This window comes from Augochlora pura, chromosome 8, assembly GCF_028453695.1.
Source record: "Augochlora pura isolate Apur16 chromosome 8, APUR_v2.2.1, whole genome shotgun sequence".
Classification (NCBI taxonomy): Eukaryota; Metazoa; Arthropoda; class Insecta; order Hymenoptera; family Halictidae; genus Augochlora; species Augochlora pura.
Genome location: NC_135779.1, coordinates 8,206,206 through 8,442,479, shown reverse-complemented (window position 1 = coordinate 8,442,479; position 236,274 = coordinate 8,206,206). Strand labels below are relative to the sequence as shown.

The 236,274-nt window shown below is 39.4% G+C and overlaps 28 protein-coding genes across 54 annotated transcripts; 13 read left to right on the top strand and 15 right to left on the bottom strand.

Annotated features, from left to right (window-relative positions):
- Positions 1–10,583: 10,583 nt before the first annotated feature.
- On the bottom strand, positions 10,584–26,320 carry LOC144474554 (cytochrome b5 reductase 4). Of its 6 annotated transcripts, none has more exons than XM_078189507.1 (11): positions 26,079–26,320; positions 24,159–24,426; positions 17,060–17,230; positions 14,914–15,014; positions 13,792–13,954; positions 13,449–13,708; positions 13,138–13,360; positions 12,752–13,046; positions 12,540–12,626; positions 12,314–12,472; positions 10,584–12,227 (listed from the first exon to the last, which is right to left on the bottom strand). In XM_078189507.1, exons 2-11 carry the CDS (start codon positions 24,334–24,336, stop codon positions 12,173–12,175), a joined length of 1,692 nt encoding a protein of 563 aa, XP_078045633.1. In that variant the 5' UTR covers positions 24,337–24,426; positions 26,079–26,320; the 3' UTR covers positions 10,584–12,172. The 6 variants fall into 6 exon arrangements, with proteins under 6 accessions (XP_078045633.1, XP_078045632.1, XP_078045634.1 ...); XM_078189506.1 differs by having other exon boundaries at positions 13,449–13,711; positions 26,079–26,319; XM_078189508.1 differs by lacking the exon at positions 26,079–26,320 and adding an exon at positions 19,105–19,233 and having other exon boundaries at positions 13,449–13,711; positions 24,159–24,293.
- Positions 26,321–26,372: 52 nt separating this feature from the next.
- On the top strand, positions 26,373–33,142 carry LOC144474555 (fatty-acid amide hydrolase 2). Of its 8 annotated transcripts, none has more exons than XM_078189520.1 (7): positions 26,373–26,549; positions 30,003–30,200; positions 30,346–30,549; positions 30,619–31,146; positions 31,230–31,619; positions 32,119–32,301; positions 32,466–33,142. In XM_078189520.1, exons 2-7 carry the CDS (start codon positions 30,024–30,026, stop codon positions 32,562–32,564), a joined length of 1,581 nt encoding a protein of 526 aa, XP_078045646.1. In that variant the 5' UTR covers positions 26,373–26,549; positions 30,003–30,023; the 3' UTR covers positions 32,565–33,142. The 8 variants fall into 8 exon arrangements, with proteins under 8 accessions (XP_078045646.1, XP_078045638.1, XP_078045640.1 ...); XM_078189512.1 differs by having other exon boundaries at positions 26,374–26,549; positions 29,999–30,200; XM_078189514.1 differs by lacking the exon at positions 26,373–26,549 and adding an exon at positions 27,542–27,632 and having other exon boundaries at positions 29,999–30,200.
- A 567-nt stretch (positions 33,143–33,709) lies between these two features.
- LOC144474557 (clavesin-2) lies at positions 33,710–42,063 on the bottom strand. 3 transcript variants are annotated; one of them, XM_078189522.1, is made up of 7 exons: positions 41,835–42,063; positions 38,238–40,089; positions 36,650–36,843; positions 36,096–36,300; positions 35,897–36,020; positions 35,457–35,669; positions 33,710–34,919 (listed from the first exon to the last, which is right to left on the bottom strand). In XM_078189522.1, the coding sequence occupies exons 3-7, from the start codon at positions 36,807–36,809 to the stop codon at positions 34,212–34,214; spliced, it is 1,410 nt and encodes a 469-aa protein (XP_078045648.1). In that variant the 5' UTR covers positions 36,810–36,843; positions 38,238–40,089; positions 41,835–42,063; the 3' UTR covers positions 33,710–34,211. The 3 variants fall into 3 exon arrangements, with proteins under 3 accessions (XP_078045648.1, XP_078045649.1, XP_078045647.1); XM_078189523.1 differs by having other exon boundaries at positions 38,238–38,432; XM_078189521.1 differs by lacking the exon at positions 38,238–40,089.
- Positions 42,064–43,918: 1,855 nt separating this feature from the next.
- Positions 43,919–55,158, top strand: LOC144474492 (androgen-induced gene 1 protein). Of its 4 annotated transcripts, none has more exons than XM_078189343.1 (6): positions 43,919–44,099; positions 47,495–47,662; positions 53,282–53,419; positions 53,514–53,731; positions 53,804–53,955; positions 54,867–55,158. In XM_078189343.1, exons 2-6 carry the CDS (start codon positions 47,507–47,509, stop codon positions 54,905–54,907), a joined length of 705 nt encoding a protein of 234 aa, XP_078045469.1. In that variant the 5' UTR covers positions 43,919–44,099; positions 47,495–47,506; the 3' UTR covers positions 54,908–55,158. The 4 variants fall into 4 exon arrangements, with proteins under 4 accessions (XP_078045469.1, XP_078045467.1, XP_078045468.1 ...); XM_078189342.1 differs by lacking the exons at positions 43,919–44,099; positions 47,495–47,662 and adding exons at positions 50,391–50,578; positions 52,111–52,299; XM_078189341.1 differs by having other exon boundaries at positions 43,921–44,099; positions 53,804–55,158.
- Smo (smoothened, frizzled class receptor) lies at positions 54,200–60,603 on the bottom strand. The gene is made up of 8 exons (XM_078189336.1): positions 60,388–60,603; positions 59,859–60,176; positions 58,993–59,433; positions 58,753–58,925; positions 58,342–58,682; positions 57,969–58,170; positions 57,720–57,890; positions 54,200–57,651 (listed from the first exon to the last, which is right to left on the bottom strand). Exons 2-8 carry the CDS (start codon positions 60,174–60,176, stop codon positions 56,370–56,372), a joined length of 2,928 nt encoding a protein of 975 aa, XP_078045462.1. The 5' UTR covers positions 60,388–60,603; the 3' UTR covers positions 54,200–56,369.
- Positions 60,604–61,342: 739 nt separating this feature from the next.
- Positions 61,343–66,440, top strand: LOC144474490 (dyslexia-associated protein KIAA0319). Its single transcript, XM_078189338.1, has 15 exons — positions 61,343–61,818; positions 62,068–62,482; positions 62,560–62,732; positions 62,810–63,187; positions 63,256–63,481; positions 63,546–63,919; positions 63,991–64,102; positions 64,169–64,317; positions 64,393–64,583; positions 64,657–64,756; positions 64,829–65,149; positions 65,226–65,327; positions 65,401–65,586; positions 65,660–65,806; positions 65,880–66,440. Exons 2-14 carry the CDS (start codon positions 62,073–62,075, stop codon positions 65,803–65,805), a joined length of 2,868 nt encoding a protein of 955 aa, XP_078045464.1. The 5' UTR covers positions 61,343–61,818; positions 62,068–62,072; the 3' UTR covers position 65,806; positions 65,880–66,440.
- Positions 66,441–66,752: 312 nt separating this feature from the next.
- LOC144474491 (E3 ubiquitin-protein ligase TRIM45) lies at positions 66,753–68,685 on the top strand. Its single transcript, XM_078189339.1, has 6 exons — positions 66,753–66,801; positions 66,987–67,193; positions 67,494–67,756; positions 67,828–68,045; positions 68,134–68,334; positions 68,411–68,685. Exons 2-6 carry the CDS (start codon positions 67,009–67,011, stop codon positions 68,648–68,650), a joined length of 1,107 nt encoding a protein of 368 aa, XP_078045465.1. The 5' UTR covers positions 66,753–66,801; positions 66,987–67,008; the 3' UTR covers positions 68,651–68,685.
- Positions 68,686–68,814: 129 nt separating this feature from the next.
- On the bottom strand, positions 68,815–70,622 carry LOC144474469 (uncharacterized). The gene is made up of 5 exons (XM_078189312.1): positions 70,608–70,622; positions 70,428–70,489; positions 70,011–70,255; positions 69,809–69,937; positions 68,815–69,735 (listed from the first exon to the last, which is right to left on the bottom strand). Exons 1-5 carry the CDS (start codon positions 70,620–70,622, stop codon positions 69,605–69,607), a joined length of 582 nt encoding a protein of 193 aa, XP_078045438.1. The 3' UTR covers positions 68,815–69,604.
- Positions 70,623–70,831: 209 nt separating this feature from the next.
- On the bottom strand, positions 70,832–72,637 carry Pef (penta-EF-hand domain containing protein peflin). 2 transcript variants are annotated; one of them, XM_078189345.1, is made up of 5 exons: positions 72,511–72,637; positions 72,322–72,450; positions 71,951–72,125; positions 71,584–71,862; positions 70,832–71,484 (listed from the first exon to the last, which is right to left on the bottom strand). In XM_078189345.1, exons 2-5 carry the CDS (start codon positions 72,331–72,333, stop codon positions 71,393–71,395), a joined length of 558 nt encoding a protein of 185 aa, XP_078045471.1. In that variant the 5' UTR covers positions 72,334–72,450; positions 72,511–72,637; the 3' UTR covers positions 70,832–71,392. The 2 variants fall into 2 exon arrangements, with proteins under 2 accessions (XP_078045471.1, XP_078045470.1); XM_078189344.1 differs by having other exon boundaries at positions 71,332–71,484; positions 72,322–72,578.
- A 347-nt stretch (positions 72,638–72,984) lies between these two features.
- Positions 72,985–74,745, bottom strand: Tektin-c (Tektin C). Its single transcript, XM_078188862.1, has 6 exons — positions 74,605–74,745; positions 74,143–74,433; positions 73,800–74,072; positions 73,500–73,722; positions 73,206–73,424; positions 72,985–73,122 (listed from the first exon to the last, which is right to left on the bottom strand). Exons 1-6 carry the CDS (start codon positions 74,688–74,690, stop codon positions 72,985–72,987), a joined length of 1,230 nt encoding a protein of 409 aa, XP_078044988.1. The 5' UTR covers positions 74,691–74,745.
- A 621-nt stretch (positions 74,746–75,366) lies between these two features.
- Positions 75,367–119,939, bottom strand: Miga (mitoguardin). Of its 3 annotated transcripts, none has more exons than XM_078188489.1 (9): positions 119,740–119,939; positions 119,397–119,547; positions 119,062–119,205; positions 79,971–80,158; positions 78,816–78,953; positions 78,611–78,723; positions 78,356–78,524; positions 78,028–78,261; positions 75,367–77,605 (listed from the first exon to the last, which is right to left on the bottom strand). In XM_078188489.1, exons 1-9 carry the CDS (start codon positions 119,830–119,832, stop codon positions 77,288–77,290), a joined length of 1,548 nt encoding a protein of 515 aa, XP_078044615.1. In that variant the 5' UTR covers positions 119,833–119,939; the 3' UTR covers positions 75,367–77,287. The 3 variants fall into 3 exon arrangements, with proteins under 3 accessions (XP_078044615.1, XP_078044616.1, XP_078044617.1); XM_078188490.1 differs by having other exon boundaries at positions 78,816–78,950; XM_078188491.1 differs by having other exon boundaries at positions 77,465–77,605; positions 78,028–78,316; positions 78,389–78,524.
- On the top strand, positions 86,369–118,830 carry Uzip (beta-pore-forming protein unzipped). The gene is made up of 5 exons (XM_078188492.1): positions 86,369–86,706; positions 114,337–114,532; positions 115,169–115,545; positions 115,758–116,092; positions 116,168–118,830. Exons 2-5 carry the CDS (start codon positions 114,337–114,339, stop codon positions 116,661–116,663), a joined length of 1,404 nt encoding a protein of 467 aa, XP_078044618.1. The 5' UTR covers positions 86,369–86,706; the 3' UTR covers positions 116,664–118,830.
- A 687-nt stretch (positions 119,940–120,626) lies between the features above and the next one.
- Tsen2 (tRNA splicing endonuclease subunit 2) lies at positions 120,627–124,132 on the top strand. The gene is made up of 6 exons (XM_078188662.1): positions 120,627–121,165; positions 121,333–121,513; positions 121,586–122,480; positions 122,576–122,736; positions 122,810–122,980; positions 123,932–124,132. The coding sequence occupies exons 2-5, from the start codon at positions 121,346–121,348 to the stop codon at positions 122,972–122,974; spliced, it is 1,389 nt and encodes a 462-aa protein (XP_078044788.1). The 5' UTR covers positions 120,627–121,165; positions 121,333–121,345; the 3' UTR covers positions 122,975–122,980; positions 123,932–124,132.
- LOC144474114 (COX assembly mitochondrial protein homolog) lies at positions 123,109–124,052 on the bottom strand. The gene is made up of 3 exons (XM_078188664.1): positions 123,860–124,052; positions 123,477–123,581; positions 123,109–123,394 (listed from the first exon to the last, which is right to left on the bottom strand). Exons 1-3 carry the CDS (start codon positions 123,924–123,926, stop codon positions 123,186–123,188), a joined length of 381 nt encoding a protein of 126 aa, XP_078044790.1. The 5' UTR covers positions 123,927–124,052; the 3' UTR covers positions 123,109–123,185.
- Rpn11 (regulatory particle non-ATPase 11) lies at positions 123,993–125,783 on the top strand. The gene is made up of 6 exons (XM_078188663.1): positions 123,993–124,132; positions 124,319–124,430; positions 124,595–124,744; positions 124,835–125,098; positions 125,177–125,443; positions 125,521–125,783. The coding sequence occupies exons 2-6, from the start codon at positions 124,338–124,340 to the stop codon at positions 125,680–125,682; spliced, it is 936 nt and encodes a 311-aa protein (XP_078044789.1). The 5' UTR covers positions 123,993–124,132; positions 124,319–124,337; the 3' UTR covers positions 125,683–125,783.
- A 640-nt stretch (positions 125,784–126,423) lies between these two features.
- Positions 126,424–129,715, bottom strand: Nop60b (dyskerin pseudouridine synthase 1 Nop60B). The gene is made up of 8 exons (XM_078188661.1): positions 129,589–129,715; positions 129,139–129,257; positions 128,045–128,377; positions 127,562–127,972; positions 127,358–127,478; positions 126,933–127,246; positions 126,625–126,855; positions 126,424–126,563 (listed from the first exon to the last, which is right to left on the bottom strand). The coding sequence occupies exons 1-8, from the start codon at positions 129,599–129,601 to the stop codon at positions 126,480–126,482; spliced, it is 1,626 nt and encodes a 541-aa protein (XP_078044787.1). The 5' UTR covers positions 129,602–129,715; the 3' UTR covers positions 126,424–126,479.
- Positions 129,716–130,193: 478 nt separating this feature from the next.
- Cdc45 (cell division cycle protein 45) lies at positions 130,194–135,738 on the top strand. Its single transcript, XM_078189053.1, has 9 exons — positions 130,194–130,537; positions 130,845–130,997; positions 131,067–131,276; positions 131,351–131,515; positions 131,588–131,823; positions 134,121–134,457; positions 134,535–134,926; positions 135,000–135,076; positions 135,159–135,738. Exons 1-9 carry the CDS (start codon positions 130,487–130,489, stop codon positions 135,221–135,223), a joined length of 1,686 nt encoding a protein of 561 aa, XP_078045179.1. The 5' UTR covers positions 130,194–130,486; the 3' UTR covers positions 135,224–135,738.
- A 19-nt stretch (positions 135,739–135,757) lies between these two features.
- Positions 135,758–160,171, bottom strand: LOC144474325 (nucleoredoxin). Its single transcript, XM_078189054.1, has 7 exons — positions 159,548–160,171; positions 137,803–138,072; positions 137,621–137,721; positions 137,068–137,263; positions 136,792–136,882; positions 136,574–136,710; positions 135,758–136,495 (listed from the first exon to the last, which is right to left on the bottom strand). Exons 1-7 carry the CDS (start codon positions 160,058–160,060, stop codon positions 136,268–136,270), a joined length of 1,536 nt encoding a protein of 511 aa, XP_078045180.1. The 5' UTR covers positions 160,061–160,171; the 3' UTR covers positions 135,758–136,267.
- Positions 160,172–161,023: 852 nt separating this feature from the next.
- On the top strand, positions 161,024–162,017 carry LOC144474321 (mitochondrial import inner membrane translocase subunit Tim10B). 2 transcript variants are annotated; one of them, XM_078189051.1, is made up of 4 exons: positions 161,024–161,164; positions 161,278–161,373; positions 161,448–161,636; positions 161,706–162,017. In XM_078189051.1, exons 1-3 carry the CDS (start codon positions 161,141–161,143, stop codon positions 161,625–161,627), a joined length of 300 nt encoding a protein of 99 aa, XP_078045177.1. In that variant the 5' UTR covers positions 161,024–161,140; the 3' UTR covers positions 161,628–161,636; positions 161,706–162,017. The 2 variants fall into 2 exon arrangements, with proteins under 2 accessions (XP_078045177.1, XP_078045176.1); XM_078189050.1 differs by having other exon boundaries at positions 161,448–162,017.
- On the bottom strand, positions 161,965–166,087 carry Arfip (ADP ribosylation factor interacting protein arfaptin). Of its 2 annotated transcripts, none has more exons than XM_078189048.1 (6): positions 165,997–166,087; positions 165,254–165,442; positions 164,996–165,163; positions 164,600–164,921; positions 164,341–164,518; positions 161,965–164,267 (listed from the first exon to the last, which is right to left on the bottom strand). In XM_078189048.1, the coding sequence occupies exons 2-6, from the start codon at positions 165,423–165,425 to the stop codon at positions 164,115–164,117; spliced, it is 993 nt and encodes a 330-aa protein (XP_078045174.1). In that variant the 5' UTR covers positions 165,426–165,442; positions 165,997–166,087; the 3' UTR covers positions 161,965–164,114. The 2 variants fall into 2 exon arrangements, with proteins under 2 accessions (XP_078045174.1, XP_078045175.1); XM_078189049.1 differs by lacking the exon at positions 165,997–166,087 and adding an exon at positions 165,880–165,888.
- A 439-nt stretch (positions 166,088–166,526) lies between these two features.
- On the top strand, positions 166,527–170,060 carry Pix (ATP-binding cassette sub-family E member 1 pix). Its single transcript, XM_078189045.1, has 9 exons — positions 166,527–166,654; positions 167,155–167,388; positions 167,451–167,666; positions 167,770–167,977; positions 168,060–168,246; positions 168,318–168,724; positions 168,801–169,113; positions 169,192–169,426; positions 169,519–170,060. Exons 2-9 carry the CDS (start codon positions 167,176–167,178, stop codon positions 169,564–169,566), a joined length of 1,827 nt encoding a protein of 608 aa, XP_078045171.1. The 5' UTR covers positions 166,527–166,654; positions 167,155–167,175; the 3' UTR covers positions 169,567–170,060.
- A 1,052-nt stretch (positions 170,061–171,112) lies between these two features.
- On the top strand, positions 171,113–175,591 carry LOC144474315 (uncharacterized). Its single transcript, XM_078189043.1, has 11 exons — positions 171,113–171,258; positions 171,648–171,771; positions 171,921–172,023; positions 172,218–172,375; positions 172,820–173,078; positions 173,165–173,372; positions 173,477–173,658; positions 174,041–174,254; positions 174,376–174,579; positions 174,746–174,973; positions 175,222–175,591. Exons 1-11 carry the CDS (start codon positions 171,174–171,176, stop codon positions 175,404–175,406), a joined length of 1,950 nt encoding a protein of 649 aa, XP_078045169.1. The 5' UTR covers positions 171,113–171,173; the 3' UTR covers positions 175,407–175,591.
- A 659-nt stretch (positions 175,592–176,250) lies between these two features.
- Positions 176,251–181,251, top strand: LOC144473985 (uncharacterized). The gene is made up of 11 exons (XM_078188367.1): positions 176,251–176,427; positions 176,669–176,804; positions 176,948–177,050; positions 177,142–177,299; positions 177,600–177,873; positions 177,960–178,164; positions 178,663–178,847; positions 179,245–179,458; positions 179,606–179,809; positions 180,211–180,438; positions 180,863–181,251. Exons 1-11 carry the CDS (start codon positions 176,334–176,336, stop codon positions 181,039–181,041), a joined length of 1,980 nt encoding a protein of 659 aa, XP_078044493.1. The 5' UTR covers positions 176,251–176,333; the 3' UTR covers positions 181,042–181,251.
- A 194-nt stretch (positions 181,252–181,445) lies between these two features.
- On the bottom strand, positions 181,446–204,600 carry LOC144473990 (uncharacterized). Its single transcript, XM_078188377.1, has 10 exons — positions 204,522–204,600; positions 203,978–204,080; positions 203,069–203,162; positions 202,769–202,979; positions 200,795–200,961; positions 198,428–198,605; positions 182,986–183,372; positions 182,355–182,579; positions 181,893–182,111; positions 181,446–181,748 (listed from the first exon to the last, which is right to left on the bottom strand). The coding sequence occupies exons 1-10, from the start codon at positions 204,595–204,597 to the stop codon at positions 181,579–181,581; spliced, it is 1,830 nt and encodes a 609-aa protein (XP_078044503.1). The 5' UTR covers positions 204,598–204,600; the 3' UTR covers positions 181,446–181,578.
- On the bottom strand, positions 188,311–195,273 carry LOC144473989 (uncharacterized). Its single transcript, XM_078188376.1, has 2 exons — positions 194,890–195,273; positions 188,311–189,246 (listed from the first exon to the last, which is right to left on the bottom strand). The coding sequence occupies exons 1-2, from the start codon at positions 195,271–195,273 to the stop codon at positions 188,797–188,799; spliced, it is 834 nt and encodes a 277-aa protein (XP_078044502.1). The 3' UTR covers positions 188,311–188,796.
- Positions 204,601–204,623: 23 nt separating the features above from the next.
- On the bottom strand, positions 204,624–206,939 carry LOC144473988 (INO80 complex subunit B). 2 transcript variants are annotated; one of them, XM_078188374.1, is made up of 6 exons: positions 206,759–206,893; positions 206,316–206,481; positions 206,048–206,234; positions 205,746–205,979; positions 205,508–205,680; positions 204,624–205,441 (listed from the first exon to the last, which is right to left on the bottom strand). In XM_078188374.1, the coding sequence occupies exons 1-6, from the start codon at positions 206,802–206,804 to the stop codon at positions 205,303–205,305; spliced, it is 945 nt and encodes a 314-aa protein (XP_078044500.1). In that variant the 5' UTR covers positions 206,805–206,893; the 3' UTR covers positions 204,624–205,302. The 2 variants fall into 2 exon arrangements, with proteins under 2 accessions (XP_078044500.1, XP_078044501.1); XM_078188375.1 differs by having other exon boundaries at positions 204,625–205,441; positions 206,801–206,939.
- Positions 206,879–211,134, top strand: Rad17 (Rad17 checkpoint clamp loader component). Of its 2 annotated transcripts, none has more exons than XM_078188369.1 (10): positions 206,879–206,910; positions 208,010–208,113; positions 208,207–208,606; positions 208,681–208,837; positions 208,909–209,031; positions 209,106–209,284; positions 209,353–209,442; positions 209,515–209,705; positions 209,860–209,978; positions 210,135–211,134. In XM_078188369.1, the coding sequence occupies exons 2-10, from the start codon at positions 208,099–208,101 to the stop codon at positions 210,244–210,246; spliced, it is 1,386 nt and encodes a 461-aa protein (XP_078044495.1). In that variant the 5' UTR covers positions 206,879–206,910; positions 208,010–208,098; the 3' UTR covers positions 210,247–211,134. The 2 variants fall into 2 exon arrangements, with proteins under 2 accessions (XP_078044495.1, XP_078044494.1); XM_078188368.1 differs by lacking the exon at positions 206,879–206,910 and adding an exon at positions 206,989–207,092 and having other exon boundaries at positions 207,860–208,113.
- A 75-nt stretch (positions 211,135–211,209) lies between these two features.
- On the bottom strand, positions 211,210–230,187 carry Ip3k1 (inositol-trisphosphate 3-kinase-like protein). Of its 3 annotated transcripts, none has more exons than XM_078188373.1 (5): positions 229,440–230,187; positions 213,262–213,595; positions 212,187–212,395; positions 211,590–212,061; positions 211,210–211,419 (listed from the first exon to the last, which is right to left on the bottom strand). In XM_078188373.1, exons 1-5 carry the CDS (start codon positions 229,469–229,471, stop codon positions 211,210–211,212), a joined length of 1,257 nt encoding a protein of 418 aa, XP_078044499.1. In that variant the 5' UTR covers positions 229,472–230,187. The 3 variants fall into 3 exon arrangements, with proteins under 3 accessions (XP_078044499.1, XP_078044497.1, XP_078044498.1); XM_078188371.1 differs by having other exon boundaries at positions 213,262–213,579; XM_078188372.1 differs by having other exon boundaries at positions 213,295–213,579.
- Positions 230,188–236,274: the final 6,087 nt, after the last annotated feature.

Below are 236,274 nucleotides of genomic sequence, written 5' to 3'. Positions count from 1 at the left end.
GTTTCAAATACAAAGCCTCTGCTATCTTGTTATTTTTTTATTTCCGCCATGGGATCCGGTTGACCGAGTTCTCCTACCACGAATTACAAAACACCCTGTATATTTATTAAATCATATTCAAAATCTTCGCAACGAGCCTGACACGGCACAGCGGCAAAATCGAACAGGAAAAACCCGCGTTAATCTTGAAAGGATGTCCCCGCCTTCGGAAACGAGAAAGTATCGAAAGCCGATTGCATAACGCGCGTATTAAAGTTCTCCGGGAACTCGCAAAAGTTTCCGAACGGTTAAGATTTCCCATCGGGAATAGTTCAAAGAGGGATTTGCCCGTCGCCGTTTCCGATGTTCACATTTGTAGTCGGAACAGAATCGGATCTACCGGAGAACAAGCCGATACCCAGTTTCCGCGGAATCTGCCGTCGCGGATCTCGAGAAAATGCGCATCGAAGACGCATCTAACGAAAACATCGCTTTCTAAGAACCTCCGATCGACGAGTTAACCCTTTGCAATCGAGCGACGACTTCGAGGCGACGCTAAAAATTGCACTGTTTTCAACAGAATATTTACATTATTACATTTGTCTGTGCTCGATAAACTATCAAATAATAGATATGAATTCAAATAGAAACGATCGTATCAAATAAAAAAATACTGTAGATTGAAACAAATGTCTTTATTTCGGTATTAAAAAGTCTCGAGTGCAAAGGGTTAATACGTTTGATTGACGCGAGTTATCGCATCGAATTTTAACTACACGTCATCAACTATAGATCACTCTTTCGATTTGTATTTTCTATGGACAATTTTTCCTCCTACATTCTCTATGAAATTTGCATAAAATTCGCTAAATTCGCAGTTTAAATAACGAACACGTGTTATCGAATCGAACGTCTCTCATTTTTGTTTACTGCAATGCTAATGTAATGTCGAAGCATATACGACAAGTAGAAAACATTTAGATAGCGCAAGATTTAAAAGTCTTCAATTATCTCGAGCCGTATTACACCAGCTAATAAAACACACTATGTAATTTCATTATGTTTTACTTTTATATTATAATATAATTTTTGTTCTTTTATTTTTACATACTATTTAGAAAGTTACTCCGAACTACGTAAACTCCATGTAACTCAAAAGTACCTTACTAGCCCGTTAATAAATGATAATAATAAATATCCGGTCGATCGTCGCAGAATCAGTCGAATTCGAGACGAACTCGCCGCGACCGGAATATTTCCGGCGAGACGAAGCGCACTCGGTCGAAAGGTGAAGAACCGGAGCGCGCCGGTAGAGTTACGGGGAACGATCGCGCAGGTGAGCGTGTCCTTCGGTCGAGTCGGTGCAACATCGTGAACCGGCCTGGGGACCGCTCTTCGTTCGAGCACGAACACAGCACGCTTCCGCGCGCGCGGATGAAACGTACGAGGACGAATAAACGGCGGCGAACAAACCGAGTTAAAAGGGGCCAACCCGGATTCCGCTGGAAAGGGACCGCGATCCAATTACCTCGTTTCCGGCGTTTGCCCGCTCGCGGCAACGGTCAAAACTCGCTTCAGCTTTCGAGCAGCGAGAGTCGCCGGGGCCGTGGGGTCGTGGCCAGATTCAGCGCGGATACACCCCCTCGAATTATCTCGCGCGTTCTAATCCATCCGGCGCGACGTTTCGGCTATTGTTCCCACCGCCTACGGATAAATCAGTGGCTACGAGACACCGTGCAGGCGAGTCGCGATTTCAAAAATACAAGAGGACGCCGTCCTAACGTTAAAGAGAACTCGAGTTCGTTTGCTTTGAATTTATTGAAAGCGTTAGGTGGGGAAAGTTGTGTCGAAACAATATTTCGAGATTCGAACGTTTAACAACTGAAGGTGAAGTTGACAGAGACTTTTCTTGTCAGAAAAGAGAAAACACCGTGAAATTTCTTTAATGTTTATCTCGGAAATACAATTTTCAACGTCAAATTCTCTGGAACTGTGTGTCCGATTTATTTCGAATTTCATGGTGTCATTTTTCATAGAGTATTCTATCAATTCAAGCCGTAAATAATTTCAGTTCTGTTCTCAGAGATTTATTTTGTTTTCTATTTGTTTACTTTTTGTCTTATTTTGAATCCTTAGCTAATTGCCTTAGCTTTCACTATTTTGCTTTAGTGAAAGCAAAAAGATGTCCCGGTGATTCATAGCGGGTAAATAGGAACAATAGATTCTACCTAGCTGCATCGGAAGTTATTTATGACTAATGCAATCTAGACTTTTTGTATATGTCCATTTATTGTAAGCATTTGAAGTTGATTTTTCCGAATGAAAACTGCTATTTTTTGTTTAAACTAGGTTACTCCTTTTCTTTTTTAATTCTCCACGCAATGCGTTCGAAACGGTTGGCCCATTAAATATGAAATGCATAATATATAATTTTACTATAAAATCTGTGCATTTCATTCTTAACGAGTTAACAGATTATGGATCAGATACCTGGTCTTCAAACATTAAAATTATTATTCTGTTACTGCAACAAGGGGTTGTTTCGACGATCGATAAAGTTATTCTCAGACTGTAGATTTTTATACAAAATAAAAGATATCTGCATCGATTCCAAGATACAGGAACTATTATATTACAACAGGATAACAAGATACAGCACATTTTTTAATTCTTGTAATCTTCCTACTATTTGAAAATTCTTTTAATCTTCCTTACTATGTATTTGAAAATTCTTTTGATCATCCTACTATTTGAAAATTCTTTTAATCTTCTCATTATTTTAAAATTCTTTTAATCTTTCCATTATTTGAAAATTCTTTTAATCTTTTCATTATTTTTAAATTCTTTTAATCTTCTCATCATTTGAACATTATTTGAAAATTCTTTTAATCTTTTCATTATTTGAAAATTCTTTTAATCTTTTCATTATTTTAAAATTTTTTTAATCTTCTCATCATTTGAACATTCTTTTAATCTTTCCATTATTTGAAAATTCTTTTAATCTTTCCATTATTTTAGAATTCTTTTAATCTCCTTACTACCTCAAAATTCTTTTAATATACTATTTCAAAGTGCACCTACCCCATTTTTCCACAAAAGCGTAAAACTAACTTGTTATAAAAATCATCGATCTCGACATCTTGAAGAATGTCGCTATTCCGCAGAAATCTGAATGTTTATAATATCTTCATTAGAGAATCCTGACAGATATCTCGACATTTCCGAGACCTTGCACACCTCTGACATAAAATGAAGACAGACGGAGCCATCGGGCCAATGATATTCCCATAAATCGAAAGATCCCAATATCCTGCTAATGTTCGCGTCGCGAAACGCGCGTGCCTTTGAAGAAGAGCCTGGAAAGCATTGTTCCGTGAACGCGGCGCGTTCCCCGGCGTACAATACTCTGTGAAATAATTTTAACGGGCATCAAAAGAGTTCCCGGTTCGTTTCGCGGCGCGTTTCGAATTGGAACGCGAACGCCCCGCGATGGGATTAAAAGACCGCGATAACGGAAGTTCGATATCGCGATTGCGACCGGTTTTACACGATACGTACTCCAGAAATTCGTCGTCGAGCTTCTGGAACGGGCAACTTCGCCGGTAATCGGATCGTGCATGCGTCCCGTAACGTTTATTAAATATTGACCGGCGGAAACTTCGCGCAACTAGTAACGACGCGAAATGTTTCCAGCCGGAGAGGAAAAGGCTCGTGCCGCAACTGCGCGTCGTCTCGCGAACTTCGGCTGAATGTCCTACCGGTCGCTCAATAATAACCTTTTATGTGCCGCAGCCGCTTTAAAACTTCCACTTTCGTGCGACCGCTTCCACGGACCGGTTACGTTCAGATTTTTCAAATTGAAACGATCCTGGCAAGTGCATGCATATAAATAACGAACTTCCAACCAGCCTGTTCCGGCAACGAGCAAAACGAATTTCTTCGACGATCGACAATTCAAAGGTTGCTTTCGTCTGCTGAATTTCGCGGATGATCGACTGCGACTCTTCGAACGCGAAAGAAAAATTGCAAGACGAGGGAGCCAAGTACATTTTTACGTTGCAGTGTAATATTTTCAGAGCAGCTTTTGCGAGTTATTACGAAACACAGTGACCAATAAGAGGCGAGACCATGACTCGAAACGGCCGAGCCAATGAGTTGAAATGAGCTTCGCCCTCTCATTGGTCATTGTTTTTCCGTTAATAACTCGTAAACAAAGCCGCGGATTGCATTTTCGCTAAGGAGAAAGTTACGTCAAATTCTCATTTCCCGGAAGTGGCATAACTCCAGGACAGCCGTATATGCCCGAACGCGTGACATCCACGGAGAAACAATTTCTTCCATTCTCGTCGTCTAATATCCGCGATCCAGATTTCGATCGACGGGCCAAACTTTTCGGGGAATGTGTCTCGCGTAGTTTCGCTCGAGGTATTGTTCGAGGAAACTTGTATCGAAGAGCAGTAAGAAGATCGAGTATCAGCCTGTTCGACCGAGCACCTTATATTTCAAGAGGATATAGGAGCGCGTCAGAGTTATCGGCGAAGCATTCGGAAGTTAACAGGAAGCTGAAAAATATCGGTCGGTCGTCGAAGTTAACGGGAGAAGCTGAAAAATATCGGGAGTGATTCGAAGTTAATAGGAAGCTGCGAAAAACCGAGTGACCTTGCGACCGACCAGGGACCGCTTTCCGTGGCGCTCGTTAAATTTTTCATCGAGAGAATACGGTCTCCGTTCGTTAGGTTGATAAATCGGAACGAGGCCGCGTCGCCCGTGCTTCTTTTTTTCCCTCCCCCCCAAACAGACCGTTTTAAGACTTCTCGCGCCGCGCGGAAACGAAGCTCCGGCAGCGGTTCGAAGCGCTACGAAATTCCGGCGGCGCGTCGCGATGAAAACGCGGCGGGAAACGGAGCCGTGGAAAAAGTTGTCGCCGGAAATAATTGCGGATTCGCGAGTTCGAAGTCGGCTCCCTGTCCCATTGTTTCCCCCCCCCCCCCCCCTTTATTTAAACATTTCTTTTTTAGTTTTCATTTCTACCGTTCGCGGCCGTTCCTGGCCCCGTTTCGCTCGATAAACAGAGCCGTTCCCACCTCGACGCGGCCGGATAATCGTTGAAATGTCGATAAAAAGGAGGACGATATACGTATGAGAACTCGGTGACGCCGTCGTCGCGTCATTATTCGAGAAAATAAAAAACCGCGCGAACCGTGTCGAATTACCACGGAAAGCAAACTAAACGATCAGCGAGGGATCCTCGCCGCTAACTCGGCGATCAGACAAAAACAAGTCGACGCGTTCTTCCAATGAAATTTGCTTCAGAAAATATTTCACACAACAGTTATTATAATATTTTCACAACAGTTTTGTGAATTTTTCACAAAATTTGTTTCATATAAAAGCTTATTCTATAAATATTTAGCGTCAATTCTTTGAATAGAATTTAATGAGAAAAATATTTATAAATATAAATATATTTAGAAATAAAATTTAATTCAGAAAATATTTGAAATAAAATTTGATTGAAAACATATTTAGAATAAGATTTGATTCGAGTAGTATTACGAATAAATCGTTCGACTATAATTTTATGATTGAAATATTTCAAATAATATTTCGTTCGAATAGATTCGTCGAAATACTTTTTCAATTTTGTTCAAAGAGTATACTCGAATAAAATTTGTTTCGAAGAATTTATTGGAATAAAATTGTATTAGAAGAATGACCAACTCCCCTTCAGAGTGCATTCATAACGAATTCATGCGGCCAAGTAATTTATGCACGCGGTGAATTGAATTCTCGGTGTATGAACATTGCGTCACTCGAATGTTTAACATTAGAACTGTTCTACATTTAATATTTAGATTCAATCGCCATACGCACTGCTAATTAAGTATTCGGTGTTTACCGCAGGGCCGCGTGCAGGTATCGCGCAACTTCGCTATTTTGAAACGCGAGGTTCTTGTTATCGAACCGATATATCGATTCCAATATTCAGAAAATGTCTCAATCTAATTCTGTCACGGTTACCGCATAAATTAGATAGTAAAAAGCATATCGATTTTACGCATAATCTTTGTTCGATTGCATAGCAATTGCTGAAACGCTGAAACATTTTTGTTCGCGTTTATATTATACCTTAACAACTGCGATACATTCCTCGTCGGACGTACTCTTTATTATTTAGAATGGGTATAACGGCGCAAGAATGAACAATTACTTACAAGGCCGTGCATTTTATGCACTCAGCGTGAACTAACTGCAGTCGATAAAAAAATTACGACAATAAAAAGTTGAATACAGTTTAACCGTACAAGAATTTGGTTCGACTCCTGTAATCATTGTTAAAGCATTTATTATAACAGAGGACGTACGTAAGTTTACATATATCCAATCTTGCCACTGTTATAAAATAATAAAAATTGGTCACCTCTAAAGCTCAGTAATTCTAACGTTAAATAAAAATTGTAGAAATCAATTTAGACGAGGCAGAAGTTATTCCAATGCCTTTACAGTTATAAAATTCTTCGGATTATAAAGATTAGAATTTAATATATCATTTTCAGCTTACTAAAATACTTAAAGAAAAAAAGAAATTTCCTTTCGGCTCTTGTATATTGAAATCGATAAAGAAAGTTCTTTATTTTATATAAAGATCTACACTCTAATTATAACAGAAACATAATTTAATTATAACACAAAAGACTAAGTAAATTTTGTGTTGTCGATCTTGTAGAATAATTCCTTAGCCTCGCATGGTTTAATGTTATACATTATTAATGAAAACAAACAAACAGAATTTCGTATCTCCTCTTAAAATACTAATATTCCTACTTTACTAATTAGACACCTCCATGTTCTAGTATAAAAAATATGTCTCTTCACAAACGTCGAATATGGAGTAACAGTATTTTGAAATACGACCGTGTCATCGTTGCAAAAATAAAGCAAATACGCGTCGGGCAAATATTTGACACGCAGAATTATCCTCGCTAATCCGGAACACCTGATCGTGTTCGCCATCAACGAGACCCGCAAATACATCGACTGACATTCAGTTTTGCCCTATACAGTGCATAGCGGCGCGCACTACAGACAAAGCACGCGTGACCTTTGCAAAAGTTAGCGAAATCTTTTCGCCGATTTGTTTTTCGACCCCGAATCCTCGAAGACCGAGGCGAAGTAAATTGGTCCAAGAATTCTATTACATGGAGATGAATGCTACGTCGTTTAGGTTAATTACAGGTGTCGGGATACAGAGTCGTAAACCTAGCGTCGGTTTAGTAGCTATTTATCTGACGGAGCCTGAGTGATCCCGTTGTTAGAACTGTACATGGATTCGACAAATAGTAACCGATTTATAATATTGTTGTATTATGTTATATAACTAGCTATAACTATAGAACTATGTATAATTATATATAACATGTATAATTATATATAACATGTATTTATGTAAATACACATTGGCAGGAAAAAGACTTTACGATGTACCATAGTATAGTACATAAATGTCAAAAAAAAAAACAAAAGCAAAATACTTTCGACTTATATCTCTACTTTACATAATTTTATGATTCGTACATATGTATCTTTTTATTGCAAATTATACGACCAACTTCACTTTATAGGGATATACAGTCGTATACAAAACGTATGTAATTATAATTTGTTATCTTAATTTGTTAATGCATCCGAAGGACAGTCGAAGTACAAATGCGTATAATAACCATTGAAATGGAATACATCGATAAAAGTAACAATTTAAGTTGGATACTTAAAACTGCAAATAAGGACAATAAACCTGAAATTAGTATGATATTCGCAAAGCAAAAACTTCAGGAATAAAATGCAGCAACAACCGGAAAAGTAGTAGAAGAAATTTCGCGAGAACTAAGACGACCAACGAGAAACTGAATAAATGAAAAATCGTAAAGGTTACTGGAAGATGCAGTCAAACACGAACGACGAGTTTACTGGTCTTGCTCGGTTGAAAGGTTAAGAGGACAACGACTAATCAGCAAAAGTGTCCGATACAATTCGAAGAAACATCTCGGCCTTTGAATGCTACGGTAATAGTTCAAACAGCGCGACCTACATACTTGTCGTACCATTTAATACACTAAATATTCACTAACAAACGTTAGTATTAAAGAAATTCCATCGGAGAACCGACAAAGTTCATTCCCTGACCTTTCAAGGAATTCTATATGGGTCAGAAGCAACCCTGTTCCGCGTACCGGCCGTTGGTGGCCCGAGATAAACAACCAGTCAATGAGTCAATACCGGTATATCATATCTAACGCAATACGTGCGAGTGGTTGTGCGGCAACCTTGAACGTGTATCAACACGAACTAGTCTACAAGCCAGACAGATTTCCTAAATACGCAATACCGAAGGAAACTGTTAGGTATATAAAACGAAGACATGGAATTGTTTCGCGAAAATCAGCGAGATGAGTACCACTGTTCCGAGCAACGATGATTTAAGTCGCGTCCCGTTAATCACATATGTGCGTACTTACGTATTAGGAGAATGTCTATCGTGGGATGCGACTCGCCACTCCCGCCAGTCCCACGAGCAAAAACGAAAAAAAATCCACCGGCGGCATCCGCGTGACATAACCTAACGTCGCGGCCCGTTTACCATCGCACTCGTAACCCGAGATTTCGGCACGCGATTAAAGCGGCTGTGCGTCCAGCTGACTCGCATGTTGTTTCACGTGCGATCGCGTTTACGATTCTCGTAAACTGCAACGATTCGAATCCTACGAGACTGGCCGAAGTATACACGACTGGTACGCGTGGCGTGGTCATTGACGCATCAGGTGTCAGTCACCTCGGAAGGGTCTCACGTGTGCGCTTTATACGTCGATTCTCGGGATCGGGCTCTCGAGGCACGTGTCGTGCACGAGAGGAGTTTCACGGGACACGGAAGACTGTACCGCGTGGAGGATGCGCGGGTAACCGGTGAATAAATGCATGGTAAAAACTTACAGAGGTTTAGTTGGCGATGGACGCGCGCCGTTCCACCGAGATCCTCTCTTCGCTTGGCCTTCTCGAGCTCTCCACGGACCCGCTCTCGTCACTCCTCTTCACCTTTCACCGTGTCGCAACTTGTCGATGAATCGACCGAGCACCGCGTTCCGGGACAGCCACTTGTCACCAGTCCTGAACTAACCACCGAGAATCGCACCTGGTGCGAGGAGCAGACCACAGTGTTACGCGTTACCGGCACGAACACACTGGGAAACGCGCACGAACACGACTGCTCCTCACCGCACTACGGATCAGCTGCTACTATCACAGCGCTGCCGTACGCCGCGGCACGCGCTCGAACTAATGGGTGGGGGAAAGGCGGCAACTTGAATTATAAGCGTAACCTTTGGCGGTGGGGGCCAACTGTAGATTTCGAACCGCGAAAGTCGCGAGGGTTCTTACTTCGCTCGGGAGAAAATTGTCCTGCAATTGCACCGGAACTGCGAAACTTTTGTGACACTCAGTCGTAACGATACGCGTTACTATGAAGTACAATGTAGTACAACTGCATCAGGAGGTTTTAAAAAATATTGAAAATCTCGGTGCGGAACTAATTCGAGTTTAACCTAACGTTTTTTCATTTTGATTGCCTTTCGTTGTATTGACGTTTTTATGACATTCTCGGACGTTTTTTGAAGGAAATGCAGTTTAAGGCACGCGTGGCGACATCTGAGGAGATAGGTTCAAGCTATTCGCGGTTGCTCGTGGCGCTAATGTTCGAACGGTGGAAGTGACATAGAGTGTCTTGCGAAACTCTTATGATTATAAGTCAACAGACCTGAAGCCACTTCATATTAATATAAAAGAATTTGATTTTAAAAATTATACTCAGGCTCAATTTTGTGGCAAAATTTTTTATGAGATCTACTGATTTCAAGGTGTAGAATTAAGCTGTAACGAACGTGATCTATAATCTATTAATAACTTGTACATTGTATTTTTGAAGCCACGAATACTGTACAAGGAAAACCAAATTTCTACGTGCTGTCTTAAATAGTCTACTAGCTGAAATGTTCAACGTAACTTAAACTACGTTTATTTCTTATCGCAAATGTGTAGAATTTCGTGTGAGATGGAATATGAAATTTGAAACAAATCATCCGCCCTTGAAAACTTAAAAACGACGCTAATTGAACAGGTGGCGCCTCTTGTGGAGAAACAATAATGCACAATTCAGGGTCCTTATAGCGTCGATTGGTGCAATTGCAAAACGCTCAAACTATTAGCCATGTTACCAACAGTTGACTTTTATTAACAGTTTGAGCGTTTTGCCACTGTACGATTTGGCGCTGTACGGACCTCGAATTGAACTTCAGTTTTTTCTCCGCAAGAGGTTTCACTTGTCACAAACGGTATTATTTTTAAACTTCAATTTCATTTTTATTTTCGATATATACATTCTGTTATGCATCCAGAAGAATCCACTAACATTTCTATATCATCAGAATATTTAATTTTGAAATTGACAGATTTTATGTCCGTTTTCATATATGTATCCACTAAACTACAATTTTAAAGGTGCAATCAAATTTTGACTTCAAAAATGTGGAATGCATAAGTAAATGTAAAGCGTGGAGCCATCAAATATTCATTTATTTCTGATAACAACTATGTACACACATATACATACACATATACGCGTATTAACTCGTACGTAAATGCAGAAAGTGGTCCATACTCGAATAAGAATTCCAAAGAACCGTGTTTCACGAGAAGAAAGTAACTCTCTGTTCTGAATTACGACCGTCTTCAAACGAAAATGTCTAGAGTTGCCAAACTTTCCCTCGATCGAATGTACAAATTAATTTCCACGGGTAAAATTCCTTAGCGAGCTAAATCGTTTCTTTGTATCTACAAATTCGCATACGTAAGTCTTGCTCCGTATCGAAGAAACCGATAAAAATTCAGATGATCGATGCACAGGCTTCTATTTAGTGTTGTCTGGGAGCTTCTCCTATTAGGCCACACTGTTGTTCGCGTTTCTAATCGATTGACTCGATCTTCTACACATTCACTTTGGCACCAGAAATTTATTTTCATAATAGCGGGACATCCAAGATTCTACCTACAACTCTCGCGAAACAACATTCAACGTTTCTGTAAAACATGCTCAACCATTTCTCACTTTTGTACTCATAATTAATTAAAACAAAACACATCGACCCGAACATACACTTATGATCACAATATCGGTTTGTTAAGGTGTGAACGAAAAAAATTTGTCTTCGAAAAAGGATAGCACCAATATTTCAATTCGGCCTGCTTTTTTTCTCAAATATATACATTTTCTCGGATAAATCGCTAAAAATACAGCTCTCCACGAAGTGTATAGCGCGGATACGGTGTTAAAATTACAGTTCCCATAAAAAATAATTTGTCGTTACGAGCTGTATACCTCTGTAGAACCTATGACTTTCATCTAAAGACCCTTACTCCTATTCTTTCGTCGTGTTCGCTAGTTATGATACAAAGTATGATGCAGAAACTGCTCCTCGAACGTGATTGGTTGCTCAGGGTAGTCATGGGAAGAAATAAATAAGAATCATCGCCATTTACGTACACGCAAACTTTCATCAGTTGTATCTTTTACAGAAAAAATCTAATTCGTTTTCCATAGAACGGCTAACCAAATACTTTCGAGCAGCGGCTTGCATATATTGATGATGACTATTCATTGTGACAGTTATCGCATAGAAACGTGTACGGAGAAATTTGGTGCAGATGATGTAACTGAACAGTACGTAGGTTCAACAAATCTTTAAGTTCTTGGTTTTACGATTCAATCTGACAAACTGCAATTCGGATATGTTGCTAGAAGAACATTGAACAGGATCTGTATTTCTCTACGAATTCAGAATTGAGACAAAAGTAGAAATCTTAAAATCGTACTCGAGTTACACTTGAGACTTTGAAGAATATTTCTTTGTTTCTTTTATTTTTTTTTGGAAAAATAGTTAAAATAAAGTGACGATTTAGGTCTAGTCTGTTCGTTTTCGGCTGATTCACACCGATTACTGACACTGTGGGCGGAAATAGGAGTAAAAGTATCCAAAAAGGGTATCTCTCGCTCGAGAACCCGGAGGTACCATTGTTTCCTCGAATCAAAGCTCGACTATCAGAGTTTCTGTATCAAAAGGGGAGGATATACTTTCGCTGAAGACGGCTAGTCATCGAAATTATACGTTTGATAAGGTTTCCAGCCAAGGTTCTGTATGGATCTGAAGATAATCAAAGTATCCTTTATCACTAATACTGAAAGGAAAATAGATGTTGATTAACTAATTCAAAAGTCGAAATCACTTACTTGCTCGCTGCCTGAATGAATCCACGTGGACCACACGTGAAGATACACGCTTCAGGATTTTGTTGTCCAACCATCTGCTTCAGTAAGTCGTCTGACACAACGCCACGTGTGCCCGTCCAATTACTATCCGCTTGTGAAAGAATATGCGTCACTGTCAACCTGAAATTTATCCATGCCCATAAACAACGTTAAATAGAATTACTCTGGACGACTCCGATGTACCTACTTCGTATTCGTGCTAGCTTTTTCTAGCTGCTCCACATAGAACATGTTGTCCTCATCTTTGTTGAAGTTGAGGAGATTGATAGTTTTCCTGAAATAAATGAAAACTGCAATTACCAGACAATTCAGGACATTCAAACAAGGATTAATAAATGTATAAGTTACAAAGTGACACGGCCTATTTTAAGCAGGGACGTTTCAATAAATAATACTAACACAGTACGCCTAGCCAAAGCCCGCTGAATAATCCCAAGCATAGCGGTCAGTCCCGTGCCGCCAGCTAGCATGTGAATGACAGAATAACGATCAAACGATTCAACTACAAAGGCACCTAAAGCATTGCTTAGCACAAGGGTCTGACCGGCTTGTAGGCCGGTTATGGACGGACTCAGCGCGCCGTTCTCGTATTTCTTGATCATCAGACACACGCAGTCAGACTCGTAACTCGGCGCCATGTCGTCAGGGTGAAGGCACGGTGGGACGGGGGTGTACGATCGTGTTATTTCTACCCCTGCAGAAAAATAGTTAAGTTTAGTTGCAATAAAGATACTCGAATCGCTCTTTGAAGCTCTAATGAAGCGTGAGAAAGAAGAACAACTGACCCATCACGTTCATCCTGGCCTGTATGTGTTTTCCAATGGGCACTAGTTCCAACGAGTCCTTCGCTCGCAGGACTAACAAGTGGACTAACTTGGAAAGTGGTGTATTAGAGACTACTTCGTATTCTTTATACGTCCGGTTGCTAGTGATTCGCTCCCGCCATATTGTGTGACTACCCTGTGTCCTCCACAACTCCTTCCTCTTCTTCGTAAACGTGAAATCCACCTATGCAGACAATCATTCAATCGATTAAGCCATGTGAAGTCAAAGTAGAACATTTCTGTTAAAAAAAAAACTAACAATGGAGGCTAACCTCGGTGGTCTCGAAGTTCCTATTGCAAACCGGCGGCCATTCTACCGCGGCTGCAAGTTCTAACTCATGCGTAACCACGTCCTTCTCGAAGGACAGCTTGAAGACCAGCTTCGAGTCGCTTATTCTCCTCACTTGATAATAAACACTAGGATAATCCTTCACTGTCTGATAGAACAGTGTAATCGCATCCAAGGTCTGTCTCCAGTCCATTTTGGCGTTCGCAGGACTGTTTTCAGGGACTGTTTCTTGACTGTTACTACCTGCTGAAACACAATGAAGAATTGCCAATTACTCCCGACGTATCATGTTTGTTTACCCAGATGATCACTAGTGGATTACTCACTCGTACAACTTTTAATTAAGTCCAGGGCAGCAGTGGCGCAATCCGACGTTCCTGGGGATGTGTTTTCTGGAGATGACGATGATGGACCGCTAATGGATCCACGGCTCAATCTTCCAACCACGCATTTCTTAAGGATGCTCTGGTAGTTGACCCAAGCGTGAACCTGCAACGAACGATCTATGGGTACGTGAAAATAATCATCGATCTCCGGGGATAGATCGAGCTCTTTCAACCGAGGCAATCCAAGCGCAATGTTAAAAATTTTGAATCATATTAAATTGCACAGATCAACGTAGCGAAGACTAATAATTTATTATCGGCAGTTAAATACTGTTTTTTATCAATATAAAGCAATACACGTTAGTTAATTTTAGGGATCGGTAGGTTTAGTATTATTTAGATAAATACAATGTAATAAGTTCTTTTAAAATTGTTATTTAACACGTTGAGTGTCCTGACGGTTACATGTCTGTAATACTAATTTGTAACTAGGCTTCAAAATTTATTTTTATCGTAATGTATTGAACAAACTGTACGTTATCAACACATTTAGAACACTAAAGTAAATTTAACATTCTAGTTTCCAGTTTGTTTACACGACTTGTATATTGTTAGATTTTTTAGAGCTGATAATGAACAATTAACGTGTTAAAAAAGAATTATCGACTTTCTCTTACACGTACTTCAGTCATTGAAAAGTCTATTAAAAAACATCCGATAAGTAAAGTAATAAGGTGAAATAGGCAGCAATTAGCTACCATGATCTACGTTTAGAGAGACAAAATTTAACGTGAAAATATTTTTCAGCACAACTCTCTAGACCAACACAGGTGTCCCGCATCTACAATTTGTCATCAACAGTGGACCCTTTGAACTTATTAGCATGACAAAACTTTCTCAATTAAATTTCCGAGTTTCATCGACAGTGCGGCTTGCGCTTCCCTGTGCACGAACGTGACCAATTATGCTCCGAAATTAGACATAAACGGCGTTGGGAAACCGGCCTTCAGCGGCCAATCGAGTTCGACTCAATTATAATGATTCGGACAACAGCTTGGAGCGCCCCGCTCGAAAGAGCTCTTCCAATTGATCGAGTGCTGACCCCGAACCAGCCGGACTCACGTTTTCAAACAGTTTCGTCGCGTCTTTGCCCACGCCCATCATCAATTCTTGGATCCCTCCTGGATGGAAGTCCATGTAACGTGTCACGTTGAACACGACTCCTGTAATTCAAACATTCGTCAACAACCAGTCGCATAATACTGTTTTTTTGGAAATGTACAAAATTATGGGTACTCTCTTTTTATGCAGTGTTTTTCTTAAACAGTCGTTTGCACAGTTATTGCAGAAAGGAAATAGAAAACACGATCCCTTTTATATTCAGAAAAAAAAACGATTACTCAAAGACTGAGGTTTATTTTGGCCACTAATATTCGGTAGAATTCCTGATTCGTGTTTATTTTATTCTTTACCTCAATTATTATCGCTACTGTGATTACACTGCATCCGCTGTATTTACTCATAAACAAGATAAATCCATCAAACTTTTCAAACAATTGAACGATATCTGCAACATCAATCGCGCAATGCGGGATTCCTCGAATCGCAAACGAATAATAATACGGACATTGCCCGCTCGTTATCGAGCTCGGATTTTAAAACTCGCGATCGTTTCGCTACGTCTTTGTTATCGTTCCTAACGCGATCGAACGATGCTAATGAGCCGCGGGAAATGTTATCCTCGAGACGACGATCAGATACAGCGGGCCAAGTAATCGATAGCCGGTGCTCGAAGCGAAGCGTTTGAAAACCGAGCAAAACAAACGTGGCACTGCGGCCACGGGACGATTATAAAATCGAAGGCGAACGTTGGCGAATTTCATAATTGAAACTAGAATAGCCGGCCCACGCGAGCATGGAATAAATATTGAATTATACGATCCCGCATCAATTTTAATCAGACTAAAACCGAGCGGAACCACACGACCGTCCCTCGTCTCCGATGACCTGGATCCCGGTTTTCTTATGAAATACTTAGACACGCCACTATAACCGTAGACCGCGCGCTATCGATTACGTTAAAACGCTCGTAACTCGATCGGAGAGGAAGTTAATCGGACAGAAAAGAAGCTCGGTTCAATTAAGTACGAGTTAATCTCGCTCGAGAAGATCCTCTTATTTCGTTCGTCGTTTCTGCGCGCTGAGCCCACAGTTCTCTGCCATTTGCGAATGCTGCAGCACCGCTACGAAGGAGTCATTGAAAGTATCGCATTTCCGGGCGAACGAAACCGACCGAGTGCACTTCGTTTGCAGCCGCGCTGGCGATCAATGCTTACGTGCAAAAATTTTTCGAACCGAGATAAGCTTCGGACGTCACTGTCGAATTACAGAATTTTTAAACTGGTCGAACATGGACCACTAACTTATTTGAACAGGGATAACAATTATGCAAAATTTCATAAAAATATATATAATTTACTACATAAATTCAATAAATGAAGACTGCAAATTTTACGCATATAACGCATATAATTGTATAATTAGTTTATACAATTTCTGTGTTGCAAAAAAAAATTCCATTTGCTGCTTGGGTATGATTATCACTTCGTGACAAGTCTTTATCAGGAAAAAGTTTAGCCGACCTTGCATAGTAATAAATGCATAAAAGTTGCTGTTGCCATTCAGACATCGTTTAAAAAACACACAGTAAGACATTTTAAATTACAACAAATGACCGTAACCTGTTTCAGACATTCGTAAGATTCATGTACTATGCAAACGAGTCGTAATCGATTGACGTGTAATCGAACTGCAATTATTGAAGGATGTAAAAAGCCAAACTTCTTGCAATTATTGGCTGGGAATCGTGCAAAGCTGTAACTAGCGATATAGTTAATTGCTTCGAGCTAATAGCAACGTCAACCAATTAGTAATCGGGTTATTTAAATTTTTGCTTGCCAGCTCGGATAAAACATTATTGAAGAAACAGCCCAATCAATCAGCCAGTCTAATATCTCGAGAAAGATTCAAGAAATTTAGCTCAATTCTAAGAATATTATTGCAGTTCGAAAAGTGTTCGAATGCCAACGTCGCACGCTGTATAATCTTTTAGAGGCCAATTGGTTACAACGAATATACGTGACGTCGATGTGTCGGCTAAAAATTTCAAACGTACGAGAGTTCGAATACCGGGAATGTTACCGAGTATTGAGCAACGAGTTCCACAAAGTGTTAATTGTCCCAAGAGACTCTCCCGACCGATTCGTACCTCTAATTGCGATCCAAGCGTCATTCTGCTTGTTATGATTGGCCAGCTCGGACAGAGACACAACTCGTGCAACACCACCGACGCCAGTTAAATCGACGCCCGAGTTAGTCAATCGGATCCAGTCCATCAAACTATGGCCGGGCGCTAGGGCTGTCTTGTTGCGGGGGTTGCCTGCGAACAATATCGAAAAGAGAAGTATTCGACAACGTCCACTCTTCCGTATAAGCAGCCACGACACCAAGAAAATTCACTCTCAATCGTCTCAAGAAGTTTACTCTCTCGAAAAGCAGAGCCGATGCCTAATTCATTCTAGAACGTAAATTCTACGTTGACGATTCGTTTCTCACGATCACAGAGGAACCTCAATTATCCAAAAACAATAAAAAAAATAAAATTATCCAAAAAAAGAACTTGTTTCAACAAATTATCGCTGAAAGAATCGCTCTTAGACGCTTTACTCTACGTACATTACGGCGATTTTTTCATGGAAAATGATCGAGTGAATTTCTTTGTTCACACGAACATGTAATTAAAATCGCACCGATCTAAAACACTTTTACGGGTTTGGAAGGTGACAGTTCTTGTAATTGAGGTTCTACTGTACCCTTAACCCTCGTACATTCCTCGGATATAAATCTCACAAATATGCTCGAATAAAATCTCTTGAATTTTTGTTTTGCACTTTATCATTTTTTGGGGTAAAGGAAAGATCAATGTTTTATATTATTCATAAAGTTTCGTCCGAGTCAAAATATCAAATAAGTGTAAACAGATCGAATTTGCGACAGTCGGGACGAGATCAATGCATTCGCAGCGCATGATCTAGAAATAGTTGATCTTTCATCCGGGGCTCGTACGAGGATTAAATTAAACGGTTGCAGCTATTGATTACTATTGCGCATCGACAGTCGAAGGCCTGTAGTTCGATGATGCAGAACGTAAAAGAGTTTTACCAAAAAGAAACCCATGTGCTACGGATAAATTATATCGATTTCATTGCTGCCCCCCCCCCCCCCCCCCCCAGACGCAAACATGTTTTTACATATTAAGTGAGTTGCATAGGCAACCGATGCATAAATATAGAAACAATATTACGCAAATAGAATGATTATCGCCGTTTAACGAGACGCTTGTAAACATCGCATTACCCAAGGACCATGCACGTGGAACCGGACAAGAAAAAGAAAATCATCACGCTTGTCGGAGGACGTCTAAACAGTCAGATACGCACAAGCTTCCGGATTGTTCCGGAATAGCAAGCGGAAATTATGCGTTCAACGCCTTTTTGCACTAGAATCTTGCTTACAGAGAATTCTTTAACGTTTCTATAAATTATATCGGTAGACTGCAGATTTTACGCATTTATGGCAAACAATGATTAGATGTATACGCAAACCCATAGAGACTTCAGAAGAATTTAAGTCTATTATTACGTAATTGTATTATGTCATAAAATCCGCAGCCTAATTATCAGCAATGATACAAATACCTACTTCAACGCCGACGCTAAGATCAAAAAGTCAACTTGCTTCAAGATATTCGAAATCAAACTTGCGCAAATACACGGGTCATTTAATGCAAAATAATGCGCGCAACAAATACTTGATTATCGACTAGTAAAGAAGAAAATAAAAGTTCTTAATGTCTCCTTCACGCGAGACCTTGCCTCGAGAATACTTTCATGAATAGAATTACCACATGTGCGAGATGTTAAAGATCAACTAGACGTTAAACTGATTGTAGAAAAATAGATCTGCGCGTATTTTGCATTAGCCGACACGGATCTACAACATCGTCGGATCGAAGCGCCTCGCGAGACATCTCGTCGGCGAGGGAGGTCGATCGATGCTGGGAGGATCCATGGATCCACCGTGGCGCGAGAAACGGCTTAATTGAGAGATTCAGCGACCGCGTCGAGCGACGATTAGGCTCGCTGGTAACCGTACGCCCGTGGAAACGCGCGGCAAGCGTGCGATAAAAGTTATGCGAATGTACGCGGGAAACCCGGGGCAAAGCTACCAGGCAATTATCGTTTAATTACTGACCGTCCTGAATCTGCAAACCGAGACTCTGCGGGGACCCGTCGCCGTCCATGACGGATACCAAAGACGCGCCGCAGCATCGTGGCATTTTCTCATCGAAACGACCGAGGCTGCGCACTTTTAATCATCCTCCTGCGTGAACATTCCAAACGTCAGATGCTGCTGATGGACTGGCAAGTCGATCGGATCCTCGTGAAACAATCGCGAACGATCATCGACGCATTACGATCGGCGCGACCATTCGTGACCAGAATATTTTGTTCTTTTATTCCGCGACAGACTACGAACTTTCGTTTTCACGTTCGTTTATACCAATCTTATGCAAACGATACCGAAAGAAGGAAATTGCGTCTCCCTATTTTTGATATTATCAATGAAATTATATATCAGACTTAGACGACTAGGATGTAGAGTAATTTATAATTATAAACCTTAATGTTTGAGCATGAACTTTTACGATAAAATTTAGAACACGTGAATGCTTTAAAGAATGAATAATTGTAGCATCGCTTTCACAGAAAAATAAATCTTGTATTTCTTCTTTCTCTTTGAATTGCTTAATATTTGGGATATCGTTCAAGTACAGAATAAAAGGAAGTGTGATTTTATCGAATGCCTAATCAGCAGAAATTTTCAGAATGACTTCGTTAAATATGCTTTGGAATCGTCGAGGCATCTCGGTGACAAGAAAAATCCACGCGACGAGTCGGATCGTAATGCGTTAATGGAAACGGATAAAAAGTCGAATGCAATTTACATTCTATCGCGCGAAATTACGAACTGGGGCGTCCATTAAATCGGACGCGTTCGTAACCGGCAGTAATGGGATTATTAAGAACGACTGTTCCCTCCGTTTTCCAAGTGCCCTTCAGCGTTTCGGTTTTCATTATGCGAGGCTAGAAAAAGGAACGCCGGGCCGTGAAAGCGTTAAAGAAAAGCGAACTCGGAGAAGTCGTCCATGAACGAGGGTTAAATTACTGGGGAGCGAATCGTGTTACGGAAAATGTTACGAAGTTTCGTGGTTAACAGAGAACTGAATTTGCCGAGGATGATGAAAAACGACTCTCCGCCGCGGAGGGGTGGAACGCGGAAGGCTGCGGACATTGTCGAAGCGATTGCAATTCAAATTGGAGAGAAACATGATTACCTATGAAAAAGTACACGATCCGGCAACTTTTTAAATGAGCGATGGTAAAAAAATCGTGACAGCTCGCACCCTGCGGGAAAATCGTGTGAACGCTTTCTCCCATGTGACCGATCGGTGCGAGATTAAATGGAAAAGAAAGAAAAAACACTAACAGATAGTGCCGTGGAATTTTTGTGAACACAGTGCTTTGGCGAGTGCAAATAAAACGCACGACAAAAGCAAATATTGACGGAGGTTGCTGTGGGGAGCGCGCGCCCACGCAGAGCCGAGAGAAAATCGTGTTGACCGTTGCCCGTGGATTATTAAAATTCGTGCAGGGAAATGCGTTTACGCGCGACGAGACCGGAGGATAATTGAATACGGGTTTTGCTATGCATTATTAACCTGTTCATTAGCGATAGAGGCTGTTCTCGGCGGCGAGGACAATAAACAGTATCGCCGATTGGATCGATTCATAATTAAACGCAAATGTTGACAATGGATATATGGGTCTCTAGGAAAAACGGAACAGAACTACTGCGCCGAGATATCATTGAAAACTGGACGAAGAATCACCGAGTCAGCAAACTCTGTCATCGTAAACCTGAATGAAGTCTACGTGTGCTAATGAAATTCAAGATTCGAGGATAAAACGGCGGGAACGCGGACGTACCTGCAGGAAACTGTGGGAGCGAACCGTAAATGCGTCTATCAACCCCAAAGAGTGCCGAGATTGACACAGATTATTCACAGATCCCTCGAAAAACAGTCACGAAAATTCACAGAACTCTGACAGAAGTGGGAAAATAGGCTGCGATTGGGTCACCATCGAGAGTATTTTCAGGCGACGAGCCTGACGGATCCATCGTGACCGTTTTATGGTGTCCCGAGGCCAGTGGATGATCGGTTGAAGAACAGACTTCGAAGATTATTTCGCAAGACGAAACGTGATCGGCAGAGAAGCTCCAGGAGGAAACGTTGATCTCGCGCTGCTGGACTGGAAGGTACTGCACCGAAACACGCGGACCGATATAGCCCTCGGACAGGTAGATCAATATAGTAGCTACGGCTTGCCTAACACGCAGGATCTCGCCAGCGAGCGCGTGGCTCTCGAGAAAAATACTGGAAACGATGTTTTTCGGTGGCCATAAACACGCTGAAGGTCCTCGAAGCGAATCTACATGCTCTTATGAATTTAAGAGTACCGAGAAGAGTACAGAGAAATCTTTCGGAAACCGTAAAAAGCAGTCCGAAAAGCAAAAGCTTCATCAGACTCGAACGTTTTGCCTTTTGCAACTTTAATCGAGCGGAAATCTTTCCATTTTGATCAAGACAATTGATTAATATAGATCTAGCTTACTCTTTTTAGAAATGCAAACAGAAGAAACGTCTCGCAGATGCTAAACCTACCGACGTCCAAATGACTAACGTGTGCTGCTTTGTAAGAATAACAAAACCGAATTTATCTAAGACTTGCTGCGATTTTTCTTATAATTTAAGCTCGAATAGAAGGGATTTATTAAGAAAGAGTTTTTATAATTTTAAGAATTTGAAAATAGAAAGTATGACCCGGCTCGGTAGGTCTAGTCTTAAAAAACAGAATAACATTCATCACGAGTCAGATTCGTTAAAGTACAGCAAGGGATTAGCGCACACCGATTGGCGAAGACTGAACAAAAAATGTCAATTAAATTGCATCATCCATTTACCGTGTACAGAGCGTCGAGATGCGATTAATACCATACGTGTTATCTAAACAGGGCTCACCATCGTAACAGGCCAGAAGATGGATGATCTGGATTACTCGATTTGTAACCGAACCAATAACGCCGTTAAAGATCTCATTTTCTGTGCACGGAAATGATCACTTTGCGACCGATAACTGAGCAAGATTCGATTCCTCGGAAACTTTTGAAGAGACCGATCGTTCGATGATCCCTGAATACAGAATTGTTCAAAAAACGAGGCGATCCAGATTTTAACGATTGCGAGAGTTAGTTGCTACTTGAAACGGCAATGTTTACGCGACCCAATTAAGTTCCAGAATCTTCCAACGGTTCTCATCGATAGACGTCCGCCAATATTACATTATACCGACGTCCCCTCGCACGTTTTCCAATGCGGAGAATTAGGTTTGCCGTGGTCGCCAGAAATCTTGAGGCAACAAAACACACTGAAAGGCTCTCAGCAGCGCCGATGAGAGCAACGCGGCTGGAGTAGCTTTTGAGCAAACATCTGGGTCCCGCGAGAATGTTTATCGTTCGCGGTCCAGGAGATTCACGATGGCCAATTTATTTCTACGCGCGATGGCACTTCTGCGAAAAGCGCGATACCAGGGCGGCGGGTTCTCGATGGCCCGTCTATTTATAATTCCGAAGTACAGTAAATCTAACGGAATATTGATCACGCCGTGATACGGCTCTACGCGATTGTCTTCGGAGACACCTCCTTTCTGTTCTCTTCGCCACGTTCGACGCTGACGAGCTCGTCGCGCGGTCCATTCAGACGCGCTGTGTGTCAAGTGTTGGAAAAGAATAGGGTATGTGATGACATGAGCCGATGGATCATATTTGAATTTGCCAAGTGTGTACGCGACTGAAGGGCTGTTGGCACAGTTGGGTTTATCTCGTTACATCGCTGGTGTACGGGATCTCCTGGCGGACAAGGAAAGATAACGAGTTAAACAAAATAATGGGAACACGTCTCGAACGTTGCTGTAAAGTTTTTCAGGAAACTGTCTACTATTACTTTTAGAAAATCTCTTAAATTTCTCGTTGACTCGTATTTTGCTAGATCATTTACTTTTATCAAAAATTTTTTCAATGTACCAGGTGTTTTCCATGATTTTGTTCGTCCTGTTGCCAAAGGAAAGGAAAACAATTCTTTTTTCCGTAGGCGTGAGGTCGTCGCCTATAGAAACAATCTGTGTCCAATATTTTATGACCTAACGATTGCTCGTACCACGTTGACTGCCGCGTTAATCGAATTCCGATTATTCGTCTACCGTTTGCTACCTTATCACATGAACTGCTTTCGTCTTATCTAGTTGCGATTACTGAGTCCGTGATCAACGTGTCAAGCCTACAATATTGTGCGTTAGTATAACGTTCTTATAACATAGTTGCAAAGCTAGATCAAGCACCGATCCTCACTATCGGCTCAGGACAGGGGACAGAAATGGTGACACCGATCGGCCCTGCCATATCCTATCCTGACCCAATAATGCAAATCGGGAAGAGTTCCCGACTCTTAGTAGCAAAATAGTGGCTTCAATCCCGCGTTGCATTGTTCCCTTAGAACAGGGTCGAATAAGGCCAATTCTCACTATCGGGACAGGACAGGGGACAAAATGAACTCGCCGATCGGCCCTGCCCTGCCCTATCCTGACCCAATAATGCGAACCGGGCGTGACGATGATCAGTACCCATTCAGAGGTATGGTCCGAGGTGTCCATTGAATTTATGCATCACAAAAAGAGGTTCGTGGGTGAATCGTACCGACGCGTGAAGAGAAGGCGGTGATGAGAGACCTTTTGGTTAATTGAATAATGAGGATTTTGATGTTTGATGTGCCTTAGGGACATGGCCTGCGAATTGGAAGATACCTAGGCGAGCGTCTTCGGCGTTTCCTCGCATCATATTTCACATCCTTTCTCATTCCTGTCACAGCGATTGCTTTTTAATTAGCGGTTGCAAGTATAAATTAGTATTAAATACTGGTTAGTTAAACTCAGTGTTTCTCTCAGCTATGCAAAATTGATGTTGAAAACGGTGAACAGGCTCTTGCCACAGGATTCTTTGTTGACTTTTCGGGCTATGTCCTATTTTTAGTGAATAGTTGTAAACAGTATGCGAAAAGAAATACAATCGAGAATACATAAAAACAATTAAAAACTACATTCAACAACATGGAGGAGATTACATTGGCTCACCGGTAGCAGAACCGGATGATTGAGGTTGATTCGTGGACTTTTCCGATCCCTGAAGCTGCTTTACCCGGGTCATCCCGCTGCCCTTCGCGCCCGCCTTCTTCGTCTTTTCCTGTGTATCTTTGGCGTCGTCCTTCGATCCACCCTCCTCCGACCCGGCATTCTCCGAACCCTTCTTCATCTTGCCCAGTGACCTCGGTTCCAACGATTTCCAGTGGCAGCTAACGATTCAATCTCTCGGCATTCACTATACCATAGCGCCGGCTCGAATCTGAGGGTACAGCGGAAAAACTTTTGTACTCGTCTGCTCGCGTTTCTGAACCTTTGAACGGTCTGAATAGCTGGGTCAAGGTTTCAATTATTGAAGCCGCTTCCGGTAGGCTTGAAATGGCAGCTGTGCATGTATAAGTTTGCCGACTGAAAGATAGGAGTCGTCCATTGTATTTGGCGAAAGGTTTTCACACTGCATTCGAAAATAGAATTTCACCGTACAGCTTGTAACGTTGTATCCGTTTATTTGAATCGGAAGAAGTTTTCTATTTCTAGCAAAAGAATCTTTGACGGAATTATCGTTGCGGACATCTATGTTTTACGTGCAACAAATGTGCTCAGTTATACAATAATTATTACGACATGTAGGAAGTGAAACGCAAAAGATTACCGTAAATATTGACTTCGCTTTCACTCGAATTTTTTCGAGTGCTAAAGGCGATTTAAGAAACGTAGTAAACGACTGGATTGGTATTGGGTTATTTCTGATTCCAAATACCTTCGATTATCTTAATCGGTTTTACCTCGAGATTCACGACTAAAGAATTCATACATGTAAATATGGAACTGGTTCCATAAACCAGCACACTTTTGTATTATTCAATACGCTGACCAGACAACGGAATAATAAACATTGATGCGAGGTTATAAGTTCACCGCATAAGCAAAAATAAAAATACTCTGAAACTCGTAACAGTTGCGATGAAATAATTTTTAAAGCTGTTTAGCGAGAATAATTAGACAATCGAGTTAGGTGACACAATTAAAGCATTAAAAGAAAAATTGTACAAACTTAGATAATAGTCCATTAGATTAATGGGCCCTCTGAAAAAGTGACGTAACTTTAATCGAAATAACGTTACGTTTGAGGTTACGTTTGAAAATTGATAACACCATAAAATGACGTCAGAATTCTGAAATAACGATCAAAGAAACTGTCGTTAATATTAAATGAAGAAACAATGCAAAGACGTACCTTCCCTGCTTTTGATTTAAAGAATTAAAGCATACAAATTTTCCTCAAAGAATCTCCTGGGATGTCTACATGTACAAACGCGCGAAATTTAAATTTTATATTTGCTGGAATGAAGACGGGAGTTTCTTATTCAACGTCGTATGAAAGTTATCATTACATAAGATTTTTATCTTTTTATCTTCACGAACACCAACATATGACAAAGGTTTACAAAGGCATTCAAACTGTTTAGGAACGTACTCTAAAAGATTGATTGGAAAAATAAAGTGTTTATTTCCCATCTAGCGATACAAACAAATAAATAACGAAGCGAAGCGATAAGACGTTTTTACATTCTCTAAGGACAAGCTAATTGACGGTAACGCGAAAGCAATTACGTGACCCAATCCTATGTTAATGAGTTAACGAAAACAAGGCTAATAAATAGCGCAGCACGAATGGGAACACACAATGACATACAATTGGAACGCTTAGTTTGCGGTGACACTCAGGTATCGCTGCCTGTTCGACTGACTTCTATAAATAAATTTACAGGAAGTTTATATTAGCATTAATCGGTATCGATACACAAAATTCTCGCTAACAAGGAGGGCCGTGTCGAATCGATCGGGGTTACGCGGAGTTTAGCGCAGCGATGCACTGAAACGCAAAAAAGCCGCCACGGCGGCGAACCTAACCTCGAAATGGCGAACGACGACCCTGAGCCGCATTTCAAGTCGAAAAACACAGGAGCCAGTCTCTTTCAGCACTATATCGTTACGTCGTGAACTCGTCGCGTGAACCAGCCAATATTCAAATCACCAAGAATAATGAACGTTCTTTGTCGAGTGATAAGGAAGCAAGTGGTTCACAAAATGACATTCACCCTGTCGCACACGTACACAAACTCGCGCGCGCACCCGAGCACATTGACGCCATTACTCTCTTTGCCCCCCTCTCCGGCTGGAGATGATCAGGACGCCATCTGGGTTGCTTTCGAAAATCAGTCACTGGACGAACCTCAAGTTGACAACTTTCATTAGTTCCAGTGGAGAAGTCAATCTTTGTTTGTGTACGATTTTACTAAAATTTTCATTACGAAAATGTGTTGTTGAAGCTTTCTACCAGCGTTTATTGCTCCGGAAGATAAACGATCGTGTAAAAATCAGGTAAATAATAGTTCAATTGGATTTGTTTCGTGCCAGTGGTTTTCGTGTCGGCACAACCAACACCGTCGGAACACGATAACTCGAAAACCGGTTTAAGATAATGCTCTGTGTTGCGTTACGCTATTGTTAATAAATTGTAGACTACATAATAACGCGTCTCAGCAACAGTAATTGGAAATCAAAGATTCAAGGAACAGTTTCAAGAGTGATAACTTATTCTTTGTTAAAATTATATTATATTATTACAATCACTTATTATAACGGTTTTGAAAAATTATGTTTTAAAGAAGAAATACACGTGTCTTTTATTTGCAAGAATTCGAAAAGAGAAGTTTGTTCTCCAGAAATGAAACTATGATATTTTACACTTTCGCATCGCCCATATTTGCCTATGTACTGGAAAGATAAAACTGTCAGGCGTAATACCGAGTATCGTGCGAAGTTCACCATTGGAGTTGTCAATCGGGCGCGACAATTCAAACGACCGGCAGATATATGTATATATATATAATACATAAGGCTTAACAAACCTCGTAAATAGAACTGACAGTCGAGTGGTAACAATGACTTTAGTTCGATTGTCTCTCGACAATTTTCTGAACCACAAGTTCTTATCGCGTGAAACTGATTGAAAACTACCTTTTCTAGTCTGTTACTGAAAAACCCAACAATACTTAAATTCATTGATCATACGGTTTTTAATGTAAAATGTTACTTCACACCGAAATATTAAATATAACTTCAGGATACCATTTGCGGATGTCGTTTATGGATACCAGCAGTTGATAAACTGGAGTTTCCTTTTCTATTATTGGAATCACCCTATCTACGTTGTGGATACAGCGGAGAGTTAAATATTAAACGGCTAATTAATAAATAATATCAACATTATTGATAATAGATATTGAAACCAGTTGAATATCAAATTGCCGAATGTATTGTTCTTGTCGCTACCTGACCGCCATCTTACTGTCTATCCCCAATACATATCTTCCCGGCGCATAAAAGGTTGTAAGTTCCAAGCATAGGAGCAACTATAGCGATTGCGCGTATCCTGCACAGTGTATCAATGCCGGCAAAGGTGTAAGTAAATAGCAAAGTTTGCTAGTAGAGTAGTATCAGTCGACAAAATCACGTTGCCGGCGAACAGTTTCGGATCGGTCAGGTGACAGACGATACCGATTAAACCCGCCTGTGTCGATCTATCAAGTTTTTCCATCAAATTCTGCCGTAAGTAAGCGAACGTACCGAAAAGCACCGGACAGTCAAAGTCAATCAACATTCAACGTATATTACAACGCAGTACCGGTTCAATATTCCTCAGAGAGCGATTTAAAATTAACTAGCCACAGAAGATTCGTACAACGCTCTAGAGATATTTGCACTTCGATAAGCACGTCGTTTAAATGTATGTTCAAGGGATAAAGAGATTAAAATCACATGCGTTAGAATGGATAACACTGATGAATAATGCATTATTGAAAGTCATGATTTTGTGAAGAATCTTTCTAGGTATACAAGATGTACTTTGCACGCATGATTGAGCGATCGGTATCCAATATCGTGATCGCTAGATCAATCAATCGGTCGCGTTTGATAATTTATCTTTTTCGATTATCGACCAAGCCCATTTACCTTACTGCATTACTTTAGTTACTTTATGGCAAACTTCCTTCCGTCGGATGGAAAACGCCCAACGGCCCGACCAAGTGACACCATTTGCCTGAAATGCGCCGCGTATGACTTCCGGTCGAACGAACACTGTTAAACTTACATTATATCGCGGCGGTTCGTTTAAATTGTGAAAGCTGAAGAAAAAAACAGGTAAAATATGTGGTTTAATGGAGCCGCCCCGAAACCAGTTTTTCCTATTGGATACAAGATTCCAAAAAATTAAAAGCGGCCGTGACGTTGACGATTTATTTCAAACTTCATTAAAATCGAAGGACACTCCTTTTTCAGCTGCATATTTACCAAAACCGATGCGTCTTCTCTATGAAAACTTTGACTTTTTTTAGTTACATTTTATGCCAGGCACAAAACTTATGTTTTACATTGTCGTGAAGACCTTCACAGCAGTGTTCACTCAAAATGCACCGCAAATGACCTCCGGTGAAGCGATCCCAGTTAAACTCACGTGGTGCGTGCGTTTCAAATAGCCTTCATACGTGACTATTTCAATTACTTAATTATTTCTCCAGTAGCGTGGAATTTACGACGAAATTCGAGCGATAGCTTCGTAGCACGTGTGAATCGATAAATACCGGTGCGTGTTACCTCATAAAAACGCTGAACTCGATTCATTCGGGATTCAAGGTCAGGAATTAATCCGCCAGACAGAGCAATGTATGAGCTATAACCAGAGTGCGTTGTCAAAGAGGGTATAGGTGGTCTAGTCTAGACAACCGATAAATATTAGTCTAGTCTATCGCGATATTGTTTGTCGGCTGAATCCGGCAAATTCAGTTATTAGCAATTAGAATTCCTCGAGGTATGTATTCAATTGCGAGAATAAGTTTCATTAAATTACATGGCATGACGGGCTATGTGTCGATGTGATACGGTGACCTCTTTCAACGGCTATTAAACGACATAATGACGAAAATATTCGTATAAGCTGAGGGACAAACGTTTCCAGACCGTCGAACCTGGAAATAATTCTTTTTATTGTTAGTTTCTGTACGTATCCTTCGGCTGACGTCGTCCGAATTAAGTACACATTAGTTTATTATTAGATGTTACAAAAACAAATAACATTGCTGAAGAAGAAGATTAGGTGATTCATATTAGATGGAACACGTGCGTATGTACCTCTCTACTTTCGAATTGTGACTATTTCACTCTATTATTTGCACGGAATTAGCACAGTTGCTCTCGAAACAGTTATCTTTGAAGTTTTTTAAGCGAGTAAATGCGATATCACAGTCGTGTAAATGTGTTACACTATATTTTAATCCTCTCTGGAAAATAATTGTATGCGTTGCACGTCATCTAGACTCTAGACTATTAAAATGTTTTTCATAATTCAGAGAACAGAGATTATTACATCGGTCACTGCAATTACATTTTCTTAACAAAAAGTACTGTGTAGAACCCCACGTTTTATACATATCTGTCCCATGAATATTACAGTGTTTCGCATGCTCTTTGTGTATTAGTACCGGTTCAAAAGTGATCGTTAGAACAACGTAATTCTCAAAAATAAACGTTACCCGGCTTACGCAAGCAGACAAGAACGGAACGTTGAATACTTTGTTTTACTATCCTCCTGGCTCAACAATCTTTTTGTTCTTCGATGGTATAAATAATACATCATTAAATATAATAAACATTATATTTAATTATGGAATATTCATTGCAGTCGTATCTGTATTTCACCGATCTGCGATACCGGTAATTTAATCTCTCAGTAACTATCATTAATTATTGACTACTTGTTTGTATTTCAGATAGGTGTCCAGCAAAACTAAAAAGATGCAATTCAGGGGGCAAATATTGAGAGTGATCCACCGAGTACTTGAGTTTGTAGTCGGGCACATAATTAAATTTATTGCCATAATAAAAGGTCCTGCTGAATGTCAACCTCCTATAAAGGACATTATTTTGTTATATAGTGCAACAGACTTAGCACGTAACATTAGGAGTAAACTGGTGAGAAAGAATTTTCAAATATTTATGTGTTAATCAATAAAGAATAGTTTTGGTATAATAAATATTAAAACTATGTTGCTTTGTAATATCCTGTAGGTGAAATGATACACAGTAATTAATTACAAGTGCCATCTTGTCTTTATAGTTTACTTCAGAAAGTGTAGTACAATCATTTATAAAGAGAATAAAGGAAATTCAACCAGTGTTAAATTGTATAGTGGAGGATCGTTTTGAAGATGCTCTAGAAGATGCGCGAAAGTGTGACGAATTCTTAAGATCTAAAGATGCTTCGTCACTGGAAGCATTAGCTGAGGAGAAACCCTTTTTTGGAGTGCCTTTCACAACAAAGGTAAATTTGGCACAGCAAGCACTACCATTATGTCTACATGAATAAACACAATTTGAAAATTGTTTACAGGATTGTATAGGAATAGCGAAAATGAAGCAAACAGCTGGCCTGGTTGCTCGCAAAGATGTAGTTGCCGAACGTGATGCGGAAGTAGTAAGTTTAATGAGAGCCGCAGGAGCAATCCCCCTTGCGACAACAAATATTTCAGAGCTGGCAATGTGGTGGGAAAGTAGTAATTGTTTATATGGTACTACAAAAAATCCGTACAACACCAGGCACATTGTTGGAGGTTCATCAGGAGGCGAGGGCTGCATACAAGCGGCAGCTGGTTCCCCATTGGGAATCGGTTCGGATATCGGAGGTTCTATTCGCATGCCAAGTTTTTTTAATGGAATTTTCGGGCATAAGCCTTCAAAATGCATTGTTTCAAACGATGGTCAGTATCCAAGCACTCACAGCGAAGATCAAGCCCAATTGCTCGCCATTGGTCCTATGTGTAGGTACGCTCAAGATTTGAAGCCTACTTTAAAAATTCTTGCAAACAAGAATGCACACCTTTTACGTTTAGATGAAGATGTAGACCTTTCGAAAGTTAAGGTACGAATGCAAACGTAATAACATTTTATCAAAAGCAGTTGATAATTGTTCAGTGTACATTATGTATATATATTTCAATTTAGTTCTATTATATGGAAGATGATGGCGGTCAGTACTTGACGTCACCGGTGGACCCAGAGATAAAATCGGCCATGAGGGGCGTGATTCATTTCCTCAAGAAGACATATTCAGCAAAGCCCACCAAACTCAATATTAAGAAACTAAAGAAAAGCATTACTCTTTGGACAGCAAATATGACTTGCAAAGATGAGAAAAACTTCTTGTACGAACTATCCAATCGGGAAGGTCACATTGACATTTGGCAAGAGTTGTTAAAATGGTTGCGTTTCAAAAGCAATCATACGTTGATAGCACTTTTCACTGCCATGTTCGAAAGGTTCGCTGTGAAATATGGGAGCGCGAAACATACTCAACTGGTCCAAGAAAGTAAGGAACTCTATAAGGAAATTCAGGTACGGTATCACGTTTCATGTCGAAAAATTCTACAGTATATGTCTATGAATTCTTGCCTTTCTACATAGAATTTTGTAATACCACAAATTCATACGTGCTCATAATGCAATTAGGATTGGAATTGGCCCCTTTTCTTCGGCTTCCTTTACAAAATATCGCGCAAGATATCAAGAGTAATGATTCATTCTTACAATCGAATTACGGGTTATTATACCCTTTGTTAAAGGACGTGATTTCTTTCTCTGGTCTGACCGCTGCTAGTCTTCCATGGTATAATGTGTTCTCCTAGTTAGTAGCAGAGAGTTTTCCTCTTGCATGCAGAATGCGAGTCTTTTATCCGCTATAGCGTTTTTTATGAACCCGATGTAGCCGATACGAGAAAAGCAGTCATTCAACTTGTTAGGAAGCATGTTTACAGTTTCTTTACAAAACACTCATATTTTCTTCTTTTCTTGCCGCTGATTCTATCACCTGTTTAATTATCAAAATTTATTATAGGACATCTTAGGAGAGGACGGTATATTTTTATATCCAACGCATCCAACTGCTGCACCGATGCACCATGAACCGCTCATTAAGCCATTCAATTTTTCATACACTGCTATTTTTAATGTACTAGGCTTACCCGCCACAACTTGCCCGTTAGGATTAAATTCACAAAGGCTTCCTATTGGCATTCAGGTATGTACTGCCACATATTCAGTTAATGTGGTCTCATTTTACTTGCTTAACAATTCTTTTCACCTCATTCGAATCATTTTAGTTTTTTAAATAATATTTTAATTACACTAAATACAACATAAAAGTTTGCAGAATTTTTAATGCTATTCTTACATCTCCAATAGGTCATCGGTGGTTTGAATCAAGATCGTTTAACAATAGCAGTGGCAGAATTATTAGAGCGATATTACGGAGGATGGGTTACGCCAGAAATCCAAACTTGAACATTCAGTCTCCTAGACAATAATGCGAACGCGAAACCATAACTCAGTACTCACTATCTTTCGGTACAAGATATTTCTACTCTTGTAATTTCGTAACAGTACAGTACAAACTCCGGTATTGATAAAGTATATGTCTGCTTCTGAATGACTTTTGTGAAATATATTTATTACACAACGAGGGAGGCAGGTACGTTATAACTTTGGATATGAAAAGCAGTCATAGTTATTTCCATGTTAATATGAATGTTGAAATACCGTTTACAGTAACGTTTATAAATTGTATATTCGGTTTATTTACTAATAAAATTTACCATAAAAAAAATTTATTTTCACATACTGGCTTATTGTCGGTTCTATAATCGATTAACGTTGCATTTCGTCAAGCGCGGTATTATAATCAAACTGAATTGTACGTTTCGAAATTAGATTTCGAATAAAGAGAACGTACATAATTTTTGTAACTGCATATACATATTTATATTTATAAATTTATGTCGAATGATTTTTTTGTAATTAAAATTCAGTGTCCACAGGATATATGTATAATAACATTTGTACATAAGCAAAGTGTTCCATTACATTTGGCTACCGTTTTTATATACCTCATCATAGATCTCTACGTAGGATTTTTTATTTTCATACGATTTTAAACAGAAGGTGTGGAAAAGTAATAAATGGGAGTGTATGTATGTATGTATAAAAAAGGGGACAAGATGAGAAATAGAAAAAGTATTGTAAGATAATAGGATGTTTTCAACAATGAGAAGTATTAAAGATTCTATGTTTATAAAAGTTTAATTCTCGATGTAGATTTAGCTAATTCTACATATAATAGTGCGTGTCTTATACAAGTGCTCCGTATACCGAAGGTAAACCTTGTGTACCTACCCCGTGCAACACGGTAAAACGACGGAGAAATTTATTATCGTAACGCTGCTGCCCGATTCGACAAAAGGGCGTTTGGAAGGAGTACTGCTTTATACTAACATAAATGTAACGAAATATCTCGCTGCAATTAATAGTTTACATTTGTTATCAATATACATAACACTCTCTAAGTTCCTTGGAGTTTTCTTGATATTGTCATAAAACGAGAGACAATTCATAGAGATTCTTAATAAGTGGAATACATTTTCCTTTGAGGATACGTTTCCTATCGATCTTAAAAATATGTAATAAGAGATCCTTACTTTCATGATATAGTTGAGATGAATAAATAATTTAATACATATTTACAACACTAATATAAATTGTTTGTCGTGGAAACACGTTCTAAAATATGTAAGTAAAAATCTGTAAAAATGATATTCTTATTCACATTCATGCTTCCAATTTGTAAAAAATCTTTAATGATTAACTAATTTTAAAAACAATAAAATTGATGAAATTTATTACTTTACGTATTCTAATGTGTTGATACCAATAAGTAAATATTTTATACACGAGAGAAATATAAAAGCCTCATGAATACTTAAATTCGTTAAAAACAACGTTTACCATATCACAAGATACTTCTTAAAGTCCATAAAAAAAATTCTACAACTACATTATCTTGTTCGTTTCATCAAAAATCGAGCTAATATATCGTATAAAAGTTCTGCTTAAGTACTCAATGAATTCATTTTAGAAACTAATGCGTCCACGAGATTACGTTATGAGATTCGTTTCTTCAGAAGGTACCTCGCCCCTAGTATCAATAAGAGGATTTTCTGATCTATTGTCTAATGAATTTTCTTTACTGTCGTCGCTATCTATCCTATTCGAAGTCTCATAGTCATTAGAATTCGTCTCAGGTCGATAAGTTAGTAAATTATCCTGCGCATCATTGTACGACTCCTTTTTATCACTGTAGTAATCACTGTTTCCATTGTTTAACATTCTGTCTCTACTCTGACAGTAAGGATCCTCATCTTTCCTTATCGTTCTACTTCCCCTTCTACCTTCTTCTCTCTCTTCTGAATTACTATGGTTAATTAAATTCAATTCCACGTTAGCCCCGGGCTTTTTAACGGACTGATTCTTCGTGGAACTTCCAAAAGGATTAAAAAATCGCCTTCCATTTTCTCTGTTTATACCATTACTAGATTCTATGCTGCTGGCCTCGTTCTTCTTATGGTTCTCTTCATTTCTAGATTCTACCAACTTTTTATCACACATTCTACCATCTCCATTCTCAGCCTGCTCCTTCTCCTTTTTTAGGGTAGTCAGCTCATCGTCCTTCATTGCTGAATGAATGACTGGGTCTGCCCATAATCCTGGATTGAATGCTGGCCCTGTGCCACCCAATTCCGCTGGCAATATGTCAGTAGGCAGGTGCTCGTGCAGCGTACTTAAATTATTCCCATGGAGATAGATCTGTCGGAATCATTTATGCAAAAATTCATAAGCCGAGAAATCGCATTTAGTCTCCTACAACGAGAAAATGAGACTATGGTGAACCAATCTTGTAACTGGATTTATGCTATGCAACCTCTAATTATCTTCCAGTCAATATTTAACTCCGCTTTATCTAGATGTGCATCTGTGAAACCATGTTTGTTTTTCGGCTATAGCAACCCGATTTATTTCTCACCGTGTAGCCACGTTTGTCCTTTAGAATTGAAAAAGTATTGCTAAACAGCTTTCGCCTTTGAATCCAATTTTGATTTTTAAAAAGATTTATTAACTGTCCAACGTTAAAATTATCGAGTGAAGAATTGGTTACAACCATGCACAATTAGAAATTATATTTCCGGTGATAACTTCTTTTGAACTAGGTCGAGATAATAGCGCAGAAATCAGACAAACAGAAGACCAGTAATACTCGAAGAAATATAAATGGATTTCGTAGATAAAGTGATACATGAAAGTTATAATAAGCACGGGAAATATTGATCAAGAAGTTGACCCTACCTTGTTTCTCGTTTTTTCATCCAAGAAGGGTTTCACGAGGGCCAAGGTGGCCTGGACGTAGAGTGGCGCCGACAGGAAGTGAATAGCTTTGAATCTGGCCGGAAATCGACCACGAAGAGCGGCTATTAAGTTCCGCAGTGCCGCTGCGCCCAAGGCACCGCCCTGTCGCAAGGAGAATCCGCTCCAATCTACCACAGCGACAAAACCGGATTGCTGGAAAAGAAATTGGAGCGCCGTTAGTCGGTGCGTCGAAGATCTTTGTCCTTTACAATATCCTGCAGCGTTGAATTACCAACACACTATCAGCTTAACTGGTACAATCAATAGACTGCGGATTTTCTGTATTTAGGACAACAACGAGTAGGCGAAAAATCCTTTGTATTTTACAAAATGATCCGATTGATTGATGAAAGACTGCGTGTGTACTAAAATAATAATACCTGATTTCTAGGATCTTGAATAAGAATTTCGAGCACCAAAAAGAGAGCTCTTTGTACCGATAAAGCTGGAACCGATACGGGATCCCATTGCGAGGCTAAAATCACTAGCACGCATCTGCCTTTCCTGAAACATATGAAAAATGGTAATTAAGCAGTGTAAAAACTGAGGTTGAATTTAAACGATCGAGGATATCAGTACCTATCGCGGGCCGGAAGCACGCCCGGTATACCAGCGCGCAGCGCCCGTTGCAGAGCCGGGTCCCTCGCCGTTAGATTGCCGAAGATATCCTGTCGATGTGCTACTTGCGCCTGATAAGCGGCTATCAGGGCAGCAGCCTGCTCCGTCCGATACTTCCGGGCCAGCAGGAAACGCGTAATATATTCGTCCGTGCAGTGCTTCATGTCTAGGAGCAAGGACAGGTCATTGTAATGCCTAGCGTGAAAAATGATCGGCAGGAAGCCGCTCGAACACGGATATTATGCCGGAAATTCGAGGATCGTCGCTATGAAAGCGAATCAGACACTCCTTCGGCACCGCGTTGGGTAGGTTCATTTGCTTGCACGAAACAAGACGACGCTTTATCATGGTTAACGGACCGGGATGTACGATGTCCGCCGTCGAGAGGGTTTCAAAGACACGCGTAATTAGATATCGATCATAAACAGTAGCTGAGAACGGCGGAACGTTCAGATAAAAAGATTGGATAATGTTATTGGCCAAGAGGGATCAGTAAGACGTTTTTGTAGTCTTACCTACATCCGGCATTTCTCGCAAGATCGCCCGGACGGTCTTAATAGCCAGTTTCTTGTCACGTTTGTCGAACCTGGCTTCTTCCTCGTAAATACTCCGTGCCAGAGCGGCGCCCGGGTGACCCCTTGTGGGGTCCCACATGTACTCGCAGTACTCGGACATCTCGTTAACCCGTCCCTTGTTTTGCCACGGATCTCTGTAACAATTTACGAACGGTCATTACACCCTGTTTTTCTGGAGGACAGAGCTAAAGTACCTGGTCGGTCATAATAACTGTCCGCCGCACCATAAACACTCTAGACATATGACATTCAAGTGTCCGGAGTAGGATGGACAGTTATTGCGAATGGAATCATATTACGGTCAAGTGAACGACAATATGTGAAAACGGAATTAACAGCCCCAGCAATCGATTTCGAATCAATAATGAATCAATGTTTGCAAATAGGTGACGAAACGTACCGCAAACGCGGGAAAGTAAAAATAGGCGCTCCCACTGAACAAATAAAGAAACTATTCGACCGAAGATTACCTTGGTCGTGTTCTCTTTTGTAATAATAATTATCAATCAATCTCCATCAACGAAACTGTTTAAACATTTCTCAAAACTGAATTTTATCCATGTCCTAGAAAACTAAAGAATACAACAGTCTGATACTTATTCGGTCATTCCATAACGAATACAAGTTTCTTTTGATTTTCTACAGGTTAAACTGTGAAATCATAATTGCAGCTTTCTACAGGTATTCTGTTAATTTTCTAAAAAAATAGACAATCTATTTGTTCCGTAATTATGTCGTTTATATTTTGTCTTTCGTCAAACGTACGAGTAACTGAAATACTTGTGTTATTATTGAACATATGCGTGTTAAACAACGAATGAAAGGTAACATTCATTAGTAAAACATCAAACAAGACACTGTTGTACAGCGAATGAGTCACTTCTGGGTGAAACACCGCACAGTCGCAACGTCTCGGACTCGTTCGCTGAGCTTGCTAACGTAACCGCTTTACTGGACTTTTACTTCGCCGGGAACTCGTTGGCGTATGACGAATCTGTCTGCAAATTATATTGTATTATTTGCAGGGTTCTGAACCTCTATTACGTGTCAAATAAATTCAATTGAACGAACTCTAATTCCGTGAAGTCTAATCGAACGCATGTTGCTAAGGCATTCTATAACGAAAGGGGAGAAGAGGAGGTAATTTCGTGCGTTTCAAGTTCAAACGTGACCCGCGAGTTGCTTGAATGCATCGAAAGAACGAACACTCAAAATACTGGCTTTTAGTAGGAAATAACTAGTAATCGAATACAACTAGCCATTAACCATGCTGTGAACTATTAATTTACCGTTCGAAGGACACGCGTAGTACAATTCAAAAGTCATTAACCATTATCGATGTAGATAAAAACACGATTTTCATTCCACTAACGTTCATGCATTACAGAACACTCTTCCGGGAATCGCTAATTAGCTGATTTTACAGAGTGCATCGTTTACAACGCGCATGTGTTGGAATGCGCGATAAATGTCATGCCTTAACGGGAAAACAAAAAAAATGATATCGTCCGTTGCAATAATAACTTACATTGAATGATTATTTGATGGCTAATGAACGATGTTTTATTTCCCGGCTTTCCCTCGGTGTTCCTTCCTGTCTGTGTCACTGTTGTTTTACACTGTCACGACGAGTTTCCCCGAAAATTGTACCGAACAGGATTACAAAATGATCGTCAAGTCACTGATTGTTCATTTTTCGGTGAACGACTCGAATGCGTCTTATCTGAATTCGAGAACAGCGGAGACAAAGGAAGAACGCGGTGGAGGAACCTCGTTGCTCGAGCGGTCACGAGCGAACGGCACGCAATGAAGTCGCCTGTTGCGATTCGCTCGAAAGTGTTAGAGCATTGGGAAATAAAGGAGTGAGCGAGACCGACTCAAGGCGAGATGATCGTGCTCTCGGTTGAACAAGGAAAAGGATCGGCGCAGCGATCGACTCGAAATGCACCGAATACGTCCAACCGCCGGAAGTTTTTGGAACCGATTCTTCAACTACCAACCACTAAATTAAGAATAGCGCATCACAGTTTCTACATTCGTCGGAATTTTTTAAATTTATCATCCCCTGTATTTAGTTAAAAAGTTACTATAACGTAAATGAAAAACTCGCTGAACAGAGGGCAAACGCACCCATCGCTACTTCAGGATTGAATAAGATCGAGAAAGGAAGCCGCGAGTTGAAGAAGGACAAGCGCAGTGCTATCGACGGCAGGAGGAACGAAGACAGGGTATAACCTGTGTCGACGTAAAACTGGAGAAGAAGAAAGGTTGGTAAACTGAAGAAGGACAAAGAACCGAAAGGAAGGTGGTATGACGGAAAGGCAACGACGGCGATGGTAGAAAAGGGGCACTGTAAACGTACGAGAAAGACGAACTGGGAAGAGACGAAGCCGGTTACCGGTGCGGCTGACTCATCCGATCGTTCTTGTTACGCTATCATATAAACCTGTCCCCCAAAAAATGCGAGCGTCCGCTACTAACGTTGCTGGCAGGTGCATAAAATTCAATTGCATCACTTGTGCCACTGAACACAAAGACACCGGCGCGATTGTCTGGGACACGTTTCCACGATAGCGCGGGTCATCTAACTCCCTTTAGGTTACGGATTACGGGTACACAGGCTGCTTTCAATGAAGCTACCATATTTTACAAAAGACGACCCAAGACACGGATTTACATAATTCGCCCCAGTGAATTACAGCTTCATAAAGTAATGACATATGCTCCTCCAGTAATTCTGACCTCTTATGTAAACATGCAGGACGTTTGATAACACTGTACATAGATCGGTAGCGACCAGTAACACGAAAAAACGCATCGGGATTTTTGAAAATGATATTCAATACCTAGAGTTACGTAACTTTTAGAGTTGTTACCCTGGTAACTCATACAAAATGTTAGTTCGTAAACGTCTCCTTTGTAAACTACGAGCACTAGGATCTGTTTTATCGATCGAGCGGGCAGTTTTTACTTCTGATACAGATCGCAGCAACTTCAAATGAAACTGAAACAAAGAGGAATAGTGGACTCGAACGTTCGGAAAATTGCAGCGTTTAAGGGGCTTGCATGTATATAAACGGATCTCGTGCGTTTAGCTTCGGCATCTTCGTCGCACACCTGTGGCCAAGGTTTCTCGGAAAAATTAATCGAGCAAATACCTTGCGTCCGGTTTTTTGTCAGTTCGGTCAAGCCACGACTATACCTAGGAAAGCGGCTGGATCCGACAATTTTTTACGGCTTAAATTGCCGGTCACCTTGCGTGCAACTCCCAATTCTTCGGCAAACGTGTCGCGCGATTGTTCGTGATTTGCAAGCGAAACGTCGAGTCACGCAATTATTTCAAACGCGCCGCAGCGATGCACGTTTTCGCGTTGAACGTACTGGGAACATAAAGAGGATTATGATGCGCTGAACCGTGACGAGCGATAACAGAAACAAAAAAAAATATCAAATTTTGTTGCTGATAGTTTTGTAACGACCGTGACGAACAGCATTGTGGTATGTATTAGTAATCGGCGGTTGTTGCAACATATTCACGGAAGCTAATGTATTCCGGCAGGGCCGTAGCTTGGTGTTCCGAATTCTCCTGTTCATTTCTGTTTTACAAATTCTTAGGTATTAGATAAATGTTGTTAGCTGTGTATGTTAACTTAGACACTATATGTTATACAATTTATCGAACAACTCGTTGATTGATACTCAACCGTGTGTAAGCACCAGGAATGAAATCTTGTTTTATGGCGCGAAACCATCCAATTCTGCCGTCGTCGATCGATTCCGTCAAGGACTTGTAACGATATCGTGGTTTAGATTAAGCGACGTAATCCATAGTTATTCGCGCCGGTGTGCCACTGCCGTAATACATTTCAACTAACCTACATACACTACCTGCTGCGACCAAGAAAGTACATTTACAGCCGATTTAAAGCGTAATCCACGAATGAATCATGGGAGATTATGGTATATTCCTGTTGGATTCGATTACGTACATATTCGACCGAGACAGTTGGTCTTGGATAACTTTACATTTCGTACGCCGGTCACAAGAACCGGCACGAGCAGTTTGTAAAATATCACGTGGTTTTGAAACTGCATCGCGTACAAGTTACCGATTCGTTCTTTTTCAGTTTGCGGTACGTTTGTTTCTGTCGAAGGACGAAAACAGATCTGTTCGGATAACGCCGCCATAGATTACGCAACATAACGGTAGAAGCCAACGGCGAAGAAAAAGACAGAAGTTACCGGTTTCTTTCGGCGCCGTAAAAGGTGGCTGCAACCCATTTCTTGGGGTTTTGATCGCGTTGAGACGATTTTCCTTATCGTCGTGACTACAAACTTGAGTTGTCAAATAACTCGTCGAATCACGTTGTCATTGAAAATATTAGTTGACATACAATTCCATAGGATCTTATCAACTGTTTCTCAAATGTTAAAAATGTCCTTGAAACAATGGTTTTTCCTCCACTATAAAATTCGTAACAACGATTATAAAACTTTTTTCCGTGAAAACAACCAATGTCTGCATATTGTAAACAGATACATCCTAATTGTAGCAATAAAGTGCAACAACATAATAATTTTAGGTGCATCGATCGACTTGCCTTTCACCTTGATCAAGATATAAAACTACCAAGACACAATACAAACAGAAAGACGAAAAGGAAAGTGCGCGATTGTTACTTTGAGTAAGGAAATAATTACGGTCGGAAGAAGCCATGGGAACAACGTTATTACAGTACATGTAACTCAGGCTCGCTAATTAAAACACATACACACTATGACTAACCAAACTTGAGTGGGCGGTACTTTACAACGAATCATGGTTTCGTCTAAATTTATCGAGAATGACGAAGACGAATCGTGCGTCAACATTTTGGTCCTTTTGAAGACCATGAGGGCTTATTTGGGACATGGCCAACGTAATGGTGGTCGCACATTGCAACCGTTGTGAAGAATTGATACCGACTTAAGGCTACTCATGATTTTTTATGTACAATGCGAATAGAATTAGGCGGACGTTCAAGGTCCGAGGGATTATCCGCAGCAACGAAAAGTCAATCACAATAAAAGGTGTTACGTTCTCAAGCTGATGTGCGGTGTACATATGCTGGCAGTGCATAGTTACCTGTTTATACTATATCAACAGCGCAGGTCGTATCGAATAACCGTAACCGCATTCGAAGCATCAAACTTGACCGCGTCTTCGTCGAACAGACAAACTAAAACAAGCTATTTCTCGTCGTTCATTCGCGAACACTGGCGCACAACTCCGCGGAAGTAACAGGCCCGAAGCAATACGTAATTCTACGAAACCACGCGTAGAAAACGTTCGGCGCCAAACTGTTCTTTCGAACTGTCACACATTCAACTCCAATGTGAACCCTCTTACGGACTCTGCAGATACTAACGAGAACATTTATTTCTCTCTGGGTAAAAGTGCTCAACGAAAATTGATGTACCGATTTCGATCGATATAAAGTATCTTAAAATATCAAAATATACCATTTTCAATTTATTAAAATTCGTAGGGATAGACGTATTTTAATTAGGCACTAGTACTTTGTAATAAATAGCAAACGATTTCAGTTCCACATAAACATCTACAGTCCAATAGGATATTATAAATGTATTTTATGAAATGCAATATAACTGTTCTATTACGTACAGATTACTGCAAGTAGATCTTGTTCAATAATTTTGACAATTCGAAGAATCTGTAATACCGACGTGGAAAAAAAATTACTGATATCAACGACCTCTAGGATGTTAGAACGGTGGGTTTTGGAATTAAATTCGAATTCGACAACAGAGATCAAGTTTCGGTGATGGACATTTTTTTTTTATTTTCTCCACAATTTGACTCGTTCGAACTTGCTCGAACTCGATTCTGTACGCTTCAGTTACCTCTGATCCGCTCGGACTCGCTCGGATTCACTTCAGTTCACTCAGGGTTCTCTCGTGTCCGTTCTGATCCACTCGGGTCTGTTCCGGTGCGTTTGGGCCCGTTCAGACTGGTTGAACTTTACCTTCGCGTGGCTTCGGCTCGTCGAGGTTATTTGAACATCAGAAAAACATAAAGAGAAAAATAAAAAATTAGACAAAAAGTTTCTAGAAGATTGAGATTACATCCATTTCTCTGGCGAGAAAAACCGGTTAATGATCAATGCATTGGCAATTAAATGTAATGCCGGCTGCAGAAACATGTAATAGTGTGCATCATCGAATGTAGTCTTGTTTTGACGCCTTCGGAAGCAATGCTTAAATTATTGCTCTTGTGCGTCATGACTGGAGGATGTCGTTCTCTATTGCTTTAACTTGCATACATTTACGTTCTTGTACCCGTCTTTTCTGGTTAAACTATGTTTTCAGTATCTTTTCCCGATACTCTCTCGGTATTCTTTTCAATAGCGCAAATACTAAGTTATATACTAATACTAATACTATAATACTACTATAACTATAGTAATAATACTATTATACTTTAATACGAAATTGTTAATAATAACAACAATGTATCAAGAATCGCGCTTGTTAAACATGACATTTAGCCTCTTTTACATTAAATTTATATTAACAAGTTGTCAAAGGTTAGTAGATAAATTTTATCGCACAAGTTGCATCCGTCTTACAGTAGATACAAATGGCATTATCGAACTGTTGAGTTCAACAAATATCGTGAAGCCAAAACAGAGTTTCGACATCCTTTTCTTAGAATAATAATTTCACATATTTATTATATTATCGTCGTTTTAAATATATACATATATCATACATATGCCATGGATGATTCCAGAAAAATTAAATTAAAATTAATAGAATAATAAATTATAAGACTGTTAAGAAAAATCTGACTAAGAACTTACTTTTAGAACTTACCTCAACCTCACGCAGTACTACCTGAGCCTCAACTACCTGCACCAAGCAAAGGTAGAATCATTCTATTGTACTAAAACCCATCACAGGCACGCGGTCGGTAATTTTTATAGTAGGATTTCTCTACCTGCTTTGAAAAATTTTAGTCCGTGATATTACCTGGTTTATCCTGCACTATAGCCACGTTTATTATCTAGTATCTCGCTGAAGTGTCGTTGCGAGACAGGATGTCCACTGTAAAAGCAGATTACAAAAGTTCGTGGCGAAAGGGACCAGTGTCGGATAACGGCGAATCAGGGGCCTGGCTTACGCATCGAGACCAGCCATGACACGATCGCCTGATCAGTGCAACAACTGGCCTCCAGGCAAAAGTCTACGCTAGTTTTGCCAAGAGCCGTAAACCTTTAACTCGTCTCACATCTACGGGCACGTCAGCGCGTGTGTGCACAACGTTCTCACTGCACTCTCATTAGGCGGAAGAAGCTGAGGATTTCATTGTTGTTCGAGGCCCGTTTAGGTAAGCGTTTAGGTCGAAGATTGTGACAATGCAAATTTTCTTTGAACGAAACACGCGCGGACTATTAAGTATATGCGGCGTGAAATGCGCGGTACTATGAGTGTTACAAAGAATATTGTGAATAATATGAAGTGCTTTAGAATTGTTTGTTCATTTCATTAACAACAGAAAATGTGCGAACTCTGAGGATACTTTCAATTGCAGTCTCTCCTAGTACATTTAAAAGTTTAGTACAGTAGACAAGTGGATCTACCAACTTGGAATGTGCGCAGTGACTTCGATATTCTATGTCTGCAGTAGGTGTTACACAAACGTGACAATGCAGCAATTCGAAGACAGTTTCTAGACGATAAGAAAATATGTTCAGTTATCTATCAATGATTGATACACCATCCGTATCTCGTTTCGTTACGATTTCTCGTCTGCGCCGGTGATAGAACTGTAAAGAGGCGAACAGCTAAAAAAAGAATCGAGGCGAAACGTTTGTTATGGTTTGGAAATTCGAAGCGATTGTTTCCGCATATCTTGGAGATTATGAAAATATGATTGCACAGTAATTATTGTACAGGCTGAGATTCAGAATAACACAATCAGTTCTTACGAAGTCAAGACTGACTTCTAGTCGATGAATAATTCATCTCTAAACTTGAACTTAAATAGCAAAGGTGAGTGCAAAGGTAGAAACGAACGAAATTGATTCTTTCACCGATACTGGTAATAATAGCTTCAATTTTTTTAGAGAATAAAGTATAATTGGAATAATTGGTGCACGCTGATCGCGTCGGTGACAGCGTCCTAGATTGCTCCCAGGGCTAACGCTTTTAACGTTACATGCCTGATCTAATAGGACTAGGAACATCCTAAATACACTATTTACCCTCGGAAATGTCGCTCTCGGAAAGAGAAATTCATGGTCGTTATGGTCATTGCAATACGGGGGTCAGTCGTTTTTAATCAGTATTTATTAGCTCTACTTAACGTTTAATAATAATCGTTCGAAAGAGCTCGAGTCCGAGGATCGAATTTGTTACCCGGGTTATATAACCGAAATGATTATCCGTATCGTGTTGCACGACAGATAACTGGTACTTATAGATGAAGTCGAGGCATCAACGGGAGCGCCACATTCCTCAACATAATCTTACTAAAACTGTTGTAAACTGGAAGTGACGGATATGTTAGTGCTCCATAAGTTTCTTCCATTTTTTTTATGCAAAATAAATACACGACATTTGTTGTTCAAGGTTGATTTATTGTGTTATATACGAACTGTTCTGCTCTATTATCTTCTTCCATCTCTCAGGAAGCCTCACTATGCCTTCCTTCCAAAATTATCGTCGCTTACTTGCAAAATATTCACCAAGGCGTGATTTGAGACATCTACAATGGCAAGAATTTTCTTACGAGAGAAACAAATAATAATCGGATGGTGCATAAAAAACGATACCTGCTACAGGGACTTCCAATTGATCGAGTTGATTATAATATTTGTCAGAATCGATGGTTTCACCTTAGGGACGGAACTCTTTTCCTATTTACTATTTTCTTTAGATTAAGCGCGTTTTCAATGCACATTTTGAAATAAAATCTCGTCTCCAGTGACAAGACATTTTAAGAAAGGATTTCTTTCATGTCACCGAAAAAGCAAATCGCACGTAGAAACGTGGTTCCCATATCCCATTTTGAGTAAATATTTCTGTACCATTGTCCTGGGAATGTTAGTGGCACCCACTATCTCGCACACACTATGCATATCGCAGATTTTCAGCAACATGATAAGGTCTGTGCTCAGCGGACGTTGCTGATCTTCATCTTTCAAGTTATAATTACCAGCTCTAAATTTCTTACATCAAGTCCGGGCAGCCTTTAATAATTGTAACGTCACTCCCGTAAACCGTATAAATCTCGTCTGTAAAGTCCTTTGTATTATTTTCTTCTTTAAAGCAATGAAGCATAACATGCCGCAAATGCTACGTTTGGCTATACATATTGAAAATTGTAAAATGAATTTTTAAAGGAGACTGAGTCATAAATAAAGCGCGCTTCGAAAGAGCTTCAAGACAACTGATACTGATGTCATAGACGATGTAACTACGTGTATGACACAACGTTTAACTCGTAAAACAGGTTGCAGGATACTACCAATTATGTATACTGTGCTAGTCAAATTTTTGTCGCACTAATTGTAGAGTCTTTTGATTGAATCAATATTATATTATTATTATACGTTAATCGTCATCTGAAGATAGGACATTTGCATTTCTAACAAGGTAATGGCAAATTAGATGAAAGAAAAAATATTATTATTGGAATTATTGCAGATTTTTCTCGCTATCGTTCGCAACGTAATTGCCATGTTACATCGGAAACAATACCGATAACATTTTTATTGATAAACCGTCAGATCAAAGTTCAATGTGCACGAAAATAATTTTGATCGTTCACGAAGTTATTCCGATTAACAAGACCACAACATAAATAATTAATGTTATGTTTACGAGAAACTTTTATTATTCTGATAAAAAATGTTTATTCAATCAATTTTTAAATAGGTTTAATGAATTCAATAGATATGTTCTTTTTTTGGTTAATCAGTGACATGAATATGGTTGCAAGTCAGTTAAAAAAGAACCTGCTACGATCTTATATTTTCACCTTCCGGAAGTTGTTGAATGGTCTAATAAGTCAAAGACTGATAATTCAAAATTGTTTTATAACCAATTGGACAGTAGTGTAATTAAACCAACTATTTTAAATCGCATAATCTAGTGATCGCATTTAATATTCTTTTTGGAAAGAGAACGATCAAGTTTTTGTTAAAAACACCTCAATCATCAAAAAATCTATTACCACGCTTCCGGCAGCTAAAGTGCTGAGCACAGTGGTTTTGGATATCATAAAATTCGAAGACTATGTATAGTTCACAAGTTATTAAATAATTTCTTTGGAAAAACTATCTTAGACATTGATCAACCCTCATACGTTTCTAAAGAATATAAATTCACACATTTTAAATTTTAAATACTGTAATACCATTTATTTCCCTATGACTGTATTGTATCCTGCACGAGGGTTGAAACACAGTTTGTACGTTTAAAGTATAGAGTCGACAAGGGTGAACAATTACTTTAGAATTTTCAGCGTAAGAATTGGGTAGTTCCCGTACTGTAGAAACGTCGGTAGAAAGTCCGAAAAGTACCGTTGCGTAGGACGGTAGGGAGCCATTCGGTCTATTGATTGCTGATTGTCAGTCGAACCTAACCTACAACGTCATCATTGCCGAAAACCGGGGCGAGAACATGGGGGTTTGCAGAAGCAGTCGCGGCAAGCTCAGCAAAAGACGGCCAGCCTTGAAATGGACACATCCGTTTGACAAATTCCTATCTGTTTTCCAGCGATTCGGTGACATGGCGCACGCGATAAATCAAATATTCCATACGTTAATGTTCTTTACGTATGCGTACACGTTGTACGAAGGGTATTATATGCGGATACCGTTTGTGATGGCTGCCTTCAAAAAGTTCGACCCGGGGATGATGAAGTACATGACCATTTGGAATGTGGTAAGTCCTAATTGTTCACTTTTATAATATTCGATTGTCACATTTTCACGTGTTTAAAAATGTACTTGTGTTGACGGTTAACATTGATCGGACCGATGTTCTAAGAATTTCAAAATGACACGCGTCGAGTACCTGTCGATGTTTTAATTTTATGGATTCTAGAAAAACAATGTACGACGATGTATATCTATGATAGTCTTCTTCTCGTCGTTTTTATTATGCCGGCAACTGTTATTGTATCTTATTAACATAAATTATAGATTGTAATAAGGATAAGTGACGGTCATAGTTGCATATGTTGCTTGTTAAACGTGAATAGGATTTTAAAATATTCCTTCTCATGCATTTTCAGTCAATTAATTCTTAGGCGTTCCTTTGTTATGTTTTTGTTAAAATTTCGTTACCAGGGGTGAAGAATTTTCCCTTGCGATATGTACCTTTGTGAAAATTCTGGCAGGTGGCGCCGTAAAGAGCAACAAGATTCGTTGCGCGGGATCTATTAAGATTTGAATTATTTAAATATTAGAACATCGTATTTTTTCAGTTCACTTATTGATCGTTAGTATTTTATTACTTGATGTGAAATACCGAAGCACACATAGACTCGTCAAGCAGAGATTCCGTAGCGTTATTAATACATGTTTTATTTATGTATGCCTCGATTACTGCAGTATTTATTGTTTCAATAAAAACCGGTGCGTAATACATATTCATGTTCGATTTAGTGTCACTTGAATCGGAACGATCTCAATACTTGTCGATTCAATTGATTTCAATGGGATTGGTAGAAGAGGGCAATCTCACCGATTGCCTTTTCACTGAACATTATTAGTTTGCAAAATAATATTGCTATTTCCATTTGTTTGGATATATTAAATTAAATGGATACATTTTAGTTAGCCAGTTTTTAATAACACAATGTATGTAATAATAATTTTTAGTTGACGCTTACAATTTTTTATTTTTTGGAACGCGTACAATAAATCTTCGACGCGTATACATTTTTTACAGTAATGAATACAGCACGTTACGATTTACAGCTGTTAGATTAGAACTAGTTGAGCCTCAACTTTTGCGCCTACTTAGAAACAGTGACGGTTTAAGTGATTCAATAAAGATACATGCTTAGACTAGTGTCTTCCAACAAGGTCGATGACCATTCTGTTCAAATGATATAGTCGGTTGTAATATTTAAAATCTTCACGAAAATTTTGCTCAATAATTTGTAGAAATATTTTCGGCTATCGTGACCCCGATCTTTCGTGTCTGAAATTACGAAAAATACATTGGTTAAGATCGAAAGTAAATGTCAGGGATACCTATTTCGACTGGTTCAAAGGACTGTATGGTGTAAGTGTTATGTGATAGGTGACGGTGAAGATCACGTAACGTATTACGGCAACATTTCGCTTACAATCTTTTTGTCTCTTTCTTTTTTTCTATGCGAACGCGTAATTTGTCCGAACAAAATATACTGAAATTTTAAATTTTCATTAAACGTCACCGGTTTGTTGACAACAGGATTTTTCTAATGGACTTTTCTAATAACGACAAACCGAACGATATTTGAAACCATTTATTAGGATATTTGCTAGTCTCTAAAATTTGAGCGATGGAACGAATTTCTACTCTTGGTGAAAATAGACCCGGTTCAAGGGTTAACAAAGTATTTTACAACGCGACGAGACGCGTCGGTCTCCAAAATGATTTTTTAAATTAAAATACGATAATAAATCTGAAAACCATTCAGAATACATCGCGCACCGAGTTCACGCAGATCGAGGAACGCAACCTATCTTTTCCTCTCTTTCTGGATCCGGTCCTCATCCATTTCGTACACGCCCCAATGTCCCTTCATTTGTTCTGTCCTATTTCCATACTCTACTATATGTATACGTACCCTATTTATTTATCTACCGATTTCAACGCTCTCGAGAAAAACAACTGGCCTGTCCAGCTTCGTACAATCTCGTGTTATGCAGCATGTCTGGCGGGTTTGATCGCAAAATAATTTTAAATTCAAATTCTAGTATGAATTTAACTGTCTACCGAATTCGAAATATATTAATTATATACGGGATGCAAACGAATTTTTAAATCTTTAATGCTAGAGCTACTATCGTCAAAATCACCGTTTTCTTATTTTGCAAATCTGCAAATTTTTGAAACTCTTCCATGGAAAATGCTTGAACAAATTATATTGTCGAAGGAAGTTTTATAATAAAAGCTAAACGGAGCACGCCAGTTACTATTGGTAGATTTACATTCTTTACATAGAACGGTTATCATGTTTAAGTTGATACATACATGAATGCCATAGTTACTATTGTTATATAATACTATTGCTTGTTGAAAGCTATGACGTGAACAGGCATAAACTATAACAGTTCGTCATTTGAAATAATATATTATCCACAGCGCAGCAGTTAATTAAAGGTGTCGGTGATGTACTTTTCCGATTCTATTGAAATTCCTGATGCTCCAGTGGCCTCGCTGCGCTGGTAAGAAACAGATAGTAGCATTGATGTGCACGCGGTTGTACACGGACGTACACACTACTAATTCTTCTCCCGTTCAGCGTACACGGTTTTGCCTCCTCCTGTAGAATGTGGAAGTAGAATCGTTGGCTACGTCTCTCTGTCGTATGCAGTAACGCCAGCTTCGTCTGGCCCCTTCCATATTGCAGGCCTCGCATACATGCCGGGCTATTTCTCTCTTTCTCCCGGCTGTATTTTCGCTGATCCGTCAGTAAGTCGCGGACCATCGTCGTGGTCGATATCGTTCTGTCGTAAGCTGTAGATGTGACCGAAAAAAGCCTGAGTGTTGTCGCTTGAAAATCGATTCAACCATCAGGAAATCCGATAAAAGTCACAAACCCGTGTGATAAATTCTTTTTTATTACCATCCCATACGAAGGTATCTCGATCGGTGGAAATAGTGTACTAACGAACGATAGGGGTTCTAGTGAAACTGATAGATGACACTGGACAATAGTAGCCCGTTGACAGATCACCGCTTACCGTATCGAAAAGTTCTTGCTTTTGCTTACGTAAACGACATAGTGCCGCGAAACTGCATCTCTCGCCTTCGGGGATTTAAAAAATTTTTCTGAAACATGCTATCAACGAACAATCCGAATCAGGGAATATTTTCGGCCGAGATTTAATGTACAAAGATTACCAGAGTTTACGTGGAACGGTTTGGTAATAAAATCAGATAAGCAATCAGAAAAATCAGATAACAGATTTATAATAAATAATGTTGACCGAGGATGAATTTTGAACGCGTACTGTTACAATAATACTCGAGCTCATGTAATCTCTGTTTGAAAGGAAGATTTTTTAACTGCGCAATGTTTTCGGTATGAATCGCATATTTAGATAACGCGTGACTTCGCGCTATCATTTGTACGCTAATAATTCCTACATGTCTCGAATAAAGACAATTAAATTTTCTGCTTTTAAAGAACCGAAAATGTATTTGAACGTTATTGAGAATTTTAATAATACTTGCAGATACGACGGAGACACCTTTATTTACAATTAGCAAGCACATAAGAATTTGCATTGTGTATATAACACACCTGCCTAAGCGATTACGTGCTATTTACGTAATTTAAGACTACATTTGTTACGTGGATCGAAATAACAATTTTTCTTTAATAACTACTACTAAACTTCGTATAACATGTCTATTTAATATAATATGCACATCGGTTATTTTGAAAAATATAAATATACGTGTGCCTAGATATGCATATATTGATATAATAGTTTGTACTTTATTGAATAGTTTTGTTTTAATTATTTTATTTATATTTTCTCTCTATTATACGCAATTTATATCGTAATTCATGAACGTAGACACAGCACAGTATACCAAAAAATAATAAAAAAAATCTTGGGTTATTGTACCAATTGAACCATTAGTCTCATCCCGGCGACAGACAGAAAAATCATTAGAAAAAAAATATAAATGCAGCCTGCAAATAACGAGTAAGGTTGAATGAACGCACTGCTAATCGGACTATTTTTAGTGTAGTAGTACGTTGGTCACGTGCGACAATGATTCTATATTTAAAAGTTGATTCGCGAATTCACGGTTGGTCGTTACGTCGACGAAAAGAAAGTTACGTTCCACTGTCACGAAGGCGAGAGATTCAGAAAAAGAGAATGAAAAAGGGAAACAAGTATCTGCAGCCACTGAATAAAAACCGGTCGACGATCTTTTTCCTGCTCACTAACGGGACAGGGAGGAGGACGACGGCAGGGTAGCGCACGCGTTTATCGAGTAGTATTTCGGATGAAAATAGCCAGAATTTAATCTATTTCTACGTGTAGTCTTCTATGTTTGACATTCGATATCCGGTTTTTTGCGCGAGACACCCGATCGATTCGTTAGTACATTGGCACGACGATTGTTATGGAAGCTGGTTGAACCATTTTCAGACCACGGATAACTGAGACACCTGTAAGATGAAGCGGGACTGTCTACTGATCGTGTTCCACACGATCACGGCGTTGCAATTCAGTTTCTCGGTGTATTATGGTTTCTTCGAGCTGTCTGTGCCCGTAAATGTTTCCAAAATGTTCAGCGGCTTCGGCGGGAAATGGAAGTTTCTAACGTTCTGGGGCGCGGTTAGTATTATAAAACACAATAAAAAAGCGTGCAAATTTTGTACAATCTTATCCATTCGATAGGTATCAACTTTTCAAAATATTGGTGAATCACGTTGTCTTATCCATGATTGAAAACAATGTTTGCTTTGTGATAATCATTACGGGTGATAACCATTAGTAAACAGAATTATTTATATTCTACTGAACATTCACATTTCGTTTTTTTACCTCAGATTGCCGTTGCTTCATAAATATGTAAAATCGTCGTTAATCACTGTATGCGGAAAATTTTTCTTCTCGTCACTGATAGTTATCATTTGATCGTTTTCAATCAAGACCTACTGGCCTTATTTATGATAGTAATTTAAACGATAATTTCAGATGTTAGTTTTAAAGAAATGATCAAAAATGTGTGCACGGTACCGTTTTGTCTTTGCGTCGAAGAGGTTCAGCGTTCGAATAACTTTCACTAAAGTCTGAGCACACTAGAATTAGTTAATCGACTTTTGAAGTTACGAGACAGCCCGTGGAGAATTAGGAATCCAATATTCGTACTGTAATAAATGAAAAAATCACTTGATACAGTTAAATGGACATACGTAGCAAAAAATAATCGCTTCACGTAGCGGGAGCTGTATAATTTGAAAAAGCGTGGCCAGTTCAATTGTTTCAGCGTTATTCCATGTCGTCTCTAGATTATAGCGTGTACCGTGACAAAGCAAGTGAACATTACCATGGTAGAAATTATGTTTCCATTAAGTTGACACATGGTTTCCTGTTGATTCGTACCTACACGATTAACACCCTTTTAGTTCATTTAGAATAAGAAGATTGAATACGTCCTTACCCTTAATTGTTATGTCTTTTGTAAACATGTAAAAAACATGAAGATAAAAATAGTATAAATGCATCAACTGCATTCATGAATTTAAGATTAAACAAGTTTCAACTAACTGCCACATTTAATTGATGTTGTTACGTATTAATAAACCTGTTTCAGATCATCCAAATGTTGTTTTACTTTCTGTGCATGCTGAACGATTGGTTCGGTACGAACGCCATCAACCCTAAGAAACCGCCCTTGATTCGTAAAATGAAAGACTTTCTGTTCGCATCGGTAGCCTTCCCAATAGCAATGGTAATTATTCTGTTCAACAAATATTTCATTCAAGCTCACAATTGTTTGCTTAGCTGCATAATTTTATAATTATTTTATTTCGTTTACGTTGCAGTTCGTGTCCGTAACATTTTGGGGTCTGATGTCTATAGACCGTGAATTAGTGTTCCCGAAGGCCATTGACCCATATTTTCCATGGTGGTTGAACCATTTGATGCATACGATGGTGTTAGTCTCGATATTAATAGAGTTGATACTGTCGCCGAGACAATATCCACGACGATTCTCTGGAATCGTTACTGTTGTGCTCTTCGACTTTGTGTATATAATTTGGTATGAAGATGTTAATGCAGTATTCGATCTTCGAACTGGGGTAGATACAATTTTAATTTACGAAAATTTCAGGATTCACGTGATCTATTACAAGAGCGGCGCCTGGGTGTATCCTGTGCTATCAGCGATGTCGTTCCCAATCAGGACGATATTTTTGGGGTCGACGGTGGCGTTTTCCGTGATATCGTATTACCTGGGAGAAGCGTTGGACAACTTCGTTTGGGGTAACGAACACAATAAACAACAAAAGTCTCATGCCAAGAGCAAGTAGCCTCGCCCGGTGGCTAATTGCTGTTTTCGGTCATGTCCGATCTTCTTCGAGGTGGTGGTGAATAAAACAAATCCAGACAAAACATTCTCGACCCCCCATACCCCATGCGCTGTCCAGATCAGTCATTTGATACCAATAATATACTCGTACATTGTGCATGCCAAGACGGAAACAGCGCGTGACTTTTTGAAAGAGAAACAAACATAAACACAAAGGAAAGGAAGCCGAAACAAAACGCTCAAAGGAAAGAATGGAAATTATTCGGACATTTGGTAAAATTGCTCGCCGAGGGTTGCGTTGCTGAAGCATGTATGTTATGATCTCATGTGGTTTGTGTCTCATATGCGCGCTGCAAAGGGGCAAAACTAATTATTGTAACTCGACACACTACACACTGTACAGTGCCTGATACTCGTTCCGGTGTCAATAAACTGCGAACATTGAGAACAAGTCACACAAACGTACACTGCCGTCCCTTAGTGTTAGAACTCGAGAGATTATTATAAAAATATGAAAAAATATTATCAGTCTACAACGGCAAACGCTGACTCGAGACTTACGATGTTCTAATATTTAGGGGCTGTAGCGTAATTATACGCACGTTACGACACTATTGACGGCTACACTTTTTTTGTACGGTCGAAGACCTTCGTGATCATGACAATAAACATGGAAAGAATTAAATCGAAAATGTGAATGGAAGAACATATGGTACAGAGAAACAACGAACTGTGTTTACGTGTGTGACTTATACATATGTGTTCTGCGTGTTTGGAGAAGCGTATATTATACAGACACCATTCTCTGCATGCTTTTTTTTCTCTCGATGAGATTAAAACCTGAATCTATTTGTACCGAGTTTAGGAAAAAAATGCGTAGCCGAAAATGACGAACCAGATTATTGACGGTGAGGGGATCGATGTGAAGAGGACCGGCGGTTCGCAGACAGAGAAATGAGTAGATTCCAGGTTTTACGCCAGAACGGGTTCGAGCAGAAAGGACAGACTTCCTTTTAAAGCGAAAGCCAGAATCAAATTTGACCGTTACACCCCTCGTTTTTGTATAGTGTACAAGAATAAGACACTTAGCGGACGAAGAGTTTGTTAATACTTTTTGTTATCTCTAGACAAAGTTGAATAAAAATTGTTATTTTCGATAGGCGTTTGTCACTCTGGCGAAGACTGCATGCCATTATTTTCCACGTGTTAAAGTTCAAGTTATAATACAAGTTGGTATGCGATTTCCACGGATTATTTAGGGCAAAGCAGAGATAGTTTCCTTGAATATCAATTATCGATAACGGGTAGACCTTTTCTATAATTAAACAGGGTTGGACACGTATAGCGTGACGACTGAGATCTCTTAAAATATTAATAGGATACTGGAAAATATTGTTACACGAAGTTGGAGAGTTTTTCCTAGCGGCCATTTTTAATGTGTAGTTTAAAAAATATTTCAGAGCACATTAATTTTCTCAAAAAAGATGTCTTGGAATAAATTTTCCAACTCGGGTTTAAAAATATTTTTCGATATTATTGTCTACAGAAATAATCACTGATTATGTTTCATATCACGCTGTGCATAATACGCTTCAAACTACATTTTTATAAAAGTATTGCAAGTGAAAGTAGAAGGTCGGAACACTCTTTGGAAGTTTATAGATGAATGATGAACAGTGTATACCAAATGATTTATATTTAAATAACATTTAGAGAACTGTTACGAGTTATCTTTTAAGATTTAAAAAGTTGCCATTTTCTAGAATTAATGAACGTATCTAGTACAATTCACAGGATGTATTTCATAAATTGTTAAAATAAAAAGATGATCGGTATAGTAACAAAAAATCTGGAATGTTCGTAAAAAATATTTGTATATAATCTAAGTACTGTGTGTAGGATGTACACATTGTAAAATACTGTAATGTACAGAACAATATTAAAGCTAGATTGATATCGTTTCAGTGTAAAAGAAAAACGAGAAAAAAAGTTGTAATACGTATATACCTCCGGTGTTGTAAATTCTGCATTATTTTATTACTAGGTCGAGATCTTGCTTGTCGGTAATAAAACGTATAAAAGTAACAATAATGTGCCATTGCGTCGGAGTTATTTACACAGTGAAATTATACCTATTGCACTTTTAAATATACAGTTGCGAACAACAATTAATACTACGAATATCATGAGATTTTGGCACTGATTGAAATTATCATACAACTTCGATTTGTTTTCCAGGAAACATTGTAACCACAGATAAAAATAAGTAAAGAAAAAGTTATCAGCGAAGTCTACTAATCGAATAGAGGAACAGTTTATACAACCACTTAGTGACAGTCACTTTCTTAAGCTACATTAAACCAGTCGGTTATACAGCAATGTTTTTGCTTTTTCCTAATTGCGGTGAGATTTGCGTTCCCTTTGAGCTACAATGTCGACTGTTAATGATCTCATCTATGCTTTGTTTCAGCTCTTCCATTTCTAAGATATCTAAAGGAAGTGATGTTTGCGTCGCCATTTCTCGAGCATTGGCGGTCTGTATATCCGGCTTGAGTCTCGTTAACTCGGGACAACACGAGTTCAAGCTGGATGCTAGATTTCCCATTCCTGCTTTCTTATACGCCTCTATTATATCACTTTCATTCTTCAATTTAATGTCATTGGATTCTTGAAACAGATGTTTCAAAATTGTCTCATCTTGAAGAAAATATTTACTCCTGCGACCTTCCCTGCTCCTTCTAATACTCTCGTAGCTCTTTGAACTTTTATTGCTAGTTTTACTTTTGCTACGTTCATGTGGCTCTTCAGGCTCCAACATTTTTGTCTCCTCTTCCGCCTGGCTATCGTCAGTCTCGCTGTCTTGATCTTCCTGATCATCTTTCTCCATATTACCGCCTTCGATGTCCATGTCCTTCCCTATGACACCTTGATGTTGCTTCTCGCTGCTCACCTCTTCGCTGTTGCTATGTCCTGGGAATAAGAATGGCAGCAGCGTATTCACGTTCTTTCCATCGAATAGTTTAGGATTGAGTACCCTTTCATCCAGGCCAGTGATCGCCGATCGTCTCTTCATATTCGGCACTTGAATCGCAGGTACTCTCGAATCACCGCCTATAGTCAAAGCTGACAATATTTGTGCGCCAAGTTGACTCTCTTGCGATGTGGTACTCCCTCTCCTAAATAGTGGGCCCACCTTGCCCGATCTCGACTTTCTGAAGTCTCGGCGGCGCTTCCCTCGTCGTCCTCGAGAAGTGCTAGCTACCTTACGCGTTGTCTTGAGTTCTGCTATTTGCACGGATATCTGCGAATCCAAGGAATTTCTCCTAGATTCCACAGAGACACGGCGCACGCTGAAACTGATCTCAGAATCTACGGAGTTTCTGCGATTACTGGATACCGAGCCTTTTCCATCGACCAGGGCGCATCTACGTGTAACTAATTTTGGTAAAGCAGCAGCCCATGTTGAGCTGAAGTCTTGAGAAGCTACGGAGTTCAGATCAAAATTCAGGCCGACTGGGTCCTCGTGAGTATTATGGAAACTGATGGACAAGCGACCGGCATTATTGAACGTTTTCCTTTTCGCAAACGCTTGTGCGATTATTTTGTGTTTCTTCAGTCTAATCGGTTCTTCAGTCTCACAATTAAAAGTTCTAAAAAGAAACCATTGGCATACGGAAAACAGTACTTTAAAGAATGCATATCTTATGTGAAATTTTACCGTCTGAGAAATCTGGTCCATGTGTCTACAGTTGAACTCGTCCAGACCCACGAAGACATAAGAATACCAGAGAAAAATGGTAAAAGTAAGTGCAGTTGCATTTTAGCTGCGCTTGGACGGATCTCCATTTTGCATTCAGAAATGTCTAAGTATTTCGTCGTTATTGCACATCTGTAAATGAGAAAGAATATATTGTTGACACGATTGACTTTCGTATTTAGCAGCATACTCCATGAATGTTAGTTTTACATCATATAGTTCCTAAAGCTCTGACGCCACTGCCATGAATGTTGGAACTCGTAAATGTGACAATAAAATGTCACCACTACTGCAGCGAATGTGAAAATTGAAAAGAGACCCATACGCACGATGGTTTCGCGTATTTTAGCGCTTGCCCTTTCAGATATGATTTCTTGGCTGGTTATTTTTAATCGTATTAAAGTAATCAGTCCTGAAAATGTTACACTATTACTTCTGTGTATGATGACTTAATAATCTTGTGCACTTACTAGAAAAATACTTACACACTAAGGTCTCTAGGAATGCACATAAACAATATACTTTATTATTTTGATTGTAAGAACTAGAAAGGTTATATAAATCAATGTAAACTTGAACATACCTCTCGATAAAAAATATCCACCAGCTAATAAAACTATTAGTACAGGACCAAGTAAAAACCATGCTCTAATCGTGTGATTAGCGTAACCGACAAAACATATACCAGTTACACTGTTTCCATCTATTTCTCCTAATGCCATGATGGTTACAGTTAATACGAGTGGCAAACACCAAGCTATTAGATGAAAATATGCGCCCTTCTTATCGATTCTGTCTTGAATTTTGCCTAGTGCTTGGAAACTCATGTGCCAAGCATATGTCAAAATCACAAACCATACCATAGCTGCCATAAGAGAATAATAGACCAAGACAAATACCACAACACATAGTAAGTTCTCCCCACTGAAAATATATCAATAGTTTATTTTAAACTCATCCTGTAGATCTTAAAAAACGACGATTGCATGTTTACCTGGGTTCACTCATTCTTAATGTTCCATCTTTGCGACATACTATCACTTCTCTGCTTGCATTCATAAATTGAGCGAGCCAACCAACACAGGATATCATAAAACAACAATTTATATAGAATATAACTAAGGCAGGATACTTGTTTGCACTCCTCCAATCAATTAAAAAAGTTACCTATAATACAGAATAGATGTGAGACCGAATTGTTCATAGAATAGTTCATTATTTTTGCCATACTTACAACTGTGAACAGGTTGAAAGAACCACATATTCCTGCGGCCCAAGCAATGAAAGAATGTATCTGCTTGTGCTCATCGGGTGTGAACAAAGGGTCATTACATTGTGTGCCACAACTTTCAACTCCTTCAAAGATGGCAAGTGCATTATCAGTCGGAACCAGAGGCTTTAAACACTTGCCCGAAATGTTAAACTTTAGCTCTCTGATATCATTTTTGCATAATCTTGGGAACAGTTCTGTGTTATCACATTTGATGAAACTTGGCCAGATTGTTTGGTTGAATACAATTCTGCAGGGGCCAGAAACTATTTTGCACATCTCTTGAGATGGCAAGTCTACTGTATCATTGGTACATTTTGGCATAAATATTGAGCACAACAGAGGCTGAACAACTGCCCAACACTTTGGTATATGCCTCAATGCTTGTAAAACTTGCAATCTTTCCTGTGAAATAAAATTATTACATAGAAGATATTATTAACAAATCTAAATAATGTAATCTTATAGTAATTTAATGTTTAATTTATTGTTAACTATAGCCTGCAAGTAATTTCATCAATAAATTAGAAGTAACTGTCAGAATCTGTTTTAGGAAGTATTATAGAATAGAGTAACTGTAAATCACATGGCATTGAAATTGCAACACTGAAAGAACCAGGACAGGCTATACCTGAGGTGACTTCAAATAGGCACCTTGTATACCTGAGTCTAACAGGTATATGGGCACCCAAGGAAATGCCACCTTTTCACTTATTCAACTTTACTTCCTAATCTAGTCAAAGGAAAAGCATGAGAAATATGAATTTAATCTTTATGTTTAATATACTTAAACAATATATATTTAAATTTAACAAATTGCATTTATATACCTCTATCATATCCTGGGTCATGTCCTCAGGTATCAAGTCCAAAGTGGTTCTGGTATATGGTAATCTTGTACCCATACATGTGTTCTTCTCTAACTCCACACATTTTGCAGATCTTCTGCAGTTTAAGGGATCAGATGGTAACTCTCTTATGGGATATCTGTCCAGCAGAAAACTGGAGTCCTTGATCCTGTGTCTGGAGCTTAATTCCAGGCTATTCCATGTCGTGTTTTCACCGTTGGAATTTCCAGCGAAACCATGTGTCAATTCCGGCGACACTCGGTGAAACATGAACAAGCAACAGATCACCAGAAGTGTCATCTAGAAAAGAAAAGAATATCGATCTTCAACCTGCTTTTAAATAAGTCTCCGTCGAACACCGAAGTGCTATTAGCCTATGATAATTCATTATACGGTCTCGTAATCGACGCGCAAGCCGCCACACACTATCACCCCGATTAAAAACAAAACGTCACGTGTATACGTCAGGCGGATAAACAACGAAAGTATCCCGCGAATAAAAATAGAATACCTTTAGGCCCTTTGTTCAAGACCAGACGCTGATTATATTCTGCCACGGAGAAAGCTCTCCGGTCCGTTCGAACAAAGCGTCTTGCATCTTCTACGCCTGCGACAGCCGCATCCAGCATACGAACGCTCGGACCACACACACGTTACGTTCGCTCGTAGGCCACCCACGACGAAGCCGTCGGACTCGCTCATACCATACCTCTTTCCGGTGTTTGAATGCTCAGCCGTAAACAGGTTCCGGAATAGTTCGCGAGCGGCGGGACTGTCGTCACTGAGCATTATCCTTTGCGCACTCGGCGCGGGACATTTGAAATTTCAAATATTTCGCGAGAACTGCACGCGCTTCCTCGACTCTCTGAATACTGTGGGCATTTCTAGGAGGCCGTCGATATTTTATCAGATATCGTTACAACGAACGTACGTGATACAATACGATGTTTCAATTATTTCAATATAAATCTGAACAATGCATGCCGTTCGTAGTACAGGTTGCGGATGAACTTATGTTGCACGCGTGGCAGGTATCAAAATCTATCGTGTCGAAAGGATTAAGAAATGTTATTATCATTTCTGGAAAAGGAAGGTTATATAACTATTCCTTACAATTTTTGAATCTTCCTGTAACTTCCTTTTTTGCTTGAGGAAAACATTCGGAAGATTGCTGTGACTTTAATAAAGTGGCCGACATTCTTACTAACGTAAGAAAACGTTTTCTATTACTATTCAACAGTTCGCAGAATAAGATCCACAAGCTGCTTATTTTACATAATCACCATAGCTCATAGAACGTTTCGTTTTTTTTGAACGGAAAAAGAAATGTTTTTTCTTGGGGATTGAACGTGTGAATATTGAGAGTGGAAATGCATTACAGATAAACATATGTGCATAGTTGAATTTCGTAAACCTTCAATTTTATCTGTCAATTATTTTTACCAGCGCGACATCTGTGTTTTAATGGGACGTAAGTAAAGCACGCGCAGGTGATTCAGGCGTGCGAGCTATCAAAACTGATCAAAACGGTAGTAGCGTAGCAAAAAACTCGGTCAAATGGAGGTGTTTTTACGCGTTTAGTGCGTATATCAATTAACGATACAGTTTTTACCGGAGTGACGTGTCATTGGCGTGCGAAAAATTGTCGTTGTTAGCCGACCTTTCATTATTCCGGTGCAACAGGAAATATGATAATTGCCCCTATAGTTGATTAGCTGCTGGCGTTGATAATAACATGCTGCTAATATATGATAAGCCTGTACCGTGTACGTCTGCACACCATTCGGAATTAATAACAGCGGAACGATCCTTGGACAGTCTGCGGTCGGTGTTTGGTAGTGAACCAATTCAGAAGGTGACAGATGTTTCGTAAAGTAACCTGAAATATTTCCTGGAATCGTTTTATCGTTCGACATTCACATCGTCGCGTACGAATAAACAGGTAGGATTCATCTCCATTGTAAACATTCATTCTTATCGCCACTTCTCTCATACTATCACTATGTCCACTTATGAGTGATAAGACAATACCTTAAAAGTATCGAGTTAAAAATATAGCTGTTAAAGTAATTACTTGCAATTTGTTAATGAGAAGTCTTGTTTTCATTTATAAAGTACACACAGAATTTATATAGAAACTCATGGAATGTTCTGTATAGTAGATGTTTTATACATTTAATTTCTTTTTCAGTTACAATGCTGTTGATCTTTTATGTGGGACTATATTTGTTACTTTTTGGTAGTTGTATTGGTGATTTTTCTGACTGGGAAAGTAAATGGCAAATATTATGCCCTGGTTTATATCCTACAGTGTACACAAGCTACACACCTCGAGGAAATCTTTCCAGCGGAATATATGCTAGTCAGCCACATTTGAATGGTCTTCAACATTGCATTGCGGCCTGCTGTACTAAACCTAAATGCAATGTGGCTCTTATGCACAATAGTACTTGTTACCATCTGCAATGTGAAAACTCCAAAATATGTTTACCTTTATATAGAGTCGATTTAGCTAGTGAAAATCCACCAAGTATGGTCTTAGTTAAGCCTGTAGAGGAAGATGAAATGTGGAGTGATCTATTGAAACATGTGGATGAAGATACTGGGTGAGAATGACATTTATCAGAAGAAGTTACAACCATGGTAACAGAAATATTTTTAATGCGTACTTCATATATTTTAGTCCTCCTCTTATGGATGGTGCAGACAGATATCATATTCTTTTTGGTGGATCCAATGGTATGAGCTGCATCACTCAAGCAACTTGTTTGGAGAATGAAATATGTGTTAAAGATCCAGAAAAACCTGATGTTGGGATATGCCAATGTTCCATTGGTTTCAAACACAATATGGAAGGTATTGTTATCTTTATAGAAGTTGTTTCACTTTGTTTGCTGATTCTTCATTTATTAATCTATACGGATTTATGGTAGGAATATGTGTTGCGGATGAAGAAATGGAACTTGGTGTAACACCGCAGATAAAGCCGCAGATACTGAAAGACCCTGGCACGTCAATGACTCCACCAGTGAAACGTTTGTTAGTTTCAGCTGTTTCAAAGGAAGTTCGTTTACCAGAAAACGAAGTAACATTATCTGCATACACTGTACCTGCAGAGCAAGAGAATGAGCATCATAATTATGCCTGGAGTCTTTTAAGTCAACCAGAAAGTCACACAGGCATTATGACTGATCAAAATCGTATGACTGTTAAATTGAGTAACTTGTCTGAGGGTTTATATACATTTAAGGTGACAGTAAATAGTCCCAATGCTTATGGCGAAGCATACGCAAATGTCAGCGTTCTACCACGTGGGTTCCATTCGTTATAAAATTCATCGACGGTTAAAACTGTTATTTATAACTATCATTATTTACAGCCAAGAGAATAAATCAAGTACCAATAGCTATAATTTCACCTTCATCACAAGTTGTAAAGCTACCGAATACTGGAGCTGTGTTAGATGGGTCGTCAAGCAAGGATGACGACCGGGTCATTTCTTATCATTGGGAATTACAACAAGGGCCTATTGGTTATCAACCTAATCTAGTCGATACACCCACATTGCAGTTGGATAATCTTATTCCTGGCAATTACACGTTCAAGTTAGTATGATATTTTATAAGTTAAACGTACTTAATCAACTTAATGACATGTTTACTTCCTTAGGTTGACTGTAGAAGATTCCGATCACATTACCAACTCTACTAGTGCTAACATAACTGTATTGAAAGTAATCGATTATCCGCCTAGTGCAAACGCGGGTCAGGATATAATTATATACTTACCTCAGAATACACTTACACTTAATGGTAACTTAAGCACAGACGATCATGGAATCGCGAGCTGGGAGTGGACGAAAAGTCCCTCTGATCAAAACAAAGCGGTGGATATGCAAAACACAAGGACTCCGTACTTACAACTGTCCAATTTAGAGGAGGGAATGTATACATTCGTGCTAAAGGTAACAGACGATTCCGAGCAGTCTTCAACAGCTGAGGTTCACGTGTTTGTGAAACCACCAACGAATAAACCACCCAAGGGTAATTATACGATGTAGAACTTTTATTCCTAATGCGGATATAAATGTTTTATTTTATATTATCTTGTACAGCCGACGCAGGCGAGGATATAACGATAGCTCTACCTGAAACAAAAACTCTACTCGATGGTCATAAAAGCAAAGATGATATTAAAATTGTCTCATATCATTGGGAACAAGTCAGGTAAATTAAAGTTTTAAATGTTAGAACTTCCAGCATAACATTATAATAAGAAACCTCGTTTAACAGTGGACCCAGCAATGCAGAGTTCTCTGCAGTTAATGAATCAATTACCAATGTAACAAAACTAACCAAGGGTGACTATGAGTTTAAGTTAACTGTAATCGACGATAACGGAAATAAAGACTCCGATACTGTGAATGTAAAAGTTACACAAAGTATGCATGAACTGTTATTAAACTATTTCTACATTTGAGTGGTTCAAATGTAATGGGGATAATTTTATTTTACAGATAAAAATGCGCCTCCTAAAGCAAACGCGGGAGGTGATCAAATTGTAAACGCGCCTATCGGTGCATTGATCATTAATGGGTCTCAATCAACTGATGATTTGAGAATTAAAGATTGGATATGGACAAGAGATTCTTCTAGTCTTGCTATTGGTACTATAATTCAAGACACAGACAAGTCACCGGTCTTGATGGTAATAATATTTAATTAAATCTGTATTTAAAATAATTAGAATGTCATTAACATCCAAATTTATGTAATTTTAGCTAACTGATATCGTCCCAGGCAGATACGTTTTTAGATTGAAAGTGGTGGATGATCAAGGTCTAAGTAGCGAAGACACTGTGTCGGTTATAGTAAAATCGGGTGGGTATAGAAAAGTAAAACTGCAGATTGATATTTTGTAAAGAAATGTGAGTAAATATTTATGTTTTCTAGATCCACAGTTATTACATTTGGTTGAATTGACATTAAATATTGGAGCAAACATGTTGACAGTGTCTCAAAAAGATTCATTGGTAGTAAAGTTACAAATGTTACTGCGAGATGAAGCATCGATTATTGTACGGAACCTAAGAGCGGAACCTCATACTGGCAGAGCAGTCTTAGTATTTTATGTTGCAAAGAAAGGAGGACAAACTACTATGACGGGGCCGGAAGTGGTTAAGCGGTTGAAGGAAAAACTGAGACAAGATTCCGGACTTCTTCAATTATCTGTCGCCAACATCGACACTGTTCTATGTCAAAACAATTGTTCGGGTACGTAGATAGACTGTAACTTGAACACTTTAAATATCTCAGTGCAAAGAAATGTTTGAAGGGAACGTAATTGTAGGTCATGGTGTATGCAATCAAGAGACAAGGGCATGTATGTGTGAAGCATTTTGGATGCAGAATTTAATACAGAAATATTTTGGTAATGGTGATTCAAACTGCGGTAAGTCGTACTATGTTAAGCAATAAATTAAGTTTTTGAAAGTTAGAGTAATGGTAAAAATGTAAATTTTCAGATTGGAGCATTCTTTACGTGATTATTGCACTGCTATCTTTGGTCGTGTGTTGGGTCGGTCTTCTATGGGGATTGGTTTGCCTATGCCAAAGAATATGTACGGGAAAGCGACGTTCGCTTCGCGCTAAGAAAAAACCTCCTCGATACTCCCTGTTACAACCGGAACCGGAAGACGATAGCAGCACTTGTACGATATTTCTAAGTACTAATTAACCGAAAATATTTGATATAGTATTAATCTAGGCGCAATTACTTTGCAGTTTCGACGCATAAAATGGTTCTATCTGAATCGGATACAGACTCTGACGATGTTTTATTCGAACATCGCAAAACGAAAAATAGCCAAGCAAGAAACGGTAAATCACGAAATGGTTTTATTAAAGTGGGTTCTAGAGTGAAAACATGAGGTAATGAATAGTCTTAAAAAAATCTAATCAATGCATTACGCATTAGATCACATGAATCACTCTATTATTTCAGAGCTGTATAGAATGTAAGATCTCGTTAAGCGACGCACACACGTGTATGTTTGGCCAAAACGTAAAGTACTAGTCACTTACAAGGCTGTAATGTTAAGTATGTACCTAACATGATTCCATACGATTTCTTCAACTGATGAAATTGCCATCTGTACAAAACAATTCAACTGAAACTGATGTACTTAAGTACTGGTTACATGGATACCGAGAACACAGGCTCATTTCCTCCATTGCATCTCGTTCAATTGTCTTTTTTCGTCTCGGGATAATATATTGTTTGATTGTATTGTACAATTGAATTCGAGGCTTTCTAATTGTATTATCTTGTAGATGCACCGCTGTTTGTAAACGGAAGCGGTGTCATAGCACAATGATCGAACTTGGTTTGTTCACGGCCTTAGAAAGTATTGGAATTAGTATTTATATATAGTAACCATTCCTTAATCATATATCCTTTGTATGTACTACTTGCTCTTTAATGTGTATATCATCGATCTTATTTTTACACGTGTATGGATAAGTAATAAAATTTGTTATCCATATAACTGACAGAAATTTTTTTAGCGAGAATAAGTGCAGGGCGCGTGAATAAAACTAATATGGGAGGGGCCACAATCTACGGTGGTGACTATTAATTAAATGGCGATGCGATCTACGTATTACTCTTCAACAAATTTTTATATCACCCGCTGATATTTATTCATTTATGGCTTCGTTAACTATCACGACCACGTAACAAATAATAAATATCTACGATTAGGAATTTGGTACAAAACAGTCGCGTTTCGCTCCGCATGCGTCTGCCTTTGCGTTATTTTTAACTCATTACGCTATGGTAAACGTGAAGTAGTGCAAAAGGTATTTGTACCGTCTGTCGAAAACCATCTCAGTGCGTGCTGGCAGATAGAATACTCTTCAATTTGGTAAGTTGACTTTTACATAATTTTTATAGTGGACTAACATTTGAAACCATTAAACAAATTCTACTTTATATTACTCGATTACAGTAATAAGTATTGTAAATTGTATACATTCTCTTAGACATGCTGAAAATAAAGGGTGACTAGTTTTCTTATTCATAATTAATTTATATAATATTGTGTGTTAGCTTTGACAGCCTAACAGTGTTTATGGATTTTGTCAAATGCTCCAAATATCGATTTACGAATTGCTGCGGTGAGAGTACGTCGATGGATGAGGAGAACGAGAACGGATTTAATAGCAACGATTGTTCATTCTCTAAACGAAAAAATAAAGTGGCGGATACACAATCGGTCGTTAACGTAGATCCTCAGGCATTTGCTAAAAGCGTTCGGTAAGAACTATTTTTAATTTTCTTAGTATACTACTACTGACTACTCTGGGACTGTTACATTCATTCCCCATCGGGTATAAAATTTTAATTATTGTCAGACATTCTAAAGATGGATGCCTCTATCGTTGATACTGTCCACAAAGCTTGCACAATTCTAAGTATGGAGATGAATCATTTGGTGATTACAAAATTAGAGCATAGAAAACAGTAGAATGAAACCCAAAAGCTAACATAAGAATGACTATATAAATGAAGACTACCATGCACAGTAATAAATACTTGTCTTTCTTTTTTATTTAGTTATGATGTTCATTCAAAAGTGCCCATTTCTTGGAGTACGAATGGAACAAATTCCATGTGCCAACCTTCCTCTGAATTATCTTATAATGCAAAGGATCAAATAAGTAATGACTGCAACCAAGAAGAAATCTTTTCTTCTCTTAAGACAGGAGAAGATAAAGAATTCCGGTGTCCTAGATGTGGTAAAAGGATGCACGAACCGAGACTCCTACCATGCTTACATCCTATATGTTCATTGTGTGTTTCAGAATTACTAAACAAACGTAAGTGGTGCAAAATTATTTATTTATTCTAATCGTGGAATATTTTCTTAATATATTCTTATGCATTTTAGGTTCTTGTAATTCCCCGAAAATTATTAAAATCCACAATTCACGAGAGCGAAAAAGCAATTTCCATGAATTGTGTCCCCTATGTGATTTTCGATTGCCTACAGTCGGTTCTCCGGTACCTCCCCCACATTATCCTCTTCAACATCGGTTGGTCATGGACGCCATACGCTGCCGACTTGCAAATAGAGTTCTCTGTGATGTTTGTACGGATGAAGTGGTCGTAAGCATTCGAGTCTTTTTCTTATAGCTATATCCAATGCTGTTTAATCCAATGTAATCTAGTTTTTATAAATTGTGGTTTTTTACAGGCGTCGGCTCAGTGTTCCACGTGTCTCCGCAATTTTTGTACAGAATGTGGGATGGAACATCAACAGCTAGTCACCATGGAACTCAAGCCATTGAAACATAAGATAAGACCGCTTTGGGAAGCTACTAAATTGCGACGTACCACATTATGTCAAAATCATCCTACACACGCACTGAGATTTTATTGTATTGCGTGCCAACAGGTTTATGAATCTTGTCTTATGTTAGATGACCATTTTGTCTTCTTCCATTGTTAACTAATAAGCTATTTTCTCTCAGGTAACATGCAAAGAATGTATGTGGAGTACTCAGCATCGCGGTCATGCCAGTGAAAATGCATCCGGTGCTGGGAGAAGGGTTGTTTTATATTTGACGACAGTATTGCAAAAGGCAAAAGCACTTTTGAACATGCTTTTGACACAATATGATCGAAATATGCTATTAAGTAGTACCTCCGAAGAAATGAAAGATTCTTTCATTTCTATGGATTACCGGTATGTTATCAAAATATTTATTTAAAGTTTAGACTGTGAAATTGTGCAGAGGTATGAATTGTCATGTGATGTTACAAGGTTTACAGCAATAATATAAGACTGTCATTTGAGGTACAACATAATAAGCTATAGAAAATTATTTTAAGGGCAGTATGTTATGTTATATATGCAATGACATTCCATTCTACAGCAGTTTGTAGTACTATGTATATTTAATAAAGACTGATGTACAAAAATAATGATTTACAGAAAGGCAGTGCCTGATAATCGGAACTGTACTGTATGTATCTTCCAAATAGAGGCTCAAAAATCTTGGTCTCAAATACTCCTAATTGTTGAACACATTGAATGTATAATACAGATCGCTATAAGTATAGTTTGTAACAATTTTTTGTAAATAAGCTTCCTCAATGGTACAGGTACACTTTACCATAAATAATTTATATACATATGAAGAATAGATAAAAATATGGCAATTGAGGGGCTAAAAGAATATTTTGAGGGTACAGAAATGTTCAGGAATCTTACCCGCGCGTATATCATGCCAAAAAAAGTTTATTTACTGTTTGAAAATAAAAATTTAAAAAATAGCGCCATATGTGACATGTAGCGTCTTTTATGGTAAAATTTCGAAGCTCTGGTTAAGAATTCGTATAGCACCAATACGCGTAGTGGCAAAATGCTCAAACTATTGGGCAACATGACCAACGGAGTAAATATACTCTTAGAAATGTACAGTAGCATCATCTGGTGTTTTCAGAAATTACTAGAATTCTGTAATTTGTGTCAGGGTAACAAAAATTATTCATTTTTGTTTCCAATAACAAATAAACTTCTTCGCATGATATACATGCACGATAGCTTTTTGAATATTTGTAAAACCTTAAAATACCTTTTAACACTTAAATTTTTCTGGTAAAGGAAATTTAAATACAAATATGTATAGATGTGAGATGAAATTAATACCAAATAAACAGCATCAAACTAGCAGTTGGTGCATATATTTTTGATGCGCTAAGCAACGCCCGTGTCTCAAAACTGATCCACAGCAAGACCAATGACTTACACCTGGATGTCCGGCATGACCATGTCCACAACCTTGATATCCACCTTTAATTATATGATTATATGTACAATATTGAACAATAATACTTTATTATATTATTTAAGAAACATGTAGTACCAGGCATTGTTCCTCTACAACCACAGGTGACTTCTTTCTTCCCTCCACTTGAACAAAATGTACAACAATGGTATATACCACTATGAGAAAACTTTAATACCATTGTCCTTGCATTTTCATTAGTATTTTCTAGAAGGGTTATTCATTGTTCAATGAGTATCCGTATGGGAAGATAAGGAATTATGTATTAAATTTGCCTTACCTAACAATGTATTAAATACCCCTAAAATCTTAAATCTTGTTATTATCGTGTTAGCAAGACTTAATATTTCTACATCAGAGCCATCAGAAATTAATTCATTTGTAAGAAAAATAGCATCAAGTAAATGTCTTGCTTTTTTTAATCTGTCAAATTCTTGAATTCTTTCTTGGGCTTGTCTTGCATAGGATAATAATGGATCATACTTCCATGCATTCGATCCTTCGTTCGTAAGTCCATCAGAGTATCTGTTTAAAGTAAAAAATTATCCTACATTGTTATTACACTGCATAAAATCACAATACATTCATTCAATCAGTAAGGAAGAATTGTCATGTGATGCATAGTTTAAAAAATTATTTACTCAGAATGGTATAGTTGTATATTTTATTACTGTCATTTGAGGTGCAAGTTATTTACTCCTTCATTAAATGCCTAAAACTTATATAATTATAATCATAAAATATTACTTTGTTTTTATCCTATAACATTTATCTTTTTATAAATAGTTGAATTAACCAAAGCAGTTGTTTACAAAGTACAAAGGTATTTAGTTATATGTAAATGATGATTCCAAGAAATTTTAGAATTAAACAATACCTTTTTTAGAAGCATGTTCTGTCAATTTTACACTTCATTGTATCAATCACTGCATTTATAAAATTTTGCTATATGCATCTTTAAATATCATTTCAGGATTTGCCACTTTCCAGTATTAATACTTAAAAACGTATAGGTACATAATCGTTTATCTAGAACGCTGCATATGTGCCACTTTTTAAATGCCATTGCTAAAAACAGTCAACAAAAATAAAATGTAGAAATACGATGACACATGTGTATTTTACAATTGTAATTCATTAATTTTTACTTTGAAATACAAGAAGACAGTGTCTAAATAGAAAATACACGAATAATTCACTTTTTCACACGAAATAACTTTTCTCATATGTGGATGCAGAACAGATCCACGATTCACTATAGGGAAATAGCGCCATCTACTCAGATGATATTTTCTTTCTAAAATTATTTTCTACTTCCTTCAACTTTTGTTACAATAACAATGAAGTTCTCGTAAATTCTGAAGGTATGTTGAAATATAACACAGCATCGTGAACAAATAAAATAATTTTTTAATTAATATATTTGTACGAGGCAAGCATAGGCACTATTTTAAAATCTATAAAAGTATATTTTAAAAATTTTTCCATGATGTAGAAATATTTTGAAAATAGATAATTACATCTTTCGTTAAATATGATAAAATTACAAATCATGTCACAGGGAATGGATTCTCCAGTAAGTTGCAAGCAATTCTAATACATCCAATTAAAATAAATATATTAAAATTAAATATATTAATTATGCTAAAATTAGCTTGAACATTATATACTGCAACTGAGTGCAACACTCAAAAAATCTTCAAATGCAATAGAAATTGTCCCTGCTTGATCAGAGTCTCTAACTCTAAAGGCATCTAGAACAAAACAAAATGAAGATTATTATTACGAATGTTTTAATTGAATATAGTTTCCATAGGTTTAAATATATCTAATATATCTAATGAGTTACTTACCTGTGAACCTTTGGATTTGAACACATAGTACAATAAACTGATCTACAGTGATGGAAGAGTGACCAGTAGGATCACTTTTTTTTATGAGAAATGAAGTAAAGTCTGGACTGAGTCGATAGCCCATTTGTGTGAGAGCTGCATTTAACTCATTTTCTTGTATATTCCCAGAATTGTCATGATCAAAGCCACGAAAAACACCTAGCCAAGCATTGATATAGTTGTAAAGAGCTTGAAATTCAAGTAAGTCTATAGTGCCATTTTTCTCTTTATCAAACATGCCTGTAAAAATAATGCAGTCATTAAAAGTATATATACCTTTTTGTGATATTGTTAATTTAGAATATATAATAATGAATTAATAACTCACCGATCATTAGTCTACAAGCAGTATCTGAAAATGTACCTCCTTGACCATTTGCTAGTGCACATTTTAATTCTGATGCAGTAATCCTTCCACTGTTGTCTCTATCAACAGCTGCAAACCATTGTTGTACTTGTGGACTCACTTGTGTTTCAGGATCAGTCGCTCCATACATAGCTGACTAAATAATTAATCACAAATAGCTTACAAACGAAGTAATAAATAAATTGTTAATGTAGAAGACTTGTTTCTTCGTATACGATCATTAAAACTATATGATGTATTGAATTTATGAAACACAATAGAATAACAATTTTCTCTATTCATAGAAAATAAGTGTACTTTATCGTTAATTGCAGTGTACAAAAATTAATTACCGGATATGCCATAACTGACGTTCTTCGTTAATTACGTACTGTCAATTGTTGTATATGTATCGCAATCGTGATGCACTGCATGTACTCGAAACTCTAATCTAACTCAACGATCAAAACGTCGCCCCCACTCTAAAGTATAAAATGCTGGTAAAAATGTAAACAATATTGTGCAACTTATAAATATATTACCATTAATGTATTTTGTTTCTTTAATTTCTATAACATGATATGGTACATTTTAATGTTTACGATTATAACATTTTCAGATATTATTTAATATTCGAATAGGCTATGAAAAGTATTATGAGAAAATACCACTAGTGCCATCTATAACAAAATACCTGAATATTTGATTGGAATAGCTCAATTATCATATGGATTCTGTGTCACAACTGAAATACCGATGCTGTTGTTAAGTATCAATTGCATAAAAATCATACCGCAGACATAGGATCCGTGCAGACATTGTATGCAATGATCAGTTATGATGAACTATCAGTAATGTTAGGCATGATACGAAATGGTAAGAGTATCTACAGCCCTAAGAAAATAAGACAGTAATGAATCCTAAGTTTGTAGTCGTAATTTGTAAATTTATAAAATTTTATTATGGATATACCAAGTTCATAAAATACAAATGATATAAAATTCGTCAAAATGAACTTAATATACATGATAATCCATACTGAGGCGCAGGGTCATACAGTCTACCTGGTCAATTTTTAAAGTATTGGTTTTAATGTTGATATCTTCCTCGATTTGAATTTGCGTCTTCAGTAGATAACGAAGTGACGCTTGAGCCTGAAATATTTAATTATAAAGTATCGTCGCAGTAACTGTCTTTCTTTTCACGGGAAAGTTGAAAATTAGCTCATTACGCTAACCTCGAACATAGTTGCTTGTAATTTCGACACGACATCGCGTAGCTCGTATACTTCTTTGACAAGCTGAGTTTCCACCATATCTCGTGTAAGTTCGAGCCCCGGCCGTTGACATCGGTTCCCCAATCTCGTATGCGCTAAAGCTAAATAGCATTCTTTTTCTGCTATTGACTTTTCAATACGCGTGACGTTCTGCGTCATTTCATTTGCTTGCCTCATTATCTATATACATATACAAACGAACAGGATTCGATTACATTATAATTTTCGTGACAGTATGTAACTGAAAGAACCCACCTCAGCGTGCTGTAGTTCTAATTTCGTTTTCGCTTCTTTCGTTTCATCGATGCGCCGTTTGAAGGCACTGTCGGTTGCATCCTTCTGCTGATTCAAGTCGTAGACCGCTTGTTTTATAATCGTGTCAATGTAGCAACGCATCGGTCTGGCGCTATTTACTTCCTTCGAAGCGTTAACAATGTTCGCGTTCGTTTGCATCTCCCACTCATTCAATTCGATCGTCCTTTGACATTAAAGTGAACATTGAGAAATTTTGAACATAATGACAAAGACACGAAGTCGAAAAGAAAAAATTCATACGATGGGTCAAGCCGCGAAGTACCATGATAAATGCTCAAATTCAAGCTTGTCTCTTTAAGGGTCAGATTGTGCTTATCAACACGCAAGTTGTTGTCTTTAGCCTCAAGATCGTGGTCCATGTAGTAAAGGGTCGCTTTGAGTCGGCGTATCTGCTCTTGGGTTTGTTCCAGTGTTCGTACCAGAAGATTTTCAACTCCTTTGATAACCTCGCACTCTTTCAATAGCTCTTTCTCGACGTCATCGTGAACCAGATCGATTCCTAATCTATGCTCTCTGCAATAGAAAGTACAGTTTTACCATATTATCCTTTGGAATGAATTTTCTTTATCAACATGTATTCTACCTAAACATAAGACATTTCTCGCAAATAACGAGTGCGTTCCTCCTCACGGAAGAGAGGGCGTTCATGATGCGTTCTTTGTAAATCAACAGGGCATCAGTTTCGAGAAGAACGTCTTTCCTTATACGCAGGAGTTCCCTCTTGCGAAACTCAATATCTTCGAGTTTCTCCTTCAGTCTGTGATCGGTCTCTTCTTTATTACCTTTCACTTTTTCTGTACTTACTTCGCAGACGCGTTTGGACTCGGTCAAAAGCCGATCGGCTAATTCTTGCTGAGCTTCGGAACATCGGTATCTATTGAATTCACGATAAACAATTTAATGTTTATAATGAGTTAAGGTTTTAATAGAAATACAGATTACCAAGCAGAATTATAATTTGTAATGGTGAACTAAAACTGTGCCAGAACATACAATGCATTTTAAGAACTAGTTTCTAATTTCTCTTTAAATATACTGTACGAACCTAAATCGATTGTTAAGGTGCCATTCATCTAAAGTGAATTTCAAGGGCGGCGGAGGTATTATAGCATATTCACGATTGCTTATCATCCTAATCCTTTGTCTTTTTCAATTTACAAAACACTGAATTCTTGACTGCCTCGGGGTAGTCAGCGGTGATTCAAACTACTGGATTTGAAGGTTTGATCTATATGTAGAAACGATTTGGGCGGAGATTTATTTCTATGGTAACGTTAAGTTGATAATTCTAAAGGTTCAGTGTTTGAACGTAGATAGCACCATTATGTTAATGTTTTCTACTTTATTAACAATTTTTCATATTGATTACGTTTATGAATCATGTTAATAAAGTTTTTGCCATCATTGTAAATACTAATTCAATTATTATCTTTTTCTACCATCGAGTAATTCAATTGGTAATAAATCTTATCCACGAGTTTGTGGAGATTTTATCTACCTGAAAATAACGCCACTGTATGTAGTGGCAAAACCTTGAAGCTATTAGACAAACTTATCAATAGTCGATGTTGATTAACAGTTTGGGCATTTTGCCACTACACCAATGATGTTATTTTGAGATAGATAAAATTGGCGCCATTTTCAAAGCGCTAAGATTTATGCATTACTTAGTTTACAAATGCCCGAATAATATGAATAATTAGGGGCCAATTGCTTGAAACAATTAAGTAAACATCATATCTTCATGAATATGTGTTAAAAATGAAGGGAATAATTTTTTTTTATTAAAACATTATAAGAGTTTCTTATATCCGTCTTTATTACAGGACATGACTTTCCTCAACTATATTTTGTTACAATTCTTTTCGTCGTACCATATAAATATAAAATAATAACATATTACAATTTTTCAATTTGTACACCGTAACGTATCGAATATATTACTAAGAAGCAATACAAAGTTATTCTTGTAAGAAATTTATAAATTGCACACTCAAATGGTTTTATACATGTTACGTTTTTCCATCTCTCTGACTTTCAACATGTACTAGCATAAATCGAAAACGAATCCGAATTGTTCTGCTTTCAGGTTTCGCTTAGAAACGATCGTCCAATAAAATAAGAGAGTGCAATTGCGTACAAATCGATAATTAGTAATAAATTGAATAACTTACATTTTCTGTCATTTAGCTACATAATTAATCAAATAAATTCACTTCAACGACAAAATGTACTTGAGATGAAAACATATAAAGTTAATGCTCATATAAATCTATGTTTTATAATTATTTGGGTTAATTATTTTTAGTGGTTGATTTATTGAGCATTAATGATTCGTTTTCATAAGATAAATCTTTATATTATATATTCCCATATATACAAAATCTGGAACTTATACGTTACACAATGATCATAAGTGGAATGTTTTTAAATTATGTTTACATTGTTTGTAATGAGGTAAAACGTAGTTTGGAAAATGTTAACTAAGAATTATAAATATAATATACACACATAATGGTCACAGTTCTTTACTAGTCAAGTTGTTTTTATCTTTGGCAATGTATAGTACAACTTTCGTCCAGGTAACTGTATATGTATCATGATTTTATGTAAAAGGCTACGAAAAAAAATCTTGTATGTAGTTTGAAGATGACTGAATAGTAATCATTATAGACTGTAAACTGAAATAATTAAATACTTCTGAGAGTAGTATTTCAGATGAGTGATATGAGTAGAGAGAAATAATTGTTAATAAATATGTCATTATTAGTGCCTCGACACCGTAAAATAATATTATCTTATAAGGTACACAAGGAACTACAATAGCTTTATTACCTGCAATTATTAAATGCTAAGAATCACAATTTTATACACCTATATAAAATTCTTTTTGTCTAATACCCCAGTAATAACGATATATTAAAAATTGAATTTCATAGCAAAACAATTACATTTAAACATTTTGCATGAGTGTCTTTGCACTAAAATTGTAGAATCAAATGTCACACATGCAAGACATGCAATTGGGAATAATTACAAGTATGGTAATATTTGTTAATTAACTCGTTTGTAGTACACGAATTATCAGTAACAAGGACTACGAGACTCGGGCATGTATACGTAGATACAAACGGGTCAATAAATAATAATAGGTATGGTAAATAAAAAAGATAAAATTATAATTAATTATGCTTAAATTATTTTTCGACCGTTCCAAATGGACATCATGTCCGTGTTACATACAGTGTGATTTACCTAAATATTTCCTTCAATTGTAACGATGTAAGAAGCTAAAAATTAAAAATTAATTTTTAAATCCAAGCGTAACTAAACCGAATAGTTATTATTATTATTATGAAATAACAAAGTGTGCATATCATAAATATACATTTAGTAATACTGTGGGTAATATCATGTCAGGCGGGTCAGTTAAATTAAATTATCTGAAGTTCAATTAAATTATCGTAAGTGAAGGAGATACTTCGGTGGACCACAAAAAGAAGCGATAGTGTGGATCACTATAAAAATAATAGACCTATTTACAGCATTGTCAAATAAGAAATATCTGCAGGCGTTTCAACAAAATGAAGCTGACAGCATTCTCGTATCGCATTTGTGGTAATTTCAGAGTCGACGATTAATTTCATGTATAACAGTAAATAGTGGTATTATAAATTGTTCGCGTAAGTTGACTGCTTCACGACGATGATATATTCACCTATGCTCCATTAACAGCCTTCCAACGAAAGTCTTTGATTTATATTCTCGACCCTCACCTTCATTTCCCTGAGAATGTCTTCGGCGAGGCTGTCCACGCAGGTGTACCTTACTTTGAACAAGTTAAATATGTCTATGAGGAATTCAACAACCTGATCCCTGAAATAGTGGCAGGTGGAACGTAGACTGCCCTCCGGACCCAAAAATCCCCAGACAAGCACCGGGGAGATCTGTTCGGATATGGAATAAAAGTGTGCCAAGAATCCTTTATCATACTTTAGCATTTGTTTTTTGCCAACGAGAACGGACCAAACGGCAGTACCGATAGCCTAGAACAAACGACGCGAAAAAGAAAATAAACACCGATGATAAAAAGACCTCGTAAGAATTAGACTGCGGATTTTTACGCAACATAAAAATTGTATCCACGTTTGTAAGAAATAGAGGTCATCGAAAAAATTTGTTTCTACTGCCACATTTTCTATGGAAGAGTCTCTATAATTTCAACAACATTATAACAAAAAAAAGCGAACCCGGTCATTTTGACCGGTCTGGTAGGTTTAATGTTAATGGATCCAATAAGACAACTGTATTTCATTGTCATCCTTAAATGCTTTTAATCCTTTTACTATTTTCAACCGCGTCTAGTCATGTTTGTCACAAACGCATGAAATCCGCAGTCTAGCGATATTAACTCGGAGAAACGTCCAGCAATAGTAATTTGGACAAACGTTCAGCTCGGAGTACTCACAGTTTCACGGAAACTGGCGGATATCCATCTGTTCTGTAAAATAGCTTTGATCGATGACGGCGGTTTCTCCACTTCTTCGAACGCATCTAGGAGGATAAAGTCGATAAGGATGTCGTAGAAGTTCATGCACTTCACGCCCCTTCCCGCCAGCTCCTCCTCCATAATACTGTGGTTGCTTGGCTCTTGCAAGAAGTCCATCATCCGTTCGTAATGCACCAAGTAATCCTTCGGATCCTGGCGTCAGGAATGAAGTTGTTAAAATTCCGACCGTCGCTCGTGTAATGCTTGTCTATACGGATAGGTAATAGATTATATGTGTTGTGTATACCCTGTCTGCATACATGATCAAATCACTAATCACTTGTCGGCCGATATCGGCGATCCACACCGTCGCCGTCGGTATAGTGAACAATTTCGTGTACGCTTGCCGCAAGCAGTGCAATTTCGCTAAATACTCGACGTCCGAGCCGCATTTCACCAATTCCGTGTGCAGCCGCCTGCGAAAAAAAAAAACAAAATCTATGATCGCATGTGGTCCGGTAACGGAAAATTTATTCAATCGGTTTAGTATCCTTGTTCTCACCTGCATTGAATAGTTTTGTCCTCGTGATGCCTCAGCGCGTTATGGTAAAGCTTCTGTTTCTCGATGTGCGGGAAAAACTCGGAGAACTCCTCGAACTCCCGCAAGTCCGCCACCTTGTATGGAAAATAGAAGGGGTGATTTTTCATTTGCGACAGAACGGAGTCGAAGCGAAAGTTTATTATCGTGATCCTGTTCTCTAACTTACACCATCCCGGGCGGACTCGAACGACTCCGGCGAAGACGCGGCATCCGCTTTTTCTTTTCCGGATATCCGGCTGCCGATGTGAGACGGTTTGCGGCTGTCCAGGGTCTCCTCGCTGTCGTTGCGGAATAACACCGACTGCTATGGAGCAATTTTGAAAGCAATTAACGTCGGCCGACCGATTATTACAGCGAGATTCGCGAGAAACGAAATGAAAATTGTCAATGTTCTTGAACTTTTTCACTTTCATTCTAATATTATAACGATGAATGACGATGATTTTCTTCCGATAATCGTGTGAAAATAAATCGATTATCTAGCTGAAGGATTAATAAACCGCGGAAAAAATAAGTAATAACTTCTATTATCTAGAATTATCTAATAGGATCTCTTGTTTTGCATAAATTTCTTTCACAGTATTTCCCTTTCTCATTTAGTTTACTATCTTTGCAACGATTTATCTGGTATCCTTCCCGAGACCAATGGGTTTTATCCTTCGCATGCAATAAATAATGACGAAGTGAATAATCAAACGTGCGGAATTTATGCATTTTCCGTGTCCGAATGGGATAACAGCAATTTCTAGATAACAGGAACCTTCCGTCTGCATAGCTTTGATTAGCGTGACTGCGTTCGTGCGCTTAGATTCGAACAATGGCGGCCGTGGTGCCGTGAACTTCCTATGCGGCGAGTCCTCCTTGCGTCAGGTCAAGTGACTCATTCGGCTAATTGCGCCGGTCAGTGATCATTTAAATTGGATTAATTCCCGTATTCTTTTCGGTCTTGCAGTGGAAAATGTAATTGATGAGCGCAGCGGAACGGAATGGCAGCAGCGAGCGCGGCTGCAAGGTTCGCAACAAGGAAAAGGAAAAACAATGCCGCAGCAGGGAGATCGGGATGTAATTCGGTTCGGTTGGGTCGAGACCGAAACCGTTAACGATCAACCTACTTTCTATGCGTCTATCTCGAAATCATCGTCGATAGCGAACTTTCTTCGCGGTGGTAAAAAAAAAAGGGGGAAAAATAGGAAAGATTGCGTGAACAGAGAGAAAAACGAAACGGTCCAGAGCGATATAATAATTCTGGCTCGTAACGGAGATTCGCTTCGGTAAACGAAAACGTGAATAAAACGAACGGACGGGTAAAACCTGCGCCTACCTGGTCGATAAAGAGCAGTTCCGCCTGGGTCTGGATTTGATAACCCATGTCAAGGAGCTCCTGGACATCGTGCGTGAACGCCGCGTCCGCCTTCGATGGTAATGCGAGCGTGTCATTGCTGAGCGAAGAGCTGAACGCCGTCAGGGCGTCCTCCCAGCAGTAGAGTGCCTTTTCCAGCGCCTCCAAGCCTGCGGACGTTCAACGGTAACATCGTTTTACATTTGTCAATTCTCATTTCTATCTGTACGCGGGTGGGCACGCGCGCCCGCGCTATCACAAACAATGAATCCGAGCTCGCTTAATTCGTTCTCGGAAACGCATTCGGCCCGGCCAACTCAGGAAACAGTCGTCATCCCAGTGACTGTTCATCGAACAGAAGTTCACCGGTCTCCTTAGCCCTCGGACCGCGACAGGGTGTTCAACGTTAAACCTACCCTTCGTCATGCCAAACAAAATCAACCATATTATATTTCTTCGGTTGAAATTGTTTCGATTCTAGAGACACTTCTAGAGAAAATAAATTCAATAAGTATCTCGAATGAAAAATCTATATAAACTCAGCCATGTTATTCTTATAGAGCAATGCACTGATAACGGACGTAAACGGCGATAACGCGAGCTTCTGGAAATTGTCCATTGTCCGAGGGCTAACATCGATGTTTCTACCTTTCTTACATGACGACTGAAGATGATCAGACACGATTTTATTTGCACTAACTGGAAGGCTTGGCATGACACAAGTAGTCTTCCTTTTAGATTCGTTAAACATGCATCATATGTTGAATTTATTAATTGTAATTAGACTGCGGATTTTGTGCATTCATGGGAAAAATTTGAACAAGTGTATACCAATTGTTTAATTATATATAAGTATATGTAGCAAATTGTATAAACATCTAGAGAAATGACGTGTAAATGGCTAGCGAAGAGGTGCTCCTGCGGTTAGGTAAAAGCGTAAAGGTCCTGGAAGACTATTAATTAAGTAGTAGATAAAGCACAGCGTTAGGTACTGACTAATCGAGGCATCTTTCACAGAAGATTGGCAAAATGTTCAGCACGATACTCTCATGTTTTAAAACTCTTGTTTTTCGAGACGATAACAGCTATCCAACCTATTCCCAAGATTCCAGGTAGTTGCAGATGAATAGATATTACCACGATGAGCGAACCTTAGGTCTCCGGACTCCACGAGGAGGAATAGGGTATAACGATTCGCGAAGGGTCACGAAAATTACGGGGCGTGTTCCTCGAGTTCGTAAACACATAAACACGCTCGCGTGCCGGTAATTTCGGGTGGCCGAACTTGTTCCGGCGCGGTTAAGGATCGCGATTGATCTCTGTAACCGCGTCGCGCGCGGTCTCGTGCGCCTCGGCGATCCTCTCGTTCGGTTGCTTGTTTAATATTTTCAGTAGGATAAGGTCAATCGATCGTGAATCCTAGGTTAGATCGATCCGCGATGTTCGATTCATTAAGGTGCCACGAAATGGATCCGTTACGGTTCCATTACGACGAGGTAAAAAGCGAAGCGCACGGTCCGCTCGAAGGATAAAACCGCTGCTCTCGAAGGAATTATCCGATTAGCTCGAGCGCTGCGCAGTTAAGATTTCAAGCGTCGCCTCCTTCAACGCCGCGAACACGGTTTTCTCAGTTTACCGCCTTCGTCAACGGGGTATCTGTGTTCTCAATCTCGTGCGCGTACACAGATCCACCGTGTGTCTTTGATCTTTATTGCGACTCGTCTCTTTTTTTATGGCTTATCGGTATCGATCACCAGACGCTGTTACATCAACGATTAGGACCGCGGGGAGCGACGATACGCGTTATCGCGCGAACTGAATTTATTCCTTCGGCCGCATCATACATCATTGTCAAGCCAGTACGGTCAATTTTGCTGTGTGCCAGCGTTGCGAGTTGTTGCAGCGGCTCGCGAAAGAACACCTTTCAGCACCGTACGACCTTATCGAAATCGGGCCATACGTGTCTCCGAGAAATTGAAATTATTTGGTCTATTTTTAAAGTTGTTTTAAAAATGTTAAACTGACTGATTCAGACATTTATAAATTTTACACAAATTGCAACTGGTTCGGTCATAACGAAAATTTAAAAATAGAATTTGTCCGATAAGCTAGCCAGTGTACTATCTCAAAAAGAGTTAAGCTATTACGTGAACCACTGTATCTCATATAATCGAGTAAATGTATTAGCTTTATCATGTAGCGCATAATGAGACAGCATCAATAATGGTTTGAGAACGTTGGGTGCTCGGACTTTGTCATTGCTGTTTCAACGTGTTTTCGATTCTCGATACTTCGCCGCGACTATGATTTTATTGTGTCCACGACAAGGTAGAAGCAGTCAGCCGCGATGCTTTCACTTCCACTCGAATTTAGGCTCCGCTGGTTTTTGTTTGCTCGGAAAATGAGCGCCGCCATCGAGATTTCCATGGGATAACTGTTCTCGGTAACTGGTTTTTTTTCCTCCCATGGACGATTTCTATTTTCGTCGGTGCAAGAACGACTTCAACGTTTCCCATAGTTTCTTCGACGACGGTATGTAAAATCGCTCTCATGACAAACTTGTGATCTTTTTCATTCGCGTCTACGACTCCGTCATGACTTACATAAACGTCCTCCGATATTATTGCGTTCACGGGACTTTTTTTGTTCGGCTTCGTTATCCGGTAAGCGACCTGAAATCATGTTTTACCGAGACGCCCTCATAGATTACTCAGAAGTATAAATACAAATAGTTTCTTTGAAACGGAGTCATTTTTAAAAAAATTGAACATTCAATATTGACATTTTTTTAACTGAATTGGATTTTTAAGAAAACGTTAGACTGACTAATTTATCAGGCAATAGATTGAATTGTTAGAGTGGTCTATATATACCAATTACAATTAGTTGTGTTTATGACGAAGATTTGAAAATAGAAATTTTCTCGTGAACTAATCAATGTAATATCTCAAAAGGATTCCATAAATTTTATTCAATTTTCAAAGAGTTGCTCCGAATGAGGTAATTTGACGATTTAATTGTCTAAAGAAAATAATGACGTAAAATATTCTTGAACTATTCGTAGTTGACGGCTATTAACCCCTTGCACTATAATAACGAGTCAGACTCGTGGTGAAGATTTTATGCAAGCTTCACTAAATATGAATATTATTAATTTCTTTTACGTCGAAGTAAAAATAAATTCTTCGCTTGTCAAAGTATAGAAACGAAGGTAAATAAAGACAATATAGGAAAAAAAATTGTCTGATGCTATTAGGAAAACGATTACATACGAATAATTGCTAGTCGTCAGAGCATGAAAGGAGCAATAGTGCAAGGGGTTAACGGGCCTCTGACACACTTTTGGCAGTTTACTAAGGTCGAATGATCGGTCGGTTCGTCGAAACAATAATTCGGAAGCCGTGGAGCGTTCGAATAAACGTCTCGGCTGGGTTTTCCGACGGCTCTAGCCCAGACGGGAAGAGGAAGCAACGTCGCGACTCGGTACTTGGCACTCGGACAAGTGGCAAAGGTAAGTTCAACGACTGATTTTGCAACGGCAGAAGATTTACAAATGAGAGACCCTGTTGGCTGGCGTGTCGGCCAGTCAGCGGAGTGTAAGGGGTTGAGAGCACCTACTTAACGTTGTCACTGTCGCAGGATTTAAATTCCGAGTCGGTGACGACATTCGCCGTATTCTACGTTTCGTCACTCTCGTTGGCCCACGCAGATGAAACCGTCAGAACGGAAATCAACCGGGCCACCGTCAATTACTCCAAGGATATCGTCCGAAAGGTGTGCCCATTATTTTCAATCTCCGACCGGAATTAACGTCGTACCTTGGCCTTTGTCTGCGCCTCATGGTGCACCAACTCTCATTGCAAAAAAGCAGAAAAAAAAAGTTAGTTAACAAGAATTTTTCTTCGCCTCGTAGTTTTACCATAAGTGTGGTTCACTGGCTTGTAATAATTATTTATAATTATATTCTTACAGTATTTTCAACTTGCTGCAGTGATTCAAGAATTTTAGCATTTCCATGCTACTTACGTTTCTCACAATTGATTTAAACAATATTTATTTTGCATGAAGGTCCACGGTTTATTTACAATAACTGTGGGATGTCGTTAGCCCTTGTACACGCTATTAATAGTTTAACTAACGTACGGTAAATTTATCGCACTTATTAAAAGTGCAATTAATTGAGCATACCGTAAAGTTCGTTGAACAGGATTTCGAAAAAGTTATGTTTAATAAATTTTTTGCAGAATCTTGCACGGCTGTTAATTACATCGAATTATCAAGCAGTGGACTGTGTAGAAAATAAGAGATTCGCATGAGCGAGCTAAAGCGCATAGTAGTGGTCATTATCGATACGCGCGTAGTTCTCTCGGAAGATGCGACCGGGACGAGTGCATACAGGTACGGACAATGTAGGGTATAGGAAGGGTGAGGGTTGAATGGACCCGTTCCTCTTCGATCGGAATTTTGATTTTGATTTAAGGGTGTCTTAACTGCCACGGTGGCTGGAGTGGGGGGGATTGCAAGGGGAGGAAGAAAAATATGCGCAACAGAAGGGGCAAAGTTGGGGTGTTTCCCAGTGACGTACCTATTCGACCCGGAATCGAATGATATTGGCTGAAACAGAAAAAGTATCACGATTTTCTGGAATTCCGCGAACGGAAGTCCGAATCCGAAGACTTCTTTGAACCGTATTTATTGGCCACCCGGTAATTTGCTGTTTCATACTAGTAATCGATAAAACTACACTCAGCCGAACAACAACTTGAATGACAAGTAATGCAAAAACGCGAGATTATACGGCGACAACAAACATAATTCATTTAAGCATCAAAAGAAACCGGTTTGGTCTTTTATCTCCTGCTGGACGACGCCGATACTCATTATTCTTTCCATAACGATCAGTGGCCTGGAGGACTCGTGTCTCCGTATGAAAGCCACGTTTCATTTGTATATTCAACAGAGAACGTTTCCTATACAAAGAAAAACAACATCTTCGAGACTGTCAGTCGTCGCCCAGAATCCGCGCCCCGCCCGTCTACGCCTGCAACCGGTGCATCGGAGTGTTCGATACAAATTAGAATCCCGGTCGTAGAACGTAAAAGGTGGCACGGGCCGTGTGCTCGCAGCTGGCAAGTGTCCTTTATTTAACGAAGCGACACCGGGATCTCAGGAAGAAGTGCTTTCTCGGCGAACCAACCCTCGAGAATTAGCTTGCATCCCCCGTTAGAACAGCGAACGACACCCAAAAGAGTCCAGCACTGAGATGCTGCCGAGCACCGATGGCCAGTGCCGGCTGAAAGAATATTTCGAATACTGAACAGCAAAGAAACGCGTTCGTTTTGGTTACGATGGAACGAGTTTTATTATTACAATTGCCCTTTCCGTTGTCGACGACATATTACACGTCCGACATAGAAATATCCAAACCTAAATATATCTTAACCCAAATAAGCGAAATACCTCACTCGGTTGCAATGATACAGAAAATACTTTCTGCGCAATGTGCACACTGCAACGAATATTGTCCGAGCAAGATGATCGAGTTACGCTTTTGATTATACAGTAGAGGAGCACATTATTAGAGGCAATAGTAAACGTTTACTGAAACTATTTTTTTAAATAAAAGCTTCACTGTAACGTATTCTGTCAGAAGCCTGAACGGTACGCAATAACGAAATAAATGAACGCTGAAGGAAACATATGGAACCGTTCAGCATTTGCTGCGCACGATACTTGTTTCTCGCGCTGCGAAATTTCCCGGCATATCGATTAACCGCCCAAAGTATCGATATCGCGAAATTTCAAACAGTCGTTCGGCTTTAAAACTGCAGTATAACTATATGTCTCCTTGATTTTCAAAAGATCTTCACTTGCAATTCCTTCTAATCGCCGTGCAACTAAAGTAGGATCGGGTATCGTTAGCCAGGGGTGTGCGAGACAAAGGGCGCGAGTCGGCGAGGCGCCTGTTTAATCGCCGAGCATTCTGATTTTCGCGACTCGCTGGGCCCAAACACGCGCTGCGTTATTTTCCATGCGCGCAGCTCGAAATCGAAATATTTTTTTTTCTCGAAATTTTCGCCAGCTCTGCGGATGGCTGGCGTCAATAATACTGAAGTGACGTAATCCTTTCCGAGGTTCGTTATTGGAGGATGTGTCATCCAATAGGGAGGGGTCGATACGGCAGCTGGGAGGCGCGCGCGGTCTCAAAGTGTGCTACAGGCACGCGTTGCGGCATCGCGCGGTTCGTCGCCGCCGCTAGTGCACCGCTGGAGCCCCGACTAGCCAGATCTCAGAGACAGGAACCTAAAACCAGCGGCGATCAGAAAGAGAGAGATATATATAGAGGGAGAGAGTGAGAGAGAAAGAAAAAGAAAGAAAAGCCAGCGATAGAAAGAGAAGAGACTGTACACGGCCCTTGGGCGAGGGACGAGGACCAACCAACGGAGCCGAAGAGTGCGTCCAGAGGAGGGAAGGGGTGGGACACGCACCGAGTCCTCGCGCTGCCGTCAGTTACTCGGCTCGCCGCTAGCTGGCCAGGTGTAGTGTGCGTTCGCTCCTGAGGAACACGGGCCGTTGACACGCGGATTTACTAACGAGCTGACCGACTACTGCTACCTCGGTTCCGTTCACAGAATAAAAGACAGGACACCTAGTGCCACGTATACCCTACCTCTAGACGCCAGTATTCGGACATTAGTTGGATTAAGATAATGCAATAGTAAGTACGACTGTTTCCTACTCTATGGTTTGGTATTGAGCGTGTCGGACACGCGATGCCGCACGGTTTCTTCAAGTGCACACAGGGTGGTTTGTCAGACGGGGTGAGATTCCGCGAGTAGAAATTGGACGAGAGTGCCGCAATTACTTCGATGCCTTTGCGATTGTGGCGCGGAGAGACAGTGACGTGCTCGCAAAAAGGGTTAAATATCGAAACGTCAGAGTTCCGCGAGAGTTCGGTGATTTTCGTCTTATTCTTACTCGTAGAATCGATTCGCCCTGTGATATGACTATTTTGATAATCGAGCCTGTTAATGATCTTGGTACTCGTTATCGAATGACTACAGCTGATCTAGATTCCGGGTACGTTTGCGATGAAACGAATTATCCGCGGTTTTTTGACTGAAGGAGTGTCGAGGGATGAAAAGTCTTGACACACGGTTGGTCAATCGACCGATTCGGACGGTAGAGGGGGAAACCGTGTTAGATTCCAAAATATTGCGTAATTCGTTGGTATACGACGAGGACACGCAGCATGATTCACCGGGTTCTTTTCGAAAGGATTTCCTGGTCCGCCATTCGAGATACAGATACGCTTCCGTATAGGTCAAGTTCAGGGGTCAATAGCTCGGCACCCGTTGAATCTCGAATAAAAGTGAATGCCGTAAATGTAGCAATAGCACCGCACACCGGCAGATCGATGGAGGTGCCTGGTGCGCTGGTGAACTTGGAAATTTCCCTAGCACACGCGCACTTCCTGCAACCGTGATATTTGCGTATTTGCCATACGATGCCCTAAACAGATGCTCCCGACGAACCCTAAACTTTCGGGAGCGTGACAATGTTTTCTTTTTATGCGTACCGGGGAGGACAAGTTCGTGACGGGCATAATCAAATGGAGAATACTGGAGGTAGAAAAAAAAACGAGAAAGGAGTCTCTTCTTTTTTCGTGATTGAAACGATAAAAGCAGGCAACATTATTTCGCCAATCCTGCGATGTTCTTTACGAATTTATACATGCTTTCTGTGCTTAATTAATACCGTTTCCAACGTTGACGAATTTGCAATTGAAATTAATCTATGATGACTTTGCGATAATTGTTTCGAGATTAATATCTACGATTACAATTTTCACGAGAATTTAATGAAATTGATCGAACGTTTAGATAACACGCTCCTACGGTGCATATTTTAATTTAAATTACCGCCAGCGTTCGCGAAAGTTTCATCGGTTAAAAATAGATGATAATCGACCTCGTGAATAGGGGCGGTGACGCTCATAATTGAACAGTACTCAGGTTCGATTAAGTTAATGAAGATGCACAGGCATCCAGCGCGAAGGAAAGATAATTGTGACCGTGCTTGGCGCACCTATCGAATAATATTCTAATTAACAGGATTGCGACCTGTTCTCGTTTTCATAACAAATCGACCTGCCGGGCGTTATGTTTACTGGACGCTCATTTGTCGGTTTAATTACACGCGATGGTTTAAAAAGGAAATTGAGTCAACTACGCGTGATAAGACACTATCATTACTATTTGATACAAGCATATTAACACTTTAGCTACCGGAAGCCAGCCGATTGAGTTCTCGATGATTCTGTTGTATGAAAAAAAGAGGTTATCAATCTTTTGCATTTTATCGGGTGTATTACGATTGGAGTTCCTACTGCTATTAAAATATTTATCGAGAGAGCTTTAACTGTAAATTGTAGCTTTTTTTTAAAAACTACCCGTTCAAACTGGATCACTTTTAACTGTTAACTTTTTCACACTTTTAAACTACCGGTATACCGTAATTATAATTGAACGTAAATAAAAATTACCAAAGAATGTGTCAATTATAAACAAACATATACGTGATAATTTATTCTCAACTAGTGTGTATAATAGTGAAGTCATGGAAAATTCAACATTGACTTCAAAGTCATACTGTAATACAATGTTGGTGTCATCCCCGACCGTCATAACGCAATTAGGAGAGTTCAATTAAGATGTTGGCTAGAACGTTCTACGAATATTCGGCGAGATCAAAGCGTAAGATCAGCAAACATTCCGTAAAGGAATATGTTTTGCAGACCGAGTAGCTCGTTAACTCTTGCAATTCGCGGCGCCGTTTTTGCGTGTAGTATGAGATCAACAAATGTTTCCATCTCACTGTTGTGCACGCTTGTTTGCAAACAACGAGACGCCTGTTTTCGATTTCCAGTTATAACCTAGGGAATTCCTCGAAACACGAGCTGTTCCAATCCGTCACTGTTGCCCGCGTAAATCGCGACATCCAGAACACGGTTTCCTAAATTGCTCTGTACACTGCCATTGTCCGGAGATAGGAAAAAAGTGTTTACACACGCCGGTAATGGGTGTCTTCAATTCGCAGCCAACGCCACGACAGTAGTCACGAGTTATTTCAGTCAGACTGTGTGTTAATTGCTGACCAAATTATTTTGCCGCGACTCCAGTTGACGATCCCACACTGAAATATCGCGGTGCCAATTAAAAACACATTCCGGATGGATTCACACTCTGAATTATTATTTTAGACCTCGAAGCACAGCTTTTAGAGAGATAGGACCGTGTAATAAAATTATATAAATATAACTATATACGTATGAAAACATGGCATATATGAATTGAAACAATATAAATAATATTAATGCAATTGGAATTTGTCGAAAAATGTGACAAGTTTGTTATCATTGATATACTTATAAATATTTAGGTATGTTACTCTACTGGACAATGCAGTTACTGCATCAGTTTATTATATGTAGCATGAGCTCCACTAAACAATCCGGAAAAAGAATGTATGAACAAATGGAACACAAACTGTGCATGTGATTTCCAGGTCGCGAAATTTCAAGAAAATTTCGGGTTACTTCGAACGAATTTTAGAGTATGTTCCCATGGGTGCTTTTTACTTTCCTAGGGGGTCGAATTAAAGCCGAAAGAACACAGTTTAAAATAGACTAGTTTCGTTGCGCAGAAAATGAAAAATTAATTGCAGAAGAATGATTGTTCCCGGTGTTTTCACGTTTTTAATTTTCCGGTGAAAAGATCGTCGCAGTGGCAGCGTGCTAACGATCCGTGAGCGATTCGGCGAATTATTAATCTCGGGAAAGTGCGACGTCGCAGGAATTTATTAATAAATTGGCAGAGCGAGAGGGGAGGGGGGGGGGCTCGAAGGGGGAGACCTTTCGAACCGATCACGCGAACCGTGGCGCAGCTAGCACGCAGATGACCTGTCGATGGATGCAAATGTCCCCGGCTAACTGGATACACGGCATGATCGTGTCGGTTATTAGGTAATAGTGGATCCCCTGTCGAGGATGCTTCGACCCTGATGAGGCTAATAAAAGTGACATCATTATCGCTCGCCGCAACGAGCTTTTAACCTACGTGGCTCGCTCTGATTTTCATAATCTGGTTCACATCGTCGTCCGCCTCTCTCCCCTTATTAATTTCTTTCTCCCTCCCTCTCTCTCTCTCTCTTTCTCCTATCGTCTCTCCCTCGAAGGACTAGGACGATGCTTTCACCTCCTTTCTTTTCCGGCGTGTTATCACTGTTCAAAGTTTCTGGCGTCGGTGTCCGTGTTCTATCTTTGCCATGGGATTGTTGGCTGGCAGACTGACGTCCATTAAAATTCCGCGAAGTTAGGACAATATTAGCTAGCACCAGCTCCGATGTCCCTAGCTTTGCAATTTCTTTCGCAGCTGCAGTCATTAAGACTGCGGATCTTTTTAATCGCACCGTCCCGATTCGATCGCCGGTGGCACGGAAATTATTAGTGGACGGCGCGCGTCTTCGTGGAAAATAAAAGTTGTACCTAGATTGCAATGAACAGAAGTCGCGTGAGACTGGATTCGTCTCACTGTTAACACCTTGACAGATTCGAAAATTAATTTCGACCACAGTCGTCTGTTACATTTTTCTAACATTACTGGAATAAAGTTAGAAAGCAACCGATGTCGCGCAACTTGTCTTTTCGATTTTAATCTGATTAAATGTGTTGTATTTTAATTATACGAATAATTTAAAATTATGAAATCTTTTAGATTTGGAAGGCAGTATAGTATAAAGAAAATAGTATAACGATACGCTTAGATCCTACAGCTGTTTTTATTGCCCCGTATTTTACGGACCCGTTATGCTTGTAAAAGCATAGTTTACAGGTTAATAAATTTAATACTTCGAAATAATAGAACAGTATTCTTAAATTCTTCAACTACGACGACTCATTTTTTCCCATAAACGCGTAGAGTCCGAGTGATCATCAATTTCTATCACGAGCTCGTAAAAGCCACAATTTATTTAAATGTCGTTCGCGATTTCCCAGAGCAAGAAACTTTGCGACTGCGCTTTCTCTAATGCTCGAACACCGGGGAAAGGAAACCAGGGTTTTACGGCTTGGAAATTTTTACCAGAATTACCGGCCCGACGTCCGAAAAGATGAATTATCGTCGGCTTCGAATTGGCCAATTAACCGTTCAGAGAAATTTAATTTTCCGTATCTCCCATTAGCGCGAAAACTGTTGCACCCGAGGGGAATTGCGACCGGACACGAAGCCATCCGGACTATTTTTAATTACGCTGCCGTGCTATGACACTATTTCGCTTTCTTGCGAGCAGGCCTCCGGGGCCGCGTCGACGAGCAAAAGCCAGGAGATTGTCATTCCGCGCATTGTTACGGGTTCTTATCGTGAACCCCCGCCGGTTAATTGGTTAAAGTGTATCCTACTCGAGTTTCGGTTCGATATCCCAGCTGACCGGGGATTTCAATTGTCGCAGAAGTGCTCGGCGAGTCCAAGGACCGCGTAAAAATCGAATTTCCTACTATTCGAAAGGCGGTGTTTTAGGTGAGTGTTCTACGGTGAACTTTGAACCATTCGAATTCTGGGAACCGCGAACAAGAAACGCTTTTACCAAGCGAGGCATATTCAATGAGTCATATTGTTAGTGGTATATAGGAAAACCTTGATCTATCGTGATCTGTATATGATTCGTCATACAATTCACGGCTGGCTCTGTTAAGACTAATCGTAATAATGTAATTCAATGTGCGATTAACTGTACGATAATCAAATATTGAAGTATATTATGTGGTTATGATATAACTCAAACTTATAAAAATGGTATACAAAGCAGCTACTTATTCCACTATCCTCTTTCGTTTTAGTCTACGCTGACGGGGTTAACTAATTAGATAAAATCGAGGATTTCATTATGTAACAATTAGAATTTATCCAATAAGTCGGTCAACGTCCGCGAAACGTATCAGCTACAGCGGCACGGTACATTAACCCTTAAATGAAGCACAGTGGAACCTGTATAGCGAATTCACTAATATTAGAACAAGTGAATAGTTTAACCAACGTAGTATAACTATTACATGATATTAGGGACGATGAGTATGAAATGAAACTAAAACACAAAATCGTAGTGCAAAGGGTTAATTGACTGACAAGCATATTTTGTAGAAATCTGTTCTAGACACACCATCAATTGATTCCTAAATGAATAAATTTAGGTAATATAGGTAAATAAATAATAATAAGTAAATATATAGTAATGACTAAAAAACAATAGATAAATCATTTTTGTTAGTGCCAAATCCGATCGTTAGATTTTCTCGTAGATTTTTATCAGATCTTCGTCGATCGTAACTGCACCGACAATCATTCGTTTCTCGAATAACTTGAACAATTTCTCCGCGATGTAATGCTATTCTCCTACGATTATCTCCAATTTTTCACGCATCATCTACTCGTTTCAATCGTAAACGCATAAAATTCATGGTCCGTTCAATAGGCGCGCGTGCAGTTCATTGTGCGCTAGCGTGACTCTGATCCGGCGATTAAGCTCCGAGATGCGCGCTCCGTTCCGCGTTTTCGCGCGCAAAAGGACAGTCTCGAGAGGCGTATTAATATTCCCACTATCCTTGGATGAGGTAAGCATTTAGAGAGCATATACAGTGACCGCGCGGCTAAGGGGGTAAAAGGTGTAGGTACCCCCCACCCGGCGCGTAACAGAGCTCGCCTTCGCAAAAGTAGACCGACGGAGGTCACACTACAACGGCCACGGAGCCACGTCAGCTGGAAAGATCCTCTCTGCATCTCGATAAAGCCGAGGCTCGACGCCTCGGACTTTGCTCCTCTTCCTGCCCGGATCGACGATCGTGTTCGCCAAGCTCGAGGGTACACCGAGACAGCGATCGCTCGGTCTCTCGAACAATCGAGGCATTCAGGACCTCTTCCCGTCTCGGACGTCTCTTAAAATGTCCTGTTGATCCCCGGGCCCTCGTAGGATCCCCAAGCATTTTCTTTTCGATCTTGTACAAGCCACGGAGCTTGCGACTTTCGTCTACCGGAATCGGCGACTGCGAGACTAACGACTAATTATTCCGGTTTGCGAGTTCGGTTAACAAGGATGCTGTTAGTGGAGACGGAATTAAGTGTACTGTAAGCAGTGGTTTCGAAACTTGTTGGATAGTTCTTAATAGTTCGCGAGTAAAGAGAAGGAAATGAAATATTTTAAAGTAACATAAATATTTATAACTATTATTATTTATATTATACCGACTTGCCCATTGTGGATTTTGTATACTCAAAACTGAGCAGACGAATTCATAGATATTTTACTAAATAAGACAACATGTAAATATTTTACCAAATGGAAGAATTTCAAAATATCCTAACGAATCCATTGGAATCGTTGAAGGCATAAATAAATTTGTATTTCGTTACCGTTCCGTGCTATTAATTCGGAACGTTTTTATTTCGCGTAATGGTCGTGGCAGCTCGTCTAAATGAGTGGAAATCGTCTACTCGCGATGATAAATGCCTCGAACAGGTATCGCGATTGAGTCGTCCATCCTCCTTTTCATTTTCACTGGAACCTAACAGCAGTTTCCCAGCAATCTTCTCCCCTAATGCTTCCAAAGTTGCCTCGGCTTCCTAGACGACTTTCGAATCCCTCCATAATATTCCAGCGGCGGAGATAATGAGGAAGCTATTAGGCTACCAGCTGATCTTACTTCAGTCTCGCTGTCCTCCAGACCTTACCGATCTTTCTTTTCTCTTCGGAACGGTTCTGGCTGACAAAATTTATTGTCCCGTTGTCCTGGATACTGTGGAACCTGCCCAAAACTAGTCGGAAAGGCACGTACGGTAGAACTTATTCGTACCAGTTAGAAGGACACTTGGTGTTCGGGCGACAAAAGTACAGGACTCTCTTCCAATAGCTCGCACCTTAATTTGTCGACAGGTGCGCCCAATATTATATGATTGCAACAACATTCAGGTTCTCGCAATTTTGTAAAAAATAACCGTACTTGAAATTTACGAAATCTATTAGCTTTATGATATTTTTATTTAACTGTATTTATATTTATATCGATTGTTTCAAAACGCAAGTAGAATTTAAAATATATCTTAAAATCTCTATTAAATCTGTATATTTACAAATTTACCGTTGAATCCTTAGCTTCTGTTAGACTACAAATAAGATTGCTCCCTGGATCATTGGTGCAAACGATCTAGAATCGTTGTAGTCTCTTCTCGTGTCGGATCGAATCGGACTACAGCTTCTGGAAGCTTCAGTAGTCGTTCAGCAATCCTCTCACCATCTTCTTTCGTAATACTCGGAAAGTGTTCCGGAGTACTCGAAGAGGCTTTGCGGGTCTCGATGTCGGATTGAATGAAGTCGGCCACGCAGGGATCAGTGACACGAGAGCGATCCTCTCCTTCGCCGGCCGTGCCAGCGGCGCAGCACATTTGAATTCATTGAACGTCATCAAGGTATTAGAACTATTCGTAGGCGTCCAGCTCTCTCGGGAGAGTAGCTTTCGCAACTCGAGGCAATCCCGAGCACACACTGGACCCAGTCGATTCGAGCATACCCCGGCACGAGTTCCCCGCAAACGAGCCGAGGTTTCAGCATCGTCCAAGGCTGACCCGCGATCATGCCGTTTGCCGATCCCCACCCACCGGCGGTCCTCGAGTCCTTCAGGAACAATGTTCTCACTTTTTAAGGCGACGAGACGCGTTGGGCTGTTTGCCATCTCTCCGACTTTCACTGGCCTCTGTCGCGCGAGAGCATCTCTTGCGACGACGGCGACGACGACGACGGCGGCGACGACCTGGTCGCCGACCATCCATGATGACGGTTTTGTTTAGTCTCGTTCAGGCTCGCACGCAGCCCGACGACACTACAGCCTCTCCCCAAGTGTTACGCTGACTTTTTAACGAGCCTCCGACAGATTATAGTCCTCGTTGCGCGTGCCCCGCTCCCTCGATTACCAATCCGGGCTGTTTCCTTCGCGCCGGCTTCGGCTCGAAATCGTACCGTGCCGTGGTTGCATTCTCGAATAATTGATTTAATAGCACGGATTTCATCGGTCATGCGAGCATAATTTAGATAATTGCTGGTCGTGCCGAGCTGGAACTTGTCTCCTTAGTGCCGAGGGAAAGACGCTCATTTGCCACCGGGGTCTGTTATCCCAGCGCGCGGCTTTCCTATTTTTACGGAGATTAAAGATGCTTGTTCGAACGAAGACGAAACAGAAATGTCATTACCGCTCCGCCCGACGTGTCCGATTATCCCATGGACGCGTGAATACCAACGGCCCGCTAATGATCCATGAATTATTAATAGCACCCGCGGATTTCATGCTTTTCCAGGCTACGTGGACTCGTAAAGCGTGATGAAGAGTAATCAATTTAATAGGAGATAACGAAGTCTTTATGCTTAGATTGAGTCATAATAGACATTTCACGACGGCGCCAATCGGTCGGAATTAATTCACGATGATTAGCGAAACCGAGACCTTGTTAAAAATGACAAAAATCTGTTCATTCGTCATTGACTTTATGCGTGTCTGATAAAATCAATTCGCTGAGTATATTGACCTCGACGGAGCTCTCTGTCTATTTATAATGTGAATTTTATTTATTTACGTGAAATAGAAATCTACGAAAACGGCGGAGAATTCCAAGACTTTAATTTTGGTACACGGTTTCTAATTTATCAATGCTATTAAAAAAAAAAATAGAACTATATCTTTATTCCACTCTTGCCCCGTACAACTGATTCAGGCAACTTTTATCTTGCATAAAAATCCATCTAGTAACGACAATCGCAGTATACCTCAACTGCTCTAGATTGTTACAAATGGGAACGTGATTGAATCACACAGCGTTACAGCAGATTTATACGATAACCACTCGCACTACGATTTTTCTCACAACTGCGTTGATTAGTACTTCTTCTCGACGTATCATCGAAGTTACTAATTTCATTGTTTTCCACAATATAGCAAAAATAGATTTCTTGCATAATCAAAGAAATTATACGTCTCGATGTCCAACTTGTAATTCACGCATCCAGGTTACTTGAGTCCTCTTTTACGAATCGCGGAGTTGTTAGTCAATTATATTTTGCAAACATTAAGTGCCTTTTCAACTTAAAAGAATTAAATTTTTTAAAAGGCGTTAACATCTCTATCGTGTATAGTGTGTCAACGAAAGTCGACCGCTTCAGGATCGAAGCGTCGAAAATCGTCGCCCGACCGGAGGGTGTTGTTTCCGCGCAGAATCGGCTTCGAGTTGCACCGGGATTCCCTTGACACCCGGTAGACAATAGGAGGAGGCACACATGCACAGTACCTGGAAACGATTCGCCGGAAAGTGGCGTAAGGTCGCGGCGGTGTAAGTGCCCTCCGCGACGCAGTAATTATTCATTCGGGTGGCTCCGGTTCATTCTCGGCGATCCTAGATCCGCGGACACGTTCGCGGCGACGATTAGGATCGCGTCAGTGGATCTCACTGTATCTCTATCTTACTATCTCTTTTTCTCTATCTCAATTGTATCTCTATGTCTCGGGAAGCCGTGAGAAACGGTAAGAAGAGGAACCTCCACAGAGAGAACCTCTCCCGAGAGTATAGCGGTTTCGTTTTTAAACGGACTGCTCCGGGAATGAATCATCGCCGCGAGAAGGAATGCGGCTGCTGTATCAGCGTTAGAGAAGAAAGAAACCGGATCAACAGTTAGCGAAATGGTTCAATTAGGAATGCCCAGCGAGTAGTTTCGTTTTCTCGATTACAGTTTCCCCGGGATTATCGATCGGCTTCTCTATTTTTGCTCGGCGCAGCCTTGCCTCGGCATCGGCTCCTCGGACGGGCACTTCGGGGAATTCTAAAGGGGGTTGATCGCGTTTCTGGATTCTGAGGGTGTACACGCTTTACCGTTCGACGGTTTGCCACGGAACTAGTTGGATCTTGGAGCATGAACAGCGTTGTCCGATTCATTGAAAGTTTGGTCATATCTATATATCATATTTATATTTGTTGCGCGGCTAGAATGACCTTGAATTATAGGTCGCTGGATTCGTCTTGAAATCGGCAATAATGTCATCGAAAAAGAAATATATAGTTCCATTTAAAAAAAACATTGATGACCTTGAAATCTCAAAAAATATGACCTTGAGAAAAAAAACATTTCCACCAAAATACGTCCCCCTCCGAACCAAACAATTTGTTTCCGAAGCATTTTCGCGTATCATTAATGATAATGGAGATATTGCACTGTAACACTTTATTTGCCCCACCCTGTATATTTGGTCATATTTGTAATTTATACTAATTCTTCTTCAAAATAAAAATTGTCTGGATTAATTGTAAGTAGCTACTTAGATATCATATTGTCTCTTTTAATTGTTGTATTTATTTACAAATAACGCAATGATATATTTCAATTCTTTAAGCGTTTTTACTGAATCGTATTTGATCTGTTTCTTTCGTGAATGCATAAAATTCATAGTCATTACGATTTATAGAAAAACTGGACGGAATACAAAATATATCGAAACGGTTGATAAATAAAGTTATAAATAATTACGAGCATGCACGATTAGATTTTTGTCGGAACGATCTAAACTGAAGACCTTTATGCAGAATAAATATTGCATTAATTTATAGCATCGATCTAAAACTATCAAAATTATAAGATCCATAGGCTGGTCATAACTTTTTGCAAAGTGGCAATGTACGTAATATTCGTTTCACTCATTTTATACGAAACAAGATCGTTGTAGAAATAGCGTGTCCTATTATACGTGTGTGTTAATAGTAAATTGGTGTCACCTTTCTCCTATCTTTACCGAAAAGAGAATTGTGATTGACAGAAATTGGTGTTAGTTTTTCTAACTTTATTACAGGAAAATTTGTTCCCAATAAAATAAATGTCCCTTCGTTGTTTATGAACCCCCAGTCTCGCTGAACTTTTATGAATACAAAAATAAACAGAAGGATGAAGCTTCTAAAAACAAAAATGTTTAGCGAGGCGAATAAAAGCGTGGAGAAATTGTGAGCAGGCTTAAGAATGAATTTTCAAGTTTGTTTCTGCGCATTTATTTCGCTAAACGTATAAAGTTCTGTTACGCGCAATTCTCAAGATTTCCGTTTCATGCAATGTTCAAAATGGCGATTCATCGTATACAAAGATTCAGTCATAGTTCCCAATACATTTGTATCGCGGACAATAGTAAAATCAGGTTCGAGACTCGTATATCGAAGCAGCTCGAGCTTGCAATGTATAATCGTGCGGCTCCCGTTAATTCGATCCGTCGAAAAATGCGCAAAGAGGCGAGGTTAATTAAGAATAATGGGAAGAAGAGTGGTATTACATCCGTGAACGAATGCTCTTTCGTTCGATGAGGCCGTGATGGCTAAATAGCCGGTGCTCAACGGCGGTACAAGAAGACGACGCTACTTATGGTTGCCCGTAATGGTTAGAGTAGAGTCTTCCTCCGGGCACAGTGGCACCGACACGTCGATAACAGGGGGTCGTCTCTTGCCCACTGCGGGACTGATGGTTAAATTTTCGCTGCACTCACGGGCAATCGAGCAACGGAAATGAGTTTAACAATGACTGCGGAGACGATCCGGTTGCATAGGTGGCCTTGGCAGTGATAAATAGGTGCCGCAGTCATATTGCTCTAGCATCGGTCATCCTATCGTATGAATCGTCATTTTGAAACAATTCCAAAACGCTAATGGAATTTCGACCTAATCAGTTGAAGCTGCGAAACGTCGATTAACCTAATTTCGCTTACGCGCTTCGATAAATTTTCCACGATTTTTCTGATTTAATCACTGTCCTCGTTCAGAAATGTATTTTCTGGGTCTCCTTCGCGATTTTTTTTGCGGCAAAACAGACGATTATTTTTTATTGTTCTTTTACATGAACTTTTGCTAGCATTTGACGAATAACATGTATTTTTTTCAAATGGAAATATTTACGAAAGCACTTGTTTAGCTATGATGCTACAAGTGTACCGAACATTGTGCCAACATTTGAAGACGATCGGTTAACTGGATCTCAAAACATTGTGCAGCAATTTTTGGAAAATATAGTTTCGAGAAAAACAGAAAATTCTCTTGCTGATTGTACGGACTTGTAAATTCGAATTTCGGACATGTATATCTTCGTTATTTTTACGAACAGAAAGAAGAAATGTTTTTAAAGTAACACACTCAAAGATAATATGCGGAGAGTCCAGAATATCCTCTTTTGTTATAACAAGCGCAAACCAGCGTTGGATAAAGAATTTTTGGTATCTCGCCGGTCATAACAGAACGCGGAGTTACGTCACATCTGGATGACTAAATGTTTTGACATTGCGATTTCTCTTTTTACGCTCGTTCGCCAGGAGCGTAATACGCGTTAATAAAGTAGAGCCAACCATAATCGATATCTCTTAATGAAACATATTCTATACGTGACTAGAACAATGGAAGGCGATCCATGCAGCACACTATCTATTGCAGCTGTTCCATTATTCGAACTTTTAATTTTCTTTTCTAGTTTTCATGATTTATCTAGCAGTTGAAATGATGTTTAAAATGTGAAACTCTAAGGGAAGAAATATTAATAAATATTAATAATAAAACTTTATATTTTTTAATTTCATGGCTTTATCTTATATTAGTATTATATCAACGTCGTTCAGATCATGATACTTGTACTTACGTTTTATTATTAAATTAAATTATGGTAGAGTTTTAGAATATTGTTCAGTACAAAATCAAATGAATTAAATGAAAGTTTTGTGTACCTAAGCGAAAAATACCAAACCTCTTTGACATAGTTTGGCATAGTTTCGAAAACATTATAAAATTTGACGATGAAAAATTTTCAAATGAAATAAAAACTGAAGGCGTTATTTGTTAAAAATACTAAATAAACATGTTCCCAAGTGTAGCCAGCAACGATACATTTGCTCGACGCGGGAAGGGTTAAGCCCTCGATTTGCAAAGCAAACAGCTCGGTTTCACGCGGTTTCCGTTCTTGAACCGTCCCGTTCCACTGATCCGCACGAATTGCGTTCCGAGGACATGCGGGAGTCGCGAGTGTTTAATTGCCTCGATCCTCGTCCGAGGATTTTTCGGGTCAAGGAAGTCGCGATTCCGGGAATCGATGTTGCGGAATCGGACGCGAATAAGTCGCGCCGGCTGCCTCGTAAATCGGCCGCCGCCGCCGCGTGGATCATCGTGGCATTGTGTCGCCGCCGATCTCTCCCTCGTGTTGACAGACGATAAAATATTCTCGGGACGGCGCGATGACGCAATCGGCGTGGTCAAGAGTTTCTGCTATCTCGTTGAAACGAGCGGGAAGGGAGAGAAACACGGCAGCCTAGACATTGCGTACGAGACGCGGGCTAACACCGCTCGCGGACACCATCGGCTCAATCGAATTTGCATACACGTCCGCCCGGTAATCATCCTCGGAACGAATCTGCTCTGTTCCGTCGGTCCTGCCGGTGATTATGCTCGCTCGGAATCGACGGTCAACCCTTTATTCCGCGTTACGCGAACGTGCCCAATGAATCACGCTTCCTGGCGGTGTGCGCGACTGTATCGATTCGCGGTGTGGACGTTTTCCAGGGTTCGTTAGGAAACGTGCACGAGCCGCTACTGGTTTTCCACACCGGTCGAAATTCCGCGAGCAATTAGATCGTTCATTTGTGATGGAATCACAAATTTTTTAATTCGCGATTATTGAGAACGTAAAGGTGCGTTTACGCTGCTTTACAGTACAGTACTTTAGGAATGTTATTTTATAAAGTAATATACGGCTAATTTCTTTAATTGTCTTAATAGTTGTCATTGGTAGAAGTCAACTTCAACCTCCAAGAAATACAAAATATTTTAAACTAGCTGTTACTGTGCATTTCATTTGATTTCAGACACAATTAAATTTATATTCACGGAACAAGACGAGTGGAATATTTTTCATTCAGTAATAATGAATCTAGAAGAATGATAAAAAAATGAACATGTGAAATCGCAAAGAAATGAAAGGCGTTTTCTCTCGGCCAATTCAACGATCAAAATGCATCTCATAACTGTACCATCGCCTAATGTACAGTTTTTATACGTTGGAAAGAGAACGACTCGTCGGGTTAACCGCGTGTAAAATTTCGCGGGGCGAGCCCGACAATCAATTAATCATCCGATCCGTTTTTTCGCGAGTGTTCGCGCGATGACGCGACCCCCGGTAAACGATGGTTATCCGAGAAAATGATGATTACCCTATAATGGTCGCTGGTGCGACACAGGCCGGTCGGTCCACGAAAATATGTCGGTCACGCGAAGCCTCTCGAATTTATATAACAGCAACCCCGCGGGTGGGGGTGACCGAGGGGCGATTAAATAATTCCCCGGTGGCGGCGTGAGAAAATCGGCGTGCGGGGTCTGATAGAAAAATTGCTGGAATTTTCCGGCGCGCCGCCAGATCCAATTGCAGTTTGCGTTTGATAACGCGTTTCCTGCTAGATCCCGCGGCCCGGTGTGTGCCGTCGCATGGCGTGCGCGTTGCATGGTGTCGCGCGACAGCGGCCGCGGCACGGTGCGACGTCGACGACGGCTGCGGCGATACACGGGAGCAAACAGCCACGGGGTCACGGCTGGCCGGATAGGGCCTGCCCTTGTCGTTGAATACGAAACGAGGAAGGTATCGACTTTCCACGGTCGGTCGGCTATCAAGCGTTACCATGATAACGCCCCGTGCGCGGGCGCTGCCGATTTCAACCACCACCACGACCACCACCGCCGCCGTCGCCGCCGCCATCAGCCACCATCGCATACCACTCGACGACGCTCCGGCGCTTCTTCTCGTTCGGGGTGCCGGGCTTCTTAGCCACGTGCACGCGTCGAGGCCCGCGTACGCCCACACGTTTCTGCCCGCACTCGTCGAATCAAGAGTCGAAAAAACAGAGGAGACACACTCAGACTGCGGTAATGACGAGGAAGAAGCGAAACAGCGCGCACCGTTCGTCTAAGCCCGCGCGGCCGCCGCCGGCCGGACTCTAACCGTAACGCACGCCTTCGCCCGCATCGAACAATGGAACAAAGAGAGCCGGATCGTAATCTCGTTCTCTCGTTTTCGTACGCGCTCGCCTCGTAAACTATTATTTTCATTGCCTTCGGCGGCGCGACCGCGATCCTATCGGCCGCGCGCGGACCCGCGAACGGATTCTCCGGCGGAAACACGGTGGGCGGCGGAACGCGTTTCTAATGCCAGAATTCGTACGGGAACTTTCATGTCGTGAAGATAATTGTAGGTGCCGGGACATCGAGAACGGATCCGATGTTCCGGGCATCTCCGTCTCGATTTTCTGGTCCGGGAAGTCGTTTCGCAATTAGCCGAGGAAAATCGTTTGGAAATAGGAGACGAGAACGCGATACAACTGCTAATTATTTAGTCTCGACGTTACATCTGGTCGACAACGGTACAGTCATCAGTCTCTCGATACAGTGTGCTGCATCGGTTTACCCGCCATCGTCTCTTATTAGGTCTCGGTTTTCCATTCTGGCTAGTCTAAGATGTACGTACGAGAGTCGCTTAACAAATGAGATACGATGGCGAGACACACCTGTTGATAAATACATCTATTGATAATTTAATACACGTGTCGTCGTGCCAAGTCAAAGAGCTACGCGAACGATTGCAAGGTAAAATAAGCTCACCGCTTACAGCTTTAGACAGCGTCTTTATCGATTTATTACGCGTAAACCCTGTTCAGATAACAAAGAACTCGAATACCAAAGGTTCGGTTAACAAAGATTCCATTACGCGCATTGTAGATTACAAGATACAAAACGGAGAAGATTTGTAAAAATGCAGGCAACTAAAATGAATTCTTTTATATATTTCTTACAACTTGGGCAATTTTTATTTGTCACATCTGCTTGGAAAGATTTCTACAGAGTGTTGCATATTTTCCCGTACACACTCCGGCGGTGTACAAATAAAAATTCTACAAATAAAAATAAAACTAAAACGTGATAAATACCGAATTTGTACGGATGATTTATACGTAATAAAAAGTGCATGATTTGTTGAGAAGTTACGATAAACGTATGATACCGCAAACGTGCAAAGGGACGAATTAATTAAGAGTCGCCAGCTGAGCTTTTGTGATATAACATTTCAGTATTTTCATCGCAGAACGCATTGCCAAAGTATGTACGGAAAAATGCGGGACACCCTGTACGTCGGCGACATCGGTGAAGAAATTTTATTTGAACGAAAACGGGGGACCCTCGAGCGCGCAGGTGGCCAGTTTTCACTGGCGGAAAAGCTTTATCCGAGCAGTTTTCCGTGCAGCTTTTCTTTTTTCTCCGGGAACTTTCGAGTTGCCGCGGTTCGCTCGGCCTCGCCGGAGCCCGAACCATGGCAGTCGCAGAGGGGAGTCGGCCGACTATTCAGCAACGTTTACACGCGTTTCGTGCGCAATCGACCGATGGCTCGTTTACGACGCGAGGTTTCGAATTTCCGCAGCTTGCCCCGACGTCTAAAATCCCCGACCTTCGACGCGCGAATCGTGTTCCCCGGTCTACGAATTCCCTGCTCGCCGAATATGCGCTGCGCGAGTCGCGGCGACGAATCGAATGCTCGGGGATCCCGTGCAAGGCGCGCTCGTTTTATGAAAATCCTATCGCCGATCCAACGCTCGAACGAGGTACGCCTAGCGAAAATCTGGTCGCGCGCGATCGTCGAATAAACCGGATCAAGCGCCGTGTATTTTGATGAGCAGAAGCGACGATCGCCGTAAACAGGCATTGTACATTGTAATGCGATGCGACGAAGCCTGCGCGAACTTCGGGGAATCATTGGTTGTGAACCGGGTGGACGAACTGGGCTAACAAGTAGCTCCATGGAAAGAGGAAGAATGAGTCTGTCGGATGAGAGAATCGAGACGATTTTTATGTGCCAGCGCAACGCTCGACGCGAGAACTAGTTCAGAAATCTTTAATCTGGGAATAAATGCAGATAGATTCTTCTTCTTTGTATAAAGCCATTAACAAAGTATGCTGCGCTGCCAGCTTCCTAAGAAACCCATTCTGCGACATAGAAAAGATATTCGGGAACGACTCTCGAGCTTCAATCTTTTTAATTAATCGTGAATGGCTTAACATGGATCTATCTGATTCGTTTGTAACGGCGAAAGGGCCGTAAGAACATGGATTAAGAAACTTGTTCAGTCGTATTCTATAAAACAGTCTTTATAGTTTGAGTAATTTCGTAACAGAAAACATGACACCGTTATGTTAATCTATCGGAGATATTGTAAGAGATTGCCGGAATCGTCTTGTCGCGCTTGGTAGAGCGAGGAGGAACGAAGCGCGGATATTGTCTCACGCCGTTCGGTCGACATCGATGCTAAGGACAACGATGGGAATTAGTAATTCTAATAAAACCGCTCCGTTAGCGACGGCATTCCCACACGCTGTCAGATGAAACGATAACGGCGAGATGCTTGAACGACGCCGCGATCGCAATTCGCGAATGCACGTGAAACGGTGGTAAGAAAAACGTGATCCTCGTTGCGGCAGATAATGGCACCACTTTACGTTCTTGGATCTTATCCGACTTCTTACACCGACTTCGGGAAAATTAAGCGAACGGTCGTTACGCAACTTGCAATCGATATCCACCGGTCTACACATTTTTTTCGGAAAGAATTTACCATTTTTTCTTATATCGCGAACGATAATGATGCTTCGTTAATGCTTCTGCATATTTTATTAATGTCCAAACTCCGCTTTAAAACAATTTGCAATTCTATAAGTGCGTTCTCGTCGTTTTTAACGTTTCATTTACAACATCGTAGGAATTAATGGATTATGTACGACGTTGTCATAAATTATAAACAATCTTTTAAAGAAATTCCTGCATTAAAGAACTATTATAAAACTGCTACGATCGTTAGAGACGTTCAAATAATGATTTCAGAAGAAGTTGTTACATGATAAATTGATCAAAAATTCTGAATTTTTAAAAGATTCCGAACAATTCTCAATCCTTTACCGTTCGATCTAAAAGCGCAGTTAATAGTCCGTGGGCGAACAGAGTGCCGATAGACTATAGAAAGTGATTTTCACGGCTGGAAACCTTCTGGTTAGAGGAAAAGATACCGCACCAATACGATCTTATATAAGTGGATCCACGGTTCGTACGGATCGACGTAGGCGAATCGCGATTTAGAAGCACGACGGCGATGCAACGGCGATCAAAATCGCTGGAAATCGAATCCAGAAAACGCCGGGACTTTCTCTTAAATTGTCGGGCATCCGAGGACCGGAGTTGTAACCGCGGCTAATTTGCCTCGTGAAAGTCAATTATCTAATTTGACCGGTACCGTTTCACCGATGCGACCGGACGCGGCGAACTGTGCGCATTCGTTATTTTCAGTAATCGCCGCGTATCGCGTTGTCATTGGATTGCCAGTATTTAGGGGACGGTTCCCTCTTCGCGCGCGAACATGCGGGTCTATCGTCGAAATTACAGGTAATCAGAGGTCGAACTTTGTTTCCGGTGGGCCGGTTAGAAGGGTGAACAGACTGAAAAGACACCTTTCTTTTTTCTACGGATTCCCCTGTTGTGCGTTTAGAAAGTTCTCCCTGTCGGTGGATGATCGATGCTGGTCGATACCACACCGTGGATTTCAGCGTTTGTAGCACGCGCAAAGTCGTTTACAGGTGGTATACTAAAGTGGCCCTAATCGCGAACGTGTCCCTGCAACGAGTGAATACTTGTTCCTATTTCTATCGTCGGCCGGTCGAAGGCGGAGATTCGTTTCCACTTCGTTTATCATCGCTGGATTGGAGATTGCAGATTAGAAACCTTGCGTTTGTCATAGAAATCTGTATAGTGCAAGGAAACGCGCATATTATGGCAGTCTTACTTTACTTTTACCATAAACGATCATCGGGAGCCTGAACGATCTAAATCTTATTGCAAAGCGATCTGTAAAAATATGCAACCATTCAGCTTCTCTACCGTTATTCGATTAGAGATCTTTCTGTATTTTCCACAAAAATCTCTGAAGCCGAGCTCTTCCTTTCGTTCGTTCTAAATTCGAAGCAATCGCCAGATTTGTAAATAGAATGTAGAAAGATCCACGATCTCGTTATGATTTAAGTGGCGGGTGATTAATAGAAAGTTGCAGATTGCACGTTAAGATCGGTCGATACGATAAATTAACAGTTGCACAACTTTGTTCAACGTGTACGTAGTCGTTTCTAAACCGTGACACAGTCGCAACTGAAAAGATAGCATTTCAATGAAATATCGCGATAGCAAAATCGTCCAAAACATGGAACGACGTTGCGGCATTAAATTCCGAAATAAAACAGGGGGGCTTCGCCACCGCAAAGGGCCAAATCGCTAATTAACCGAAGGATAAGAGTTGAAAAGCGTGTCCGACTGTTTCCGGCACGATTATCGACCGACCGGGGGGGGTCGGCCAAACCGCAAAAGCAATATTTTCAGAGTAATCAAACGCAACCCCTCCGTCGTTTCGATGACGCCGGACCGTTTCATTTCCACGAGAGCCACGATTTCGGGGCTCTTCAAAGGCTGGACACAGTCGGCGTTCATTGTTTCGGAAAAAGGAGAGCTGCGGTTTTCCGGAGTACCGTGTGTGCGGTCCCCTCCCCTCCGCCCCTCCCCTCCCCTCTTCCGCGCACACGTTCAACGATTTAATGTGTACGGGCACATCAAAGTCAGGATAATGAAAAACGAACGCGTGTCTGTGGTGGAATACGTTGTAACTCGCGTGCTTTCACTGTCGGTATACTGCGGTTTAACACTATACCTGCCGCGGCCGGTCAAAATGACCGGTTTCGTAACTTTTTATTTGAAACTTTACTGAAATTACGGAGACTCTCTCGTAGGAAAGGATCGAACAAGTTTCACGGTTCAAGCTATAACAACGAAAGTCTTTTAAATAAATTTGGTCTCTTCTTTGAAAATGTCTGTGGAAAAATCTGTTCCTATAAAGCGGCTCCGAGGCAGTCGGTTCATCGTTAACACTAAACGTACCGGCATTTTTCTATACCTAATCTTACCATAGAATTTTTGTCGGTAAAAAATAAGCTACGAGAGGAAGGGAAAGTGGGAAATTGAATAATCGGATGATATAAGAATTTACAGAAAGTCAAATGACCGACAGAAATAACAATAAATGTAAGAATTGGAAAAGTAAACTTTCAAAAGGGGTCATTTGACCCCTCTTGGTACGTTTAGTGTTAACTATAAACCTATCACCTTTAGAACTATGAAAAGACTTTATATACTTGAAGCGTCGAATAAGAAATTTATTCGATCATTTTCCATGGAAGAGTCTTTGCAATTTCATCAACTTCGAAACGACGGGAAAATGTTAAATCGGTGATTTTGATCGGCTCGGTTCGTTTAGGGTTAAACGGTTTCTAGGTGGTCCATTTTGCCGTTTCCCGCGGTTTCGCACTTCCGCGAAACACCCTCGCGGAATTCGCCGAGCGATCCCGGGGTGCAGAATAAATGTGGAGCAGAGAGAAGCTTCTGCACGCCGGGAATGCGAATACGTTCAAGTGTGGCAATAAGTAGTCCGCCCCGTGTTCAATGAAATCAATATTCACGGTTGGTCTCCAGCATCTCACGCCGTTATTGACTAAACAGAAGGTCGGATAGGTATTTTTAATTGACGCCGCGTTGCGCAAATGCCGAGCTGGCGGTTTTCGGTGCGTTCGATCTAGAAGCCGCTCGTTCATCGTCGGATAATTTATGGAATATAGAAATCGTCTGCGCTGACTGCACGATATAAAAGCTACTCAGATATTTATTTCGTTTCTTAATCACTCTAACGAATTGAACATGATGCAATAGTATCTTGAAATTCATCAAATGTTTTCGCTGTTTTATAATCGATCCACTTTTTTCATAAACGCGTAAAGACTGCGGATTTTGTGTATTTTTTCACATAAATAACTTATTGCAAAAAAAGAAGAATTTCAGGACGCCATCATACTACTTTCAATTTACTAAATCTACATTGTTTTGCATAAAGATCCGCATTCTTATCTAGTGATAAGAATATCAGTAATTTTTAAACAAAGATGCCGCGGTTTAATGTATCAGTTTTTACTTAAATCGTCGGAGGTATCGAATAAAAACTCGCTTCGAATTCAAAGAGCAAATGCAACCCTCCGATTTTACGCAAGAAATCAAATCGTTTCACTCTCTCGGCAGCCACGGAACACACGTGCTGCTCGCGGCAACGCGCGCGTTCTCCCCCGAGCCCGAACAAAAGGCTGGCCCGCGAAGGGCGAAAAAATTCATTTCACAGCGAACGAAGGAACTCGTTGGCAATTGGCACACGCCTGTCGGAATGCATCCTAGTCACGGACGCATCAGCCAAGCATCCGACAAGATTTACAGGGCACGAAGGAGACTATGTGTGCCGCATGCATTATTAAACCACGCTGTGCCTCGTCCTTCGAGTAATTCGGTCAGACACTATTCGTATATTTCATTTGATCCGACGCCGACCTACTGACCTTAACTGTACACAAGTTTTCTACTCTCAGCGGCGGCGGCGGCGGCGGCCTGGCCGGTCCGGGTTTGTTTAATTGAGATCGTAGCCGCGCGAATGAAACGCGCCGCGCCGATTATCCCCTTTAGAGCCTCTAAGAAATTTCGTGACGACCTTGCCGCGTGATCGTATGGCTCGCTTAATACGTCGCATAACCTTGGCCACGGTCTCTCGTCGATGGATGGCACGATCGGGAGAGCAGCCGTGGAGGGTCGACGGTCCCGAAAGCGTCTCAGACTGGGAGGATCGATCCCCAGGAATATCGCGGATCCCTCTTACACGGTGTAAGGATCAGGTGCTCTTGGGGTTTAAACCCGGGACGCGTTAACGACATGCTAAATTGAAAACGTTAATCCCGGCTGATGCAGGGGGATGATGACGGAGGGCATGGCGAGTGACAAACTCGCTTCGATTACGACCGATTGTTCGGTAGACTGCACTCGTTATCAACTAGGGTGACCCGTAATTAGACGGCGGATTTTTATGCAAAATAAAAATTGTCAAATTGCAAATAATGTAATAATATTCTTAAATCTCTGTAACATCCTCATAGTTTTATATTTACATAACCTTGACATAAACTAGATTCAAGGTATCGTAATTGAACAATTGCACATTAAAATAGAGACTCCGATAATTATTTCGTAGTTTCTATACATTTTTTTTTGAGCCCACAACAATAAGAAAAATCGAGCTTGGACTTGAAAAACCCAGATTGCCGACCACGTTAGTAAAAACACCCCTTGCTGGCGGAAGTTTATTTGTTGGCTAAGATAACTGGTAACGCTTTGTATAAACTAGATTAGGTAGACGATTAGATAGCGTCACACTGTAGACAATCCAGTGAAAGTAACCGTAGCGGAAATAATAATAAAATTTAACGTCTGTTGCAATTGTGATGTTTCCTATCAGTTATGAAAAGCGTAACACATGTCTATAAAATCCAGACGTTTTTCGATACTCCGATAAAATTTACGGAAAGCCTGCACACAGTGTAACGAATGAAACGACTGATCGATTGAATCAGCAAATATTTGCAACGCGCTCAAAAATTCTGCACAGCTAGGAGGGGTTCCTAAAGTAAAGGAGATACGCAGGAAAGCTGTTTGAAAAATTCCACAGGATCTCAAAGACCCCATTATTCCGAAGGGCTGAGGGAGGGTCGACACCGTAGGATTCAATCTCCGAGATCCTGAAAGACCCCCTTGCCTCGGTCGAACATCTGAACATTCTTTAGGAACGGATACCACCTAAAACCGTGAAATTCGGATCGCCGCAGCGTATTCGAATGGAAAGGTTAATCCTGGTTCCGATACGATACGTAGGTAGCTCCCTCGCCTGCCAGGTGCACGAGCAGAGATAGTCCGCAAAAAGGATTAACCCCTGCACGGACCTCGAGAAAAGCGCTTGTTCTCAAGCGTTCTCCAAAGCAACTGTACTTTCACGAGGGGTACATGTGTGAGCCGGCCTTAAGATTTTAAGAACACTTTCGCTTCCTGGCTACACCTCTCACGGAGGAGTGTCAGCCGAGTGGCCCACACCTTCGCGAGGCTGAACTCAAAGAAATGTTCGAGTATGTGTATCTTTCCCAGGGGCCATCGTTCGCGGTCATTGTAAAGCAACGCGCGCGACGATGGCAGTCTGCCCACTTTACACAGGATCTTGAAACGTGCACTATGCTCGAGTCGAATGTAAATCGCGAACAATGCCATTCATTCTAGAAACTGTTAATTACAGAGAAAAAGTACAGAGTCGAAAACTTTCTGCGAGAAGTATTGTATTTGTATGGAAAACAAAAATTGTCGCCATTGATTGGACAGAGCAATAGTTAACAGTGAACCTAGCGAGCAGTAAAATTGACTGTAAAACGAGAAGCTGTGGTTTAATGTTAAAATTCATCGCCTTCGATTACTGCACTATCCTGCATTCGATTCGTCCATTTTTCTCGCAAATACATAAAATTCGCAGTCGATTGATCGGGGATCCTTATCGAATCGGCGCTCGCGTGGAACCGATTTGTTCGTTCAGAAACACCCCGTAGACGGGACGACCGTGACAGTGACGTACCGGGTGTATCACGGGGGCGAGTTAATTACCATTCGACCGAATGCGACGCAGAGAGGCGCCCGTAGTAGGTGGCCCGTCAACAAGTTGCAGAACGCGCGCGCCAAGCCTCGGCCAACCGGTTCCCATATGGGAAAGCCTAACGTTCACCGCGTTCGAGCACGAGTTTAACAGCGGAGCCGAGCGGTTTTTCGCGGTTCGTTTTTCTCTTTAATGTATTCGCCAAACGAATTCCGGTCCGTTCCCTCCGTCTCCACACCCCGTCCGCCGGTGCCGCCGGCGATTTTTCTCGGCACGAGTTTTCGTTTTCGCTCGTTCGCACGCGGGTCACGTCGGAGTATCCTCGGTTACGTCAGTTTTCCGGCTTCCACGCGGAATCGCGGCAATTACCAACGATCATCTGGAATTGCCGCCGAGGTTTTCGGCCGGTTTGCACGAAGGTTGATCGTCGCGGGCCGCTTGGAAATCGCATGAAAGGTCCTGCGGTTAATGCTTGCAATTCGCGCGTTAACGAGTCACGTTTCGTTTCCGACGCTTCGGAGGTATGCGCACAATTTGACTACGTATTGTTCAAGGAAACGATTCGTCTACACACCTTGAACACTAGATCAATTAGCCTAGGAGTTTTTTAAACGGTCCTCTTCGTGGTCCCTTTTCAAAAAATCGACAAACAATTAAAACTCTCATTTCTTTAAACATATTTGCATCCACTGCATTTATTTTTATGTCCGATATTTTCCGTGAGATTTTACTGAATATTTAAAAAGGAAACTCTGTAACAAAAGCTTGCCGAACAATTTACATTCTCGCATTTTCACCGTGTTCACACCAAGCGCGCTTCGGTCAGTTTCGCAACGTTCGCATTACGAAGATAAAAATGCCGAGAACCGATCTGTTCGGTACAGATTCTTGTTTCGACCGTTCGCGCCAATTCGTCTAAACAGCGACGCCGTGCCCCGGTCCCGAAACAAATTGGAACGGGCAGGAACAAGTTGGACGATTGCGTCGGACTCGATCCGTTCGTGTTTCGATTTAGAACGAGTACACGGGGGATGAGCGAGAGGGGGGGGGGGTGTGGAGAGGGGGGATCGCGGGTTTATTGCGAGTTAATTCAACGTGGCCGACCGACCGTCAACGGTTTCTATCGCGACACGGACAATGCGATATCTGGCGGCATCGAACCGTTTTTGTCGACGGTTCGATTGGTACACGAACAATACCAGTTTCCGCGGAAACTGGGCGCCAGAACGGAAACGGTCGGTCGCAACTGGCACCGCGAGCGAAGTCACCGCGAGCGTGACAAAAGCTTTTGGTTATCGAGAAAAGGTTCGAGGGAGATCGGAAGAAGCCTCAAGGACGGGGTGAACTACGTCCCAGAGAACGATCGAGTCGCCATTTTGTTTGGGAACCGTTCCTCCACCGGAAGATACTTACCTTCCTCAATAAAAGATTACGAGCTCGTTGATTCGAGCCGATAAAGTGGGCCGATTGAATTTTAAGCTCCGCAGATTGAACCGCGAAATTATTGGTTCGTGTCATGTAGACGTTACTTCTCCGACAATCAATTTTAACGACTCGTGTGTCATCCTGGTGAGTCACTGTTCGACTGGCGCTTTTGGCAAAATTTCATCCGGCAAGAAGATTCAAAGAATCTGGAAGTATATCGTTTCCAAGCTATAATAGACAGTAGATTTTTATGCGAAATAAAAAGGTCAATTAAAGAAAACGTACGCTAGGTGAAAATCTTGTTCCTGTTTTAATAATTGTAATAAATTGAACGTACGGTATAGTTCTGATATCATTACGGTTTTGTATTTTATATTTGCACCTTTTTGTCATGAATACATAAAGTCGAATTTATTAAATTACGTTGAAGTCAGAGTAATTTCACCGAATTTGTTACACCGTGCACAGCTGCCAGTGAACGCGTTAAAGAGTTCGCTGAAAGCCTAAAGACCGACTGGAGCCGTTGATGGTTCTACGGTGAAACCGATCTCGGTGACGTTCCGAAAATCGTTTCTAAAGGAAGAAGAGCGCACAAATGTTCCTTTGTCCCGCGGGGCAAAGAGCGTCACGCTTTTGTTCAGCTTTTTACGCAACGGGACAAAGAGACTCTACTTCTTTCGCCACCTCTGCCCTCATTCACCTGGCCAAAGTGGATTATCGCGGGCTTTGTGATTCGGCACGGGCGCCGAAAATCGGTAAACTCGCTTTTATGCACCTTTTGCTCACTGGGTTACCTTGAAAACGATGATTCAAACGAGACAGGAATTTGAACTGCAGATCAACCCGAATGATTTAAAGACCCAGGGTCGAAGATATTTAAAATTTCGAAAATTTATTCAATTTCTTCGATTCTAACAGCTTCCTCTCTTTTACCGTCACTTATCCGACCGAACACGATGGTTTAATAATACTCCGTCTTTTTCAAATAATTTCACGAGATTGAAAAGGGTGTAATTGGTGCTGCAGAAACTATAAAACGTCAACGATCTTTTCAATCGGAAAGTATTATTGGTAAAATTGTACGCCGGTTCAACGCAAAAATGTGCGACTCCAAAACTGCACAGCAATCAAGATGTTAATTTCAAGCCTTGGAACTCTGCTTGTGTTACTTTTTTCGAAATCAAGCAACCGCAAATGATTCTTGCCGCAGAGCAACTATTTGTAACATTATGCACGTATTCTTGGTTCTCGGGTTCAACAGCTATCCGAGAAACTCTCGAGCGAGAAGGAAGTCGCGGATGCAGTGGGCCATGAACGTTATAAAATAAGTGTATTATCACGTAAACGGATACGCCACGGAACCGTTATGGTAACTGAGGCAAAAGGTGTACACCGGGCACGCCATGAAATAACTGGCGCAGCCGCGTGTTCATGGGACGAATAATTTAAATGGTTGGAAAGATTTCCAGAGGAACGAGTCGTCCTAAGTTATGCATGGTACCCCCATTCCAATAATAATTCATGGCGATACCATTCCTACGAATTTATCTCGTACGCGATCAGATTGAGACAATGAAATTGTTTTTCCCGCGGTTCGAATCTGTTCGGAGGCATCGTCGGGGAGACGTTGAGGAAAAAAAATCATTTGCTCGATTCACTTGACGGTAATAATCTGCGAAAGCAAGCCCGAGCGAGATCCAGTTATACTCGGGCTGTGTTAAAGTTACGCTCTGTAAGCAAGAAACATAATCACAAAGAGCGGTATTACTGTTACAAAAGTTAAGGTCGCTGGAACACGGTGCAACTGAAATATTACGTAACTCGTGTAATTTTCTCCCGGCAGTTGGAATTATTGCTGGCGGGCGGGGTAAAAGTCGAAAAAGTTGCTGGTAACGTCGCGTTGTCCGTTTCGCCGTCGGACAAGCCTGTTAATTTGCTCGATATGAAAAAGTACGTCGGGGCGGACACGACGCATGCGCGACATCTCGAAATATTTTTCTGTATTCGTAGGAGACTAGACGGCCGACGGCGTTTCTCGCACACAGCAGGCCAATCGAACAACGCGCTCGTCGCGAATTGCGAGTACAGTGTTAAAAGCCGTTCACATAACTCCGACTAAGAAGTTTCATGTTACCTCTGAATTAGCCCTGTCGCCGTGTGTCACACGTTCTCACAACGAACGATCTGTAACGTTTTTTTCAGATGTCTTGGCAAAGAGTCTACCTTGTCCTGGGACTGTTCGGTCTAGCGCTGCTCCTGACCAACGCCGACAACAGCGTGCACATTCTGTCAAAGTATCATCAACTGGTCACCTCGACTACCCTTAACTGGCTGCCGCGTGCACATTACGATCCGTCGAGGGAAATAGTGATCGGCGGCTTTGAGATCGAGACCGAAGGTGCGTTCAACTGAGATCAGAAACAATAACACCGCTGATTTACGCACTCGAATCTGCAAACGTGTTAAGCATTTCAAAATTCGTGATCGTCGCTGACACCATTTGACTATCGCGCTACAGTTTCGGGGTGACTTGCGATTGGTAACAACTGGCATCTTGCGAGATGAAACCGCATTTACACTGAAACCTACCGAGCATTAAAAATGATGCACGTTGCTTCCATAATAATAATAGTGAATTTACTTAAACTTTGCACCATTTTTGAAAAAGTCTCTTTTGACTGCTGTGGTAGGGTTTAGTGTTAACGACTTGTACCCTGAGCAGACTATTTTACACAACGGTATAAATATAATTAAAACCATATAAAAATATGCATATCCATTGTCAGTAATACACTGGCTGATTCGGCGTTAGTTCATTTGCACATGAAGATGGCTTTTCTCTCGACGCTACAGCATCCCCGTATTCTTCCTCCTACAGTGATACCAACCGCCACTCAAAATCAGAATAAAACTTTATTCCCGCCTAATGGTACAGAGTTCCTTCCCGTCCTTCCGTCTCGGTGAACTTGAATCGCAATTGTCTCCACCCTCGGTGTCTAGACGCGCGTTTTTAACGATTGTCAACGTTTCGCAGAGGATTTGCACAACCAAGCGAAGAAACCGGAGAAGAAGCCGCTGTACGTGTGCCGGGCGTTGCACACCACGGTCTGGGTAGCTGGTAGCCAGAAAGGGAACGAGAAACGATGCACGGTCACAATTCATGGCAGCGTGCAGTCATACGATAAATACGAATTGCTGGAGAACGTCGACAATGCCGGCCGCGTCAACTGGGAGTACTGGGATAAATACAAGCCGACTCCCATAGGAGCGGTGGCCACGGAAAAGATGTTCGTAGCTCGTCACAGGGTTAACAATGACAAGGACGGCGCAGACGGCGCGCCGCGATACACCAATTATATCGGCACCTTGATTTCATACGACAATCTCGGCTCTATCAGTTACGTGAAAGATGTGAGTAATTGCTGTATATAGGTATGACTGTGTGCAACTGTTTACAAGTACAGTCAGAGCCTGTTAAACATTGACACTTTGTCTAAAACTCACGACTTAATTATTAATTATTTAATTTAATTACTAATCACTAAGTTACATTGAATAGAAATTGAAAAGAATTTCAAATTAGCGAATTAGAAACTATTAATACTATTTTATTTTTGTACCAGGATGGCACAGAGGGAAGTGAGAAGTCTGGTGATATTCTGGTCGAAACAGAGCCAATATATTACAATCTGACAAGAGTTAAATTGCATTGGCCTAAAAAGCGTGCAATGAAGCATACACCCAGTATATTGGGGGAAGCAACGATTGCTAATAATGGACAGGAAGGTGCAATCGTGGCACAAGCCTTTGGCTATACGTATCAATATTCTGTGTACTGGGGGCAGGGTCATGCCATCTTGAAGGGCCTAAATACATCGATTACTTTAACAAATGGAACAGCTTTACCGAAAGTAATGTGGGGTACCATGGAAAAAAGTAATCGCAGCGATGTGTATACGTGAGTGTTATCCGTGTGTATTTCTCGGAAGTTACGTTATTCCCTTGATCTATCTAATTTCATTGTCCTTGACAGGGTGGAAATATTTTTGGAGCCTGGTACAGCAATAAACGTTACTCTGAAAGCTACTTACTCTGACATGGAAGTACCCTACTCAGGAACATTGATCTCTTATTATGAAGATGGAGAAACGAAAGCTCGCGGGATCAGCGGTATACGTAGAGAAGAAAGCATGTTTGACATAACTCCAGTATTCGGACCTATTTACTTCTTAAGTAATTATAGCTTAGTTCCTACTACAACTATACCGCCCACTACCGAAGCAAGTACCACTACGATAGCACAGGAATACAGCAAGCAACCCCGTAAAACAGACATGGAAAACGAAGACCACGATGAAAATATGATAATACCGCCGAAGAAGTCGGATATGTCGAATATGCAAAGCGACGACGGTGGTCCCTTGTCACTTAAAAACAAGGTAGAAGCTTCGCATTCTGGAACATGTTTACATACATTAAACATTATATTTATACCTCTATTAACGATCGTCGTCCATAGAATTACGTGAAAATACGACTCTTAAGAAGTCCTAAGTTGCAATAGTAATATATTCGTAGAGCAATATTGAAGAAAGATAACAAAAACAACAAAAAAAAAAGAAAAGAAATTGAAAAAAAATTAAAATGTTGCTGTAATTTCGTACATAGCAATTATGGCACGAAATAAAGCTCCTTGGTTAAATCGCTGACTGTCAGGCTGTGATGTCAGCACTGACATGCTTGCCTTTCGAGAAAACTTGATATTTAATATATATATATAATTTAATATATATATTATATTATATATATACATAAAAATATATATATATACACGTTTAGGATATTGAAGAAATACCTTAATGATGAGCTAGTCTCATTACAATGTTAAGTACAAGCGATCGCAGCCAATGTAAATGTTAACAGAAGATTCGTTAACATTACCTTTATTGTTGAATAACTGAATGTAACTACGACATTCCGTCTTTACTAATTCCGCTGTGGAAACGATTCTCCAGCTAATCTATTTTATGCCTTTGCAAAGTGTAATTCTAGATACCCTCTAGAAGAACTTCGAATCGAAAACTTAAAAACGAATGACATCTTCTTTCAAAGTTCGACTCAAAGAGAATTGTAATTACGGCAGGTATTGTCTCGGGCAACTAGCTTATAAATGAGATCAGGGGAGTAAAAACGACAATGAAGGATAAAGAGATGTGAGAGTTAACGCAGCTACGATATATTTTTGAGATTGCAGTATAATTTTAGAAAATTGTAAGATTTATAACAGCATAGCAAGTAAGAATACGTAGATAGCAGGTAGATGGGTACAACTATTTTCCAAAGCTATTTTAATATCGTTTACGTGACTGATGTAAATTGTATAGGATCTGCCATATAAGAATAATAGAATTCAAACGAAGTAACTTCAAGGATGAGCCAGAATTTAACCATGTACAGAGTCTGAGTCTGATCAACAAAACTTTAAATTCTTAAATTATTAATGCTTTGTTATAAAAACAATACAACATCTAGAGTACTATGTACCCATCTGTCTCCCATGTAAAGTGATAGGGCTTGCAGATTCCTAGAAGATTATTATTAATGGAAATTGTAATGGAAGAGGAATGCAGTATTTTACTTTTGTATAGATGCGTTAATAATTTGTAAGTTACACTTTCTTTGATAAGTCAAAGAGAAATATGGACTTATTTAATTTTGTGTTTAATTTAAATGTGCTTTGATTAAAGCACATAACAAAAGAAATGATATATTCATATATTCTTGTATTTTTGATCATTTTTACTTGAACCATTGGTATGTACATAACATGTTTCTACATTTTTGCTAGGCATAATTGTTGTACACTTATTTAACCATTTAATAGTTTTCGCCTGATATTGGTATTAATACTGTATGATTATCATGTATTTTATTCTATTGTAGTACCTATCAAAGTAACATGAAATATTTACTTCAGACAGAAACAAATGTCCAAACGTGTTTGTAAGAGTATGCATCAAGGTAAGCCTAATCACAATATTGTGATACTCAATGAAATTTTATGTAAATGTAATATGATTGTGACATATTCTGTTGAATAATTTGTTAATTGTCATAGAAGGCAGGTAATTTGTTGCGAGGTAGAGACATGTGAGTTTTAGAATGTTACGCGTTTACATGAGAAACAAAAGAAACTGATAGATAGAAAATGAAAATTGGTATGATGTTTGACATTGTGAGCAATATTTTCTCACTATGAATAATAAAAGGTAATGGATATTGAAAGAATAATACATTTTCGGAATAAATTTATGAATAAAATGATTAAAAGCATAGAACAGTCTATATTCGAATGCAAACTATTGCTGCTTATTTTTTACTTGCTTCTTGATACTTCTGTATACCATGGAGGAAATATTAAATAAAAATTACAGTGGAAATAACTCTAGCAATGCCAAAAACTGTCCTTAGCTTCTATGACTATCTGCATTGAACAAACATGTTATTTGTGAATAATCTACTATATCTGTACATTATCATGTAAATATAAATGCTATATACATACATGTATGTAAAAATGTACTCAGCCTTGAATAATTTATGAACGCATGCACAATATAATCTCTTTTTATGTTAAATACTGCACACTATATTGTTATTTTCTTTCTTAAATAAAATTTGATCAAATTCCCCATATATGATGTTATTTCCAACAAAAATAAAACAATATTTCAATCAGAATAAGCAAAAAAGTGAATAAATTGACAAATTGGTATCTATTCATGATTATTATATCCTTAACTTTTAATGTACAATATTATGTACACAACTGTATCAATGATTTAATAATTCGAAATTACAATTACTATATATTTTTTTATAAATCTACTAAGAAATTTAATGTACTAATGTAAGATTCTGACTTACCAAGAACACCAAACTGTTGTGGAGTAAGTTTAACGTCTCCATCTGGACCCCCTGGAACAGAAGATATAAGCGATACTCGATCACTTATATGACTCCTACTGCTTGCTTCGCTTCTTCTTGCCCATGACGCTTGCGAGACTGCATCTACCAACATGAATAAAACATAACTATTCGAGACAACAAAAATTAATAGCAGTATTTTAAATTATAAACAACTGCAATTAAAGAAACAGACAAATCATTTACGACCTAACTTGAAAATGTTTTAAACTTAATACTATTTAAAATGTTTATAATTCCTACTTAATATCTCATACACTGCATGAATAAATTACCAAAGTTAGAATTCTTTGCATTAGCAAATCTTTGCTTTAAGTCTCTCAAGGGTCTCCTTGAAGGAGGAATAGGATGTCTTCTTCGTCTTTTTAAAAACTGTGCCAGGCCTCCCAATAGCAATGATCCTCCGGTTAAACATATAATAAAAATCTGCAAAATACAGAACACTAAAAAAACTGTCGAATTACAGCAAACATTTGAATATGTGCATATAAAGTTTCTACGACAATCAACAATATTAACATAATTTACCGAATGTGTTAAATCATTCTTCAATATTATGTAATGTTGAAAATACCGAAAGTAAATATATTTACTCTAACCTCAAATGGAGATACTTGCTTTTTGTGTTCTAGATAAATTTATCGATGGCAGTGAAATTATGCAACGTCTATATAATACATCCAAGAACTGCCGTGCGTTGAATACGGACATTGCAAATATCTTCGTTATAAACTTGTACAAACAGAGATTTACGGACGGTCTCCGATAAAGAACAACATTAATTTTGAAAAGAAGACAGCACTAGGATCGTTTGTGCGGCAAATATTCAAAGCACGACCTATGATTATGTCCATATATACAAGACACGCGACTATCAAAACATGGAGGTACAGCAAACAGTTCTATTTCTGCACACTTCCAGATCGCAGCTCGATCCGTTAGAGAGCTTCAACATAGAAATTTTCTTTGCTCTGATTGGTTGACAATTTACTGATGTGATAGTGCGGCCCTCAGAATTAAAGAAAAAGAGGAAAAGCAACGAGTAAGCGAGAGAGCATGAAATAAGTACAACTTGTTCAAGCTTGTTTCACCCTATCATCTTCGTGCATCCATTCGGTTGATGCGATCGGAGACACGCGGCGCGAAATTCAAATTCGAAATTCCTTTACAAATGACGCGTGCTTCAGATGCATGGCAAAGTAAAATAAGCTAGGTTTCCTACCCATGTGCCGACATAGAATCTAATGGTTATCATTCTGTTTCTTTTCATCGTATCTTGTTCTCTTTCTAAAATACATGCGTGAAGTTGGATGCGCAGTAAAATGGTGGGAATGTGCGAGCCAGCCTAGGAAGCACGAAAAGCATGCAAGAGTAGAACCTGTTACTGAAAAAATTGGACGTTGATCGCTGCAATGGAAATGCATTCCACCGACATGTATAATCGCAAATGAAATTTATTTTTTTATACAGGCTGTCCCAAAACTATAACAATTCGGAAATGGGAAGTTCTCGACGTTATTTAAAGTAACTTTTTCCTTTACAAAAATTTTCTCCGTGGCATCGTTAATTAGTTATTAACGAAAAACAGTGACCAATAAGGGCGAGCCCGACTGGCGCTTTTTTCGAAAGAGCTACATTAAATATTGTTGTTCCGGCGCGATATTTTCACCTTTTACTCATCACGGTACTGGTATAATATGTTCCACTTCACTACTTTTCAGCAACATACTGAGAAACATTAATTACATTGTACTCTATATGCGTATAACCATAGCGTACTTATGTAGTTATCCGGTACAAAACGACGAGACTGGAACAAAATATTTGCCAAGTTCTTTCTTACTCAAAATAAGAAACAGTCCTACTACAGATGTACAGTTTTATATTAAGTAGTATATCTGTTCTATAATATATACTGTATATAAAAACGTTAAAATGAGAAATTTAGTAAAACATAACATGTAAAAATCTAGATTACATGCTTTTTCTATGAAACTTTCAAACACCTATAGGTACCGTGAAAATAGAAGAATAGAAGACTGTTGTAAGTAGAAGATTATACAAATTACAGTAGTGTTTATATTATTATGAAATTTAATTTGCTGACTAAATTCAACTGTAAACTGAGAATACATAATTATAAAATATAACCTCACTTATATATTGATATTGTAACATCATAATAAGTTTTTTAAAATTATATGTCATTAGGAACAAGAATAACATGAATCTACGAGAACCAAAGAAGAAACGACGGGTTAAAGTAAAAGAGCATCCACCATTTCCAATTGTAATTGGTGATAAAAACGAATGGGTAAATTATACTGCTTATCTTACAGATGTAGGATCGTGTATAATTAATCCAAATGAAATTGCTGCAGTACATTCCATGGTAACAATAAATTATCAGCATTATACTTAACATGTAAATATAAATTTCATGGAACAAATTTATTTTGTTTAGGGATATTTCGGCAAAGGTTCATTGTCGCGTGGCTTTCCTTCATTTGGGAAAGCACGATACGGAGCACCTCCTGTCATAAGGAACAGACAATGGATTCGCAGACAAGAATGGCTTGAACAGTTCAATGAACTAAGCACAGAACCTAATAATAGTAAATCCATGAATACGGAAGAAAAATGTGAAGAGTCTAGCGCTGTAAATCTGGAAGATGAAGAAAAATGTGAAGAGTCTAGCGCTGTAAATCTGGAAGATGAAGAAAATTCTTCCAAATCTATAGAAATAGAAACTACACCAGAAATAATTGAAATAAATACAAATATTGAATCCTCTGACAAAAATCAAAAAGAAGATGGGTCAACCGATAAGGAAATAGAAATTAGTCAAGTAAATCTTGATTCTACAAAAGAAGATGAGGAATGTGTCATTGTAAGTAAAACTACTACTGAAAAGTCTGAGGATACTAAAGTTGATGTTGAGGACTGCACTGAAAATGAAGAGAAAGAGGAATCTTTGATTTTAGAGGAAGGCTTTGATTTTAAAGAAGATCAATATATTGTAAACAACGACAATGAGGTTCAAAGTAAATTACTTGTCTTACCAGATAGTGACTCAGAAACTGAGAATTATTTAAAGAATATAATACCCAAGATTGAAAGTGGAAGTTTTCCAATACAAGAAACTCTTTACCTTACATTTGAAGAAACATTTTTTCTATTATATGGTTTAGGATGTTTAAATCTAATAGACTTCGATAGTAATTTGTTAGACATTGATAGTGCTTGGCGTATTTTTTGCAAAGCTGATAAAAACTTTGTACAGAAATATGTTGTATACCACTATTTTCGAAGTAAAGGATGGGTAGTAAAACCAGGATTAAAATACGGTGGAGACTTTTGTTAGTATTAATCCATTCTACTTCATTACCCAATTAATTAAATAAAAAATTAAATAATTAGGTACACTTATAACTAATAAATTTGAATATTTTAGTACTCTATAAACAAGGACCACCGTTCTATCATGCATCATATATTGTATTGGTAGATGTTTTAGAAGCAGATTCACTGATCAGAGATGAAAGTAAATCTATGCATAAACCGACATGGAATAATTTATTTGGATTAGAACGACTATCTGAGACTGCTGCAAAGGTAATTAATTTAAACTAGCATCTCTCTTAAATTAATAAACTACCTACAATTTTAACTTATTTTCTTAATTTAGGAAATATTATTTGCTCAAGTATTGTGGCCATCTACAGTTTTACAAACTTCAAACTCACTTTGTGTGGATTCTTTATCAGAGTTTTCTGTAAGAGAACTATTATGGAGGCGATGGAATCCTAAGAATAATAAAGATGAAGACGATGCTGATTATGATTCATGGTAACACTATGTGAGTGTATTTATTAATTCTTGCAAATAAATGCTTCTACATTGTAGCTTTGGTATACATTTTTTAAAGGAGTATGTACCTTATTTTATTGTTCTCATTGTTGAAAAAGCTAATAAATTTATTAAGCATAAGGTAATAAACAATTTATTATTCATACTTTATACATTTATATCTCTAAGTTTGCTTTCATCAAGAACAATAAAGCCTATGAGGATTTTAATTGAGAAAATCTTGATTTATTAGGCACACCAGTCGTTCGATAACGTTTTCTGTCATTTAAATATTGTTGTGTACATTCTTCTCTGAATTTTTCATCACTAAACCATTTCGTCAAGCATGATTTCAAAATAGAATTTTCATCTTTACATTTAAAAACCATGAGAACATTACTAGCCGCACAACATTTTGTAAATTCTATAAAATATGTATATGAATAATAGGATTGCATAACATGTTGAAACGCATGTATAATAATTATTTTGAAATATATTATTACCTGCAACTTCTTCTTTGCATTTTTCAACTCTCGCTCTCTCCCGCATTATTTGCGGTATAAGTACCTCTTTTTCTACCTTTCTTAATGATGTATCATCGGGATCACCTATAAACAATGTCTGAGCAAAATATGTCAAGAATATTTTCAAATACATTTACATATGAGTATTTGCTCTATAATATTGCCGATAAATAATATATTTCAAAACAAAATGTGTTGAGTTATTTAAGGATATTATTACACCATTTTTTCAATATTTCAGTTTTTAGTAAACTTACATCTTCATAACCTCATTTCAGTGGAAATCAAGTTTAACTTAGTTTATATTTTACATATTTATTACCTTAATTAATTTATTTAGTGAACTTATTTCTCAAAATTACCTAACTTGTGTGGTCCTTTACTAAGTTTTGGCGAAAGTACTGAATACTGGACTTCTTCCTTTACCATTCTAGCGTATTTGCTTACTATCCTCGGCGGCAAAGTGTGTGAACTGTGAAGTCTGTAACAGGCTGTGGACAGTAGTCAGTCTCCATATAGGCCGCGCTCATGATTGTGCAGATTTGAGAGTTGTCAATAGCTGCATGAAAAACGTGTTTGATAGTGTAGACAAGCAATAAATTATATCATCTATTGTCAAAACTATACTATAATAGGTAAGAAAAGAAATTAATATAATTTATATTTTTAAAATGATCTAGTCCTTTCATGACGCGCAAGTGATAAACTTAACCTTAACAAAGACGTATGTACGTTCAACGCGAATGTTTAATTTACAATCAACACGTTTCCTATTCATCCATGATTATGTGAAATTTTAATATGCTCAAAAATGTTTTTAGAAATAAAAGGCGAACGAATATGGAGCGACTTCTAAGATTAGGCGGATGTATGCCAGGTGTGAATCAAGGACCTCCTCCTTCGGATGCTCCAGTTGTTGACACCGCTGAACAGGTGAAATAAATTCCATTTATTACCGAAATGTATTTCGATTTTCTTAATTTTTAAATACCAGTAATGAAACGTGTGACTGAAGTTCTGTGTGCTATAATAATATAATAGCCTATTAACAAAATAATTAAATAATTATTAATATATTTTTACTTTAATATTGTTAGGTATACATATCCTCATTGGCGCTTTTAAAAATGCTTAAGCATGGACGTGCTGGCGTTCCTATGGAAGTAATGGGTCTGATGCTTGGAGAATTTGTTGATGATTATACTGTTCGTGTCATCGATGTATTTGCAATGCCTCAAACAGGAACTGTAAGAACAGAAGTTGATCTGTGTAAAAACAATTATTACCATACATTTTTAGTGATTTGTTTCTAATTGTATTATTTTGTACACAATCAGGGAGTTAGTGTAGAAGCAGTTGACCCAGTGTTTCAAGCAAAAATGTTAGATATGCTTAAACAAACCGGTAGGCCAGAAATGGTTGTAGGATGGTATCATTCCCATCCAGGATTTGGTTGCTGGCTGTCAGGTGTAGATATCAATACACAACAATCTTTTGAAGCTCTTAGTGAAAGAGCAGTGGCTGTTGTAATTGATCCAATACAGTCTGTGAAAGGAAAAGTTGTTATTGATGCATTTAGATTAATTAATCCAAATATGATGGTAAGTATTTAATCTATACACATAAACTAATAATCTTTTCCTTAATTCATAAATACATATAAACATGATATATTGCAGGTCTTGGGACAAGAACCTCGTCAAACCACATCCAATTTAGGTCATCTACAGAAACCTTCTGTTCAAGCTTTAATTCACGGTTTAAATCGTCATTATTATAGTATTAGCATCAACTACCGCAAAAATGAATTAGAACAGAAGATGCTGCTAAATCTACACAAAAAGACTTGGATGGATGGTATTACACTTGCTGAATATTCTGAACACAGTAGAGTTAATGAAACCATTGTGTCTGAAATACTTGAACTTTCCAAAAATTACAACAAGGTAAAGTATTAAGACTATGTTCAAAATCAGATTGAAGGTCTGCGAGGTATTTAATCATTTTTCATTCCTATTTATAGGCATTAGAAGATGAAGAAAAAATGACACCAGAACAATTAGCTATAAAGAATGTGGGCAAACAAGATCCAAAACGGCATTTAGAAGAAAAAGTGGATACACTAATGACTACAAACATTGTTCAATGCCTGGGTGCTATGCTCGATACTGTCGTATTCAAATAACTATTTCTTAAAACATTCGCAATATATTATTAAAAATGTATGCATCTTTTTAAAATGTGTTTGTAATCTGTACCCAAAAAACAATAGACGCAATACACAAACGTTTTGCTACACCTTTTATTTCGATTAAACAGATTAAAAAATCTGAAAATATATTTATATTTTTATTTGATGTATTATTTGTAAAGTTTTACACACATTCAATACATATACAACTTAACATCTGTTACAACGAAATATACATGTTAGAAGTAAATGCTAGTATATGACGATAATGTTAAGTGATACAGAATTTGAATGTTTTCAGGCGATGGAAGTTAATGGAAACTAAAAAATAATGTTGTATTAAAATGATAAAGAAATATTTCACCGTATTTGCAAATGCAAATTTTTAACTATGTACATGTAGAGATATAAAATTCATCCAGCACACCAACACACATCTTCAGCAAGGATACTTAACTTCCATTCGTAAAAAATGATACAGTATTACTGTAAGTTAAGTTTTGCAGTACATTCTAAGTACTTACTAAATAGTAATAGCTTCATTTACAGTCCGTACAAATTTACAGACGTATAAAATACATATTCTCTTCAATTTAACATGCTAATACGTATCAAAGAAATTTAAATTTTTTAAAATCAAATCCCATAAAATTAGATATTTACTTCTTGTAAATGGTCTTTTTGTTGAGGATTTGCGTTCCTACGAACGAGATCACGAGTTTCTTGTATAAATTTATGGAAAGGTCGTTATATTCCGTAGACAATTGTTTACAGAATATAATTCTTTATCTTCAAAGTGAAGTTGGTCCTATACTATCTTTCTCTTTATTTTTCTTCTTTTTCTTACTTTTCTTCTCTTCTTTAGTCGGCGTTTCCTACAAATAAAAATATCGTTTAATAATTTGTACAGTTTAGTAAAGTTGAAAATAACTCTACCTGAATTGAGGTATCAGCATCTAACCCTGCTGAATCTTCTGAATCAGATCCTGATTTTTCTTTCTTCTTTTTCTTCTTCTTGTCTTTCTTTTCTTTCTTTATGTCTTTGGGCGATATCAATTCTGGATCTTCAGTTCGTATATTATTTCCTGAACCATCTGCAGGAGATTGTCTTGTCTCTTGATATTTGCGTTTCTTTCCACTTTCGGGCGATCCATTTTCATCTGTAGCCTGTGAAGAAATGAAGTTTTAAATAGTTAACTCTGTAAAGACGTAATCATAGAAAAACAGCGGACGTGGAATATTACCTCTTCATTACTAGTAGTAGTAGGAGGAGCAATAGTACTGGAAGTAGTAGTAGGAGGAGCAATAGTACTGGAAGTAGAAGCAGTAGTAATACTAAGACCCTGAGAATCAACCATCCAATCCATAGGTGTGTTTTCATTTGGTTTCCCATATTTATCTAATTTTCCTTCCAAAATCATACGTTTTTTGATAAGAGCTTTGGGCCCAAGACCCCATTTTCTCGGATATGAATCCCTTTCCATTATTACTCGTTTTATTTTTGCAGCTATACCATGGTCGCAAGTAGCCATTGTGGGAGACGTCATTAATGCTACGCCTGCGGAAATAAGAATAATTATTTAGTTTCTCTATAAAAACGAAAATATTCAATGTTTGAAGTGCGCTATAGATGTGTGGCTTTGCTATATTACTATGAAAATATATTTACCAAGTGCTATAGCTTCGCCTTTTGTCGTTATTAATACAATTTCTTGACCTAATTCTATGCCATCGTCGTACATCAGTATACCCGGTAACATAATTTTAGCTCCATAGCAAATAGCATTTACCTATCAATACAGTATCATAAGATTATAAATAACTGTTTCCGTACAGTAAAATTCGCTTTAAAAAATGTATGAGGAATACATACCGCACTATCTTTCATGATAACTCTTTTATAATTTACAAGAAGAGACTCTAGAGGTTTGATCACTCTCCTTAAGTATGTTTCATCTCCATGGTTATCATATAACCATTGAGCGTCAAGTATATCGTGCATGGTAACTATACCATCCATCTCAGATTGTACTCCAGAACGACATCTACGTAGTTCTTGCATTTGGCAACCAGTGCCTAAGAAGAGTCCAAGGTGAACACAGATAGTTCTGATGTAAGAACCAGCCTCACAACTAACTCTGAACACTCCCATCTGTCGACCTTCATCATATTCCAAGAATGTACTATTGAAGACTGTTCTAACGCGAAGTTGTCGCTTAACTGCAGATATAAGTGGAGGTCGTTGAAATAACGCACCTTGCAATCTCTCTAGAGATTGACGCACCTAGATCAATTGCCCAAAATTAAGTTAGATTATGAAAATGAGCAATTTCGATGTATAAAATACTGTGATTACCTTTAATACACTTTCAGGAACAGCATGCAGTTTAAAAACAGAGATGTACTCTTTTCCGGCTGATTGTTGTGCTTTTGCTAATCGTGTTGCTCTGTCTATGCAAACGATAAGACAGCCAGATACTTTTGGGTCTAATGTGCCAGAATGACCAGTTTTTTCTACTTTTAAAATTCTCTTTATCCACGCAACAACTTCGTGTGATGAAGGATTGCACGGTTTATCTAAGTTAATACACCCAGATTTTATATACTCAGATATGTCCCTATTTAAAGGGGTTGAACCACATGCTAACGGAGTATAATGCTTCGTGCGTGTGAGTAATTTATGAAAATTCTGAAATAACATTAAATTTATTGTAAATTGTCATTCTATAAGAATTATTATAATTGTACAAACAGGTTTAATTGCTATTTATTATAAAATAGGTTATCACTTTATACTTATGGTTTCATAACTGTAAAACACCCAAAAGTTTTCATCGTTGTACATTAATAATATAATAATGCATGAAGTATGCTACATTGGAAATTGCACAGAAAAATTAAATTTTTCTAAAGAAAGGATAAATTTTATTCAGTAAAGAACAGAAAAACAGAAGAACACTTATTTAATTTTGTTCCATAACTATAGAAGTAATAAAGTATAACACTCCATTACAGAAAAATTAAATGCAAAATACAATAAACTGAAAATACAATAGTAATTTAGCAATACATGATTTCACCTTCATTTTCAACAAGTTCAAATGTTCTATTTCTTATAATTCCAATTAAATATTGCTGTATTGTTCTTTATATCTATCCACAAAAAAATGACCTTTATAGCCTTAGTCCTATAGTTATGATATTGAAACGAATCAATGTTTTTGATTTTTTGTTTCAGGGTAAACATAAAATGTCCTTCTAAAAAGCTATATTGTTTTTTTAATATGATTTTACACATGGCATACTTAATGTACTGTTACATTAGCTCAGATATTATTATTACATTAGTTTATATATAAGAGCTGAAAGTTTTTGGGTGATGTTAATCGTTTTATATATATGTATATGTTATTTTATCTGAATTTACTTAGTTATACAGTTATTTTATACCTTAAACAGAAGTGGCCAATCTCTGTGTTCTATTTTTACTTCTTCATCAGAAGGTTTAATTTCATATTTGAACTCCAGTTGCAACTCCCCAAGTGACTTTTTCTTATTTTTCTTCTTATCTGCAATAATGGGAATAAAAGTTAACCCACAGAATTTTTAAGATCTCTAATTCTTGACATAAATAATACAGATTAGTATCGATGTGTTTGTGTATAAAAAACAATTTAACGAGCATGTGAATATAAAAAGCACGCGTAACACTTTGTATTTAAATTAGTATATTTAAACGGAGTTTTTTTAAACACATAAGAACACGTGTCTACCGTTAAGAATTTAAGCAACATTTAAATTTTATACACGAAATAAACACATTCTGTCGAAGTAATAAGAACAATATTATACGTATTGCATTAAGTAGCATAATGTGCATATTAATTTAACAACAATTACCATTTTCTGCCATTTTTTATCACTATTGTACAAACACGTGCGCTTTAGTAGACCAAACGGAACTTCAAACACGCGAGACTGCCGGGAGTGTCTGCCAGCGTTGTCTGCTTCCTGCGTCCTCTTTCTGTTCTCTTCTAATTTAACCTCGTGAACTATGTACAATGTAGATCTGTAACATGTAATGAATATTTTAATAACATAATAAAAGTGGATGTACAGTATTAAACTTGTTCGTTGTAATTTTAATTACGTGCAACACTATAAAATACCCAAAAAAGTGACTAAACACATTAAATGCACGTACACATAAGAATATGTACAATAATGGGTCCTATTCGTGCACACTTCCAGGTCACAGCTTGATCCATTAGCGAGGTTGACACAGAATTTTCATTGTTCTGATTGGCTGACGATTCACTGCTCCAACAGATTCCACTGCGGATTGGATGCGCAGTAATATGACGGGGAAGTAAGAAAAGCGTGCAAGAGTAGGTCTTATCATTGCCGGTCCCATTACTGTACATATAAATTTAATGTACACTAGTCCATCTTGAACATTTGTTATGCAGTGACTGATTTTCAAATTCAACTCCAATTTCCCTCCAACTCCAACTTCCAAGTGCTACATTTCGCATATCTGAAGCTCAAACAATGTAATTTTGTATATACACTTGGAATGAAATGTGACATGATTTGTTTAATTATTTAGACGATGATAGAAAATTGTGTGATGATTGTTTGTAAGTGTTCAATTGCAACATGTATTCTTTGCTTGTTAAGCGGTGCATCATTGTGCATTTAGTCTCATGAACAGCTCGCTGGCGTACAGTAACAGCAAAGTACATAAATAAAACATAACAAATACAAAAAATATTCCCATGACGAGAATCACTGCAAAATGTTCGTGGAAAACTTAGAAAGAGGATTCTACCAATCGTTGAGGGACGATGTAAGTAACATTTTCACCTTCAATCTTTTTGATTCATCTGATTTATCGCTATAGGTTAAATGTTATAATTCTCTATTGTTTTTCATTGTATTTTTAGCAACAATATAAGTTTACTTCAATGTTGCTGTTCGGTTAACATCGTATTTTGTTAATTATATTCAAATTTTGTATTTACTGACAAGTAAAAAAACGTGCATTTATGAAATTGTGCTATTATTGTTGACACTTAATGAACAAATTAATTTAACTGCAATTATAATTCGTAAAAATATAATCTAATAATGTGACTTCAATATTTTCATTGTAGAGATGTTTGTTACTGGTCAACTTTGATGTTGATGCCATTTGTGCCTGTAGAATTTTGCAACTACTTTTTAAAAATGATACCATGATATATACTCTAGTGCCCGTACAAGGGATTCAGGACATGATTAATGCCTTCGAAGAAAATTGTGAGGAGGTAATGAAAATATGAAGAAACATAATTTTTAACAATAAGCTTAACAATTAATACCTATTATTCCTTTAGATAAAAAATGTCATTTTCATAAACTGTGGTGGCACATTAGATTTAGTGGAGCTGCTACAACCAGCAGAATCTGTGATATTTTATATTCTTGATAGCCATAGGCCCTATGATTTATGTAATGTATATTCAGAAAATCAAGTTCGTATACTTGGTAAACCTGATGAGGATGATGATATTCCAGAATACAATGATATCTTCCGGGATGACTCTGTAAATCTCTTTAATTGAATATGGTATATATCAAGTTTGCAATAAAAAATACATTATATGCTATTGTTATCTAGTCTGATGAAGATATGGATGAAGATTTAGACAGTGAAGACTCTAGGTCAAAAAGACGAAGATTGAATGAAGAAGATATCTTGAAAAAGGCAGAACGAAGAAAATGGGCTGAAAATAGAACTACTATCCTGTTCAATTACACACAATACAGTTACTATGGCAGATCGGTATTTTAAAATAAACAACAAGTTAAATGCAAATATGAATCATCAATTTTACTATAATTTTTATTATTTTAGAGTGCAATGACTGTTTTTGAAATGGCATGGAATATGTCAAAGGACAATTTGGATATGGTCTGGTGGGCTATAGTTGGCTGTACAGAACAGGCCATTCTTGGCAAAGTAGAAACAAGATTGAGTGTTCTTGAAGAGGGATTTCTTCATTCTCATGTATCCAGATTAACGCATAAACAAGGAGGTGAAATTGAGAATCAGCAGCAACAAAGTACAGCCCGAATTATTTATGAAAAAGAGTATCCTTTGTTAAGATCATAATCAATTATATTGAATTTTTCGGATTTCTATTCATCTTATAAGGAGAGATCCTCAGGGACAGAGTTGGACATTATTTAGATAAAAAATGATTTAAATAACGATTCAAATCAAAAATACTTTATCTTTATTCGTTATTTGAACATTCGAATACAACAATTTTTTATTCGACGAGTATTAAATAAATAATTTTATTCGACGAGAATATACCTGATGAATAAAGATACTTTTTTTATACGAAGCGTATTTATTCGTATCGTCGATTAAAATTTTCATCTTATATCTGTATCTTCTATTTCAAGGCATCGAATAATTCTTCGAATAACTTTCATTAGTTTGGATAAACGTGTTGCCGTTGGATCGTGCGGTGCGTTAAATGGTTTAAAAGATTCGTTTCGAGTATCGAATATCAATGCAACTGACGAAAGGCATACAATGTTAACAAACGGCTTTTACATTTTTTGGTGTACTTTCATAAAAATGTTATGAACAAATTAAAGAGCTTTTTCCGACGAATATGAGTCTAAATTCGAGTGTAATCGAACATTTTTTACTGATACGTAATTATTGAAGATATTCCGAATGATGTCGCGTTTGGACTCATTTGAGTATAATCTCGAAATTCTATTCGCATTAAAAATATTATTCGTATCAAGAATATAAAAATTATAATTGTCAATAACACTTGATTTTCCATTTGCTTATATTGTATGCCTTTGCTCGTCCGAACTAGCTTATTATTTTATTACTGATGCGTTCTAGCAACTTAGACTCCGACAGATGAACAACACGTGCGACAGACCCCACCGAAGCGACAAACGAAAATACATGTATAAATCACGCCACTGACGACTGACGATAATACGAAAAAGAACTTCCAGACTGTTGTCGACTCTTTAATTTAAACTCCTCCGACACATCGGAGGTATACGACATCATACGGACTATCTTTAATAATATTACAATTTTTATCATAACATTACGTATCAGTAAAAAATAATTCGATTACACTCGAGTTTGAACTCATTCTCATCGGAAAAAGCTCCTCAATTTGTTGGTAATATTTTTATGAAAGTACACTAAGAAATGTAAAAGTTTAAATTTTCATTCGTCCGTGGTTCTCCGTTTGTTTACGTTGTATGCTTTACGTCAGTCGCGGTGGTGTCTGAAATTCGTGTGGAGCCTCACGAGCTACTCGACGCTTGACACGCCGGCATGTTCGACAACGGCAACGTGTTTATTTTAATTGACAAAAGTTACTTGATTCGAATTATTCGGAGCCTTCCAAAGAAAGAAACATATAACAGATGAAAATTTTATTCGACGCTATGAATAAATGCGCTTCGAATAAGATAAGTAACTTCATCCATCGAATAAAAAAAGTATCTCTATTCGTCGGATAGTTCACGTCGAATAAAATTATTTATTTGATACTCGTCAAATAAAAATATTTTTTTATTTAAAAGTTCGAATAACATTTCGTTATTTTTCATACGTTACTCGAAATTTTTATTTCGGTAAACATTTTGCCCAATTTTGCCCAGGGATAAGAGTTTTGGCACAGTGGCAGGGCTTGTAAAGTTAAATTCAATGATACCTGGTTTTGGGTGTAGATGGTTTGTAGTTTCCGAGATATTTAACTGTAAAGTTGTTAAGAAAGATGCGCAGGATTACGGCGCGAGGCACCATTCGGCAGGAGCACAGTAGCAGAAATGTTAGGGAGTGGGGAAAGATAGGAAGCTCACGATCTGGGCTATCTGAAAGCGACGCGGCGGCGCGCTCCCTACCTCCTGCCGCAAGCTGTAATCCTGCGCATCTTTCTGGCCGTTTTTTCGTAACCCTGGCCTTTTATTAAGAACTTTAACGCATTGACTACGACAATCTTTGAGTATTTTTCATGCCTAAACTGCTTACTTTGATATTAAAGCGTTAGTTTGAGTCGTCTCAGATTGCGGGAAAGTCTGATACGTATACGAATTAATTGTATGTGTAGGAAGTAACAAAATATTTATTGCCCCACCCCTAAATTAAAAAAAAACATTAAAACGAGATGTCTCGTAAACCAGCCACAAAGTTTGTATACGAGATATTTTGTGTCCCGTACGCAGTGTTAATATGAAATATCTGAAAAATTACAAACTGTCTGTACCCGAAACCAGGTATCATTGGATTCAGGTTTACAAGCTTTATCACTGCGCGAATCTTATCACAAAAAGAGCGTCACTACTTTAGACCTCTTCTTGTTAGAAAAATATTATTCCTTATATATAAATCATAGTCTATTGCTAGCATTGTATCGGCACTGGACTGTGGAAGCTAGTCTAAAACATTCAGTACCAACTGCAGTATCATTGAAATTGTGGTCAGTCAAAGGAGAACAAAGATTAAAGCAGCTTCTAGCAGAAATGGGTTTGCCTTTAGCGCAATCGAAGCAACGATTTTCAGCAATGGATCTGACGCTTAGGCACGAATTCAGACAAATGATTGAAAAGTTAGCAGGGAAATACAAAGTAGATACTGTTATCGGCACAAGTTTTACTCTTCAATATGGTTACAGATTCAAGTACTGTGCCTCGGACATAGTTTATGCAATGCTTGCATTACTCGAATCTTCTGTAAGTCGGAAATTATTGTGCATTATTGGCCTTAAATGTTGAAAATTGTTGGAAACGTTGCTGTTTTGATTTTACAGACAAAAGATAAGTTACCACAACGCTGCTTTTTGGATGCTTTGGATTGCTTATCGCGCACTAAAAAAGAGATACTACAAACTGGTATAGAAAAAGCGAAATTTATGCTTAGCAGTATCTTCAAACTCGCTCAGAACGTTTTGCAAATGAAACAAGTTAGAAGCGCCGGCTCGTTTCTTTATGTAATTATACCCGAGGCAAGTGACAATCAAGTGTTTGCGCATCCGCATTCATTACTGATGTTAGCTCAGTTCATTTTAAAAGCTTATGTCGACTCCACGAAAAGTAGAAGAGCACCTGAGTGGCCGCTTATTGTCTCTTCAGTATGCAGTGTAGAAACTGGTTCGTGCCTGATGGTTGGTATACCACCGGTATGCGAAGATCAACCAAGGAGGTAGATGTTTATTGAATCGTCATTGAATCGTAAATATATTTCATTTAATTACAATAATGTTAATTTGTTACAGTCTATTTGGAAGAGCCTTCGAGCAAGCAGCTAAAAATACAAATTGTTATATAGAAGCAGACTATTTTGACACTACAAGTAAGTATTGTTCGAGAATTTGATGATTCTTGTTTTTAATAATGTTTTCTATCATTGAAGAGAACGTCTCTGTCTGTTTCAGTACTAAGACTGAAAATCGAAGAAAGACCCAAATTTATGGACGCTTTGGCAGCTCTCCTAGCGTAAAATTTTTAACGATTTAATTGACGTATGAAAATAAGAATTCTTCGGTTATTATTTATTTTGTAGATAAAACTAGTATAGATAGCGGCGGTTATGACTTTTTAAAAAATACGGCGACGGGATTGCTTCAATGTGCTTTATTTTTCGTGACATGCCGGAACTCATTCATAAAACTCGACTTAGTAATATTCATTTTAACTCTAATGACACGTAGCTTTAATCATACTGTAGATATGTGTACAAAGTACAGTTTATTGCAACGTATATCGTAGAACATTTTCGTTTGCTTACGGAACGGCTAATTGAAAACACCGATTGCGTGGAAAAAAAAGAATAGCACGTCAAGAGAATGCGTGATAGGTTCAAACTATACTCGATAAATGAAAAACCACCTTTGAAAACGTAAACCACGCGAGTGAATCGGTTATCGGTATATATGCGTGTAATGTAAAGATATGACCATTGATATACTTTTTATATAAAAATAACTGAACGTACAAAATAAAACGAAAGAAAGATCACGAATAAAGCTGTTCGATTTTTCGTATTTGTTTATTCTTCATTTTGCAAAAGTTCTGTTAATCTTAAGACACGAGATTCTACGGAATCGATGACCATTCTTATTTTTGCCTGTACGATGGAACAGGTTGGACGAGCATTTCCGTATCTCGTACTACACGCCCGACGAGTGTGTTTGTTTTGGCGATCATTAAATAATACATTACAATATATTAAACATATCCGTGCGCGTGTGTACACTTGAAAATACAATTCGCTCAATTTTTATTGACTATGATATATATAATACATGTCTTTTGGTTACGTCCACAAGGGGTGTACGAATACAGGGCGCAGTTTCTGCGCGGGATATCCTTCCTACTCAAAGGAGTAATGGTATCACAGAGATAGGATTGAGAAGAGAGGACTTGGGGTTTCTTTATTCGGTGGTTGTATAATGACCACTTAAGAACCTAACTGCTCCTTCCTTCACGTATGGTTGTCAATATAATTTGTATAAAACTTCTCATCCGTCGGTTTACTACGGATTCAAGTAGAAACGTGGTCAGTTTTGTCAGTTTTGTGGACCGTGGTGATTTTGTTTATAGGCAATTTGTCGTTACGGAACCCGTCTATGAATTGTTGTACAGAATCCACGGTGATTTCGGCGCCGTCCTCCATCACGACGTAAACTCCTCGAGGTATGTCGATCGCCGTTAGAAGAGGCACAGCATCGTCTAGTCCCACGAATTCCCGAAGAATGTCCGACGTTTCACCCTTCAAGAAAAATCATTCGCCGTAGAAAACAATATCTATGAACCTCTCATCCGTTGATTTATTTAGAACGCTACCTACATCTAACGCTACGTAAAATTGCAAAATATCATCTGGATCATCATAATTTGGATCATAGTCAGGTCTGTCTTTCCTGTACGCTTGTGCAGCAGGCAGGAGCACGCCCTCCGCGAATTGTATCTCGCAGTCATCACCTTCTGTCAAAATAATACCTTTTGTTACTATAATAGTTATCAAAATGACAAGCACAGCTATAATATAATTTCGTAAGCACTCACCTACAAAAAGTATGATAGCTGGTGCATCGTGCAACGAGGTTGCATATTTTTCTGTTAAGATATTTACCAAACGACTGGTCCATGGAAAATTCTGGGAAATAACGGAAACATAATTAAGTGAGACAGAAACGACGAGAAGTTAATTCGTGATATTTTAAAGATTCGAAATGAGTAGCAGCCCGAAGATGGCCGTACTTAAAAGTGCTCGAGAAGATTACTTAATTGAGAACTTCTAAGTAGAAATTCCGCAAGAAATTCAAGAAAGTTTGTATCTACCAGTCCTTCAGGATCCTCAATCAATTCCGCCCGACCATCTAAAGTTATAATATTATCCCGGGGATCGAGTATCACTAAAGTTGGTATTGCTTGTACGTCGAGGGCTCTTGCTAATTTTCGTCGTCTTTCCTCCTGACTAAAAGGTATCCTCAACCAAGGCATCGATTCAATATAAACGTTATAAGACTCTTCACTCCTGAAAACACATTGCACCTTGATAAAGATCGCTAATCAAGATTAATCAGTTTTTTACATGGTCAATCAATAAACTGTGGTCTTGTACATTTATGATAAACAGGAGTAGATGCAATTTTGAAACAGGAATATTTAAATGATTGAAGGATGTCAATATTTTACATATACAATTTCTACACATTAATATGTATTGTATAAATATATTTAAAATTTTCTATATGTGGAAACCTTCGCAATTCTTCTTATTTACTTCATGTTTATATTATAGTATTTTATTTCATAGAACTTACTATACTTGCTACATACGTACAGTAGTCTATACTTTTTATTTTATGAAGTAATATATAAATTGTCTTACCTATCCGAGCTCACGAAGATCACTTCGAAATCGTGGCCCCTCTCTCGAATTCGCTGATACGTATCCACGAGTTGTGGAGTAAATGCCTTGCAAGGGGGACACTAGGATAACAAAAAACAGTACATAAGTACATTTATTGGTTATAAAAAATATTGGTATGTAAAAAAAAAAACTTTGCATACCCAGTGTGCGCTAAAGTAAACACCCTTGAAGCAATGTCGCAATTCTTCATGCAACATGGGCTCGTTGGAGTCGCGAGCTCCACATGGTAGTAAAGGGCCATCCTCGAGGGCCGCCTTCGGGTGCGGAGGTTTCCAAGGGAATTCAGCTCCGGTTGGATCGCCAATGGTCCGTTCAACACCCCCTCGGGTCACCACCGAGCCATTTGTACCATCCAATAAAATTAGTGTCGGTACACCGGCCTTTATCCGGTACCTCCGAGTCAACCTAGTCTGCAAAAATCGAAACGAAAAGATAGTTCAGATGATACTCGATCGGCTGGAAGAGTATTTCAGCACCGATCCTTGAGAATCCTTCATCAATATTCATCCCGAACAGCTTTTAATCGAACGCTCGTTTTAATCGATCCGTTACAACTATCGCGATGTCCATGGAATCTCCATCAAAGTCGGAAATGCGATGGATATGAATAATAAAATTGGACGTCGAGCTGTTGCGATTAAAATACACGTTCGCGAATTGAATAATTGAATAAGAGCCGATTAAGATTTGATTTTGAAGAGGCCGCGAAACGGAATCGACTAAATGTGAATATTATTTCTTTCAGGCCGAAATGAAGTCGATTTCGAAATATTGTTAAATATTGCTGCTACTAAATATATTCATACAATCTTTTAATTGGATCTTAACATTTTTATATTTATATTTTAAAGTTAGGAATAAAAATACATTTGGGGATGTTTGCACTTTTACAATACGAATAATTCTCGATGTGTTTCACATCTTGTCAGATTTTACACAAGAAATTGTGTTTACTATTAAATCGAATTTAAAGAATTTACGCGCGTCCATCGAAAGCATTGCCTCATGATCGAAACTGTTTAACGATATTTCTAAAACAACGAAATCGTTAATGCTTCCATATTTCACCACCAAGTGTCACAATTTAGAGAAAAGTCTGTTCATCTCCGTAGCTAAAAACCACGCTATACTGTACACATTGAGCTAACCCAAGGATGTCCTATCTTTCAGAAAAAGAAGAGGAAGAGGGAAGGGATAAAGCTCCCTGAAACTCGGTGTCAGCTGAAAACACAAAAAAATCAAGTTAACTCGCTTGGAAAAAAGGAGCAATTCGGCGACGGGTGTAATTCGGCGAGATCGATCCGTCGATTTCTGGGAATCCCATTTCGACGGAGGAGCGAAGAGGCGTGCCGCGAAAGGGAGGACAGAGAAAGAGGAATCGAAGCCCATCGATGGTCGCGACGCGTGAGTGGAATACAGGCGGATAAGTGAGTGGATCCGTCGTGGGCGTAAGTAATTCGAGGCACGTAGCTCGCCTCTGTTTCTTCCGTTATCCTTCCTCCCCCGCGCGCGCGATACGAGATTCAACCACGGCAAAAAGGGCGCAACGAGTGTCTGCGGGGGAGAGTAATGTCTGCTGACAATGAGTGCCGGTGTGTCCCTCTCTACCCCCTGGCCAGTGCCAGCGCCGGCAGAGCATGATTACAGGCGGTGGAAGAGGCCGAAAGAAAGGGAAGGGTTTTCGAGAGCGTGATACTAGAAACTGGCAGAAAGCTTTCTACCGTGCTCTGGAGAAGATAAGGACAGGGACGGAGGCCGCGCGCACGAAAATACCGTGCCGGGGCCGAGCGCGAAGGGCAAGGGACGCCCGGCTGGATTCCCGTGTCTTCCTAGATAAGCAATCAACCCTTTCAACGGGCGTGTCCGAAAACGCGGAGCACCGTATTACCGACTTTTTAGCGGACCAACGGAACAGGACCCCCCGTCTATTCCTCTCTTTCCCGTAAAACGATCGGGAATGGAAGAGTCTGCCGATAATAAGTACCGTCTCGTCTCCGCGTCTCTTCTAGCAGGCTGCACGGGCACAGTAGTATCAACCATGGAAACAGACGATAGGGGGAAAAAAACCCGGGAAGCCTCTGTTCCGACGGCGATAAAGGAGAACGACTCCTCCGAGTTCTTTCGCTTGTTTTCCCTCCTTTTCTCTTTGGTACCCCCGTTCCGTTTCTTTCCCTCTTTCTCTTTTTTGCTGTGATGCCGTTTCCTTCCCACTTCAGACTTCACTCGGGTTTGGTCGCGCTTTCTTCTTTTCTTGCGATCTCGCAAGATGAAGTCGGTGACCAGCTGCCGCGCCGTTAGGCATCTTTCTTACGGCTCGCGAAATTTCAAACTGCTCTTTGTGTGCGATGGCCACCTTCCACCGGCTTCGCTAATATTCGGCGGATAGGGGTGGATGGACCGACGCGGCCAGACGAGGATCGTCAGGTAGGAGATTTCGTTCGGCACGTTTTCGAGAATGAATTTCACATTGAAGACTTTCTTACATCGCTAGAATTGTATTTAACACGTTCGTTAACTGACCAATTTTGAAAATTTATTGTTACTGCAATATCTTCGAGACAAATGAATTCGACTATGATTTATCGAATGCGAAAGAGTTCCAATGTCATCCCCTATGATAAATGTGAACCTTTTAGTTTTATTTTAATTAATTAAATTACTTTAATTATGTGGGGATTTTAGTGTCTAATTGTCGGCGACGAACTTGTTAAGATGAATCGAGTCCTTTGGCTGCGCTGAGATGAGGATCATTCGGCAAAGAAATTTATTTGGCATCTTTTCAAACCAGTTTAACATTTGCTTATAAAAAGAATTAGGAGTACAATGTAGTCTGAAACAACATTGTTCCCGAGTATCGCTAATATTCGCTGTACAAAGGGTGTCCAAACCGAATTGTGGCGAGACATTCGTTATGTAGAGAAATTCATTCGGTGGCTTTCGCTAAATTGGCATCGGCAAAATAATGTTTGAATAAATAGAATAGAAGATAATCGAGTGGAGCAAAGTTCAGTGACTGAACCGCGCGAGACACGAATAGTGATAAGCTGTGCAATCGCACTCGTTTCTGCGACATTGTCGGCGTTCCAATAGTTCTAATCTCAACACGTTTTCCAATATTTCTAATCTGTAAACGACGGTGACAAGGAATAACATTTCCAATAATTCTCCGTTAAATGGCGTTCGAGAATGTTTGTACACGCGACAAACGAATATTCTCTTGAATAAAAAAAATATCTTTGAGAAGTATCTAAATTGACGAGTGTCGCGAAGTTCGCGCGACAGAGGAGAATCTTTTTAGCGCAGACAGCGGCGACGCTGCGCGCCGGTAAACAAGCAAAGGAATTACTTCGGCGACGATAAATTCCGATCGATAATAATTACACAAGGCTGTGCGAGGCGACGCTCGATTAGACTTAAATTAATTTTTTCCAGCCGCTGAGCGAAGCGATTATCGATTCTCGGCAGCCGGCACCGGGAAATACATCGCCGCCCGCTTACGAGAAAACGATCGGGAACACTGAATGCCCATGGAACTCGTAATTGCTCCGGTAGAAATCGAACAAAGGGGATTGAAACAACGGGTCGTATTGTCGAATACTCTCGTACCGGAGATCGTCTAATGAAATGTGAAGCCGTGTCCCGACTGCTGAAGATTTCTCGCTCTCGGTTCATTAAAGCGATCGGCGAAAAAGAAAACGACGGGATCGTCGCGAACGTTTTTACGAGACCGATGATCGCTGTACGAAATTTTTTTTCAACGAGTTCGTTTTTTTTGAACACTTTGTCGTATTACGAGGATTTTTGTTAATAACTTAAGTCCTTTTAATCAATGTTTAAGCACCGATATAACCGATGCACTATCTTTGTGTATTAAGAAATTATTCCGATCGAAAAGCCTGATATGGTTAAACGGAAAACGAAAATTTGACTTAACTCTCTGAGGACTACATTTACGAATATAGTAATTCCATTCTAAACATAAAGTCGTTCCGAACGAAGTTCGCGAGATGCGTCTGCGAAAGATCACTTTAATGGCACGGTAACATTTCGCCCATCTTGTGTAATGTCGTCGAATTAAAAATACAGGTTGACGTCGAAAGGAAAAGAGTTGATGAAGGTCGACCAAACAGAAATATATCCTCGTTAAAAAAAAAAAAATGTTCGCAACGGACTAACGGGCGCTTAATTTGCAGCCAATTTTCACGAAATGGCAATCGGTTTGCGTAACAATTCGCTCGGAGAGACAGCTCTCTAATAAGTAATTATTTCGCTTCGTCGTGCTGCACGGTATTCGCATCGATTGTGAACGGAGCCGGTTCGAGGGCGAAATGCTTTCATAATTAGGACGTCGGGATGCGATTTCATTCGCGACGAAAAAAAATGGTGGTTGAACCAACAATCGGCTGAGGAGTGCGCAAGGTTTAAAGAGTACTGTGCCATTATTTGCTTCGTTAAAAGTTTCATTCAACGCCTGTCGGCAAGACACACAGGCCTCTCGCTCGTCGGGCCGGGCCTGTTAATAACCCTAATGAGTATATTCACGGTCTAATAGAGAACTGTCTCATTTAGCGCTCGCCGGAACAGAAACAGAGACAACAATTAGCCGGCGGAGCGAATCGAGTGCTCGTCCAAACACCCCGGGAGTACACAGAGAGGCGGCTGGCACAACCGCCTATCGGATACCCATCAAATCCTCCATCAACCGGCCGGGGCACGTGATATTGCCGAACTTTCGGCGCCTCCGACACCTTTCACGAGCCTCTGTCATTAACCCTCGCGGCTCGAGATCGTTCACACGGCACTCACCCTGTTAAGAATATTCCGTAACGTCGCCCTCCTGACACTACATCACTGATCCTTCATCTTCTATAGACGAAACCTTTTAAATTGGTGTAAACAAATCTATGGGAATCGAGAGCAGCAAATATCAATTCCAAAATAAAAAATAAGTGATTTAAGTTTTATTAAGTTTAATTATCAAGCTTGATTTCATTTCATTCAGATGAGCTGTTAAGACTGTGAAGATGCTTTTGCAATTAAGTCTTACACGATTCTAATTTATTCGTTTTATAACGAAATCTCTCTGTAAAAGCAACCTTGTGTATTTTAAAACCCATTATAGGTTTTGCAATTCGAATGAATCCTTTTTCAATTCAAATTAGTCCAAATTAAATCAGATAAAGTATTTTGTTTAATTGCTTTGTTTAACAACTCAGAGAAACGATGAAACGTACAGTCAATTGGAGTTTGTAACAGTCTCGTTTGTTCCTGCATTCGTTAAAATGATTAGTGAAACGCGGGATAAACCGTAAATCAGTTTCATTTGGTTCTTTTATCCAGTCCACTCGGTTCTAACATTTAACATCATTTTGCTTTTGGTTCATTAAAATTCCGGGTGGTAAGCATTCGTTACCGAAATTCAAAATAATCTCCGCTTCGCCGTTCATTAAAATGGAATTCAGTGACCAAGAAAATTTTAATTCCATTTTCGTTCTCCACATTTTGTTCGGAATTATGTTCGTTTATATAAAATTTATTTATGTTGACCTGGGTACGTTTTTGTGTATACAATGTATACATATATACAGATTATATGTATATATATATGTATATATATATACAATTTCTATGCATGAAATCATGCTCAAAATTTACGACGTTCTAAAGCCAGCTATGGTGAAACGTTCGATAAAGTTTCACGATATTTTTGCCACCTCTGGAATACAGAGTGCCGGCGAAAGAAATTTTTGTCGATTTCTATGCATTCCCATGCATAAAATCATCCTCAGAGTTTGCGATTTCTCAAAAATCGCCACGGCAATACACTCGAACGAGTTATCCGATATCTCTGTAATCGACTCGCTAAAAATCTCTATTTCGCGTGCAACGACTGCCAGTCTGGAAAATACAAATGGCAGTAAATAATTTCTATAAATAGCATCGCCAGACAAGAATATCTCTCCGGGTTTCCTGGTAATCCCACGTCTAGGGAATATAATGCCGCGGTATAGTGAATGAATTAAAAAAAATTGGCTACCGGTGCCTGAACGGTTGCCAAGTCTGCGGGCGGAATAAGATTTCTATCGACGTAAATATCCTGAGCAGTTTTTCTTCGATTCTGCCGGGACCCCCCCTGTGCATAATGCATCCGACGTCGAACGGCTACGTTCGCGAAAACGTTCGCATGATTTTTCTACAGGGACAGGGACTCGCGCTCGGAGCGGCCAATTGCACGGCGCGGCATCTGGCCGTGAAAATCCACCCCCCCCTTACAGGACAAATCAAATATTTATTTCCCGCTGACGCAACATTTGCCTCGTATCTTCAAGTGTTCTCAACAGTTTCGGAAAAGGGGGAGGCGAGAATAATCCTGGAACCCTCGATAATACATAATTTATCGACCAGACTTCTCAGAAGATTACTTGTAAGTCCTTGATACATTTCACGGTTTCTAAAGCAGGCGAACGACGACTCGTTAGCGAGTCGAGCATTTATTTTGCCAAAATATGAAAAGAAGTCGTCGAAGTATCGTTCTTTTAACTTCACGCGTTTTGAATAATTCTTATACTTTTTAAAAACCAAAAAACGCATATCTCTTTAAAAATCGACAACATATAAACTACACAAATTTACTCTTCCTAAAAAAAGTAGAAAATAGCCAAAAGTCATAAAACTCCATAACTCACGACCAACGTCAATTATTTACGAACAAATCAAATATTAATTAAAAAACAAACAGAAGGGAAAGCACTAAAGTATCATCCCCTGACAAAGTAACGATCCTAAATCAAACAGAGCTTGTAAAAAATCTAAAACCTCCATGAAACCGAAGCCTCCCTCCATCCAATAATCCAATGTCCACGAAACCGCCCCAAAAGACACCTGCCCAAAAAAACCTATCGAAGACGAAAGTCAGTGGTATTCGTCGGAGGCAAGTGCGCCGACAAAGTTGGCGAAGCCGCGAGCGGCGTATCACGCGCAAACTGAAACCAAAACTACCCTTAGCGTGGTCGATGTTTGCTGGATAGACAGAGTCTCGGATCCTTTAAGACCTAATTTCGCGTGCACCGCCATTCCAGCTTGTACCGTCGAAAAAAGGAGACCAGGGAAAGGAGGAACTGTAAAACGCAGGCGGCGGTGGCGGACGTGCGCCGGAGAACGACTTCCGGCGAATAATCCTGGCCTGCGCGCGTTTGACCCGAGCCCTTGGAATAGGGGTTGCTATCCGGTGTTCCGCCGGAATATGGAAAATTCGAAACTGATGCGCGACTCCGGTGGACACGAAGGGGGTGAGAACGCGCTACGGAATAAGGCGGTAAGCTTTCTCTTTCTCTCCGAGATGCTCTCCCTCTTTCTGTTGCTTTCTAAAATTCTCTCCGGGTTTCGTTTCCACCCTCTCTCTCTGTTTCTTGCTGGAATATTGTCTCTCTCTCTCTCTCTCTCTATTCGTTTCTGGGATTCTCTCTGTCTCTGGACTTCTTTCTCTGTTTAACTCTCTCTCTCTTTCTCTCTGCCTCCGTTCCTCTCTCGAATTTTCTGTTTCTATCTCGGTCTCCCTCTCCCTTTCTCTTGTCGCTGGCCTGTGCTCCTCTAGGCACCGAATGTGCGACGTCGTACGTTATCGCGACCCTCTACAGGGAGGCATTACCTCGTCCCTTTCGTATATTTCCTACGGCGCTTTCTCTCGTTCGTTCCTGCGTATACGTGTATACGTTCGTTTGCCGTCTCCGTCTCGAGCGGTCGATAACGCGTAACGTCCTCCCTTGGCGTTGCTGCTGCCGCTCGCTCGACGCTGGTGCTATCGTTATTTCCCCCGGTGGTCTGTATGTCCCCTACCACACCACCACCATCGCCTACCACCACCATCGCCTCTGCTTGCTCGTTCCCCCGTGTCGTCCTTGCTTACCCTCGTCGATTCTCTGCCACCCCCTCTGATCCTCGACCCCTCTCTCTCTCTCTCTCTCTCTCTCTGTCTCTCGCTCGCTCTCTGTCTCTCTCTTTTGCTCGCCTATCTGCCCTTCCGCACCGGGAACTTGTACATCAGGGAGAAAAAGGAACGCTAGTGTAATATCACTATTTTTTGATCCTAGCCTGATCAAGCGGCCCTATGCCACACTGTTCTTTCTCGACCATTCCACGGACCTGCGGCTCACCTGGTCAGGTTCAACGGAATTCTGCACGCTGTGTAGTTCGTTAGAAGTACGTTGGATTACGCGGTTTTGTGGAGTGCGAGGTGATTCGTTTTTTTTTGGTGAATTGTTGAAATTGGAGAGAGACTCGGTTTCTCGTTTACCGGGAACCACCCTTAGGAAATTAATTCTGTCGGTCGGACTTTTATCCACTTGATTTGGCTCGACGCGATGCCACTGTCTATTGGGATAGAAAACCACCCTTATAAATGGCGCCAGCTCTGTCCACGCTTATAATTCATAGTCTTCAATAATTATCATGAATTTATGGTACGTTCGCAGTAAGTATTTTTTTTTTCTAGTTAATTAAATTGTTCCTTTATTCGAATAAAAAACTTGCTATCTAATCCTTATAAAACTATGATTTTGTTCACATTTATAATTCTTAGTAAATCGATATTAAGCGATGCTACTTTTACCAAGACTAAAAGATTATAGAATATACACCCTTATAGAATTGCTAACTTTATCCACCCATTCGAGCTTTGTCGATCATACGTATAGTTAATTATTGGGCAAAATTGATGGCTGAGATAAACAGTTGAATTATCAATATTAATACTAATTCGTGCTTTTCAAGAATCATCGACGAATCGTTTGCCCGCAAACACGGCGCAAGCGAATTTCACCTCCGGTTTAATCCACGTGTGTGGTTCGCGCAACGAAGTTAATCGCGACGCTATTAGCGCTCGATTAGTTTGGCATGAAATTGCGAGATTCTAAATGGACCGCAAGTTGTTCTTCCATAGCGCACGCGAAGCGTTACCCTGGATTCTTTTGTGCAACTATTTCTGAAGAATGCGCGAGGGTTAACGCCACATCTCCGAGGCTTAATCTACGGCCTGTTTTGTGCGCGGCTAGCGTAACTCTAGCTTCATCAGTTTCCCGTCATTAGCGAGACGACGTTTTTTCTCATCGCATTTCGCAGAGTTATCATTGTATCTCCTATTGAACAACTCGTTTGCCATTGGGATATTTAACACTTTACCGACCGGTTACTCGGCCGTAAATATTGTCACATTCCCGTGAACCATGTTTACGTGATCTACTTTACTTGTTCTATTTTTATTTTATTAATTTTCTTCATCGCGAAATTTAAAAGATTATATAATAATATGGGAGTTTGCGATAGTACAATCTAATACCTTTACCTGTATAATGGGTAACAAATTATTGGTTAGCTTATGAAAAGTCGATTTATAGACTACCGGTCGGTAAAGTGTTAACGGCAGATCATCGCCATTATGACTCGTTTTATTATAATCGATGGCATAATATTAAATATAATAATGTTTGGAAAAGGTGTTATTCAAAAAAAGTGAGAAGACTTCTCACTGTTTTAAGGCTTCGAGAAAGATTACACCGAGATTTTGGCTCTGGTTGCAGTTAGCTGCATTTGGAGTCGAATGACGCACGGAATTCGATCCCGGTATGCTGCCAACAGAAAATATCGTATTTTTAATGCACCTGTAGACGCTCCGATACCTGCGTCACTTTTCCAATCTCTGTATAGATCGATTAATACGCCGTTCATGTTACTCGGATCCTAGTGGAGCTCTGGATGAACTAGAATACAGATTTCTGGTCGAATCTCGATGAGAATTAATGTGTACCGCATGAGCGCACAACACTTTATATTAAACTAGATAATTGCATTGAATTTGTAAAGGTAATATACGCGAGGCACGCGTGTAATTATATTGCAACGAACGTAACAACAATCAACTAAAGAACTAATAAATTAAGGATCGCCTAGAAAGTTTTATACAATTAATATCGGGATCGCATAATGATGTTCACTTCAACCTGACAATGCTACAATTAATTTTTCATCAACAAAAATCCACAGCTTAATAAGCTTAAATATCATCCCCTCTGGGTCTTGTATAGTTCTTACAATTTTCCTAAGTGAATGAACTCTTTACACCTTTAAAAATTTTTTGGAGAAATCAGGCATTGGTTTTTAACATTAAAGCTACAAAATCTGCTGGAATGATTTGTTTCTTATTTCTTCTTTGACATTTACTGAAATGATAAAAATTTTTCTGTGAGGAACACTTTTGTAAACCTCTTCAGTGAAGCATATATTGTCATGGAAATCGTGCAGAGTTCGAGTAAATCCAATTGAGATTATAAGATCCAATTTTGTACTTATAAAACAATGTACATTGCTAACGTTTTTTACTCGGTCGTTCTAATGTTAAAGAAGTCTGAAAAGAAAGCAGCCAACGACGTTCACTTCGGTCCCACAAGATTAATAAACAACCAACGTTGAATAAAACCAGGTATAATCTACACGCATCTGTCTTACACCGCGGCAACTGTGCGGGTAATCCAACTCTGATCGTTCTCGTCGCGCAACAACGCAAGTCATCGAGGCCATCGTTCTTAGGGCAACAGAAAAAGCTGTGCGCAGTAGTGCCTCCCGTATCCGAATTAATTGAGAGACATGAGTGTGCACGTTCGCGACGCGGATTTCGACGTGAAAAAATGACTAATTATTCCGACCGGCCATTTCACGTCGCATCAGTAGCCGTGGCATCGCCGGCGATTGGCACCGGTTACGATACTCCGTAACGAACTCTTGATTTTACGATCGTTTCGAATAATCTCCGGGACGAGCCCGTTGACTTCGCCAGGAAAGCCTCTTGTCGCCTCATCGCGGTCAAATAAAAATCCTTGCCTCGACGAGCGCACGAATTTTCATTCGCCCGACGGCCTACAGTCTAATTACAAGCACGAAAAATCAATAACGCCAGTCGACCGGACTTAACGCCTCCATTAAATATTTCGCGGCCCCGTAAAGTACACAGGTTTATTATGCGTGCAGCAGGTGCACAGCGACGCGACGCGACGGGCTCGCCGGTGGCATTCGACTAATCCCGAGCCGGAAGATTTTACGCTCGGCGTAGGATAATTCGAAAAGTGACGTCTTTCAGTCTCCATTTTCTACCAGACGCGCTCCCGGCTGGTCTCTCCTGCAAGGGGAACCCCTTTGCCACGCCGGGTATGACATCGGGTAGAAGACAAGCAATGGAGGGGAAAGGGATGAGATCACTGTTGACTCGTTCGCGCGCGTTCAATCGCCTCCTTCGTGAACGGCAGAGGTGCGCAACGCGTGCAACCAATGTCGCACAGTCCTCGCATAATTCTCATTACTGGCACCATAATCATCGATTAGATTAAATATTGAAGACACGGACTGTTCACTGGATTTATAATGCATTCGATTTAAATTAAATTTGACGCAATTTTTATCATGACGACTCCGGCAGATATTTTATTTATTTTATTCGTGTGATCAATTTTTCAACTTGGAATCGTTAATTTTGATTCTGAGAAGCCTTGGTGCATTTTATTACGATCTATATATGAGCTGGTTCGATTAAACCAGCAATTGTTACAATTAATTTTGAATCCTCATTTATTCTAATGCATTGAAACAAATTGAATTAGGAAGTTTATAATGAAATATCTAGTTTCGGTTATATTTATTATCTTATTCAGATTTTGTGGAAATTTTTGTGGTTAATTTTCAACGCTCAATGCGTTTATATTTATATACGGAGATTTGTTGGTCCTCAATATTTTACAACGTTTTCAATTCTTGTAGACAGAGGGCTTTTTGGTAACCAGACTGCTCAAGATAGCAAGAACAATTAACGGCTTTGTGTATTCATTTTCTAAGCACTTAATAAGGCTTTCAAAATGGAGCGATGAAATGCTGGTACTCGATTAACTCGTTCGCCGCTGGTCGAAGATTTCCAAAGGTCTCCGCAGAATGCAAATAAATCATTGAAACCCGAGATGAGATGGAACTTGCTATGCTAGTTACTTCTTCAACCCTACTGCAGCCTAACCCTTTGCGGACGGGGGTTTTTCTGAACTACTATGAATATTATATTTTTAGAGAACGGAATTTTGCATTACACAGTGAACATTCTACTTCAAGTTTTTATTACGTACATAAATTAGGGTTAAAAACCGAACGTAAAGCTCTTCGAGTATTGCAAAAATTGTAAACTCATTTCATACAAAAATAAATAATTCCCTGATACAGAATAGATACATCTTCTTATTTTTTACAATTCATATTGTTGATAAATAAAGTTATTATTATTATCATCACTATTATTATTATCATTATTATTATTAGATTGACGATGAAGTCGTCTTCGCAGTTTCAATTTTTCTAAAACAAAGAATCTCGGCTTTTCGAAGGATCTCGGTGTTAAACAAATGTAGTAAAATGGAAATAAATTTTCTGGTGGCCGAGACGAACGAGTTCCGAGTGTCGGATTGTACAGGTTTGGAAGCAGGTTGCGCACCTCTGGAGTACACAGATACCGCGGTCTCCCGACGACGTCTCTTGGACGAGAGAGACTGACGCGACCACTGTGTTTCCATTGGTCAACCCCAGTAGCGTCTTAAGCTACCGCGCTTTCAATTGCACGCAAACGAGTACACGGGTTTCTTGCGGCATCGACTTGAAAACACACCGGAGCACCGATGAAATGGCGTCCTGAAACGGATCGATCTTATATAGGCTACGAATGACAACGGGGAGAGACGTCTCGGAACCCGTTCCCCGTCCCTGCGAATCCTACGAACAACCGTAGAACGTCGCCGGACGCTCCATCAATTCTCCACGAATTTATACAGGCACAATTTTGAACTTCCTATATATATATTAAAAAATACTTACGAAATATTAAAAAATATCTCTGCCCAAGCCAGAAGAGATCTCTATAAAACTTTTGATATTTTTTAAAATAAGAACATTTTCAAATAAATTCTTTTCGACGTTTCTTCCTTGAAATGTTTCACTCTGGATAGTTATTTGACAAGTGCTTCTTGATATCGTTAATTAACAATCGAATGGTAGACCTTTTAAAAAAAAAATATAACTGTCTATGCTTTGGATCATTTATAATATATTATTTATCAATTTTATTCCACATACTTCTTAAGGCATTTCTTTCAGGTACCTAAATGAAACGCACAACAATTTAACTATTCATCGACTTCGTTTAAACATTTCAAAAACTGTTAAAAGCGTAATTGCTGCATAATTAATTGCATTATATAAAATGGAAACACCATAGGCCAGGAAAGCTATTACAAATATCAAAATAAATATGTCTCCGACTGCAAACAGTTAAATTAATTGATCAGATCAAACAAATCGAATAGAAACATTTACACTCTGTGCTTGTCCAAATATTACGTAGCTGAAACGCAACTTCAGCAATGTTCACGCAATTTCGGAACCGGATGCAGCAACCGACGAGTCCCGCGTTGGCCGAATTGCCGAAGCGATTGAAATCGCTAATTAAAGAAAACTCGCAAACCGTGACGAACAGCACCGAAAATATTTTCCTTTGAATTCCCCCCACCGGCGACGACGCGCAAAGGACAGCACAGTTGCAAAAAGGTCCAGAATTTTCGGATCGCGGGAGTTAGCCGTTGGCAGCGAGGGAGTAGGCAGAAAGAGACGCAACTTACGACGGCGTAATTTGCAGGCGGACGACGTCGCCGGAGCATCGGGCGAGCAAAGTGCACGCGGCAAACGGCGCAAACATTTAATTTTTCCCTGTGCAGCCCCGGCACCACTTGCACACTGGCAACGACGACGATGATACCGTTGCAAAGGGGGGTGGAGAGGAACGCGGACCTCGCCGTCAAAGCGAGCCGGCGCGCGCCCGGCATCGGCGAGGGTGTTTCCGCGTGAGTTTTCGACTCATAGGTACTGAAATACATTTATTCGGGCGATTCCCGCTCTTCCTTTGACCGGAACCGGCTGTCGGGGTCGGCTAGTAGTAGTAGGTCGTGTGTAATCTACACGATATGTTAGCTAAAAACCAGACTGCAACGGAAATAAGAAGAGAGAGAGAGAGAGAGAGAGAGATAGGGTTGGAAAGAAGAGGGTTGGAGTGATACATCGCGCCGCGCCACGGGCCACACTCTCTCTCTATTTTTCTATCTTCATTTCCTTCTCTCTCTCTCTCTCTCTCTCTCTCTTTCTGTGTGCACCAGCTACCTCAAAGTCCATCTAGATACCACCATTTCTGCTATTCCTTTTTTCGTCTTCCCGTTTCAGTCGTTTTCGTGGGAAGGGGCCTGCATCGCGGCCGATTCGCCTTCTCTTTCGCCGACAGCAGTGTACACGTACACCCCCGGCAATAAGTATCCGGACACTACCGCTACTGCACCCGGAGTTCATCCCTCGGTTGATCTCATTCGACTTACACTTCCAATGAAACTCACAGGTCTGCGAATCGAACACGTGCTAAGTCAACAGCAAATTAGTAAACCAGTAAATTAAATTCGACTTGTGACCGTCACGAGACACAATCGAAAAGCACTTTCGAGCAAGGTGGTACTGTCTTAAAGAGTTCGTTGAAAAATGAATGAGAGACGCAGGTGAAATAGTCGGAGAATGTCTTGGATCGAGGTGGAACTATTTTAGAACGTTCATTGAGAAAGGTCTCGCGAGAGGAATAGGATATATAATGGAGGAGATTCTTGGAACAAGGTGGTGCTATTTTAGAACGTTCATTGAGAAAGGTCTGATGAGAGGTACGCAAGGAATTATGAATGAGCTTCTTGGAACAAGGTAGAACTATTTTCGAGCATTCATTGAGAATGGTCCCGTGACAGACGGATGAGAAATAATAACAAGTTTGAACTATTTCCAAATGTTCATTGAGAAAGGTTCGCTGAGAGGAGCATGTGGAGTAATAAATAGGTTTGTTGAAACAAGTTAAAATCTTTTCAAAGCAATCATTAAGAAAACCTTCTTGGAACAGATTAGAACAATCTCAGAGCATCCGTTGAGGAAGGACGGGCAAAGTAAGAACATATATTTATTATTAAATCCCGTATAAACACATATTTATGAATAAATAATATTTAATACAAACTGCAACAAAGGCGAGTCATTCTAATTTCCTGAAACAACGTGAACTCTGACAAATTGTAACTGGAACTTTCATTTCTGTTCCCATTGAAGCACGCGATGCGGGAACGTTGTCAAGAAAGGTTTCAACTATGAACCGTACCATATTCAAAGGTTCCACAACATTTTTCGATCCGAGCTTTCGACTATTTGCTAGGTGTCCGTGTACTTATGGCCTGGAGTGTATGTGTACACACGCCAGCGTAAATATACGCGGTCTCTTTTCTTTTATTTCTGATCCCGCTTTCTACCTCTCTCTTGCTCCCTCTTTCTCTCTCCATCCTTCCGCTGGTTCTACCTTTCCCGGTCGTTTTCTTGATCTCGCCGGTCGAATGAGAAAGCTATTTGCGGAAGATATGGGTCGGCCACCCCGGAATGGAAAGGTTGCTGCTGCCGCCACTGCTGCTGCTGCTGCTGCTCGGCACTGGCACCGGGCTCGGGTTCTCTCCTTTTGCCGCGGCGCTACCCCGTCGCAGCAAAGGCGTCCACCTTTATGAAAACGGTTTACGTCGTACAAACGATGAGCAGCCCGGCTCTATTACACCCCCGCCGGACGTCCTAGCACCGGCCGCAGCTCCGCTTTGTACCCCTAATCGGTCAGTTTTGTCCGGCAAACTGGACAGTCCCTAAATAAGTCAGGCGAACCACGCTAACCTTAACCGACTCGACCCGCGCTCGAGGTCTCCGTAATTTATTATTTAACCCCGCTTTATTTACCCAAGAGGCACCACGGTCTCCGACCTTCCACTAAACTCATTTTCAACGTGGAATTTATAGTGGAACACTGTCTCACCGAAGAATCATTTTAACCCTTTTAGAACGAAATAACGATACTTCGTTGTTTTTTTTAACTTATTTTTGATATTCAGTGTTTACTGCAAACAAGAAACCTTCGGATCCCTTTGTATTAATTTCTTGCAATGCGATTTTCTTCGTTGGCGTTAGTCACTTTCTACGAAGAAAAGAATATATATATTTATTTGTGCCCACATAAGCCCTTGCCTTACGATTTATTTTAGAGACATGTTCGCTTGAAAGAAAGAAGATTTATATGTATCGTATGTCATCGTTTAGTCTTATCTTATCTTATGATATTGTCTAATCTAGTGTTCACAATTTATAAATTCTATAGAGCATTAATTATTTCATGAAATCATAGAGCAGGAGGTTAATAAAGAAGTTGAATTTTATTTCATCTTAAATAAGGGAATAACGTTCGAACTCTTCGCACAAAAATAGAGATTCAAGAACATTAAGAATCATTACGTTCGTGCCCGTAATTTTGCAATTAATTTCTGAGGATAGTAAATGAAATATAGTAAAGTATGTATAAAGTTTTCGTAGTGGCATTCATTCCAAACACAGTGCTAGCCGAAATTGTTGAAAGCTTCTCTTGGATCCCTCGGGGATTTACCTTAGTCATAGGTCCATGCCTCATCGTTATGATTACGGCTTTATTACCCACTCAAGCATGCAAACGCATTATGCAATTACACGTATACATTATACAATTAGTCCGATGGCGTAATGGGCGAGATTCGGCGGACTGCTCCTGTTAAATCCACCTGCGTGCATGCTTTGGCTCTAGATGCCAAGGGGTCGAACCCTCGGAATCCGATTTTCTTCTAGCCCAAAACGAGAGGTCTAGCTTTGGAAGCATATTCTTTATTGCATTATACATTTAGCTAATTAAAGCAGTATTTCATCTCTATATGAAACTTTCCAACTTAGAACAGTTGGGAAAATAAGTAGTTGTGACATTATTCGTGAAAAACGTGAGAATAGATAATAGAAAAAATTCCCACAGCATCAAAATTATTTGATCGATAAAATCGAAATCAGAAAGTTAGAATTTACTATAGGAAATATTAGGTTAACTTTTCTGTGTTCTACGAACTCTAGTAACTGAGTAGTACTGTCCCTAGCAAAAAGTAACACCTAAAACTGGACTAAACGACTTCAATCTTCCCCAAATGACAGAAAACCTTTTTTAATAATTTCCTTATTACTTGAAATGACAAGAAAATAAACAGTTACAATTTTTCAACTCTTTTATCTGAACCTGGAATGAAAACTTAAAAAATGCATTTCGAATATCTCAGTAACCTATACATAAGTAAACTAAGCCTTTTAACATTTAAACAAAATTCAATCCTAGTCTAGTAAAAATTAATTAAACGGTCGATACTGGATATTTATAGTTAGCAATGCTGATATAAAAATGAAAATAAAATATGCCACCGAGATGGAAGGATTCGCGTTGATACAGCTGTTTCCGACGTGCTGTAGCTGTTACCTTGGCGACTGCGCCACCCGTTCTCTCCGATATTCTTTGTTTATCCCGAATGCGACGTAAGGAAAATACGGGGTAACGAAACAAGGGAAACAGAGAGGAAGAGAGAGAGAAAGAGAGAGAGACGAAAGGGAGAATGTATCCCGCGGCCGTTTCCTTCTGTTGCGAGTTCACCACGTCTCCTTTCCCACACACCGAAAGTTGGTCTTCTCATTGTTAAATGAATGGGACAGGGCACAAAGAACCTACGATTTCAAGGGGATGATTCCCAATGTGGATCGGCCAGGATAGGCGGAATAACGAGCAAGGAAGAATTCACGAGGCTACTTGACGCTAATTGCGCAGGACGCTTATCGTTGCATTTACTCGCGGGATCAGACTATTGAGTGTATGTATATGCATCACAAACACCAACGGCTCGAGTGGCCTGACTAATGATCGTGGAAAAAAGAGAGAGGGATGGAATAACGACCTCCGATAGACTCTTACATTTATATCGTTCTGTTACGCGTACACGCACACACAAACACACGCACATAGCTGAAGAAAAATACCTGCAAGAGTGTCCGCGTCTTACAGAAAAAGTTTCGAAGGCGCCGTGAAACCCGTCGTCGCATTCAAATTCAACCCGCGATAGAGACCTCCGAACCCACCGATACACAAGGCCTATACATCCTGGTGAATTTTCTCTTTCTTTCTCTCGTCCTTTATCCCGTCTATCTCCACGGTTTTATTTCTACTTGCTTCTTTTCGATTCGTTAGTCGGCCCGCGATACTAGGAGCTCGTTAATTCGCAGAGAAAAGTATAGGGGAGAGACGAGCCCTGCCGCGGATGCGCGAAGTGCCGTAACGGATCGTAGAGTCACTTGAACTTTTCAGACAAGAGATATCGCCCGGAGCCATCGAACTACGTGGCTGATTAATAGATCAACGCGCCGGGATCACCTCGACTCGTATCAATCGCTGGATAGGATATTCAGCGATCGCGTCTTCATTTTTAACGGTATTTCGCTTTTTAAATAATTCTCTTACTTGAATCTTGGATCTGTTTTGAAAATAGAGGTGTTGAGAAGCGCGTTCTTCTGACTGTATTTTAAGCCTAATTAGGCTCGGAAATTCCTAAGGAATCCAAGTAATGGAGACCGATCTCATGATTGAGATTTGTCGATTTTTCGACACGGTTTTGAAATCTTTCTCTGGACCAACATAATCTTTTTATAGAATACGTTCTTTTAATTTCAGCTAACTAAGGTTTAACTTTTCTTACGAGGAAGTATTTGACAATTTACTACAAAGGAAGTAATTAAAATCGAATTGTTTTGCTCCGAACTCACGATTACAATTTTTATTACAATCACTTACAATTCTCCGACACGGTTTCGAATTTACTTCTGGGCCGAGCCGATTTTATCATAAAGTACATGTTTGCGGCTTTAATTTAAGACTTCAAAAATGATAAAATTTCCACGAAAAATCGTTTCGAAGTAACCCCTAAAATCTACAGTATCTCCTTATTCTAAACTACGATCCTCCAATTTTCTTTTTGCACCTCGAAAACGTGGCCTGCCCTAACTGCTACCCCAACCGATAGTCCCTCGGAAGCAAGTTCGCGTGTTCTCATCGACCTCCGGGCACAATAAAACCCGGATTATAGCGTATCATTTGATAAATAATCCCCGGAGTACGCGGCTAACCAATCACGGCGCACGAACCCGTCAGTTAGAAAACAGAAAATATTGTACCGCAGGGTCGGGGATCGCGAGAACGGAAGGCCGCGGCAGCGAGCAGATGCTAGGTGGAAATATCACGGACGATTTTTCGTTAGAGAAAGTCGACTCCGGCTGGTGTGTTGGCGCAAAATAAAATCGGACCCTAAATAGCACGTCTGGCGAGGGGTTAAAACACCCGTTGGAAATAAAAAAGGCGCTGCACGCGCGCGCGCGCTCGTTCTGCATAACGGCATGCGTGGCTCGAAGCCCTCACTCCACCGAACCCCCTGTCCGCCCCCGCCCACTGTATATACACGTACAACTTTATGACAGAGGGACATGTGTGTACAAAATTTCGAATGATACACTCGCCTCGATTGATCCGCGTGTACCCGGCCTCGAAACGTGAAAAAAAAAAAGAAAAAAAAGAAACGTCCGCGCACAGCCGGAGGATATCACGATCCCATTCGGGCCCGACCTAATCATTCATTTAACGGGCAGTCCTCGCCAACAAACACGAATCACATTATTGTAACATCGGGCTATTCAAATCGAAACGCGTGACCCGCGCCGCCGAGCTCTCATTTTCTCTGTAGCTCGAGAATTTCATAAAGAGAATTACGTAGAAAAATGTCTTGGTTGCGTGTAAATTGTTCCTCCGTTCGAAACCATTCCTTTCACGCCGAGAGCTTCGTTCTTTTATCCCCTTTGTTAGAAAATTGCTGAATCACCAAGAACATTATATCGCCATGCCTAACGCTTTTCATTTGTCTCCGGACACCTGGATTTCTTTACGTTATTACGTCGTATTTTTGTTTCGCTCAACAAATTGTTATATCACGAACCGCGCTAATGACGATGATTCTATAATAATCAGGCTTCGTAAATAGCATGAGGAAGATACGAGAAAATAGTCATGGTCATCAAGAGTTGGAATCAATTTGTATTTCAGTCCTTTTTTTCAGAAATCGTTTACCTCGTATAATTGCAATATAATCGATGATTCGAGTGCAAGCGATAGGAATTAAGGCGACTTGTTCTGTCCTGCGATGAAGTACACGATTCCGGGTGCACATCGAGCCGGCCGATCACACTGAACAGCGAATAAAATAAATGAAACGAAGTAAAAATGATACGGTGGACGTAGCGCCGCGATTCGGAAGGGGACGACGCGAAATTATTGCCGGGAACAGGTTTTAAAATTAGCCGGAACGCCGCGGGAAGTTCTGAGAACTTACAAATTGTCTGAATGGCCACCGCGCGCTGAAGGACCGTTATTCCAGGCTTAAAAACCCGGGTCCGATTATTTAATTGAATTTAATTGGTGGCCCCCCCGGTGCACGTCTGCAGATCGAACGATAAGGAGTCAGTGACACCGGCTCGCGAAACAGAAAACCTGGTCGCCTGGTAACTTTCGAGTACGATCGCTCGCAATAATTACAAGACGTTCTGAACAGATGTAAAAATCGTTTCGTCGAGTGACCAAAGAGCGCGGCTTAATTGAACGGAGCTCGAATTAATAATTTCAACGAACGTGCTCCATCGCGGCAGCGAAATTTCGCTTCTAATTAATTCGATGCGATCACGAGATGCTGCGAAGTAGCCTAATAACTCTCTTCCGTTTTCGCCCACGCAGCTTGCCGCCGAAACGGCAGGAATCATTCGGCCGTGCGAACTATCCTCGAAAAGTTAATTAACAATGACCTGGCACGGTTAACGTGACTGATTACATATTTGTTATTCCAAAATTTTCAATGTTACGAGGCCATATTAGACGAGTGTACGAATTTCTTAATTTAAGCATGCGTTACAATAAAAACGGTAGAACTATTGTATCACATGTAATGAAAATATACAATTTCTGTAAAATGTATATAGAATTTTATGTAAGCTTTTGCTATTAATTGATTTTGTAATAGAATATATAATATGGAAATATTTTCACATAAATCACCTTTATTTTTGCAAATGTAATTCCAATTTAATTTACAGAATTTCTCCATGATGCTCTTTACTATATTAATCTACTTTCATGTGCATTACCCAATATAATCTATAAAACAGGAAATTCTGCATCCGGTCAATCAACGATAATTACCCTGTGATAGCGCAATATCGAGTACTTGAATTTAATGATCGAATTGGAAATGTACTAATTTCAAGTACAGTAACATTATCTCGCTCGTTATACGTTATAATTGACTTCTCGTAAATGAACCTTTACATCCGATTACTAGATTGTATGTACATTATTTTCTGTTCACGACATCTCGTTAGAAATTTCTCATTTTATCGTATAAGATTTGCCCACAGAGTTTTGAAATTTATCAGAATATGGAATCCATTTTGTTCGCGATGTATTACGTACATTTTAAAACGTTGTGTTTTTATTTAATACGTATTAGTATGTAATGCTTTTGATAAAAATTGCTTTAACAAATATATTTCTCCTAATTATCAAAATTTAATAGCATATCTTTCTCTAATTTTTGGCACCTAAAGTCCTTCCCTCCTCTATTGTATCAGCTCTTCATTTCGCATAACGCGAATTCGTGTAACACGGCATTTTTTAGGAACGTAGCAACCGTGTTATACGGGGGTTACCTGCACAGTTGTGTAAAATAAAAAGTAAAGAACAAATTTGAATAATGCTCGACCCGATCCCGGGCGACAGCGCCTCCGCTAGCAATCGAGCGAACTATGAACGATTTGAAGGGGAATTATCGCGCGCCGTACCTTTCTTTCGTAGTCTAAGTTGGGCACAGCTAGCCAGGGCAGCTCGGAGACATGTGCGTGGAAGCTCTCCTCGAAGTCGAGCACGTCTGCGACGTTACTCCACAATACCACGTGCACAATCTCGAACCTTTTCCGTCTTTCTCTCTCTTTTCCAGGGTTCTCGGCATCCCGGTCGTTGTTCTCGATACGTTGCTGCTGCGGCCCGCCGTCGTTGACACTCGCGTAGAGTTCGAGCAGCTGACGCGTGAAGTCGTCGCACGTAGCACCGGGATTAATGAAACTGAAATACACACCGATCACCTCACAAATCGGCCGGCCGTCCTCGTCGACCAGCGTGCCACCCGCGTCGCACGGTTTCGTGTCCTGCTGATGATTAACCTGGCTGCACCGCGACAGTTGTTTACCGAACAGCCGGTGCTGCCAGCAGATCGGCTTCACGGCACCCGCAGGTGCGGACTTTTTCGTTACGTTCCCCGAGACGGATGCCGCCTGCTCGCTGTAACACGCGGCCATCGCACGTAACAATTAGCCCGCTTCATTCACCGGCGACACACGCAACCGACACCGAGGCTCGACGTTTTTATCGCACCGGCTTATTCTCAGACACGCGAGGACCTCTCGCTCCTCGTCGCCGTCAACGCCGACTGACTCTGGCTGATTCACGTTTCGCTGACTCGCAGCCCGCGACCAATCGCTGCCCACCTCCCCCGGCCGCGCCCGAACGCCTCCGGAGCAACCCGATGAAAACGCGCTCTTCTTACGCGCGCATTAATTCAAATTTTACAGATTACAAAATGGCAAAAATATTCTATCACTTTCAGTCCCTTTGACATTTAAAAAGTATTCAAATGATTCAGTCCAATTTGAAAAAAGTTATTGCGTTTTCAAAGATAATCGAATATTTTTTGCCAAGATGTTATACAATTCAAAGAGACTATAATCATTGAGCCTTGCGATCTATTGGCCATAGTATAATTGTCTTAGTTATTACCTATTTGCAGTTACTCGTTAGCTAGACTAAACGAGAGTAGCGAATCTATTGTTGCATATCGCAAACAGTTTAAACATAAACATTAGCTTTTTAGCGGTATGTTATATTGTATAATATATAATAGACGATGTATGGAATAATTAATTTACGATGTAAAATATTTTACATATAAAAGTATTATCAAAAACCAGTATTTCATGAAATATTTAAGTATACAGCGCACAAAATATTGACCTTAGAAGATTAATATTAGTAACGGTAGAAATCAATCGCTACTGAATTTCTAAATTTGTAAAGAACTTGCTTCCAATGTTAAGGTTACTTGTAGTCTTAATTTTAATACTAAAACAGTTGTTTCGGTCAAAGAGAGTTTCAATTTAATTGTTACTTGCCCTAATTGAAGTTTCAACGATATGAACTGAATTGGTCTAACTATCTTCGATATCGTTGAACTCGATATATCGAAGTTAGTCGATAGTACGGAATTGTATCGCTGGAAATTTGAAGAATATCGCTGGCGTAATATAACCTAACATAAATAGAAATCTTAAATGTTAGAATATTTCGAAAGTGTCATTTGATTTGGAGATAGTAAATTTAATATGGATGTTCAGCAGATGAGAAATGTACATACTATTGATATTTTTTATTGAATAATTAAGTATTCATTTCTAACCTCTTTTCACGTTGTTATAAATGTTGGTTAAAAAACAATTTTATGTTGAACATTGTTTTGTAGTTCAAGGATTTTCTACTTCTTTATAATCAAATTTCTGAGAGCTGTTTCAAACGATGTATGAACACATTTATATCTAGAGATATTTCTGCAGCGGAGGTATGTTTTTAGATGAGTTACCGACGATGCATTATCATTATAATATGTATACGTTGAAATTGATTAATTTACAGGATCAGTGTGTCAAAAAATGTGTAGAAAAACATGTCCATGGGAACCATAAAATGATGGAAGTGTTTGTAGAAGTACAGTCTGTTATTGTGCAGAAGAGGATAGAAGAAAATGAAGTAACTCGAACAGCTTTAGAAGAACAAATGCAAAAACAAGAATCACTGCAATCACAAGAATCTTAAAGATAATAAGTAGTTAATTTTATATAAATGAATTTATTTGCATTATTTATAATATAGAAGATATTTTTAAAATAATAGGTTCAAGAATCTAGTTTTCAGGATAACAATAGCTCATCATAGATTTGAAATAGTATGAAGAATGTTCTTTTAATGTTGACTACTGCCATTTGTAATTGATATATCAGTCTTATACCTTGAATACATTGAGAAATAGATTGTTATTCATTGTCTACTAATACCTAGTAAATTATAAATCATTGTTTTTTACAATCCTATTAATTTTAAGTTGAGAATTAAATATTCGGGTATACATTATTAAACAGCAATTAAAGCTCTGTACAAAGAAAAATATATAAGCATTCATTTATTATGAGTTTGTATACACATAATATACACACAATAACATTATGATTAGGAACATAATATATTAACTACAATACGTTTTATAAATAAAAAGATACTGAAATTGCATTCCTTAGTGATGCAAGTCATTCATTGTTGCTTTTCACTCTTAATAGTAATTAATAAATATAAGACTCTCTAGCTGCATTTTATTACAGTAAGTTGAAATGACTTAACTATATTTTAACAAAAATTTTCTGCATAATGGAATGTATTTTTTGCATGGTCGTAGTAAAATATTTAACAAATATCGATCGACCTTCCTAGACCGTTTAGTATACGAATTATTTTTGTAAATTCTATCGTTCCAGAGATAAATAGAGTCTCACACACGCGAGACTCTACAAATTTTGACTGTAGTGCAAATTTCACACATTTTGCATATACGATCCATTTACATACATTCTTTTATATGCCTTAAAAATGTACAATTTGATCACGTTGGAAGGAATTTATTACAAAATTACGATAAAACGTATTGGATGATATAATATTACTAGATTAGATTCTATTATATAACTTAATTTACTATTGGTGCTAATGTAAACTATGAGTGTAAGCAACAAACAATGGCGATAATGTATTATACATACATTCATTTCACCTATCCTAGAAACGTCCTATGTATGAAGCGTAAAGATTTGTAATATTTTAGTACAGATTCAATACACTACTGATTACAAATAAAAGATATAATCATATATAATTTTAACATATGTAAAATATGATGTAAATCATAATTTTGAATTCATTTCATTTATATTCATTCACTTAAATGATATGACTAGTTCGTTAAACTTTTCAACATTTATATACTTTTTTTTAGTAAATACAAATATTTTCAATAGAAAATAATTGTATCGATTGAACGGACAATGTTGCATCGACAAACATATTATGTAGACGTATCATACACATTATTGAAATACTCGGTAGTATTAAGGAAAAAAAACATAATCACGTGTCATTTATTACATTGTGTAATAATATGATTACTGTTACTGACGTAATTGTTTTGCATACGTATACGCATTTTTATTATTGCAATAAGTTATTTAAAATATACGAATACGTTAATAAATCTCTTTCTTAAAAAGAAATATAAAAATAAATTATAGTAACTATATTATGTTGATGCCAATGCGAACAAAGTTATACATATTAAAAGAGAACACGTGGAAAGCATATAAAATAATTTAAAAGTACGATCGCAGTAAATATGAAATTCCAGATCTTACTGTTCTTAATTGATTAAAACCACACAATTTTAATATAAAAATTAGCACAAATAAGAAGATGGTGCTAATGTTGATACTTAAACACAGCATCTATACGTGTAAATACTTAAAAGTTTAATCGCGGAAGTATTGAAATTTTTGTAATATTGATTCTTTTTCAATTTGGATATGTTAATGTATATAAGTACCAAAGTTTGTATTTTGGAAGAATATAATTAAACTAGAATAATAAGTCGAATGAAACAGATAATTCGTGGATGTTCACATTTCATTATAATGAACTCTCCTATTAGCAAAGACAATATGCCTATTGTTTTAGTGCAAAATGTAATATAAACAACCAATTAATACTGTCTCATAGATATTGTAAAATTCAAAATTTAGTTTATCATTTGTTAAATATTTACACTGCAACTTCCCGAAAAAGGTAGTTGGTATAAAAATTAAATATCTATTGCCTTTATAATTTTAGAAGCATTGCTATTGAATTAACAGTACCAAATCCTTCAACAGACATATTCTTAATTGCCATTAAATGTTTCACGTAAGTGCTAATTATATCATTGAATTTTACTAATTTATAGTGCCATATATCTATGATACTGGCCAATACTTAAAACATAATACGAAAAAAATTCAGTCTGATTTTACGTTATAATGTACTCTCGTTCCAGAAACCACTTATATCGACAGATATCTCGACAGCAACGTCTCCTAACACATTTTTAAGAATCCAAATGATGTTCTACCTTGTCATTTTTTCCGTTGTTCGAGGAAACGTTTGTATGGACGAATGCATCTGTTTTCATATTCTCCAAAATATTCGCATCTATTCACTCTAGTGTAACTACTGCTCGAGCCATGATGGTAAAGACGAGTTCGGTGATTTAACTTTTATGTTAAATTGCTTCAGCGTTGCTTCTAATGCAGTTTGATTTCCAGAGAAATAAGCAGACACTGCATTGTGGAACAACAATAATTGTTTGTGCATTACTTTGATCTGCAATAATAATTGATTGAAATTACTATAAAAGAAATTCACGGAAAAGTCAAATAGTCGAATAAATATGTACCCTGTTTTCGTCTAAGAATTTAAGTTTAATCGAAACATCCGATCGTAGCTTCTCAAAGTTTTGTTTATGTTCTTCATAATTAGACTGTGCTTCTTCTAATCTTGCTGCATTACTACTATCAGATTTTGTAGCTTGAGCTAATACTTCAAGGTCTGTCCTGTAGGCATCATACTCTATTCTGTAAAAGAAATTAATATTTTAGAAATACTGAAACATATATTTAAAATTGATATTGATCTATCATAAAGTAAAATGTTACCTTGCTGTTTCATATTGTCGAACCGTTAGCAAAGTGTCTTCAATAGTTTTATGACAAAGCGTGTTTACAGATGAAACGAAAAAGTTTAAGGCCCCTAGTAATGTTTCGCCATTTTTAGTTAAATTCCTTTGAGTTTCGGAATTGTACAGAAATTCTTCTTGTAACTCTGGGGATTTCTGTGCTAACTCAGAAAATGCTTCACCGAGAGCATGTTGTGTTTGTACAACATGATGAAAATGAGAAGCTAATGCTCTGGACAATCGCAACACATTACAGTACTTTCTTTGGGTATCTCTTAATAATTCAATTTGTGTTTCAAGCTCTAAGGATGAAGAATAAGTTACATTGGAGTAAAATGATTATATAATTAATCAAATTATATTACAGATAACTCACCTGAATCTACTGTACGAGATGTTTTCCCAAGTTTCTCATACATTAGCTGTCTAGTACATTTATATGTAGAAATACTCCAATTTTTAATGCTTTCAATCTTACTTTGAGCAGTACGCATTGTTTGAGTATCACCATTTTGAATAGGAGTATTTGGAGATACTATCACAGCTATTACAAGATACAGAAAACTCTGTTTCATTGTTACAAACATTTGATATGATAATGTTCATTGCGTAACAGTTGATTTATTTTACTTACACATTTGTGATGTAGGGCTACCCAATGTTAAATTGATTGTGGCAGGTCTAGCTTGAGTGTCGTTAGTACAATTGTTTGGTACATGAGGAGGGGGTGTCCCACTATGAACAGCATTATCATTTTCACTTATAGGCGGTGCATCTTTCAACATTTCATGAATACTTCGCTCCATTCCAGTGGATTCAACAACTGTACATAAAAATTTAATTAAAGGAAGTCATATCAAAATTATATGGTCATACATAAAACATAAAACATGAAATTATGTAGTCTGATATATAGTATAAAACTAATAAACATTTAAACAAAAGATTACATGTTAAAGAAAATTCTAATGAAATATGTGTTGGCAAAGGAAATCAAAGATATTACAGTAACAAAAAAATGACAGAATATTGCAGAGGTATACAAAATTTAGTAAAAAACCAAAATGTTTATACAAAATCGCCATTTTTTTATAACATTCGGGATGCTAATAATTGGTGTATACATCCGTAATTATTATATAGAAAAGTTATATGTAGAAGATTTAATGGATTAAGGCGTTTCAAGTATAAAGCTTCAATATTTTATTAACGAAGCAAACTAAAAACGGAAAAGATGCACCAAGAACTGTCACTTGACACCTGTTTTAAAGCAAAGTACGGTTAGACTAATTATTATTCACAAACGTTTCTTATTCTTTAGTATACAAAGAAGCAGATTTTGCAATAGAAACGTTTCTAGTATATATAAATACTTACTAAAAAATCAGGATATATAAGCAAATGCTATTATTATGTGCATAAAACTTCAGAACGAATCTGTATAGTAATGCTTCATGAGACATGCAGTACACGAAGCCACAAAATATACTAGACTCGAAACTCCTGTTAAAAATTTGATGTTTTTATCTCAACTTTTAGTGACCTTGATAATCTACATACAGACAGCGTTGCCATTTTTTAGAACTTAGTTTTAAAATTTTTCGATCTTTAATACAATTTTATTACACTTACGTATCATAATGGGAATGCTTTACTTTTCACTTATACTAAATAACAATATTCTATTAATTTGTTAATAAAAATTTACCAAAAGTTAAAGGTAATATTTTTGTACATTTATGTTGGATTTTACAAGATTTAAGTTTGAAAATTTGTTTTGAAATATAAATAGTCTATTGACGAATAAAAGAAAATTATATAGTAAGGAATCCATAAGAGTATCAAGACTATATTTTCACGTAAATAAAGGTCTTAACAATAAAAAATCAAATTGTGAAACTGATAAAAGGGGTCGAGTGCATAGTCTACCTTCCGAAATTCTATGATTAAAACTGGAGCATGCGGTGGTGTGCGAGTGCGGAAACTCCTTCGAAAAGGTTGTAGAGGAGTTTCTTCCACGTTTTTGGTTTGACAGGTACTTAATTGTATACGTGCCTATTAAATATTATCAAGTTATAACATAATGTATTTAGAATGATTTATGATTATGAATTGCATGATATATTTATTGAATATTATTCTACAAGTATAATTCATAAGTAATTACATGAGGTTAGAATTCCACATTGAAATTAGAGTCTAGATTTTCATTCAATCCGAATTCCGTTTATGCACAAATACTTACGATAATTTTTTCAAAATATTTTTGTAAATATATCGTAACTACTGCGTTGTGGTTTTATTAAAATGTTGTCTATTCATTTGCCAGCTTCATGTGAATAAAACATATGTTTAAAGTTTTGTAAGACTTTTCAATTACTCTATAAAATTTAAAATAACGGAATTTCAAGAATATTATAATTTTGCTTATAACAAGATAACTGTGTTTAATGATGTGGAGAAAATATTGGGTTGTATTAGTATTCGAAAATAGGTTGTTCCAAATAATAAATAATTCTTATATGTAATTTTCAGGCGGGCAGATAGATTATCATCATGCCGCCGAAAAAGTCTATGGAGGAAACGGATCGGTTAACACGTATAGCCATTGTTAATAATGATAAGTGTAAACCAAAACGATGTAGGCAAGAATGCAAAAGATCTTGCCCAGTCGTACGGATGGGTAAACTTTGTATAGAAGTTACTGCAAATAGCAAAAAGGCATCCATTTCAGAGGAATTATGTATCGGATGTGGTATTTGTGTTAAGGTACTTAATATTCAAAGTTGAGAAACGTATGTGTATCTGTATTAATCACATATTATTTTTAGAAATGCCCATTCGAAGCAATATCCATCATTAATCTACCTAGCAATTTAGAAAAAGAAACCACTCATCGTTACTCGAAAAATTCATTTAAACTACACAGACTGCCAATTCCTCGCCCTGGAGAAGTATTAGGTTTGGTAGGAACTAATGGAATTGGTAAATCAACTGCTCTTAAAATTTTAGCTGGCAAACAGAAGCCAAATTTAGGTCGATTCACTGTATGTATTATTTTGTTTATATATATATATATATATATATACACATGTTTTATTTTATAAGGATTCTCTCTTGTTAATGTATGATTTCAATTTTTTTGTTTAGGATCCTCCAGACTGGACTGAGATCTTGAGTCACTTTAGAGGTAGTGAATTGCAGAATTATTTTACTAAAATATTAGAGGACGATTTGAAAGCCCTCATCAAGCCTCAGTATGTAGATCAAATTCCTAAAGCCGTGAAAGGCACTGTGCAGCAACTGTTAGATAAAAAAGACGAGTGCAAAAATCAAATGGACATTTGTAGAATGTTGGGTAAGTTGGTATCAATATGAAATATCAAATTAAGCAAATTAAGTATTTTCTTTAATGGTCTTTTTTATGACTTTACTTTTAGATCTGATGCATATACGCGACAGAAGTATCGAAGCACTTTCCGGTGGAGAACTTCAAAGATTTGCCTGCGCTATGGTGTGCATTCAAAATGGAGATATTTTTATGTTTGACGAGCCGTCATCATATTTGGATGTGAAGCAACGTCTGAACGCTGCTATAACAATCCGATCTCTTATTCATCCCGATAAGTATGTAATTAGAATTTGTGTAATCATCTACCATTTTTCCCGTAACTAATATCATTTTCCAAACTGAATAGGTTCATAATAGTAGTGGAACATGATTTATCAGTTTTGGATTACTTATCAGATTTTATATGTTGCCTATATGGCGTTCCTGGAGCGTATGGTGTCGTTACTATGCCCTTCTCTGTCAGAGAAGGCATAAACATTTTCCTCGATGGTTTTGTTCCCACTGAGAATTTGCGATTCCGCGAGGAATCGCTTGTTTTCAAAGTTGCGGAAAGTGCAACCGAAGAAGAAGTGAAACGTATGAATCACTATGAGTATCCAGCGATGACGAAGACAATGGGTTCGTTTAAGCTGAACGTTGAGAAAGGTCAATTTACTGACTCGGAGATCCTTGTGTTGCTTGGCGAGAATGGAACAGGAAAAACGACGTTTATTAGAATGTTGGCTGGTAATCTGCCACCCGACGATGGTTCTGGTAATTAATTAATAATTTTAACAAGCTTTTAATACTGTACAACGGAAACAATTAGAATAATTTTATTCTTAAACAGGAAATATCCCTATGTTGCATATCAGTTATAAGCCGCAGAAGATAAGTCCTAAATCTCAAGGTATTGTGCGACAACTGTTGCACGAGAAGATCAGGGACGCTTACGTGCATCCCCAATTCGTGACAGATGTTATGAAGCCTTTGAAAATAGACGACATCATGGACCAAGAAGTGCAGAATCTTTCCGGAGGTGAATTGCAGCGAGTGGCTCTCGCTCTCTGTCTCGGAAAACCTGCTGATGTCTACTTGATCGACGAACCTTCTGCTTACTTGGATTCTGAACAACGTTTGGTCGCAGCTAAAGTCATCAAGCGGTAATGGAGAATCATTTCTTGTTACCTGATGAAACATATTTTGAAGATATTACTTCTAAACTTGCGTTATTATTTTAGATTTATATTGCATGCAAAGAAAACGGGATTCGTAGTAGAGCACGATTTCATCATGGCTACGTACTTGGCTGACCGTGTAATAGTATTCTCTGGCACTCCATCGTTGGCAACTACAGCTCACAGTCCGCAATCCCTGTTAAATGGCATGAACAGATTCTTGGAACTCCTGGGTATCACTTTTAGAAGAGATCCGAACAACTATAGACCAAGGATTAACAAGAATCAGTCCGTGAAAGTATGTGGTTTGGATGTATTCATGTTTCTTTCATGTAATTTAATTTATTAGTAATATATTTTCAAAATGAGCGCAATTACCTTTTTTCACAGGACTTGGAACAAAAAAGAGCGGGCCAATATTTCTTCCTGGAGGAGTGAGGCGCCACCTCGACAACGATTTGAATAGCAGCTTATATGAAATATTATGAAGAAATTTTTGTAAATCTTTATACTTTTAAAAGCCGGGAATGGATTTCTTACAATACATTTAAACACTGGTGGCGCATACTTTGCATTTCCATAAAGCATTATTCGATTTGAAGTTTCATTTCTTCTACCTGTAGGATATATATTTATTTTGATAATTATATAAAATCAAGTATATTACAGACAGAACAAAAGTTTTATTCGAGGAAAAATACGGACGTATTTTTGTATAATTTATTACAATAGGATGTTTATGTATATTCGTTGACGTGCGTCACAAATTGTCTTTTTCTCTCATACGGAACGGTATTATGCACTTTTTTTGTATCAGGAATAATTTGCGTCTGCGTGTATAATGAATTTTTGAAGGAAACGAAATGTCTCAGTATATTTACATGTACATCTGCTATGCAACGTAAAATATAATACAAGTGAACTTTAAAGAAGATATTGTTTGATCAATTATCACGAACTCGACAATTTCCGAATTTTACATAAATCATAAAAATGCCTTTTATCTGCAGAAAATGTTCAGAATTTTAACATTTGAAATCGTGTATTAATTGATTTACAAGATAGTAAAGTAAAAAATGGAAAGTACTTCCTGGTTTGTTGAAATGCAATCGTGATAAAATATAATTATTCTGCTAATTTTACTATCTTACTTAATTTGCACTGTTCGTGAATAATTTATGAGAAAAAAGATGGGAATACCGTAATCTATTACGTTCAAGAATATGATACTAGTATATTTCCTATTTGTCCCGAATACACAATTAATGGTTTTATCAAGAATAGACAAAAAAAAATATATAAATCATCAATCGGACTACTTTAGAGTAATTTGCTCAAAATTACTCTTTGACAATTAATTCTTTGCTCGAAAGGAACTGTTTTATAATTTTTCTAACTGCCATATCTAATACGTATATCTGCTTATAGAATTCACTTTGAATCACTCATTAAATAAAAATTATGAATGTCATTCAAAGTTACCATATGTTCGAACCACTTTAACGTTGTAGCGGTGAATGTTAAATATGATGAATGATTTGAGTTCTCGTATTACTACTTGCAATAATGAAATTCCAACAATGAAAGTAAACATTGAATTTTAAATGAAACTTACTTCAACTATCTATGATCTATCGCGAAAAGAATAAACAAATTCGTGATTAAATTTCAAAACTATACAATTCAATCATATTAATTAGAGTCTATACAATTGCATTGTAACACGTTATGTTTCCAAGCGTACAGAACAAATAATTTCTAAAACTTTTGCTTACAAATAATCCTCGTTTTTGGAACATGGGCCAATGTCCTTGACTCCGTAACATTGGTTCGCAATTGTCGCACTGCGTTGTAATAATAGTTTTTACACCATTAATAACAAAATACTGATACCCGGAATCTCGTGCAGATAACAAGGCACAATTAAACTGTTCGTTCTTTTTGCATAAGTTTGAGGTCATCGGTGCGGCTAAATAGTATAACTGATTTCGGGGCACTGTATAAATGACCGAGACAAACCGAGGCTTGGATTCCGAGTCGTAACCATGGCATTTCTGCAGTTCCGTCATTTCTTCCGTTTGACAAAACCACTGCTACTGATCCTATTAGTTCACCTTGACCTATCACACGGTGAGTGTAAGACTTAAACTCTAACATTGAATTCCGAAGAAAACGATCAAACCAACGAAGCTGAAATTTTGCATGTTCATCGATACACGTTGCAAATAATAGTAGAAAGAAAAGCGCGCGTCATTCCAGGTAAAAGCTGTCCGATTAGATGCACCGGTTTTACAGATTTTACAAGTATGATCCGTTTAACGAAACGTTCTATAAAAATTTATGTTACCACTTCAAACATCTACAAATTCATCTGCGAAGTCTCAGCTTCTTAGGCTTAATTAGTTTTTCGGAATCAATTCGAAAACGCTGCACGTTTTCCTGTTTTTCCATGATGCCGCAGAAATTCAAAGATTTGTTACACGTTTTACGATATGAATAAAAACAGACTTCTAATGCAGGTTTTACGGTCGATGAGTCACAATTTTCCACGCCGGAACAATGCAGGCGAAAGTGTGTTCCGGGCGGAGATCCTATGATTTGTGCTTACAATTTCACTCTTGAGTTTTATACAACAATTGGACCGTAAGTATTAATTATTCAACGCAATTATTCAACGTGTAAATTAAGGTATTCGCGAGAAATTAAGTATGTCTGCCTTTCGTGCAAAGAACGGAAAATAAATGATTTTAAAGATTGACGATTTCATTTCATAAAAATAATTATTTGTTTAGGGCATGCGATAAAGCGGATCGATTAAAAGAATGCATAAGGGCTGACGGAATTGAGAAGACTATATTACCGGTTAACCGGCAGCTGCCGGGACCACTGATCGAGGTATTTAAATACATTAATTAATTAAAAGTGTATTCGTGAAACAAATACAATCCTTACGTTGTCTTTGTATTTAAAATTTAAATTAAGCCAGCTTAAGAAGAACTCATTAGAATTCTGATCTCATAGAATTCTCGTTTCTAAATATTCGATAAATTATTCGGAAGACATGTAGCAGCTCAAAAACTGTTTTACAGGTGTGCAAGAACGACATAATTAAGGTGGACGTAACAAATGCTGCGCCGGGTATAGAATCCACTATACATTGGCACGGACTCTTTCAAAATGGCTACCAATATTACGACGGTGTGCCGTATGTCACGCAGTGTCCAATTCCTTCCTCGTCGACTTTCAGGTGAGATGCTTTCGACGCTGCATCGAACCGTTAATACTGCACGGAATAAAAGAAATTCGAAATACTGCAAAAATTACAATACTTGTTACAGCGATGTTGGTTTGAGTGAGAATTAATGAAACTATAACTTTGAAGTAAAATCGAATAGAATACAGTTAATGTGACTGGGCGCTTTGATTAATAACTTCCAGGATCAGTGTTGCATAACAAGCCTACAGTTAACTTGAATCTTTATCATAAGTAGAAATGTCGAGCAATGGTCAAACGCCGCAGCATTATGCGAACTGGTCATGGACACGCGTGTTTAACGCGTCAACTTGTCTTTTGTATTATACCTGTTTTCACTTTAAAAATTGTCTTCGATCAAGAATTAGTAACTTACTGAACTTGCTTCTGTTATCAATGGGATATTTGCAGAATGTACTTTGAAATGTTTATGCTTAGATACATATTCGGAGCCAACAACGCCGGTACACACTTCTACCACTCGCACGTGTTGACGTACATGATGGATGGGCAACAGGGAGCCTTAATTATCCATGATCCCGAAGACCCCTATCTGGACTCGTACGCTTGGGAACATATAATGCATTTATCTGATTGGCTACACGAGCTATCACTCGAAAGGTTCCCGGGTCGCTACCACACGATGCTCGGACAAACCGCGGAAAATTTTCTGATCAACGGACGTGGAAATTGGACGGTAACGTACAGAGTTCTTGTTATTGAATTTATTTGGAAACTTATCATTTGGCAACAATTATTGATGGCGTATGTTCTCGTGTTCAGGATCCGAACAACCCTAGCTTGACCACCAACGAGCAGCTATGGACGTACACCGTACCGCAGGGTAAAGGGATCAGATTTCGCATAATCAATTCATTCAGTACCGTCTGCCCGTCTGAAATCGCGTTCCACAACCACAAATGCACCGTGATCGCACAGGACGGTGCCCTCGTCAAACAGAAAGACGTGGACACGCTCGTCATTCTAACAGGTAAAACGAATGCTCGATGTTGAACGGGGCCCGTAACTAGTCAATGGATAGTTTTACGTTAGGATTCGACGAAGCCGTATAAAACATTGTTGTTGCGTCGATAGGTGAACGGGTGGATTGTATAATACACACGGATCAACCGTTGGATTCGTATTGGATACAAGTGCGAGGTTTAGGAGAATGCGCCACGAATAAAGTACAACAGTTAGCCATTTTGCAATACGATGGTGCTGCGGCGACTCCATCGGCGCCTCAGCCTGCATATAATGAAATGCCAGTCGGGGTTGTGAGTGTCAATGATCACTTGCATTATTTTCTATTTCATCGATCGCGATCGAAGAATAATCGTGTTCATCCTTTAATGTTTGGGAGAGAATCTACGATAAGAACGATTATTTCATTTATTATTTATTTATTATAACCATTGCCTTTTGGCTTTGGATGAATCTTCCACTTCCAGTACTATCTTCTTCTCTAAAATAATAGATGTTCTTTCATCGATTTAAATGATTCCGTGTGGGTGGAGATTTCGTCAAATATGATACATTGTAACATAATGATACGTCTAGTTAATAGATAATTGTCAGTCATTACTTACAGTCATTAGTCATATCGCATACTATCAATTGTGCTTTTTCATGCTGATTTGAAATTTGCATAATTATTAGACATACAACGGGCTGGACGCAAAGAAATGTGACACGACCGACACCAGTTCTGTGGTATGCGTGAACCAGCTGGAAAGCTACGTGGACGTGGACCAGGACATCATGAAAGTAGAACCGGACGTGCGGTTCGTGATGCCCTTTTATTTCTATAATTACACCGAATATAACGACGAGCAGCTCTTCACATCGGACAACAAGTATCCAGAATATTTCAGTACTCGTCGTTCCAATAAAATTCTTACAGTGCATACAGCAATTTATTCTTATATCCAGTCTGTAACGTACGCGTCTTGTATTTTGTTTTATTCTTATAATTCCATTTTCGTTCTTTTCAGGCGTGAATGATAGGTCTCAGTTGATCTCATCTTTCAACAATAGGTCGTACGAAACACCGGCTTCGTCGTTGATCACTGACGCTCGAAGAATCAAAACTATTTGCAAACCGAATAGTCCCAGTACTTGCACCCAACCCTGCACATGTACGCAGGTGCTTCACGCACCACTCGGCAGTGTAGTGGAAATGGTTATATACGACCAATGTAAGTAATACATCGACTATCAAGTAAAAATTGCTGTTTTCGTCCTACCATATAGATGGAGTAACCGCATCCTTGATTGGGTAGCCGAACCTTTTAAAATGCCAATAAAATCATTAGATTTCTATTTTGTACAGCGAACTATACTTTTCTGTAAATTCTGTTGCAGATCAGCTACAGGATCTTGATCATCCGTTCCACTTGCACGGTTACGAATTCCGTGTGTTTAGCATCGGGCAAATGGCAGGAAACATTTCTGAAGACCAGATCAACCAAGTTGTAAAGGATCACACGGGACGTCTTCAAAGGGGAGAGTACAAGAACCCGCCTGGCAAAGACACCGTCAAAATTCCTCAGGGCGGATGGGCTATCGTACGTTTCAAGGCAGACAATCCAGGTAATACCATCGTTGCCAGTTTACTGTCAATTCGCTATAATTACGAGACTACGGCTCGTTATGCGAATTATCTGAGCGAATTGTAAGAAGTTCCTAAAATCCTAATAATTACTGTAGAAACGTACAATCACTTAATTGTCAGTTTCAAATCGCGTTAACTCGTAACTTCGGATCCCAAAAAAATTCTACTGTCTCTTACCGATGATAAACTGCGCAGAAGCGATAATAATTGTTCTGTTCTCCCGCAGGGTATTGGTTGGTTCATTGTCATTTCTCGTGGCATCATGCTACTGGAATGGAACTAGTGATTCAGGTAGGCGAACAGTCAGATCTGCCCCCGGAACCATGGGATTTCCCGGAGTGTAGGAATTGGAAACCAGCGGTGCACTTGGTGCGAGATTTCTTCGACTACGGAGTTCCTTACGCTTATTAACAACGGCTCCGTTCATCGTTCTTGTATCTACCGAGTCATATACCATTTACCTTGCCGGCTGTGAACATTTATATGCGTTCGTCGCAGAATATGGAAGCGTTCAATGTCAATAAGAAACTGTATAAAGTATTGTAATAAACTGTACACAATAAATGTACTCATCTGTTTTGTATTTTATCCACCAACTTTGTAACAGTACTTATACATTATATTGATCATGCGAAAATGCGATTATACAAGATCAACATTTTCCGAAGTTAGTTGGAGGAAGTGGAATGCGAATAACAATTGTTTCCTTGTTCGAAATATTCCAGTAAAACGTTTCTTGCATTTATTTTTGCCAGCAGTGCCCGAACCGCGGTGTTTACCTATTAGTTATCTTATTGCGCATACATTACACATGCGGCGTAATCTTGTAAATACTTAACAAAAGCTCGCAACAATTCCATTAAAAACCAAAGGGGTTTATTAGACGACACGTTTTAGCGGAACATACAATTTGACGACGCTAACTACACTTTTTTATTCTAACCAACTGCAATTTTCGCTTTTCCGTAATTTCTAATAAACCAATCCCGACGTCCCAAAAAAGGCGTCCGGTCCAATTTCGAGGAAATTATTCCGCTGTGAAAGTTATTTACGGCCACACATTTTTGTCCACGACTGTTTGCAACATATTAAACTCTCGAACGTGCGAAACTGTTCATTCTCAAATTTAATTACGCCGGGTTATGGTCCTCGTGTATGCAATAACGGCCGATGTCCTCGACGCCGCGTAATTTCGATGCCATTGCCGACACGCTTTGAGATGATAACACGGGTCACGATTAAACGGCTCGTAGTTTTTGCGACACAAAATCGCGGATTTCTGCGCGTTGTATAAATATACGAAGCAACTCGGAAATTATTCCATTACTATCCGTAAAAATGGCGTTGCCGCAGTCTAGCCATTTCTTCGGCTGCGGAAAGCTTCTGTCGTTGCTCGTGATCTTTCTAATCCACTTTGACCTACCACATTCCCGTGAGTATAACTTCGAGTTCCTCAAATATTAAATAAAGTTTAAAATTTAATTTTGAAAAAAAGAACGATCGAACCAATTACAGACATTTTTATTATAAATCGCGATAGTTTATAATAAGTGCATCGGTTTCACAGTTTCTATAAGCCAGATCCGTTTAATAAAACGTTCCACGTAAATTTATACTATTTTAAATATGTACAAATAAAGTCGCTGCATAAGAAATTATTAAAACGTTGCCAGTTGTTAGCGGACGTTATTGGGTCAACGAATCAGCATTTTCCTCGCCGTACGAATGTCTTCGGAAGTGTACTGTGGGCCAAAAACCTAAAATTTGTTATTACAAGTTTCATCTCGAGTTCTATACAACAGTAGGACCGTAAGTCTTAAACGATTCGTAGTTGAACAAAAATAAGTTGTTCGCAAAAGTTAAGTATGTCTATCTGTGGATTTCGTGTAAAAAAGATAATAGTAATTTTAAACTTCGGCGATTTAATTCTGTCAACATCATTGTTTGTTTAGAGCTTGCAGTGAGAACCCTGATAACCCTCAATGCATAATGGCAGACGGTGTAGAGAAAGGAATACTACCGATTAACCGACAGTTTCCGGGACCGCAGATTAATGTATTGAAATAAATGCATTAAAGTTGTAACCGTTGCTAAAAGCTCGGCAAATTATTAAAAAGTTTATAAAAGCTCGTAAACCATTCGGTAGGTGTGCAAAGGTGATATGGTTGTGGTGGACGTTGAGAATGAAGCGCATGGTACTGAAGCCACTATCCACTGGCACGGAATGCACCAAAATGGCTACCAATATTACGACGGTGTTCCTTATATCACGCAGTGTCCGATTCCGTCTTCGTCGACTTTCAGGTGAGATGTTTCACTATATTGAATTTACATTGTATTCGACGCTATATTGAACCGTCGATATTCCACGGAATAAAAAAGAATTTTTTAATCACAAATACAGCTACAACTTTGGAATAAGATGTAGGAATATGATAAGTAGTAATATCGAGCAAGGGTCAGACGCGGCAGCCAATTATGAGAACTTCTCGCGGACGTATGCGCTTAAGCCAAAATTGTTTTCTAAATAAAACCTGCTTCTGTTTTAAAATTTCTTGTGAACAAATGTTATTGGGAATCCTTACTTGATTAGCTTTTGCTTAGGTACCAATTCGCGTGTAACAACGCCGGCACGCACTTCTACCACTCTCACGTGATGACGTACATGTTGGACGGTCAACAGGGAGACTTAATTGTTCGAGATCCAGAAGACCCTCATCTACACTTGTACGATCAAGACGTACAAGAACACGTGATGCATCTGTCCGATTGGATGCATCACTTATCGGCGGAACGGTTTCCTGGCTACTATTCGAACATGCAGACCGCCGGTCAAAAGGCGGAAAACATACTGATCAACGGTCGTGGAATATGGAAGGTAATATACGGTGTTTCTGAAGTTTCCGAGATTTCGAAGCTCCGTGCTTAGCAAGAATCATTGAGGGAGCATGTTTACACACTCAGGATCCGGAAACCAACGTGACCACGTTCGTTCGTGAGGAGATCTTCCAGGTGTATCAAGGGAAACGGCACAGATTCCGCATAGTTAATTCGTTTAGTACTGTCTGCCCGGCAGAAGTCGCGTTTCACGACCATAAATGCAAAGTGATTGCGATAGATGGTACTAACGTTAAGCCTAAAGAAGTGGACAAGGTCGTCGTTCTAACAGGTAAAACGAATCTCTGATGTTGCAGCTATCCACTGATTAATAACGAGTCTCATTTTACTAGATTTAAATCATGAGATTCGTTAGATAATTAAATCAGTTTGAGTTACAGTAGACTCTCTCCTTAAGCCATTTTCTTCTCGGGCGACAATATTGTCGGCGAGACTTTCTCTTGAAAATCTACGCCACGGTGTTTACTTCTCTTTTAATCAACTAGAGGAATAATATCTGGCTTTTCTCTTTGAAAATAGATAAAGGAGCAAACGATGTACCATAAATTCACTAAAATTTGTCCTCAACTTGAAAACAAAAATGAGAGAAGGAGTTTGTCAGCAACGATAAAAGCAAGCCTCGAGGCTTGAATAATCGTACCTCCTCTTCCCAAATTGTCCACTCTTTGTTTGCAAGCCAAGGGAAAACTTGAGAAACTGTATCTATTAATTTGTTGCGAATTAAACATGGACAGTTATTATTCTTTAATATTTTCATTTGCATTAACAGGCGAACGCGTTGACTGCGTAATAGAAATGAATAAAAAAAAGGACACGTATTGGATACAAGTGAGAGGCTTGGGTGAATGCGGCTCGAGGGGTGTTCAGCAGATAGCCCGTTTGTATTACGATGGCCATTCGACGACGGCGCCGTCCAAGCCGCAGCCCGAGTACAACGATATGCCAAAAGGCGTTGTGAGTGTTTATGTCAACGTACACTGTCCTCGGTTTCCATTAATAGTAATCAAAGAAAATTGGTGTTTCCTTTTTACTTAAGCGATGCATTTAGCTGCAGATCTTTATGCGAATTTCACTTTTGTGCTTCAATTTGTGAAATCTGAAATGTTCTTTCGTTGATTAAAAGTCTCCTTATGATGGAGATGATACAAAACATGACAGATTGCTGTTATCTGTTTTAGTTAGACGCTTCTATGGAAATTCGCAGTCTAGCTTATCTGTTATAAACGTCAGCCATTATTTACAGATATTCGATACGTCGCGATCATTTGATAATTTCATAGAATTTAGAAAAAAACTTACATAGAAACGTGGTGTTTCGTTTAGACTGATCTGTGATTTCTATGATTCTTAGACGTACAACGGATTGGACGCATCGAAATGCAACACGAAAGACACCCGTTCCGTGGTCTGCGTGAACCAGCTGGAAAGCTTAAAGGACGTGGACCCGATATTCATGAAAGTCGAGCCGGACGTGCGGCATGTGCTGGATTTCTGGACCTACAGTTACACCCGATTTGGGAACCGACAGCTCTTCGGCAACCAAGAATCGTTCCCACCTTATTTTAGTAATCGCCGCTCCAATAAAATTCTTATCGTTTACTGGAATTCGTTCTTATGCTTAATCTGTTGCTTACTATTCTTCTCTTCTTTTGATTTTTACTTATAACTTCGTTTTCGTTGGATGTAGAAAAACAATTCGTTCATTTTTCCAGGTACCGGTGCCAGAACTCAGGTGGTCTCGTTATTCAACGATATCTCGTTCCAAAGTCCGGCATCGACGTTGCTCACTGACCGACGCGCTTACCAAACTATCTGCAAACCGAATGTCCTCAGCACTTGCACGCAGCCTTGCAGTTGCACACAAGTGATCAGTATACCTCTCGGAAAGATGGTGGAACTCGTTCTGTATGACAAATGTGAGCAATCCTTTCTCGTTCGAATTTTCTTTCCTTTTGTTATTCACTTAAAGCATTTACAATTAATGTTCGATTCACAATGGAATTACGGGTACATCTGTCGACGGTTTAGCTATTGAATTAATTCGTTCCGGCACTAGCAATTTTAAATTAAAACGTAAATCTTATAAATCAAGTAAATCCAACATTATTACAAATATAACTGCGATCACGTACAAGTCATTATACTGTAATCTATAATGACTTAATATAACCGTGTAAGTTGTTTATTCGTGTAAAATTGCTTCCTCGTCTGTTACAGATAACGTAATTGTAACCTTGACTTGGTCGAAACTTTTAAAATGCTAACAACAAGAATTGTTTTATACAACGAATTGTACTTTTCGTAAATTCTGTTTTAGTCGGAATTCCCGGGCTCAATCATCCGATCCATCTGCATGGTTACGAATTCAGAGTGTTGAGTATTGGGAACTTGACTGGGGAGATAACCCCGGCGGTCATGAACAATGTAGTGGAGAAGCACAAGCGACGTTTACGACGGGGAGAGTACAAGAACCCGCCTGCCAAAGACACTATCAAAGTCCCACAGGGTGGATACGCCATTGTACGTTTTTGGACGAACAATCCAGGTACTGCGTGCGATCTATTTACCATAATCGCCTAATAGCATTTACAAACGCCTATTGCCGATCCACCGTAATTACTATATTGCCGATATTTATGCATCTATGACAAACATGATTAGTTTAAATACGATACAGCAAAAACTTTTATTTTAGAAATACTTGCACTATGTTCAACTCATTAACATGATTAAGAAAAGAAATAAACGCCTATGTAGTTCCTATATCTTGCAATTAAAGATAAAATTCATATTTAGCATAAATAAGTAACTACTACATTGCAAGATTGCAAGAAATGCATGGAATTCTAGTAACTGCTGGTAGAAGTGTATAATTTCTTAATTATTCGCTTCGTCGTACAAATAAGTTTGTTCGTTTCGAAAAGAAGGTTTTTCTGTCGACTGTTAATGATTGTTCTGTTCTTCTGCAGGATGGTGGTTGATGCATTGTCATTTCACGTGGCATCATCTGACCGGTATGGAACTAGTGGTTCGCGTAGGCGAAGATATCGATCTTCCCCAGGAACCGCCGGGTTTCCCGCAGTGCAGCAATTGGAAGCCAGCTGTGGAACTGTTGAACGATTTTTACAGCGTCGTTCCGTCCCATTGATCGGCGTATTCACTTTCGTTGCCTCTTCGTTGTGTCTATCGAACCATTTACATGATGCATGCAGATTACCGCGTGTCTGGCGTAATTCGGTATTTCTCGTTTCATTTACATTGGAACGTCTTATCGGCCGCGAAAATTTATATGTCATGTCATTCTTTCGATAAGAAAACCGACAACCGAACTACAATGTTTAAATAATGCTGGCAGAAAATAAAAGCAGGAAATGTTTTCGTATCTTTTTGTTGGGTCTTCGACTTGTTGGAACGTTTCGAATATTCAGTTCGAAGCAGTTGTTAAATTTTACAAATTTGGAGCCTTTGTAAAAAGAAACAACGAGGTGATTTGTTTAAAAAGTGATCAAGTATTGTTACAAAGTGGGCCGATTAAGTAAAAAATGATCGTTTATTAATTTAGGCAGTTCTTATTAAACAATGCTACGGGCAAAGTTTGAAATGGTAGGTATAAAAATATTGGATATTTGTGTTATAAATAACTTACGACTGTACGAGGTTCTATTACTATGTAACAACTTGTGGTTCAGTTATTTTCGAACACCATGTCTGGTTGCTTGTTGTTCCCGCAGGTAGGGAAGTCTAGAGGAACGGGTAAGAAACTCTCGGAATTTCCCACTTTCAATAAAAATTGCATACCAGGTCCGAATGTTCCAGGGGAGATCGCTGTACTCCGTGCTTGGACCAACCAGTACCCTGTAAACGATTAACATTAAATATTCGCAATCTCGTTGACACGCAATAGGTTTAACAAGTCCGCGGATTGTTGTGCAACATAAAAATCATCTGCATCAATTACAGTCGCAGGAAATTTAATTTATGATTCGAATGGATCGTTACCTAAATTATCGCTAAAAAAGCGAAGTATAGCGAAACCCTTGTTAGGCACAACGAAAGTGTCTTTTTTTGGTGGATCCATTAAATTACGTTCAATCTTTCCCTCGTAATCTAAACGCATAATCTCATCTTTGGTAACCGGCTCTTTGAAATTGGCCCGTCCTACAATACTTGCGCGATAACCGTGCACGTGGAACGTGTGGGACGTGTTTCCGCCGAAACCTGAAAAAGAATCATCGTGTTAACAATTTTTGTTTTCATAACGTATTGTGCAATACATAAGAATTATGTACAAAACTGCATACTGTTCATCACATAAGAATTATGTACAATACTGCATACTGTTCATAACATAAGAATTGTGTACAATATAACGTATTGTTTTAGAACGTAATATGAGCTGTACGTTCTTTAAGAAGCGTTATAAAATGTCTACAATGACAGAATAATTTTTCGAGGATTCACCTTGATCTATCAATATAATTTCGATAGTTTTCTTGGGAGCAATCTCGATTATCTGAACACACTCGCAGAACAACGGTGTATCGATTGTGCATTGTTTGGAGCGTGTTTCGACGGTACAAATTGCATCTTCTGGCGTGTTCTCCGGCTGGGATAACAGTGGAGACGTCGGATACTTGAATGTCATGTCATTGATCTGGGCGATCTTCGCTCCATCTTGTTTCGTACCTGCAATTAACAATTTATTAATATACATTCGAATCTCTTTGAGCACTAAACCTATCCAGCACGAATTTATTTAGATGTGTTAATTTTTAAAAATGGTAACGCAAATGTAATAATAATTATAAACAAAATAATATTGGTAATAATATAGTAATAAAAAAATAATATTAATGATAATAATATAGCAATAAAAAAAAAATAATAATAATGTACTAATAGACAAAGTATATTTAATAATTTCCCATGAAAGGCTCTTTATAGTATCAACAAATTTCACATGAAAAATGTGAGTCCAACTGGTTTTTTTAGTTACTTCGACTGGCAGGATAAGTTTAATGTTAACTAATGAATTTCACGGACGGATTTTGGTGAATTAATTTTGAATTTGAAGAATTATTTGCAGCCTTACTCAAGTAAGTGGGGTAGTACGGGCACCCGTAAACGTTGTATCTGTTGTCGGTCATCTCATCCGTGATCGAGGGGTAGCTATTGACGTCGAAGGGAATGTAAACGACCTGGTAAACCTCGTTGTCAGTCAGCATCCTCGTTGGTCCCTTCAAGTCCAACGCGCATATGGTTTTTTCATCTCCGGCACAATTGTAGCCATTTTCTGTCGCGTCATCGTCATCGATTTCGGATAGTTCTTGGTCGCTCGTTGACACGGGATCCGGACTCGCGTTATTATAAAGAACATAAGCCTCCTGTCGAAGGTTCTGACAGTCCTGAAGACCCTTCATGTCGACGAGGTACTTTCCAGGTGATTGATCCGCCGCGATGAGTGCGTCAAATCGCTCGCCTGAAATTGAATTCAATCGAACAATAAAACAGATCGTACAACGGAGAGTGTTTCTGCGATTTTATTGTGTTGGGATAAATATTATTGGGAACTATGGATTATCATGATTTCATTTCTCTTTTTAAAATAATTGTAATTATATTAAATATATTGGCTCGCGTAAGCTCGAAATAAACGAGACAATAATTAAAACTAATTTATAGAACAGAAAGGGAAAATTTGGTCATTAACTTTACACCCAGCTGATAGTAACCTGTTAAGAATTGTAATTAAGGTTATCTTTTATAATTACTGTAATTATTCGTTTTCCAACGGTTCCGCAGGTTTCAAAGCTCGTTAGTTACCAGCTAATTATTGGGTAATAACAACGTTGTGGCCATACGCAATTTACATATTATCAACGAAATGGGAAAGAATTAGATTGGAAGAAGTTATTTACGACTTTATTATAACATAGCTCCATTTTCTTCCATTAATTTTATTTTTGGTTTCATCGTATTTCTTAATTGTCAACGTTTACAACAGTTACACCGTAATTTTGTCAACCTCGATCCTCAAACTCGACTCGAGATTTCGTTTCCGGAGGTGCTCCGAACGAAATCGTTATGGTTCGTACAAAAAGTTCGTCGTTCGATCGAGTGGCACGCGTACGATATATTTTTGATTTTTTTCTTGTTTGCAACGCTCAAATAAACTCGTCGTCTGCCGACAAAAGTTACGAAACAAAGTAACCCCCGCGGACATCGTCGCGTTCCGTGTTCGAACAGCGTACGTCATCGTCGCATGCGTTCTCGCTCGTGCGTGAAACGTAGCTCTTGCGTTCTCGACCACGTGCAGACAACGAAGAAAAATATCTCTCGGCTTTGTTTCTTAACTTCTGCCGGGCAGCGCGCCTAACAGTTGCGAGGATTCGAAAGAAAATCGGGTGAGAAAATGATACACCTGTAATGCCGGTCTACGGACCAATTTCAACTTTAATGGAAAATGAAAGTAAACTTAGGGGGGGTTGAGTATTTTAAGTGGAAAATAATGGTTAAAGTATACATCTTACGATCGATAATTGGACGGCGGACGTTCGTGCGAATATGAGACCTGCGAAGTTCCGAAATTCCTATTGTTCTTCGACCTCTGGCGTCACAGAGAAAATTCTTGAACGGACTGTAATCTCGGAATACCGTTAGAGAATTACGATCGACCGGTCCGCGAATGATTTCCATTCTTTTTCTTTCGGTTGAATCGGATCGCGAATTCGCGCGATCGTCCGCGGTCGATTAATAACTGCAAGCGAGAACCTTCGAAACGGATCGCCGTTAATACAAAAATATAAAACTATCGCAGAATCAGGAACAACGATGAATAACATCATAAAGACATGCACCGGAGATTGTTAAATCATGCGCTACATAACTATTCGAAAAGGGAAGACCCTAGATACGCTCGCGACGTGAAACCACGACCACAGTCTTTCATCGAACCGAAACAGACAACGGATATCTTGACCAAGACTTTTCTCTTCGTCTTTTACGGAGGGAATTCATTTTTTGTTTTTCTTCTTCTCCCGATAAAAAATAGTTCGCTATTTATACAGCTCGCTACGCTTACTATTTAAAGCCCTGAAACAATACCAATGAACAATACTTATCGACTATTCGGTGTCGCAGAGAGTATCGCGCGGTACAACGGTTCGAGTACCAGGTTCATTTCAATCGTAAACTAACAAATTACCACGGGCAATGAACTGAATAATTACTTTCATTTCAGAGATCACTGAGTGCTTCTTAAAATTGTGACGTAATAAATGAAACGATTTGTCGATTCAAAGCATGGAACGAAATAATCGAAGCGTCAGTCTAAAGTGAATCACCGGGATGAAATGAGTTTTTACAAATGAGATAAATAAAGAAAGAGAAACGAAATGAAGGTCTGATAAAGTCACGAAAGTGATTTATGACTCAGCCTATTATTTTTGAGAGCTGCGCGAGACTTCGCTGTTGGCCAAGGTGTTAAATTTCCATAAACCGTAAATTCTGAGTTGTAATTACACCGGCGATATTCGTGCACGCGAAACAACGAGGATTTATACGTCGTTTCCTTCGCGATAAAATCCGCGATAAAGTACACACGTGCACCGTTACAGAGAGACATCGGAATCGTCTTGCCGATCGCAGAAACCGACCGAATATCTGTTTGGAAACGCGCGATACTTTCTGGGACCGTGACATCGTGACTAAACTGCGGACGTTTATGCGAGTTCTCGTCTTCAATGGATCAGTTTCGCCGACGAAACGAGAAGTCTCGGACAGCTTCTCGTTCTCGGATCCGCAGTTTAAGCAGAACTCACGGGCGAAGCACTGGACTTTCATCTGTGTTCTGTCAAAACAATAGCTTCGAGACCTGTTTTCACCACTGCATCGTGACTCGTGCGGCACACCACGTATTTTACATTTAAAATCACATATCCGTCTACGCTTTCGTCGAATATGAGTAACACTTCGTTCAACGATTGTACAGAAGGACCGACAACAAATCGCTTAAAAAATATTCGATATCGGCGTCGTCATGGCGGGACAAGTAAGACCACGGAAAACAGCATTTTCAATACGGTATTTTCGCGTGAATCGAAGCTTAGAACCGTTACGTGCTTCCTCCGATACTTAGAAGGCATTCGTGAATTCAACCATAACTGAAACACACGCTCGGCTCTCGCCCGCCGAAATTCGAGGGAGCCCGCGAGATCGCCCGCCATTTTCTTCTCTCGACGTTCCTAGAACGCTCGAGCAGAACCGGGGCTATAAATTAATCGATTTGTGCGCATATCGTAGCAAAGAGTCGCGTCGAATCTCATGAAACGTGTGGCCTGGCCACTTCTTCAACGAATCAAGGAAAAATTTCACCGCGTTTCGAAAGTGTTAAATCAACGATGCTGCAATGTTTCCTTATGGTCGAAGGGCCCGTACACTTTCACGGAACATGCACATAACGAGCTAATGCCATTTTACGAGAATGACCTCTCGCTTTTACGTCCTCCGTTATCGTTTTGATTCCATACAAGAGCGACCTTAAAGGTAGAGCACGCTCGTTCGTTTTACGGAATTACAGAATTTTGCTTCCCCGGGGCCTTGAACGACTCTCTCCCAGGAAGTTGGATCTAATCGTGTACAATTATCAAAAAAATATAACTATTAACTATATCATATAAACAGTTCTCTTATCCCGTAATGAGCGGTACACACGGTGGACACACTACACTGTTACATGCCCGTTAATCGTCGCACAATGTTGCTATTGAAGTCACGCCCCTCGAGAAAGTACGAGTCCCGATAAATGTTTTCCGCTCCTCCCCTAAAATCTCTCAAATCTTTAACGGTCGTTCACGACTATATAGCGGCGATTCGTTAACACGTCGACTGGTGAATTTTAATCAGAAACTTCTACTTTAAATTTCAATTTCATTCTAATTGTTATCATATTTATCTTAAGTTCAACTACGGATGAAACACAGTTGCGCTAAAAATGGTATATGATAAACAGGTGAGACATATTGTTTTCGACTTCGATGAACTTTATAGCGTGCTTTTGCCAATGAAAGTTCGATTGTTTAACGCTAGAACTATCAAACCAGTCTAAATGACCGGTTCCCGATTTTTTTTTTACTATTTCTGATATTTTAAAAATGTTTTTGAGATAAATTTTTACGTAAACTTAATCTTGCTGTAATGGTTATTAGTCTCGTTAAGAGCTTGTTAGTTCCGGCGTTAATGTTACGCACTATTATATCAAGGCTGCAAACGTCGACGGTCGACGGGTTAACGTCGCGGAGAACATTGTTCCTCGGAAATTCGGAGCAGAGAAATGGAAAGTAATTGTACTTTGTGATCGAGCCGCGGATCATGCTCTCCCATGATCATCGGCCTGCCTGTTCGTCCTCCTCCAGCCTCAGTTTTCAATAACAACTAGTGAGCATCAAGGGGAAAACAAATCGTGCTGTCGCTTCTCGACGAACCTCGCAAACGAGAACTCGACTACAGTTCTATAGTAAAATCGGAAGTGCTGTTAAAACGGCCGTGCTTTATGGCGCAACCAACACTATTACAGAGTTTACTTCTGCTTTATCGTAATGTTACAACACGTACTTTCGCCAACTGTTGGCGCCGCTAATAATATTACTTTTATTCGAGCTGGTCGAAACGGACCGGCTCCTCCGTTTCGCAAACTATTTCGTTATTAATTTGATCTCCGACGTCGGTTATCGTCGCTCTACGGACGTGGACGTGTGTCTGTCTCTTTCTGTGTGTTTGTGGGTGTGCGTGTGCTTGTGTGTGTGTATATTACTACCTCCGATGGAAAGTATTCGATTGCCAAGAGTTATCGAGACTGCGGTCAAAGTAATTACCACGGCCCGCACAAAATGTAGCATAATCCCACTGACATTTGATAATCGAAGATGTGTTTGTGCGAAACGAACACAGAATATTATGTTTCAATCGGACTATAATTGCTGTCGCTATTCCAATCGATTTCTGCAATAGCACGATTGGCTCCGTTCGAAAATCATTGACGCTGAGTTTAAAGAAACCATCCTCTTCGATTTCAAATAATGTACTGAATTAATCTCAAAACGAGAATACTGAATTGGGTGAATTGGGTAACGAGTTCTCACGAACGTCTGATTGTCAGAACATTTCTTCTACATTTTTCGCTTAACAAATATCAATATCCCCGTAACAAATCGAACGCAAGCGACGTGACAGGCGTGGGTACAATTCGATGCGACTTCGATCATCTTAAAACGATAAAAATCATTCATTATCTCATCTAGAACTATGTATTTGAACAAATGTTTTCACAAACAATTCACGAAGTAGTCAAGAAACATTATCCGGAATTGCAGACAACTTGCTTAATACTAAACCTACCGAGCTCGAAAAGTGACGTGTCTTGCTCGATAAGAATGACAAGACTGGATTTATTGAGATCTTTTGCCATTCTTATTATAGTTCGTACTCGAATGGAAAAGTTTATTCAACCGTTTCCAATGAGCCTCCGTAGTTTTGATTATCGTAAAATAGAAAGTGCGAAACGGGTCACTTCCACCGGCATGGTAGGTTCAGCGTTAAAGGAGACGAAAAGAATGCAAGAATGTCACATTTTTCAATATACCAAAACAATTAATAAAAGACAGAACAGTTCATCTTGTGCAACCGACGCAGAAAAATTCCATTTCGCCCAAAAGATGCACTCGTAAATTCCTGCTTCGAATTAAACTCTCCCAAGCCTGTCGCAGCCCGAGCGATTTTCCAACTCCTCTCAACAAGAAAAACACGCATAACTTTGCTGACAGGCAACCAGGCAACGAGATCGAATAGCTTCCACCAGCGGTCCGATTTTGATCTAACTCGTATCCGCGCTCGTGGATCGCGCTTGTTAGCGATGCGTTTGCGCGTAGACGCCAATCTCCGCCTCGAAGAGGATTTGATTGATCCTGAGCTTCGCGACGGACCTCGAGTACGAGTCCGGGATCTCGGCGAGCTGCACGGCGATGCTCTCGGCGAACTTCGCGAAGTCCTCTTTCGTCCGCTTCCGTTCCGTCGCCGGCTCGGTCCCGAGATTCGTCTGGCCGGATTCCTCCAGGTCGCCGTCACCGTCGCCGTCGCCGATCGGGCTGCTCTGGTCGGGCAGCGAGCCGTTGTACAGCTTCATCGCCTTCAGGCTCGACGAGGACCATTCCTCCGCGTCCTCGCTCAACGACGCGTTGAACGACCCGGTCCCGGAACCGTTCGTCTCCTCGTTGCAGTCCACGAACGTTATGCTCTCGGGGTCGATGTCGCTCACGATGTACTCCTCCTGCAACTTCGACGAGTCCTCCTCCACCTTCTGCGGGAGGAAAAGGAGATTTAGCGTCTTTAGAACTTTTCTGTAGGAGTTTTGGGGTCTTTGGTACCATTAGCATCATTAGAGTTTTTGGGAATCATGAAGTCTGGGACAACTCATGATCACTCGAACAACATCACCCACCATCGTTTCCTATTATTTTTTCAACTATAACGTATCGTATCTTCGTGAAATCGTAACATTGTTGTACTTTACCGACAATCTCTTTACTTTCCTATTTGATAAAAAAAGATAATGAGAACGTGTATCCACTGTCATATCGAATTGTTCCGTTTCACTTGGAACAGAGTGACGTCCGAAAGCATTCAACTTAGTTCCGCGAACATGACTCCGTACACAATTTCCCCGGCGCTCTGTCCGCAACTTTAATTTGCCTATACATAGAACGCCGACGCGGCAGCCCAGAGAAAACTTCGCGCTCCTGATAATTATAATTACTCGGCGGAGGGTTATACGAGCACAATCGAATCGAATCGCGATTCAATCTGCTGCGCACAGGTTCGCACGGCCCAGGGATTAATCGCGCATTTCGATCTACGGGGAAACCCGGTGTTAGAACTTTCACGGGTACACGTTTTCCCCCAAATAACAATGCCCCCGAGTATGCTCGTCTTGCCATAGTTAATTAAGGAAAGACTCGCGTATCGGGTTCCGTTGTGCACAATCTACGCGCGGTATAAAATGCTCCGACATTTCACTGCGGAGAAAACGAACGAGGACCTTCTCCAATCCCATTTATGCGATGCTTATCGATCATTATTAGACGGTCGACTCTTATGCAAAATAAAAATATTCTTCGTCCATAATGGATTCCCAAATCCAGACAACTATTTGTAATATTCGTTCCCAGTTAAGCTACAAATTATCGTCGATCTAAATCTGGCTCTTGCTATCGCATCGCGAAAGAATTGCAAAACAGAAGCCATTCTAATTCCTTTCGACCGTTCCATTGTTACAGCCTCAAACTACGTGCTCCAAAGCATCCAATTGATTTTTCGCATGATTTTCCGAGCACGCGAAGCCAGCATACATGACACGCGTACAATCGAACGAAGCGCGAGCGGTCCGAAAGAACGTCGATCGTCTGGGGGGATGATTTCTGCATAATCCGCGTCGGTCCTCGTTAATCTCTCGGATCGCGTCGTTCTCGTGGCCCGCGTAGGTGCCCAGGAAATCCCAAGACGCGATAGGAGAAGGGAAAGCGGACTCGAAGATGTTCCCATTAAGCGGCGATACGCTAATCCGCGCGCGTCGGCCCGCGTTCGTGTGTTCGCACGCCTCCATTTTCCTGGTGCGCGTTAGAAATCCTCGACAATGGAGCGTTGCCACGGCCGCGCGTAGCGTCGCCGGTATAACGCTCCGCAATAATTCGATCGATCAATCAGCTTAAAAAGACGCGGCGAGAGGAAACAAGGCGCGAACGAGAGGCGAGGCGACGACGCGGTGGACAAAGGCGATCCAGCTTGCGTCCAGCGGACAAAGAAGGCGGTCGGAAAGCGGGGGGAGAGAGACAGAGTGGGACAGAGAGAGACAGAGAAGGACAGAGAGAGATAGAGAGAGACAGAGAGGGGCGGAGATAAATAGAGAGAGACATAGAGAGAGGGCGAGGGGAGAAAGAAAGAGATGGAGAGACAGAGGACGAGAGAGAGGATCAGAGAAAAAGCGACGAGAGAAAGAGAGAGAGAGAGAGAGAGAGAGAGATCTGTGGCCGCGACACGGACAGAGACAGGGGAGCGCCATCAGAGTCAGGATGCAGCAGCGTGGTTCGAGATCGATTCGAAACCCGGTGAAATAATCACGTAAAGCAATCAAGCTGAAATTGCACACGGCGACGGTCGTGTCCCTGCGATTAACGCCGATTAAACTGCGAACGCTTATGCGAGATCACGGGTTTCTCGTCCGGAATCCTCATTGCGCGATCGCTTTACTCGAAATCGCGGATTTTCTGCACGAAATCCTGTTCACCGTCGAAAAGGATTCGTAAACGCTAAGAAGAGATCGTTTATTCAGAATCCTTTCACGAAATTGCGGATTATCTATGCTAAGTCTTAGGTTACCATTGATGAATTCTTTTCGCTTGAACGGCTACTTTTAAACACCAATCGAAACTATACTACAATATTATTTCGTAGAATTTTTATATTGCCAACTAAGCTTCCACTTAACTACATTGTCACGCTTTTTATGTGAAATTTTTATTGTTAAAAGAATTTGAGAATATAGTTTGAATATATTAGAACAACGTTTCGTTTATTAGAACTCGATATCACTCTTAGAGGTGTGTTAAATTAATTGTTAATATCGTTCTTCTCAGTATCACTATTACGAAAAGAAAGGACGGAGTTTTTGATTCAGTGCTACAATTGAGGGTTAATTAATTGCTGCGAATCTTTATGCATTTGTGGAAAAATTGAGTAGTTGCAGATTTAAAATGGTAGAAAGATTAAAAGAATTTAGATAATAAGAATTTTGATTGCCATTTCACCTATCAGTGGGAGATGGAATTTAAAAAATCAGATATGAAAAATAATCCTCAAAGCAATCTATCATATTTTCCCAATACTATTATATTTGTTTAATATATTTTCCTAACCTTATTCTTTAATTTTAAATTGTTAAATACTTGAATTTTACGACACTTCTGAGACGTTATCTTGAGACGGAAATTATTAAAAAACGAGATAAGTTTTAGAAATTCTAAAGATTTCTAAAAATCCAGAGATCGTCGTTCTCGGGAGCCACGACTCGGATAATCCTTCACGATTTCGATCGGTTATTTTCCGCCAGGGTTGGTGTTATCGATCTCGCCGAGTTTTTTATAGGGGTTGCTATAATAGCATAAACATCCGCAGCCGAACGAGTCTTTGCTCGGGTCAACTGGAACGTGCGTCGCGACGCGCGGTTCGCGCCCGGTTTCTGCGAAACGGATCGGGAGACAATGCTCCTTCCCCGAAATCGGCAGGCCAATTACGCGATGGCGTAAACCGGCCGGTTCGTTCTGCCGATTGGAGAAAGGAACGCTTTGCGCTCACTCTCTCTCTCTTTCTCTCTCCCTGCTTCAAACGTGTACAAACAAGTTCCTGGAACCGGGACCCGGACTGGAATTCCGCGAACGTTCGAAGGGACGATCGGGACCGATCGGAACCGATCGATCGGGCCGGGTCATTGATATTTTCTAGGAGCGAAGAGACACGTGGACGATAGTGCGACGTCAGGACATCCTTCTGGTAAACGGGGTGCGGTCGTAAGAGATGTCTGCGCGCAGACATAATTTATTGGAAACGTGTAATGCTAGAATTTTGAGAATCTGTTGTTAATTTGTTGTTACTGGGGTAACAAGAATATTCTTAATTGTGCTGTATTATGGTTACGTGGTATAATTAGAGTGCGAATTTTTATGCAAAATACAAACTTGTCAAGATGATTGCAAGAAATAGAAATGAAATAAAAGTAAATGTTCCTTTGAATAATTTTGGATAAGTTGAAAATAGTATAACGACATTATTCAATTCTTTTTATAATGTTTTTGCAGTCTTATAACGCAGCTACTCATTTTTGCCATAAATACATAAATACTGTGGTCTAGTTACGATGATTGTGCTTTATGGAAATTGTGTTTTACGATAATTATGCTTTACTATAATTGTGTTTTATGGTGATTGTGTTTTATTGCGCCTTATGCTTCGAATCTAGTTTTGCAATTTTCTTTGGCACCTAAAAGTTTATGATGCTTTCAAGCGTTGTTTGTGCACTCTAAGATTGTCAATCAATCTTGTAGCTAACATCGACAATTAATGGTTTAAACAAATACCTGTGAAGCAATACATAATCACTTCTACAGGAACCCTAAGCTATCTTAACGCTTCATTCTCAAAGATCTTGTTCACCTATTTAGTCAATTTCTGTGAATTTCTTTCAACAACTCGAAATTGCGATGCAGAAACTTCGCAGAACGCTAACCTGTGCACTGCCCGCAGTTTCCAGCGACTGAAAACAATTTGTCAAATTCAATTTCGCTTCTATTGCTCCGGTTGTTGTTCGAGGGATCATTCTGTTTCCGGCTACTTTAGATACACCCACAGAGATTCACCGACCAAACGTTGTTTTTTTCTGCGACCAAATCTTCTCGATAATGCGTGTAAAACGTTGCGTACAAGTGCTCGGCAAGTTTCAATCGGGTCATTCAATATTCGAGTAGAAATGACGGAGGTTCTAACTAGGCGAGACCACTCGATGATATTAACCTTTGGAAGGCGGACATTTTTTAGCATAATGACAGCCGCGGCTAGATCCGTTCAAATCTTCAATTTTCTTTCGTAAGTTATTAATACCTCTTTGCTCGGACCAAAGTTAATCCTTCTATCAGTGTTAATATGAATAGTTAGGTTCAACATTAATAATGAGGTTCAACATTAATAGTTAGCTTCCACATTAATAGTAATTACATGCGACTGTCACAAAATTGAAATTTAAATGGAATGCAACTCCAGATCTAAATAAACCCGGCGGCCGCCATCCGAGAATCGGCGATTCACCAAATCGACTAGAAACGAGGAAATTTGTGAGAAAGGAGCGAATGTACAAGTTTTACAGATGCTCGATGATTATGAACAATCGAATATCCCAGCGGGAGTTGCGGAGGTTGTTCGGCGTGGCGAGGCAACTCGACAATTAAGTTAGTTTAAAAGATAGCGACGATTAATTGGATCGTCTAGAATCGAGGAAAATTGACGTGTACAAACAAAAGGGTGAACGTGTAATTTTTATAGATGTCCGATAATTTCTGTGCGAGCAATTGACTCCGAATAGAACGATTCTATGGAATTGCTATGGCAAAGCGAAACAACGCGCAACTGTTCGATTGCTCGACAGATGCAGAACGATCGAAGACGGTGTTAACAGACGATCCAACCTGCGTAAAAGTGGACAACTAAGGCCGGACTCGGGCGAGCGTCAAATCGACGAACGTCCTTCGTCCCTCTTTCTTTCACCCATCGGAAAACAAGGAGAGTTTGTCCTTGTTTTCAGCTAGAAAGACCAAGGAAAAAAAAATCTGTCCTTGTTGGTTAACTAGAGAAACAGGGAAAGACGATCAACGTCCGTTTTTTCGACGCTCGCGCGACTCCGGGCTGAGATGCAACTTTCCTCGCGCCGCGGAACCCATAAAAATGAAAGACAGCCGGTGCTCCGAAGAAGAAGCTCGGCGAGGAGAAAGGACCATTGCATCGTAGCAACAAAGCACTTATTTGCCGCGTCGATGCCGCTGAAAGATAGCCATTCACGCCCGTGGCTGGTTAGAACAGTAAAAACGATGGTTGTCGAATGGAAGCGATCTTTGCATTGGCATTGCAAAAAGGCATAATATCTCGCGACGCCGAAGCAGCACCGACCGCGTTAGACCACGAGCATCGAAACGAACCGAGCGTAATTAAATCCAGACAAATCGCGTTAGCAAAATCGAAGTCGGTCCTTGCCCGTCGTGCAGCACGCGTGCTCGCCGCGCGCAGCGTCCGCACGCGAGCACGCCCGTACGCACGCACGCATCGCGCGGCCACATATGCAGCCGCACACAGCACCGACATGCTCACCGACACCCGTGCACGCATCGTCGGCACCCGTACATACCTTCTTCCGTTTGCTGTATCTGCGTGTGCCGAATTGCAGGAACTGCATCGCCTTAAAGGCGAACCACTTGGACACGTAAACATCGTCGGGCCCGGCGGCGGCTTCCCGGCTGTTCTGAATCTTGTGCACCTCCCTCGAGTACTGGCACTTCAGGTTCGTGATCTTCTTCTCGATCTCGAGGGTGTTGCAGCAGAGGATCTCGGCGAGCTCCTGTATGGCGTGCTTGCGTTTCGCCCGGTCCCGGTACCCGCGGGCGTTCCAGTCCCATAGTACACGCCGTTGCTGGTACTCCCGCAGCAGCTCGAGGGTCTTGTCGCGGGTCCATTCCATGGCGAGGCGGGTGTCGTTCATCTCTGGCTCGTTCCAGGCGTCGTGGCTGCACATGGAAAGAGCGGCGTGGCGAGGCGAGTCGAGGCGAGCGGAAAGAAGCGGGCCGGAGCGGGCTGAAGCGGTCCGAAGCGGGCCGGAGCGGGCAGAGAGGCGGCGGCTGCGGCCGGTGACGGGCCGCGTGCACCTCGGGGCCGCTTCACCACGGGTCTTCGCGGCTTTTCACGGGTTTTCACAGGCTTTCCACGTGTCCTCCTCCCAGTGACCAGTCCGATTATGGTACGCGGAGTCGCGCGGACGGACGCCGAGTCGAAAAACGTGGAGCTCGGGCCGGCTTTCGATTCGGCGGACAGGTCTTGTGGGAGGACAGAGCCGCGGTCCCGTGTACCCGCTAATAAATCGGCTGGCGACTAGCAGCCGACAACGACGCCGCAGCCGCGAATCGAGCACGCGTTTTAATGATTTTTGCGCGAGACCCGCGCGCGCTTGGTCGCCTTCCTTTCTTTATTTCCCTTGGCGGAAACCCGGCGAGAACACGAAGACGGCCGAGTCTGCGCGAACGAGCCTGACCACCGTTGCACGCCGCATCGCTAAACGTATGAGCGCCAAGCAGTTTCATCCTTTCGTCTCTCTGCTCTCCTCCGCCTCCGCCGCCTCCGCCTCGTCCTCCTCTCTCCACTCGTCCTCCTCTCCTCTCCTCCCACCGCACCGCTCCTCTCGCCGCTCACGGCTCCTCGCACCCCTCGTCGATCCGAAGCTGGTTCCATCTCTGTTTTTCACGCGCCGATCCTGTTCGCCGTCGCTTTTCCCACCCTTTCCCCCCCTCTTTCAATCTCCGTCTCCCTCTGTCTTTCCTCGTCGCCTTTGTTCCCCTCTCCAGCAGCCTCCACGTTTCGCATTTCTTTTGCTACCCAGAGCGCCGACTGCCCGGTACCTTCTTTGCATTCCCTTGCTCTCTTTGTTCGCCGAACGACCTTGCGACTCGTTCCGTCGTTCCATCGCGGTTCTCCTTTATCGGCGGGATCCTTTCCACCGAAAGGTTCTCTTTTTCCTACCCGATTTCTTCGTTTTTCGTGCAGCACCAGCGCGGACCACGCCGCAGAAGAAAAGCCCGATGTCCGCCGCGTTCGCCGAGATTTCGCATTGTCGCCGTGGTGCGGCTTCGTTGATAATTCCGAGCGTGGGAGACGTTTATCGCGACCCCGGTCAAGGATCTGCGGAGAATCGAAACCGCGTCGTTTACTTTTTGCCTGCACGCTGGGCGAGGCTCCTCCACGGAGGAGACCCGCGGGCGAGCAGAAGATGCCACCACGCTCGCGTGGTTCATCGAGATTTTAATTGGGCCGAGGCAATCTTTATGCGGTTCGACTTATATGCGCTTCTGTTTTGTAAGATGGTTGTATTGTTGAAAGGCCGCGATGCTGATCGCTCTTTGTTCCGCGTCACCTGCATTTTTGCTGCAAGTGCACCGAGATCTGCGGACTATTGATGTCCGGAGATCGACAAACTGTTAATTAGTTTTTTATTCGGATCGATTCAACGCATGATGCAGACTTTTACAGTCGCAGACTTTTTCATGCATTCTGCATATTTTCTGGAAATTTTCATATTTGCAATCGCCGGGGTTTAATCTTCTCGCGTCCCAGCTCACTGAAGTTCGATGAATTAAAATTTCCCAGCAGTTTTCCAGCATCGACGCGGGAAACAGGAAGATTAATTTTACAGCTCGGCGAAACCATTTTTCTTCCTCCTCGCGTCGGATTAAAAATTGGCCGTATTAACGAGGTGGATTTTTCATGTAAAACTGTAGATACCGATAGAATTAACAGCTGACTCTCTTTTCGAACTTCATTTCCGTTTTCATTGTGCCGTTTTTTGTAAATCGTTACGATTTTCCAGAGGATTAACTTTTCAAGCGTAATCTTCTCTTTCTCACTTTTTACACACTCACATACACCTTTTTTCACAGGAGTAATTTAGTTTGCCGATTATTAAAGGGAATAATGTTCCAATCTATTTCAATCACGATGTACCACTAGTTTTTTCTCTTCAATCGCTTAAACAAAATCACGTAATCCTGTACACGAACAACGTACACGGATTCGGACAAAATTAAGTCGAGATGCAACGAGCGCATTTCGCCCTTCTTGGATCACCGTGCGTGTATTTCTGTAAATAAAAGGCGCTTTCACAATCTCATGAAAATGTTTTGTCAAAGAGGCGAAGCGCAACAATTGAATTATTGTTCCGTTTCCGCTCGAAAGTGAAACATTGCAGACCTTTGCAAACGAGCTTAGAAAAGGCTTGCAGCATAACACTGTCAACAAAAAGTAAGGTGAATTTTCTTTCTCTTTCTCTTTCTTTTCCTGAAAACAAATTCACCTTACTTCTTGTTCACAGTAGTATTTCTGCCGCGTGGCCAATATATTCTACGCGACGCGTCGGATCGATCTAATTTCGCTACAGCACGATCAATCTCATTCGATGGCAATGTATCTTCGGCCATTGGGCCAGCTTTCACCAAACCTGCATTGTCGGAGCGCGCGATTGCGCGCATTATACCGGGACGTGGCGAAACGAGTGTATGAAATCTCGGATCCGACTTGCACGTGCAATCGATGAATCTTACGTGCACCAAATGCCGAGATTTCTTCGCAATATCGCCGATTCCGTTTGGTTAACGTAACTGTAGAGAATTTGCCAGGATCGTGACGTTGCGAACAGTTTTCCCGCGGTGTGTCCGATTCTAAGAGAAAACTGTGTCTGATCATACCACTCCGTTTCTACTTCGTTCTGTACCAACGCTATTCTTTAATGCGCGAAAATCACTTACATATGAAAAATAATACACCAACAGTGTAATTAAACAATTCTAATTCGAAACGGAATTTCACACGATCCATTAATAATCCAATATTGAAGTATTAATCTAATGATGAAGAATTTAATCAAAAAATAAAAGCGAAAAAGAATTTATTTTTTTTTATTTTGTTTTGTTCCTAACTAATTATTTCTCTTTGAGAATAATTATCATTAAATCCCTAAGTTATTGTTTCCAAGTAACGGAAATTCGATTTCGTTAAAATTGTTGAGCAAGAAATGGTAAAACCTCGGAACACGGTTAAATGTGTCGAGAATGGTAGATTAAAATTCTTTGGTAACAGTTTCAATCATTTTCAGCACATAAGGAAATAATGAAAAGTCGGCATACCCGGAAAGAGAACCATGCGTTTTCCTGTCACCGGTTGGACCCTGTTGCCATCAGCCGCCACCACTCGGAAATTATGTCCGGAAATGGATAACCGAACCGGACAATTGTACGCATTGGCGTTGATGACCCGTAATAAGTATCGTCCACCATGATCAACATTTATAACGACCCCGTTGCTCTGAAAGAAAAAGCTGAATTAATGCCACTGAAAATTCTGTAAAATCGACCGTAAATCATTATATCAGCGAAAATTATGATTTATCTCGAACGTAGGGATTACCACGAGATTATTATCAGCATGATGAAAATAAATTTATCGATCCGGACTTTTGGCGAGTAGCTGTAACAGGGAGCTAATTTTTAGAAAATTGTTATACAATAAATCAATACAAATTTCCACATAAATAATCATTAAAGCGATGAATTATGGATTGCAAATCGGTAAAATCGTAGACTGTGTAATTACAGCGCAATGAATTAGAGATACTTTAATTCTGAGGAAGAATTATTATCGTAGGATTCTTTATTTATAACTGTTTTGCGATAAATGCAATAAAGTGCTAAAATTATATTTAAAAAAATTGAATATTCGATCGAAGGAATTTTCAGAAGAGATTTGATTTATGTAAACCATCCGGAGAGTAATGAGGAGCAATGATTACTTCCGTGGATCGTATCGTTGGGCAGCGTTATCCAGGGCTCGCGTAATTTCGCGTTATACAACATCATAACGAAGGTAGAAACCGCAGTTAACATTCTCAACATAACTTTCGCGGCGAATTATATTTAATAAACGCGTCATTAGGAAATTCATTAGTAGCAATTTGTCGAGAAACCCAACGTCCGACCTTTCCTAGCCACGTCGGAAATGGAGAAAAACGCAACAGCTTCCCGCCATTTCAACCTTGTTTTCTAGGCCTTGTTTGCTTGCACAAGCGTCTCTATTTCACCGAAACAACCTATGATTAATTGATTCGCGATTAACCATAGTAATGGTTAAATCATTTCTTCTGTTTTCCAACATAAAATCTTTTACAGTGAAAATTTATACGAGTATTAAAAGGCTTACGCAACAGGAAACCAAAGATCAATTTTTGCATGCAAATTGCCAACGAATTAACGAAAAAGAAATGAAAATACTTTCCGGTGCGCCAAGTAAAAGTTGAAAATCGTGACACACGATCCCCCACCATTACGTAGGAGTAATAAGGGAACAAGATATTTTTGCAACATTCTAGTCAGAAATTAAATTCGACCAAACAACATGATAAACAGGTATGCGAGTTCGAAATACATCGAGTTTCGGATAGTTAAAACGACCTGTCGATTAAAATTGTTCAATCGTGTCCAATTACTATGAAACCTAACTCTCGCTTAAACAGCAATAAATCAGCGGAAACGTTACCGAACTCTCGTGCCCGTTATAATAGTATCGACATTAATACACTTAATTCGTTTCCATTAGTTCAGTTATGCTGAGCTGTTAGACCTGCTACAACGGAAATAATTTATCCCATTGAATAATTGTAGATTCGTTGATAAAGATTATAAAAGCGATTCGTAATTTATAAACAAATTGAAACATCCAAAGTGTAAAATGTTTTCAGTCTCCCCTCCCTGCTTTTCAAGAAAATTTCATTAACAATTTCGGTTGAATGGATATTATCTTGGCGAATGATTGATACGAACGCGTCTATCCTCTGCTGGATACTTCCACTGCCAAGAGACGCCATTGTCCACTGGCGACCGCTTATACTTACAGTGGAGCAATTGTGTCTGTGCGTTGCAAACTGTATCTACTTAAAGACTGCTTCGTTCACCGATTTCCTTAGCAGATGTTATAATAAATAGCATACAAAATTTATGATATCTACATGTCGTTTACAATTCTAATTTCTAAAATTGCATATGTAAAAGGGGAGCGTTAAAATTTGAATTAGCAACTATTTTATGTTCATTCGCAATCCAAGTTCAATTAATTCCATAGATCCATTATTTTTAATCCAAATTTGTAAAATCAAATCGAAGAATCGAGAGGAATTCAATTTCTCCATGGTAATTTTATTCCCTTTAGTTTCGATCGAATATTCTGAAAATATCGCGCACAGTTTCCCTCCGAAATGTCGACGCCAGATAATTTTCACTCGAACGAAAGATCCGAGGATCTTTCCACGGGTGTTAAACACGATCGCGAGCTGCGCGACACACGGAGAGTTTAATCATCAAGCCCTAAGACGCTCGGGACGAAGATTATTGTAATGGCCATCATGTTTCATTCGCGACGCCCATAAATCTGTCTATCGCGTTTAACGACGTACCGTGGCCCCTCCCGCCCCACCATTATCAACTAATTAGATAAGTCAGTACCTGGCCGTTCAAGAGCAGCTCGCTGGGCGTGGGCGGGTGTAGGTGCAAATACCGCGACAGCGGAGTTGGTGGCCTTGATGACAGCAGAAGTATCCTTTCCAAGCTGGGGTCATCCTGTGGTCCTCGAACTGTCAACGACCCGTACACGCCGTCGCCCTGCTGCGAAACTAATAAACCAATCCCATTACGCTTCTCGAAATTTTTACGGTTCGCCCATGTTCTCCCATAAATCCCGTTTCGGGATTCAAAGCGATACGATTGGAAGATCGAACGCATGTAACCCCCCACCTCGATCTACGCCGTCCTCGCTGAACTTCTTTAAGACTAGATTAACGCATAATAAAAGGTTGTAAAAATAATAATATATTTCTTACGACTTTTAACGCTTCTTATTGTACTAACAAGATTTATTGAATAAATTACTCAAAGAAATGTCTTCACGATCTGAAGAATCGAAAATTACAAAATTCTGCAGCCGCCATCTTGACAGGTAAACCTACCGTTAAAAAGAGAGTATCTTTTTCGAATTTTCGTTTCAAAGAAGCGTTTAATCAAAATTTTATCTAGCTTTCAAGATGAAGTAATATTATTTAAACATGACTCAGTAATTATATAAATAGAACTTTTAACAGAAAGGATTTTTTGATTATGCAACATATTTTCTGACTTTAATGCTGCAGCTTTTAAACACTAAAAGAATTTAATATGAAATCGTTGATTTAAAAGAAGAAGGACAATAACATAACCTTCGAAATAAAAAATATACTTTTGTGTAACAAAAGGAAGTACAAACTACTGCCAGGAGCCGAGAGATTAATCGATCGTGGAGAACGGAAGCTGGAGAAATAGATTTTACAATTTTAGAATAAATGTTGATCTGTGTTCTAATGAGATAGAGATTTTCGACAAAACGCGAGGGAAAGTCAAGATGCCGTTACGGTTGTTTCTTTTTCATAAATCCATGCATTTAGGAAAATATGTTTCGTAATACCTGCACGCCCGTGGACACTTCCTCGTTATCAATCACTCTACCTTTATCGCAACTGTTTATGAACAAGAAAAGCACACTTGATGGTGTAAAGACTAACAATTAAGCGAGGGATATTTAAAATGCACTTGGTTCCTGGAGCTGGTTACGTATCGCAACTCTGCCCACCTTGCACCAACTGCAAAAGGGAGTAACCGTATAACCTACCTTCTACTCGGTTCCAACATTATTGATCTACTTTGATTTTGTTTCTCCTGCCGGAAGTAGAAGCCGTTCTACAGCGCGGGAAACTCGCGCGGTTAATTCGAATAGGTAGACAGAAATAACTCGAAAACGATTAAGAATTGTAAATGAATTATTATAAACGGAAATCGCTGATGTCGACGGTCAATATTGCTGAGCTTAATCTAACACTGTGAACAAAAAGTAAGGTGAATTTGTTTATAAAATGTAAATTCTTTATTTATTCTTTTTTTATTTTCTTTTCCCTAGGTTGGTAGGACTGTCTATAACATTTGCCAAACGTCTGTTTGCCAAAAGGTTTAATTATCTCCGAGTTACACGTGTTTTTGTAAACAACCGAAAGTCATCACAATAATGCACCATGTCATACTGCATTGGTTCTTCGCGACTTTTTTGCCAAAAACTCGACTCATATCGTTTCGAAACCACCGTATTCGGCTGATTTGACTCCGTGCGACTTCTGGTTATTTAGCAAACTCAAAAGGCCAATGTGGGGACGCCGTTTTCACACGATTGAGGAGATAAAAACCGAATCGAAGAAGGTCTTGAAGGTTATACCGGAAAAAGACTATTCCGACTGTTTCCAGGATTGGAAAAAGCGTTGGCAAAAGTGCGTTTTATCGGACGGGAATTACTTTGAAGGGGGTGAAATTGATTTGTAAGAATAAATAAAGAATTTACATTTTATAAACAAATTCACCTTACTTTTTGTTCACAGTAGTATACCGATGATATTCGCTCACCTAGATGCGCGTAGTAAAGAAATGAGCCAGCACTTTCCGTCTTCAATTTGTACCGAAAACCACCGAACGGCAATATCGAGCATTGCGTAACCATCGAGACACCGTCCATGTGACACGAACCCTTTTGTCTTAGTCCGTGCCAATGAAAAGACAACTCCTGTGATCCCAATCGATTGTACACTAGTACCTCGATCGTATCGCCAGCACAGACCTGCGAATATCAATCATCGATACGTTTGAGAAATTTCATACATTAATCATTGTTTAACGCGTTGAAGAATTTCGAAAGCTCCTAATTACCTCTATCCGAGGACCTGGACTCTTCCCATTGATTTGCAAAAAGCTGTTCTCCGAGACCACCGATTCGCTTCCGAGCTTGGATCGGTTGCGATTACTGCAAATATTGACAACATATTTTTCCTTCGCAGAAGGACATATTCAAATTTCGCGATACCCGCGGAACTGAAGTAAAATGAATTAGCGATCATTGTAACAATTACAGGTGTTCGATAAACAAACATAATCATTGTCGATAATATATAATCTCTGCGATCGTTAGACACTTCCAATGAAGCAAATGGCCGCTTTCCAGGTAGATTAGTGAGGAAACGCGATCCCATCAATCACGGTCGCAGAGAAATCGTAAAAGTAGGTGCCTAATCACATTCGGATGTCAGGGAGTATGTGCTTCTAAACGCGATTATAATGATCCGAACGTTAAGTAAACACGCTTCGAACTTGGCCACGAAGGAAACGGCTATGATAGTTACTCTCGCGCTACAGGATTCGCTGTGTACGATGCTATTATCTCGCTTTACTGGTCCCAGCACGGTTGCACGTGCACGCGGCCGCGAGTGGTGGTATCAAAACCTGTTAGGTATCATAAAAATCCGAGATGCACTCCGTAGCCAACTGTGTCAACCGTTAGTTTGCTAAGATCTCACATAGATTATATATTCGTCTTGCCGAAGAGATTGACCGAGATCGAAACAGGTTCGTTACCGGTGAAAAACTGCACGGCTTAAAGTCCGCTTGAATTTCGTCGATCGTATCGCCGCTTGCGAAATAGAAATTCTACATCGGCCGTCGACATTATTGCTTTTTTACTTTTATTAGACGGCCGTGCGCGGAACCACGTTTTTCACTCGACTGATTTAAAATCGTTCACCTTGCAGTGTGTGTTACTTTTTTTTGCGGTTCCGGTCTCACCTCGTAACGGCTGGCAATTCGCTGACGAAGAACTCGTAACGGCAGAGCTTCTTCGATGATGCCTCGTTGGCACATGGACGCAGGCACTCGTGATGATCGTCATCTAATATATTTTTTTTACAGAAAACAATTACAAAAATCGTATTCTATAGCGATCTCAATCGCGCGAAACCGGATTGCACAAAACAGAAATTTCATCGCGCTCTGATTCTCCCGATTTTCATGAGCGATAAAAAACTCAACTTTCACGAAAATGCAAAACATCTACCGTTTGCAAACGCGTTCTCGAAAGCGCAATATCTTTTAAATTTTTGCCACGATCCCGCGCTAACTAATTAATTAAAGCAGTACAGGATCTCAGTAGAAATAGACGTTTATTTTACAATTTTCAAAATTGCTATTAACAAAGTTCGAATTAGCACTCGTCGATTTTTGAGAACTTCTAATACGTTCGGTCGAAAGCTAAATTTTCCATTAAAAATTCTTAAAATAACGGAGGAAACGAAAACATTCGTTGCACTGTTTGACAAATAGGATTTCTCACCCCGTGTCTGGGACGTCGACGTCCCCGCGAATACGAGCACCGCGAGGATGACCACGAGAAGGTCGCACCGTGGCATTGTAGCCTAGAATGTCCCGGGTCTCGGCGGCAGGGTCGTTGATCTATATCGATCGCGACGTTATCATTGCGGATCACGAGTCAAACGATGACCCAGGAAATGGACGGGCGCGATGTTACGCGGTTCACGATCAAACGGCGACTCGGTTGGATCTATCTTGGGTGGTGAAAGCAAGGCCTAGGCTAGTCCCAGTTACGCAAGTTCTGTTCGATGCACATTCGAATTTTTTCGTCACGTCGGAAGACACTGCACTTCGCGATGCCGGTACCTGTCTGCCGCCAAATTTAATAACGGTACATCGAAAACCGGTCATCGAGTGCACCGCGATTGAGTCTCATGCAACGTGTTTGTCTGGTTTTATTTGGTCAATACATTCCGTTGAGATCGAATGTACGAAACGGACGTTGCGAGACGGCCAGCGGTGCGACTTGTCTAAACACAGGTGGATCGCGTATGCAACGGTATTTACAAGGATCGACGACGTTCGAGCTTTAAGCTAATTTTTCCTTAACAAGTTATACTGTACATCCAAATACATTACGTACCACGCTTGGTTCAAAGTGGACTTGAATACTACCATCCATGGGTTAATCTTTTGAGAATGTGTGGTAGTAAACTGATTGGCAAAGAAATGTTAGCAATCGTTAATTCGCTGATAAAATGAGTTTTAAAGAAATGATTTCGTGTTTTATAATTGAAAAATATTTATCCTCGTGTGGCTGCCGCTAAATTAGTTTTGTAGCATTGTAAACTGCACAGTGGCACTCCAGTTTTTGAGCATGAATACTTCTTCGGGTTCTTGCATTCGTTCACGCCGCAGAGTACCGGAAACGGTGGGTCTTTCCTGAAAGTAAAAAAATTGTACAATTAATAATCTGGTGTTAGACGTTTCGAAGTGATTATTATTTACCCCTGAGTAGGCTGCAATGGGAAATCTTCTCCTGGTGGCAAAGATATTGAACTTCTTTCAACCGTTAAACGATATGTGATTAAAGGAACTTGTCTTCTGGAAGGTTTTCCTTTACTGATAACTTTGGAGGCTTTGGATTCTTGTTTCTTCAATAGCCTTTCCATTGTTTTTTTCTGTGGACATGAAAGTAATTAGATAAAAGTGAATAATTTTATTAGATGAAATAAAAGAAGTATACCTTATCTTTTTCTCTTTTCTCATCGGCAAGCTGCTTTCTTTTCAATGACTTTAGAGCAGCCTTTTGTATAGCCTCTGCTGTCATAACTTTTTCTTTATAACCAGTTGGTAGTGACATAAGTTGCTCCACACCTGCATGCGGTTCTGTATCAGTTTTCCTTTCAAACATCGCTCTTTGACGGGCTGTCATTAATTTTGGATCCTTCGGTTTAATTTTCTTTAACTCATCGTCAACCTAAAGGAGATTACATTAATAGATTTTTGTTGGACTAGTAAAATTTTTAAACATATTTATAGATTTACTTCTTCCAGTTTTCCAGACTCTATAGCATCAAGCCAGCGCTCTTCTTCACTACTGGTACCACTGTCTTTACCCTTGTTGCCCTTTAGTACTTTTTTCTTTGCTGTGGCTTTCGGTGATGGCGCAGTACTCGAACCAGCAACACTGAGATTAGCTGTCTTCAGTACTTTCTCACGAGGTTTTTCCAATCTAAAATGCAGTAGAACATTGTATCATTTCCTCATTTAAATGTTAATGCTTAATGATCTAACAAATTCTTATTTTACTTACCCCTTGTCATCATCCTTTTTCATTTTAACTCTAAATGCTTTCTTCTTTTCCGTTTCAACACTGACATTAACAAAACTTTCGACCTCATCATGTGCTGGTTTTTTCTTTTTATGTTTCTTGTGTTTGTGCTTCTTGTGCCTCTTTTGTGGAGATATTTCGTTAGTTTCTAAAAAGATAGTAACACCATTGGTATAGAAATCGTTAAAAGAAAAATTAAACTAAACATGAATACATATTCCGATTTTTAAATTTCCCGCAAAATATTTTCGTGTTAGATGCCAGCCTGGTTTTTGATCGGGGACGACGCTTCAGTTTGTTGACTATCTCAAATGTACTTAACTAACCCCAGCGACGAAATTAAAAAACAAATTGACAATAATTAATCAATTTGAACGTTGTTACTTAAAAAAAATATTAATCGTTCTCAATACAGGAAATCGTACCTACAGTTTTATCTTCGTCTGTGCTTATATCTTTCGTCTTACCCATTTTATCGACTGGCAAAACCGCTTCAAATGCCAAATCAGTAAATTGTTGAAAACACTGTGTATAACATATAGTAACCCACACTATATGCGTTCTCGTTTCTACATATGTATGTTACCCTAACTGCTTATTAACTATTATTATTATCTTTTGCAGTGTTGTCATCTATTTTCTTCACATGACATCGATACAATAGATCCTCCAAGACTGTTCAGTACACTTGATTAACTTGTTTGCTCCAATTACGCCATAATTAATGTTTTTAAGGGATTATATACAACATAAATACATGTATGTAAACATATTATATACAGTAGTGCCTCGGCATACTGAGCTACGTCGGGAACAAAAGGCTCAGAAATATGAGGTTAAGTACATAAACTGCTTCCTCTGATTGGTTGACGTTTTAGTAACTAAGCATTGCTGCCGATACTGTTTTAGCCAAAGACACCTGCTCAACCATCTTGCGATTTCATTTTATTTGCGCATCTGTGTCTATAACACAGTAGTTATACACCACCACCCATCACGAATATGAATATGAATGCTGTATTTTCCTAATATGCTCAATATAAAAGCAACGCCACTTCCTTTCTTTGTTTAAAACTATGAGGGCAGCACTGCTTAATTGTGGAGCGTCAACCAATCAGAGAATGGTAGTTTCTGTATCATACCTCAAATTTCTGAGCCCTTTGGTCCTGGCATGTTGCAATACGGTGAGGCAACATTGTACTGTATATGGGCGATTGTAACGCCTCTTATGATAAAAAGCTTCTACTAAAGCTTAATTTAGGGTCCATATAGCGCCAATTGGGCCAGTGGCAAAATGCTCAAACTGTTAATCGAACTCAATTGTTGATAATTTTGGCCATTAGCTTGGGCGTTTTGCTACTAGTCCAATTGGCGCTGTACAGACAGCGAACGGAACTTTATTTCTTCACCTAAAGAGGCGACACAGTTGCCCAAATATATAACATATGTAGAAGTACATATGACCCTTTAAAAATATTAATTATGGTATATTTGAAGAAGTTTGAAAAAGTTAATCACATACACAGAACTGTCCAGGAGAGCCTACTCTTTCGATATAATGCGAAAAAGATAGATGACAACACTGCAAAACAGATTAACGTAATAGTTAATCATATTCCAGAAAGCCATTCATTATTACAAGGCTAAACATCAATTTTGAACCATTGGTTACGCAGATAAATACATAGATACAGAAGAGTTTCGTTTACCCGGCACCGTTTGATTGCAATGTAATTTTAGTGTTGTTCCTCTGTTAGTAAATATTATGGCCAATTTAAAGGTATGTTTTTTACGAAATTTACAATAAAGAAGTTGTTACATTCTACTTTTACTGATAATAAAATTAACAATACAATTTTCCTTGTGTTATTAGAAAAATAGTAGCTGGCTTATGCCAACGTTCGATGATATTAAACCTTCTAAAAAGTTGCCAGTTGCAAAAAGAAGTTCATTGGAATTATTGGACCAAAGTATTTCCGATATTGCTGCAACTTACAAAATAGTTCCTAAAAAAAAATGCACTAGCAGTCTGTCTACTTTATTGGAAGCTTGTGAACCGAGGAAGACTTCTGAATTAGTAGTTAGTAGACAGAAGCAAAAAGAGATTTCAGACTGGTTACAATATAAAGTTGTAAAAGGCACACCTAATGCATTAATTCTATCTGGTCCATCTGGTTGTGGGAAGACAGAAGCAATTAAATTATTAGCCAAGGAAAATGGTTTCAATGTTACTGAATGGATTACTCCCCTTGATCCAGGAATGGATGAAAATAGTAATTGTTTCTTATATTAACTTTTACAATTAATAATTTCAATAAATACACAATAAATATTGATTGATTTTCAGATAGAGTAATGAGACAAGGAGATAGGTTTGAAGAATTTTTAATTAGAGCTACTAGGTACAGTTCAGTTTTGACTACTTACCACAGCCGTCTCCTTCTTGTAAAGGACTTCCCAAATATTTACATTCACGACAAAAACAGTTTCTTCTCTCTCTTAGAGTAACTATTAATTTTCTATATCTCTTTTATATATTTTCTACTTAATAATGATGACTGTATTGTAATTTTAGAAAATACTATGAAATGGGGAGGGAACCTATAGTTTTTATTTGTACAGAAGTAGGAAATTCAAGCCTATCACAGAGATTGTTTCCTCCGAATATAAAAGAAAAATTTGGTATGATCTCAATTAAGTGAGTAGTCTACAGTGTGCAATATTTTTCTATTTTACTGTAGGAGATTCAGCTATTGATTTTTAATAATTTAGCGTTAATCCTGTTACACAAGCTGCAATGAAGAATGCATTAAAACGAATAGCAGAAATTCTGAATTCAATTGCTAGTCATATGTTGTGTGTCTCACAAGATAAAATCGACGAAATATTGTCCAATAGTATTGGAGATATCAGAAATGCGATTATTAATCTTATATTTATTTCGTTGAAAGGTGTGTATAATGAATCACACGAATTTATATTATTTTTTAATTTTGTGTTTTGATACTGTGCATATTAGCTCCCAAGCAACAAGAAGACGCTAAAGGCCTTATTCGAGAAGAAGGTTTGGGACTTCTACATGGTGTTGGTCGGGTAATTAATCCGAAAAGTAAATATTGTTATGCACAGTGCAATAAACTTTAAAGAATAAATGTCATTTATACTAATAAATTTTTTGCAGGAGTTCCAAATGGAAATTCTTGGAAATTCGCTCATGATCCCGACGATATTGCATCGTATTTCCAATCTCAAGCGACAGTATTCTTGAATTTTTTGCAGGAAAATTATTTAAATACCATGGGTGGGATCGAGGAAGCGGACGCTTGTGCGAATATTTTGAGTTTAGCAGACACATTAAATACTGAATGGCGTGTACGTTTGTTATTCACGTTATATTTAATTACACAGTCTTTTACATTCCGCTTAATAAAGTATTGATGAAGAATAATATATTATTACATATAAATTATATGAAATTATTTCTAAGACAACTGAAATTTTATGTAATTCGTACAAATGTTTTCAGGACATGAATTTAATTAAAGTTGCGTTATCTTTCTGCATTCGGGGTGCAATGGTAACCAATGCAAAACCAATTTCCGGTTGGAATCCCGTAAGAAAACCACCAAGTATACAAATCGAAATGTTAGTATATAAGTTTTAAAATATAATAGCAGCGTCATACAATAGCGGTATAAATATGAAGAAAAGTTGTTAACACAATAACGTATTTCGAAACTATATAAAAATGATTACGTATACGATAACATATAACTGTAATCTAGTATTTTCTATTTACAGGCAAAGATGTTTAGCAGCTGCTGAAATTCGATGGTACGAATCCATCATTAATTCAAAACCGAAATCCATGGAAGAGTTACTTGACATTGATATGGAATCAATCATCGAATAAGTTCTATGAAAATTGAAATCTCAATGAAGGAATCTCAATCATGTACACAAAGAAATATTTTTTTCTGTAGGTCAAAAATGGATTCTTCCCCAATCTGTATATGTAAAATGTATTTTTTTATTTAGCTGTTCTAAGACATAGTATCAAGAGAAAGTACGCGACACAAAAGATTTTAAGATGAATCTCTTCTCAAAAAATTTTGATTATGCTTTTGAATAATTGTTGAAATATGTGTTTACATCCTTGTACAACAGTCTTCGTATTTATTGCATAATATTTGCAATAATATCTTATTCTATACAATCCTTAATTTTATACGAAAAGAATAAATATTTTACTCGAATTATTCTCTTCGAAACCCTTTAAATGTTAAAGAAGAAAATTATTTAAAGCAGAAGTGTGAGAAATCGATGTCGCTCTTCGCGACGAGTATTTCATTGATAATCATATGATAATGCGCGAATATCTACTATCTATGTTTCATAAATAATTTTTAAACGATTACATTTAATTCACTACGTTTGTACATTAGTTATAAACTTTGTACACCTTCTAATTATAATGCGAAGTTACATTCGTGAAACTACCTCGACTAAAAATCTTTATAGAAAAATGCAGTAACAAGCAGTCTTCCTCTTTGAATACCTATCATATGTATCAGTGTTAGTCAAATTATCTGCGATCGCTTGAAAATATCTCAAATAATTTTGAAAATACGTACAGTCTCTATCTTCGAGTACACAGATGAGAAAGTGTCCTGCAGAATATTGGAACAACACTGATTCGACGGTAGAGCGTTCGTTAAATGGCCAGTATTACAAAATCTTAGGTATAAATACGGTTAAAAAAAGAAAGTATTTGTAAAACGAATAAATGTTCTAAAACTTTCCTACGAGAAAATCGAATACTCCTTGATTAACTTCTAAATACAATTCGATCGATTTTACGACGATAACATACAAATTATGCAGCCTGTGAAACATCGACTTCTTCTATGGTTGAAATTAAATTGTCGAGACCGAACAAGAATCCTTCTTCATGATTGCCCTGCTCCCATGGCTTTCTGTGCGTCATCGTCAGCCCATTTGGTAATGCTTGTGTTTTAGCGAAGTCAATCACCCATACGCCAACTTTGTCTTTGTCGTAGATCATGAAGATACTACTACCAATTATCTGAAACAGACATTACCACATCAAACTTTTGCTCTAACACAAGAGTTGATATAATAAACTGTATAATCGTTAAACTGCAGATCTTTATGTAAAATAGAAATTGTCTACTTCAACTATATAAAATGCACAGTCTAAGATTAGATCTATCAGGGGTAGCAAAGGATGCATACCTCGTGAGTCTTGAAGTATTCAGATGCCTCGATCTTTGAACGGAGGTGCTTCAAACGAACAAGCAGTTTTTCGCGAGTGGTCTCGCCGGTACCAAGGAAATGCTTCATAGTGTCGAGGACTTCCTGGTGCGACTTCACTTTCTTCATATCAGTAATCGGCGGCGCTCCCGGTAATTTCATCGCCTCGATTCGAAAACCGTGACTACAGGTCGAGCTCTGCTGCTCACGGAACTGCATGTACCGTAACTTAGTCACGGCACGCTGCTCGTGTTCCTGCTGGGTCGGCGCGTTAGGATCAACGGCGATCATCTTCTGATAAAGATCCGGTCTGGCGGTCGTCTTGGACACCTCGGATTCGAGGAACGTTCTCGTCCCCATCTTGATGTCCATCACGTGTGGATCGTTGAAGCCGAACAGCAGATCCTGCAGCTCGATGAACGTCTCTCCTTTGTACTCCACTTCCCGATAATATCTGCAATGGAATACGTGCCCCTTAGATACAATTACTCTTAGCAAAACAAGCGTAACATTAGGTTTTCTACGTCTCTTTGATATAATAAGTTATTTGACTATAATACAATAAGATCGATAGTTTACCTTGGCACACAATCGCGCAGCTCCTTGTCCTTGCTGAGAGCCTCGTAGACGATTCTCTCAGTGTTCTCTACGCCTCCAGTTTTTCTTTTCCAAACTGTGCCGGGTCCGGCTGGCGCGAAGCCATCCGGATGGCCAGATAACTGGAACCACGACTTCAATCTGTTTTTCAGTAGAACGTCGCTGGCTGGTGCCGTTAGATCCAACGCGTTCTGCAAGAACAATTCAAGTGTAAGCAACCTTTAATACAGTCCGCGGAAGACAGATGAAATAAAGTCAACCCCTGTGTCAGTAACCCGGTTCTGCACTTTTGGTTCGCAGTTAAACGTTCTATTCTAGCTTCGTCAATTAGGTTCCGTTTTAAGAAATCTTTTAACACGTTGAGTGCCACGAGGGCCATTAATTTTTAGTATTTTTACTTAGGCCTGTTACGAGCCGGTTTACGATGGGTCTTCGTAACACATTAAGCAACTAGACTTGCCAGGATCGATATTGCCCTGCCAGCGAAGGTCCTTTGTTCATGACGAGTTCGACTATTGCCGGTACACGTATACTAGATAGTCGGCCACGCACAGCCAAGGGATCTCCGCTAGGTTTTTAGCATGCTTAAGACATTTTTCCAAGCGTTTGCCCCGACCTTGTTTTAAAGGATACTCTGCAGTCGTTCGAGATAAGTGAGTTCAAATTAGAAGTGTAGTGTTTCCGAACAATTGTATTTAGATAAGCTAGTGTTATGAATAAGACAAAGACAGAATAGGCATCATAAGTTTGTAAATGAAATATAGAACTGAATTTTACTAGACTTAGTAAAGCATTAATAATAAACGTTTTAGTTTTAGTTTCACTAATCAAATCATATGAATTTTAAGGGTCGATTTTTGGCACTTAACGTGTTAATAGCTACTAACATCGCCTCTGGTGATTATCATTCAAAGTTACTAAGTTTCTTCTCTAGATTAATAGAACTCAGTAGCTAAATTGTAAAGCGTACCAGAGTCAAGTACCGGCTGATCAAGTGTTAGAAATTTTCAAGCGATTGCCTTCAGGGTATCTTTCATTTCTTTATTCCATTATTTACTTCGAATTTAATAGGTGCTAGGATGATCGGTACCAGCGCTAGAAACTTCAACGAGAGGTCTTCCTCGGGTATAGTAGCGTCGGACAGGACCATCGGGAACTGTTCCATTTTCTGGATGGTCAACGGATCGGTGAGGACCTTAGGGTGAGCTCCGGTCGAGTTTGAGCCGACGCTGTTCGACCGGTTCGACCCCGCGGAGGTCGAACGCCGCCATTGCCGGAACGCGCTGTAGGTGCTACTCGAGGACGCATCCTTCTGCCTTCGATGTTCCTTCTGGTTCGAGTTATGGTTCAGCCGCGTCTGCTCCTTCTTCGACGGCTGTAACCAGAGGAATCTACTAAGAATTTAATCCAGTCGACACTGTGGCTTAACACTAAAATAATAAAATTATAGCACATCGAAACGAGTGACCGACCCCTAAATTCTTTTAACCCACTCGAACCCATTTTAACGTCAAATCCCAAAATGAACTCATTTGTTTCAATTAACAGTATTTCCATTTGGTATTATTAGAATTGCCATTCGTGTTCATTGGTCGTGTACTTAACGATCAGAAAAAGTCGATAAAATTGAAAATGTTTTTAGCGGAGGAAGATTACAGTATACTGCGATAACTTCGAAGTTGTACTTCGTTATTATGATTACATAAGACGAGAACAACAAATGTATTATTGTCCGTAACTCGAAAAGTAATTTATGCAATACTAATTCTGTAGTTTACATAAGCTCTCCGTAAATAGGACGAAAGATAACATAGAGGTGGAGCATGTCCTAACGATTGGATAAAGTTGTTTCGAATGTTCACAGAAGCACGACAGATTAAGAAGTATGCGCAAGACTTAAGAATCGACGCAATTCTGTATGTACTTCGGTATTTTCTCTGCTTTTACTCAGCTTTTTGTCTGTTAAGAAAAAACTTTGCCTGTCTCGTTGCCGGACACGTGTCGCTTGCAATAAAAGCTTTAATTGAGTTTGCAGGCAGCTCGCGGATGACCGGCGTTAATTAGTACTTCGCGGGCACCAATTGATCCGATTATGATGCGTCACGTGCGCCTCTTGGCAGAACGCATGGTAGAATGGCCACGATTTGGCCAATTGGTTGACCGACGCGTAACGTTCGCGCAATTGCGTGCAAACGGTCCGCACCGATTCGATGATCGAGGACGATTGAGCACGATTGGACGATTCATCCTGCGGCACTTTGCCGTACGATTCGAAAAAGAGACACGAGATCGTTTCGGTTTCGGTGGAAACGAGAAGATCGATGTTTACAGACTGCAGACGTCCGTACGTGACTGTTTCGCACCGGCAAAATTCCAATCGCCTCCGCGCGCAACTGGATAAACCGCTACTCGCCGAAATGCAAAATAACCGGAGATAAGCGGAATCTCCATATTCTTTTGCCAGGTTGTCCTAGGTCGATAAACAAAGTCATCGTTTCGAGTTGCGTCTCAGATGTTCACGAAAAAAAAACATCGTTTTTTTCAAGTAAACGATATTCTTCGAGATAAATTATAAATTCGTGACTACTTGTCGAGGATATCGTTCGTAAACAATGAATAACATTAAGCGCATTTGGTTGCAACGAGGATGAGAAAAGGTGGAGTTCCTTCGCATCGAAACGATATAAACAAGAGAGCGGTTCGAGTCCGTCTATGACCGGTTTATTGCACTTCCTCCGAGTACGTGCATTAAATTGGAACCTCGAAGGTTCGTGTTCGTTATTAACGTCACGTATAATCGCGATACGCGTTCCGCGACTCCGATCATCGATCCGGACGGATCAACCGTGGATTTCGATTCCCGCGATACGCCGTTCATTTTAATCTAGCCGGCAAGGTCCGGTCACGAGGACGTCGAGCCACGCGATCTCTCGATCGGCGATTTCGGACGGTCTCATCGTCCAAACAATTTTCAATATACAGACTGTGTACCCGATCGTGACGAACATAACGCTAAATCGGAAGAATCGTACATGTTTGACAATGATTCCAAATTGAATTACGATTTTATCGTATGACCCGATGTTTAAAGTATATGACCTAAAACGGTCAATTCAATTAAACGGTATTCTAATTTAATCATTATTCAGATACACTATTCCTGCAGTGCTTTACGTTACGTTCAATCCATTTAGCATAGTCGTTCCTACATATTCATTTATCTCAGTGACTTTAGAAATTTCGATGTATACATTAATTCTGCTTTTAATTCCCGGCGATGCAATTACACGTTTTATGAAACGTGAGTCAGAGATAACCGATAGACAACAATTGTAGATAATGAAGCGGTGGTTACTCGATCGTGTTTGCGAAGTATATTTCTCAATTGCTCGGTTCTTGTACTTCATTAAGATTGATCGCGGTTTCCTCGGATTTCAAACGCTCGTTGATACTACAATGAAATTTGATAGCAACCGTGAACGATGCAGAATCGTTTCAATTCTCTCGCACCGTATAGAAGCGTGACATCTGCGACGGAGAACGGTGCAGAAGACTCGCAGCTTAATTAATCGCGTGTGCTCGATTAAGAGAAGAGACGGTCGGCACGTGAAGACTCGCGTTCGACCGATGATCCCGGCCGCGTTAACAGGTAATCATAACACGCGCCCCGGGACAAAAATATGCGTGGAATGCATAACGCGCGGTTTCTGGTGCGACTGCAGTCGCATAATCAGCGGGACAGTTCGCGGTACGACGATTATCGACGAGGCAAACGAAAGCTGCGCGCGAACGGGAACAGGCGACCCGTTTCGCATATTGTTTGACTAAAAATATTCGCTCGACTCTCTCGCAGCTGAAAATCAACCGGCAAATAAATCTTTAGCGAGCGTTTAACACATGCTCGCGACACTATGAAACGAATACACGGATTTGTAAATTGAAATCAATCTAAAGCATTCGTGGAAATGACGAATATTTAGCGAACGAAAGAAACATTCCAGTTTGCAGACAAATTGTCTTCATTAATTACATGATGCCGCAGAGGGTTCACGGACATTTACTTCGTTTCTTAATCATTTTAATGAGCGACGTTGATAATGCTTTCAAAATTCTTTAGACATCTGTATTGTTTTGCATTTGAACCATTTTCGTCAGAAATGCATAACGTTCGTAGACTGTCGATACTAAAATGAATTTCATCGCTGTAATAAACCCGTTGGTATGCAATGTCGAGTTAAAATTGCAACGAGAGAATTTTCTAGACACGAATAGTTCAAGTCAATGTCGAAATGTTTTCCAGCTAGGATTTCGAATTACAGAACAAGAAAAATCATAGTAAAAATAATAGAATAAAGAACGTTGTACAAAAATAACACCAGAAAAATCGGTGCAGAAATCGTAGCATAAAAATCATAGTATAACCGATCATTAGCGGTCATTCGTCACGCAGCCGGGCCCGTTCCGGCGCAGTGGGAGTCGCACTTTTTGCAAATGATATTTCGCCGGAGGGGAACGTGACAGAATAATAAAGTCGCACACCTTCGCCTTAGCCTTCGGCTGTATCGTGGCGGGCACGGGGGAAAAAGAGGCTCGTAACTTGCTCGCTTCGTAAGCAGAGCCGTGTTTTACGGAGCATTGACGTCACCGGTGTATTCAGATTGCATTGTTGCAGATAAGTTTCAATCGAGCACCGTTCCAGTTTTAACGTTTAACAACGGGTGCCGCGAGATAACGCTTGTCTCCGTATCCAGCGAGACCGGAGATATTTCAAATGACCCATTTCCAAATTCTTCGAGTGCTCCTATTGTCATCGAAAATATACCGTTCGAATTTACTGTAGACGATGAATTGTTTAATAGCGGTATCTTTGTAATCTTTTTACGATTGAACGGTTTAATGGCAATTTTTGAAATTTCTCCGTCGTTAAAACAATATCTCGAGGAATGTGTATAGAAATGTTCAGCCTCTAGAGTTTATTTTTCGATGAGAGGTACGATAACTCGTTCGAAACGAAATCAAATGATACAACTGCACTCTAACTGCACCTAATTCTTAAACGCGTTATTCCGCTAATCAGCGAAACTTGCGTAGCTCTTCATTCCTGGCATTTTTTTCGGAATATTCATATAACTAGACGAACTTTAACCGTTGTATACGTTAATTTATTCCGAATGTTTACGAAATATTTCGTCGAACATAGCGGTGCGCATTAATTTACACGAACGATTAGAAAAACAGTGTCATTTGACGTTCGATTTTCATGAATATGCAGAACGCTCCGACCTTACGCAGTTAGCTGGATTTCAACAATTCAGCTAAACCCTTTCTGCGGTGCGAATTCAAGTGGCGCTCGAAGACAAGGTCATCATCGCCGATCGGCGCCGTAAGGGTTCACGTGCGAAATGCACAATGCAATCTCGTCGAACGAACTTGCTTTTTTCGACGCGATCGTCCATCCGAATCGGCCACCGTCACGGATCTCAAGTACGCTCGTCGCTGGAAACACATAGTCGCGTGATTCGTTTGAACACGCGAGCGGCGATCGTTATCAACAATTTTCATTCATGGAAATAAAATGCGATAATCATAATACTATTAATCACCGCGCAGCTCGTGGTTCTTTTCCGACCAGAAAAATGTCGGTTTCGCGGGAAAAGCATTCCGGCGAGTCTCGACGAGTCCGCGATGAGTCTACCGCCAAACCGACACGCGAAACGGGAGCAATTTGACCCCGGACCAAATTCCACCGAAAACGGCAATGACCTCGGGGCCGCGTGCGTCAATGCGCGAACGATTTGATAAAAATGCGGCTCGTCGGCCGCGTGAAAGCCGGGGCCGCTCGAGAACCGCGGAGAAAGTTCAAAATTCGTGCTGTCGCCGAAAAAGCGGCGAAAAAATTGCGAAACGAATACGAAAAAAGATCGCGTTAAACAACGTAAAACCGCGGTCATCATCCAACAGCAGTTTGCCGTTTCTTCGAGGGTGCCTCCGAGTTTCGCGGACCGTTTCGGAGAACGAGGACATCTGTTTCCGTGAATAGACGGGTTAACGAGTCCGAACAGAGGAGAAAAATGTTTCCGATACCGGATTGATGGCGTCCGTTTCATGCTGAGCTTGCATAAACGTGTGGACGGGCGGGAGTTTATCTCGAATTATTTAACTCTCGGTTTCCTACGCCGTAGTCATTCGTGACTCGTTGTGACGTATACAGTACCGAAGTTGTCTGTGTTAGTAGCAGAGAGACCGCCAATGTTTACACCGGCCTCACCTTAAATATATCCTAACAATATACAATCAGTCGAAGCCAAGAGCTCGAAGGGTCGACACTGGCGGAGCCGTATTACCGAGGCGCTCGAGTAAACATTCATCTGTATTAGTAAGTATCGGTGCGAGTCAGAAATGACTCCGTCACAGGACTCCGTGCTGCAGGTACTCCGACGGTTAAGCCCATTATTTATAAAACGCGGATGAAAAAATAAGTTCGGTGGGTGTTCGCGCGATGTTTATTCGCGCGCCGACCGGATAAACAAGACCGATATATCGGCCGCCGAGTAGAGCCTCGGCGTTTGCTTTGTAAGTAGAAACAGCAAACGAGGGCCAGACATATAAATTTCGCTTACCGCGTTGACTCGATCTTTCTTGGAAAAAGATGCGTTCCAGTGGGAAACATTCTCGCGGTTTTCGCGTGTACTCATCGTCCTTCCCGATTTTATTGCGAGTCACGCGGTGATTCGCTCTTTTCTGTTCATTGATAGTCCGCTTTGTGTAAAATCTCATACAGATTTACACAATGTTATATAACATCGATGTAATAATTGTATTACATAAGTTTACGCAACGCTACAAAACATTGATTTATAATTTATGCGATTAATAAGAAGCTTCTACTGTTGTCAATCGGAAAGCTCGTTTTATATACCTTATATAAATTAATCTTATGTAACATTATATCAATTTATTTTAAATAGAATAGGTTCACCAGATTTTAGGGAGTAGAAATATTTTTTAAATTAGAGTATCAATAACATTCTACTGATATCAATATTTAATTTTAAATCAATGTTCCAACTGGAAGAAATAATTGTCCTCGTGTACTAAATCTAATAAATTGATATCAAATCGAGAATTCAATCGAATTGGTCGTACGGTTTCCCCTAAAAAAATTCGTAATCGAAGTATGTGGCAATTACATCTATATTTTTTAAACAAAGGACAAACTGCTGAAAAGACGAATTAAGCCACCGCCAATTATTTACGAGTTGCACCATATTTTATATCGGGCAGAATTGGTCGAACCGATCGCTAGGAACAATTGATTTATCGCTCGAGGTGTGGATCGGTATGTAACCGTTGTTGTTTACGAAATACCGCTTTTTAGACCACTGTGCCACGTCAATGGAACGCGATCCACCGCGTCGAATATCAAACGATAGCCTATCGTCGTCGACGACGTTCTATCCCGACACCGGCGATTTTATCTATTTAAAAGGTGCGTCGATTTCCGATCGAACCGATATACGAGGCGCTCCTTTTTTAGCGCCGCATGCCGAGCAGCTCCATGCGAAATGAATAAAACCGACGATCCGACAAGGTTCCGCGACGAATTTGTATGCGTAACGCCGATGGAAATTCGCGGATGTCCCGCATCGTTAAATCGAAATTTGATTTTGTACGACGCGTGTTATTGGCAAGCTCAGGGCCGACATTTTTCGCCTCCCCCGACGGCCCCGGATTCATGAAACATTAATAAACCGAAACGGGAAATCAGGCGACAAATTGTTTTCGCGGATTCACGGTGGACGATCACATTCGTCGAACCGATCTGTACGTACGTGCTAGTATTTATCCAGTTAGCTATTGTGATCTCTTTGAAAGGTGTTTAAGTTGCTGCAATTGTACTATATATCTACTGTAGTTTTCCATATTTTGCTTGAATACAAAGCTTTTATAAAATATATAATTTAATAAAAAATATCGAATACGAAACAGTTTATGGAAAACAATGGATAGCTGCTATCTCAAATATTAGAAAATACTAGTTTAAAACTAAAATTATTTCAGAGAAAAAAGACTTTCCGTTTTGTTTTTATTCCGTGCAATTGGTGTAGACAATTTTTAACTCGCACAAAAATTCGTAGTTTAGTTGCGGTTTCAAATAATAATCTCCATAAAACCGACTATCTTGAATCGAAACGTTGATCGAGTTCTGTAGCTTGTAGCGAGCATGATCGAAGAAACAAGAACCGGAAAGAACGGCGGAAAGAAAAAAAAAGAGGCGAGAACGTTGTACTGAAATGAAGTAATGTTAATTGGCGGATGTTAATACGGCAGATCGACGACGTCAATGGCATGATGCATGCACGTCGTGTACACTACTTGTTGTCACTTTAAACAAACGAGGTCTCTCGGGGACACGTCGACGGACGATCCCCCGTAAACGTGACCCCACAGGAAAAACACAATTTATAAATCAAGCTTGACTTTAATTTATATCGTCGCCGATGTATACCGATTCGATCGCGTGCTTGCCACCCCCTCCCTATTTCTCTGTCTTCATTGAATCATGTCGACAGGCAGGCCGCGTTGCTTATCATTGAACTCTCATATTCAACTCATTAAGCATTCCGTTTTTCCATATCTGCCGCAGATGGCAGCAAACGTGAAACGTTTTGCGACATTACAGGTGACGCTTTCCAGTTACCTTTTGTTCGCAATTCGTCGAAATGGTGGCTGCAAAATATTTTTCTCTTATCTCACCTGCGCGGAATTGCCAAATAACTTAGTTTTCTGCTAGAAATAGCTTCTCGAGATTTATTGTTCATATAAACGTTCGACTTTCCTTCAGTTGAAAATAATGTAAAACAGCTTTTTAAATTCTCGAAATGTCTTTGATCAGCTGTTACATCGGTTTTACTAATTTTTGTAATAAAAATCCTAGTTTCTTTACGACGATTCGCTGGCAGCATCGTAAAAGTTTAAAGACCGCGCAGCCTACTAATTAATCGCAACGATGTAGCATGCAATTAGACAAAAAGGACTCGCTGCTACCGTGTTCTTCCGCGTACCATAATCTAGCGTCTCCGTCGACTTTACATAGTCATAACAACATAGCCACATTGCGCAACCGAGGCAACGTGAGCAAGTATAATTGTATATTAATGAAGCCATTGTCGTGCTTCGGCGTTTCCGGTTTTCAGCAAACAATTCGCGAACAGAACAAAAAGAAATATAATGGATCCACGAGATTGTTGAGAATCGTGAAGCAGAACGTGAGGGAAAATGATTTATTAATTATTCGAATCGCCGTGCTTTCGACGTCAGAGGCGTTCCCTAATCGATAATTAGCGGAACTGTAGCGTAATCGTATCCGCGATGCTTAACGTATAATTATGCGTGAAATTAATCGGCACGCTTAGTTTCTCTGTTGCAGCATACTGCGCGATATTTAATCGCGCATGGCGCTCATTATATTCGAGCGGGAGCAATTCAAACATATTTAAATCAGTCTGATCTATAAAACATTGAAAATTAATCGGGAATGAGCAAAGCGAGGTAAAAATATACTCTAATTTAATCAATCGAAAGAACGCGATGCTAATTGTAAACAAATAACATACATCGTAATATCAGATAACTAATTACATAATTATAACTCTCGTGAAGCGCGTAAACTGACAGATAAATTAATTGACCAAGCGCACGCCGTTCGGTAATACCTAAAAAAAAAAAGAATTCATTGATTATCGTAATCCGGCGTGCAGATAATCTCTGCGAGAACGCTTTTATCGCTTGGTTCGTAAGTACATAGATTTATTTTTCTGTCGCGGATATCTGATTAACTATAATTGCGAACGATCGTAAACACTAGATTTCATATCCGAGGAGCCGTATAAATTTTCATTTCTTTTTTCGTTTTCTCGATCGTTCCTTTTTTTTTATCCGATTTTTATCAGGCCTTTTCGTCCGGTTCTAGGTTCCCGATCGATGCTTTTCAACAGGAATTTTACCGTGCAACATCATTCGTGGGAATCAATTAGCGGGTCCCTCGTCTCTCCTCGCTCGAAAACTAGTTTCAGCGAGATCTTAAAATACTTGTTACCAAAATATTAACGGGGACCTAGGTAATTCTCGAATTCGAGCCGATTCTCTTGCGAAGATCTGGCTTCGGAAGGTTGTTCAAAATCATTCGAAACCTCTTTCCGTGGTACAAATACTCTTATTAACTTTTGACTTATCTGGAAACTCGTTAACTTTTTGCAGTCAAACTTATTCGAACTCTAAATCCAAAATAGGGTTATTAGGTTTTTGAAATGTTTAAATTGTGTCCAGCAAGGAAGCTCGATAACTTTCTTTTAAATAATAATTTTTAAAAAAACTTGCTATATTATATTAATCTAAATAATTTGACGAATTACGCATAACATTATGATAGTTCTTAAATACAAATAGTTCAGTTAAAGACAAATAGTTCTCAATTGTTCTTCCTCAATTTTAAACGAAGTATTAGAAAACTGGTAAATCAAGGTTCACTGAACTACACAAAAGCTTTCATCTGCTTCCAGTCTCGCTGAACGACAAGTCTTAACCAAGGAGTGTTCTCTCTGTGTTCATCGATCTATCCGATGATTTTGTAATAGATAGAAGAGCGGTATTAAAAAAATCCCGACGTAATTTCACGCATACTGATTCGTCGCGTGTCGTCCGCGCGTATAGAAACAGTGAAATCAACAAACGGTAAAACGAAGGCCGTGCTAAAAATACACGATCTACGCGGATTCTCAACGTATCTAATTAACCAACAAGTGCCATAACCGGGCTCGTGGAACAATCGTGGGATTTCCAAGATAATTATCCGCGTTATAGACCGTCGGGATTCCGTTCGTCGAACGATCTGAATCACTTCCGAAGCACTTGGTAAACATTTCTCGATACCGATCATCGTAACCGCGTTCGTACCATATGCGATTTATTCGCATGATTCAAAAGACAAAAACATGTTTACTCGGCTCCTGGTTTTTGCATTTGGAGCAGCTTATTTTCATTTTACAGAGAAATCTAGAACGACGTTGCAGAACGCGAGATTTGTACACATTTTTATCGAGCTTTCAATTAACTGTTGTGAAAGAGGAGTCACTATCCCGCCAATCTACGCTCGATAGTAAAGTCGATTATCCCAGAAACCTCGTTTTAGAACGTCTGAATACAATGGCCTTTGTGAACGTGAATGTCTAAAGAGCACGTCGTTGGATCGCGATTTCTTATGCTAAATAAACATCGTCTATGTCGATTGCAGGACAGGATATCCGTGTGAATAGCCATTTCTTTTATGAATCATTTGGATCAGCTAGGAATGGTAGAACAGTATTCGGAACTTTCTCATATCTTTCTATCCTTTTGAAATTTGAGTATTAAAATATCGTTTTAAATTAGAGTACATAATATCCGAGATCTATTCTTCGCGAAGAGAAGAAAAATATTTTTTCTTCTAGTGTCGGTAAAGTGACTTTTTTTTATGTATTCGTAGAATTTTTACTGATACTTTATTTACTGGAAACTTGTTTATATGTTTCTGAAGGCCTGTAACTACAGCGTTCGACACGTGCATTCATAAAAGGTAGAGGTTACTTGTCGGCGAAGTAAGTTTATATCCCTTATGTCTACGTTATATATTTATTTGGCAAATAATCAGTTTCGAAACAGTTGATTTGGCAAATAATTGATATCCAAACAATTTATTTAGCAAATAATTGATCTCGAAACAGTTAACTTAACAAATATTTCATTCACCAAGTGGTAATTGGTTGGGAAAATAATTTATTTAACAAACAATCGATATAGCAAAAATTTGATCTCGAAACAACTGATTCAACAAACATTTGATTAAGCAAATAATTGGTTTAGAAAATAATCGATTCAGCAGATAATTAATTTAGCAAAAAGTTTGTCTCGAAACATTTAATTTCGTAAATGATCGATCTCGAAACCATTAATTTCCCAAATATAGTTGACTTCGAAACTGAGTTAGGAAATAATTAGCCAAAATACACAGCGCAGAACAGTTGTACGATGAAAGTTCTGCCGAAACATGCAGTTCTTGGCTACATTTGCATAATCGAGGCATTCCGAGACCTAAATCTTCGGATCGTCGCCGTGCGAAAGACCTTAATTCGCGGATTTTGTTCACGAGCTGGTATTTACTTTCCCGGTGGAGGCTGGTCGACAGTAAACGTGCCCATAAGCGTGCACGTTAATATGGTATAAAATAATTCCTATGACGTGAAAGATACGCTTCGCGTGGTCCGGTGCAACGGGAGGTCGAGTGGCCAGGTACGTACCTAGTCTGGAAACTATAATTTTCCATTTTGTATCTCTCGATTCTCCGGTATTCATTATCGATCGGACACGATTATACTGCGGAATATGTTCATTGGGCTATCTGTATAGAATTTCCTTGATCGATCGATCATTCAAGCTGTTCAGCTAGAGCTCTTGCCCGAAGCTGTAAACTATAAGCAACTTTATGCAACAGAAAAATATTGTTCGTTGCACGAAACTGGTACTAAACGGAAGTTTATTACGTCTTTTATTAACTTGAACGAGCTGCCAAGAATTTAATAGCGTCCCCAAGTTCTTCTGGTGGCTTAATGTTCTCACTATACGCAGTGTATAGCCGATCGATTAATTTTTGCGTCGGAGATAGCGAATCGTGCAAAATTGAAACTGCATCAATTGTAAGAGACGTTAATATCTCAGACTTTAATCCTCACAATTTCATCCCGAAATTCTTCAGATATTTTCGTGCATTGTTTAATTGACGCAGTCTTTTCTCTCGCAAAAGCACCAAATCCACAATCTAATTATTATACCAGCAGATAACAGCTTCCTCCAGAATTTGATTCTGACTTCCTCTAGTTGATAAGTTCAAACAATTTCCTTGATCCTATATCATATTTATTGTCTCGTTCCACATATTTTTTCGACAATCTCCAACACCAGACTGCAATTGCTGCAATCAATGGGACGATAACACTTTTTCACTTGGATGCCGATAATATCCTATTATTGACCCGATTTAAGATAAAATTAGGTTACTCAGTGTTCAGTCTGCAATTTATTTCGCGCGTTAAATTCAGACCGCAAATAGCACGGACACCAGTTTAATGATTATAGCAAAGAATGCGGCTCCGATATGTCCTTTCAATAGTTACATTATCGTCCCAGAATTTTTATAAATTTCTTGACACCTGTTAATTTAGTAAAATCTTTTCTGCAAGAATAATATCGAATTTTGGCATGCGCTAATGATCAACTTCCCTCGAAGTTTCGAATTCATTATCTTTTTTTTAATTCTGCTAATGGTAACTCATCTTTCGAATTGTCTCCTTCTTTTCATTCTAATTGCGCAACATTAACGCACCATGGAAATCAAGGCATGCGTGCTCTTGCTACGTAACCGACGACGTCAATCAAGGAGAATGTAGTAATTGCAATAACCGCGCTGCCTGTTGATTACCACATTCTTCGAAATATTCTGCGTGCTGCACGGAGTCTCTCGAGCAAACCTACACACTTCCGGATTCTATCCATCGTAAATATTCACGGGTGTTTACAATTTTTCCGTAAAAGAATTTTCCGACGATGTTTGTCTGGATTCGCTGCTTCGGAAAAAAACTAATTTACCGGAAAGTAAAAATAGCTAATTCTTTCAGTTGACGTTCTCGGCTTAATCCTGACTGCAAAACGATTTTCTTTGCTTCGGTTCTGATCTCAATTAACTGAAAAAACAGTATCAACAATATTATAATGAAAAAACAATAAGGACAATATTAAAATGGCAAAACAATAAAAACAATTGAGTAATGGAAAAACATTTGGGAGAAATATTCTCTTACAAACAATGCAGAACATTTTAATTTTGCATAACGTGTCCATTTACGAATTATAATACTGTATATATATTATAAACTGTTTAACATTCGAACGATATATCTTTCCGATAAAAACATACATGTATATGCCTAGTATCATTTATAATTTCATTTAACAATTTTTTTGAAAATATTCCGTAAGATACTTTTTCTGTAGGCCTTAATAAGGTATGCGACAATTTAAGCTAGTTTAACAGAAAAATGTGACAATTTCGATTCCGAATCCACGCTGTTCGAATGTTAGAGCACTTGAAAACATTGGAATTCGTGTTCCCAAGCGATGATTTCGATTCTAATCGAGATCGCTAATGTTTAGTGGGCGATCATTCTTTCTGCGAACTGGACAATGCCTCGCTTTGTCGTCGGTAATCGGTTCTGAATGGTTAAATCGCCAAACTGTCGGCCATAAATCGCCGAACTGCAATTCGCTGCCTCGGACAGCTGGTTATTATGGTTTCCCGTTCAATTTATTTATAGAATCGTTTCAATAATACTATTGAAGCAGTGATTCGGCCGGGCTACGAGCGGAATGCAAACGTCGCGATTATAATAATCAAAATGATCGGAGCAAACTGGACGGGGCTAATAGGACCGATTTGAAATCGAACCACGAGGCAGACAATCCAATTTCGTACGTTATTTGCGCGTCCACGGGCATAAATTGTTTCCGGTTTGGAATGCGAGCTACGACGATCGCGGCGCATGTTTTTCTTCTCGCAGAAACACATGGGTGAACGAGAATCGTTCGCAGAAACGACTGCATGATCGAGAATTACTCGTTCAGATCATGAATCCCACGAAAGATGATAAATAATTCGTAGGAAATTCATGTTTCATCGACACCCTGATTTCTGAATATAATCTCAAATATTTCAGACTGCTTACACGATTTTAATAACCTTTTCATTTTATTTCTACTGGGTATTCCATATTTAGAATCTACAAAAATCAATTTGAACAATGGGGAAAACATAAATTAGCAAAGGATTGTTTGAATCTATTTTTAAAATTTAATATGAGAATTGAATGACTGACAGTGTAACATCCACCAATGATCTACTGTAAGTGGAAACAGTGATCAATGACCAGACAGATTTTAGAACACCAGTCTCCCATAAGTTATGACTCATAACTGATCAACTGGAAATATTACATGCTTCCAGCATACTTTTTTATAGAACCCTTAATAGGTTGTTCTGCAAAGAATTTCTTAACGATTATACTGTTGATTTTTGTGCACAATAAAAATTATCTACACTAATTGCAAGACACAGGAGCTACATGTGCATGTATCTCTGCCTTCGATAATTTGATGAATTTAAAATAGTGCAACAATATTTGTCATTTGTATAAAAAAAACTTCATGAATGTATTCTTGCTCTGCATATATATATATATATAAAATTCGCGATATATTAATTTTTCTAATAACATCTCAGAATGACAATTCTCATATTTGTCGTGAAAAGAAGGCAGAACATATTTGCATGTCCATATTTGTACAATTATTTAACTTCTCCGGCGCACAATGTTCATGAAAGTCTAAATAAAGTGCAGCCGTGTATTTTGGTAATAATATGAGTAAGACGTCAGTCGGACGGTTTCATTAAAAATCGTTAACGTCAGAACCGCGTTTCCTGTCCGCTAATGTAATACGGATCCTTGAATTAATTCGTTCATCTGCCTTCGTTGAAGGCCACGAGACTGGTCGAATTTCGAAAGGCCCGGTCTATATCTGTCCATGAATTTGATCCAGGTGGCTCCCCATCGTTTACTCTGTATACCAATGTTTATTGCTAGCTACGAGCCCGCAAACGATTGCGAACATGTATAATTAACAACCAGTTTTATTTTTGAGATTCCTGCGAAATTTAAGATTTAGCACGAATTGAATTTTCAATTAGGTATCAACAATGGCGACAGTGTGTCTACTAAATACCGACAGGCTCCTTATCGGAATTTTCTCAAAATATGTTCACATTGTTACACCGAATCTAATCGTATTACTATTTATTAATACAAATATTTTTGTCTGTTGATTCAGTAACAAACACAAAATAAGGAAAATCGCTAATGCATGAACTAAAATGACAGGTTAACGCGGGTATCCTAGTTAATAGGTAGGAATATCATTAGAATACATTTACCATGGCCTGCCACAAAAAAAACATAAACAACTTTATCCACGTACCTCTCTAGTTATACTGGTTTAACCGTCTCTAAAAGAATCAACGAGGAAAATCGAAGAAATAACAGAACAAGCTCGAAAAAATGAATGGGGTAACTGATCGCGATTAATACCGGCCTTACTAGCCCTTCTAGAAACATGTTACCCGTGGCCAGGGCCGCGTCGCGCTATCCCTGGGCCCAGTGCATTTTTCTTCAATCTATACTTTTCCATAGTTTCGTTTTAACGAAATCTCTCAGGGAAATCCTAATTTTTAGATCTCGAGACTTTTAAAATAAAATTTACAACTTCCGGTTACAGTGTAATACAATCTCCAATATAAATACAAATTCAAAATTATACGAACAAGATTTTCATTCAGATCAATACATTTACTGTACTATAAATGAATGCACTTTCTGTTCTGATCTACAGTATAATAAGCTACATTCAAGATAAATATAGCTTCAGAATTCTATCTAAAACATGTTCGTTCAGATCAATATATTTATTGTGCTCTACTGTAAATGCAGTTTCTGTTCTAGATTTAACCAGAATAGTCTGTGTTCAACATAAACGCAGTTACACAATTCTACAGAAATGCTTTATGAAAATGTATCATAATTATTTAAATTGATCTTTGGTAAATATTTTCAATTCAATAAGTCACCTTCAATTTTGAACTACGATGTCAAAGTCATTGTTTTGAACAATTTTATCCTATCGATATGGAAATTCGTCTTGAAATACTTTTCTCGTGTTCGAGACCTAATGGCTTTGGGTCCAAGACAAAAAAGCTATTACATTATTAACATTTTCTTCAGTTATGTCTGCGAAACAGGCAGACTGATATATTCACTGCTATTTCAATTATGCTATACCGTATATCATTTCATAAAAACTCGTAGATGGATCCTTGAAATTGGACATTTCTCGAAATAGTTAAAGATCACGGTGGCTTTTGAAACGGCACTGTCGCGACAGCATCCCATGCCACGAAGACCGTGCACCATCGATGTTTCTCGCGATTCGATTAGCTAGCAAACATCTCGGGCGACGTTCGCGTCGCAGAGCAGAGCAGACGCTCGGTTAAATGCGAGAAAGTGAGAAGAAAGCTGGGGAGAATTGGCAGGTGCGTACCTTATTGAAGTGAGCTTGCAGAAGCCGTTCATACTGGTCAGCAGCACGGAGACAGAGCCGCGTTGTGAACGCTTCCATTCGTGCTGGCAGGGGCGCGTGGCAAACACTGCTTGACATTATTCCTCTCTGTCGGGCTGGCACTCCTCCGGTGAACACGCACGCACGTGACGTACAGTGTGTACAAATAAAATCGTTGCACGCCACGCACCAACGGACGCACTTAAATCCGGCGGATCGTTTCGACGCAACGGATAACCTCAATCTGCCTTCACGGGGCTCGTCGCGACTCCATAGGCGTGGCTGAACGGTTTAACTCGATTCACAATTTTCCTTCGAACGAATTATCGATATACAGTATCCCTTATTTTTTTCTCCTGCGAGTATGATCTCTGCCGCTTTGGCTCTCACAACTCGGCCGCCTCGCGCGGGATACCTTTGAACGAAGGTAACGAAGGGTCGGATCTTCCCTTCTCACACTGAATCGTTGTAATTAGCTGGGAAACTCAATCACTTGAGGTGAACGACAGTTCCGTTAACGCGCTTGCTCTTTCTAGAAACGCTTACTTTGAATCGAAAAGGCGCGCGGGCGCGCAACACCGTACTTTAATTGGCTTCTCAGGGGTGTCACTGCGTTTAAAACGATCAGTGGCAATGAATTCTTGTCAATGAATCAATTTATCGTCTTCGGATCTCGTTTTCGCGTGGAACGATATAAATCGATACTACCTTCGCCTCTCGATGCTCAACGTGCACTGAGCGGTGAAGAGAGCTACGTGTAGTTTTATCGTTTCGGCTGCCCCCACCATCGATTCTCGACGGTCGATTCTCGTTCTTGTGGCTACGCGTGTGCAATAGCACGCAGAGTGCAGAGGCTCCTGCTGGTCACCGTAAACTATTATTCGGTCGCAGTCCCTTTCCTTCATACCTTTCCGTTTTAAGCCTACCTTTTCCTGTAAGTTTATTTTCATTATATCTTTAAACATTTGTTACGTTTTGCGGGAATTGATCGCGTACGCCAAGGGAATGTTCGAGGGGTAGAAGTTATGGAAAATGGCGGCGCGTGGTTGAAGAGAATTATTGTTTAGGAATAAATCATTCATAAATATATTTGAACTATCAATATCAAATTGCGATACTTTACATGCTATATATTAATTAGTCTAATGCTCCGTTTTATTTAAAGTTGTATTCATAGTTTCTTTGGTAAGTTAACCTGTACTGTCTATGATTGGGGGTCCAGTATCCAATAGGAAAAATGGCGTCGTTTATGGGTAGAGATAATTATCATACTAAATAAATCATATTTTAATGTAAATAACAATTTGAAATATTGTAGATAGAGCATATTAGTTATTCTAATACTTATTTTTATTTAAAATTATATTTAGAATGTTTTTAGTTAATTAATATGGTGTTGTCTGTGTTTGGAAAATACGTTTATGGTGTCGTTTAGAGAAAATGGCGATGCAGGATGAAAGCTAATCATTGTTCTAAAATGAATCATTCTGTAATCTGTATAACAATTCGAAATATTGCAGGTACTATAAATATTGCAGAATATTAGTTATTTTAGATATTATTGAAGACTTTTTTCAGTTAATGTTCCTTTATTTGAAAGATTATTACTAATTGTATTTTTTTATATTTTAGAATCTGAAGAAATGCGTAAGTTATGCCAATTCTTCTGAGGACTTAAAAAAGCATACCTTGCCGTGGTCAGTTTTACTCGACCCACGGTTATTTGGATTCATGTATGAAAAATAATTCTTTAGTTGATAGTCTAAGTTTATCTTTGAATGAAGGCTTTTTTAAAATTTTAAATTTTGAACGAACGACAGGCGTTTAAAACGAAAGTATCGATTTTTTATTTAATAAGTAACCAGGCTTTTAGGCTATAAAAATCAAAATATTCAACAGATAAATCCTTCGTTCAAGGACGAAATTTTTGTACGCAAAAAAGGTTATGGAAAATTTCGCCCAAATTGATATCCTCGTTTAGAAGTCGTTTTGTAACTACACGAAATTTGTAATGGGCAGTGGTCACCTCGTCAAAAGGGTTTATATTCGCCTTTATCTTAAACTTCAGAAAACCTCAAAAGCAACACTTACGCAAGCAACACTTGATAATTAAACGGCTTACCCTCATCCAAATTCATCTGATTACAATCAAACTTTCAGAATATCCAGAAATCGAGTTTTTGAATATTGAGCCGAGCATAGGACTGAGCATGATCCCTTATAAAAGACATAGATCACTGAATGAAAATTCGAACTGCCATAAAAAGGAAATAAAATTTCCGTTCTAAAGCGGATACTCCCACTTGAATTCGTTAAAACTAAACGGAACTGACTTTGCCAATTAACGAACTGTCCGAATACATTATTTCGATTTGGTCTCGGATCCGTGAAACGCGATAATAATTGATTCGCTCCAGGGAATTAACTCAACAAAGGAAACAGCTCTCATAATCGATCATCAAATTCAATTATGTATTCATATTTTAGCGACGATTGTCGCTGCACGTAAAAAAGTTTCCAGCACAGAATAGACTAATGAGCTGCAATTTGCATACGTCGTTTATCTCTTTACGTTGTTACATAATACAGAATGCTAGAGAGTTTGCTTTCGGGAAGTGTATTTAAACGAAATCAATACCGACGCCCATTAATGAAATAGTATTACTCATCGAATTGGAAAATTCTTCGTTTCCCATGATCATAAATTTCTTAATCGCAGCATTATCTACCCGGAGACGTGAATATTAAGAAAGATACGCCGCCGAGACTTGCGTCAATTCGATTTAAATTAGACGCACGCGTTGATACTGTTATCGCAGTGTATTTCGATTGCAACCGGAGCCGCTCTTCTCGGCTGAATCTGTTCTTATCGTTAGCAATTACGAACAATTGAATTTATTCTCATCGAGGGAACGCTCGGATCGCGACCGAAACAAATATTTTTCGGCAACGCACTACGGATTCGGTTGCAAGAAAAGAAATTGCACTCTCTCTATTTACGAAACGGTTGGCGGTGCATTTATCAATTCGCACGGTAACGAAATCATTTGGACAAAGAATGTCTTGTAGAAAAGAAATTAAGTTCGCAATCTGTAGTAAACATAGCTAAAAATAGTTAAAGATTGGGTCACGGCACGCTTCTTCCTTATAATTTTTCAAACTCGGTTTCCCTCGGAGGCTTCTTCCTCGATTCTTCGAAGGGGACGTAAACGTGACGCCACCCGGGAAAGCTAATTTCCATAAACACTAATAATACCCACGGCACTATGAATATCTAATAATACGAGCTATCTAGAAATAGCAGACGAGAAACGGTACTTCGTGACGATTCCCATGTCAGTCCTTCGACGGGTTTTCTCGTTGCATAACTATTTTTTTCCCTAGTGCATTCAGGCTCGGGGATCTCGCCTGGGTTCGTCAGTCCTCCAATTTCGATCGTATTTCCTGAATCTGGCGCTCGGGAAACCCGAGAGGCGGTAGAACTTCCTTGACCATTTTATTTTATTGGTTTTCCACGAACCACAAATCGTGCTGCCGTACCCGGAACATTTTGATAGTGACGAAGGTTCGTTGGAAGTGGTTGCTAAACAAAGAAATCTTCGAAAAGGGGGGCTGCGAGCCAAGATACATTAGGAAACCTTTAAAACCGGGCGACACTTCGTAGTATCATTTATTTTAGAACGAACACCGTGGACTAAAAATAGTTAGAATCCGACTGAAGAAAGACTCGCGACTAAAATCCATTCTTTCGTGATGTTGCTCGTTTAAATTGTAAAATTATTAATGAAGCTCCAATTCGTTAATTTGAAGTAGCAAACAACGTATCTTATTTGGGTGGGTCGAGCCAAATCTGCATTTTCTTGCTACTTGCATTGCAAAACGCACTTTTTTAGACTGTGACAGTATTAATGAAGCTTCAGTTCGCCGATTCCAGGTAAGAAACAGAAGATTTCTACAAGGAATGTATTTTATTTATCTATACCTAGTAAAATCCACGATTGCTTAGGTTGTAAAATCTTCGTCATTATACCGCGAACTTCAAAGGGAACCGCACTCGATCGATTCTAAATGCAAGCATAATTTGACTCATCATTTTTTCCTGCTACTGATTAGGTTCACAGGAGCTCCGTTTCGGCGAACGGAAGCTTACCGGAACGTGTCCCGCTCGTGTTCGAATCAGCTCGAAGCGAGCCGAGTGACAGATATCGACGTTAGACGAATTCTCGTTACGCAAGATCGTTAATTTAATGATTCGTGACATAATCTGGGAATTACTTGCGCGCGAAACGATAGCGTCCGCCGAAATTGCAGATACGGACCGAGCACGTGCCGCGGATAAAGTTTCATTCACGCTTTTATTTTTGCTAGGGAGTTTTATATAGCGTCGTAATCTGCCGTTCGGTCCGCTCGTGGCTTCTTCGTCTCCTTCTTCTTCTTCGTCCTCCTTGATAACTTTATTTCCCCCCTTTAGCTGTCTCGTTTGCGAAGCGTCGCCCGGGGGGACGCGCTGCTGACGCAAAAAGGCCTTATCGCTTATGGTGAAAGTCGTGTGATGCCGTGCGACAGTTACTTTTACGACTCGCGGCGAGATTTAGGAAACTAGAAACGCTCGTCCGGGGACCGCGGTGAAACCGCGTGGTTTTCATTGGACAGTCAGGCCTGGCCCATTTCTCCTCTCTCCGACCGTGAGAAATGTTCCAGGACACGCGTGAACTGGGTCGGGATTCGAAATGATCGGCTGAGAAAGCGTCTCGATCCAGTGCGTCACTGTATGGTGCCACCATCTTTATGCCTTCGTCGGGTGGGAGAAACGCGAAACAATGGAATCGTTGACGTCACTACAAATTGTTCTATCACGTTCCCAATATCATTTTTTCCACTATCGTTTGTATTTTAAGAAAGACGATTTCAAGTGAGATTGTTGTAAGTAGAAGTATTGCATATTTAAAGTTGAAATGACTTCAAGTGGTAGGGATTAATTTCGACTCAATAATGTGGCATTTCACGCGAAATTGGATACTTTCTGGAGTACTGTTTCGAATTTTAGTGAAACCCAATGAACGTTATTAATGGTCCATCCCCTTGAGGACTGCTCAGTCAGGGTTTATGACGGGGGGGATATGGTGGCACTTCTGACCGTCCCAAGACACATAGCCGGCACTCGTCTAATTTGGCTGCGATGTTCAGGTATAAACACCTGGTGCCTTGGACAACCCTAACAGGTAGATTTGCAACACAGAATCAACGGCTCTGTAGACTATGCGAAACCGAAAACTTGCTTAATGAGGCCAGCGAAAGCTAACTTTTGCTTTATTTCGTCCTTCTGTTTTGCATGACATTATGCGAATGTTTGGACTAACTGTAGAAGTTATTTTTTGCATTTTGTAGAGAACTGGCTGAAAATAATTTACCGGAATTATTAGTATATTAACTGAATTTTGATTTAGCTTTGTTTTTGATAATGGACGCAACCGGTTTCCATGAACGATTAATTTGTTAAATTATATCTCAGAAAATACACTGTATTATACAGTTGCAACGATTCGATCTCTAATAAGACTAGAAAAATTTCGAGGACGATAATTTCAATGGCATTTTTACTTAGGTCCGTTTCGAGCTGGTTTGTGATGGGTGCAGAAACACATTAGGCAACTAGACTTGCCAGGACCGATATCGACCAGCCCGGGTCCTTTGTTCGTGGCTAGTTGGGCTATTGCAGGTACAATGCACATACCTGATAGCCGGTCACGCACAACCAAGGGATCTCCGCTAGGTGTTCAGCATACCTGACATATTTTCCAAGCGTTTGCCTGACATTGTCAGAAAGGATACTCTGTCGTTTGCAAGGACAACAATAATATACATCGTAACATACAAAGTACAATTACGTATATACAGGGGGCATTCATTTCACCGTCTCATTAGAGAGAAGTGCTTCCCCGACGTGACGTTCACCTCGCCCTGCAATTTCAAGGTAGAAGTACAATAGTATCGTACAGTTGTATTTAGTTAAGGTAGTGTTGTGAATAAACTTGTTTCAATTAAAACAAAGAGAGAGAATAGTCATCGTAAGTAATTCCTATCTATGATTAATAAATATAAAATATATTTGTGATGGAACTGTCACGACTTATTATACTTTATTAATTTACAGAAATTTCGTACACGTTACTTAAATATCTTCCGAGTTGAAGTTCGAAGGAAGAATTCTATCCAGCATGTTCCTCATTAAGCAGGTTTTCAGAAGAATATCTTCTCAAGCCTGGACGGATGGCACGGCTGATGTAACAATCGTCACGTTGAACACATTTTCGATTACGCTCAGCGCATCTTCGTCGAACCATTATCGTACCTCCACGAAACATCTCGCCTTATCAAGTCATAGATCAATTTGTCTTGCTTGATTATTACAGACAAGCCGGCATTGGCGTCGTAATAACCGTTATTAGAAAAGTATCCGACGATCTTATCCATTTTCATGATCGCACGCAGAGACCGACACCTCGTGTTCGACAATATACAAAGTTGTAAAAATTATTCAATTTACGTTCCGATAGCCATCCGTATTGTAACTTTATCGACGATCGAACGAAGATGTCCAGCGATTCATCACTCGCACAGGAAGTTCGTTTGCTGCGATCTCCTTGACAATATCTATAAATACTCGTCCAATGATTTACAAATTCTTCAAGCATTCCGACAACATCCGCCACGCGTTCCATCTCGCTCATAATTTTCTACGATCTCCCGTTTCCAACTGTTCTGTACCAGGAACAGAGTTACCTCGTGCTCAACGAGCAGAAAATTGCGTATTTTT

Excerpts from the sequence above, each read along its gene's own strand:
- LOC144474554 (XM_078189506.1), bottom strand. The coding sequence starts at position 24,336 with ATGAAGAAGGGTTCGGAGAATGCCGGGTCGGAGGAGGGTGGATCGAAG. Across the intron at positions 12,627-12,751 it reads GCTTTGGCTAGGCGTACTGT|GAAAACTATCAATCTCCTCA; the intron begins GTTAGTATTATT and ends CATTTATTTCAG. Across the intron at positions 12,228-12,313 it reads TTCATTCAGGCAGCGAGCAA|ATCCATACAGAACCTTGGCT; the intron begins GTAAGTGATTTC and ends GATTATCTTCAG.
- LOC144474555 (XM_078189520.1), top strand. The coding sequence starts at position 30,024 with ATGCAATTCAGGGGGCAAATATTGAGAGTGATCCACCGAGTACTTGAG. Across the intron at positions 30,550-30,618 it reads GAGTGCCTTTCACAACAAAG|GATTGTATAGGAATAGCGAA; the intron begins GTAAATTTGGCA and ends AATTGTTTACAG. Across the intron at positions 32,302-32,465 it reads GGCTTCCTATTGGCATTCAG|GTCATCGGTGGTTTGAATCA; the intron begins GTATGTACTGCC and ends CATCTCCAATAG.
- LOC144474557 (XM_078189522.1), bottom strand. The coding sequence starts at position 36,809 with ATGTCCGAGTACTGCGAGTACATGTGGGACCCCACAAGGGGTCACCCG. Across the intron at positions 36,301-36,649 it reads GCGAGAAATGCCGGATGTAG|ACATGAAGCACTGCACGGAC; the intron begins GTAAGACTACAA and ends CCTTGCTCCTAG. Across the intron at positions 36,021-36,095 it reads GTGCTTCCGGCCCGCGATAG|GAAAGGCAGATGCGTGCTAG; the intron begins GTACTGATATCC and ends CATATGTTTCAG.
- LOC144474492 (XM_078189340.1), top strand. The coding sequence starts at position 52,138 with ATGAAGCGGGACTGTCTACTGATCGTGTTCCACACGATCACGGCGTTG. Across the intron at positions 52,300-53,281 it reads TTCTAACGTTCTGGGGCGCG|ATCATCCAAATGTTGTTTTA; the intron begins GTTAGTATTATA and ends AACCTGTTTCAG. Across the intron at positions 53,420-53,513 it reads TAGCCTTCCCAATAGCAATG|TTCGTGTCCGTAACATTTTG; the intron begins GTAATTATTCTG and ends TTTACGTTGCAG.
- Smo (XM_078189336.1), bottom strand. The coding sequence starts at position 60,176 with ATGACACTTCTGGTGATCTGTTGCTTGTTCATGTTTCACCGAGTGTCG. Across the intron at positions 59,434-59,858 it reads TGACCCAGGATATGATAGAG|GAAAGATTGCAAGTTTTACA; the intron begins GTATATAAATGC and ends TTTATTTCACAG. Across the intron at positions 58,926-58,992 it reads CTTTCAACCTGTTCACAGTT|GTAACTTTTTTAATTGATTG; the intron begins GTAAGTATGGCA and ends TCTGTATTATAG.
- LOC144474490 (XM_078189338.1), top strand. The coding sequence starts at position 62,073 with ATGCTGTTGATCTTTTATGTGGGACTATATTTGTTACTTTTTGGTAGT. Across the intron at positions 63,188-63,255 it reads AAATGTCAGCGTTCTACCAC|CCAAGAGAATAAATCAAGTA; the intron begins GTGGGTTCCATT and ends CATTATTTACAG. Across the intron at positions 65,587-65,659 it reads GGAAGACGATAGCAGCACTT|TTTCGACGCATAAAATGGTT; the intron begins GTACGATATTTC and ends ATTACTTTGCAG.
- LOC144474491 (XM_078189339.1), top strand. The coding sequence starts at position 67,009 with ATGGATTTTGTCAAATGCTCCAAATATCGATTTACGAATTGCTGCGGT. Across the intron at positions 67,757-67,827 it reads TTCAGAATTACTAAACAAAC|GTTCTTGTAATTCCCCGAAA; the intron begins GTAAGTGGTGCA and ends TATGCATTTTAG. Across the intron at positions 68,335-68,410 it reads ATTGTATTGCGTGCCAACAG|GTAACATGCAAAGAATGTAT; the intron begins GTTTATGAATCT and ends ATTTTCTCTCAG.
- LOC144474469 (XM_078189312.1), bottom strand. Across the intron at positions 70,256-70,427 it reads TTTAGGCATTTAATGAAGGA|ATACTCTGATGGACTTACGA; the intron begins GTAAATAACTTG and ends TACTTTAAACAG. Across the intron at positions 69,938-70,010 it reads GGTATTTAATACATTGTTAG|AAAATACTAATGAAAATGCA; the intron begins GTAAGGCAAATT and ends TAACCCTTCTAG.
- Pef (XM_078189345.1), bottom strand. Across the intron at positions 71,863-71,950 it reads TGCTTGTAGACTAATGATCG|GCATGTTTGATAAAGAGAAA; the intron begins GTGAGTTATTAA and ends TTATTTTTACAG. Across the intron at positions 71,485-71,583 it reads TCAAATCCAAAGGTTCACAG|ATGCCTTTAGAGTTAGAGAC; the intron begins GTAAGTAACTCA and ends GTTTTGTTCTAG.
- Tektin-c (XM_078188862.1), bottom strand. The coding sequence starts at position 74,690 with ATGATAAGCAATCGTGAATATGCTATAATACCTCCGCCGCCCTTGAAA. Across the intron at positions 74,434-74,604 it reads CACCTTAACAATCGATTTAG|ATACCGATGTTCCGAAGCTC; the intron begins GTTCGTACAGTA and ends TGAATTCAATAG. Across the intron at positions 73,123-73,205 it reads TACAAGCAACTATGTTCGAG|GCTCAAGCGTCACTTCGTTA; the intron begins GTTAGCGTAATG and ends TAAATATTTCAG.
- Uzip (XM_078188492.1), top strand. The coding sequence starts at position 114,337 with ATGTCTTGGCAAAGAGTCTACCTTGTCCTGGGACTGTTCGGTCTAGCG. Across the intron at positions 115,546-115,757 it reads CTATCAGTTACGTGAAAGAT|GATGGCACAGAGGGAAGTGA; the intron begins GTGAGTAATTGC and ends TTTTTGTACCAG. Across the intron at positions 116,093-116,167 it reads AATCGCAGCGATGTGTATAC|GGTGGAAATATTTTTGGAGC; the intron begins GTGAGTGTTATC and ends TGTCCTTGACAG.
- Miga (XM_078188489.1), bottom strand. The coding sequence starts at position 119,832 with ATGTCCGTATTCAACGCACGGCAGTTCTTGGATGTATTATATAGACGT. Across the intron at positions 80,159-119,061 it reads ACAACAGTTTGGTGTTCTTG|GCTTGGAGGCGCTGGAAAAG; the intron begins GTAAGTCAGAAT and ends GAACGTCCGCAG. Across the intron at positions 78,262-78,355 it reads TGATCATGTATGCAGACAGG|GATCCGAAGGATTACTTGGT; the intron begins GTATACACAACA and ends TCCTGACGCCAG.
- Tsen2 (XM_078188662.1), top strand. The coding sequence starts at position 121,346 with ATGAATCTACGAGAACCAAAGAAGAAACGACGGGTTAAAGTAAAAGAG. Across the intron at positions 122,481-122,575 it reads AAAATACGGTGGAGACTTTT|TACTCTATAAACAAGGACCA; the intron begins GTTAGTATTAAT and ends TGAATATTTTAG. Across the intron at positions 122,737-122,809 it reads TATCTGAGACTGCTGCAAAG|GAAATATTATTTGCTCAAGT; the intron begins GTAATTAATTTA and ends TTCTTAATTTAG.
- LOC144474114 (XM_078188664.1), bottom strand. The coding sequence starts at position 123,926 with ATGGTAAAGGAAGAAGTCCAGTATTCAGTACTTTCGCCAAAACTTAGT. Across the intron at positions 123,582-123,859 it reads TAAAGGACCACACAAGTTAG|GTGATCCCGATGATACATCA; the intron begins GTAATTTTGAGA and ends CATTGTTTATAG. Across the intron at positions 123,395-123,476 it reads ATGCAAAGAAGAAGTTGCAG|AATTTACAAAATGTTGTGCG; the intron begins GTAATAATATAT and ends CATATTTTATAG.
- Rpn11 (XM_078188663.1), top strand. The coding sequence starts at position 124,338 with ATGGAGCGACTTCTAAGATTAGGCGGATGTATGCCAGGTGTGAATCAA. Across the intron at positions 124,431-124,594 it reads TTGTTGACACCGCTGAACAG|GTATACATATCCTCATTGGC; the intron begins GTGAAATAAATT and ends TAATATTGTTAG. Across the intron at positions 125,444-125,520 it reads TTTCCAAAAATTACAACAAG|GCATTAGAAGATGAAGAAAA; the intron begins GTAAAGTATTAA and ends TCCTATTTATAG.
- Nop60b (XM_078188661.1), bottom strand. Across the intron at positions 128,378-129,138 it reads ATTGGCCACTTCTGTTTAAG|AATTTTCATAAATTACTCAC; the intron begins GTATAAAATAAC and ends ATGTTATTTCAG. Across the intron at positions 127,247-127,357 it reads AGGCGAAGCTATAGCACTTG|GCGTAGCATTAATGACGTCT; the intron begins GTAAATATATTT and ends TTATTTCCGCAG.
- Cdc45 (XM_078189053.1), top strand. The coding sequence starts at position 130,487 with ATGTTCGTGGAAAACTTAGAAAGAGGATTCTACCAATCGTTGAGGGAC. Across the intron at positions 130,538-130,844 it reads ACCAATCGTTGAGGGACGAT|AGATGTTTGTTACTGGTCAA; the intron begins GTAAGTAACATT and ends TTTTCATTGTAG. Across the intron at positions 130,998-131,066 it reads TCGAAGAAAATTGTGAGGAG|ATAAAAAATGTCATTTTCAT; the intron begins GTAATGAAAATA and ends TTATTCCTTTAG.
- LOC144474325 (XM_078189054.1), bottom strand. The coding sequence starts at position 160,060 with ATGGCCGCGTGTTACAGCGAGCAGGCGGCATCCGTCTCGGGGAACGTA. Across the intron at positions 138,073-159,547 it reads ACTTAGACTACGAAAGAAAG|ACTAGGTTGACTCGGAGGTA; the intron begins GTACGGCGCGCG and ends CGATTTTTGCAG. Across the intron at positions 136,883-137,067 it reads TTGAGGATCCTGAAGGACTG|AATTTTCCATGGACCAGTCG; the intron begins GTAGATACAAAC and ends GTTATTTCCCAG.
- LOC144474321 (XM_078189051.1), top strand. The coding sequence starts at position 161,141 with ATGGATGTTCAGCAGATGAGAAAT. Across the intron at positions 161,165-161,277 it reads ATGTTCAGCAGATGAGAAAT|TTCAAGGATTTTCTACTTCT; the intron begins GTACATACTATT and ends ATTGTTTTGTAG. Across the intron at positions 161,374-161,447 it reads GAGATATTTCTGCAGCGGAG|GATCAGTGTGTCAAAAAATG; the intron begins GTATGTTTTTAG and ends ATTAATTTACAG.
- Arfip (XM_078189048.1), bottom strand. The coding sequence starts at position 165,425 with ATGGAGCGAAGTATTCATGAAATGTTGAAAGATGCACCGCCTATAAGT. Across the intron at positions 165,164-165,253 it reads TAGCCCTACATCACAAATGT|CTGTGATAGTATCTCCAAAT; the intron begins GTAAGTAAAATA and ends ATCTTGTAATAG. Across the intron at positions 164,268-164,340 it reads AATTCTTAGACGAAAACAGG|ATCAAAGTAATGCACAAACA; the intron begins GTACATATTTAT and ends TTATTATTGCAG.
- Pix (XM_078189045.1), top strand. The coding sequence starts at position 167,176 with ATGCCGCCGAAAAAGTCTATGGAGGAAACGGATCGGTTAACACGTATA. Across the intron at positions 167,978-168,059 it reads GGACATTTGTAGAATGTTGG|ATCTGATGCATATACGCGAC; the intron begins GTAAGTTGGTAT and ends CTTTACTTTTAG. Across the intron at positions 168,725-168,800 it reads GCCACCCGACGATGGTTCTG|GAAATATCCCTATGTTGCAT; the intron begins GTAATTAATTAA and ends ATTCTTAAACAG.
- LOC144474315 (XM_078189043.1), top strand. The coding sequence starts at position 171,174 with ATGGCATTTCTGCAGTTCCGTCATTTCTTCCGTTTGACAAAACCACTG. Across the intron at positions 173,373-173,476 it reads CACGCTCGTCATTCTAACAG|GTGAACGGGTGGATTGTATA; the intron begins GTAAAACGAATG and ends TTGCGTCGATAG. Across the intron at positions 173,659-174,040 it reads ATGAAATGCCAGTCGGGGTT|ACATACAACGGGCTGGACGC; the intron begins GTGAGTGTCAAT and ends CATAATTATTAG.
- LOC144473985 (XM_078188367.1), top strand. The coding sequence starts at position 176,334 with ATGGCGTTGCCGCAGTCTAGCCATTTCTTCGGCTGCGGAAAGCTTCTG. Across the intron at positions 176,428-176,668 it reads CTTTGACCTACCACATTCCC|TTGTTAGCGGACGTTATTGG; the intron begins GTGAGTATAACT and ends AAACGTTGCCAG. Across the intron at positions 177,051-177,141 it reads TTCCGGGACCGCAGATTAAT|GTGTGCAAAGGTGATATGGT; the intron begins GTATTGAAATAA and ends ACCATTCGGTAG.
- LOC144473989 (XM_078188376.1), bottom strand. The coding sequence starts at position 195,273 with ATGTGCAGCCACGACGCCTGGAACGAGCCAGAGATGAACGACACCCGC. Across the intron at positions 189,247-194,889 it reads GATACAGCAAACGGAAGAAG|AAGGTGGAGGAGGACTCGTC; the intron begins GTATGTACGGGT and ends TTCCTCCCGCAG.
- LOC144473990 (XM_078188377.1), bottom strand. The coding sequence starts at position 204,597 with ATGCCACGGTGCGACCTTCTCGTGGTCATCCTCGCGGTGCTCGTATTC. Across the intron at positions 204,081-204,521 it reads GTCGACGTCCCAGACACGGG|ATGACGATCATCACGAGTGC; the intron begins GTGAGAAATCCT and ends AAAATATATTAG. Across the intron at positions 182,580-182,985 it reads GTACTACCCCACTTACTTGA|GTACGAAACAAGATGGAGCG; the intron begins GTAAGGCTGCAA and ends TGTTAATTGCAG.
- LOC144473988 (XM_078188374.1), bottom strand. The coding sequence starts at position 206,804 with ATGGGTAAGACGAAAGATATAAGCACAGACGAAGATAAAACTGTAG. Across the intron at positions 206,235-206,315 it reads AAAAAGGATGATGACAAGGG|ATTGGAAAAACCTCGTGAGA; the intron begins GTAAGTAAAATA and ends ACTGCATTTTAG. Across the intron at positions 205,442-205,507 it reads CCATTGCAGCCTACTCAGGG|GAAAGACCCACCGTTTCCGG; the intron begins GTAAATAATAAT and ends TTTTACTTTCAG.
- Rad17 (XM_078188369.1), top strand. Across the intron at positions 208,607-208,680 it reads TCCAGGAATGGATGAAAATA|ATAGAGTAATGAGACAAGGA; the intron begins GTAATTGTTTCT and ends ATTGATTTTCAG. Across the intron at positions 208,838-208,908 it reads AGTTTCTTCTCTCTCTTAGA|AAAATACTATGAAATGGGGA; the intron begins GTAACTATTAAT and ends TTGTAATTTTAG.
- Ip3k1 (XM_078188371.1), bottom strand. The coding sequence starts at position 229,556 with ATGTCAAGCAGTGTTTGCCACGCGCCCCTGCCAGCACGAATGGAAGCG. Across the intron at positions 212,396-213,261 it reads TAGCACCTATTAAATTCGAA|AACGCGTTGGATCTAACGGC; the intron begins GTAAATAATGGA and ends TTGTTCTTGCAG. Across the intron at positions 212,062-212,186 it reads CTGCGCGATTGTGTGCCAAG|ATATTATCGGGAAGTGGAGT; the intron begins GTAAACTATCGA and ends ATTCCATTGCAG.